At 44.6% G+C, this 281,082-nt stretch overlaps 11 protein-coding genes and 3 long non-coding RNA genes across 26 annotated transcripts; 7 read left to right on the forward strand and 7 right to left on the reverse strand.

The window, feature by feature from the left end:
• Nucleotides 1–1,821: 1,821 nt before the first annotated feature.
• Nucleotides 1,822–31,358, reverse strand: LOC135241100 (G patch domain-containing protein 8-like). The gene is made up of 4 exons (XM_064311233.1): nucleotides 30,928–31,358; nucleotides 12,448–12,576; nucleotides 8,205–8,335; nucleotides 1,822–7,184 (listed from the first exon to the last, which is right to left on the reverse strand). The coding sequence occupies exons 1-4, from the start codon at nucleotides 31,036–31,038 to the stop codon at nucleotides 4,058–4,060; spliced, it is 3,498 nt and encodes a 1,165-aa protein (XP_064167303.1). The 5' UTR covers nucleotides 31,039–31,358; the 3' UTR covers nucleotides 1,822–4,057.
• A 5,511-nt stretch (nucleotides 31,359–36,869) lies between these two features.
• Nucleotides 36,870–46,172, reverse strand: LOC135241050 (uncharacterized). Its single transcript, XR_010325870.1, has 2 exons — nucleotides 45,598–46,172; nucleotides 36,870–37,817 (listed from the first exon to the last, which is right to left on the reverse strand). It is a non-coding gene; the product is annotated as an uncharacterized LOC135241050 (long non-coding RNA).
• Nucleotides 46,173–51,325: 5,153 nt separating this feature from the next.
• On the reverse strand, nucleotides 51,326–57,912 carry LOC135241057 (nucleoporin NUP35-like). Of its 2 annotated transcripts, none has more exons than XM_064311164.1 (9): nucleotides 57,738–57,912; nucleotides 57,096–57,257; nucleotides 55,707–55,834; nucleotides 55,536–55,593; nucleotides 54,350–54,491; nucleotides 53,785–53,854; nucleotides 53,460–53,588; nucleotides 52,939–53,097; nucleotides 51,326–52,111 (listed from the first exon to the last, which is right to left on the reverse strand). In XM_064311164.1, the coding sequence occupies exons 1-9, from the start codon at nucleotides 57,748–57,750 to the stop codon at nucleotides 52,034–52,036; spliced, it is 939 nt and encodes a 312-aa protein (XP_064167234.1). In that variant the 5' UTR covers nucleotides 57,751–57,912; the 3' UTR covers nucleotides 51,326–52,033. The 2 variants fall into 2 exon arrangements, with proteins under 2 accessions (XP_064167234.1, XP_064167235.1); XM_064311165.1 differs by having other exon boundaries at nucleotides 57,096–57,285; nucleotides 57,776–57,905.
• A 750-nt stretch (nucleotides 57,913–58,662) lies between these two features.
• On the forward strand, nucleotides 58,663–74,616 carry dnajc10 (DnaJ (Hsp40) homolog, subfamily C, member 10). Of its 2 annotated transcripts, none has more exons than XM_064311163.1 (23): nucleotides 58,663–58,923; nucleotides 59,458–59,785; nucleotides 59,882–60,047; nucleotides 61,892–61,942; nucleotides 62,059–62,141; nucleotides 62,264–62,395; nucleotides 63,764–63,857; nucleotides 64,048–64,125; nucleotides 64,467–64,510; nucleotides 65,197–65,328; nucleotides 65,888–65,977; nucleotides 66,257–66,367; nucleotides 66,629–66,743; nucleotides 66,835–66,962; nucleotides 67,362–67,478; nucleotides 68,996–69,097; nucleotides 69,588–69,743; nucleotides 69,860–69,993; nucleotides 71,325–71,378; nucleotides 71,760–71,907; nucleotides 72,855–72,977; nucleotides 73,197–73,313; nucleotides 73,696–74,616. In XM_064311163.1, the coding sequence occupies exons 2-23, from the start codon at nucleotides 59,570–59,572 to the stop codon at nucleotides 73,705–73,707; spliced, it is 2,403 nt and encodes an 800-aa protein (XP_064167233.1). In that variant the 5' UTR covers nucleotides 58,663–58,923; nucleotides 59,458–59,569; the 3' UTR covers nucleotides 73,708–74,616. The 2 variants fall into 2 exon arrangements, with proteins under 2 accessions (XP_064167233.1, XP_064167232.1); XM_064311162.1 differs by having other exon boundaries at nucleotides 58,663–58,841.
• Nucleotides 74,617–76,747: 2,131 nt separating this feature from the next.
• Nucleotides 76,748–80,770, forward strand: LOC135241058 (ATP synthase subunit O, mitochondrial-like). Its single transcript, XM_064311166.1, has 7 exons — nucleotides 76,748–76,888; nucleotides 77,476–77,526; nucleotides 78,360–78,470; nucleotides 78,832–78,961; nucleotides 79,223–79,335; nucleotides 79,598–79,684; nucleotides 80,554–80,770. The coding sequence occupies exons 1-7, from the start codon at nucleotides 76,862–76,864 to the stop codon at nucleotides 80,662–80,664; spliced, it is 630 nt and encodes a 209-aa protein (XP_064167236.1). The 5' UTR covers nucleotides 76,748–76,861; the 3' UTR covers nucleotides 80,665–80,770.
• Nucleotides 80,771–81,732: 962 nt separating this feature from the next.
• Nucleotides 81,733–125,785, reverse strand: LOC135241060 (intersectin-1-like). Its single transcript, XM_064311167.1, has 40 exons — nucleotides 125,627–125,785; nucleotides 112,480–112,543; nucleotides 111,197–111,292; nucleotides 110,134–110,197; nucleotides 109,814–109,974; nucleotides 109,549–109,719; nucleotides 109,279–109,357; nucleotides 109,009–109,112; nucleotides 108,629–108,692; nucleotides 108,179–108,316; nucleotides 107,961–108,073; nucleotides 107,420–107,682; nucleotides 107,189–107,338; nucleotides 106,578–106,718; nucleotides 106,277–106,364; nucleotides 106,014–106,153; nucleotides 101,676–101,779; nucleotides 101,189–101,400; nucleotides 100,962–101,080; nucleotides 100,261–100,275; nucleotides 99,434–99,762; nucleotides 98,766–98,925; nucleotides 98,163–98,368; nucleotides 97,515–97,597; nucleotides 96,753–96,919; nucleotides 96,301–96,346; nucleotides 95,728–95,849; nucleotides 94,987–95,110; nucleotides 94,351–94,542; nucleotides 90,164–90,285; nucleotides 89,525–89,631; nucleotides 89,069–89,252; nucleotides 88,794–88,892; nucleotides 88,492–88,659; nucleotides 87,911–88,123; nucleotides 86,917–87,038; nucleotides 86,314–86,396; nucleotides 86,124–86,207; nucleotides 85,476–85,649; nucleotides 81,733–85,212 (listed from the first exon to the last, which is right to left on the reverse strand). Exons 2-40 carry the CDS (start codon nucleotides 112,505–112,507, stop codon nucleotides 85,064–85,066), a joined length of 5,184 nt encoding a protein of 1,727 aa, XP_064167237.1. The 5' UTR covers nucleotides 112,508–112,543; nucleotides 125,627–125,785; the 3' UTR covers nucleotides 81,733–85,063.
• On the reverse strand, nucleotides 91,337–94,342 carry LOC135241061 (uncharacterized). The gene is made up of 2 exons (XR_010325872.1): nucleotides 94,196–94,342; nucleotides 91,337–93,844 (listed from the first exon to the last, which is right to left on the reverse strand). It is a non-coding gene; the product is annotated as an uncharacterized LOC135241061 (long non-coding RNA).
• A 5,399-nt stretch (nucleotides 125,786–131,184) lies between the features above and the next one.
• Nucleotides 131,185–133,622, forward strand: LOC135241046 (potassium voltage-gated channel subfamily E member 2-like). Of its 2 annotated transcripts, none has more exons than XM_064311154.1 (2): nucleotides 131,185–131,343; nucleotides 132,579–133,622. In XM_064311154.1, exon 2 carries the CDS (start codon nucleotides 132,663–132,665, stop codon nucleotides 133,029–133,031), a length of 369 nt encoding a protein of 122 aa, XP_064167224.1. In that variant the 5' UTR covers nucleotides 131,185–131,343; nucleotides 132,579–132,662; the 3' UTR covers nucleotides 133,032–133,622. The 2 variants fall into 2 exon arrangements, with proteins under 2 accessions (XP_064167224.1, XP_064167225.1); XM_064311155.1 differs by having other exon boundaries at nucleotides 131,193–131,343; nucleotides 132,600–133,622.
• Nucleotides 133,623–139,542: 5,920 nt separating this feature from the next.
• LOC135240972 (calsequestrin-2-like) lies at nucleotides 139,543–148,266 on the forward strand. The gene is made up of 12 exons (XM_064311056.1): nucleotides 139,543–139,724; nucleotides 139,879–140,137; nucleotides 142,938–143,022; nucleotides 143,305–143,405; nucleotides 143,639–143,750; nucleotides 144,429–144,502; nucleotides 145,477–145,607; nucleotides 146,088–146,133; nucleotides 146,430–146,484; nucleotides 146,598–146,698; nucleotides 146,842–146,916; nucleotides 147,108–148,266. Exons 2-12 carry the CDS (start codon nucleotides 139,901–139,903, stop codon nucleotides 147,381–147,383), a joined length of 1,293 nt encoding a protein of 430 aa, XP_064167126.1. The 5' UTR covers nucleotides 139,543–139,724; nucleotides 139,879–139,900; the 3' UTR covers nucleotides 147,384–148,266.
• A 5,671-nt stretch (nucleotides 148,267–153,937) lies between these two features.
• Nucleotides 153,938–194,297, reverse strand: LOC135240560 (vang-like protein 1). 6 transcript variants are annotated; one of them, XM_064310165.1, is made up of 10 exons: nucleotides 194,180–194,297; nucleotides 184,704–184,764; nucleotides 181,213–181,481; nucleotides 172,801–172,930; nucleotides 161,116–161,547; nucleotides 160,373–160,548; nucleotides 159,004–159,137; nucleotides 155,212–155,344; nucleotides 154,707–154,941; nucleotides 153,938–154,364 (listed from the first exon to the last, which is right to left on the reverse strand). In XM_064310165.1, the coding sequence occupies exons 3-10, from the start codon at nucleotides 181,281–181,283 to the stop codon at nucleotides 154,104–154,106; spliced, it is 1,572 nt and encodes a 523-aa protein (XP_064166235.1). In that variant the 5' UTR covers nucleotides 181,284–181,481; nucleotides 184,704–184,764; nucleotides 194,180–194,297; the 3' UTR covers nucleotides 153,938–154,103. The 6 variants fall into 6 exon arrangements, with proteins under 6 accessions (XP_064166235.1, XP_064166233.1, XP_064166236.1 ...); XM_064310163.1 differs by lacking the exon at nucleotides 194,180–194,297 and adding an exon at nucleotides 194,033–194,173; XM_064310166.1 differs by lacking the exon at nucleotides 194,180–194,297 and adding an exon at nucleotides 193,431–193,734.
• LOC135240561 (uncharacterized) lies at nucleotides 194,118–201,163 on the forward strand. The gene is made up of 3 exons (XR_010325718.1): nucleotides 194,118–194,255; nucleotides 197,032–197,112; nucleotides 200,468–201,163. It is a non-coding gene; the product is annotated as an uncharacterized LOC135240561 (long non-coding RNA).
• Nucleotides 201,164–204,256: 3,093 nt separating this feature from the next.
• On the reverse strand, nucleotides 204,257–208,437 carry LOC135241111 (helix-loop-helix protein 2-like). The gene is made up of 2 exons (XM_064311248.1): nucleotides 207,697–208,437; nucleotides 204,257–206,356 (listed from the first exon to the last, which is right to left on the reverse strand). Exon 2 carries the CDS (start codon nucleotides 206,308–206,310, stop codon nucleotides 205,942–205,944), a length of 369 nt encoding a protein of 122 aa, XP_064167318.1. The 5' UTR covers nucleotides 206,311–206,356; nucleotides 207,697–208,437; the 3' UTR covers nucleotides 204,257–205,941.
• A 22,629-nt stretch (nucleotides 208,438–231,066) lies between these two features.
• On the forward strand, nucleotides 231,067–244,022 carry LOC135240386 (FHF complex subunit HOOK-interacting protein 1B-like). 5 transcript variants are annotated; one of them, XR_010325668.1, is made up of 12 exons: nucleotides 231,067–231,613; nucleotides 233,606–234,067; nucleotides 234,255–234,893; nucleotides 235,624–235,869; nucleotides 236,368–236,535; nucleotides 237,039–237,118; nucleotides 237,604–237,773; nucleotides 238,257–239,744; nucleotides 239,834–240,012; nucleotides 240,462–240,627; nucleotides 241,037–242,436; nucleotides 242,559–244,022. XR_010325668.1 is itself a non-coding variant. In XM_064309793.1 (11 exons), the coding sequence occupies exons 2-11, from the start codon at nucleotides 233,939–233,941 to the stop codon at nucleotides 241,312–241,314; spliced, it is 3,543 nt and encodes a 1,180-aa protein (XP_064165863.1). In that variant the 5' UTR covers nucleotides 231,067–231,613; nucleotides 233,606–233,938; the 3' UTR covers nucleotides 241,315–244,022. The 5 variants fall into 5 exon arrangements, 4 of the variants coding, with proteins under 4 accessions (XP_064165863.1, XP_064165864.1, XP_064165867.1 ...); XM_064309793.1 differs by having other exon boundaries at nucleotides 241,037–244,022; XM_064309794.1 differs by having other exon boundaries at nucleotides 233,609–234,067; nucleotides 241,037–244,022.
• A 1,997-nt stretch (nucleotides 244,023–246,019) lies between these two features.
• On the forward strand, nucleotides 246,020–252,979 carry LOC135240387 (hemopexin-like). Its single transcript, XM_064309798.1, has 10 exons — nucleotides 246,020–246,161; nucleotides 247,209–247,228; nucleotides 248,124–248,243; nucleotides 249,080–249,237; nucleotides 249,542–249,695; nucleotides 250,160–250,372; nucleotides 250,487–250,582; nucleotides 250,718–250,848; nucleotides 252,214–252,361; nucleotides 252,492–252,979. The coding sequence occupies exons 1-10, from the start codon at nucleotides 246,097–246,099 to the stop codon at nucleotides 252,716–252,718; spliced, it is 1,332 nt and encodes a 443-aa protein (XP_064165868.1). The 5' UTR covers nucleotides 246,020–246,096; the 3' UTR covers nucleotides 252,719–252,979.
• The last annotated feature ends 28,103 nt before the right edge of the window (nucleotides 252,980–281,082 follow it).

The raw sequence follows: 281,082 nt of genomic DNA on the forward strand, positions 1-281,082 counted from the left end.
TTGGATATTTTCAAGAGTGGGACTCTTGCATGCTGGTCCATTTTCTTGGACAGGAAACACCTCCGTACTCAGCACAGACCATTTCATACAAAATTTTTAAGATACATATTTGGATATAAACTCCTCCCACAGACACAAAGCTTGAGATCACACAGACATCCTTGGTTATAAATGGTCGAATGCACGACATACCATAGCCTTGTTATGTGCATTTGTAACCATTAAAAATATCAGTGTGGTTACCATCTGCTGCATTCAGCCACCAAGGGAGGTCCCATGAGAGCAGTAGCATACACACACACACGCGCGTGCGCGCGCACGCACGCACGCATGCACACACGCACACGCACGCGCACACACACACACACACACAGCCCTGAAGTCAGGGCCACTGTACACCCATTCACCAGAAGCGGATAAAGAACAGATCACGGACAACACATTTAGTACAGCAGACTGACCCACACCAGGACTTTTGGTTAGGAACCATTTCCAAAGCCAAGATGTTTTACAGTGTAATGGTTGTTCGCTTCAAGCAGGTGCAGTCAGCGAAACCTGCCACTGTAATTCCGGTGTTATTGACTTTTTTGGGAACAAACCGGGCCGCATCAATGTCCTTACATTCCTCCACATCTTCAGTCTGCGTGAGTGACACATTCAGGCCACACCAGCATGTTAAGCTAAACTGCAATGAGGGGGAAACAGCCAGCTCTCAGCATTCTTACTAAATTGGAAAAAAACAGGCTTCGTAAAAATGTGGGAAAGGAAAGATGAGCACAACACCAGAAACACGTTTATCTCTGAGACTTTGCCACCAGCATCATCATCCTCATTCACCAGGACGAAACTTAAAACATTTCACCGCCTCTGACCTTCACAAGCAAATGCACAGCGATTCATTGTCTTTAATAATTTTTTTTTACCCAAAACCACGAATCAAAGCAAACTAAAATGATTACACATTCAATAAACATCAAAATGTATTAATAGACTTTTCACATTAATATCATATTTCCATGGCCTATCCTGACATGTATCTGAATTATATGGAAATTAGAAATGTTATTCTTCGTCTGTTCTGTAGGTTCTATGGCATGACCAATCCCTATTACAATAGGTTGACTATATCAACCCCTTGCATACTATAAATGAGCTTTGTCACCCCCCTGTGGTCAAAAGAGGGCACTTACCGGCTACAGTTAAAATGCCCAGTACAATCAAAACCATAATTTATATAAATGACCAAAGAAAGCAAATAATACCATAGTACATTACATATGTTTCTTTTATTAAAAGGAGAGTGAGGCAATCCACCCTCCTTTCAGTGTACAGCTTTATTCGGACAGGTTTAAAGCAGAGAGAGTAACAGAGAAGGAATCCCAGCTCAGGGATCAACGTGTTAAGGCGAGACTTTTTATCACACTTGGCTTTCCATATACTGTACTTTCCCCATCTGTGAGATCACTGCCCTTACATCCCTGATCTTTGCACTTGTGTTTGCACTGTGGATAAGATAAGCAAACACACACACACACACACACACACTCACACACACACACACACACGCACACATACACACACACACACATACAAAGACACACCCACTCACAGTTGTATGCAAAAGGTTTGCCACCCCTGGTCATTGTACGTGGTACGAGGAGTCTTTTAGTGTACAGAAGCTGATCTGACTTGGTACAAAGTCAAACGCAAATTCTTTCTCAGATTTTAATGCATGATTACTACTTTTTATTTGCATTCATTACAAATTCAAAATGAGAAATTGAAGAGAACATGTTTGGAAACCCTCTACCACCAACTACAGACTATTTAAAAACATTCATTTGGCAAACTTGTGGAAAAAACCCCACTATTGAGTCTCATTGGAAGCCAAAAGAAGCCTTTGATCAGCTGGATTGGCTTTAATTATTCAGGACCCTTTATGAACTTAATTTTAGCCAATTAATTAACTGGGTAGGGACACTGTACTCAAACCCCCCAGGCCAGAGTTAACACAAATGGAATGCTGTCCTCCTCTTTCTCACTGTAAAGAGGCAGCAGGAAGGGTTTCTCTGATAAAGAAGACATTTCTCACACTGGGGTGCATTTGTGGTTATCCTGTAATAAGATTAATTTAAGAAAAGTTTTGTGAATGAGGCTCAATGTTTTTTCTTGGTGCATTTTGACTGGATTGGCCCAGAAGGTGCACCTGGAAAGGAGCTTGTCCAGCAGCTTCAGATGTTCTTCAGTTCCTGCTGCATTTTCATACTGTATCAGAGTATGGCTTAGCAAAGTCATTCAATGCTACTGGCACACATTTATAGAAAACTGTTGGATGCAGTCCCTGTGGTAACTGGCAAAAATGCATATTAACATCTGTAAACGTGAAGGCGCATTTGCATTGCCACTTCCAAGTCAGTGGAATCATCTAGAACCCACTGGCTCTGTCCAAGGCAGTAAACACTCAAAATAATCTCTTACTACAGGAGCGATGGCAAGCGTGATTGTGTTGAGTCGTCAGAAGCCTGTTGTCAGTCTTCAGGTGCAAAGAACACGGTTGGGTATGACATGCCTTTCTGTAGTATACCCTGCTGTAACAGAGACTCAGTCATAGCTGGTCTTTCTGTAGTATACCCTGCTGTAACAGAGACTCAATCATAGCTGGTCTTTCTGTAGTATACCCTGCTGTAACAGAGACTCAATCATAGCTGGTCTTTCTGTAGTGTACCCTGCTGTAACAGAGACTCAATCATAGCTGGTCTTTCTGTAGTGTACCCTGCTGTAACAGAGACTCAATCATAGCTGGTCTTTCTGTAGTATACCCTGCTGTTTCTGAGGAAGAGAGGGTGCTAGCCATCCTCTAACAGTGACTGAGACTCCAAAAGACATCATGTCCATCAGCTCCACTGCTCAAAATCAAACGAGGAGCAGAGGTATGGGTCGCTTGTGAAGGAGAAGCTGAAGCCAGGAAATTTCATGAAAGCCAGTCAGGTGGCATGAAGAAGTTTTTTGAACTGCTCAGAGCTTTTGACTCTTTCAGATGCACAATTCTGCAGGAAAGGAAAAAAAGTCAGATTTTGCACTCTGCTTTATTAGTTTTATCATAGTGAAATTGTGCTATAAAACATCATTGGATCCGTTTGTGTAAACAACACATACAGAGTGCATTACACGTAAAAAAAAAAAACATGAACTTGAAAACATGAATAAATCTTACAAGTGTATTAGATAAATCGTAATGTACAACATTAACATCTTTCTATGTACAGTATATCAAATAGGCAGAGCATTGCATAGTGAATATTAAATAATGTGGCCACCTGGTTCTACTCTGATGATAGCAATGATGATATATTACTGTAGATAACTGTTCATTAGATCATAATGACATTATAATATTTTAATTTTGCAACCCATAATCATGTTTGTTATATTCTTTATGAAAAATATATGATTTAATCTGTATCCTCATGACTGTTGTCACAAACTCTGCTTTTTTGTGGTTGTTTCACATTGGCAAGTGCTTTTGTTTTTGTAGTCTTAACAGGCAAACTCTGACGAAGACACACCATGTTCAAAGGGTTTAATGATACATACGCCTACACTCTCTTGTAAAAAGTCCATGAATCTTGAACCATTTGTCAGCCACGTTCTTCATTAATTAGCTGTAGGCCATGCAAGTTGAGCCTGTTTTTTCATGTTGTATTTAATTCTGCATATAGTGTGCATTAATGAAAGCTACAATGCCGCTTTCACTGTCTTAGCAGTGAAATACTGCAACACTCAACCCTTCATAAATACACATAGACTGCAGCCTCCATTAACCTGTGTTAAATGGTCTGTGCAGGACTGCTCACGTTAAATGAGAAAAAAAAAAAGCTACTCGGGCAGATTTCAGTTCTGACAGAAGCCGAACAATTAAACAGAGGCTCTCTCGAGAGAAACAAAAATGAAGCTCTCCTCATTCTTTTAGTCTTGCACCGAAAACACTTAAAAAAAAAAAAATCATTTAATATGTTGTAGCATGCAAAAAGTTTGTTTGAGTCATGTGACAGTGTTCTTATAGCAGAGGCTGCAGTGGAACGACAGGCTGGAGGGCTGAAATCATCACTGGGCGGGGCAGTGGGCAGGGCATCGGGAGGGGCAGCGGGTGGAAGGAGACACTGAAAGGCTGCAGGCTGGCGGGGGAAAAGAACAGACAGGGGCACATATCCGTCCCGAGGGGCAAACGGGTGAGGGGCAAGCTGTGGGGGAGGAGCAGAGGAGGGGGCTCTAGTACTCTGTGGTGGATGGTGATGGAGGCGGGCGATATGGGCGTGGGGGGGCATGTGGGATACCGCAGGGGGGGAGGCCCTGAGGGGGAGATCCTGGGGAAGGCCTGTGGGTGCAGCACAAGCCTGCGTTTCTCAGGGCTGGAGGGGGGATGCCCCGTCGCAGGATTGGCAGGGGGGAAATACCTCCCAGCATTGGCCGTCTCTGAGCTCTCTGGGCTCCGCCTCCCCTCCTGACACGCACACTCTGATTGGCTGTTCAAACGCTGCGCGTCAAGCAGAAGTGATCTCTCACGACTCGCACCTGCGTGGCTCGAGTTCTGCCGTGTGACTTCTTCAGGACCTTTCAGTCTTTTGTTTCTGTGTTCACAGACTGGAGTCTCACCCACTTCCTGTTCAGGCAACACAGAACCTCTATTTACTAGTAAATTTCCAGAACGTTCCTCAGGGTCCAACTCCTTCTCAGAGTCCTGACAGAGTCTCAATCTTTTCCCCCTGCTCTTCAGTTCACAGCAGCCTCTCACACTGCCCTGAATGCAGTTTCTATTGGCTGACTTACCTGGCCTACCTGAACTACAGTTTGAGCACCTCTCCTGATGAAGGACACACTCCTCCTCCTCCATGCTCTGAGATCCCCGCTGTCTCTTTGTGGAGCAGCGTTGGTGTGAGATCTGGCTGTAGTGCCATGTGTCGGTGGTGCAGGATATCTCTGTGTCAAGCCCAGCACAGTCATTATAGCCGCACCCTGTGACCAGCGGCTGTTCCTGTGATGGGTGGTGCAGATTCCCCTCACAGCCCCCCACCGCTGCACCCAACTCTGCTTCACCCCTGCTGCAGCCATCTGCTTCCCGCCTCCAGCTCCATGCATCACAGCTGCTCTCAAGCTGATCTTCCGGAGTTCTGCTGCTCTCATGCTGATCTTCAGGAGTTCTGCTGCTGTTCTTATGCTGATCTTCAGGAGTTCTGCTGATGTTCTCAGGCTGATCTTCAGGAGTTCTGCTAATGTTCTCATGCTGATCTTCAGGAGATGTGCTGTTCTCATGCTGATCTTCAGGAGTTCTGCTGTTCTTATGCTGATTTTCAGCAGTTCTGCTGTTCTCATGTTGATCGTCATTAGTTGTGCTGGTCTCACTCTGATTTTCAGGAGTTATGCTGCTGCTGTCATACTGATTTTGGAGAGAGGTGTTGCCTCTAAAATGCAGGAGGACTGGCTCCCAGCACTCTACCTGTTTCAGCAGCGTATCGGGTTCCCCAGCATTGCTCTCGTCTCTCCTGGCTGTATTCTTGTCCGTCCTTCTCCTCCTCCTCCTCCTCCTCCTCTTTTTGTGCCTTTTATGGGCTCTCCTTTCTCTGCCCCCCAGTTTCTCCACACCTCTCTTGCTGGTGGTGCCTTCTTTCCAGTCCTCCCCACACTTCCTCTTCCTGTTCACTCTGAGAAAGCTTTTTGTGATGTAGCCATTGTGCCCCTCCATCTGCTCATCTGAATCCTGGTGGCTCTGAGAATTTTCCCAGTCTGGAATGTTCCATACAGGAGCTCTCAGAAGCTCTCCCTGGCTGTGGGAGGCGTGGTCTCTGTGCTTATTAGGGTGTAAAGTCTCTTCCACACCTGTATCGGTAGTAGTGGGTACGAGCTGTGCCTCTCTCACTCCACCCCCATGGTCCCCCGTCCCTGCTGGACTGCGCACAGCTCTGAAGTCGAAATGGAGAGGGTTGCAGCTGTACGACAGCGCGGGCTGTGTCCTGGTGTATGCCAGCATCTCCACAGGCCACTGGAGAACAGTACCGCCATCTTTACTCAGGACAGAGCAGAAAGCATGGCTGGGCTTCCTGAACTCACGACGGACATTTACCGCTAAGCTTTCCCCTTTTCCCACTGACTGTGCGGAGTCTACTCCTGAGGGAACATCAGTACCACCTGCTAAGTCCCCATCCCCATCTGTGGAACTTCTGAGCATTTCGGGGCAGATACTTCCCACCTGGTCTGCCGTTCCCAGTGCACCTCTTTTCAAACGCTCCAGTGACTCTTCCATATCTAAAAGCAAACTTGTGCTCTTTAGGTGGAAAGGAAAGCTGGGTAATTTGGAGATACAGGGGACGAGCACATCCTCAGAATAAATTAGCAGAGCACGCAGGTCGGTAACCGCCACTGAAATGTCGCTGCTCACCATGCCATCAGGTGACCCCTGTGCACTGAGGCTCTCAGGTGACCCCTGACCCTGTGCACTGAGGTTCTCAGGTGACCCCTGACCCTGTGCACTGAGGCTCTCAGGTGACCCCTGACCCTGTGCACTGAGGTTCTCAGGTGACCCCTGACCCTGTGCACTGAGGCTCTCAGGTGACCCCTGACCCTGTGCACTTAGGCTCTCAGGTGACCCCTGACTCTGTGCACTGAGCCTGTCATGGGTGGGTTTCTCTGGCTGGGAGTCAGAGCTGCAAACATTCTCTCTGTAGACAGAGCTTGGTAAACTGGTTGGACTGGGTAAACTGATTGGACTGGTTGGACTGGGTAAACTGGTTGGAGTGGGTGAACTAGTTGGACTGTTTAGACTGGGTAAACTGGCCTTGGCAGGTGCTTCTCTAAGTCTCTGTCCACAGAACAGCCCAGCGGGTCTGTCTTCCGAACTCTCAGAGAACACGGCTGCTGAAGACTCCAACTTAAAGCACGCCCTCTTCCGAATGGAAAAGGAGAAGGCTATTTTCTCTCGGTACGCTTGGTTTTTGGCCCTGCTGGTATGGCACGACGGGGCCTGCCTGCTTTTGGCTGGCATACGGGCACTGGGGATATCATCCTGGGCAGCCGTGTCCAGTGGCGCGGCGGGGCGGGTCCTGTCTGTGTTCCCTCCGTGGCCCGTTTCCCGTAAACTGCATTCGACTGCGACCGTGGTGGATTTGAACATGGGTCCACTGCCTGGGGCGCTATAAAACACAGAGAACAAAGAGCTAAAATCACTGTTCTATGACAGAATTACACACACAAGAGAGTAAGAGTCTCCGATGCAATATATCGCCTTTTCCTTTTATGGAAAACACACAGAGCACAGCTCTAAAATCACTGTTTTATGACAGAATTACACACACAACAGAATGAGAGTCGCTGATGCAATATATCGGCCTTTCCATTTATAGAGAACACAGAGAGCAAAGCACTGAAATCACTGTTCTATGACAGCATTACTCACACAACTGAGTAAGAGTCTCTGATGCTATATTTCAGCTTTGCCCTTTAATGAAGGACAAGTTTATGTTTTGTAATTGTGTGTCAAGCAGCATTATTTTACCTCAGATACAAAAATGCTCTCAGCACCCTGCCCAGCAGAACTGCTGTTTACCAAATAGACAAACACTTACTGTTAGCCATCCAGTGTAGATGCAATAAGCCCCTTTCTGTGAATTTGATGGCTTTCTTCCCTTTCTTTTTAATAGATTAGCACTGGGTGGTTTCGCACAAAATTTTGTTTCACATGCAGCTTGTAATTGCGGCACAGTGACAGCGACTCAGACAGAATTAGCAACAAACTTCAGGTGCAAAAAATCTTCTGTATTTTTCAATACGAAGCATAGGTCTATATCCGAAATTTGCATTTGCACTTTCATGACTGAAATGATCAATATAATATCAAAGAGGCAAGTTATGGGTTGGCAGAAAGTGCCTACCATACACAAAACTGAGAGATTGTCACATTACTGGGTGACAATTCATGTTTTCCTAAATGAGTTTTTTTAACTTAACTTGTCTAGAAACTAGAGGAAGGAACTCTTTACGCTTGACACATACATTTATACGTATTGCTACACATAAAAAGCAATGCTGTAAGTGTCAGGTCTGTATCAGTACGGTCATGTTTAACATGTCTATGGTTGTGTTGTTGGGTAAGTGATGTACCAGTAAGGTCATCTTTTCATGCGTATGGTTGTGTAGTAGTGAACCACACCCACCATCGAATCTCCCTGCGCTGTTCTGCCAGGTGGTGTAAACGGCGAAGAGCTCTCTCCTGCTTCCTCTCATCCTTCCAGGATTTGGATGCAACGTTCCTCGCAAATTCCCGCTGTTTCAGGTCTTTTAACCTCTGAGAAAACATAAGATCCCATCATACTCCCAGTCAGAGTCTGTCTTCGAATATTACCATGTGAAATCACATAAAGGCTAGTATTTGAGTTAAGAGATAAAAGCAAAAATGCTAATGTGATATCAATTCATGTCATTAACATTTATTACTAACATGAATTAGATTTTACTACTCTTTTTTACATTAAAGTGTTCTTTAATGCAATGCAACAAATATCGGAAACTTAGCTGCCATGTTTTTCAATGGTTGCAGTTTTAATAATGCTGTATTAGCGTATAATACATAAAAAGTATTTTATGGTTAATTAATAGGACTTTTTTATGAAATACACCATAAGAATAATACAAGTAAGAGGAGGTTTTGATATGTAATGATAATATATTTTACACCATTATTACAGCTTCCATAAGGGTGCTGTTTCATTATCTCTCAGTCAAGAACCAGGTATTTTTCAGATGAATACTAACCCAGCAGGCGGCGTAGAGAATGTGTAATAATATAATTTGCCTGATACACAAAACTGAGGCTTTGTAGTAGTTCAGCATAAATACTTAGCATTTTAACTGGACCTCACAGCTGCATATAAATGCAATTAAAGAGACATGTGCCCAGGGCTAGAATATTTAACTGGACCTCCGGGATCCAAACGCAGTCCAGCAAAGATGTTCCTGTGGTCCATTGATTATTGTGAAGAAAGAAAGTATTAATCAGATGTATAAAACATATTACTGTGCCCTGGTCTGCTTTGGTAGTGTCAATGTGAAGTTCCTACCACTAATGACAAAACAATGTTAGTCATGCAGTGATTTTGCATTGTGAATTTTTCTAGTTCTGGGCTCTTCAAACACTTTTTTAAAATGGCGCACATGGGTTAAACATTTTCTCCTTGCACTCTACAATACTTTGACCGTATATGCTCTGTGTAACTCACATGCACACATTGTGGCATAGTGCTGGGACTGCTCTCTGTGACATGTAGTAAACAGACCAGATAAATTCAGGAAAGGTGATTGGCTGTCCACCTCTCCACAGAACACCACACAAGATGTGGGATTATGGGAAAAGGAACTAAAAGAGCAACATAAACGACCAAACCAAAACTCGCACAAATGACACATGACGAACAGAGTCTATTCTCTGGACCTGAGCCCTGGGCCTTTTATGGCACCCGATAATTAGGCCATTGATATGAGCTGCCCTGATTGGCATTGGTATTGGTACAGGTTTTCTCCTGCCTGTGAGCTGGCTGATGCTGTCCATGGTCCTGCAGTTCACCCAGGCCACTGAAACACTTGAGGTGCTGAAGGGACAGCACACCAGATACAGGAGCAGAGAGAGAGAGCTGCTATACATGCACTCGGTAAAAGCTTAATCCCATATTAAATATTCTGTTTAAGTTTAAAAATATGTATATATTCAGTATATATTTAATCATATATTATACATTCTGTATAAGATTAATCATATACAGCACTGGCACAAATTATGAAAGCAGTGCTTTAAAGAAGAAGTTTAGTACTCTTAAAACTTTTTCTGTTTCTTCAGTTGTTGTTTCTTGGAGCCATTTTCATCTGTAAAAATGTATTTGAAATAGATATCTTCTTGACCACATCTGGTAAGAATATTATATGACCATTAGTAATTTTAAATAAAGTATGCAAGAAATGTTTTTAAAAATATTATCCTCTTATGTAGACAAATACTAGACATAGAAATACATGTTCAAACTAATTACAAAATTTCCAACAGTAAGATACACTGCTCTATTATATAGGTATGAACTAATACATATAGGAAGATGTAATGATTATTATTTGTTTAACACAAATGCTAATTATTTCAATACTTTTGTTATATGTCATTACATTTATTACATATAACATTTATTATGCCAAAAAGATATATTGTTGCAAAATATTGCATTAATCATCAAAATTAGTTCATAAATTCTGTGTTTCCATAACTTGTGCCAGTATTTTATATGTACTGTACACATTTAATGATATACTCTTTCTTTATAACTTTAACCACATATATGCTCTGTATAAATTTAATCACATATAATGAGCCATATAAGTTTAATCATATATATGCTCCATACATGTTTAAATATAAGCTATGCTCTATATAGGTTTAATCACATATATGCTCTGTGTAAGTTTAATCATACATAGTCTATGCTCTGTATAAGTTTAATTATATATAGGCTATGCTCTGTATACATTTAATTAAATATAGGCTATGCTCTGTATATGTTTAATCATATGTAGGCTATGCTCTGTATAAGTTTAATCATATGTAGGCTATGTTTTTTATAGGTTCAATCATACAGTACTGTATATATTCCCTCAGGAGTACCACCAGGTATTTTGGGCCCCATGAAAAGATCCTACACTGCACCCCACCACCCCACCACCCCAGAAAATCCAATGTTCTAATATTTTTTGAGGGCTCTCATCAGTGTCCTCCCAAACAGCACAAGTGTATGCTGTATAGTACTTTAATCTCATATACACTCTGAAATACTTTAATCATATATACGCTCTGTAATACTTCAATCATATATATACTCTGTAATACTTTAACCATATATTTACTTTGTAATTCTTTAATCATATATACGCTGTGTAATACTTTAATCATATATATGCTCTGTAACACCTTAATCATATATTTGCTCTAATATGTTGATAAATACCAATCAATCATAAATGAAAAGCACGTTTACAGAACTTGTGATTAGCATAAGTTGACACCCCTAAAATACCATATAAGGAGCTCGGAATTCCATTGTAGAGATGGCCGAGAAAAGACAAAAAAAAAAAACTTCTCTGAAGTGGACACTTAAGTGCTGTTAATGGAAGTACAAGCCTAAAACATGTTTTGTTCAGTAGTGTAAGCAGTGAAGCGTCAGGGCAAGACTGAAGCCTGGCGAGATATAGCTGTAAAGCCTGTGTCTGAAGTTCCGCATAACAGGCAAAACTAAAAGGGTTTGAGATGAAAGTGGAGGCAAAGAAGAAAATGTTGATTTCTAATAAATAAAGCTTCTAATAAAGCAAGGAGAGCCACGGCCATAAAGGCCTAAGCTATGACTTCTGCACATTTAGATCATTGGTTTTACGTGTTCATGGAATTTATATTCAATTGTAATTCAGCTTTAGATCAATCAGGATTATGCAAATGAAGCATCACCTGTTTTAATGTTGAATCCAATTGTGATTTACAGCTGTGAATTCCAGCCATGATAATATTCATTTGACTTTAATAAGTCATAATTAAAGATAATTTACTCAAAACATTTTGCTACTCTTTTTTAATAAAAATAAAAGACATATGGATGGAATAGAACCGTGTTTTTTCCATTTACACACAATACGAAAAGTTTAGAGCACTCCTGAAATCCATTCAGTTACTATGAACAAACTGAGACACGAAAATTTTAATAAATCTCACACTGTTCACGTAAATTCATTTACGAACGATTAACGAGCAAATTCGTTTGGCTCATGTTTGATAAAAGAGGCCCCTTGCATTTAAAATGGTTGGGTTCTCAGTACAAATGCGCTCAAGCGGCTTGTAGAATTCAGAGTTAAAGTGTTGCCAGGTTTGTAGGCGTCTCCTCTAAATCCAGAGTCCGGGTGCTGCAGGTAGGTTTAGGGTCTGGAGCTTTTGTGTGCAGGCAGATTGAGGCACTCTGTAATGAGCTGGCCCTTATCATCCATCCAGGCAGAAAATGTGGCAGGCATCTGTTAGCTGTTACTGTATTCCAGCTCTAACTAAATGGACATTTAGCTATGAAGGGAAGTGCTGCAAGGTGGGCATGAATGTGAGAGCTGCCTGTATGATTTGTCCGTACAAGCTAGGATGATTGTGTGTGTGTGTATGCGTGTGTGTGTGAATATGGGTGAAGTGAATGTTGCTTTATTTGGGACCAAAGATTTTTTTCTTCTAAATAAAGTATCTAATCAAGCAGGCCATGAATCACACAAATGACATCATTCTGCATAGTCAGAATGATGTCAGTTTGATGCGGTTCTTTGAAAACTGCTTGATGCCTGCTTTCATTAAGCATTAAGCTGAATAATGGAAAGAGAAAGAAGCGTAAATGTTACCTGTTTGTGGGCGTGGTCGTATGAGTTGATGTGGTTGTCATACTGCTGATGCTTGTAGTATTGCTTGTCACACAGCTCACAGTAGAAGTTGGCTGCTTTGACCACGGTCTTCTGTGTCTCTGCATAATCCTAAAAGGAAAACTGAATTAGACTAACCAAAACCAACCGGCAAGTAACCCACAAAATACCCAAAAATAAACAAATGAAACAACATACTGTGACATTCTTAAACAAATTCAACCTCCAAAAGGTCTCCCTCTGGGATGCTCAATAAAATAAAATGTAATTTAATTCAGAGTAATCAATGTGAATATATTTACAATATAAATTTAGACATTGATGATTTTAAGAAGAAAAGAGCCCCTTTCGTCTCATTTTTAGTGATGTCACACATGGGTTTTTTTCAGGGCTTGTCCTTCAAAAAGGGTCTTTGTGACAGTGTCTCTACTAATGGTGCTGTACTGTAATTGAACTGTGTCCTGCCTCTGGGCTTCCACAGGAAGCACTTTGATTACATGACTGAGTCCATATAAGCCCAGGCCATGGTATTATACAGTACGTACCTGTTAATTACGACCAGTATCACCTTTTATTGCTGTCAGTTCCGCTGCCTGCTTTCCATTTTAGTTGAGAGTCGACAAATGACATCACCACCTTTTCATTTTTGAAAGCTATGTGTGATGCCCTGATTATGTATGACATAAAATAATGCTGTGACTCCACTGTCTTTATAATTCTGAAATTCAAACGCATTGTGTACTCTACATAGAAATAAGAAGCAGTATATCTCAACAAAACATCTGTAAAAACAAATTTCCTAATAGTTGGTCTGCGTACCAAAATATGAGTATCAAACTGCTGCAAAATGTACTTCACCAAAATGTTTCACAGCGAAATTTTCACAGATGTTTCATAGCAATTTACCCTGAAAATATCTATGTTGAGATATTAAATGTGAATGTGAACAATGTGAATTCTGAAACAGTTTTGTAAACTTGGCACCTTAATGGAAACAAACTGCCTCTAAAAAGCTTGTGGCAGCTGCTGATGCTTTGCATCTTGAAAACATTACTGATGAGACACAGCTGCTAGTAAGAAAGGAACCGATTTCCTTCTCACAATGGCATCTGCTATCTCTAATTCCTCTTCACTTAGCACTCTGTGAAACAAGGAGGCAGCATTACATTAGAACACACTTCTTTTGGAAATATGCAATGCAAAACTAGAAAAAAACTTTCAAGGAACAACGTTTGGCAGCTTGCCTCAGGCTTCTTTTGAAAGATTTCAGCTGGCAAGTTTCAAGTTTACATAAAATTCACTGAAAGTTTGTGAACATCTTTAATTATCTAGACATGACCCCCCACCCCTCAATACTGTGTATTCCGTCTGGATTGAAGGTTATTTCTTGAAACAAACTCTTAATCTGTCCGCTGTCTGTCAACTGCTGGGATGTGTGGCATGTGTGTTGCCGGGTAACCACATGGGGGAAGGGGGGGGGGATCATCCAGGGAGAAGGGGGGTCAGTACCACAGTGCACACATATCTAATTAGAATACTGTGTAATATGTGGGAACACAATAAGTCTGAAAAAATATCTGATCTCTAACATTAATGCACTGAAGTACTGTAATCTGCATAAAATAAAAAATATTTGAATCATGTCAATAATAAATAAAAGCAGCATGGGCTTAGCATTGATAAGTGTTTATGATGTAAAGCTTGTGTAGATACAAAACATTTCATAAGTGCTTCACATGGAGTCATATGTTTACACTCCCCATGCAACCCCTCCATGTCAAAATGGCTTTGCTTAGTAGTCATTAAATGGAAAATGGCTAACTAAAGAGATGTCATCCTTGCTGTGCAATATTATCAGCCACTAACACCCATGCCGTTAAGGTTTTCAAAAAATGTAATAAAGTATTTATAAATGGTAATCAGCCCTTGCAGAAAGCCCTTGGAAATAAAAGGCTTATTTAAGGTAAATAATTTCAAAAGAGTTAGAAGGAAAAGGCAGGTTTACTGCATTCACTTCAAAATCCTTTTTACAACGTAAATATGGGGCGACATGGGGCGACATAGCTCAGGAGGTTAGACCGATTGTCTGGCAGTCGGAGGGTTGCCGGTTCAAACCCCGCCCTGGGCGTGTCGAAGTGTCCTTGAGCAAGACACCTAACCCCTAACCCCTAACTGCTCTGGCGAATGAGAGGCATCAATTGTAAAGCGCTTTGGATAAAAGCGCTATATAAATGCAGTCCATTTACCATTTAAATAGGACTGATTACCTAAACAAGTTGGCGATCATTGAGTTTTTCAAGAAGAGGACTGTCGTCATGTAGGACAAGCATGCTAGCCAGTCAGAGAACAGAAAAACTGCAATGGAAAAATTCACTGACTGAAATGATCATAAAAAATCACTGACTAAAATTATTATTAAAACTTTTTTAAACCTGCCGTCAGGTCTCTCCAGTTAATACACAACTTGTGCAGCTTAAGGTTTAGTTTTTGTGAAACATATGTATTGTTGTTTAGACATGCAGAAGCAGGGCCGGCCCTAGGATTTTGGTGGCATGTCTGTCCCGGTGGGGAGGGGGTGTGTTGCTGGATTCTGTCGAGCGCGGTGGGGGGGGGGTGGGGGTGGGGGGTGCTGTGAGACACTGTCGAGCAGGGGGGTGCTGTGAGATACTGTCCTAAATTCCTTCCTACATGACATTTGTTATATGACAATGAAAATAACATTATTTACCTTAGATAAACATTGGATCGTGTGACCCCCCCTCGTGGTCGTGTGGCTCCCCATAGCGGTTGTAGCCCTAAACAACCGCATAGAGCGTTTATGCCACAGGCCGGCCCTGTGCAGAACAGTCAGTAACTTGCCTTTTTTATGTGAATGCTTTTGTTGAGCTATCTTACCGACACTGCCAGACTTGCTGATGAGTCAGTCTTGGTCTCCATCGTTTACTCGTGAAGTATTATGCCATTTAAGATGGTGGGCGGTAATCCAATTGCCGGGTTACAATCTTTATTTCTACAAGCAGAATTCAATCTTTGCAGGACCTAGCAGTTGGTGTCTGCTTGACGCTGATATTAAATAATGTGTGAGACAGAACAGGAGTCAGAATGTACAGGTAATAGCATGCAGCCATACCACCATGCACCTTGCTCCTGCTGGATAGCTGAAGCTAAGCTAGTGTGGGCTTGGAGACCTCCTGGGAAAACTAAGTTGCTGCTAGTAGTGGTGTTAGTGGGCCAGTGGGCAGTGTTTTCCATCAGATTGAACAATGCCCCAGTGCAGTGATGGGGACACTGTGCTGCAGGAGACACTTTCTTTCATATTCCTTCAATTTGGCAGTAATTCCATCTGAATTCAGATGTAAGCTGGTGACTCTCAGGATTTGGACCTGTCCACACAGGGAACGGATGTTTATTTATAAGGATGACTAAATAGCTTCTTTCTTCACTGCATGCCGTGCAGTAAGTAGATTTAAAGGCGACTGATTTAAAGTTCACGTTTGTGGTGCAAAGATAGGTGGGGTGTCCAATCACCTGAGAAGAAGAATTTTTGGACACCAACCCTCTCCGATGTCGCTGACACTGTGTCAGATGGCACCGACTTGCGAAATTAGCGTCCCTGACAGAAATTAACAGTAATTTGCATGTCAGATGGTCATTTTAAAAGGATGGCTCAGATTTGGACCAGCTGTGGTTTAGGTAATTATGGCAAAATAAATGTGAACTACAGCCAAACGGCTTCTGAGCCCCACAGTTCTATGGGAATTGCGCATCATAAAACATAATTTCTCTGTGTCTGACGAGAAGTATGGAGCTGAACTCTTCAAATTAATTTTAACACCTATTCACAATTATCCAGGTAGAAAAATGGTATTGGTTATTTCTTACAGTTAGGAGAATTAAATCTCCAAAGCTTTTGGTCTCAGTCTGTATGATATTTTGTTATAGATCCTGGTTTGTCCACTAGATGGTGTTGCTAGAGTTGTTCACTGAGTAGATAGAATGAGCTCTCTGCCTGTTTTCCAGGCAGTGAAGAATTTTACACGGAGAACAGTTTTGTTGGGCTGTCAGTTAAAAGGCTGGCACCAAATCTTTTTATTTATCTTTTTAAGTTTTGGGATTTCCCTAGAGCTATCCAGATATAATTAGGTCCAAGAACTAAAATGCCTCTTTTGGTTGATATTACAAACATCCATTATTCTTTGATGCCGTCTTGCTCAAATCCAAGAACTGTCTCTTAATTCTGCGCCAGCCTGAAAGAGACTTTGAAGTCCAGTGTCAGGGGTCTTTCTTCGCTACATGCTCTGGTAAATTACCCTCCGATTGATCAGGAAAAACAATCAAATGGCCTACAGCAAGAACAAGCCTCGGAAGAACTCTCAGAAATGGAATAGCTGAAAGATAAGAGCGAGCATATTGCAGAGAGGATTAAAGTCTCTAAAGTGATTTCATTATGCGGGATGACCTGAGAATTCTCAGCCTCCCTCACTTTGTGCTGCTCACTACAAAGATCAATTCCAGCGTCCATTAGGTCACCGGTCAAATGCACACGTGCAGCGCAGCCTATTCAACATAAGTCCAATCCAAACACAGCACACACATTTCATTTGTCTTATTAGGCCATTCACAACTAACAAATATGTGAGCTTTTTTCAAAAAACACTATACAAAGAAATTGTCCGATTTTGATAAAACTCTTCAACCAACCTGATGTAAGCATTTTCAGAGATGAGATAGTTTTTGCATTTCATAAAGGTGACCATAAAATGCTGTTGATCCCAATTTACCCGTCGCGACATCTCCGTATACAAAGTGTGCACAGACATTCTACACCCCAGCTGTGAGTGAAATCACTCCCTATAAGATCACGACCCCAATAGATAATGTAGAAGGAGAATGTCCCAATAGCCCAATGCTTACTATTCCATCCAAAAAGTTCCATCCAACAGCAAGCCACACAAACAAAGGGAAGGAAAAACATGGATATGACACTGACTGGACAGAGCAACAGTTTCTCCAGGATACGGTTGTGCAGAACTAGTTTCTCCCTTAAGGTTGGCCACCTCTTTCCTTTGAAGTAGTCAGAGAGAGTGTTTTGAGCTGGGCGTCGGCCGTGTCCCACAGGTCAGTTTTAATAGAAAAGACCTCTTTAAACAGCCTTAAATCTGCTCAGAGGGCTTGTGTCCTCAGGTGAGGCTCTTCTGCTCCGTTGCCGTTACAAATTGTGTCTGCTATCTTGTTCACTGAAAAAGTGCCCAAAAGCTACCGTGGCTACTTATGCAAAAGTTTAAGGCAAAAATACTGTATCAGCAAAATGGTAGACTACATTTCATTGAAAAGCAATCTAGCTGAAAAATGTTTGGGACAGTAATAGGATAAATATAAAAATATTGCACAGCTCACACAGTTCTCAAGATCTTTTTTTAAATCGGCAAAAGCACATGACAAATAAGTCATAGTTATTAGTTCCAATTTATTGCACGGAAATTGAAACTTACAATTAAATGCAAGTCTGTTTTATTTAATCAGAAAAAACTGATTGGCCTGTTCAGCAAGAATCAAAATGAGCTAAATGACCATGAAGGAAATGGTTTCTTATGCATTAATATGCAAATCCGCATTTAGGAAAATATGAGTTGAATATGCCTTCTGTCTGTGTAAGCAGTGCTTGCATATATTAACCTGTGAATTTAGCATTTTCACATGTGACTGGCAAACGTCCCTGAAAACAAAACGTTTGGCATGAAATCAGACAGTGTGGCATGAACACAGAAATCCATATTTTGACATGTGACCGACTTTTTCCAAATTTGAACTACAATTTTCATGTGAAAACAAGACGTGTGACTACAAATCGCATATACCTCTTCCTGCTCTCATCTTAAAAGCGGGATCATTTATATATAGTTCACATGCCAAATTTTCACATTTGCTTTTTGGACATATGTGGGTTTTGATCACATGTGATTTTTTCTTAAGGGTGTGCAGTCAGTACAATATTCTACTAAACCAAGCAGATTTGAATCAATCCCCCAATTTCCAAACCCAGAGCTTTGGCATCAGCAGCTGTCCTTATTGAGCCTTCCTGCCCCGCCCCCCCTGGACCCACAGTTAAACGGGGTACATTCATCATTCTGTGACAGAAAGACATTGGTGAGAAGACTTATTACTGTGGCAAAGGGGCAGGTTGCCTGTCTAAAATTAGCCTAGCTTCTTCTGAGATCAGATAACCGCGGAGCTTCGGGGAGACGGTCCTGTTCTCGAAAATTAAATTCCTCTTCAGCGTAGCGGGTACCACGGAGACGCCTCCACCTTCCCTCGGTCCCGCACGGTGGGTGAGTGCTGAGCGACTGCGCTTTGATTCGCTCGTGACTCGGTCCGTTATGGAGCCGCTGCAAGAGGCTGCTTCTGAACAATTAAATATCTTAAAGAGAGTAGCATTGCTGTCCAGTTTCTGTATGCGGTTTTCACATATAAGAGATTGTATACAGTATATGAACTTGACACATTATCAGCGTACTACTCCCCATATTTATCTCAAAAAACTACAATACAAAACATGCCCAAATACTGGACAACGAGGTAAGATTAACAATATCCTGTTGCTTTCTCTTTGAGACAATCTCTTCTCATGTCAAAGGACATAATACATCACTGTCCGCTTTGCTGCGTAATGTGCCCTTATTCTTTAAGTTTTTAAGTCTCCCATTTTAATAACATCACGTGTGGACTTTCAGCTCTGTTCACAATTACTGACAATTTAAGTGGTAAAGAGTGACATGATGCCATGAATTCACGCTTTCATTTTTATATATGCAAGTGTTTTTGAAAGAAAGTGCATAAACAGACATTCCTGACTACTACTATCTAATATCAACCCCTGTTCAGCCCCGATCTTTCCTTCAACCCATATTAGATCCAGAACCAGCCCTGCTCTTGCCTATACCCCAAATCAAATCAAAAAATGAACCAAGTGCTCTGAGCTTAATCCTCTCGAGCCACCAGTAGTGTAAGTGAGAAAAATGCACACGCATGCATAGCGCACACACACACACACGCACACGGACACACACACACATGCACATCATCTGTCAAAATGACAGATGAATTTGACAGTGACCTCATTATTTTGCAGCATCAATAAGATCTATGACATGTTCCATATAAACAAAAGTTTTTGGTTCTTAAAAAAGGAATTGCACATGAGGTGTGAACTCTAGAAATATATTATTCAACAGACGCTCTCTGCTCTGGTGCAAACCCACTGGGAATACATTACAAAAACATGATTCAGAAAAAGACAGTAATCAAAGAAGAACTTTCTCTCTGTTGTTGCTGCGGCAGATTGCCTTCTTTGAAGTGGCTATGGGGATTAGAGAGGAAGCTCTGTGTTACGGCCTAACTAGAGTGAGGTAAAGCATGTCATAGATTCCTTTAATTCACTCTCCTACAGAGACGAGCTGCAGGCTACAGTTCAGAATGACCCCCCTCCCACACACACACACACACACACATGCACACACACTCACATGCACACACACTCATACATACATGCAAACTCACACAAAAGCATGCATGCACACATACACACCCATGCTTGAACGCACACACACACACACACACACACACACGTGCACACACACACACACACACATGCACACACACTCATACATACATGCAAACTCACACAAAAGCATGCATGCACACATACACACCCATGCTTGAACGCACACACACACATACACACACGTGCACACACACACTCATACATACATGCAAACTCACAGAAAAGCACGCATGAACACATACACACCCATGCTTGAACGCACACATGCACACACATACACACACACATGCATTTATTCTCCATATATTGTAAGTCTGTGATGAGGACATTTACATTCCCTGAAGCTCTCGATGTTCAGCAGTCTGAGGACAACGTTTAAAGCCAGAAAGAAAACTAAAGTATTCAACACGCCTTATGCACAGGAATACACAGTGAAATGTCCCTTGTTAATTAAACTCAAACAGAGAAGACACACTACATGGCCAAAAGTATGTGTACACCTGACATCTAACATCTCGTCCAAAATTATAGGCATTGGTGATGGAGTTGGTCTGCCCTTTGCTGCTACAGTATAACAACCTGGGAAGGCTTTATCGTAGATGTTGGAGCTTTGGACGCAGGGATTTGTTTCCATTCGGCCAAAAGAGCATTAGTGAGGTCGGACACTGATTGGGCAATCGGGCCTGGCTCGCAGTTGGCTTTCCAATTGATCCCAAAGGTGTTGGATGGGGTTGAGGTCAGGGCTCTGGGCAGGTCAGTCAAGCTCTTTCACACTGTTTTCGACAAAACCATTTTCATATGGACCTTATTGTGTGCCCTGGAGCATTGTCATGTTGAAACAGCAAAAAGCCTTCCGCAAACCATTGGGGAAGCACAGAATCATCTAGAATGTAATTGCATCAATATTTGCCTTCACTGGAACTACAGTACGGGGCCTAGCCCAAACCATGAAAAGCAGCCCCAGACCAAGGGATGCCCAGATACTTTTGGTCATATAGTGTATGAGTCCAATAGGGACCAGGGTAAGACTACATGTACTCTGTAAGAGTTGACTGCACGCTGAACATTTTACCGTGTACAGGGAGCGCATCCATTATTAAACTGTGGATGCACTGAATCATTAAATAGAATTGAAGAGAGGGGAAAGATATTTTCACTGCTCCACAGCTGTGACCTGTAGCACACTGCAGAAGAAACCCCAATAAATAAGTTCGCTTGATCCTTCAGTAATCCGGTCTGTCCTATAAAATATTAACGTCAGGTTATATAAGCTCGTTCTTTCTCCTCGCTCTCCGGGTTTTGCCGACCCATTGACTCCGTAATGACTCAGAATTCAAGGCAAACAATAAGGTGAGGCCTCAGGGTGGGGGGCGTAAGCGTGCGGCACCCTGGTGTTCATGTAGACCACGGCGTTAAGTCACCCAAGGCTGAATAATGACTTTAAACTATCAAGCAAGTACTCCCTTAGGCGGACACAGAACACACTTTAATGAACTTCATTTGACAAGCACTTCAAACGGCTTAATTAACTCTCCAGCGCTTTAAGCAAAGTAGCCAGTAAATTTGATTAAGCCTCTTACAGTAACCAAGGATACTGGTACACCGTCATTCTTCCGGTAACACTAAATACTGGGTGCAGAGCAAAGTGAGGGTAGCGTAATTAAATAAAAGAAGTTGGCACTGAAGACAATGTGTTTTTGAACAGGGATGTTCATCAGTACCATGGTAAGAAGAAACATATCATTAGGAATGGGAACCATGTTTCCGTACTCTCTGTGCTAGCTCCAATTCAATCCAATCAAGGTTCCTGAACGCGCTTTTAAATGCACCCATCATTTTGTATTTGATTGTGTTCAGGAAGGAACAGATCTGAACACAATCCAGGTTCAGTTCATTATCACTAGCATTGTTTTTTAAACCTTTATTATCCATAAACACTTATGTTTTACAGACCAGAATTCCACGTTTTCAGAATTCAGGCTAATTACAGCTGTTGGTCTATATTAATCAATTAATGATGTAATCTCTTTCTAAAAGACTAATTTGAAACAGTCTATAACAAAAAACAAAAGCACAGCTGTTGGTGAACAGACCTGGATTAACATCTCTAAATGCTTATGGAATTTGACATAATGTGGCATTTGGAGGATAGATCAATCCTCAGTAGGCGTTAGAAGAGTGGATTTTGGACCCCCTGAAAAGATCTCACATTGGGCTCCACCACCCCAGGCCACCCCATCCTCCAGAATTACAGCACAGGTTTTTTTTTTGAGGGCCCCAGGAATCATCCTAATCATTTTGGCCGCATCCCTCTACACCCCTGACCTTTAACCTAAATTTTAACAGTTTGACAAAGAAAGATATTTGTGCTCGTTATTATCTGTGTTTTTACGTTTGATGTACAGATCACCGTCACTGTATATAACCAAACACCTAGACTGTTTGCTCTCCCATCAGTAACTTATCCACAGCAGAAAAACCTGCCATAACTCACTCCTCCTCATCCTGCCCATCTCCCCCTGTCACTGCATACTCAGGACTGCATAAATGATTCAACAAGGTACAGTATGCCTGTCTACCCTTGACAACTCTGTCTCTGTTAAACTCTTTTAAATCTGAAACCGAGTTGACTGCCATGTGCAGGTTCGGGCTCACTCATACGAATGCAGAATCGCTCAGCATAACTGCAAGGAGGCTAAACTACAAGTTTACTGCAAGCTCTGGAAACTTTTCCCATCTCTTATTCGCTTTCGACAATGCAGCTAAAGATGCTAGAGCATATCTAAGTATCTTTCCCAACTCACATCCGAATGTTCTCATCATAATTTGAGTCGTGCCCCATTAAACTGGTAGTTTTGTGAAGGGTAGTTTTGAGGATTGTGAGAAGTTTTTGTCTAATGTTAGCCATTTTCTTAGCCATTTGTTTATAATAATAAACTCAGATATCTCATCCATGGCATGGTGTGACTACAATATATCAGAAAACTGCGGTTACAAAGTTTTCTATCATCAAATGGTCTCATAAAGACAATGTATCACATGAAATGCTCAACACGCCCTTTTAGATATTATTCTTACTGGACGTTCAAACGAGGAAATGGGAACTATTTTCCCAGATGCTCTAGTCATTATAAATATGGTAGCTCTTTAGCTACGAGATCTATTCTGTCTTTGAATCCGCAAAGTCAAGTTTAGATTAAATAATATGGCTGTGTTAAATAACCACAGGCTCATTTCAAACTTCTGTGGGGCCATAATAAGATGAGGTACTCGGCTGCCTCCATAAAATAGATTTAGCAGTAAATCTGAGAGACAGTTTAGCAGCTCCTGCTGTGTTCTAAGACATTTCTTCTTATTAACTTCTCAGGTAACCCTGGCCGCCAACTAGATGATATCTAGTGTTTTAAATCAGGGAATTACAATTTGATTTTAAAGGGAACCTCCGCGGGAAAAAAGTAATATCTCTCCAGTATTTCTCTTTTGATCACTGTTTCAAATATGCTTATTTGTTTTTTGTTTGTGCCCGCAGCAGAGCAAAGCACCATGGGATTGCTGGCTGTCTGGTTCCAAAACCTCCCCTTTCTGAAGGGGTATTAGCTGTTCTTGGCATGCAGGGGTGTGGTTGTCATGGTTATTGACTGGCATTAATATAGCTGCACATTTGTTGCCTTGGTTTAAAATCGAATCAGTGACTGTAAAAATAATTTTAAAAAGAGAGACACAACCCTGGAAATTGCAAACAGACAGCATCTCCTTCAAAATAGGATAAACGGATATTTAATGAACAAATCTTTGCATTGATAAAGCGGATGGATCCCCTGTATCGATGATTTCTCAGTATTTTTATGATTTATCTTCATATATCCTTCTGATCTAACCCACTGGATAAAATTCAATAGGACTTTTAAAATTTCTTTTAAAAAATAATAAGGTTCTGAAATAATGATGTGTCTCTCTGTACTTCATCTACTACTACTTTATCTCTCTGAAAATGCATTTTCGCCCAGTGATCGATTCTCGACCCGTCTAGGGTGCAATTCCGCCTCGCGCAGGCTCATGCTGGGATAGGCTCCAGTCCTCTGACCAAGAATAACTCATTTAGAAAAACGGTGGAGGATGGGAAATGTATTTCCATATTTTTCCGAACATTTCAATGAGTTTTAATGTTTAACCCATTAGTTTCCTGGACTGTTTCTTTTACTTCAAAATAGTCCCTCTCCTGAAGCGGCAGCGCAGCCGTCTGAGTAAAATTAAAATTGCTTGGGTTACAGACGGAGTTCCCAGTCTCCTTATTTACCGCGTTGATCTCTAACAGGAAAAACGAAACGCTAGGGATGATGGGAAGGGCCTGGCTGTGGCTGGAGGTGCAGGGGAGAGTCGCTGGAGGCCGTAGCACTAACTGCTGTCCCTGGAGTGACATCACAAGGCCTGTTAACATGCCGCTGGTTTTGGGGTGACATTTCGAGGCCTATAACACTCACCCCTGGTTTTGGGGTGACATTACAAGTCCCCATAACACTCACCACTGTCTCTGGAGTGACATTACATTAACTGTAACACTCACTCCTGGCACTGAGGTGACATTACATTAAATACGCGTTTTGAACTTTCATATAGCCAGAGATTCTGGTACACTGTCCGCAAACCAAGAAGGGGGAAAACGAGGCTTGCTGAACAGTTTCAGTAATTTACAGCTGAAGACAGTAAGACAGATGTTGCAAAGACACAACACAATAAACAATACAATAAACCGGGTGACGGCTTTATTTATTGCACGATGTGCAATATTCCATGATAATCAGACGAGCACACAAGACAAATACCAAAGGGAGGTATATAACACTGAGCAATTTTGCTATTATTACACACCTCCAGTCCCACAGAACAGAACTGCAGTGGTTCAGTGAATCACATATAATGGGTTTACTCAGTAGAATAATTCAGCTGAAACGTTATGGGAATGAACTGGCCCACTGAACAGCAGGCAGGATCTGAATATTTATAAGGGTCCAAATTGTCTCAGAGCCAGAAAAAGGGTAATAATTTCAAATTAGTCATTTTATATATTAAACATGTTGTTTTAAAAAAAATGGTATCCTCTACATGCTCATATTCCTGTGTTTTCCCTAGTCTGTGCGCATACACATATACACACACACACACACACACACACACACACGCACAAACACAGACACCCATGCATACACACACATAAACACTAAACACACAGACACAGACACACACACACACACACGCACAAACACAGACACCCATGCATACACACACATAAACACTAAACACACAGACACTCACACACACACACACACACACACAAATGCACACTCACACAAATGCACACACACACTCACACACGCACACACACACACACACGCACACACACACAACTGTGCGGTTATTAAAATCTAAATGCACATCCGCCAGCTCTGCATCAGCACCTTTAGGCCTCTACATTCATAACATGCCACTGAAAGCGGGCCAGCCTGCAGCCTACAGCAGCTCATTTTATATGAAACAATCAATTAGGACAGTCCTGTCAGTCCCGGGGAAATGAAGCCGCCGATCGCGTCGGCTTTATGACTCCCATTACTGCAGGAGCTTTCTCCCACGAAACGGGTCAGGAGTGACTGTGCCGCACCCGGAACCCCGCTCTTACCCAGACGGGTAAGATTCAGCTCCGCGAGTGCGCAGCGGACAGGACCGGACCGGAGCACAGGACCGGAGCACTGGACCGGAGCACAGGACCGGAGCGCTGGACCGGAGCGCAGGACCGGAGCGCTGGACCGGAGCGCAGGACCGAAACGCAGGACCGAAACGCACATGCACTGTCTGTGGAACGTTGCTAGCTCTCTTCCCCGTTTCCCAACAGTGGCAGCAGGAATGCCGCGGGACAGATTTATAGGGACGGGAGCGGGAGAATGCAGGGAGAGCGCAGGGAGAACACAGGGAGAGCGCAGGGAGAATGCAGGGAGAGCACAGGGAGAATGCAGGGAGAGCGCAGGGAGAATGCAGGGAGAGCGCAGGGAGAACGCAGGGAGAGCGCAGGGAGAATGCAGGGAGAGCGCAGGGAAAATGCAGGGAGAGCGCAGGGAGAACGCAGGGAGAGCGCAGGGAGAGCGCAGGGAGAACGCAGGGAGAATGCAGGGAGAACGCAGGGAGAACGCAGGGAGAATGCAGGGAGAACGCAGGGAGAGCGCAGGGAGAACGCAGGGAGAGCGCAGGGAGAGCGCAGGGAGAGCGCAGGGAGAATGCAGGGAGAGCGCAGGGAGAACGCAGGGAGAGCGCAGGGAGAATGCAGGGAGAGCGCAGGGAGAACGTGGCTCCCGGCAGCAGGAGCTACGCAGGGGCGCTAATGTATGCATCTGGCAGGGCAGCTGATGTATGTAAACCGCCCAAAGCACAGCTGAACGCAGGGCTATATCATATGGATGTCAGTCGGTGAAGCTTACTGATTCGAGGGGTCCCTCAAAAAGTCATTTGAACATAGCAAGAGCAAGGTTCATATCATAATATGATCATATCATTTTTTGTGTGATATATATTGTGTGTATATATACTGTATATCCATCCATTATCTATACCCGCTTATCCTGGGCAGGGTCAAGAGAGGTGCTGGAGCCTACCCCAGCGTGCATTGGGCGAGAGGCAAGAATACATCCTGGACAGACCGCCAATCTATCACAGGGCACACACACCATTCACACCTATGGGCAATTTTGAGTCTCCAGTTAACCTACCTGCATGTCTTTGGACTGTGGAAGGAATCCAGAGTACCCGGAGGAAACCCACACAGACAGGAGGCGAACATGCTAATTCCATGCTGGATTTGAACCCAGGACCTTCTTGACACATGAGTTGTTTTCCACACATATCAGAAAATTTGCCATGATGTCATAATTCACTTTTGCCATGTAATTTATAACAGAACATAATCATGTTTTCATTTTGTATGCATTTCTGTCCTCCATCATCAGGGAGGCGATAGAGACTCTTTTTCAAGACACAACCCAGACAACCATTAAAAAATGTGGCAACCATGTGAGTAAATCAATATAAATGCAGTTATAATCTGGAACAGGACAGGAGAAGAATGGCGGAGCAGCGCTTATCTCCAGACAGACTCAGTGTACTATGCTCACAGCCACAGGTTTGTCTCCGCCTGTTTTATCTCATGTACTTCAGTCTTCCACTAACAAGATGTCAGCAGCCTTATTATCAGGCCACATATCAAAACATCATCCAGGTTGCACCACCCCAACCATCAGTGCTGATAAAGTATTTGCCACTAATTAACCACAATGATTGACTGCTATGCTTATAAGCAGCCCTCGACTCAGTACAATTATTTCACTGATAAGCAACTAAGTACGGTTATTTAGGACCACAGACAGGCAGCAGCATTTCAAAATGTTGCACAGGGGTGCTGGTTATTATTATTATTATTTTTTTAAAATTTTTTTTAATTATTATTATTTTTTTAAAGCAATCCAAATAAATACTCCCAATAAAATGAGAACAGTTTTATAACATTTAACTTGGCCAGGGACAGTTCCTTAAATAAATATTATTAATAGTACAATAGCTCGCCACAGAGATATATTTAAGAAATGATGCATGAGGATCAAAAATCCCGACGTGACCTGGTCTATTTTCCAGTCGATCAGAGTTGTACACGTCCTGAGGTTCTCTGCAACTGCGCTGAATGTTTCTTCGCGGCGGTTCATTACTTTGTCCTGACTTTTAAAGTGTTGGATGATGTCTGCCAGACTCTCCCAGCCATTTGCCGTGATTAATGAGAGCTGCGTCTCCAGACTCTAATTCCTCAACGATGCCACGAGCTCTGTCAGCACAGCGATGCCGGGCGTGATGTCTGTTTCCATTTACACAAGTCTGGGATAAAACGGGCCAAATCTGAACCGTGCAGAGCGGAACTTCGCAGAGGAATACCAAACCGCCTCGTCTGGTTTTACAAGGTTCAGTTTAATTAGCAGTGGAGAGCCTGGATGTGCAACCGCACTGTTGCTGTGCTCAGTCTGGCTCCCAGACAGTGCTTAAAAACATCCCTCACAGGGACCACAAGCTTGCCAACCTCAGGCAAATTACTTACCCAAACAGTACTTGCCGATGGCGATGCATGCCGATGCATTGCTGGTTAAATACACCGGTTATACGCTTTTAACATACATATAACTCACACTGTCTGACACAAATGCAGTCACATATTTAAAAAGCAACCTTAAAAATCCTCTAAGCATATCTGAAGCCATCCATCCAGGACAGAGCAGTGCTTCACGGCAGTACAGGGTATTGTCAAGGAAAACTGCCAAATCAGGTATGATGGATATTCTTTGACAAACAGATAAACTATGTTAAACATGATTGCCCAGCCCATCTGTTGATTAGTCTGCGATACCACAGATATGTTGGCAGTTGTTTTGATCAGTTATTTCATTTTGATGTTATGCAAAGCAGCCGTCTGCAGCATATGCTCCTGTCTAGCTGATGGAATTGGCCCTCCATTTATTACATGCCTATTTAAAAATGCACATTGTTTGGGATTATCCCCTTTTTCCAGTAGAAACATTTGCCCTTAAGAATTTAAAGATTTGTTAAATCTTGAATGACACCCACCCGTTGCCCGAGCCTGTCGTTTCCCCTGCTGACGGATGATTCCTCTCAGTGTCGTTCACAGACGTTCGTTCGAGATCGACTGTTTTGAACAGTCAGCCCAATGTTATACTACTTGCATGATTCATTGTGGAATTAGCACGTTGTGCAGAATAAGTCCGTCCGCGTGCAGCGCACCAGGCAGACGCTGTCGCACTCGTTTCCGATTGTGAGCATTTGACGTTCCTTCCAGGTTCGCTTTCCCTCTCCAGTTATTCGGTCAATAATTGTTTTTATAAACGACGCAATTAGCCACTGAATTGTACAGTTATTTACTTGACTGTGCTGTTCCAATGCCTACGGGGACCCCTAGAGGATAACAATTGAAATACAAGTTTAAGTCCACACGGGATATCTGATGGAGACAAGCAGGGTGGCCCTACCATTAAGACAAGTTCAGATCCAGTGCAGCATAAGGATTACCACCAGGGGGCGCACTCCCACTATCTGCGCCACAATACCTATTAAAGAGCCATGATTATACAGATGCCCCAGCTTCCCTGAAACGTTCGAAAGTACAAACAAGCATCACAAACGCTGCACGGCTAAAGACGTCCTCTGTACGAAAATACCCCTAGATGGCGCTACGTTGATAAAAGGATAAGCCACCCTCCTGCGAAAGGTTATGTTCTGCTGAACAGCAGGGCTCACGGTCTTAAGTCAGCAGACTTACGGCTGCAGTTTACTGCAGCGCGACAGGACTCGTATATTTACAGGGTCTGCGCGAGGCGTCTGGAGGGAACGCTTACCCACCGCTCACAGAATCCGTGATCCTGGAAAAAATCATTCCGGGTCGCTGGCAGGAAAAGAGATCGAGTGGCGCGGCGGCGTCGAGGCCTTGGACCGGGCGGGGAAACGCTGCTGCTGGAACGCTCTGGCGTTCCTTCTGTTTCCTGTCGTCTGGATGCGGCTGTTTTCCACAGCAGCCAACGTACACACCGCTCTCCACGAACACAGGCACGTTTAAACACTGTGCTATCCTGTTCATCATGGAAACAGCGCACTTTCTCACTGTTACCCCGTTCACCACGGAAACAGGCGCATTTTCTCACTGTGTTACCTTGCGCATCACGAAAACAGGCACACTTTCTCAATGTGTTACCCTGTTCACCATGGAGACAGGTGCACTTTCTCACACTGTGTTACTATGTTCACCACAGAAACAGGCACACTTTCCTACTGTTACCCCGTTCACCATGGAAACAGGTTCCCACTGTGTTACCTTGTTCACCATGGAAACAGGTGCACTTTCCCACTGTTTTACCGCGTTCACCATGGAAACAAGCACACTTTCCCACTGTTACCCTGTTAACCACAGAAACAGGCATACTTTCCCGATATGTTACTTTGTTCACCATGGAAACAGGCAGTTTCACACTGTGTTACCCCGTTCACCACGGAAACAAGCACACTTTCTGGACTCTGAATCCAGCTTGCTCACTGAGGAGACTGCTGTTACGATAGCCCACTGCTCATGATTTAAGTACGACACTTTCAGTAATAACTAATGCAGTAGGGCTTCCATTTTTACTCACTCTTTAAATCTTGGAAAGCTACGGTCTCCCTGGAACATCATTGATGCTTTTCTTTCAGCATTTCTCAACCCTTCTTTTAATCTTTGTGGTCTAAAAATAGCAAAACAAAGAAAAATCTCAACTGTTTTGTGTAGGGCTAATAAAACTGGAACACTGAATTGTTATAACATATTTGCTCTGTTCTCATCTTTGAGAGGGCACTAAATTTAAGAGGATTACACATTTTGGAGGAGAGGAAGAGAGACGATGTTGGACCTCAAAAATAACTACCAGTGCTCTTCCAGGACATCATTCAGGCTTGTGCGCAAATTTCCTGTCCATCTGTTACTGTACATTCAACAGAATGTTTCCAATGCTTTTCCACAGTAAAATTTCCCCTTACTACCACCATTAATAATAATAACAATAATAGATAATGATAATGATAATAATGATAATGATAATAATAATAATAATAATAATAATAATAATAATAATAATAATAATAAAATAATAACAATAATAGATAATGATAATGATAATGATAATAATAATAATAATAATGAAAGCTACTTAAGCTTGCACATGTACACAGCAGACCATGGGTGGCACACACCCCCATGCCTTTGTCCTGAAGTTGTCCCGAAGAACGCGGCGAGTTTCATGCAGCGAGGAGCGGAATGCGTTTAAAGGCTTAGTTACCAAGTTCCTGTTCCCGTTCTTTCCCAGGGGGCCGCGGAAAACTCCCTTGACGTTCCGAAAGTGACCGTTGCTGAGGTGCGCGGAGCTGATGACGATGTAGTAGCAAGCCATGAGCGAGCGAGCGAGCGAGCGAGCGAGCCGGTTCCCAGGGACAGAGGTGCATACGGTCCAGCCGGAGAGAGAGAGAGAAAGACAGCGAGAGAGAGAGTGCAAGAGAGCGAGAGACAGAGAGAGCGCGCATGTGAGAGAGAGTGCGAGCGAGGGAGAGGGGGAGAAACAGTAAGTGAGCGAGAGAGAGAGAGAGGGGGGGGGAGAGAGAAAGAAAGAGCGCTGTCCCTGGAGAATAGTATGTACACAGCTGCACCCCCTCCCGTCTGATCAAAGGCAGGGGCTCTTCCTCCAGTGAAGTCTGGAGCTGAGGAATCGCCTCTGCGCAGGGGGGTGGGTGTGGGGGGGTTGGAACAATGCAGACTGTCACACAAGAGCTGGGAGAACCGCTCCGTGCCATCACACTGGCTTTGCTTCCCTCCCTTTGCTCTCCTCTTTACTCCTCCCCTCCTTTCTCCTCCACTCCCCTCCCCTCCTGTCTCCTCCTCTCCTCCCCTCCTTTCTCCTCTACTCCCCTCCCCCCCCTCCTGTCCTCCTCTCCTCCCTCCCTTTTTCCTCCTCTCTCCTCCGATCATCCCTCCTCTCCTCTCTCCTCCTCTTCTCTCCTCTCTCTTCCATTCCTCTATCTTTTTAGGGTGTCCATGTTTGCAAATGATTCGACAATTAACCTAAGGATGGTATTTCTCTTTAGGGCTATTTACAAATGCATTTTTTTGGGGTCAAGGTAAACTGTCACCTAAAGAGAAAAGGTGGTGTTACTTTATTTTTTGCCCGGTAAAGCAAAAATTTCAATCTGGCTGACATGTCGTAACAAGATTCAAGGCAGTGTTGGACAAGATCCCATTCAAATGTTAAGAGGGATGGTAATGAGAAGACTTTTGCAAGAGCGTGCATTTTATGAACTATTTGAGGAAGTTGACAAATTATTTGCAATTTGGGGGTGAATGGGTTTATTTGTGAACCTGCAGAAGGTGAGGGGTTTGATGTTTTCAGATGGTATATAAAACTGATGTTGTAATGTTGTACTGGTAATTGTTTCTAATGATTGTTTTGTGTTTTGTATTATTATTATTACGTATTTCTTTAATTTTACTTTTCCTTTTTTGTGTATGTTTTTGGGTTTTTTATTTTTGGGCTTGATTTTTTGATTTGTGGGTATCTCTTTTTCTTGTTGCTAATAAAGGGATGTTCAAGTCTCATCTCCTCCCCCTCTCTCCTCCTCTCCTCTGTTCTCCTTTCCTCCTTTCTTCTCTTCCTCTCTCCTCCTCCTCTCTACTCCCCTCTCCTCTTCTTCTCTATCCTCCCTTCCTCTGTCCTCTCCTCCTTTTTCCTCCTCTCCTCTACTGCTCTCCTTTTATAATTTTTTCTCTTCCTCTCCTCCTCTCTCCTCCCCTGGTCTCCTCTCCATCGCTCAGCTGAGGTGCTCCTGCAGGTGCTGTCAGTCAGCAGGTTAGAGCTGGTGTGGGGGGCGGGAGGGGACACCAAACCCTGTGGCTGTCTTTCTGCTGTAGTTCTTTAATGTCTTTGTCACACTGTTAAGTGTCCTTGAGTTTCGGAAAGTCCATAAATACATAAAATTACTTTTGTTACTTTTATTTTATAATTCAAAGGAGATAAGCTGACAGACACTGCAGACACAGCCATGACAGGAATAGTTCTGATTATTCCCTCATTATGAGTAAAGACATTCTTCCAGTGCCTAAATGAAATGGGCCTTGGTCACAAGATCACAGGGTCTATGCAAGAAGGTTTAGAGTCGAATGGCTTCAGGTCCAATGTCTGGATTGGTACACCAGCGTTGCACACTTGATCTAGATATTCAGTTTGAATGGCTTCACTAAACTCTTACCTGCATGTGTAAAGCGAGACATAATCTATGCATGGCATCCTGAATAAGCATGTCTGTTCAGCCAAAAAAAAAAAGAAATTATGCTAAATAAATAATTATACAGAAGCAATAATGCCTGGTAACTAAGCAACACATTCCAGAATTCCAAATGAAGCCCAGGAAGTGAGAAAAAAAAGAACAGAAATGCATCCGTGTGCATTTCCCTTCCTAAATTTCCTGGCACCGTTATTTTCAACAGTCTGATTTATTACAGTTTTTCACAATTTCTAAGACACATTTCTTGAAACCTTCACCCATTTTCTCAAAACTTTAAACACAAAACCAAAACTTCAAACCACAGTCACAAAACCCCTGACTCTTCTGGCAAAATCAAACAATCTCCTCAAAACCATTTAATCTGTGCTCAAAATCAAACAATGCTTTCAGATCATACACACAGCCAGTCAATATATAAACACTACAGAGCATTCATTAGACACTACATCAAAAAACTGAGAACACAGCATCCAGGGCATGTAGTTACAGAAAAAAAATGTTTATTGTATATAGTAAATGCATTTTGCAATAAAAAAGGATAGTAATCACAACACAGTGAATATATTGTATACTATAAGTACTGCAGAAAATTGAATGCCTGTATATTCAGCACTTGCATAAAAATACAGTCAGCCCAAAGAACAAAGAAAACTCTAAATGAAAAGCACATTACAGTACACTCAAAACTGTTATGCAACTGCAAAATCAAAGTCAATGGGAGATTCATTCTGCCTCAGCATCACGTCTTTGTGCTGGGTCCGGCCAGAGGACTTCGTCCACATCACATGCAACGTTGTCCCTTGCCAGGCATCGGGGGAAAAACCCTCTGGTGTGCCAGATCCAGCCTTGACAACACTCCACACCTATGTCACCGCAGGCCAATTCCATTGCCTGTAAGAGATTTTCCCTGGTATATGGGTTTTGGTCATAGACCTTCCACTGCAACGCAGAGAAAAACTCTTCTATTGGGTTGAGGAAAGGGCTGTATGCTGGAAGGCAAACATTTATGAATCACTGGCGAACCACTCGCGTATCCGGACACCACGGTGAAAGCTGACATTGTCCCAAACCACGACATAGACAGGACATCACACAGTTGCCTGTTTTCTCATCTGAAATTACAGTTCTTGGTCTTGCTCTTCCTCATCCTTATACTCTTCCTCCCCGTCCACCACCTCTTACACATACTCTTCCTCCTCTGCTTCTCACATTGATTCCATCCATTGTTGGTATCAACATTCAGCGCACCTGTGCCACCTGTGACCTGGCTTATATTCTGTACAATTGGTTTGATCACATCATTAGAAACAAGTGTGAACAATTTTGAGTTGTGTGCAAACGATGACAACTGTGTTGTAGTTGTGTTTAACTTTTGCCGCCCGTGTTTACCATTTTACAACACAAGTGCATCACAGTGTGAAATGTGTTTTAGTGAGTGAGAATGTGTTTAGAGTTTTGCCAAAAGAGTGATTGATTCGACAAATGGGTTTAGGCCACTGAGCATTTGGTTCAGAGAATGGGGTTTAGTGTTTTAGCAATTCAGAAAAACTGTAACTATGATGGGAAAATATCAACAAGCCCTCCAGAACCCAGCACAAGACAGGGCTGAACAATCCTCTCAGCTTCTCTTTGCAGGGGCTGTAGATGACTGATATTCTAGGGATTAAATACGGTACTACAACTTCACAGATTAAACTGGTATAAGAAGGGCTGACTGTACTCTCAGATAATCAGTCTTAGGGGTCTGTTTTCCAAAATCAACGTCACATGGTGCATGGGTGCCGTTGGTGGGCAAACTGGGCGTGGCTACTGTATGTCTGTATTTTTTCGTGACCAGAAGGGAGGAGCGCACAGATGAAAGTGCACGGTGCAGGTGGAAAATGGGCCGGATTTTGATGAATGTCATCAGTGGTATGTTGCCACTGAATTCACTCATAGCCAATCAAATGACTTCTTTTCACTGCCTTTAAGAGCGGGGCACAAAGTGTCCTGGTGTGCTGCCAATGTTTGTGCTCTACTACTGCCATCCCCACATCGATATTGCATTCTATAACTAAAACACATCATTTCACTCTAATAATGCATTTGTTTCACAAGGTAATGTCTAAAATTGCAGACTAAACTACCAAGTGCATAATCAGTTTAACAAGCAAATTATTGTAAATTACATTCTCCTAATTAATACTCTGTGGTATTTTGATAATATCTTTGTAGGACAACAGCAACGGGGCGCAAACTTTTCCCAAAGGTCCACAGCGTAACTCTGCTTTGGCCTGTGCAGAGTTAATGCGTTTCGAGTCAGCTCTGTGATAATTTAATGTCAATGCTAATGAATACACTAACTCACGCCAGAAAGTCCGCATTGCTGATGAAAGCAACGTGCCAACACCTATGAATATTTTTGAATCTTTTCACCTCATCTTGACCAAAAACGCTGACTGAGGATCTTTTCTGAATGTAGTTGCTGAATTCCTCAGATGCAGACACCTATCTTTTTTTTTTTATCCCCAGGAAATTAATGGTGAAACTAAAGTAGCTTCCAAGTGAATATAAAATGCGCTTTACTTTTTTGCTGTTTTGTTAATAGCCCACCTGAAGGCCAAGGCTCTGATTTGTAATGCCCCTCTAACTGAGTTTCCTGCTAAAGGAGACGTCTGATACTTAGTCACAAGAAACATGCGTCATTATAAACGTCTGGTGCTCTAAACCTATGCCTTGTCATTGTGTAACACAGTCTCTGCATTGGCTTCAAAACTGCTGAACAATAATTTGTTCCAATGAGACTCTTTTAATCTAATTAATCGCTGCCGATAGCATTTTCTGTTCAAAGAGAAGCTGTTGAGACATGTTGCAGATTTTGGTTTAATTACATGTTACAAAACAGAGCCGCTCGAGTGCCTCATGGGTCCTTATTAATATTCATGAGTGAATCACATTTTAATTTTGATATGTGCCAAACTGCTATATAGTGTTTTGAGTGCAATGTGCGCAATGGGCGTTGATGGTGTAGTGATCAGGGTATGTCCGACACTCCTTCACACTAGGGGGCGTAGCACACACCCTAGCTCTCCTCTGCAGGTGAACACACAGCTGGCAGGTCTTCTTTTGTAAGGTTAGAGGTTTTCTTGCAGCTGCGCAGCTTTCCATCCGATAATTAACACTGGTGGGCCAGTGGGGTCTTGCACAAAGCAGGTTTACTGAGTAAGCTGGATAACTGCACTGAGTAAATCCCCCGGAACAGCTCTTTATACTTCATTTCAGCAGCCATACCACCGTGCTCTCTGCTCCTGCTGAATAGCTGAAGCTAAGCGAGTGTGGGCTTGGTTAGTACTTGGATGGGACAACCCCTGAGAAAACTAAGTTGCTACTGAAATCTCCCCTCTGGTCAAATAAATAACAATGTCCAAATGCAGTGAAGAGGACACTGTGATGTAGGAGATGCTGTTGCTCGGATGAGACATTAAACCGAGGTCCTGACACAATGTGGTCATTTAAAAACCCCATGACACTCATCGCTAAGAGTAGGGGGTTTCCCAATGTTCTGGCTAAATTATCAGCCTGCCACCTAATCATCCCCTGATTAATTGGCTAAAAATTGTTCTCTTCCTCTCCACCCCAACTTATGTGTGGTGAGTGTTCTGGCACAAAATGGCATACAGCTAAAGGGCATAGCTAAAGATAGTCTGCATAGATGTCAGGAGGCATTTCTTTATACATAGAGCTGCTAATGTGTGGAACAGTTTGTCAAATCTAGAGGCACAGGCCCTCAGGGTGTTCAGATCCTGGCTTGATGCAGTGCTGGATGTTCTCTAGTATGCATGCAATTAAATAATGAGCCTAGATTGGCTGAGTGGCCTGTTCTCCTCATTATGTATTCTTATGTTCTAGTTGGCCTGATTGGCCTGTTCTCCTCATTATGTATTCTTAGGTTCTAGTTGGGCTGAATGGCATGCTCTCCTCATTCTGTAATCATTATGTTCTTATTTTCTAGATGGTCTGTTTACCTAATTATGTATTTTTATCTTATATTCTAGTTGGGTTGATTGGCAATGCTAAAATAACTAAAGGACAGAGCACATTACAGTTAAATAAAATCTGACATCAATATAAGCAGGTACCTTGCACTCTTAGCTCCATGAATGACCATAATAATTATAAATCACTAATAAAAATTAAAAAAACATTCACCACTGGTATCTTGGAATTCTTTTTTTAATCTTTGTTGCGTGCTTGTTTGTTTCTTTGTAAATAGCTAAAAATGTTCACCACAGATAAACAAGATCAAAGAAATGCTATAATGCTATAATCTCCTGGCATGCATAAGACAAGGCTTTTGTTGTGATATAAATATGTTCCACTTGGGCATTCCCAAACATTTTACCCAGAGATGAAAGAAATGACCCTGTACATTCTCCGCTTTAAATATACACACGAAATATGAATGATTAATATGTACGTTTTCATGTGCAAATCATACATTCCTTCATTATTACAGGTGAACAAACATTATAATACCAGAATTTTAAACTGCAGAGAAAAAAAGCATTTAAAAAAGAAAATCAGGGTTGAATGTACTAAACAGGCTTTAAATTATTGTTTGAATGTCACTTTGTATGACAATTATTCAGATGAAAGTGAAATTATTGTAAAAATTATATTTTTACAGAAACGCTGGCAGTATGGTGTGTTCTGGTCAGTGTTGCCTTTCCTCAGTCCTTGTAGAAACCATTTGTTTTGAATTTGAGCCGCCCCATAGGAACTCGTCGGTGAGCTGGCCAATCACAGCCAGATTCTCCATCCGCTGTCTTCCTTCAGGAGCTCCGCAGAACACTGTCTTGATTCAACAACGAGGTGTCTGTCCATCGCCATTTTCCACGCCATTTCTCAACTGGTCCACCTAGTGGAGAGGGTTGTTACTGCATCTTAGATCAGGCTGACTGTTAGATTTGAACTGGCAGCTTTTCGAACCCCCTGTGGTCTGAGCTTAGTTGCCTGGAGCATTGTGCTTGAGGATGTGTTCCTGTGGTTTCACATCACCAGCAGTGGAGAGAGGGCAGAGCTCCTGATTGGCTGGCTACTCAGCCCAGGTCCAGGTGTAGGCGCGCTCAGATACGCCAAAGAACCCGGAGACAAGACCGAAAGTAAAAAAAAAAAAAAAAAGCAACAAATCGATAAATACTGCCTCAGAGAAAATGGAAGCTGCGTGGTCCCCCTGCTGTAACAGATATCTTAAGCGGTAGCCCAGCTCTGGGCAAAACTCCTGCGTCAGGCCCGGAAGCCTCCGTCCCTGCTCTGGCCCCGCCCCCGTTCAGCTGTTTACAAATCAGACAAAATGCGGCCGAGGGCTCCGGTGGCGGGAGCGGCGATCCCCTCAGCCTGTGCGGTCCGAGACAGCCGCAGATTCGCACTGCACGGAAGCTTCCGGAATCTCGCTTCACCTGTCCGCTGGGCGCGGGGCGGACTGAAGAGGGGAAACCTGCCCTCAGGAGTCACAGGAGCCCCTTACAGCCCGGGGGCTCCACGCCCACAACGAGGCTCTGTGCTTCATTACCCACAGAGGGAGTACAGCATCTACCAGACCCCGGTGTGCATTTCACACCTCCCTGCTGAAGGGGGGGGAGGTGGGTGTGGAGGTGGGGGTGAGAGTTAGGGTGGGGGTTACACTTGGGTTGCCCAACTGCCATTGTACACTTAAGCAAGGCACTTAACCTGAATTGCTTAAGAAAATCTTCAGCGACTTAATGGATTGTATGCACCAAAAAAAAAAAAAAAAGTAATCCGCATAAGTTGCTCAGCTGAATGCTGAAATTTAATGTCACTTAGACTTGATGATGCCAAAATAGGAGGTGCAAACCCAGGATAATATTCACTAGTGAACACAGTGGTATCCCAGGATAATATTCACTAGCATACACAGGGGTACCCCAGGATAATATTCACTAGCATACACAGGGGTATCCCAGGATAATATTCACTAGCATACACAGGGGTACGCCAGGATAATATTCACTAGCGAACACAGTGGTATCCCAGGATAATATTCACCAGCATATACAGGGGTACCCCAGGATAATATTCACTAGCATACACAGGGGTACGCCAGGATAATATTCACTAGCAAACACATGGAGTACCCCAGTATAATCTTCACTAGCAAACACATGGAGTACCCCAGGATAATATTCACTAGCATACACATGGGTACCCCAGGATAATATTCACTTGCATATACAGGGGTACCCCAGGATAATATTAACTAGCATATACAGGGGTATCCCAGGATAATATTCACTAGCATATACAGGGGTACCCCAGGATAATATCATTCATACGGGTACCAGATAACTACATGGTATCCCAGGATAATATTCACTAGCATACACATGGGTACCCCAGGATAATATTCACAAGCATATACAGGGGTACCCCAAGATAATATTCACTAGCATACACAGGGGTATCCCAGGATAATATTAACTAGCATATACAGGGGTATCACTAAAAATGAAATGGAGCACTACTGAAATTGAAATTCCTTACGCTCATACATATTGGATTACGTTACAATTTGTCATATCGCCTGCTGAGAGCAGAGACTCGCAGTGTGTATCCTTCTCTAGGTAATGGAGGTCGGTTGGTCTGCGCTAGGTGTGCTTTCATCATTCTGCGTTGATGAAAGTGAGAGTTAACGCTGAATCAGCAGTCACTGGACCGAATCGATACCGTTGATTTATTGCTGGGGTGCCAATCCTTTCAGTTCACTTCCATACAGTCGAAGAATTACAGACGGAAAGGTAACATTTTTGGTGGTGTTTGCAGAAATATGTTACTAGCATCACCTCAAACATGCAAGCAAAATAAATTAAGTGCATATTTCACTGCCTGACACATAACATCATAAAATATATTTACATGTTTGTAGCTAAAAAAGACAAGGTAAACTCCAGCTGACTTTTGGCTTCTTTGAATTGTGTCAGAAATAAATGATAACAACTAAATTCAAACAGAAAATACATTTTTAAATTAAACATATATATATTTAAATAATACAATTTTATATAAAAATGGCATAATTATATACAAAATAGTCTAAATTAATTTTGTGAGTGAGTTGTGGAATTGAGTTGTGGTGGTGAATGGTAACATGGGATTACTTCCTTAAGAGCCATTAGAATGAAGCCAGTCTGCAGCCTATGCTGTCAGGTGACTCCTGCGGTCCAATCATATTCCCCACTCAACTAACAGAGCCTCACATTGAACTTTGATGTCTTGCTTGCCATTGACCCGTCTGTGATTTCTCTACAGTAATATTGTCAAATTTCACCCCTTAGCCTGAGTCATTGCATTAGTCGCGCTGTATTCCTTGGTCATAAGAAATTGAAAATATCTCAGACTAAATAAAATCACGCTGCTTTATATGGGCACATTTCTTATTTGGTTATAGAGGGAATTTATGTTTTTTCAGCATTAATATAATATTAATATAATTCCAAATGGCATGCCATTTGAAGCTTTCAAAAAAAAGAAGGTGTTGAAGTGCCTTGAGTCGGTTGAGGCTGTCTGGCACCTGTCACATCACTGCTGTGTCCCAGGACAAACAAACAGGCCTGCGAACCCTGCAGCTCCAGCCTGTCAGAACTGACAGGAGCACTGAGAGAGGCCCGTCTCTTACCCACCCTGAGGGAAGTAAATAAATAAATACATACAGGGTCACTGATGGCTAAGTGCATAAATTATGTATTCCAGTCAGTAGAGATTTCAATTTGGATCCCTGAGACGTGGCTCATGCAGTAGGGCTTCTGGGATAAAATGCTGCGTCAGTTCTTATTTCAAGGCAAATATACATGAAAAGGGAATTTGTGTGTGTGTGCATGTGTGTGTGAGTGTGTGTGATTCTGTACTGTGTAATGCTGCAGTGATTCTGTGCTCTGTAATGTTACAGTGATTCTGTGATTCTTACATTCTTTGATTGTAAATGAAGTGCAATTGCATATGCAAGTCAGCTTTAGGTTATACAGTACAGATCCAACTGAGTATACTTGTCTCCATAAACCAACTAATCAATCTACCACCAAAAATGAAACGTCTCATTTTCAGCTCTTCTGCTAATTAATCCGTAGCTGCACACTCAGGAGATCAGCAGAGATGTCATAAAATTTTAAAAGGACCCAAGACTTGGCAGGGAGAACTCTTCTAACGCTCCAGTTCGATTTCCTTTAATTAACGAGCCCTGAGATTTCCCGACGTTTCATTCTCGCGCTCGGAAACGCAACCAAAAGAGGCTCAATCACTTTTGGGTTCCATTTCCTGAAATGAATCATTTACCCTGAAACATGGCAATAAAATCTTCAGATATATCTCAGTCGATAGAAATTTTCTAAACAATAAATACTCAGGCGGCAACACATAAAATTGTACATAGACAGAAACCAGGGACCGGGGGAAAGACTGAGTGGACAGTGAAGCAGCACCAAGGTCCTCTCGCTGGCTGGATTTTATTCAAGTCGGACACTCCTGAGGGCTAAAAATCAAAAGCGCAGAGACAAGCTTACAACGGCCAAATTACCCTTCGAGCGCAAATCCTATCCAAATCTATCTTAAAAATTAAACGATGCACTTCTTTGAGCAAGTTCAATTTGAGCTCATTTCCTCCAAGGAACAAAAAAAAAAAGACTTATTGAATCATATTTCAGCCGAACCTTCGCACATTTATGACTAAGCTACTGTGCTTCAGAGTGATTCATCCTCCTTTCGTTTAAACATCGGAGTGCTTTAAAGCCTCCCTGACATATGGCTGTCCATGTTAAAGAGCCGGGGCACTCATTTGTACCTGCAGTCACTGGTGTTCGTTAAGCCATAAGAAGATATATATATATATTATATATATATATATATAATATACATATATATATATATATATATATATATATATATATATATTTCTATGCTTACGAACCATTATATATATATGAAATAATGCCATTTTTTATAATGCTGGCTAAAATATTTAAGATGGCCGCTGGAAAAGGTTGTGTGGTGTTGCGATTGATTTTCGGAGCCTTGGAAAAGAAGATTATACTCCAAGCATAATTCAGCATGATAACATGACACCAACATCATAAACTACTGGAAACTTTCCACTTAAAGGTGTATAAATAGTGTAGTTTCATATGAGGATTAATGTCTAAATAATGACTTGACAGGGGTTGAGTGACATGTTCTTGTCACTGTGTGTTAAACAGATTGCGGTTTAACGCTACAGTATCTCATCTCTTTGGACTGTTTTGATTGTTGAGAACACAGCCCTCGAGGGCAGAACTGGATAAGCATACTTATGGTTAATGTCAGAGTTACAATTTAGACTGCAGTGAAGGAGCGCACTTGTGAACCAGTAATTGTGCTTCAGCTTGACTTTGATAGAAGCCAGATCACAGTCCCCTCCTCCCTCCCTTCTTCTTTTTGATAAAGAAATGAATAACAATCATCTGGTTCCCTGGGGACCTTATTGACATGGGTCCCAAACCACATCATTAGCATCTGAGCTTTCATATCAAAGGCTAAATTCAGCATCAGTGCCTGAGGCAAGATGTTCCTTTCAACTGAGATGACAGCTCAAACGCAATATTTCTTCCTTTGATTGGAGATGAGGCCGAATTTTGGGGAGGGGAAGGGTGGAGAGGGGAGATATTTTGGTCAAGATTCTGTTTATCACCCACAAGGACATCACCCCGTCCTAAAGAAAGATGGCATTATTGACTTCAACGACATCCGAGAGAACCAAAAACAATACACTTACATATTAAGGGTGTTTAATTACTTACAATGTAAGTCAGTCAGAGAGTAATAATAATAATAATAATTTAAAAAATAAACTTTGAATGATTACATTCTCTTCAGGGCCAAGTTACAAGAAATAGGAAATACATTACAAGAATAAAGCTTGTATGATTTGTGTGATCTAAGATCTAAGCCAGTATTATTTGTTGTAACTGGACCTCATTTTGATACAGTATTAATACTTTTTGACAGCAGGCTTAGATTTTGCATGTTTTAATCAATGACACAGTGACATTAATGAGTCAAGTGCTTTGTATGCGTGCGCAACTTGGCATTTTTGTACGCCGAAAACGTGTTTTTGTTTAGATTAATTAAACAACAAATTCGCTCTCAGCCAGGCCGTCTGCTTCTCTGTAAGATGGATGTCCTTCCCCTGGTAACCTAGCAGCAGTTTCAGGGCCAAACAGGCTGGAATCCTGACGTATCCGAAAGACATTTACAGCACCGTGGGGAAACAAAATGAGCTTCGAGTTAAAATGGCTATTGATTTGACACAGTGAAGAGAAAGATGAAAATGAATTTGTTTCCATCTAGGCCTCCATCAGGGAGCAACTGACAGATACATAGTCAGAAACACATCCGAGTTTCGTGTTTGTCTGTAGACCATTCCAAGTCAATAAAGATATTTCAACTTAACGGAAATGAAGTGTCAGCGCGCTGCGAGCCTGCTATGTATTGAGTTCGAATTGTGTGATATTTTCTTTAAACAATCACGCTGTAGGACCTTATCTTATCTGGCCTGTATCACAAATTATGTTGTTATTATACAAGCCAGCAGTAAATTACGGCCATAAATTCTAAACTGCCAGTCTTTTCATATCCAACAGCTGCTGGACTACAGGGAACAGGTGAAGACTACGGGCTGTGGACTATCTGTAACGTTACTCAAATGTTTCTTTACGTTCAGCAGTACGACCTATCTGCTACTGGTACTGCAGATTGGCAGCTTTCATTGTGTATCTGGTCATTAAGGTGGCTCGTATTTCCCTCCTAAGAGTTGGACATCCTGTCTCTTCCTTTTCCAACCTTACACTGAAGCTCATCTTTCCTAAAATGGTTTTCAGATGCCATGGCGGGAGGCCGGTGTCACAGCGATACCCCCAACAAAACACAACATGACAAGGAAGGGCCTCTCAAATCACAGTTAGGAATGAAACTGAGCAGAAACCCCAAATCATGAGCCGTGTAGATTTTTGCACACACGTCAATCCAAAATGACCTGAGGACAACAGGAACAAAACTATACACAACACTTCACCCTCCCATTTGCAGATAAAATATGTAAGTTTCAACAAACCACCCATTCCCAGGGTATACTCTGCTTCTTGGTAAGTCAATGTGGAATTCTCTTGATAATATAATTGTTAATGTCTGTGTCCCATTTCTACACTTGCACTCATATTATGTTGACTTGCTATCATGCTATTTGAACCGGTAGCATTGCTTTTAACCAGCATTTATTTACTCAGAGAAATGCACGTGCACACAGCAAGGTGGAGAATCGGAAGAGTTACTGGTTTAAATACAGCAGCGTAACAAGCAAAATGTAACAAGTACAACAATGTAACAAGCAAGACAATGTAACAACCAAATCAATGTATCTAGTGCAACCTGTAGGATTTCAAGACAATGTATCAAGGAAGACAATGTATCAAGCACATCAGTGTAAAAAGTTTTAAAAAGTAAAACAACATAACAATAACAATGGATTCATCTGGCATTCACTACGCATCAAAAACGTACTCCTCACATTCTGTAATATTTTCTGTGAGGGTGTTGCCAGTTTTCCATGTTGAGCAGTGGCATACTGTTCATGTGCCCTCATACACTTCAATCACTGCTGCTTTTCCTGATTTTATTTTATTTTATTTTGGGACGAATGGTCTTTATCAACTGAACACAAAAGGGCACTACCCAATTAAAGACCTGTTGGGATATTGACACTGATGACATGGGTGATCATTGACTGTATCCAGCAGAGTGATGGATCTCTGGGTGTGGTAAAAACAGCCTTCCATCATTAGCCGTTGAGCTCAGTTATGGTGCTGTTATGGTGCTGTTATGGTTCTGTTACGGTGGCCTCAACGTATCACCTGCTGCGTTTGATAACGATAGTGTACCTGTCAGGCTGGGTGGGGGTGGATTTGAAAAATAAAAAAATGTTTTTACTCATGGTGAATTTGAACACAATATCTGCCGTTTGGTTGGCCAACATTTCTGTGAGGTGTGAACAATCCTAAGGAATTTGAAGTAAACAAGAACTTCAAGGGAACTAAACTAATAGCACCTTTCCAGGTGGTCTGACTTTTTCAATGCAACATGAGCACAAATCTCTCCCTGTTCACTCATAACTTACCATCATCACCACCACGTTGTATATGAAAGATACATTCTTCAAGGTCACTAGATCAGCAAACATCCCATTGTGCATATTTGAGTAATTTTTTGAGTTTATACTGTTTGCATTCTGGGCTCTATTGAAGTAAACAAAAAACCTTTTGGATTGCGGTGGTGGGTGGGGATGAATATTTACTTTGGAAAAACCAGGCACCTAATGAGTTGGCAGCCATATAAGTAATATAAAGCAACACAAAGAGCAACATTATGAACAAAGTGCCAAGCTGTGTGCACTTGCTAAGCCCTGTGTGAAGGCCAGTGATTTAAGGTCCCTGTAGAGCTCCTATGCACAGCGTCTGGTGATTATTTAGGGACAATTATGCTCCTTGTTGTACTGGCTATATTTAAAATGGCTGACCAAGCTTCTGTGTTCTTATCAGATGCATTGGGGAATACATAATAATAAGAACAGGCCATTCAGCCCAACTAGGCTCAGCACTTACCAACAAACCACATATGGCAAACGCCACATTCTGAAAACTGCCCTCTGTTCCGCTGCAGCTGTTAAATCCCGTAAAGGACCATCGCATCGAGCCATTTTATCCGCGCTTGTTCATCCGCAGCTGTTATGTAAACACTGTCGGGGCTGACCTGGGGAGAAGTGTTCTGTTTTGTGTGAAGGCATGCCGGGTAATGATGAACAGGGGGTGAAGAAGATCGCGTTAGCATAGCTGCATGCCTCCACGCTCACATCGTTTTCACAAAAGCACAGCTGGTTCATGTGGCTCTTACTGCTACAGAATAAATTCTCCATTAGAAGACATTGCTCTTATAATTCCAGGGCCAATGCCAGGATACTGAGTTTAAGACAATAATGCATTCGCTCTTACTTTGAAATTACATCTATCATTATTTCGTTAAACCTGCCCGTGGAAGTGGGCAGAGCTTGAAAGGGAATCTCTGACAACACCTATGAGTGCTGTTATCTCAAATAGTCTTCTAATGTGAAACGCTGCGTTCATGCATTTGTACACAAGTGTGCTTGTACGCATGAAAGTGCATCTAAAATTAGAATGCAGGCTGGTATCTCATGCTATAAATCTCAAGGTACAGTACTTGTCGATATCCTCTTCGAGAGAGAGAGACTGTGGGTAAGATATATATATATATATAAACAAAGTGAAAAACAAAGTGTTTGTTTCATACCCGACGAACATCAGAATATCTATGCCAGATAAGCGTGACACTCCACACGCTGCCTAGCGGTTCTGACGTCCGGCTCCAGAGACAGGAGAAGAGAAAAGCGAAGGTCGATGAGTGAAAACGGACACCGAGGATGTGCACCGTAAGCATGTTTCACTCCTCTTTCATCTTCCGTAAAATATGAGTTTTGATATTTAGGAGAGAAAAAAATTGCCAACAGGGTTTGTTATATTTTTTCACTTTCTGTATTTCTATGATCGCTAAACACTGAGAACCAAGATGTGTAACTCGTATATACAGCATAAATCTTTCTCTGCAAGAAACATTTTATTCTATACACAATATTTCATGTTTAAGATCCATTTGAGCAGGCTCAATTTGGAAAGTAGCTAATTCATTACATTGGCTAATCTAAGAAAGATATTTTAAGCTTCATTAATCTTTAGTTTTAAAACATTTTTGTTTTAAGCCAGTTCATTCAGGTTAAATATTGAATGGATGTTGTAGGAAACCCGGGCCTTTCTGTGTGAAGTTTGCATGTTCTCCCTATTACCTCCCGCCGTCCAAATACATGCAGGTAGGCGAATTGGAGACTCTAAATTGTCCATTGTGTGAGTGAATGGTGAGTGTACTCCGTGCTAGATTTGGTGGGCTGTCCAGGATGCATTCCTGCCTCTCGCCCACTGCACGGTGGGATTGGCTCCAGCACCCCCTGCGACCCTGTGGGTATAGATAATGGATAGATGGATGGATCAATGTATGATAAAATGATTTCAGTCAGGACAATTCATATATTTAATATATATACATTAAATATATTCATGAATGTGCAATGTAATTATTATTTAATTATTATATTGGTTTGGCGCTGAATGGATCTGCTTTAGGTACTTCTGTGCACACACCAGCATGCACTATCCTGTCAAACAAGGAGCACACTACATCTCCCTACTAACAGGAGAAATATTAATCCCCCCTGCTCCAGTACCTAGAAGCAGATTCAAGCAGCAGTTGGAAGCGGAGGTGGTGGAGGGTGAGCGCAATTCTGTGAGCAGCATCAGCAAGCAAGCATGGAAAAGCAGCTCTGGAGAGTTCTGATGTTGGTTTAAAAAGGCACCCCAATAGTGAAATGTACATGTGATTGGTGAAGTATGGAAACATGTAGTGATGCATGTGATTGGCTGAGTACGACAACATGTAGTTGCTGAGACCGACCACTGGTTGGTCCTGTTCAAACTTACTTTGGGCATTTCATGCACTCATACTCATACTCATAATGGGTCATCCTGGCACGTGACTCAAGAGCCGCACAGCGTAGCTTCAGTACGATTAAAGTATACAAACTGCAGCACCTGCACACCACCTCTCTCAGCCAGTAATAAATGCCATGCGCCCTGGCCCAATACTTGCAGCTTTACCGTTAATGTAACCTAATCAGACTCCTGGGTGAAGGGTGATGCCAGAGCCAGTTTCCTCTCGTCCTGTAGGGCTGGCAGCCAGAGTTGACACTAGCCCGGTCCAGATTCCATACCAGGTTTTTTATGTAGCGGGATAGTTGCTGAAATCAGTCAGGTTGAGTATAACCACAGTGACCCATGAGAGCTGAACTAGCAACCTCACAGTTATGAGCCTGCTTCTTCACCTGCTGTGGAATCCCAACACCTGTCAGCTTTAAAAAAGGATCCATTTATTAGAGGAAACTGCATCCGCAGATGCATCCCGTCTTCCTGGAAATACTCAGCTCATCTGTGACTGAACTGTGAAAAGAATACATTAAAATAACTGCAAAAACAAGGTATTTGAAGCTGTATTTTTATTGGCATAAACAAAGATTCAAATATTATCCCCACAAATCAACAGGCGAAGGCTAAATTTCATTAGCAGAGCAAAGCAGAACCAGCAGTAATTTATCGATCTTTCACACGTACGCCGCTGCTCTTAAGGAAATTGATGGCTATCATTTTCAAAAAGAACATAAACTCAGGTGATTGTAATTGGCAGATATAGTTATCGATTTTCTGTCTTCTTTTGTCTGTGCGTTGAATACAGAATCTGTATTTCCCATTGTTTTTTTTTTCTTCTTCTTCTCATTGTGGTCTGAAACAAATCCAGCCCTGCCCACCATTACCGTGGATCAAGCCACGGATCTAAAGGCGTTAAATAACCCCGCGTTACTCCCTCTCCCACTTTAATTAAACACATTATTTTGTTTGGATGGTAGGGCCGCCAGAAGACCTGTTGGGTGGAGAAACCCGTTTATTCCCATCATAATTTCTCTCAGTCGGTCCCAGCTGACCGTTTGTCTGTCTTAAAACTGAGAACGCATCTTTTTTTTTTAGGTTGTCTGCCATCTGGTATATCACTGTCATTAATGAGGCAGTCTGCTCGCTTCATTAACACATCACTGGGTATGAAATCCTGTCAGAATTGTTCATCTCGCGGTGCCGACGAGACTGTAGCATTTTCGGCATGTGCAGACATGATTATGGCTGAAAAATCAGAACGTTTGTCATGGAGGCTTTGTGGATTAGTCTGAGAGAACAGCGTGAATCCCTCTCAGAAAACTGCTAAAGAATACCATTTAATTTAATACCAAATTTACAGTAAGGAGGGTTTCAGTGCTTCTCTTGTCTCAATCAACAACCAAACAGTCAATCTCAATTCACAGTAAACACAATATATATAGTACACTCTCACTGAGGAATATACTATAAACACAATATAGTACACCCTCACTGAGGAATATACTATAAACACAATCTAGTTCATTCTCACTGTGGGATACACTATAAACACAATATAGTACACCCTCACTGAGGGATACACTATAAACACAATATAGTACACCCTCACTGAGGAATACACTATAAACACAATATAGTATATCCTCACTGTGGGATACACTATAAACACAATATAGTGCACAAATACATATTAATACTTTACACACTTGATTAACGTTAAAATTGTGTAGCTGATCGAAGGTAAAGTATGTTTTCTTTCCAGCTCGTTGGCAATCCCATAATTACCTAATCAGTAATGACCTTGAGCTAAATCATATCGATGGATATTTATGGGATACCAGCCCAGAAAGTTTGATAAGCAAGGTCCGTGTGTGATGGTTGGAAGCTCCACCACTTGATGCTACTCCACATCAAGTGCAAAGAAAAACGCACTGGAGTGACTGCCCGAAACCGTGAGTCAGAACATGGAGTCGCTGTGGAACGCCAATCATCCTACACAGCTGACCACCAAAAAACACCAAACACACATTTGTCTGGTCCAATTACCACTGTTATGCTTTCTAATAGATAAGACATTAAGGGAAAGGAAAAATCACGAATGAATTACTGTATCTGATACTGGAATCACAGCTGCGGTAATATATGATCAGATATGATAATCAGTCATAAACCATGTACAGTACACACAGCATGCTTTTTCAAATCACTGACGGTCTTGTGACTGGAAATAGTTAAGCAGCTGGCAACTCACTTTCAGATCAAACTAGAGCCCCCCCCCCCCTCAGCCTTTCCTGAAACCCAGCCTAGCTTAACAAGGCTATCAGACCTCTTCAGAGTGCACCTTGCTTGGATGCAAACTCTCTCTGCTACCAGGCAGATACAATCTGTTTAATTACTCGTCTTTGTCTGTTGCCATAGTTACAGTACGTCTGCACTTGCTTTGTGCATTTAACCTGGGCCTCACGGTCTTTGGTCAGTGTTGTTTACACCAAACTAATGCAAGCTTATTATATGAAGCTAAAACAGGGAGCTTTAATATAGACAGAAATACTGGAATTGCTTATATTTATACTTTTATTGTACATAATGTTGGCATATCCATTTTCTGGAGCTGCCTACATGGGTTTTTCTCTAAACAATTATAAGGTTCAAAGTCTTTTCTTACTCTGAGACTTCCCTGTCCAATGAAACACTCAACTCTTAAAACCAAAATGGTCAACTCTTTCACAGACAGGTGAACAATGAACACCCCCCAAAAAACTATTTTCATCCAGTAATACTGAACTTGAGCAGAATGCATTCATGTGGAGTGAAAGCAACACATCAGCAATAAACCAAATAAGTCCATACGTAATGAAGTATGCCAATGCTCAAATGATTTTCGTGCAAGAAAATGATGACTAATACTGCCATCTGGTGGACTTTGAAAGATGACAAAGCAACCAAAGAAATCAAACTGATATTAATGTGCATGCATTATGTTACACCGAGGTTAAGGACTTGGGAATTATATACATTCCACATCTCACCCATCCTCCCCATCCAAGATTCAAGCAAAGGTACAAGCATGTTTTCTAATACATTTCTAAATGGGACATTGTGAAACTATGCACGTTACACCACCAAGAACTTTATGGAGAGCAAAGGTTTATTTTTACAGAAACTGGCATTAAGTGCCTCAATATAAAACTGCTGCCCCGGTGTTCTGATCATTACTAACCTGCAGCCTGCACTGATCATTTACACAAGGGGCCTACAAACCTGCAGCCTGCACTGATCATTTACACAAGGGGCCTACAAACCTGCAGCCTGCACTGATCATTTACACAAGGGGCCTACAAACCTGCAGCCTGTACTGATCATTTACACAAGGGGCCTACAAACCTGCAGCCTGTACTGATAATTTACACAAGGGGCCTACAAACCTGAGCCTGCACTAATTTATCCAAGGGGCATGCAAACCTGCAGCATGCACTGATAAATTATCCAAGGGGCCTACAAACATGCAGCCTGTACTGAATTTACACAAGAGCTCCAGCATAAACCCTTTAGAGCTTTTGTGTTCACCTTAACCACAACATCCACTCAGACACAGAAAAACCAGACTGCACAATCATCAGCCTGAATTTTAGTGCAAGTAACAGCAGAATGAACTACAGCTCTCCAGGGACAGGGCTACAGTCCACAGATTTAACCACTGAAATTCTGAAATCCTTGTGAATTCTCAGATACTGCTACACCACTTCTCATTCAATCCAAAAAAGAACTAGCGAGATCCCACAGATGATAATTATATGCACCATTTATTACAGATTTATTTTGAAACACAAATTTTATATACAAACAGCTTTAAAAAGATAAGAGACAGGAAAAAGTACTAGTGGAATCTCCTGATGTCTGTAGGTTTGGGCCATTATAAAAATACAAAAATACAAAGAAAAGAAAAAAAAGAAAAGTACAAGAGTTGCATGCCAACATTGAAGGAGTTTGAATAATTGGCAATTTTTAAAAGTGTAATTCAGAAAACCATTCCAATTTAAGCAAATCATTTTTAAAAATGTAATTATTTTGCTTTATGCCATAATGACAAATTAACAACCTAGTCCTGATATCACTTGCATTCTTCCAATTCTGGCCACAATTTCAAACCTGAGTAGCCATCTGCACCGGTTCATGGTTTCACTTGGCTTTGGTAATCCTTATGCTTCACAGACCACATGGCACTCTTCAGTTTGCAGGACTTTGTTTCTGTTTGCATGCTAAGTTTCCGCTTAGCCTTCAAATCATAGACAACATATACAATGGATCACTTATTCATGTCCTGCAGCCCATAGCCTGCACCAACCATAAGATAAAGTGCGATATTCCCATCTGTATCTAGAAGTCTTAAGGAACAGCAGCTGTGTCCCGGCAGCGTTGAAATGACAAGCCTGACAGCATTACTTTTGCTCATTAAATATTTAAGGTTTTCATGATCTGCACAGGCAGCGATTCACCAGCCAAACATGTACTCCATTGCTTTAGAAACGAAACTGTCGTCTTTTCTTGGGGTCTGTCTGTCAGAAACCACCTATGGAAAGAAGGGACATCGCATCATTAAAAACTGCAGGAAAAAGTTGCACTTTAGGCTATTTTTTTTGCCTTTTTGTCACATTTGGAATGCCCAATCAAATGTGCCGACTGCCACCCTTACAGACATGTAAAAACACAGAAAAATATTAACATTGGTTTATCAGGACCATTCGGTGTTTTTTGATTATACGACATGTCACAGGTAAGGTTTTCCATATCTTGGTAAATATTGAAAGAAAAAAAAAAAGTTCTCAAAGTAACCTGAATGTTCTCTCATTATAAAGAACTGCATGTTATCTCATCACTGTTATCTCACTAAAGAGAACTGAAGTCTCATTGCAGAAAGCTGCATGTAATCCTATTGTAGAGAGCTGAATGTGATCTAATTTTAAAAAGCTGAATATTCTCATTAAAGGAAGCTGAATGTTGTTATCTCATTGTAGAGAGCTAAACGTTATCTCATTAAAGAGAGCTGAATTTGATCTCGTAGTAGAGAGCTGAATGTGTTCTCTTTGCAGAGCTGAATGTTATCTCATTGTAGAGAGCTGAATGATATCTCATTAAAGAGAGCTGAATTTTATCTCGTAGTAGAGAGCTGAATGTTATCTCATTAAAGAGAGCTGAATTTTATCTCGTAGTAGAGAGCAGAACGCTTCCTCACTGTAGAGAGCTGAATGTTATCTCATTAAAAAGAGCAGAATGCTACCTCACTGTAGAGAGCTGAATGTTATCTCATTAAAGAGAGCAGAATGCTACCTCACTGTAGAGAGCTGAATGTTATATCTCAGATGAATGTTATCTCTCAGACACGCCCCTTGGCCGTACCTGGTAGTCGCTGCTGGAGGCCTTGTAGGCGGCGCTAAGGGGCCTCATGGCGGAGCGGGGGGTGGAGACGGGCTGGCTGGGCGTGTTCCCGCCCTTCAGAGGGGACGTGAACACCGAACCCGAGGAGGAGCTGCCCCTGTCTGAACCCTCCATCACAGTCTGCCAAAGAGCCCACAGCCACACTCAAAATACACGCATGTACAGTCTGCCAAACACACAGTCACACTCAAAATACACGCATGTACACAGTCTGCCAAACACACAGTCACATTCAAAATACATGCATATACACAGTTTGCCACACACATTCACACTCAAAATACATGCGCATAGACACACTTGCACTTGTACATATGTACAATGACAATTTGTAATTATATGTGTACGTATGCCCAGACACTGACAACAAACATATATTTGCGTGTATATTATATATATATATATATATATATATATATATATATATAAAATCACACATGTATGTATACATGTATACATGACATCACACGCTTCAGACCCACCTTGTCTATACAAGGCTTAACCCCGATCATGATCGCCTCTCCAAACACTTTTCCATCTTTGCTGAGGGCTTTTCGGGCCTGCAGCTTAGACTGGTAGTGAAGGTGCATCCAGTTTCCAGAGTTTGACATCTGTGGAGAAAAAAAATCAACAGACGCGTCTTACAGCCAATCATAGAAACTAACACATACATTCATCCACTGTACCAACATGTTTACAGCCAATCACAAAGACTAACACATACATGCATCCACTCTACCAATATGTTTAAAGCCGTTCATCAGGAACATAGTGTATACTATACACTGTACAGGTATTGGTTCTTACCACATGTTTCAGGATGTTTCCATACTGGGCGAACTGCAGGAGGATATAAGAGGCTGATGCCGGGGGGAACCTGTAAAAACATACCAGACATAACTCCTCTCAGATTTAGAGGATATTCACATTTAAAAGCAGAGCCAATGCTAAGGCTTAGCGTTCTGGCACGTTAAGCAAAGAGCTGCCGTCTGTTAGTGCGAGAGAAGGCCGTTACCGTCTGCAACGCGCCCCAAAACTGTTCATCTGGGTCACAGACATCCCAATTCTGCAATCCCCAATTCTCGACCCAGAACCATTACGAGATTTTTATTTTTATTTGCTTTTCAATGGACCACGTGATGGCCGGTTCAGATGCAAATGCTGTACATTACGAAATTTGCGGTGATTAAAAAAGTGATTTGCCGTTAAATTGTTTTTTCTTTGGCGATATGCGATTTATATTGCCATCACTGAAACAAAAAAAATAAAGCGCACCACTATATTTAATAATCTTCACTACAATTAAAAACATATTTCTGGAAAAAACATTTCAGTCCGGTTACCGCGATGAGAGGGTCTGGGAGGAGCTCACCCGAAAACGGTGATCCAGGTGTCGTCCAGGCGATCGTCCGAGGACAGGGTCTCCCCCTGGGTGTAGAAAGGGTCGACCTGGGCCGGGGACAGGACCGAGGCCCTCTGAACCCCCGCGCTGGCGGGACTGAACACGTTAGACACTGTCAAATCGAAACGAAAGAACAGTGATGACGGTTAAACCCGTTTACAGCAAACATGAAGCCTCAGATAATCTGGCTAATGGGGTCATCAGCTGGAACACAAATGAGCCTACTTTATAATAATACATTATAATACAGCTGAACAGAATAATAATAAAGATTAATATTTATATACACAACTGAAAAGATGAAAAAGGCTAAATTAAACATTCTTCATCATGTCAGGTTTAATTTAGGTGTTTTTTACGCATGAAATGTCCTTGGCTAAATCATTTACTCTAGTTCGTATATTAGAATAGTGACCATATTTAAGTTTGGCCTTGTTCAAGAATTAGTGTCCTAATACCACTCATCAATCTGGTTTGAACCACGTGGCTCAGTCTAGAAGAACAGCAATAATTTGAATGGACAATTTGATAGGCAAACTAAGCCAATTTGACATGCTGCTAGGACTCATCCAAAGAAATTACAGAGGAATCCAATCGCACGTGAAGAACGGCGATACAGTGGTACTATGTGAACATTGTGACATTATTCACATTCCAGGAATACCAACCATTCAGTTCCACGTGCGATAGCTCTGCTCGCTAAATGGGATTAGGGCCACTTTGAAACTATTTAGGACACATTGGATAGCATTGCTTTGGAATACAGCTTGTTTCATTTGTGTGAGCTAAGATAGCCAATATTGTTTCATGTAACTTGGCGCAACTTTTTTCCATAGACTGCGTTGTTGCCGTTCTCGTTGTTAGTGTTAATCAGTTTAACCTTCAGGGTCCAAGTTGAACTATGCGGTTGTTCCCTGCACTTGGAGCGGTACTTCTCTCTAAGGGTTTCGTCATACTTGTTCCTGGTTATGGTTATACACTTTGTTGTACGTCGCTCTGGATAAGAGCATCTGCCAAATGCCTGTAATGTAATGTAATGTAATGATATCAATACTTTTAATGGCAGGCCTAGATTTTAATTAATGACTTGTAGACAGTGCTTTGTACGTGTGAGTCACTTGGCTTTTTGTATGTTGAAAATGTGAAGGTGACTTACGTGTGGCTGGAGTGGCGGCTACCAAGCCGGTCAGAGGAGACTGCATAGCGGTGAAAGGCTGGAGGGAAAGAGGGGAACTGGATCAAACCGAATCAGGACTAAAGCGGTGTGAACACACACAGCCAGGTTACCGATGCGGCCGAAACGCAAAGGGGGGCCGCAGGCGCTCACCTGCTTGCGTGCGCTGAGAGGAGACGCGCCTATGCCCGGGCTGGTGAGGTCATCGTATATGCTCCTCGCCGGGGGGGCCCCACTCTTATCTTTGTGCGTGGGGACCACGGGCTGCGGGGGTGAACCACCTGCACAGAGAACACAGTGCTCATCAATACAATAATACCACACCTGGGCTGAATACATAGTGCTCATCAGTACAGTACCAGACCTGGGATAATTACGTCCTGCTCATTAATACAGTACCACACCTGGGCTGAGTACATACTGCTCATCAGTACAGTACCACACCTGGGCTGAGTACATACTGCTCATGAGTACAGTACCACACCTGGGATGAGTACATACTGCTCATCAGTACAGTACCACACCTGGGCTGAGTACATACTGCTCATCAGTACAGTACCACTCCTGGGTTGAGTACATACTGCTCATGAGTACAGTACCACACCGGGGCTGAGTACATAGTGCCCATCTGTACAATACTACACCTGGGATGATTACATACTGCTCATCAGTACAGTACCACACCTGGGATGATTACATACTGCTCATCAGTACAGTACCACACCTGGGCTGAGTACATACTGCTCATCAGTACAGTACCACACCTGGGCTGAGTACATAGTGCCCATCTGTACAATACTACACCTGGGGTGATTACATACTGCTCATCAGTACAGTACCACACCTGGGATGAGTACATACTGCTCATCAGTACAGTACCAGACCTGGGATAATTACGTCCTGCTCATTAATACAGTACCACACCTGGGCTGAGTACATACTGCTCATGAGTACAGTACCACACCTGGGATGAGTACATACTGCTCATCAGTACAGTACCACACCTGGTCTGAGTACATAGTGCCCATCAGTACAGTACCACACCTGAGCTGAGTACATAGTGCCCATCAGTACAGTACCACTCCTGCGATGAGTACATACTGCTCATCAGTACAGTACCACACCTGGTCTGAGTACATAGTGCCCATCGGTACAGTACCATACCTGGGATGATTACACAGTGCTCATCAGTACAGTACCACACCTGAGCTGAGTACATACTGCTCATCAGTACAGCACCACACCTGGGCTGAGTACATACTGCTCATCAGTACAATACTACACTTGGGCTGAGTACATACTGCTCATCAGTACAATACTACACTTGGGCTGAGTACATACTGCTCATCAGTACAGTAAGTTTTTATTTATTATCACCCTGCAAAACAAAGAATTAGATTCAAATCATTCATATTTAGAATAATGCACCATCATCCGTAATATGGACTTTTGATTCAATGTTCACATCTGGATGAACAGAGAGATGAGAACTAAACAGAGTACGGTACATAAGAAATCTGGGAAGAGTGAACCACGCCTCACCTGCCAAGCCAGTCGTTCTCATTTCCAGCCCAGCTGCACTCCCACCGAAGGATCGTGGCTGAGGGGTGACGGGTGCCGGGATGTCACCCATCAGAAACCCCGGTAAGAACTGTGCTCCAGGCTTGGGGGAGGTAGGAGACCCCAAAGTCATTGGCTCCGTACCTAATTAATAAATAAATAAATGTGTTAGCTAGTTGGTTACTTAGCTACAGGAAGTTATGTGGTGGTATCTAGCAGTCTACTTACTGCCTGTGAACACAATATTCGGTAACAGCTAACGTAAGCTACCTAAATGCAAGGTCCCAGACTGAATCCGCCCGCTCTCGCTAAATAGTTCGAAAGAATGCCAACTACGCTGCTCTTCAGCAATCCAGCTAACGTCGATGAGCTAGCCACCTAAACTAGCTACCTTCAGATATATAAAGTACATAGCTACATCTGGCTAGTTATGTTATCAAGTCGCAGACAGCACACCTAGTTAGACTTTAAGTTTAAGTCAGCCACTGGTGCTCATAAGCAACTTCCATGGGAGCGTGCGTTTCGAGCTAATCTCGCTATATAGCTAACTTAGCAATGTAGCTTATTAGCAACATGGCAAAACCTTTGACGAAGCAAAGCTAGCTTGACAAGGACAATACCGACCTTGGAAGTCCATCAGCTACAGGATACCAGTGGTATACAGAGTATATAACTTTACACGTGGAAAATCACGGATTTAAGTGCTACAACTGAAATACGTGTGACATTAATGCTGGCCGTACGACAATAATCAGCTTTCAAATAGTGGCGGAAATAGAGCGTAGCGCACACCGTCAGCGCCAATGCATCATGGTACTGACGTCAGGCTGTTATGGAATAGTCACAAAGATGGTGAATTGTACGACAAGATTCACATGTTATAATGAGGACACTGCGGTGGTGCGGCACGGATTTGGTTCATAGAACGTACCAATTAACTACAGTTCAGTGGAGCGTCCATAGGAACTGGAGAGGGTAGATGTGTCTAGGCGGTGAAGCCTAGGAAGTAACGGGAAACAGCCTCTACTGCGAATGCTTGAGGGCAAAAGCGCTTGCTGCCCGTTGAATTCAATGCAGAAAATCAAGGTGATTTAACAACCAAAGCGAACCTAATCGGTCCATCTTTTGTGATCATAAATTTCATTATGTGCAGAAGTTTCTGAAACAATGGTTGTGTTGGTACATGGGTTTTGGGTTAACTATTTATCAACACATGCATATTTTACGACATAATACATATTTTTTGCAATCTGCTTTTCATGTGAAACGTAACGGTCGTTAATTGAGTTTCAAAATACGATCAGGGATGTTTTATTTTGCCTTCAAAAGTTTGATATTCCCCATTGGCTCCAATGTTTTGCCCTCAACATGCGCAGTACAGACTTATTTCCGAGACTTCACAAATTTAGGTAAACTGAAGGCGTGCTAGTCTGTCCAGTTAAATCACTGAAGTGAAATATCTATGCTTTGGTTCGGCTATGTACTCTTGGGCGGTTCGGCTGTGGTGAACGTGGCAGTCGCGAAGCGTGTTTACGTCATCGAAGCAGGGGCGTGTGACTGGCAGCGTGAACTCATTCCCACACACGCAAAGGCACACCGGCGCAGGCGGAGGAGGATGTGTACCCGGACAAGAATCGACAACCTAAAAGGCTAAGCTAGTTGTTGTTTCAGAACCGATTAATTATTCTGGCTTAATTGTAATTGAAAAGATGTTTAATTCTTAACCACGTGAGTCTGTTTAAACATATTTTGTAACAGAAGAAGACTTAGCTTAGCTATAGGCTAATTTAACAGAAAACCACACTTAACGGTGCGTTAGCTTAGGTCTCTCCTTTTTATAACTTTTATTAGCTTGGTAACCTGACAGTTAGCAAAGAGTTATTTATGTTATTTATAAATATTACAGATGCACAGTTAGCAAGAATTTTATGCTGACTAACTTTGCTCAGTGTTTATTCGTTGTGCAGCTAGCTTGTGAGTTCAGATAGCTTGGGAACCGCTAACACAACAGTCTGTATGGAGTATGTATCGTAAATTAGCCAATTTATCGCTGCACATGCCTTGTTTTCGTAGATTAGGCCAAATTTATAAAAACAATAATTACCTAGAGATCTTAACTAAGAGAACACTGTAAATTCATTTTAGTTGATCTGAAGAAAAAAAAACCTCATCTGTTGCATACGATAAGCAACCATACTTTTGATTGCTGTTTGGGGGAGACCTTTCAGTGTTTTAATTTCTTATGCAGGAGTGTCCTCATGACTTGTGAAACCGTGGGCTATGCACGTTGAAACTGACTCCTTTTTTATTGCCTCTTTTTTGTCTTAATGGTGTGTCCATTCAGTTGGAGATTTGTGCAGTTTACCTGAAGATGAGGAATTGTGAATCCAGCTAAAGAACAGGACTGAGGTCTGAAGACAGACTGTAGACATTTTAAAAAAGAAGCCCAAAGCACCATGGAGAACTTAAAATCAAAACGGCCCGGTCATGCTCACAAGAAGCCTTGGAACCGAACGCTGTTGTCCTTGCTAATAGTAGGATGCTTGGTAGCGGTCATTTCTTCAGACGAAGACTATTATAAGCTTTTAGCGGTATCCAGAGAAGCCAGCACCAGAGAGATCCGACAGGCGTTTAAAAAGCTGGCCCTCACCATGCACCCCGACAAGAACCCGGTGAGTATGCGGGGGTAAAAGCTCTTTCACAGAGAGACAGAGCGGCGGGCCACTGCGTTGACAGCCACTCTGATTTCCCTTGTGACCGTTACACAGAACGACCAAAGCGCCCACGACAAGTTCCTGAAGATCAACCGGGCCTACGAGGTCCTGAAGGACGAGGACCTGCGCAAGAAGTACGACAAGTACGGGGAGAAGGGGCTGCAGGACGAGCAGCAGGGAGGCCGCTACGAGAGCTGGAACTACTACAGATACGACTTCGGTGGGCCCCCCTGGCAGAGCAGCTAGCATTACACACAGCGTGGGAAATAAGGACCAGGCCTGTATTTATGAAGGGTCTCCTAATAGAACCGTTCCAATTCAGGGGTGGGCAAGGAGGCCGTGTCTGTTTCTGGAGTTCATGTCAACTTCTGCTCTTTATTATTTAATTAGCCCAGTCATTTAGTAATTTGTATTTTAAGTGTAGTTTTTGATATGTTCTTGAATGACATCTGAAGACTGTTTCTGTATTCCAGCATGAAACATTTTTATTATGGTCTAATCTATGGTTAAACCAGCATAAGCATATTCTGCTCATTAGCTGAATTGGTGACAGCAGAAACCTGCATACATACCAGCTCTGCAGGAATGGAGTTGTGCACCCCTGGTCCAAATCCAGACCTGATCCATCATGAGCTAAAAGGGAGAACTGATTCCAGATCAGCATGCTTACTCTGCGAGCCCTTATGAATACTGCTGCTGATTAAGGTGCATGTGGCAGTGCATCGGCAGCGTATCCATCCCTGGAGCAGCGGGGTGCTGCTACTGCTGTGTAATGGAATGGGAAACAGTGGCTCATGGGCTCAGAAAGAATGGAGGCACCTGCTACCCAGGGTACAGGTCACCTGTGCGTGTTGGGGTGTGTCAGCTTTAAGTGCACAGACCACACCCTCCACAGTTTAGCCACCTCCTTTATTTACTCTGAGCGAGCTTGCTGGCAAGCTTGCCACATATTCACCTCTGTGGTATGCATTAGCAATTAGGGCATGCGATAAGATAACCGCAAATGTAAAGAAAATGTCTTAACTCATTTTGCCGAAATGTTATTTATTGGTTATGCAAAGGGGTAATAAACACTAAATCACGTTTTTTGAGTTCTAATGCGGAGCATCATGTGTCCATTTGATACATCGCATTAGTCCCATTGGTAAAATAAAAAAAATAAAAAAAAATTTAATTAAACCTTGCCACTGCATTTTGTGCGGGAAAAAAAAAAAAAAAAAAGAGCCATGCAAAGTTTAGGTTTCCTTTTGTTTCTCCTGGAGCCCAGCCCACATCCGTAACGTAGAGCTGATTACCCTGCTCATTTCAAATCGCCTGCGACTCCAGTCGTGACAGCCTGGACAGTGTCTTTTTCTGTTCCAGTTCCATTTTCTATGCTGGTCTTCAGCTGTCTATTTGGCATTTGAGTTGTTTGTTAATAGTCATTAGTAGTAGAATGTTATAGCTTGTTCGTTGTTAAGATTTAGGTAGTTGTAGGTGTACGTAACTTTTCCTGTAACCGCATTAGGACAGCCCTCAAGTCATATTCAGTTTATTTAGCAAAAATACCTTTGCTGGCCTTTAGGAAACAACAATTCAAAATAATTTGTTGAAATTATGATAAAATTGCAGTTAGGGCTAGCTTTATCTAAGGTGGGTTCCTGTTCGGAAATGACGGACACAGGACTTCCCCCCCCATCGCTGGCTTTGCCTATGTACTGTACCTGTGACTTCTGGTTCTGTCACCCCTCCCTCCTCCCTCCTTCCCTCTGTGCTCTCGCTCTCAACCCCAATGTTTTGTGGAGTTGGTGTAGACAGGCCAAAAGCTGGTATTGCTCTACAGTTTAAAATACTGTAACTTTTGCATGAAAATAATTGTTAATCCAGTTTGCTGTTTAGTATCAAATGATGCCCTGATGAAGGCATGTCAGTCCAAGACTTATTGTTAATGGTCAATGGAAATTTTTGCATCTAAGAAATCCTTCATTAACCAGCATCTCACCAAACGTTTGCACATTGACTAAGTATTATCCTGAGTATGAAATATACTGACCTGTGTGTGTTCTGATGTCTGTGTTTGCACAGGCATTTATGATGATGACCAGGAGATCATCACTTTGGACAGAGGAGACTTTGGTAAGTATGGTGTTAACTCTCCAAAATGTCCGCCTTGCTGGTGAGTGACTTCATGCCGGTAGTGTCCCTGGCTCCAGTCCCTGCCGCAGTAAAAGCTGGCATGGTTCTCTCCCCAGACGCAGCGGTGAACTCTGGAGAGCTGTGGTTCGTGAACTTCTACTTCCCCCGGTGCTCGCACTGCCACGACCTGGCCCCCACGGTGAGCCCCCGGCCTTTCCGCTTCGTAGAATTTTTGGGGCCGTGAGGGCCTGTTTACTGCTTACTTTCTGTCACCTAGGGGCTACAGCGATATCACCAGACAGTTTTCCTTGTGCTTTTCAGTGGCGGGAGTTTGCTAAAGAGATGGACGGGGTGATGAGGATCGGGGCCGTCAACTGCGGGGACAACGGAAGGCTCTGCCGCAGCAAAGGCATCAACAGCTACCCCAGCCTCTACATATTTAAGGCTGGAATGGTAGGTTTACTCAATGGCTACCCCAGCCTCTACATATTTAAGGCTGGAATGGTAGGTTTACTCAATGGCTACTCCAGCCTCTACATATTTAAGGCTGGAATGGTAGGTTTACTCTACAGCTACCCCAGCCTCTACATATTTAAGGCTGGAATGGTAGGTTTACTCAATGGCTACCCCAGCCTCTACATATTTAAGGCTGGAATGGTAGGTTTACTCTACAGCTACCCCAGCCTCTACAGATTTAAGGCTGGAATGGTAGGTTTACTCTACAGCTACCCCAGCCTCTACAGATTTAAGGCTGGAATGGTAGGTTTACTCTATGGCTACCCCAGCCTCTACATATTTAAGGCTGGAATGGTAGGTTTACTCTACAGCTACCCCAGCCTCTACAGATTTAAGGCTGGAATGGTAGGTTTACTCAATGGCTACTCCAGCCTCTACATATTTAAGGCTGGAATGGTAGGTTTACTCAATGGCTACCCCATCCTCTACATATTTAAGGCTGGAATGGTAGGTTTACTCAATGGCTACCGCATCCTCTACATATTTAAGGCTGGAATGGTAGGTTTACTCAATGGCTACCCCAGCCTCTACATATTTAAGGCTGGAATGGTAGGTTTACTCAATGGCTACCGCATCCTCTACATATTTAAGGCTGGAATGGTAGGTTTACTCAATGGCTACCCCAGCCTCTACATATTTAAGGCTGGAATGGTAGGTTTACTCAATGGCTACCCCAGCCTCTACATATTTAAGGCTGGAATGGTAGGTTTACTCAATGGCTACTGCATCCTCTACATATTTAAGGCTGGAATGGTAGGTTTACTCAATGGCTACTGCATCCTCTACATATTTAAGGCTGGAATGGTAGGTTTACTCAATGGCTACCCCATCCTCTACATATTTAAGGCTGGAATGGTAGGTTTACTCAATGGCTACCCCATCCTCTACATATTTAAGGCTGGAATGGTAGGTTTACTCAATGGCTACCCCAGCCTCTACATATTTAAGGCTGGAATGGTAGGTTTACTCAATGGCTACCCCATCCTCTACATATTTAAGGCTGGAATGGTAGGTTTACTCAATGGCTACCCCATCCTCTACATATTTAAGGCTGGAATGGTAGGTTTACTCAATGGCTACCCCATCCTCTACATATTTAAGGCTGGAATGGTAGGTTTACTCAATGGCTACCCCATCCTCTACATATTTAAGGCTGGAATGGTAGGTTTACTCAATGGCTACCCCAGCCTCTACATATTGGCTGGTTTTGGAGTGCATTTTAAATGCACTGAGGTCTATTGGATTTGACTCTTATTTTGACTGAATTGGGAAGCTGTGCCACTGTTTTCGTCTGTTACCCGTCAGAATGCTGAAAAATACTATGGAGACAGATCAAAGGAGAGTTTGACCAAGTTTGCAATGCAGTTTGTGAAGAGCAAAGTCACAGAGCTGTGGCAAGGTGAGTGCTGTTTGCATGATCTTGCACACGTACAGGACTCTGCACTGCTGATAGAAACATGAGCTGTATTCATGTGTAAATGTGTCCATTCACAACTTATTGGAAATGGGAATATTGATTATAAAATCTTCTTAAGCAGACTTTTACAGTTACAATGCAAGGCTTTCGGTTTTTGTCCTTTGTGTTTCAGGCAATATCTTCACTGAGATTGAAAATGCCTTTGCCTCCCGGATAGGATGGATCATATCTTTCTGTGGCGAAAGCGGAGGTATAAACAGCCTCAGTTTGGGGCACAAAGGTTTATGCTTTGTGCAAATAAATGTACCTGACAGATGGATGCATAATTAAGTTTAATGACAGTAAAATTAAACTGAAAGTGTGAATATCCTAATTGTTGCCCTTTTGGAAAAACTATGGATTGTGTTACAGTTACTGGAAACGTGTAGTATATATTCTTAATACAAGAAGTTCTGAAACGTATAGTGTAATATTTAAAAATTCATCGGTGCACATCACTTACATGTTGCAAAAGCTGACATTTAAAAATGGATGAAATGTGTATTTGTGCTGAAGGTCCTTATCCTTCTTTGTTCTGGATTTGTTTTACAGACTGTTTGGCCCCACAAACGAGGCAGAAATTAGCAGGAATGTTGGTAGGTCTGAGAAATAAAATGAGAACAGCTTGGTCCTGTTTTAAAGCACATCAGCCCTGGAGCAGTACACATCCCACACGTGCTTTTTAAGAGATGCCACATTATGGGTGCCTACCTGTGTACCTGATCCAGACCTGGGTCAAATTTTGGATTCAAATACTTTTCTGTGCTCTGTTGATCTTGCCTGGTGTAACTGAGCCCGCCAATATGACCAGAAGGCGGGGTTTGTACTTTTTGAGAGTATTTCATTTGTTCCAAGACACCAGATCACCAAGATCAGTAAAGCGTAGAAAAGTATTTGAATCCCAAACAAATACGTGTTTGACCAAAGGTCTGACCTGGTCACTCCTCGCTGTGTAGCTGGCCATACTACCTTAAGGCTACCTCACTGTGTACCTGGTCTTAAGGCTACCTCACTGTGTACCTGGTCACACCTTGCTGTGTAGGTGGCCATACTACCTTAAGGCTACTTCACTGTGTACCTGGTCTTAAGGCTACCTTGCTGTGTTACCTGGCCGTGCCACCTTAAGGCTACCTCACTGTGTACCTGGTCTTAAGGCTACCTTGCTGTGTTACCTGGCCGTGCCACCTTAAGGCTACCTCACTGTGTACCTGGTCACGCCTCCCTGTGTAGCTGGCCCGCATGTCTTTGTGTGTGCCCTCATTGCCCTGGTTTCTGGCTGCAGGAGGGCCTGGTGAACGTGGGCTGGATGGACTGCTCCATGCATTCTGGGCTGTGCGAGAGCTTCGAAGTGACGGCCAGCGTCACAGCCTTCTTTCCCCCGGGCAGCACCCTGAAGGAGAGAGAGAGTGTGCTGGTGAGAGGGGGAGGGAGAGAGAGAAGGATGGAGAAAGATATGGAGGGAGGGAGGGAGGGAGAGAGAGATGTATGGATAGAGGGTGGGAGAGAGAGAGTGTGCTGGTGAGAGGGGAAGAGAGAGGGAGGGGGAGCAGGAGGGATGAGAGGGAGAGGCACCCAGAGGCTCATTCCAACTATGCTTGGGTACTGGGGATGTCACAGCAACAGATACTTCGGTACCTAGTTGAGGTCAAAATTTAGAAATACTATACCACGATGGCGGTGGTAGCGAATCCAAATTTGTACTACACCCCTGTCTGACTGACAACTGCAGAGGAAGAAGTTCCGGAAACTTGGGAAGGCCTACCAACACAAGAGAATAAAAATAAGTGAAAATGGCGCTCTGTGCTCTTGCAGCGATAGCCTGCATCCCCCAAGCAACTGAAAACATTATTTCTAGAAATATTGAAATATCCGTTTGAGCATAAACGTTTTGTGGACAAAAATTCTACTGGGCCCTGTGCCTTTTATTCAGCTGTATAACTGGATCAGTTGTAAAATGGGTCATGTGTTCACAGTTCCTCCAGAGTCTGGATGCCAGAGAAATCTACAGTCAAGTGCTGCAGCGCCTGCCAGAGCTGGAGACTCTCACATCGGAAACGTTCGAGGTGCGTGTGAGCCTGTCAGTGCTGCAGATTAATAACCGTCAGTGCTGCACAGTAATACCCTGTCAGTGCTGCACAGTAATACCCGTCAGTGCTGCACAGTAAACCCTGTCAGTTCTGCTGCACAGTAAACCCTGTCAGTGCTGCTGCACAGTAAGGCACACTAGAGCTGCACAGTAATACCTGTCAGTGCTGCACAGTAATACCCTGTCAGTGCTGCGCAGTAATCCACACTAGAGCTGCACAGTAAACCGTGTCAGTGCTACTGCACCTGTTTTACAGGCTAAGCTGGCCCACCATCGTTGGCTGGTGAGCTTCACTTTTGGACAGAAGGACTTGGATTCGCAGGAGTACAAGAAGCTGAAGGCACTTCTGAAACAGTATCATATACAGGTAGGACCGACTCTAATCAGCACACTCATTCCTTGGTAGGTGCCTTAAAGAAAGAAGAGGAGCTGGAGGATTCATGTGTGTAGTATCATTGAGCATACTGTCATAACCTGTAAAAGATTTATTACCTGTATAATTCAGGACGTCCTATGCAAATTTCTGTAGAGCATTAGGCTAGATCCAAACTTAACAAGTGCAAATCCTGCTGGGCCAGAGGGGCTTGTGAATTTTACTGGAGTAAAATGGCGGTCTGTTTTCTCTCAGGTGGGGAAGGTTGACTGCGTGTCGGAAGCGGAGCTGTGCAGGTCCCTCTACATCCAGAAGCCCTGCATCGCCGTCTTCAAAGGGCTGGGCGTGAGCGATTTTGAGATCCACCACGGTGAGGCCCCCCGCGCCAGAGCGCAGGTGAATGGGGGCGGCCCCGTTTCCTCAGCAGCCCCGGTAACGCCCTGCTGTCGTGGCTCTTCCAGGCAAGGATGCCCTGTACAACATCGTGGCCTTCGCCAAGGACAGCGTCAGCGCCCATGTGACCACCCTGAGGCCCGAGAACTTCCCCAGCCACGAGAAGGAGCCCTGGCTGGTGGACTTCTTCGCCCCCGTGAGTACTGCTGTGTGTGTGTGTTTGTGTGTGTGTGTGTGTGAGTGTGAGCGTGTGTGCGTGTTTGTGTGCGCATGTTTGGCGAACGGGGTAAGATTTGTGTAGGGAAAGGATTAGGTGTTTGGGGTAGGGGTAGGGATAAGATTTGGGCAGTGTCAGAATCAGGTGTGTGTGTGTGTTTAGAGCAGGGGGCGGGGTCAAATTTGGACTGTGTAAGGATTGGCTCCTTGGGGCAGGGGTGGGGTCAGATTTGGTTAAGTTTAAGTCTACATTCAGTGTAGCATTAGGTAGCTACGAGCAGTGAGGAAAGATGTAAACATGGTTAACGGTAGCCAAGTGAGCTAGCTAGCCATCTGACGTTGGCTAACTATTAGCCTAATGATTCTCTGTCCCCCTCAGTGGTGTCCCCCCTGCCGTGCCCTGCTCCCCGAGCTGAGGAAGGCCTCGGTGCAGCTGTTTGGGCAGCTGAAGTTTGGGACCCTGGACTGCACCGTGCACGAGGGACTCTGCAGCATGGTGAGCGTGCAGGGCGAAATAACGCCGCTCGAACCCAGGGCCAACGCTGCCTCGCTCTGCGTGTCCCCTACGCAGGACAGTACTCTCTGTGGGTAGGGGGAAAGCAGACTAATAGACATGAATGTGCTCTCAGTTCAGCCCATTGGGTGGTGGTTCTGAGATGGGTTAAACACTTCCGGGTGCTTCTTCCCTCAGTGAAAGATACACACACAATCTGACTGAATAAGGAGAGTCTGACTCTGCTTATTCTTTCCACTACGATTCATTTACCAGCACCAAAGATATAAAGCTACATGTCTCTGGTGCTGATAGATTAACTGGACTCGGGAACAAATGATGAGTTATACAAGAGAGGTATGTCTGCACACTAGGTACGCCTATATTCCGACTGTGAATACCGTCCATGTTCCCTGCCTCATCCGCAGACAGTGGATCCTCGTAAGAAAAGGGCCACAGAGAGCACAGGAGAGCTAGCAAGTCCACTACGCTAAGCTAATACCGTTTACAGTTTCAGCTCCTCTGAATCTCACTTTGACGTGAGTTCGGTCAACGCCACCTTAGCTTACGTCTGAGGTATATCTAAATTCAAATTGGTCTCGTATTGTAGTTCTTCAAAAATTAGGAACTACAAATTTGTACCTTTGGCTGCCGATATCTCTCTACATACATTGCCTTGGGCAGTCACACAGAGAGAATGAATCTGTTATGCCTTGAGCTGTTTAACTAAATGCTGTTTTGTGGTGTAATGAGTGTGATCAGGACGCAGTAGAGCTCAGTGTGGAGGTGTGCTGTGTACTTTGGCTTCTTCCACTGTTTGCTTTAGTTCCTGTATCGCACCTGTGATCCTGTTTAAGTGGAAGTTCCCCTGCCCTATCCAGGATGTCACCGGTGTTTGAAATAAGTACCGTGTCTGTGTCTGGGGTTCCATTTCCTCTTAACCAAAACCAAGGCTTTCATACTGCCTGGAGTTAACACAAAAAATATGAAAACTCGCTGGAGAACAGAGATGGGTTTTCCCCTCAGGTTTTCAGCTGGGGAAGTGGAACATATGGACAGGACATTTGGAGATTCTGTGCAGAGATGGCCTCTCTTCTGCTCTGATGTCGACAGACTTGTTTGACTGCTACGAGGTCACGGTCGCTGCTCTTACACCTGGCCTCGGTCGCCCAGTCTGCTGAACCTGCCAGATTCGGAAAGGCGTAGCACAGATGGGGTTCACCCAAGCGGAGCAATAATTTAAAAGGGTGGCTAATTCTGTGCATGTAGCATCTTTGCGTTCATCACAGTATTCGGGCTTCTGATCATTAAGCGCACGCTGTGTGGATTTGAGCTTAACGATCACCGTCTCATTAGCTTTACCTTTCATTCGGGTTTAATTCAGATTAAACTCATTTCAAGATGTAAACTCATTTCAGGATTCAAACTGAATTAGTCTTTTAAGAGTGTTAGTGAATTCAGGAGGCCCTGTAATTAAGTGCATGACCTTCAATCTCCCTCTTTACCCTCTTGTTTTGCAGTACAATATTCACGCGTACCCCACTACGGTGATCTTCAACAAGTCCAGCATCCACGAATACGAGGGGCACCACTCAGCCGACGGCATCCTGGAGTTCATCCAGGTATGGCGAGGAGGACTACTGCACCCCCGTACCCCTGTTTCCCCGTACCCCCATATCCCCTGACCGCTCACCCCGTTTGCCCGCTCCGGGGTGACGCGTGGTTCAGACGGGACGGTTCTGGACGGCTATGATCATGCGCAGCAGTTCCGGTGTCCGTTCGAGTCTTCCTCCAGCTTGTGTCTGTGCGAGTCTGACTTACTGTACTGTGTTCTGCGGTGTGAGAAGGAAGCAGCAGCTGAGGTCAGGCACCTCAGGGGAGAGCACGTTCCTGTGTGTGCTCACTGGACCAATGAGCATCCATTAAATGGTTGCTTTCAACCTTCACATGTACTTCTATCGTGCACCTGGCCAAATACTGGTTGGATGTGCACACAGCTACTCTACTGAGCATCCATTAAATACCATTTTCCAGAAAAAGGGGTAAAAACATAATTCTTACAAAAACTATTCCATGGCCTGACCCACCTGTCGCCCCCCCCCCCCCCCCCAGGACCTGGTGAACCCGGCGGTGGTCTCCCTGACGCCGGACTCCTTCCAGGCCCTGGTGACAAGGAGGAAGCCCGGCGAGACGTGGATGGTGGACTTCTACGCCCCCTGGTGCGGGCCCTGCCAGGCGCTGCTGCCTGAGTGGCGGAGGATGGCGCGGGTACGAGGGGAACAACTCAGCCCTTTACCGGGGGCCCTATGTAACAACCATGTGACACCTCCATAAAGGCTTCATAAGCTGTATTGTTAACACGCGTGACCTTTGAACCTTTCCAGTTTTTAAATGGGCTGATCAGCGTGGGTACGGTGGACTGCCAGAAGCACCACTCCTTCTGCCAGAATCAGGGCGTCCGAGCCTACCCCGAGATTCGGCTGTTCCCGCAAAGCACCTCCCACCAGAACCAGTACCAGTCAGTACCTCGGCCTGCCCCCTGATGCCTTACGCGGGTCTAATGTGTGTTCAGGCCAGCCTGTTTAAATGTGTATTCCTTCTACTAGTTGATGAGTTGCATTAATGTATTTGTAGTTCTAGCTGATTAATTGACTGTGTTGATATATTTGTAGTTCTAGTTAATGAATTTTGGGTGTTGGTGTATTTATAGTTCGAGCTGATGAATTGAGTGTAATTGAGTGTGTTGGTTTATTTGTAGTTCTAGCTGCTGAATTGAGTGTGTTGGTGTATTTGTAGTTCTAGCTAATGAGTGTCAGTGGTCATGCTAGCCCATGGAATGCTGCGTCTTTGGAACGCAGGACATTTCAGAATCTGCTTCTTACACTGATACACTTGCGTTCTGATAACTTTTTTCCATAACATGCCAACTCACAATAGCACAATAAATGCATGCCGTTCATAGTTTTGTTATGACACTTGTAACAGAAGAGGGATGAAATAAGCTACAAATAATGTTTTGATATAATTCTAGTTTACCATCTACGGCTTGCTGTGGAGGAGGTAGTTTGTGATACGCTAACTCGGAGTTCACTTCCACATATAGACAGCAACCTTACCTCAGTACTACTAGCCTTCTTTTTTTTACTGCATGCAGCAACTCTTTTTGAGTTTTAATAGCCCACAATGATGACCTGCACAGAGAACAAATCAAAGGAATGTTTAAAAAGCTAGCTGGAGCATATCACATCTCATTTTCATTCAAATTAAGCGCTTTCTCTTTGAATATGGCAATGCTACCAACAGCTGTGTAAAAATTATGATCAATAAGCAACACAAATGTCAGACGAAATGAAAGATGATTGGCTCAAAGAAACAGGAGTAATTATTTTGTTGTGGTCAATCTGGGTCATTGCCTGTTGCATTCTTTAAAAAGACCTCAGAATACCTGCATTTATAGAATGCAGTGCATTTTTTCCCCTGTGTTTTGGCTCTTTTTAAAAAACATGCAGAATCCAGTGTTAATGCGACCTCTGAGTGTGTTTATTTATTTGTAGTTCTAGATGGTAAATTCAGTGTTATATTTGTAGTTCTAACAGATGAATTGTAGGTGTTGGTGTATTTATAGTTCTAGCTGATGAACTGAGTGTGTTGATATATTTGTAGTTCTAGCTGATTAATTGAGTGTTGGTGTATTTGTAGTTCTAGCTGAAAAATTGAGTGTGTTGGTGTATATGTAGTTCTAGCTGATGAATTGAGTGTGTTGGTATATTTGTAGTTCTAGCTGATAAACTGTGTGTTGGTGTATTTGTACTTCTAGCTGATGAATTGTGTGTCGGTCTTGTTGAACAGAAGCTACAATGGCTGGAACCGGGATGCCCAATCTCTGAAGACCTGGGCGCTGGGGTAAGCAGTGACTCTTCAGTTTCAGCTGAACGTTGCACTGTTAACAGTGCATTCTGGGTGGTCCTGAGAGAGCTTGGCTTAAAATGCACTCAGTGGAGCCCCATGGTGTGTAATGGAGTCCTGACTGCATCGGTGCTGATGCATGTAGGGAGCTGCAGGAACACGATGCGCATACCTGCGCATTCTCCAGGATTCCCAAACCGTGCTGCAGTGGGATTGCAGATGTCTGCACCCATCCTGGCTGTGTGGCTTACCGATGGGTTACAATCACACTTTCCAAAATTAAGGCATAAAAGAAAAAAATGGAGTAAAAGCATTTATTAGCGGTTGGGTTCTGGATCTCCTGCACGTTTTCTTTATTTAATCTCTGTTTTCTGTCAGGTCGCTCCCCAGGACGTCTGTGGACCTGACCCCGGAGGAATTCAGGCTGAAGGTTCTGGGCGGGAAAGAGCACTGGGTGCTGGACTTCTACGCCCCCTGGTGTGGGCCCTGCCAGCACTTTGCCCCGGAGTTTGAGCTTTTAGCTCGGGTAGGATTACTACCCTGCTCTTATTCTCTAACGCAGGTCACATTTTATGCTTTGATATTTGAGGGCAATGTGTGACAAAACGAGCTGTATTCAAGTAAAATGATTCTTTACTATCCAGTACAGGGAAGTTGATTTGGCTGTGTGTAATGATACTAAATTGGGCCGTGTGTAATGATACTGAATTGGGCCGTGTGTAATGATACTGAATTGGGCTGTGTGTAATGATACTGAATTGGGCTGTGTGTAATGATACTGAATTGGGCTGTGTGTAATGATACTAATTGGGCGTGTGTAATGATACTGAATTGGGCTGTGTGTAATGATACTAAATTGGGCCGTGTGTAATGATACTGAATTGGGCCGTGTGTAATGATACTGAATTGGGCTGTGTGTAATGATACTGAATTGGGCGTGTGTAATGATACTGAATTGGGCCGTGTAATGATACTAATTGGCCGTGGTATGTACGAATTGGGCCGGGTAAAGATACTAATGGGCCGTGTGAATGATACTGATTGGCTGTGATGATACGATTGCCTTAATGATATGAATTGGGCTGTGTGAATGATACTGAATTGGCTGTGTTAAGATACGAATTGGGCTTGTGTAATATACTAATTGGGCTGTGTGTAATGATACTAAATTGGGCCGTGTGTAATGATACTGAATTGGGCTGTGTGTAATGATACTGAATTGGGCCGTGTGTAATGATACTGAATTGGGCTGTGTGTAATGATACTGAATTGGGCTGTGTGTAATGATACTGAATTGGGCTGTGTGTAATGATACTGAATTGGGCTGTGTGTAATGATACTGAATTGGGCTGTGTGTAATGATACTGAATTGGGCTGTGTGTAATGATACTGAATTGGGCTGTGTGTAATGATACTGAATTGGGCTGTGTGTAATGATACTGAATTGGGCTGTGTGTAATGCTCTGTGCACAGATGCTGAAAGGGAGCGTCAGGGCTGGGAAGGTGGACTGCCAGGCTCACTCACAGACCTGTATGAATGCAGGCATCAGGGCCTACCCCACCGTGCGCTTCTACCCCTACCTGGGGACAAACAAGGTAAGATGCCCCTATCCAGGGACAAGATAGCAATAGCACTGATACACTAGCGGCTCACCTGTGCAATTTAGCATTGAAACACTAGCGGCTCACCTGTGTAATTTAGTGCTAATATGCTAGTGGCCCATCTGTGTAATTTAGCACTGTTATACTAGTGGCCTATTCATGTAAGTTAGCGCTAATACGCTGGCAGCTCACCTGTGTTTTTTGATGTCACAGCGAGACCAGGGAGGAGAGTACATTAACAGCCGAGATGCGAACGTCATTGCTGACGTGGTGCGACAGCGGCTCCAGCAGTTGTCTCCATGGTTACAGGACAAGTCCTCCAAACTCAAGGTGAGCCTCTTACAAAAGGGGGGTGAATTTTCCAAAGCTTTTAATCTCATTGTGAGAAGGGGAGCTTCAACCAAATGCTTTTTAATGTCAACAGCCATTTTTAACTTCTCTCTGGGTGCAGTGAGTGTACACTGCAGTCACCGTCTTTACACTGTGAACATCTTTAAAGTTTGAGCATCTTTACAGTGTGAGCATCTTTACAGTTTGAGCATCTTTACAGTGGTTTCTTTATCAGGCGGAGAAGGACTGCTAAGATTCTTAAGACCTGTTCAGAACTTTTCCAGGTTAGGTGTTGGCAAGGTAAATGTTTTTATTGATTGTTTAAAAAAAAAAAAAAAAAAAAAAATTTTAAATAAGGTTTTCAATTTTTATCTGCACACAGGATGAGCTGTAGACTGGAGGGGAGCACAGAATCAGCAAAACACGTTTTCTAGCTGAAAGCAGAGGAACAAAGGACTACACCGACTTGTGGAGAAAGGCACGTGCTTAACGAAAGACTCTTCACCGGAGATGTATTTTGGACATTTACTGCAGAGCCAGTATTGGAGGTGTGTTTTTATTCCCTGGCAGAGTCGCAGTTCAGCAGCTGAACTCACCTTGGGCCTGTTTGTTCTCTGCTCAGCAGTTGAACCGCTCTTTATCAAATAAACTGTACTCTGAATGTATACTGGAGCATCACTGAAGATGGGGCCCGACTTTGGTGTATTTATTTATAAAGGTACCCGTAAACCTTTCTGATGCATTAAATCTGCGGCAAGTTTGACAGCGTTTGGATCCACAGATCACACTGTGAGTGGAAAAGCAATGGGGCCCAGTCTGTCTCTCTCTCTTTCCCTCTCTCCCTCCCTCATTTAATTTATCATCACTGGTTGTTACATACTGTAGGTTATGTATTTATCAGCTGTTGTCTGTCTTTATTTGGGCGTTGTTCTTCCCATGGGCTGAATGTCTGATGTGCTGTTCATTTTCCACTTTCCTACTTGAAAAGTCCTGTTTTTTTAATGGTTCTACCTGCACTCAGGAGAATGGCATGTGTTGCATCGTGAAGGGCAGCAAGCTTTCCTGTTTCACTTTTTTCTGGCATAATCCGCTGTCCCTCAGACCGAAACGCACAGTGGACTGCAGTATTTCAACGACTGGTGGTTGTGTAGTACATTTCAGTGTCTTTTCCAAGTGACCTTTTTGTAACAGTTTGATTATTTGAAACACTCCAAAATGATGGTTTGATCCTGGACATCAGTCCCTGCCCCCCCCCCCCTCTGTAGGTTTGTGTAAAAGAATAAAAGTGTGTTTTTTTCCCCAAGGTGTACTTAGTCTTTCAGTTTGAAGTTCACTCCTTCTCCTCCAGAGGGCGTAATGAGAGTAATGTAATATATACCTGATGAACACATGCCATAATTTCAGGTCCCATTCAAGCGATTGTGGTTCCCCTGTAAAATTAGTCCCGAGACTTGATAATTTGATTGATAAGCATAACTTATTGCGTGACCATCAGTATGGCCTTTGAGATCACTGGCATTAATGGAACTAGTGAAGGAAAAAATCTGCAGTAGGTAATAAGGAATATACTATGGCAGTCTTTATAGATCTAAAAAAAAAAAGCATGAAACACTATTAATCTTGGCCTATTAATAAAGAAACTAGAAAGATGTGCTATTAGAGAGGGGCAGCTTACTCCTGGTTGAGTAGCTACATTGAGACTAAATATCAATATGCCCAAATTATTTTGAATCCAAACCCTTGAAGGTTACTTGCAGAGTACTTCAAGGTTCACTGGGCCCTAAACTGTTTTTCCACATATAAATGATATTTAAACTTTAGGCGTACATGGTCCCAGGATAAACTATGAAATCATGACATTTTTTCTTGTTTCATGTCGAGGGCAGGAATAATTATTAGAGACTGAGTACTCATGGGAAGAAAAGCACAAAATAAAATAGAACCCATGTCAGTCAAGAATCTGTGCCTTGCTATGGAAAAGGGGCAGTCTGAAATCTTACTATTTATGACCTTTGCTCTGAGAGCATTTAAAATCTTTTAGTAAACTAATTATTTTGCCATGGAAAATACAAATATTTTAAAATATGCACCTTTCGTGGAATGTGATTATTACTGTATATCATACAGACACAGCAAGAACCCCCACAAAAGAGTGGTGAAACAAGTATGAAAGAGCATGTGAAAATCAGCTATAGAAATCAGTTACAGGGGCTCACTTTTTAACCCAATTTAAACTGTCCATTCAACCCATCTGGTGATGTCTTTCAGAGGATTCAGACTGGTCTATAAACCCCATTTCTCACCTCAACATGTCACACTGGAGGTAGCAAAGTTTGAATAATGGGGGCGTCCAATTTTTAATGGTTTAGTTTTGAATCCAGATAATGCCTCGTGTGTTCCAGAATGTGTTGCAGTGCAGTTGTTGTAATTGTTCACATGACTCATCCTCCATTCTGTAAATGAACAGAATTGTCACTGTACCACCTACATTCTCAATACACAGTCCTCAATTCTGAGATTATTTTTCTGATGCCATTGGGTCTGTGCCCATTAAGTTATATGAAAATGTGAAACATATTCCAAGGCATTCAAAACCAGTCTTCATTTCTCCATCAAAAGTGATTCTACCCAAAAATTTAAATTGGAATTCTAAATCAGAACAGCCATCTGTTTCTCAACAACTGGCTTGCATACATTTGGTTTCATGCTCGCTAGAAATTATATTGGATGTAAAACAGCCGTACACTAACACCACAGCTGGTGTGGTTTCCACTGTTCAGTCTTCCCTGCAAACTCCATACTCAAACATATCAGTGTTGAACTCTTTACATATACAAGCTGAAAACCTTAACAAGGGTTATTGTAGTTGTCTAGTGCTACAGCTGTGGACCGCGGATAGGCCACTCGTAAAACAAATATAAATAGTTATGCGTTCTCCTTTTTGAGAGGAGAGCAGCCAGGGAGATGACACAAAAATAAAAAATAGCTGCACTGATGACCCTGAAAAGCATAAGCACTGTATTTATTTGGTAGTGTGATAGAAATAATGTGGGAGAAATGTTAAGCTTAGTTACCCTTTAAATAACCTATAAGCTTAAGAACAAAGGAATGTTTGATGATGAGAACAGGCTCCAAACTGCTGAGAGCCAAATCATTTGTGGTATTCCATTATAGCTTCAGAATCAGAATAGTCATATGCTATACTATGGTATTTGAAGGTCTTGTCAAACATATGGGTTACCTCCAGGCATCCACTTGTATTTCTCTAAGTAGATATAAGCAAGATTCCATTCAATAACCTCAAGTTAGAAGATGGAATTTAGTGGTGCCTTTACAATCTGCTCATATATAGATTGTATTGTTTTGTCATATGATATTTATCATTATAATCTTTTCCTTCTATGCAGACTTATTCTGAAAACATGGAAATATCCACATAGGGCTATTTTTAAATAAATTGTGAAACTACAATACCCAGTGTTCCGGAAGTTCTGATTCGTTACATCCGTTCTTGCAGCGCAGTGTGATTGACCTACACTTAGGAGAAAATGGCAGCGGCTAGACTGGGGCTGCAGGTATGTAATTCTGAAAAATCTTTGTAAGTCTATCATTCCTTCTTATGCAAAATCCATAAAATTACACATTTACTCGAACGGTAGTGGCTTTTTTTCTTGATGAACTGCTGTACTCAATTCATAACACAAGCTAACGTTAGCAACATTGCTAGCTAGGCGTTGCGTTTCACATTAACGTGGGTTGAACTTCTCTTCCAACGACATCTAGCTCATAGCTAATTTTATTTAGTTAATCGATTTCTGACGAAAGTAATATAGCTCACATAGTGCCTTAATATCTTGCATCTGCATGATGGCTGACAAGTTTTCTCAAGCATATGAATGAAAAACGGCGTCACAAATGTATCACCAGTCTTAACGAGCGAACGATTTAAATCGTAGCCTGAGGTTTCGATTCCAACTTCATAGGGCAGCCATGTAACCGTTCTCGTCGATGTTGTCATGAGATCATTTTGGACGTGTTGTTTAATCTTTATAATTATTTTTATATATAATAGCTGTTACCCCTTACTAACGGTGCATTCAGAGCGACATGACTTTTACCAAAGTTAAGCCACCTTGGTAGCATGAGTTATTTCTCTCTGTAGGTGCGTCAATTCAGCTCCACCGCAAGCAGACCAGTGGCGAAACTTGTCAAGGTAAGAAAAATAGCATTGCAGTCAGGGTTTGTGCGGTTATTCGGACAGCCTAGAAATCATTCTCTTTTTAATGTATTTAGCTTACAGATGAGGTAAGCTACTCAAAGTTTAGCTTGTCATTCACCTTGACTTTTTCCTGAATCATAGGGCGATTGAAGGATTCTGTACTTGAGTTAGGGATTTCACACAAATAAGCTAGCCCACTTTGGCTACTATCAGTTTAGAAACGGGTAAAATAAAATAATTACGGTCATAATTAGCCCCCCCCCTTCCGTATTTGCACATGAGGCCATCTTACCTTCAAGTTAAAGCAGTTGTTTCCCTTACTTTTTTAAGATACATGAAGGATTCTGTACTGATTAATACAATACAGAGCTAGCACTGGCTCGTATAGATTGAAGGTTTTGTGGTCTAAAGCAAATAAATAAACCTTTAAGCATCTTGCACAGATGTTGTACATATAAAATGATTCATTTCTTAGTGTTTCTTCGCAGCGGGCTGAAATATCTTTAATTGGACACACAAACTGTCTGAACTACTCCAATATTGTATTTTCTTTTTAAATCCAGAAAGTGAACTATCAAAGGAAAATCAGGCTTTTCAGGTTGGAGCTTCCAGGCTTTGGATTGGCTTACCTGAGTATATTAGGGCTGCTCAGTTTCTTCTTTTTAAATGCATTGTATCTAATTTGCTTTTAAATGTATGTGACCTGCTGTAGTTTGATTAATTTATTACTTTATTCCCTTTGTGTTTATGTGAATGAAATATTGAGTTTGTGAAGATGTGCTGAAATCCATGGAAATTAGAAGCGTAACGGCCACCTCTCTTTCCAGCCTCCTATTCAGGTGTATGGAGTGGAGGGCCGCTATGCCACGGCACTGTTCTCTGCGGCCAGCAAGCAGAAGAACCTGGAGCTGGTGGAGAAAGAGCTAGCCCATGTGTCTGTGAGTCTCAGCGCACATTGGAGCTCTCAACTCACTCTGCCGTTCAAGAACTAAAACTGACCCCAGACTGCAGTGTCTCGCATTGAAACCGCCCTTCCACACATTAGTTTGGGATCTGCTGATCCATGTCTGCAGCTGATACATGGTTGTACAGGTATCTGCTTGATATTAAAGGGGCACACTGGTCAAAATCTGGTATTTAACATAAGTGAAACATTACCTCAGTGCCTGAGAGTGATGCTGACTAAACTGTGGTTGAAATGCATTTAAGTTCATAAGTTAACTGTACTTGCTGATAGGAGCTGGGTATGTGCTAATTAACTGATGGGTGCTCACTTTGTGGCCCCCCCCTCCCCCCAAGACCTTGATTGCAGACCCTAAGCTCTCCAGTATCGCGATGAACCCTCATGTGAAGCGCAGCGTGAAGCAGAAGACCTTCAGCGATGCCCTGACCAGGGAGAAGATGTCCCCCATTACCATCAACCTCATCAGTGAGCTACTCGCCCTGCTGAGCCTTTACTGCGGCCCTTTTTGTACTAGGCACTGAGCATTTGTGTTTTAAGGCAGGGTGAGTGTTTGTGTTGAGGCTGGGTAAGCGTTTGTGTTGAGGCTGGGTTAGGTTTTGTGTGTTGAGGCAGGGTGATTGTGTGTTGAGGCAGGAGAAGTGGGATGGTGTTCAGAGCTGTACAGTAGGCTTGTGCTGGGCTCCAGCTGAGCCGCACTGTGCTCAGTGTAACCTGCGTGTTCCTCAGATGTCCTGGCTGAGAATGGGCGCCTGAAGCTGACCTCTGATGTCATCTCCGCCTTCAGCAAGATGATGAGTGCCCACCGGGGAGAGGTCACCTGTACCGTTACCACTGCACAGGTAGCACACAGCCACACCTAAACAGAAGCACATCATGAACACACACATGCATACACCAAAACAACAGGCACAAACACACACGTGTGCATCTGAGCTCATTCACCACATCCCAGACTCCATATGTGCAGGTGTATGACTCCCTCTGCAGTGTTAGAGCCTGTGGACGGAGTGTGTATGCATGCCATTCGGTACTGTAACCTGATCAGATTATGCTGTGTGTGTGTGTGCGTGCGTGTGCGTGTACGTGCTCACCCACCCACAGCCCCTGGATGCGGCCAACCTGGCGGAGCTGAAGACTGCTCTGAATGGCTTCCTGCAGAAGGGAGAGACGCTGAAACTGGAGACTAAGGTGGGAAAGTAGAGACAGACCCAGAAGTGTGCAAACCGGGTTCACTCCAATCAGGGCAGGGCGTTATGAAAAGTGGTATCGGACATCAACAATGATCGGCAGCTGTCATAATGGGAACTGGATATTGTGATTTACAGGCAATATTTACATTACTAAGTTCGCTTCCAAGGAAATTGCTGTAGGGCTGTGTACAATTGAAATTACAGTAGAACCTCTACTATCTGACATTCTACTTTTTGGAGTGTTCTACTTACCCGAATTCTAGCTGAGTATTATTTTTTATTCTTTGATGTTTACATTTATTACAATGTAATTTTTTCTATCCTAAATGACCCATGTAATCAGCCCACTGCAAAACTCCCACAGACCTGCAGGTGTGGTGAGGGAATAATTAAAATGCAATATTTAAAAATAAGCATAGCATCATATGATGATTATTCACATGACAGTGTCATAATATTTTTATAGCCAGCTCTAATCCACAACCACCTAAAGTCAGGTTTCATTTCGGTTGGACAATTTTACATATAAAAATGAGGGTACATCTACATCCCAACAGCATAGCATCTCAGGAAATAGTTTTTCTGTTCAGTTAAAGAATGGAACTGTTTTTCAAAGCATAGTAAAAGTAGAAACCCTTGTGGTGTCCAAGTCCTGGCTTGACACAGAGCTGTATACTCTGTAGGTAAATGAGCCTAGATGGGCTGAATAGCTTGTTCTCATCAAACACTTAAGTTCTTATAGTTATGTAAGAATATTGGGGTATGGGGAGGATTAACTACATTTTACAGTGATAGCAGGCAGTCAGCAGACCTCAGTTTTGTCCTATACACTGTGTGATCCCTATATGCCTTGTTCTCTTCTTTCAGTCTGATCCGTCTATCCTTGGCGGGATGATTGTCAGCATTGGGGATAAGTATGTGGACATGTCCACCAAGACCAAGATCCAGAAGCTCACCAAGATTATCAGAGATACATAAGTCCTGTGGACTCAGAAGTGTGGAGTATTCCTGTGTATAGCAGCCTAGTTTCCTGTAATGTGACACTGCCTTCTTGCTGTGTTCATAATAAATATTCTATAAAGTACTATCCGTGTTTGTGGCCTACACATACAATCTGTGGTTGCATTTGTTTTATGAATGTTATCACAAACTGTGGTTATAGGTAAGCATGCACGTTTCAGATTTTCACTGCCCTTCCTTCTCAGAGGTGATGTTTTTAACTAAACATGATACCAATTCTTCTTTTTGCCAAGATTACACCGATTTACAGTATTAGTCAAATCTGAGACTTTGTCACAAACCAACATTAAAGCTGGAATTCAAATATTTAGTTTACCACTGTTCTCTACGGCCTTTTTCAGAATGTTTGCTTAAATAACTTGACATCAATTTTTCCTATTTTTTTTGCAAAGAAGTACAAAATTGTGTTCAACTATACCAAATCCTTACTTCAGTTGGTCTAGACAGGAGTACGTAGAGTACCACAAACTGGCACAATGATAGTCAGGCATCAGCTAATGCAGGCCTACACAACTTCAGGGGCCCCATTACACAAGGGCTGATAAGTCCATTTCTCCATCCTTACCTCTGTCCTTATAAAAAAAAGTCGATTGGATGCATAACAACGCTGTGAAATGCACTACTTATTATTCATGACCTCGCTAAGCCAATGAGCAGAGTGCTAGCATATTTGATCTCAAATATCCTGTCATGTAAGGAAAACGAAGACCAGTCAGTGTTACATCATCATTTCTCTACATCAGTAGGCAATGAAATGAGTTGCATCACAAAGCATTTACTGGACAATGGCTTTTCAGATATATGATATAGTGATTTCAGACTCCTAGCCCCACAACATCCCATTCATTTTTGGGTCCCACAAAGTTTTTGTGCTTAAAAGATAATATATTATATGCTCAAATATAAACTAAAATGAAATGATTATATGACTCCAACAGAAGGTGTTTCTGTTGTACACAATGCAGAAACTGCTAACAGGCAAAGCATTTGCTCTCATTTGCACAGTCAGTGTCAACAGGAATCGCATTAAAGAAAAGGCGGTTTTAATGAGGCTGTCACATCTCACCATACTGCACATCCAGGCTGACATGGTCTTCAGTACTAGGGACCCAACACATGGATTTACAACTTCATAAAAAATAACTGCATGCTCTGGTGGGCATTGAGGGAGGGGCAGAAAATAAAATCCAGGGGAATTACTGTAAGAGCTACTGTACAAATTACAAATAATACAAATTAACTGGCATACCCCCTAGTGTGTGTTTAGGAAAATAAGACCCGCCCCGCCCACCCCGTCTACCAGCCAAAGCACATCTAGCTCTTCCTCGGCTGATTTGAGTATTTATCTTCAACATTTAAGACAATATACTGTCGCACAATTATCATGGTCATAATGAATTATTCTTCATTTTGCTTTAATAAATTATCTGAACAATTACAATTGATACGCTAGAACTTCCTAGACTGAAAAATAAAGGATTGCTTATTTAGTTGGAATAGAGAAAGTGCACTAGGGAGGGAGGGAGGGAGGGAGGGAGAAGTGCACACATCTACTCCACCACGTCCTCTTGCGCAATGCAAGTGCACCCAATATGCACACGCACACACATACCCACACACACACTCATACACACTACTAACACACAAACATACTGACAGTGTTACTTCCAGGCTCTGCAAAAGCTGTCTGTAGTCTGTCTGTAGCAATACGCCCTCCTATATATCCTGCCCTGCCAGGAAACAGAGCAAAGTTACCTCCCTGCACCCCCCCCCACTACACCCTGAACCCCGAAACTATAAAACACATGCAGCTGGTTGGTTCATCACCTAGTCCAGGCAGGAGAGCTCTGGCTGTAGAGCTGTGCTCAAAACCTGGATTTGCATCATTTGATACAGGGCAGACACTGACACACAGTCTGTTTCAGCTCAACTCCAGCAGACAGCCAATGGAGCTCAAACACCTGCATTACAGCCCCCAGTGTAATAAACAGCCACCGGTGCTTTCCCCACCTTTACTGGCCTGACGCTTCTATACAGCAGAGACATTCACTCTTTCCCTGTTACCTAGCGATCCTAATGAATGGGTGATTATACTGCTTTACCAGCAGGGGGCACCCACACCCCCACACTGTTCTACAGTAGGACCTGCACTATTCCCTGTAACTTTGTCACACCTGAAGTGTGATGCTCACTTTCATCTCCTTCCTAGAAATACCATTAAAACAGTCCTGACCCACAATTCAGGAACCAAAAGGCCTCAAGACCAGAAGACTCATGGGACGTGGGTGGGCCTGAAAAAGCATGGTAATATTGTCTTATGTGGTGACTGTAATAGCAATATTATCCTGTGTTTGTGGTGACTGATACACATGGCCCTCACGCCTTCCATTTTAAGTGCAAAACATGATTTTAACAGCTATTTTACACAAGGAAAATATGCATGAAAGTATAGGAATTCAGTTCTCCTGGCTCATACAAGTAATGTTCCCTTGAAGAGGTACAAAATCAACAAAGTACAAAAACACCAAAAACAACCTTTTTTGCAAACATTTACAACTACAGTACCATCCACTGCTTATCACCATTCACAGGTAAGCATGACCTATAATCACTTGATTTGAAGATAACCTCAAATCAACAACAACCAGTTCTACCAGTCACTGCACTAGCCAGTTTTCAAAACAAATAAAAAGAGTGCAATTATTCTAAACAACACAACATAACTAATTCAGATAATGTGCCCAATTCAAAATTTGCCACAAAATCCTATAAAACAGTATGGTGTAAACCTTCCTGTAAAAATCAGTAATGGTTACTTTCATAATAAATATTACTGTTTATTAAATACCTTTCATGATATGAAACCTTTACTCCAACCAATTAAAATCTACAAAATATAAATAACCTGTGAGTAACTCGTATGAAAGTGATATGTCCAATGCAAACACATTTTTAAAAAAAATTACAGATCTACCTTTTCTGTCTGAAAATATTTGCAGATCAAATGCCATCTTAAACACTGGCAAGTCTTGAAAAGGGAAAATGTCCCTTTTTTCCAGGGAGCTGGAGTGTGGAATGTTACCAGGATGAAGAGCAGGAAGTGGCAGGTTTATGAGCTGGAACTGTGGGCTCAGAGACAGCACCCGCTGGAGAGACACGACAGCACGCAGCCTCAATGACACGTCTCTGAGATTCTGACACTCTGCTCCACTGTCAGAACCCTGCACAGAAAAGCTCGCAACACAACGCCACTCTCCTGGTTTGAGACGAACACCTTCTATAAATCGAAAAGATCGAGGAGCTACAACGAGCTACAAAACATACTGTACAGGTTTAAATTTAAGCATTTGAGAAAACGGCCAGTCGTATGGCTGAGAAAGGAATGCTTTCTCTTTGCTCTCCAAAACCCACCCCAAGTCTAGGACTTCTTTGCTGCTTCGTGTTTGTAAGAAACATTTCAGTCTGCAGGCTGGCCCTGTTTCTCTCTGTAGGCCTTAAGCCTTCACTTCATAGTCTGTTCCAGTGATATATGTACACATTTGTCTCCATCCTTTTAAAAATAGTCCTTTAGTCCTTTTAAAAACTCAGTCAGATACTCAGAAACCCCTTGATTACACCTGATTAACTTTGTGCAGGTGCCCCTACCTGTCTGAATCTGCAGAACACACCTGACAGCGTACCTCAGTCACACCTGCGCTGAATTACACTCCTCCACTCCTTCACTGAGTCAGCACCCAGAGGAGTGCTTGTGTTTGATTGCTTCACACGTTCAACACCTACGTTCCCTAGAGGTCTGCTTTGCTATCCAACTTCACTGATTGATTGTAAATAGTCCAGCCATGTGACACTGTGTTGGGGCGGTGAAATAATGCTACAAAATTGTACTATGCTGGTGTGTGTGTGTGTGTGTGTCTTATGACTGCTTCTGTTTAAATATTCATAGTTAATAAATAAATTAAAACCAAGATGGCAGTAAAGATAGAATCTCACTAATGTCAGATCCACGAATCATGGCAATGTAAAAAAACACAATATTACATCACTCTCAATAATAATAATAATAATAATAACATCAGTAAAATAAACAAGTGAATTAATCACTCAAAATGATCTAAACAGCTTTTGCAGACACAAACACTCATAAGCACACACATGTGCATCACCACAACTGTGAGTACGTGTGTGCGTGCACACCCACAACGACACACACAAAGACACACACACACATACACACACACACACACACCCAAGCACACACCCACCACGCACACACACAGGCGACAGCAGTGGGGTGGAAACACTGGGTGGGGTTGCAGGGTTGCAGGGCTGCAGGGCTGCAGGGATCAGGGGAACAGGGTCAGGGCTCGTCAAAGAGCTGCAGGTCCAGCCGCACCACTATCTCCCCCGTTGGGACCTCATGGAGGAGCAGACGCTTTGTGATTGGTCCCTTGGAGCCCTGGTCCTTCTTGATGTCCGCCAGCCGAATCTCTGTTCTGCCCAGGAAGTCTGCAGAGAGAGGAAAAAATCCTCCATTACAAACAGATCACAACCCTTACAGATCAGAGCTCTTACTACAGCCACAAACCCTCCTGCTTGAATCCACAGCCCTACAAATGTGATGATGATGAATACATAAATGACTGTGTGTCTGTGTATGTGTGTGTGTAAGCCGATGAGCAAGCCTGTGCACGTTGTGTGTGCCACTGTGACTGTGTGTGTGCAGGTACGTCTGTGTGTATAACCAAGCGAGGGTGTATCTTTGCACTGACCGTCAGGGGAGAACTGGTCCCTCTCGAACACAGTCACACACAGGACGTCCTGCTCCAGGTCCTTGATGAAGAACTGGCAGTTGGAGTTCCATTTGGGGTTCAGCGTGTCCTGCAGGGTCTTGGTGATGTGGCACTGGGACCCCATTGTAACCTCGCAGTACGGGTTACTCTTACCTAAAACAAACACACATTCATACTGTACATCATACACACTGTCTACATCAGACACACACACCAAGTACAGTACAATATACATCACACACATGCACACACTTCCATACTGTACGTCACACCATGAACACTGAACATCGCATACTGTACGTCACACTACACACTGCATTACACACTGCTTATCACACATACACAAACTGAGTACACCACACCAGCTGTTGTCCGAAGAGAAAGCCTATTCTAATTGAAGCATAAAGCCTAATCTAAGAATAAGTCCTCCTTTGAGGATATGTTGCCTCTATTGTATTGCCTGTTCATCTGCTCATAGACAGCATTGACACTGTAAATCAGGGTACCTCCATAATCAAAACAACAGATACACACTGCCTGTGAATGCTTGCAGACTGCACAAAGCATGATGCACAGCTAAGACTTTACACATGTGTTTTCCCCAGTGAAGGAGCAGGGGTCACATACCATGAGATCGGCAGGGTTTCAGCTCAATTCCCTCCACGATGTTCACCATCAATCTCCCAATGCCAGTGGCCCTCTGAGAGCGAACTGCCAACAGCAACAGCATAGGCACCAGTCACAATATTGCCCCTCACTGTGGGGCGCTGGGGGAGGGGGTGGGTGTGGGGGCAACGGTACAGGCTGAGGCTCCTACCCAGGTAAGCCTTCTCCCGCTTCCTCTTCTCCGTCTCAATGTAGAGCTCTGACGCCGCTTTGATCTTCTGCACCCAGGCAGTCCTACAGCACAGCCACCAACACAGTTACACACTGCAACACAGTTATACACTGCAACAGCCACACACAGCCACACACTGCCAAAAACTGTAAAACAACCACACTCAATCACACACCACAACAGGGACAAACACAGTCATAGCCCGCCTGTAATACGGACTGTGTGTAGTGTTGATTTGGGGTGTAGACTATGTGTAGTGTTTATTTAGGGTGTAGACTGTGTAGCGTTGATTTCGGGTGTAGACTGTGTAGCGTTGATTTAGTGTGTAGACTGTATAGTGATGCTTTAGGGTGTAGACTATATGTAGTGTTTATTAAGGGTGTAGACTGTGTAGTGATGATTTCGGGTGTAGACTGTGTAGTGTTTATTAAGGCTGTAGACTGTGTAGTGATGATTTAGGGTGTAGACTGTGTAGTGATGCTTTAGGGTGTAGACTGTGTAGTGATGATTTAGGGTGTAGACTGTGTAGTGATGATTTAGGGTGTAGACTGCGTGTAGTGTTGATCTGGGGTTGTACAGCACCTCTCATTGATGCTCTCGGCCCGTAGGGTGTAGACACGGTCGATGTGGGAGATGTGGAAAATGGGTTCATCTCCTGATGGGTCCGTGGGCAGCTTTACCAGAACCTCATTGAGGAAAATGGGCTGTGGGGAAGGGGCAGAGAGTCATTAACCCAGAGGAGAAGCTGCATTCACACCTATCAGCTCATCTGCTGGACATTAGTGGAGCACAGCCTGGTGCTTTAGCACTTCAGCACTACACAGCCTGTGCCATAATACTTTAGTCCTGCATAGCCTGGTGATTTAGCACTTTAGCCCTGCATACACAGCCTGATTTAGCGCTTTAGTGCTATACAGCCTGGTGCTGTCGCACTTTAGCGCTATACAGCCTGGTGCTGTCGCACTTTAGTGCTATACAGCCTGGTGCTTTGGCACTATAGCGCTGCACAGCCTGGTGCTTTAGCACTGTAAATGCAATACTGCAGGTGTGTTACTCACAGTCTTGTACATGCGGTACTGCAAGTGTGTTACTCACAGTCTTGTACATGCGGTACTGCAGGTGTGTTACTCACAGTCTTGTACATGCGGTACTGCAGGTGTGTTACTCACAGTCTTGTACATGCGGTACTGCAGGTGTGTTACTCACAGTCTTGTAAATGCGGTACTGCAGGTGTGTTACTCACAGTCTTGTACATGCAGTACTGCAGGTGTGTTACTCACAGTCTTGTAAATGCGGTACTGCAGGTGTGTTACTCACAGTCTTGTACATGCGGTACTGCAGGTGTGTTACTCACAGTCTTGTACATGCGGTACTGCAGGTGTGTTACTCACAGTCTTGTACATGCGGTACTGCAGGTGTGTTACTCACAGTCTTGTACATGCGGTACTGCAGGTGTGTTACTCACAGTCTTGTAAATGCGGTACTGCAGGTATGTTACTCACAGTCTTGTACATGCGGTACTGCAGGTGTGTTACTCACAGTCTTGTACATGCGGTACTGCAGGTGTGTTACTCACAGTCTTGTACATGCGGTACTGCAGGTGGGACTTGGGGCTGAAGACCTTCTCGGAGCCAGAGGACCCCAGGGGTTTTATGATCTGTGTCAGCAGCAGGAAGTCGTTGAACAGGAAGCCGTACAGCTCCTTGTTGCTCTTGGCCTTGTACAGCTTGCCACTGTGCAGAAACTTACGCGGTCCCAAGCAGTTGGTCACAGAATTGAATACCAATTGCTATAGGAGAGAGAGAGAGAGAGAGACAGAGAGAGAGAGAGAGAGAGAGATGTGATATACATTTATTTCTCCTTCACATGTTTAATATATCCTCTGATACGATATACACAATTTTCATAATGCAGGCATACCAATACAGGGTGTCCTTGAGCAGCTTGAGGTTGCACATGAGAGAAAGGGGCTGCTGTTATTTACTTTATCAATGAGCTGGGCTGATCCACACGCCAACCCTGAGACACTCCACCTACTGGCTCTGGTCAGTAACATCTGATTACACATGCAAGTGTGTCTGTATGTGAGTACAATGAGTGTATATGCGTGCATATAGTGTGTGGTGCGTGTAGAGAGTGGAAGTAAATTTGCCTTACCTCAGACAGCCCCTCACACTGCACGTGGGCCTGGATCCACTCCAGCCGGTCCGAGTTCTCCTTCTCCCTCACACCCTCGTTCACCTGAGAGCACAGCTCCTCCGCCTTCTCCAGGGCCTGCTTCAGGTGGCTGTGGTCCGGGTGGCTTTCCGGAGTGTTCTCCAGGATCTGGAGAGACCGGAGCGTCACACTCAGCCAAGCTTACACACACACTGTGTATGTGTAGGCATGTTCTTTCTGATGAGAAGGTGTCAGGTGCATGTATGTGTGTTTGCATGTATGTGTATAGTAAGGGTACATACATTTTTAATAATGAGGGGGTAGCGGGTGACTCTCTGCATGGGTTTGAGCAGGAAGCTGGACAGAGGCATGCCTTTGCAGCGCGGGTCCATGGCCAGCCTCTGGAACATACAGGAGATGAAGGGTTCAGCACAGAACTAGAGCCATAAAGCTCCGCCCGACAACGCAAGCCCCGCCCATCTTTAGCTCCACCCCTCGGCTCAAGCCCCACCCCTGCTCAACATTCGCTTCATCTCCAGAGTGAGCCCCACCCTCAGGACCAGCTCCGTCCCGTTACCTTGACGAAGTCTTTGAAGTCAGGCAGCTCATCGGTCTTGTGCTGGATGAGGGTGGCGCCGTTGAGCTGGCAGCTGCAGAAGCGGATATACGGCTGCATGTGTGGCAGCTGCGCAGTCAGGATGTCACCAATCATCTTCACCGGCATCCGCTCACCTGACATCTTCTTCCTGACCCGCAGTGCCCTGAGAGAGAGAGAGAGAGGGAGGGAGAGGGAACGAGGAAGAGTAAGAGAGAGAGTGGGAGGGAGGGAAGGATGGAAGGAGGGGAGAGAGAGAGAGAGAGAGAGAGGAGGGACAGAGAGAGGGAGAGTGAGAGAGAGGGAAGGAGGGAGAGAAAGAGAAACAGAGAGTGGGAGGTAGGTAGAGAGAAGTGATGTATATCTTTTTCCTGTGTCACATAAATGTATTCTCAGAAGCAACATACACAATTTCCATAATGCCAGTAGGGGGCCTACTTGAGCAGCTTGATGTTGCACATGATGAGCTCCTTCCAGTTGACAAAGATCATGGCCACCTCCTTCTCTGTCAGCACCTCTGACTCCAACAGCGGCTTCTGAAAGACCTACACAAACGGCAGCAAAACGATTAATCAATGTTTACCAAAATTGAATCAGCAGTAACATTACATACAGATACAGAAACACATACATAGCCATACTTTCTGTTTGTATATAATCACATAGCCATATTGTCAGTGTGTATATAAACACACAGCTATACTTCCTGCTTGTACATAAATACACAGCGATACTTTCTGCTTGTATATAAACACACAGCGATACTTTCTGCTTGTATGTAAACACAGCCATGCAGTCTGTTTGCATATAAACGCACATCCATGCTTTCTGCTTGTACTGTATATAAACACACAGCCACATTGTCTGCTTGTATATAAACACACTGCCATATTGTCTGCTTGTATATAAACACACAGCCATACTGTATATACTGTGTATGTCTCAGTGGCTAGCTGCAGCATGTGTGCATTTATGTAACTGAGCAGCTGTAGTGTGTGTGTGTCTGTACCTCACTGATTCATTGAGCCTCGGCTGAATGTGTGCCGTATGTGTGTGTGTGTGAGGCTGTGTATGTACCTCGGTGACCAGTTGCAGGTCGTTGACGTAGTTCTCCTCAGTGACGATGAGCTCGTGGATGTAGCCTTGCCTCTTCCTCTCCGTGGGGGTCAGCATGTCCAGCAGGTGCAAGTCAGCACACCCTGAGAATGAGATGGCAGCAAATGTGAGCTCTCCTCTCCTGTCCACACACATCTCACACACGCACGCACACACACACACAAAAGCAACGATGTACCTTGTGACAGATGTGCACCCGCTGACAGGACAGACACTGAGACACTGCCATGGCTGTTTCTCTGGTTGTCCAAAACTGGATGCTAAAATGACCATGCTAGTAAATCCAAACAAACCATGACCAAACATGGTTGTTTGTGGAGTAGAAACAATTTGGTTTTTCTTTCTCAATTTTGTTATTCTTCCAGGTTCTAACCGGCAGGATACTGTCTACATACATTTCCACTGTTCCACTGACATTAACTACAACAGCACCACAGATGTGTCTTCACCTTTCCAAATGCACCACACTGCAGTTGGACCTGTTCCAGCCATGGCACAAGAGCTCAAATCCAGCATCAGTTTCTGCCCGTTTCTCAAAAAGTGCTGAAGTTCAGCTGTATTAAAACGCCATTGCCAAATGCCCCTGTGGTCACCTATGTCTGCATCCGCTGTTCCCTGTAAGTGTACTCATCTTTGTGAAAGTGCTGTTGTGTCTGAGAGCTGTTGTTTTTCTGTGTGCAAGCCCTCTTGAACTTGCATGTCAACACTGTTGTGATTTCTGTGCGTTTTCTGATTTTCGTGGTTGTGTGCAGATGCTGTGTTTGTTTCAACACAAACAGTGTTTAAAACTTGTGGGTGCACACTCTGAATCAATTGAAGTTCATAACGTCGGTGGGTTTTTCAATAAAGTACACGTATGAACGCAAATAAATTCTGCAGCATTTCTCACAAAGAAAATGGCACAGGAGAAACACCTGAATCATCCTGGCAGCACTGCAGGAGAAAAATATCAGAAGCATCTCTCTTTCTCCGGAAGGCATTAAACGCTACCAATGAAGAAAAGCTAAATCTTTACTGTGCCCTTGGCAGCCTTCCTATAAGGGTTCTTTTGGTAAAGTTCTGAATAGTGTGTGCAGATGTATGTTGGTACACACATTTTCTTTCTTCATGATGAAATACTCCAGTAGCCAGAACACAGCGACAGGGTTTTGCTTTTATTTCTCTTCTTTTCGTGAGATTTCTTGTGTGCAGAGTAACATTGGAGAGCTCACTGCATTCAGACACAGCTCACACACTTCTTCACACTTCGGTGCTGTTCACACTTAGGCTGCTCATAATTACAAATGATCCCAGATACCTGACAGTCCAACCAGCCAATCATAAAGAAGCAAAATCCAGTACTCTCGCGCAACAACAGAAGCATAAGCTGTTCATTTCATTATGGAATTATATTAAAATGGCAAAACTGTTATGCAAAAATTACTAAAACTAAAACAGGAAATGACAGCTGTGTTTGTGCTGCAAAGGCCCCATCTTGACTTGAGATAGTGCTTTCTCTGTATAAAATCAGCTACATAGGACTTCCTGCATAGATAAAACTAGATAAAAAGTTTAAAAAAGTGCTGTTGTCTGTGAGAGCTGTGGATTTGTAGAACTGAAAATTACATGGAACACGCCTTCTTTTCAGTGAGACTCCGCCCACAAGCATCTATCATATCCCCACTTGGTGACTTATGCCATATGTCACCCGAGACAGGACACGTGTAGGGAGCAAACTGCTCAATGTTTAATTAAGAAATTTGAGTTAAGTCTCGGTATCTCAAGCCAAGGATGAGGCCCTGTGCTTTACTGCATGAGAAAAATAAACAAAACAGGCCTTCTGTGCTGTGATACAGGAGGAAAGCTCCGTCGCTTTAATTAAAAAATCATTCTCAAAGTGTTTTTTTCTTCACTTGCAAACACTTGGATTACACAGAGGGTAGAACTATTTCCATTGAGCTGCATTTTTTTCCCAAAAAGATTGCTGTTCTTTTAAAAAGTTACCCCAAAACAAAAAGTGCATCAATAAAATGAATGCGGTTTCAAAAAAGATTTCACAGTAGGTGATTCCAAGCTACACTTGTCTGAGGTTTTATTGCAATCCATTGTCAGTGGGGAAAATGTAAAATAATACATACCGTAGATATTTTTAAAAAACACTATTACAATTTCATTCAGATATAAAAATAGACTAGGCCACTACAGAATGACTTAGGCAACAAGCGTTCTCTGACTCACACAACAATTCAAACATTTTCCAAGTTAAACAGCTGAAAGAAAAACTGATGTGAAAACATCATGTAAACTAGCTGAATTGCCCTCAACTTGCTTTGAACAATTAATGACACATTACAATGAGCAAATAAAGGTGAAGGTTTTAAACGGTGAATAAATTAGCCTACATAGACACTTAAAAACACAACGTGTGCGTGCTCACCCAAATGAAGTGTGCATGCAAGCAAGTGTGTGCATATGTGAGAGTGTGTGCGCACGAGTGCGTGTGAATACGTGTAAAAACGCATGTGAGAATGGGTGCTGTATGTGCATGCATGTGTGTGTGCGCAAATGTGCATGCATGTGTGTGTATGTGTGTGTGTGTATGTGTAAGTGTGTGCGTGTGTGCGTGCACATGTATGCATGTCTGTGCATGTGTGTGTTTGTGTGCACAGGTGTGTTTTTCCCCCTTCTGGTTGTGAAGGATCATTTGGTTTAAAACACTGCTCTCAACCCCACCACACAAATGCTATGAAACAAATGGAAAAGTGGAGTACATGAACAAAACACTGAACATAAGAACTTTTGGTATAACAGACAAAAGTGGCTGAAAAGCAATTGGACAAATTAAAGAGTTCAGTCACACCCACAGAGTTTTGACTGACAGCACCAGTGGCGGATCCTGTATGTAACACAAATATAAGCCCCCGCTCCCAAATGCCATCTCCTCTGTGGGTCTGTGACCTCTGAACTCCTCCAGTTGCCCATGTGACAGGTCAGCAGAGATAAAAACACAGCGTTTCAGATGCAGGCTCTGATGATACAGTGTAAGCACACACAGCGCTGGGAGATAGTGGGTCTTTCTGTAGAGCTGTGGGAGGTAGTGTGGGGTGAGGGGGTGGGGTAGAGGATTAGTAAGGTAGGGGACAGGGCATAAGTGAGGAGGGAAGCAAGTCAACATCCAATGGAATGGGACAAGGTGGTCATTTCTTTAGCAGTTGCTCCAGGATGTAAATCAGGGAGGTGCTTGAATGAACAATAATGACAAAGCAGAAAAGAAAGATTAAAGATATTAGTCTTAAAAGAAAGCCACAAAAAGACCCACTATCCATTAAATCATTATCGTTAATGATTATTCTTTTGTTATTATTGTTTATTTTTAAAAATTAGTGTTCAGTTTCATAAAATCAAATTTAATTCACGTAATTATCAAATTACTGTTTGAAATAATTAGAGGTAGAAGAGATCCGTTTGTTGATTTTGCCTCAAATGAGGGAACTTTATAACTACTCTGCAGTGTTCTTCTAGCCAGAGGGCCAGGTGATGATCATGCAGGAGTCACATGATCAGGGTGTGCATCTCCCATCATCCCTCGGGGCAGAGTATAAGGGATAGTGGGTCTCTTTGAGGACTTTCAGGGCTCAGTGGAAAATTGGCAACATATGATTCCTAGAAAGAGGAGGAAACACAGCACATAAGCAAAAAAAAAAATGAAGAAAAAACTAAAAAAGGAAACACACGAAAAATGTGCAAATACAGGAGAAACTAAACGAACCAGACACACGTTCACAGCACAAGTACACAAATGACAGACACGCTACACCGAGGGAGGGGGGTCTAAGAGCAGAGAGAGCAGCAGACTGGAGGAGCAGCCCTGGACAGTGTTCAAAGCAGCCAGGCTGAAGGATGCTGAACCTGGCAGTCATAGAAAAACCTCTATTTTACCCCATTATTAACCCCCTTTACTTAGAAGGGCTACCCACTGCTGGCTGGGGTCAGTGTGGAGAATAAGGTCCTCACACTGCTGGCTGGGGTCAGTGTGTAGAATAAGGTACTCACACTGCTGGCTGGGGTCAGTGTGTAAAATAAGGTGCTCACAATGCTGGCTGGGGTCAGTGTGTAGAAAAGGTGCTCAAACTACTGACTGGGGTCAGTGTGTAGAATAAGGTACTCACACTGCTGGCTGGGGTCAGTATCAGTGGTCAATTTGACGTAGTTGGAGGGGAAGAGACCCACGGACCCGTTCAGCTCCCCTTTCCACCAATCAGGATCCTCCTTGCTGAGCACATTGATGATCTGGCCCTTCCCAAAGGCCAGCTCGTCATCGTTCTGGGCGATGTAGTCGTACATGCCAATCACTTGGCACACTACATGACAAACACGTCACAGGGGTGGGGCAGAGTAGGTCACATAGTCATCTTAATCTGAAAACCTGAAGAAGCAGTCTTCATCTACTCCTTCGGTCAATGTAAATATAACTGCATGCTTTCACCTGTGAAATATGTGTAAAACATAAACAGCCAGTCACCTGCACAACACATCAAACTTGTACTTTGCCTGCATATTTCTGTGTAATTACACATTATTGTCATTATAAAAACAATAAGGGCTGAAGTATCACTACTGCACTGAGAATATATACCTGTAAGATACATTTCCTCTAAAGGGCAGATACTATAGTAACAAGCCCAGTCCATACAGTCTTTCTGTCCTAATAACCTCCTCGCTCCAGGAGAGTTCCAGCTGGTAACAGGAGTCTCTGGGCCCTTTACAGGGGCCCTGTGATTTGGCCATACTGGGCGTGACCATACCTGCGCTGGGAACTGGTGGTTTTGGGGGTGTGGGCTCTGTGGGTGTGGTCTTATTGGTGCTGGGACTTAGCAGCTTCACGTAATTGGCTGGGAACCACCCAATCTGGCGCTTCTTCCCCCGAGCCTGAGTGATAGAGGGGGTAAATTCACTGAGTCACTGTAACATGTGCATGGGAAACATTAATAGCAGCCACAGCATAGCATTAGATAAAGTAATTAAAGTATTAATAATGAATTAATACTGATTTGTGATTAATCATTAGGCTATCAAAATCACAAGAGCTTGAAAAGTCTTGCCCGACTTAAACATAACTGCTCCTATTGAACAATATAGCTCTTGGTGAAAGGTACTGTGTGTACTGTGGGTGTTCTGAATGTCGACCCTAGTGAAAGGTATTCTATATGCTGTGGTACATAGTGAATGGTATTGAGTATTCTGGTTCCTGGTGAAAGGTAACATGGGTACTGTAGTTCTTTGGTGAACAGTATTATGAGTGTGTCTGTAAAAAACAGATTATGATAAGGCATCTTTTCAAGCATGACATACTCACTTCATTTACAGCATCAGCAACTCATCAAATGTGTTGCCTCTAGCGCATATTATTAGCATCAGGCCAATACCAATACGTTTCTTTCAAGCTACTATCAGCTGATGCTGATACAACGCCAATATTATCATGAGTTCATAATTGTCAGTATCTTCATTCTTGGTGAAAGGTATTGTGGGTACTGCAGTTGTACCTGCAGCTCTCCCTCCCACCAGCCTCCTGGGTTCTTCTTCCTGATGAGGATGAGTTGGCCGGGAGCCAGTGTGAGCTGCTCCGCCCCTGTCGCGCTGTAGGGGGCGATCACCTGCGCAATCTCTGAGAGAGGAAAAGGAAAGAGGAAGGAAAGGAGGGAGGAGCAGGGCAGTGAAGAGGGAGGAGGGGATAACATTTACATTAGTCTACACACCACTATCTCAGCAGCATAACCGCTAAAACAACTAAGCCCCATGTTCGAGGAGCTACAGTTTTTCATATTTAATATTTAGTTAGTTTTCCTGGGAGCTCTTACTGAGGTCCTGTGTGGTCATTCCTATGGTTGCGGTCAGGAAAGAGAACAGACTGCTCTACCTCTTTTCCCTCTGTTCTAACTGACCCAGGATGCCGCACAAAATGCAGTTCCGGTTGCACACGTTTCTGATCATGTTTAAACCCCTGCTACCCTGACCAAAACACTAAAGGGGATAAAAACGAACAATAAAAGCAATAAACAGAATAAACCATATACTCTCAATACCAAAAACCCATGGTCCTCATCCCCATCACTCACCTGGCTTCTTACCCAGACTGCCAGTCTTTCCAGCAGGCCCCAGACCCTGGAGAAACAAAGTATTAAGCACACCCATACACAGACAGACAGACACACAGATTCACAAAAATACTGTCTAGTTCTGGCTTATATTGAAATACATCTTGTTTTAGATTCTGGTACTATGATAGGGTACAGGATAGGTGGCACTCTGTTTTCATTGATACCTGTTGTAAGTTATTCCATTAGATTGGGATTTTTTATATTTTGAGTTACCTGTATGGAACCACTAATACTGCCATAGTTGCTTTGCTAATTGGCAGCGCTACAGCTCTAACATCGTTCACTCTAACTAAAACAGGCAGTCTATGTTAAACAAATGTAAACACAAATCCCATCAAAGTCCTTAGCAGGTTTTTAAATCTCTCTGAAACAAGTGAGGATGTGCTGGGACTGGGCGTGGGTGGATTCACCTCAGAGTCCCGAGGTTTGACGTAGTTCGAGGGGAACACGCCGGTCCTGTCCCCCACTGCCCCGGTCCACCAGTCGCCTTCCTTCTTCAGCACCACAATCACATCGCCCTGCTGGAAGGTCAGGTCCCCCTGCTCGTTGCTCTCATACGTGTACATCGCTATGAACTCTGGGAAAAGACAATGCAAGGGCTTCAATTACATACACACACCCAAACTTGGCTCTGGGCATCGCTGTGGAGCGAGAAGGCATACATGTGGGTGGGCGGAGGAGTGTACGTGTAGGTGGAAGAATGGGTATGTGGGTTGAGGTGTGTTTTTGCATAGACAGGTGGAGGTCTGTGTAGGGGTGGAGGTGTCTGTGTGAATGTCGGTGGAGGTGTGTGTATTTGTGTACGTGGGTGGAGGTGTGCATGTTTGAGTGGACAGTTGGAGGTGTGTGTATGTCAGTGGAGGGGTATGTGTTTGTGTGGATGGGTGGAGTTGTGTGTGTGTTTGTGTGGGTGGGTGGAGGTGTGTGTGTTTGTTTGGATAGGTGGAGAAGTGTGCATGTGGGCGGAGGTGTGCATGTTTGTGTGGGTGGGTGGAGGTGTGCATGTTTGTGTGGGTGGGTGGAGGTGTGTGTATATGGGTTGAGGTGTGAGTGTTTGTGTGGAGGGATGGACGTGTGTGTGGGTGGAGGTGTGTGTCTGGGTGGGCTGAAATGTGTGGAGCTGAGCAGGTGGAGGTGTGCAGAGGGCTGTAAGGTTGGAGAGGGATCCTCACCTTCCCCAGGCTCCAAGGGTTTGCTGGAGGACGGGCTGGGTCTCTTCACAATGGGGGGGCTCTCAGTTGAACCTGACTCAACACTGAGGGAGAAAATACACACATCAAACACACAGGAATACACTCAGCATGGCGGGAGAAAACACACACATCAAACACACAGAAATACTCTGAACTCTCAAAAAAAAGAAAATAAATCAATCTATTTGTAACACAGAGTCAGAATCAACAGAGCAGTGAAAAAAGCATTTCCCCCTTCCTGATTTCCTGTATTATTGCACATTTGTCACACTGACTGGTTTCAAATCTTCAGAGAAAATGTAATATTAGACAAAAGGAAACCGAGTAAACTTTGCCTAATATTACATTTTCTTCTAAAGATGAATCCATTCAGTGTGACAAATATGCAATATTAGAGGAAATCAGGAAGGTGTCAAATACTTTCTCACAGCACTGTAACTTCTGACTGTAATAACTCAGAACACTATGATTATTTTCAGTATTATATTCACAGTCACAGCAGCCCTTTCTGAGCAGCCCAGCATACTCCTGTATCACGAGCCCAGTACCACACGCTGTGTGCAGTATGCTGTCTGCTTCCGTATGAAACATGCAGCTTCCTCAGGTGCTCACCTGATAGACTCCGACCTGATAGGCTGGCGCAGAGGGCCGGAGATGAGCTTGACGTAAGACTTGGGGAACCAGCCCCTCAGGCCCTGCACCTCCCCAAACCACCACATGTCCTGCTGCTCCAGGACCGTGATGACATCACTCTTATTGAAGTTCAGGTGGTTGTCCTTCTTAGCCCTCCAGGGGTACAGTGCCTGTGCCTGCAAACCCTCTACCTTCTCCCCCTAAGAGAGAGGGGGGGAGGGGGAGAGAGGGGGAGAGATTGAGATAGAATAGGGAAAGGAGGAGGGAGAAAGGGGAAGGCGGAAGAAGCAGAGCGAAGAAGTGAGGAAGAACTGTAGCACAACATTATTACTAATTGACTATTATAATTTGAATATAAATATTAGAATTTTCTATATTTATATTTGAGTAACAATGACTATATTATACTGAAGGCATTTACCCGGTTCTTTTATCTCAGTACAAGCGCATGAAATTGGTTTATAAGAGCAAAACGAACAACAGGACAGTTAACTCACTACCATCTCCAGTCAGAAAAATCAAATATCCAGATAAACTAAATGAGCAGTCATATCAGAGTTGGCTCGTCCACCCCTCCTACCCCCAGGCTCTGTGTACCTGTCCCAGGACGGGGGAGGGGGAGGAGCCAGTGAGAGTGGCAGGGGTGAAGGCGGAGCGTTGCCGGAGTTGGCCAGCAGTGGGGACTGAGAGAGAGGGCTGCGTGGGCCAGGAGTCCCAGCCATCAACCTCCGACTTATCCACCGTACTGGAGGGCCACCTGAGGGAGGGAGGGAGGGAGAGAGAGAGAGAGAGCGAGAGAGAGCAAGAGCGAGAGATTGCTCAATACATATAATTAGCAGGTGGTTAGCAATGATTTTGGAACAGTCTAGAGCTTGCTTGACAAAGAAGTCAAGTCTGAGCAGATGACTTGATCCTGCTGTCACCTACTGAACAAGGGTAACAGCAAAATCTGCATCTACTGGAGCAATACTGTCAGATCTGGACACTGGCAGTAAATATAAAAACACAAAATTGATTACTTAATCATCTTATTTGATTTTTTAAATGAAAGATTAATTTATGAAAAAATACAGCTGTGTGCAGCATTCACAAGCCTGCAGAATTAGTCACACTGCTGCACAGCGTACAATGTCATAATTTATAAGGGACTGTGTGGCTGAAATAGAAAACTTTTGTCCTCGAGATACTGATTTAATCTCTCCCTCCTTCTATGGGCGACCTGTGAATTACATCAGACTAGGCAGAGCTGGAGAGGAGTCACTCACGTGGTGCTGAAGTCTGCCCAGTTGCTGGACGAGGAAGAGGACGTGGAGGGTGTGGGGACAGCTGGGGCAGCAGGCGTGGCTGGGGGCGGAGTCGGCAGGGCCTCCAGGGGCGGGGGCTGCGTGGGGGCAGTGGTGGGCGTGGCCGAGGCAGAAGTGGGCGTGGTGCGGGCAGCCAGTTTGGGGGCGGATCCCGATCCCGCCGCAGAGCGCAGGCTGACGGACACCTCTGCTTCGGGCATCTTCTCGGCGTAGTTGGCGGGAAACCAGCCCGTCTTCCCGTTCAGCTCCCCGCCCAACCAACCAGGCTCGCCCGTCTGGGACTCATCCACCTGTGAGAGCCAGGGGTCAGGGGTCAGCACTCATCCGGACCGATGGGAAAGCGTACATACATACACACACACATGATTTTGACGAATTTGGCAAGCAGATGAATAAACAAACAATAACCGAGCCTTGCTTTGCTGACATGGATTGTGTCAACCTCAGAACAATTTATTTGTTTAGTGTTGGCCGCTTGTAATCAGGATGTGTAATGTTTTAGTTCCTTTCAAACAAAAGTTAGTAAAACTATATGGAAATAAATACTTGCTATTTCTTTTAATTATTTGAGTATTTGAATATTTGTTTATCAATACATCCCTAGAGTGAATCTATCGCAGCAGGAGCATGCAGATGTAGCAAAAGCATTCAGGTGACAGTGAGTACAGTGGTAAGAGAGCAGTGAGCCAATCAGCACAGTGATGGGGCGACAGTGAACCAATCAGCACAGATGTGGTAGGCATGGAAACGTGAAGACGGGATTGGGGACAGGGTTGACCTGCACTTACCCACTCCCCTTTCACCTCCAGAAGGAGAGCACACAGGTGAGAGAATCAGGGGTTAGAGCAAAACACACATACAAGCCGGGGCCAGACCACATGTGGGTGGGGCCAGACCCCGTGCATGTGTGGAAAAATCCCATGTGGAACTAATCTGCATCAATGAGATCTTTACCATGAATCTTAAACTGGGCCACTGGAATGGCAATAGCTGCAGCCAGCTAATATAATAAACTAAGGGCAGGAGGAAATGAGGGAATACCACATCCCTTGTGATCAAAGCCAGGTTTTAATATACAGCCATCTCCCTCTTTCCCTGCCACTGTGACTCTGGCAAAGCAGCTTGGTCTGTATGCTCAGCCTCTCTCTCTGCTAGCACTAACGCCTCTTGTCCTTCCACTGCCACTACACACTCACACCGTCTCTTTGTGTGTTAATGTTGAATGCTAGCGGAGACGCCCGGTCTGGTCTGTACCACATACAGTCTCTCTGTGTGTTAGCACTGAATGCTAGCGGAGATGCCTGGTCTGGTCTGTACCCCATACAGTGTGTTAGCACTGAATGCTAGCGGAGATGCCTGGTCTGGTCTGTACCCCATACAGTGTATTACGAAGTGCTAGGAGTGCCGGTAGGTCTGTACCATACGATTGACGGATGCTAGTGGATGCCGTGGTCGACTACAGCGGTAGGATCCGTCTACACTACTGTACCTGGATGTCCCCGGGCTGGATGGTGATCTCGTCGTGGCTCCTCGCCTCAAATGGGTACAGCGCCCGGTAGAAAACCACCTTCACCTTGTCCTGGTTAAACCCGCTCACCGGAACTTTCTCTGTGTGTAAAAAAGCACCCAATACAGAGTAAGGCATGCTCTGGCCCAGTAGACACGCATGCACACACACACTCACACACACAGGTGCACACACACACAGGCACACACCTGTGGGCCAGGGGGACTGTGTGGCAGGGGTTACTTGGTCAGGCTGCTGCAGGAAGAGCTTGTTGAGTTTGTTTTGCACCTCCTTCCTGCTCTGCCCCTCGTCCTCCGACACCCGCGCCATCCAGGGCTGAGGGGGTGGGGTAGGGGGCGGGACCTGTTCTCTCTCCTCCCCCTTCCAAACCACTGACACCTCCTCCTGCACAGGGTCCAGCCTGGGGTGGAGGGAGACAGAAATGGGTTATTTTACATGTGCACGCATGCATTCACACATGCACACACAGTGTGACTGCACAGCTCAGCTGGGGCACCACAGAATGATTGAAATTTAGATGGAGACCGCTAGTCTGCATTCTTCTGATACTGCCGGGCCTTCCAAATTAAGAGAGAAATTAAACAATATGGATAAATGTGGCCTCCATCAGGTCAGTATGTAACACTGGGAACGTTCCTGGGACTCTAGGAATGTTCCAGAACCCCACACACTTACCTGTCCTCCTTAAGGTCCCCCTTCATGTCAGACTCCTGGCCCAGCTCTCCCTCCAGCTCCTTCTGCTTCTGCCTCTGTTGCCTACTGTGGATCTCCCTCAGCTCCTGTACAGCATTGTGGGATAGTGGAGGAGAAAGGTGAGGTGAGTCCAGAATTGTGGGACTGTGGAGGAGTGTTGCGGTGAGAGGAATTTAAGAACATCTGTGGTTCCTTCGTTCACAGCCACTGTTGTTCCCTGCAAGCGCCCCCTTGTGGTTTCAACCTGTGGGTCATCCATTGTCCTGAGCAGCAGGCACACCAGCGCTTTTAGGGTCCTGGCCTCATAACCAGAAGGTTGTAGTATTGAGTTTTAGGCAGGACACCCGTCAGCCACACAGATATTCTGCGTTCAATTTACGAATGTGTATAAATGTATCATATAAATACAAGTCAAGGTAAATGGAGAAAGGTCAAAATGTAAAAATGAATGCATTTCCATGAAACGTTGCGGTGTTTACCTGAACACTTCTGATGAGAAAGAGAAGAGCTGATTTACCCCACTCAGATATTCTCATCATGATCAGAAAGACTAACAGCTATGCTGGGCATTCTTGCACGGAACAAGGCGCGGTCACCGTTACTGGAAATGAAACGTTATCGTTTTTTCCGGACGGAGGTTGAGGGGGACAGCTGCCGTTCAGTTCACTGTGCTTCACATGAACCGCTGGTGTTATCACAGCCCGAGGCTACTAGCGCTGACAGGAGCACACAAGCCTTAAAGCCAGCAGTGAAGAGTAGGGGAGAGCAACCACTCGCGCAGATCCCCACAGGGATCCAGCCATCATGAAGTACAACCTACGCCGTTCCTTACCTGCACCACGGTAGGCACCACGTGGAAAAGCTTTTAGTTTACTGCTGTAGCTATGAAGATTGGCTGCTTAAGACTCCTTTTGTGGCCCTGTAACTCTCTTAAAAAATCCCAGAATGCATTGTTCTATTGCTATAGCTGCTATATAGCTGCTGCTATTGTGCTCTTTGTGTACACCAAGCTGGTTTGTTTTCAACAGTCTGCTAATGATAACAGACCAGCTTCACAGCTCAATGTACAAATGAATGGTACAACCAACAGCACACTGGGCCAGAAGGAAAAACAGACTTCCCAAAAACTAAGAGATCACTGATTGCTCAAGCACTGGAATGTGGTTCAATGATTCCAGAGCTAGGAGAACCTTTAGAAGGAAAGAGATCTATCTGCTGTGAAAAGGGTTGCTTACTTTTAAACATGAAAGCCTGCAGGCCTGCGAAGTTAAGAACAGTCCCGCATCCAAGCATGTCCTACAGATCATTGAGAAGTTCCTTGGAAAATTCCAACAGTGAACCAATCAAGGAATTTTTTACTCCAATCAAATTGACGGGATATGCCCACACGTTCCTATGGAAACATTAAGGAAACAGAGAGCAGAAAGCTGCTTGCTCATGACATCTTACACCCATAAATAATGCTAATATAACAGAGAGCATCCTGTAATAGATTCTGCTTGTGGCTGGAGATGTTTCCATGGCGACAGAATTAGATTGCTGTTGCTTAGAGAGCATTAATACCACTTTCATATATACAGAACACTTGTTTTTTTAGAAAATCCCAAGTTCCATTCCTTATGGGAGGTTTTGTATCTTCTTTCTAACTGCTGCCATCAATCTGCACAGAAGCTGCTATAGCACGTATCTCGCAGCCATTAGAACACAAAGCCATACTTAAAAAACTCAAATCTAGCCATCTACGCAGTTATCCAAGAACCATGTGTGGCACTAGAGAACTGTGCTTTATCACAGACTTACAACTCGGGGGTATGGGTGACTATAAATAAATACACATTAAAAAAATAATTTGACACGTAAACAACGTGCAGGTCAAATTTTTTGCAACTCACCAATTACATTGTAAAGCCACTTGTTTTAGTGGCCAAGTGTATGAAAAGGGAATGCATGCGTACTACAATTCCCAGCATGTTTTAATTATACATTTAGTTCTATACTGCAGTAACCAATAAATATACTGTATACAGGCTCAGTCTTGCACTGTTCTTTAAAACCAAGCGTCAGTAAGGCATTCTGCTTTGATGCTGTCCCTTTAAAAGAACTTTTTTGTTCTACTCAGTTGTTCTACTCAGGTCTCCTGCATCCTCAGAGTCACAACACATTCGAGAAGAAGCTGCTTGCACAGAGAACTGGGGAGTTCAGCACTCGCAGGGAGCACACAGGCCTGGCTCAGGAGACGCTCGAGCAGAAGCAGAGAGGCCAGAAAGTTAACCACAGCGCCCCCTGCAGGTGTGGATGAGGAAGCTTTTTTGTGTTGGAAGCTTGGAAGCACCAAAGCGGAGGCGCAGGCATCTCTGACAGAGCCGTCAAAGAAAGCTGGGAAGGGGGGGGGGGGGTGTATTTGGGGATGGGGGGTATTTGGGGATCTGGGGTGTTGGGATGGGGCGGGGGCACCTGTAGATAGAAGCCTAAGTGCTGCAGACAGTCCAGGAGGGAGGACAGACAGACCAGCAGTGCTTCCTCCACCAGCCCCACAGACTGCAAGAGATACAAAGGGCTGGGGGTCAGGGGTCAGGGATCAACCAGCAGTGGGAGTAGGATAGCCCCGGATATCAAAGGGAAGAAATATAAACTAATAAGAATAAACATCCTGCAGGTCCTGTTTCCCATTTAGTCAATCCGCATGAGGGACCGGTATATGCACAGGGTGAAGAGACATATGAGTTTGATGATGGTTTCTCAGATAAAGGTGAATCTCAGAGAATAATAAAATAATATTTTATTATTATTATTTATTTATTTATTTTTTATTATTTACTGCTGCTCGTTGTTTCCTTGTATAGACCCATGTATGTTGATCTGTTTGCCTTGACATATAACTACCTTGTCTGTGAGTTTTGGAGTTGTGTGTATGGACTGGGTAAGCTGCAAATTAATTGCCCTTCTTGGGATCAATAAAGTTGTCTGAATCTGAGAACCTCCTTCCATAACTCCAGCCTCAGCCTGCTATCCAATTACATTTCACTCAGTCAATTTCAGAACAGTTTTACAAGACCAGCAATTAATGCATGTGTGAAAAGTAGGACTGAGAAAACCTCAACAAACACCCAGACAGTCTTCTCTGGCTTTATAGACAGCTTCATAATGCATCTCAGGCATTCAGAAGGCATCTCCATTTGGAAGTTGCTGCCATCAGACCTCATGTCAATCAAACGCTCACATATCAACTCGGTTATGCGTTACCTGTGACCAAATACATAAAGGACACATTGGTAAATCTGCAAGGGGTGTTAACAAGAACAAGCTTAATTTGACAGTGGTTAGAATGATATCTTTGTAACTAGGTTTGGCTTCGTTAAAAACCTATGAAACCGATTGCAGGCCAAACACACCAATGTCAGGATTAGATGAATCCTAAAAGATGCAAACGAGGTTATTTCCATTCTAAATAATGTGCTGCGTTATCTGGTATGCCCACACATCATAAGAAGCCAAACGTGCCTCTGGGTTACAACATTTGCTGTAAAATCACACCATATTTGCCACCACTGATTGCTTTAGCTTTGATTAGCTTAGCAAAATAAAACTAATGATAATGATGGACATGTCAGGATGTAGCAACATAATCTCCAGCTGAAGGCAGGCAGCAGAGGGCGAGGCAGGGTAAGAGCTCGTTGGCATGGAAACTACCTGTGGCCCCCTGTGCTGCTCCAGAATCAGCTTCAGGTGTAGGCCCTGAATCCGAGCAGCCCGGGCCTTATAGAACAGCCCCAGAGCCTGGGGGGCGAGGCAGCGTGGGGCAAGGAAGGGAGTGTGGCAGCCGAGGGGGGAGGGGGGCACAGGACAGGGGAACAGGTGATCACAAGGCGCACACCACCTCCCTCTGTATCTTCCTCTTCACCTCCACCTCAGTCCTCTCCTCTCATGAACACACACTCACCCGCATGCACAGGCACTTACACTCATGCACACATACTACTACACCTACCAACATGTATCACACTGGCAGACCAGCTGGACGTATATCACTCAGCTGTCATTGTATACCTTCAGCTTTTGTTCTCATGGTCTGTCATATACCTTCAGCTGTGTTTAATGCTGTCATATACCTTCAGCTGTGTTTAATGCTGTCATATACCTTCAGCTGTGTTTAATGCTGTCATATACCTTCAGCAGTGTTTCATGCTGTCATTTGCCTTCAGCTGTGTTTAATGCAGCGTCATGTACCTTCAGCTGTGTTTAATTCTGTGTTCTGTACCATTAGCTGTGTTTTATTCTGTGTTCTGTACCATTAGCAGGGTTTCATTCTGTGTTCTGTACCTTTAGCTGGCTGTTGAAGGCATCAATCTCCAACAATTTGGATCGAGTCTCTCGTTCCAGAGCATCCAGTTGGTCTCTGAGCTGCTGCCGGGTGGACTCCTTCACTTCCAGAGCCTTCCGCAGGGTTAGCAGGGAGTCGTCTGCAGGAAACCACGGGTGTGTCTGTGTTACGCTTTATCGCACACACACAAAACCTCAAACAGCACAAGCAGTGACTCACGGCCTATAGTGGTGCGACAGTGCCAGTGCTGTGTGGTACTTACTGTGCAGGCTGTTCTGTTGGACCTGTTTCAGTTGCTCATTCAGACACTGTTTCTCAGGGATGAGCCGGCCCAGCCACTGCTGTGACTCCTGAAACACATCATAAGAATGGTTTAAAATCTACAGCATCAATCACACAGCTTAGCCACTGCACGTTAAACACACTTCAAGCTCATGCAGAAAGCCAGTGCATTGAGGGTAATGGTGCACCGTGCACTGCGTTGTTCATAATAGTTTATAGTACAGTGCATTGTGGCTGATAGTGTGCTGTAGTGCATTGTGGGTAACCGTGCGTTGCAGTACCTGCAGCTGCCTCTGCAGGTGCGTGATCTCGGCGATGCGCAGCTCGCGGGTCTTGTTGGTGCTCTCGATCTCATGTCGTTGCGCAGACAGACGGAAACGCAGATCCTGCAGCTTCCCCTCCAGCTGCTGCTTCTTATCGTTCTGCAGGAAGAAAACCGCAATAAGGCTTCTGCAGAGTCCGCATGGCCCACAGGGTGTACCGGTGCAGCATGTGGTCTATATACTGGTGGGCTAGTATGGGATATATATAAGGCTGGCCATTTGTCATGGAAAATATTGGCTGAAGTCACGGAGCAGTCATGGCAAAGTTGTTGAAAACTTTATGTGCTGTACATATAGTGGTGCAGTATGTGGTATATATAGTACAGTGGTGGGGGTGTATATGTGGCAGTGGTAGTACAGTATGTGGTATATATAGTACAGTGGTGGGGGTGTATATGTGGCAGTGGTAGTACAGTATGTGGTATATATAGTATAGTGGTGGGGGTGTATATGTGGTAGTGGTAACACAGCATGTGGTATATACAGTACAGTGGTAGAGGTGTATATGTGGTAGTGGTAACACAGTATGTGGTATATACAGTACAGTGGTAGAGGTGTATATATGGTACCAGCGCCTCCAGCTGGAGCTCCAGGGTCTTCTTGCGGGCCTTCAGCTGCACCATGCTCTCCTGCTCGCGGTTCCTCTGGATCAGCAGCTCCTGCCTGCGGCTCCTCTCCCACTCCAGCTGCCTCTGCCTCTCCAACTCCCGCTTAGCTGCCTGCAGAAGAGCACAAGGTTCTTAAACACACACACGCACACACACACACACACAAATGCGCACACACACCCCACTCCTCACCTCTCTCCTCTCTATCTCCTTGCGTCTCTCCTCCTCTCTCTGCCTCTCCAGCTCTCTCTGTTTTTCCAGCTGTTTCTCCAGCTCCTGCTGCCTGCGCCTCTCCTGCTGCAGGCGCTCCTGCTCCCTCCTCTCCTGCTCCTGCCGCTCCAGGGCAGCCAGCCGCTCCTGCTCCTTCCTCTGCTGCTCCTGCAGGGCCTGCCTCCTCTTCTCCAGCTCCAGGTTCCCTCGCTCAAAATTCTCACGCTTCTTATCCTCAAACGTCACTGCGGGAGCGAGGGAGGGGCTTAACGCATCATCACTGTGAGACGCAGATAGCTACACATGAACACATCATCACTCAGATGCAAAGTGATGCATATAAAAGCACCATCATCATTCACCACTGAGAGACCAATCTAAATAAGTTCCTGATTATCCATTTGCATTCAAAACGCTCTGCTTTTGTTAGGATTGGAAAAATGCTTGTGGTCACAGTGTGGACATGTTGAGATGCTAAAAAATGATGGGAATTATGGAAATGACACCTCCCGTAACCTCTGACCTGGAAGCCTTTTCTCTGCAGTCTGCTGCTCCTCTTCCTCAGGCTCTTCCTGTGCCCGCTGCTCAGCTGCATGCACGCTGGTCACCGAGATTCCACTGCCCGAACGGACTCTTCTAGAATGACACCAACCACAGTACAGTTACACACTCAGACCAATCACAGCACTGTTACACCCACAGACCAATCAGAGAGCAGTTACAGACATGCACAGAACGCACCGGAAAGTGGGCGGGATGAAGTCAGGGGGCAGTACTGGGGGGAGGGGCAGGCCGGACATCGCCATGTCGATAAGGTGCATGGCCAGGATGAACTCCTCAGCGGTCAGCTTGCCGTCCTGGTCGATATCCGACAGGTTCCTGGACAGGGAGGAGAGAGCAGGCTTTACCAGAGAGCCAGTTTACCTGCACATCTACAGAAGAGTTTACTAAGCAGGGAGGGGAACAAAGGAGAACCTGACTGCCTCAGACTCACAGCTTTCTGCTCCTATTCTGAAGCACACGTGTATGCACACACGCACGCACGCACACACGCACACACGCACACACGCACACGCGCACACACGCACGCACGCACGCACGCACGCACACACGCACGCACGCACGCACGCACGCACGCACACACGCACACACGCACACACGCACACACAGACACACAAGTTTAGGGCTCACCAGATTGATGCTAGCTGGGCTTGAGGTAAACTGGACTGCATCAGGATGGTTCTTGCTTGTGGTCCTAAAAAAAATAAATAAATTAAAAAACTTCCAGTATACATATCAACATGCATACATATACGCACATACATACATTCCTACATACTCGCATACACACACACATACACGCATACACACTCACATACATACTGTACACACATATACACATATATTCATACACACAGCACACAGACGTGTCCACAGGAGTGCCATAAGCACAGGCAGCAGGGCTGCAGCGATCCCCATCTCCTCCTATTAGCACAGCCCAGCTGTGAAAGCTGTGTATGTGTGCTAGAGTACAACACCCAGAGCAGCTTCGCAAAAGCGAGCAAGTGTACCTGTGAGATGGCCGCTCATCATTTTGTCGTGGCTGTTGAAAAGCTGCCGGTATTTTAACCTCGAAGACTGTGGGACAGCCCAGTCAGGAGGGGGCGCTGCCGAGCTAGAAAGAGGGAGAGAAAAGGAGAGAGGCAGACTGAGGAGGAAGTCAGTCTTACATACCCCTATAGGCCTGTGCTACCAGGCATGGTATATACACAATCTCCCTTCAGAAAAAGCACACAGGCATCACCAGAATGAGCAGGCTTTTACCTGAGCTCTGAACTCACCTGGGCGCATCGAAGGACTGGCCTTTCTGCTGCTTCAGGCTGGAGCGGTTGAACGAGGAGCTCTTATTGAGAGCTGCGGCTGAGGAGGACAGGGGATTGAACATGATACTACTCACACGAGGACCTCAGGATTACACTCCACACTAAACTAGCATTAAAATGTTGAATATGGTTTGTTGGTAACACATTAACAAAACCTTTATGGTGAATCAATTTTCCTTGCCTGGGGAAGGGCGGAGCATTCTTGCAGGGGGAGGGGCCAGTGCATACCTGGATGCGAGAAGCCACTGAGGGGAGGGATCATGGCGGGGGCTCCATTGGCCATGGGGGGCACGGCGGGAGGAGGCACAGAGGAGATGAGGGGGGGAGACACGCCCACCCCTGGAAGAGGAGCTATGGGCACAGGGGGAACTCCTGAAAGACCTGGCATCCCTGGCATACCTGCAGGACAGACCCAAAAAAGCACACTTACACTTACACACACACACAGGGGCTGGAGGGACAGGGGACCCGGTACGAGGCGGGGCAGCCTTACCAAAGGGCGGGGCCGAGGGCAAGGGGAGGGGCGGCTGCTTCATGGCGGGGGGCAGCGATGGGGGCAGGGGGTGACCCTGCAGCCTCAGCTTGATCAGCTTCATGGCGATGGAGAACTCATGGGCGTCCATCTTACCATCATTATTCATATCAGCTAGAGCCCTGCACGGGGGGAAGAGGGAGAGATTTAAATAAGAGTGAAAGTGAAGGCTGAATGCTGTCTGAACCAGGCCGGACCAGGCTGGCTGAACCAGGCCGGACCAGGCTGTCTGAACCAGGCCGGACCAGGCTGGCTGAACCAGGCCCGACTGAGGCTCTTACCATATCTGTGCCAGGATGGGCTGGGACAGGCCGGACTGCAGGAAGAAGTTCCTGGCCTGGTCACCTGGGGGCAGCGTAACACAGACAGAATGAGACGGGAGGGATGCATCCCCCCCGCATCCCTGTTTCAGGTCCAGTCGGACTGTCCCTCCCACGCTGCCATGACAACACACTCACAGGCCCCGCCCCCTCTGCACCAGCTGTATGGTGACAGTACATCCTACTGGCCAGTCTGGCTCTCTGACACACTGAGCATGGGTAAAAAGCCTGAAAGAGGCACATCCAAGCACACAGGTTTATTCATTAAAGAAAGCAACAGGGCAGCCAGCTCTGCTGAGCTGCGGGGCAGAGGGTCAGGGTGAGGTCGACATCGCGGGTCCCCTGCCAGCACCCGTTCCGGCAGATTACAAGAAACAGATACAGGCAAACAGGAAGTGTCCCAGGCGCACAGGAAGTATCCTCTAACCCAAATGTTCCACTCGGCACACAAAGCTCTTTCAGCAAAGCACCCCAAAAAAGCCTCTGTAGCAGGCTGCTGTATTTCTGTCGACTGTGACACCCCAACACAGGCTCCCTTTCTGTCTGTGGGACATGCCCCATGCTGGGGCCCGGACCACACAAGGGCCCGCTTATTTCAGAGTCCGGCTTCAGAGAGGGACAGAGAGAGGAAGAAAGTAGGGCGGGGCGATTAACGATGGGATAACTGCCATTAACGATAACGATCCCATTACAATGAGCATAATGGAATATCATAGTAGGAGTCATTGCTGCCGTGCGGCATATTGGCTTGCTTTTCATCTGGACCTTTTCTGTAATCATACCTGATGCTGTAGAGGACCTCTAAAGTTCATTTTAAAAAAGACAAATAAAACGGCAAAGCAAGCACACAAACCAGCCCAAGACCAGCAGGAGGTGGGTACCATCCCCAGGCGGAGAGAAGAGCAGCTCGTCTGTGACAGGGTTCGAATCCTGAGTGTGCCCTCCCTCCAACTGCCCTCCTGCTGCCTCCACTACCCTCACTGCTGTCCCCTACGGCCCTTACTGCCTCCTTCTACAGACTGACCTGTGATGAAGCCGGCTGGGGTGGGGCTCAGACCGTGGAACTGCTGGTCATGTTTGGCCCTTTCATCTACAGAGATGACCCAGGCATCCAGGCCCCCTGAGAGAGAGAGAGAGCGAGAGAGAGAGAGAGAGAGAAAGAGGAAGGGAGAGAGAGTCAGTATGTCACACAATACGAGCTGTCTGACAGTGTTCTCTGTGCAACAGAGACAATGTTCACCCTAACACTTGTCAGGGAAGCGAGGATGGAGTAAAAATATTCATTTCTGAATCAAGCAGTTTTAACAGCCAACGCCCTCCTTTAATGTTCGCCACTCTGAGCCAGAGCACACCAAACACCGAGAAACACCAGAAACACCAGGCCCAATAATGTAATAACTACTCCTCCGAGTTGTTATTACACTATTAGTCAATATTATTAGATTGGTTTTTTATTTTTACTCACCAATAATGTAATTGTCACGTTACAACACTACTGGCTGATTTATTACATTATTCAACTTTATTACATTTTTGTTGACACAGAGCAGCATTTTATCACATTATCGGTAGGTTATTGCATTATTAGTTGTTACAGGGGTATCTATGAATTAGCGGCCAGGACTAGTAATTAATGAAGCAGGACTGTGTTTGTGTGTGTGTGTGTGCTCTGTGTGTGTTTGCGTGTAAGTGAGCATGCATGTACTGTGTGTGTGTTTGTGTGCGTATGTGCATGTGTGCATGTATGTACTGTCTGTGTGTGTGTACAGCAGGATGGGGTTTCTGAGTGGAGCAGGTATCAGAGCTGCATGAGGAAGACAGGTTTCACTTTCAGGTAAAGAGGGATGAAGGAGGAGGGAAAGTGAGTGACAGCTCCGCTGGCTGACACTCAGCACACAGACCTGGGAGACAGGTAACCTGATCAGAGCAATACACTTACACCTCTCTCACTGTGCTCTGCTTCTACGCACGTACACAGACATGTACGCACAAACACACAGGCACACACGCGCATACACGCACGTGCACACACATATACTTACACCCCTCTCACTGTGCTCTGCTTCTACACACATACACAGACATGCACACATAAACACACACTTACATACATGCGCACACACACACGTACACACACACACGTACACATGCATATACGCACACACACGTACCCACATGTACACACACATGCACACACGTGAGCACACATACGCAAACGTACTTCTGGACCAGTTACCAGGGTTACTGCAGTGTGTCCTATAGAGTTTCAAAACTGAAGACTGACAGTTGTCAATCGGAGCTACTCACCTGTGAAGGGTGTTGGAAACTGAGCCATGATTCAGTCTGTCACCTGGAGCAGAGCGAAGATCTCCTGTAAGCACACAGAGAGCCTGTCACAAACACTAACATGTAACCCCACACCCAGTTCTATCACAGATGCTAACATGCTAACACACCCCTGAGGGTCTCTCCATCAATTCCACCAGAACAGCCTGGTTCATTTCCTGTGGAATGACTCCTGAGTCCTCTGCAGATGCCACCATGCTAACACACACCCAATTCTTGCACACACACATCCAGTTATTCCACAGACGTTCACTCTTCTTTCTTTCAAATTCAAATTAAAATTACATATAGAGCCACCTATTTAAATTCAAATTCAAATTCAAGAATTGAACTGGAGTTTATCAGCAGTTTACATTTCAATTCAGAATTGGCGCCAGCCCTGGTGTGTCTGTGTGAGCGTGTGTGTGTGTGTGTGTGTGCAGCAGCACTGTTGAGCTGTGATAATTCACTGGAGTGATTAGTCAGGGTTGTAGGGTATATGAGCACATAGAGGCCCAAAGCAGCCTGAGACAGCAAACACCAGTGCAGAGGAATACCTGAAGATCAATACCTTCTGGTAGCACAACATAAAACAGAGGCACTGCCTGGTCACAGGTGCACACACACACACACACACACACTCTCTCTCTCTCTCTCATTGCCCAATGTCAGTTTCAAAGCAACCTGCAAACAAAACCACAGCCGAGTGTCTCAGCCAATAAGCAGCGCCGCACACAAATTTTCTAAAATCTCTCCCTAGAGCTGCAGACCCCACAAAGCCTAACTACCGGCCTGAAGTAGCACAGGCGTGCCAGCGGGTAGGGTGGGGTAGTGACAGACACCAGGGCGGCCAGCGGCCCCACGCCGGCCCAGCGCCGGCCCAGCTCCTGCTTTGAGGATGACTGCATGAGGAGGGCATTGCACACAGAGGTGTGATCACAGCCAGCGGCTCCTCTTCTCACGCAGCCGACAGCTGAATAATACTCACACAGTATGACTGTACGCCTACTACACCGCCTTACAAGAAGAATGCCTTCCAAACCGCCTTAAAAGATCCAAGCCTTCCATTTCACATACTCCCATACCACACACTATCCATTCCACATACTTCCATTTCATACTCACACTGTGCAGTTTCTATGCTGCCTTACAAGAAGAATGCCTTCCATACAGCCTTAAAAAATGTATGCCTTCTAGACCTCCTTGAAAGATGAATGCCTTCTATTTTGCCTTAAAAGAGGTATACCATCAATATAAAAGATACAAGCTTTCCATACCACCATTAAAATGTCAGCCTTCCAGACTGCCTTGACAGATGTATGCCTTCCATACCGCCTTAAACGATCAAGGTTATCACACCATCTTAAAAGATGTAGCCTATACCTTCCATGCCACCTTAAAAGAACTTTGTTTCTATCCTGCCCAACACTACTGAGCCGAAAGTATTTGGACACCCCTTCTAATTAGTGGGTTTAGCTACTTGAGCTACACCCATTGCTAACAGGTACATGAAGCATACAGCCAATCAATATCCACAGACAAACAGCGGCAGTAGAATGGTCTGGGGCAGTTTTCATGGTTTGGGCTAGACCCATTAGTTCCAGTAAAGGGAAATCTTAATGCTACAGCATACAATGACATTCTAGAGAATTGTACGCTTCCAACTTTGTGGCAACAGTGTGGCGAAGGCCCTTTCCTGTTACAGCATGACAATACCAGCGTGCACAAAGAGAGGTCCATACAGAAATGGTTTTCCAAGATTGGTTTGAAAGAACTTAACTGGCCTGCACAGAGCCCTGACCTCAACTCCATTGAATACCTTTGGGATAAATCGGAATGCTGACTGCAAGCCAGGCCTTATCGCACAACATCAGTACCCAGCCTCACTAAAGCTCTAGTGGCTGAATGGAAGTGAATCCCCGAAGCTATGTTCCAAAATAAAGTGGAAAGCCTTCCCAGAAGAGTGGAGGCTATTATAGCAGCAAAGGTGGGACCAACTCCATATTAATGCCCATGGTTTTGGAATGAGATGTTTAACAAGTACATATGGGTGTGGTGTTCAGGTGTCCACGTAGTTCTGCCCATGTAGTGTGAATGTTATACACAGAAATTGTATAAAGTTGATTTGCAGAGACCTACAACAATCCAGATGACCTTAGCTGAGTAAATTGTGTACTGCACTATAGGCTACATGTTGCAAGACAGTGAGCATTTTCCAATTTTCCATTACATAAAAGTAAATGGATGTGCAAGAAGCAACCATGACACTTTAAAATTTGGTAAAAACAGAGTTAGAGACCGAAGCAGTGACTGAGAGGATTCTGAATGTTTTTCAGACTCTGATGGCTCGGTGGTAAAGGGCCTGAAGAACAGAGCAGCTCAATGAAATAACACAACATGAGACCAGAAAAGATGGCAGTTAGGATAGAGCCACACCGTGACAGCGTTACAGGCCGGCATTGGGCACAATATACTGCCCCTTATAAGACTCACTTTGCATACCTGGCGCAGGCACAGTGTTCCTTACCTGTGAAAGGTACTTTTATAAGTTGATTTAAGCAAATGACCAAATTGTAACAAGGCTGTCGAACAAAGCAAACTGCTATTGCGTAAAAATGAGCGTATGCATAGAGACCTGTGAAGGACATAGTGCATAGTGCAAACACATATTTGTTTTTTATGAAAAGTCGTCCTTATCACGCATAGCACTTTCATTGCGGTGTTTCCAGCAGCAATGCACATGTAACCCTTAAACACAAACTTACAAAAACATACAGGAGTTTCATTCAAAAAGTTACTGTAAAAAGAAGTCAGTCCATGAAGGAACTCCAGGGGTGGGGATAGCACTATTCATTGGTTGAGGGACCCCTGTTGGCCGTCTGGGCATCCAATGTGTGCACAGAGGTGACTGGGTCTCCTCCACCCCTATACTGTATGTGCTAGAGGGGGCATTTATGAGCACGCTTGTACATAGTTTATGAATTGGACATTCCAAAATCGGGGCAGGATTGGTGATGGAAAATTAGAAAAAATAAATAAATACAAATAAAAAACTGGAATCATTAGCTATAGGTAGCTAGCTACACAAACCATCATTCTGCAACAGGTCTGCATGAGTCATCATTGGCAGGACAAAAAGTAGGCAATAACCTTGGCAAGTTACCATCATGCCCTCAACACGACGAGCATGACAATTTACAAGGGGAAAAAACACTCAGCTCAAATAGAGTTCAAGATGATGTTCAATAAGAATCATAAAATTTCATTATAGATCCTATTCATGCTGTCATTCTGCTGAATCGAATTCTGACAAACGGTGCCTTACAATCAAGCAGGACTGAACCAGAGTGTCATTGCCTGTATCCTTGACAACACCAGCAATGTTAAAAACTGCACTGCTTTAGAGTCACAACTGCTGTTGAACTGCAGACTACAGAGCACGGACTCAGGAAGGCAACACTACAAACCATAAAACAACAAACTATTAAAGCTGCACGATGGGTCTAAAACCAACTCACATAGATTTATTATCAAGTACAGTACTTCCTTCAAACCCCCCCCAAATACTAGGCTATTTAGTGTTTGAGAACCTTTGGTCTTTCGAGTTTCGAACAGTTAAAAACTGTTAATGGTGCCCAAGAAAAAATATTTAAATTGCTTCACAACTCTGGAGAACTAACTGAATGCCGCACACACACAAAAATGCAAATGTTCCAACTCATCCCCACAATAAGGCGAAGGACTATGGAGATATACAACCATCTCCGTCAGCTGCCTGCTGTTCAAGACCCGAAGGAGAGAAACAACTGTGTTTCAGAAACGGCATCTCATTAATATTTATAAAGGAGGCTAATAACAGAGGGACAGCCTTTAGAGCAGAGAGCAGAGCTCAGTGCCTTTAGAGCAGAGAGCAGAGCTCAGTGTCTTTAGAGCAGAGAGCAGAGCTCAGTGCCTTTAGAGCAGCGAGCAGAGCTTAGTGTCTTTAGAGCAGAGAGCAGAGCTCAGTGTCTTTAGAGCAGAGAGCAGAGCTCAGTGCCTTTAGAGCAGACAGCAGAGCTCAGTGCCTTTAGAGCAGAGAGCAGAGCTCAGTGTCTTTAGAGCAGAGAGCAGAGCTCAGTGTCTTTAGAGCAGAGAGCAGAGCTCAGTGCCTTTAGAGCAGAGAGCAGAGCTCAGTGTCTGTAGAGCAGCGAGCAGAGCTCAGTGCCTTTAGAGCAGAGAGCAGAGCTCAGTGCCTTTAGAGCAGAGAGCAGAGCTCAGTGTCTTTAGAGCAGAGAGCAGAGCTCAGTGTCTTTAGAGCAGAGAGCAGAGCTCAGTGCCTTTAGAGCAGAGAGCAGAGCTCAGTGTCTTTAGAGCAGGGAGCAGAGCTCAGTGTCTTTAGAGCAGAGAGCAGAGCTCAGTGCCTTTAGAGCAGAGAGCAGAGCTCAGTGTCTTTAGAGCAGGGAGCAGAGCTCAGTGTCTTTAGAGCAGAGAGCAGAGCTCAGTGTCTTTAGAGCAGAGAGCAGAGCTCAGTGTCTTTAGAGCAGAGAGCAGAGCTCAGTGCCTTTAGAGCAGAGAGCAGAGCTCAGTGCCTTTAGAGCAGCGAGCAGAGCTTAGTGTCTTTAGAGCAGAGAGCAGAGCTCAGTGTCTTTAGAGCAGAGAGCAGAGCTCAGTGTCTTTAGAGCAGAGAGCAGAGCTCAGTGTCTTTAGAGCAGAGAGCAGAGCTCAGTGTCTTTAGAGCAGAGAGCAGAGCTCAGTGTCTTTAGAGCAGAGAGCAGAGCTCAGTGCCTTTAGAGCAGAGAGCAGAGCTCAGTGTCTTTAGAGCAGAGAGCAGAGCTCAGTGCCTTTAGAGCAGAGAGCAGAGCTCAGTGCCTTCAGAGCAGAGAGAAGAGCTCAGTCTCTTTAGAGCAGAGAGCAGAGCTCAGTGTCTTTAGAGCAGAGAGCAGAGCTTAGTGTCTTTAGAGCAGGGAGCAGCAGTGCTGGAACGTATAAACTAACACACGTGCATGATACACACACACACCTGTCCTGTACACATACTGTATGTGTGCGTGATACACACACACCAGTCCTGTACACATACTGTATGTGTGCGTGATACACACAAACCAGTCCTGTACACAAACCATGCGTGTGCATGGTACAGACACACACACCCTGCTTATGTGTCTGTATCTGCGCTTGGGGCAAAGGGCACACATCACCCCTGCTCCAGGTAGCAGCTCTTACCTGTCCCCTGTTCTCGCAGTCCACCCACTGATTGGTTCTGGTTGCTAAGGCAACTCAGTGCTGAGATATCTGTGACGAGGCCCTTGCCCAGCGGAACACTGTCTCCCCCAGCGTTCCGTCTCCCAGACACACTTTGCATTCCACCCCCCACCCCCCCTCCCTGCCGAGCCTCATTACCATTTCACCACAAAACCCACCAGGCCAGGGGACACCATGAACACCCCCCTGTATGTTCCCTCAAACACAGACCTGGGGATATTATGAATGCCCCCCAGTACTCTCTATACGTCCCTCTCAAACACAGACCTGGTCTCACTGTCCCCATGGCTCCCATCAGACTCAGTAAGAATGAGCCCTCCCTTTATCCCTGGCTGTGACCATCTCAAATGGAAATGAGGAATTTCACATGCCTTCCCAGCCATGCAGCAGAAAAATTTAGGAAGACAAGTACACAAGACCAGTGCGGGGGGCGGGGGGGGGTACCTAAAATGAATTAGTGAGAGCAGCAGAACCGTGTGTGTGTGGGGGTGTCCGCGCACGCAAGTGTGTGCGTGTGCATGCGTGAGTGTGTGTGTGTGTGTGTGTGCACGGGCGGGTTTGAGTGTGTGGATGTGTGGGTGTGGGTGTGCACGCATGCGTGCGTTGCGTGCATGTGGGTGTGCACATACGCTCTCAGTAAACAGGGAGTGGGGGGGGGGGTGTCACGTGGGGGTCACGCTACACTCCAGCTGACGGGATGAACTGACAGTGGACTCAAACTCGCCAAGCCGAGACGCCGCCCCTCTGTCACCCTGCTATTTCACGCACCAGTTCCTGCTTTGTCAGTGAGACCAATTGGAGATCAGCCATTATGTATATGCTCAACTCCGCTAGGTTTCTGTGTGCTACAGTGGAGAGCTAACAGCAGCACAGCCATACTGATGCACTGTGTGCTACAGTAGAGCGCTAACAGCCCAGCCATACTGATGCACTGTGTGCTACAGTGGAAAGCTCAAAGCAGCCCAGCCATACTGATACACTGTGTGCTACAGTAAAGAGATAACATCTGTGCAGTGATATTGTACACTGTAACTGTATGATATTGTAGGAACTAAGAACTAGGCTACTACAATTGTTGCGCATTTTCAGCTTTTTGCCGCCCATACGTACTTGCTTATCACTTCCGTCAACCCCTCATCTTGATGAATAATTTACAATAAAGTGCTATCAAAAACTGAAAAGTACTTTCTTGGATCTTTTGGAGGGAGAGCTAAGATTAGCATAGTTTTAACAATATCCTCCCAAAATGCTAGAACTCCGAAAACACTAGTATGGAAAAAGAAAACAGTAAAACTAACTTAACTGGTTAAGCATTTTATGCCAATGTCAGTCCAGCAGGTTATCTGCCAAAAACACCAGACGGTCAACTTACAGAGAGGCCCGTGCCAGTCTCCTTACTATACTCCCAGTGGGGGAAAAGACGCGTTTCGATTGCACCAAGGAACCAGAGATGAAATGAAAGTGCCGTGTCTGTCAACTAACAACACAGCAACAATATGACCCAGCGACTTCCATTTTCAGCAGAGGTGGTGCTAAAATGTAAGATTTATTTTTGGTTTAACACAATCCAAGACAGCTGCAATAAAGACATGCTGCATTCCTTTCTTCCACATTCGAATATTCATTTTCACACTCAAATTACTTTTCTTTTCTACAATTTGAATATCGAACCATTATCAGACAGCCCTACAGCAGAGTAGGGTATAGCAGGGACAGTACCCTATAGTACAGTAGAGTAGAACAGGATACAGTGTGGTACAGTATAGTAGGGTATAGCAGGGACAGTACCCTACAATGGGAGTAGAGCAGGGTACAGTGCAGTAGAGTATATTCAACTGAGCTAGCTGCTACTGAGCCTATAGCACCCCGGATCACTGCAAGGTCACTGGTGCCCTATCTGTGCAGCCAAATGCATCCCATCTGCATCCACTGCCTGAGTCTTCCCATCACCCCCTGCTACAATAGACAGCCAGGCATGGGATCCTAAATATAATGAGGTTTAATATTACTCCATGAATAAACACCTTTTAAATGATGACAACCATGATTACATCAAGCCCAGTGATTACACTGTGCCTTTTATTTAAAACTGAACACAAACTGTGACATGACAACAGACCCTGACGTCTACACTGGTTTGCTACGGCCATCTGTTAATGTGTAGGAGGCAAAACACAGTTTCACCAATCTGTGGATTTTTTTCCCCACCCAATAGTGACCACTTCCTGCCTTAGCAACCTAACTGGATCCCCAGCCAGTCTCAAGCACATAAAGCTGCATTGCCTGTTAATGCAGCATTCCAGCAAACCGCAGTCTGGGTTAGCATTCTTAGTTAGCCTATTTTGAAAGTATGAATAAGAAATTCTTAAAGTGAGGAGTGGCAAGGCCTCCCTTGGCCTGGTGGGAGCTTACTGCAGGCAGCTTGCTGGCTCATCTGTGGCTCAAATCCTGCAGAGGATTAGAATCCACTCAGACAAACAATGAAGGGAATAATCTCCATCCAGGGTCGCCGTGGCGACACTGGAATGTGTACAGAGCAGGGATGTTAAAGAGACTCCTAAATGCCCAGTGCTATGAGCTGCTACAGACCTTACTGTCCTGGGACGTTTCTGCCAAAACCCTGCATGGATGTCACTGCTGCACAGTGAGAGCACAATTCCCACCTGGATTTCAGGACAGACAGGCTGGGCATCAGTATTAAAACACACACACACACACGCCCACACGCAAACACAAGCACAAACACCCCACACACACACTGCTCACACAATGCAGCACACATACAGTCGACTCATCTCACACAGATAGCCAGAAGCCTGATTGCTGTACACTACAGTACCCAACCAAGCGCACTGCTATCTGACTATAGTCAAAGCTCCGCCCACATGCATGCCGTCAATGACATGTTTACAGTGGCTTTGTTCCACAGAAGAAGACTCATGTAAGATCATGAAAAATCATCCCCAGATTTAATTGGCTAAATAAATGTTCTCTCCTTCTCCACCTTCGCTAATGTGTGGTGAGCGTTCTGGCGCAAAATGGCTGCCGTGCATCACCCAGGTGGGTGCTACACATTGGTGGTGGGTGAGGTGAGTTCCCCTTCACTGTTAGGCACTTTGAGCATTTGGAAAAGTGCTATATAAATGTAATTAAAAACTTATACCTAAGCAAAGTTATACCTATTGTAGCTCTCTTGCAGGAATGTTGTAAAGCGCTTGTCTCTGAGTTTTGTAATGCACTTGTTGTAAGTCGCTCTGGATAAGAGCGTCTGCTAAGAACCTATAATGTAATGTAATGTAATTATTAATAATAATAATAATAATAATAATAATAATAAGATCGGCCCTGATAGGATGACAAGCTGGAGTTCAGACAAAGTTAGCATAGTGCCCTAAAACTGTCCGAGTGCAGGTCTTATACTAGGGCTGTCAGATTCAGACTTTATAAGAGCATATTCCTTGAATAGGGGAAAAAACATTGACTGGCAGTAACGGTCGGTCAATAATTGATTGATGTTCTATAGAATCTACACACTAATGATTTAGGTCCCAGTGTTCAATGTTAGAATGATGTTAATAATTTTATTAACAAAATATTCTTTAATGAAAGTTTTTGTTTAGACAGCAGCTATTGTAGTGCCTTTGCAATAGTCATATTAGTGCACAATCCACACAGAAATGGTCCATTTTCATTCCAGCTCAAAAATTCACCATATCGGCTGCCATACAGTAAATCCGTGAATTCTTCCCCTCTAAAAGAAAAGGAAGTGGAAATACCAGTTGACCAGAATCCTCACGTGTGGCAGAAAGACTCAGACTGTGGGAGGTTCCCTCACATTGCACAGCTACTGCAGAAATACCTGAGCATTCCTGGCACTTCTGTTCAAGGAGAGCGTGTTTTTGCCCAGCAGGTACCGTTGTAAATAAACACGCCCAACACTGGCCTCTTACCAACTGGATCGTCTAACTTTTTTGGCAAATAATCGCTAAAAGGACTGTGCTAATCACTGCCAAACTGAAACAGAACTGTTTTTCATGACTTTTTAATTCCAGTGTAGCCCATTTTGTTCTTCATGCGATTCTTACCAGATGACAATGTTGTGGTCAAAATAAAGGTTTAACTGTTAGGTTAAAATACACAATCAAGACTGTCGGCACATGATACAGACAGACTTTACTTTACTTCAGGTCATTGTTACCAATGATAATAATTGTTATTTAATTTATCTATAGTGAGTAAGGGATAACAAACCCTGTTTTGTAAGTGGGAGTGTGAAAATACTGTCCCTACCTGTACAAATGACCACACCACGGGCTGTCTGAAAGCCACCCAAGGCACTGTGTGCTGTACCCAGCTCAGCCTTAACGAACTGTGTGGTGTACCACCATGGTCAGGCCACATCCAGTGTGGGTGGGAATAGATGACATAAGAGTGGCAAGGCCTTAAAAACACACATCTTTCAGTCTCACTCATTCTCCTGAATTACACTGGGAAAAACACACTGACAGAACCCCTGAGCTGCCCTGTCACAACCGTACAAAGAGAACCCCGGTAGGCTCACAGCTGGGGGGCAATGGAGGGGGGGAGAAACTGCCAGGGCCCTGAATCAGAAACAATGACCACTTTGAGTCAGCAAGCAGGAGGTGTGCTCTGCAGCCAAACTCACACAGATCCCTTCATACAAGCCACGCCCCTTTCAGAGCACTGCCCAACCCCCTTCAGCACCCAGGTCCTCCCCCTTCATCACCAAATCCCACCTTCTCCGGAAATCAGCCACCCTCCCTCCCAGCCCCCTTCAGCACTTGTTCACGCCCACTTCCACATTCCTGCCCCCTTAAAATCCCCCACCCCAACACACACACACACACACACACACAGCTTCTGTGAGGCACAGTGAGATACAAAGGGGCATGTAACATGTTCCCAGCTGTGGAACAGTGCGGTGCAGTGGACAGTGGACTAGGGGGGTGGGGGAGGGGGGCTCCTGATCTGATGGCCAAACAAAGCCCAGATCAGCCAAAGAAACTGACTGATGACGACACAAACAACCTCTCCTGTGACATGTCTCTCCTAACTTAGTGATTTCAGGGGGCAGGAGGTCCGCATTCCCTCCCCCGGCCCAGCTCATCTGCGTTTCTCCTTTGACCTAGCCACAGGAACACTGGGCCAGCCTTGGACAGGCGACCCTCACTGTGGACCACAGAAAAATGGGCCCAGTGTCTCTGTGCTCGAGTTCACTCCAGAGAGGAACAGAAAGAAAGCAGGTAGCAAGAGAGAACTGACCACTTTTTCCTCCATTTCTCTTTCTCCTTCTCTCTCACTCGCACCTACCTAGAAAGGTAAGAGAACCACAGTAAAATCACACCACAACCAGACCGAAGCAAACCACAGTAAGACTCCATACAAGCATTTCCCCCACTTTCCCTGACTATTCACAGTTATTTAGACTCAGGCCAATCCAAATGTATCCATCAATTTCATTCACAAAAAAAGACCATCAGGTGAACAGCTCAGTTATGCACAGTATTACTGAAAGATGCTCTCCCTTGTGATTCCCCACAACATAGTGCTGCAGCTGAAACACCACAGCCCTGCTGGCAGGGGGCTGGGAAACACCAGTCTGGAATGGAGTCAGTGAAATATGTAATAATGACACTAATCTCATCAGCAGGGGGAAATGCTGAGGTTTGGGCTGGTATCCCAGGGTACAGCAGCTCAATCAGAACTGCACATCCAAATCAACACATAAGACCAAACCTCTGTGCTGGTTAATTCTCCTCTAGTCTTGCAATACAATGATGAAAGCCATTTCTATCCATAACTACACAATTTATCACATAAAGCAAATGTAGCATGTTTCCTTTATACAGTGCCATTCAAACAAGGAAGAATAGCAAATACACAGGAGGACCTAGATATGTACCTCCATCAGCAAGCTTCGAGAAATTCAGGCTAGGGAGCTTTGCACATGCATGTCTCTACGTTCTTTTGTCACTTAGGTTGAGTGTAAGTCTAATTAAAACACAGGGAACCAGGCCAAAAGGGTGAGGAGTGGGAGAACAGTCACGCCTAAAGGAGCTGGGGGAGGTAGCAAAAACAGGAGCGGAGACTAAGAGGACAAGGAAGCAAAGGAGGGAGAGAAGACAAAAATCCCACACGTAATAGTTTTATATGGTGCATTTTAAATTTACATGTAGATGAGATCATAGTAAGGGAGTGGCATGATGTTGATCTTACTCTGTTACTCAAGAACAAAACCAAACACAACTGCAATTAACAATATACACCACCGCAAATCTACAGTGACTCACAGTGATATGAAACAATATTGCCAGTCAAGGCTACAACCGGTCAGGCTTCTGAGCCTCAACAATAATACAGTATCTGACCAATGCAGCCCTCAAGGCATCCGGTACAAAGACGGGCATCAGATCACGTTTTGAATGATGGCTTCAGCAGCGTAGGACCCGGATCCAGACGATAGGAAGCGGGTTTATTGTTATGATAATGATGAAAGCCTGAATTGACCATAACTGCCTTGTTATGTTCATAATCAGTAAGCGAACGAGATATATCGCGGAATACATTCACGATGCGCTACCAGGGGCTGGGTCGCGACAGTGTGAAAGGCAGGCGCACCGTTACACGTCTGTTATAAAAGGACAATATGTTGGGCACAATGTCAGCAGGAGACAAATTATGAAGTGACGAACTGTATCAATCGCGGGCTCCATCGTTTCTATTTCAGCAGAAACGTGTGCGGTAGCGTTTCGGTCACATTCGAATTAGAATAATATGAGGTTGTCAATCACTAAATGGGCAAGAAAGCACACCGCATGCAAAGGCACTTCGATCTCTTGATAAATCGTTGAATACCTGGGTTTCCAAAACATTAGTTTCAGACACAATACAAATTCGAGCGACACTGACCTAGATGGGCACCTTTCTTTGCTAGCTAACTAGCCACCAAAATGCATATTGTACCATCCCTATTTCATAGCTATGGCCTAGTCATGTGTAACGCTCGATAGCTAGATAATTCACTGAGCAATCCAGACCTGCCGACCTCCACTACGCAGCCGAACTAACCAGAATCTCGCGAACATGCATCTTCGCAATTAGCTAAGTTATACTTACCTATGAAAGGTTGCAGGTTGTAGCTATGACTGCACAGGTACCGTTATCTCACTAGTTTGCCATTTAACTAGATAAACCCACGTCTTGTAATTTAACATCTCGGATACATATGTTCACACTTGCTGCAGAAAAAGCAATAGATCCATCGTTAATATCGGACAGAATTAACTCGCAATCTACCAACTGCTATCTATCTATCTGAATAGGAACAGACTGACAGTAACTGACCAGATCTCCTGCATGCAATTCTGGGGCGCATAGCTAAATTCTGAATGAATTCACACAGGGTGTTATTCAGGTAGCTAGTTAACATCAGCCAACTTAAATATTTTCAAGTATAACGGTTAGCTACCATCCGAAAATGCTGCACGATGTTCAAGCTTTTTCCGATTCGCTGGGAAGCTATTGATAAACAGCGACATAAACAGCTAACATAAATCATACCGATATAGGTAACATTACAGTAAGCTGTAACGGTATATCTACCGGAAACGTCAACCGTTTAGTTTTTTTTGCATAAATGTGTGGTCCTTATACTAACACAGCAGCACTGATTTTCCCAGCTAGTGTGCTAAAGCTGGCCAGCGGCTAAAGTCCTGGCTAGCGAATTGTTAGCTACTCTTGCAGCATCAGGCAATGAATGCTCCATAAGAATGATCCAATTAGTGAGCTAGCACCATGTAACGTTATGATTCCAACAATATTTGCTGGGGAAACACTAGAGTGAAAACACAGCGGTTCTTCTTACCTCATCATAGGTCCCCCATAATAAAAAATATTTAAGTAAATAAGATTAAAATATATATATTTTTTAATCCAATTCTCCAAGCCGATGCCAGTATCTTCTTCCAGACTCCCGTTTTCCCACTCACAAAACCGCCGTCCTGGTACGCAACCACAGTACGCAAATGCTACGTGTAGTCACGCCTATATGGGGCGGTGTCAATAGATTGGCAGCAACACAAACCTATAGAGCTACAAAACAACGATTTGCAGTTCTCGTCATAATCTTTAAATGAAAAGATTTACTGAAATTGTTTGATTGGCATCCAAGAGGGCAAATGGTTAAAGCTGTACCGTGTACGTGCTGTGCTGGGAGACAGTACACATTTGTTCGTGTATGGGGTTGGGAGCGTCTGGTGAAGGTCTTGTGGTGTGGAATCGTCAGAGGGTCAGAACATATTGCACATCCCACTTAAATTAATGTAGTCTGCAGCGATTGATTGAGTCAGCAAAAACTGGAAAGAAAACAAGTGTTGAATAGATGGTAATCAAATTACTTCCAGTCTGACTTGAAATATAATGGTTCCATTTAGGTACAGTGGACTATCATTCTCTGTTTAGTCTACATGAGCTGCAAGAAACACTGGGTGTTGTGTTTTAATACATCTCCCCACTTACTCAGTGCCCTGCCCTTTTGGATATGCGTAGGTGTGTCTGCCCAAACACTAAGTCTCCTAATAAGACTCTCTCTCTCTCTCTCTCTCTCTAGCTCTCATCTGATCTCCTCTCTTTATGTCTCTTCTCTCCTCTACTCTTCTATCTCTCTCTCTCTCATAACAGACATACTTATCAGTTCTCTGTTAGCTACAACAGCACACAAGACACTAGAGGTTAAATGTTTGTCATCAAAAATAAGTTTTTAATGGTTCCCAACCCATTCAACTGATTGCATACAGCAGAGGTTCCCAGCTCTGATCCAGGAGAACTTCTGTGTGTGCTGGTTTTTTGTCCAACTTTGATTACAATTTCTGAAGTAAAAGGAGCTTTTAAGTGTTTTTAATTAGAAATATTATTAATTAGGGATTGTTTGTACTCTTAATGCCACATTCTCAGAAACATGTTCATACTTAATTTTTCTTCAATAATATATATTTTTTCTTTTTTTTAAATCAGTGAAAATACAGGGAAACATATATGATAACTTTTAAAATAGTGCATCAAAGCTTGCTGGAGTTTAAATATTTCATAACTGAACATCTCCACCACTGGCATCACACACTGATCAGCTTCTGAAAGATAACGGCAAGGAGTTTTTTCCCTGTCATTATCATCTTTGGTTTCAAGTTTTATGCCAGGACACACGTGCAATTTTCTTTAGAGAGGAGAGCAGAGTCCTCCCTCCTTATGTACGTTTTCACTTTATTCAGTTAGAAAAACAAGAGGATAACAGATAGACATGAATCATAGAATAGAAACATTTCTGCTTTTCTGTTGACTCTGAGGAGGACGGTTCCAGACATAGAAATGTCAGTCATCCTGTTTTATGAAACGTGTCTAAAGGTGTTCTGAGCTATGAGTCCCAGCTGTCCTTATTTTGAGTTAGCCCCTGTGAAGTAATCTGGGTTATCATTCTTCTTTTTGCATTTTTGACAGTGTCCCGGCTGTGAAGCACCTGTTTTGTCCTGTTTTATAAGCTGGGCTCAGGCACATTTGACATTATTTTTGTGGAGTTTTAAATGGGCCTGACTAATAAAAATACTAAACTTTTATTAGTCTTATTTTCTCATAATTTTAATGACTGCATTTATGATAAGGACTTTAATAAATGAAACTCCTGCTGGCATATTACCCTGGAGTAACACTGCCCTTGACCTGTCTTCTGAGGACCAGCAGGTGGTAGAGTAGATTTGAGCCAACAGGGGGCATTTGCATGCAAGGTTGGGTGGGCCTGGCTGCGTCAACCAGGATGATTAAAGCTGTAACATTTACCATACCAATATTTGTTCTCTCTCTGGCTTGACTTTTCCCACTGAAAGAAAAAAGAAAATGAAAAAAGGTGATTTTGAACTGAATGTACCAGCCAGAAGGGACATCCCTTTGTTTTTCCCATTCACACAAGTGAGACCATTTCCAGGATGGAAGCCAACATCATCCAGCATATTAGAGTGGAGATGAAAAATGGAGTTACATGGGTGGAATGGATGTGTGTGTGTGTGTGTGTGTGTGTGTGTGTGTGTTTGAGAGAGATAGAGTTTCTGTGTGTCTGTGTATGAGAGTTTCTGTGTGATTGTGTGCCAGAGTGAGAGATTCCATGTGAACATGTGTGTGTGTGTGTGTGTGTGTGTGCATGCATGTACGTGAGAAAGAGAATTCCTGTGTGTGTGTGTGTGTGTGAGAGAGAGAGAGAGAGAGAGACAGAGAGAATTAGATTGTCTGTATAAGCATACTGTATGTCATGACATGATGGGCAGTGCTGATGCTTACTGTTTTTGCAGCCCACAGCTTGAGGGCCCTGTGCCTTTGAAGAAAGCTACTGTTACCATGGAGATGGTGCCTTTGAAAGAGAGGTTGATGATTCACCTCTGAGGAGGTCCAAACTTCCCAGCATTCCTCAGCAAGCCAGAAAGCTGCACATGCCCTCAAATTAGCATTGTTTACCACTACATTTTCTTCAAGGTGACATTACAGTTGCAATACATTCAATTATGTAGCATATAAATGCATAAAAATACAAAATGTTCCCAATTCAATGTGTACATACATGCTGTGATATAGCTTTGCCTGTAATTTTATGAAGTACACAACAATTGTATGTGCTCACCCAGAGAGGCATACGGGTGGACATGAAGGTGATTATTTGTGATCATCACATTGGTGCACAGGTATCTTTTCTTTTTTTAATCTTGTCTTACATACATGATCTTCTTTTTTTTTTTTTGGACCGTGAGCAGGATTTGGGTGGAGGCATAGTGCCCCCTAAAAAGTGCCAAGAGTTCAAAGTGACAGTAAGAATTTCACCTGAGTTAAATTTTCCTAGAGTTTAAGAAAAAATAGTGTTTCTTAAATTTAACATTTATTTAATGCTTTCTAACCTCAGTGCCTTAATGTGTCATCAGAAGTACTGCACCGACTGGCATACCTGGGGATGTTTTTACTTACCCTGTGAGAAGACTTACTTACAGACCTGCTAATGTCACTGCTCACAGAAGCCTTGTTTTGCTTGCAGGTTTCCTTCAGTATTCAGGTCCGGTTCAGACCCAGTTTGGTCAGCACAAGTAAAGGCATGAGAGGGGACATAGGAGATAATGAACAGCAGAAGGCTGAAGAGCTTTGTGAATGATATATACCGTATGTTTCCATTCAGGTGAAGGCTGGGTTGCCACATGCTTTTTGTCTCTTGGTGGCCTGACTAAAGGCAACAAAATGATGTAATTGTGGGCCTATGAGGAACAACCCTTCCATTGTTAGTGCAAGGACTTCATTGGTCTAAAAACATTACTGCTTGACATAGGAAAAAAACCCAACCAAACCTGGCAGTGCAAATGGGAGACTCACCTATGTGTGGAAGTTCTATGTGTGTGGAAGTTCCTTGTTACCTGTGTGTCGCCCTGTGGCACTGAGAGGGTTCAGCCTTTCCAACCCTTCCTAAGTGGGGACTGAGAGGTGCTTGCCTTTGACAGAGCAGGGTGTAGGGGTTTGAGACAGTGATGTTCTAATGTGTTTCATTCCTCTGTGGGAATCTGAAGGGAAAAATCCTGTTATTCCCTGCACACTGTAGCTCGTATATCAGCTCCTTCTAAATATACTTTTTTTATAACTTGCTTGATTTGTTCACCCAGAGGGTAAGGTTATCCTCTGACGAGATTGCCTGGCATCGCTTTCCCCTCCCACAATCAGAGTGATTACTTGTGGGTATAATAAAAGGGGAAGGAGATGTTATTGAACTCAATGGTGTTTGGAAATGTAGTCCGCTTGCATACTATGGCCAGTGAAGGTGTTTAAGTGATGCAGTTGTTAGTCCCTGGAAAAATCTCTTCCAGCTGAATCACTCACACTGACTGACTGGCACGCTAACTGAAAGCTGAAGTCTTGATCAGATGTACCATGCTTGAGGTACATTCTCACTCTTTCCTTATAATTATATTGAGATCAATAAATTCCACTTTGTCCATCAGGATTTCAGAGTGACTGACAAATAATGTATGAACAAATAAGTAGACACCCTTTGCAGCATACAGAGTGATTTTTAAAGGTTTGTTATACATATTTAAAAATATGTGAAATAACACATACTGTATCTGCCCCACATGTGTCCTTGTTCTCACTGACTCATGTGAGTCTGAGGTGCCTGAGAGGCGGCAATGGTCTTATCTCTATATCTGACTGTGTGACATTAGTCCCATGAGCTTACACTGCCTCCAAAACACACACACACACTGTTACCATTCCCTCCCTGCAGCAACACGGTTTCAAACTGAGAAACTCACTAATACAAATCCCACTTGTAAACAAGTAGACATAATTATTTACATATACTGTAAAGCAGGAAATATTTTAAAAATATACATATTCTGCAATCTTTTCTGCAACCTAGTGGACAAAATGGGAAACTCAAAAACTTAAAGGATATTTTCAAGTTCAAGCCGTGTTTATTTGATTTATCTGACTATTTAACAAAGAAGGTCAAGTGATAACACACTAAGCACTTACAACAACCAATGAGTGTTGGCACTGTGAGAGATTAAAGGGCAAGATAAGCTGGCCAGAGAAAGAGAGCCAGTTTTGGATTCTGACCAACTCAGTGGAATTAATGACCCAATGGTTTCAAAAGGATCTGTTAGAGAATACAAGAAGTTATGGGGACAAAAAGAGAAATATAGTTTATCTTAACTAATTTTTTTGGCATTGTTTATATGTAAATGGCATGCAAACACAAACAGACAGACAGACACACACACACACACACACACACACACACACACACACTAGTTTTAAGAGCACATATCAAAGAAAGTGCATCTGTCACTGTCCCTGTCACTGGCTTTGGCAATGGCTTACTCAAACCCCTGAATGTGCCACCTATTGGCCTACCAACAAAATTTTCAGCACCAACATAATTTCACTAGGAGGGCCTTCCAGCTCAGTACTAAGTAAACCCAGACCTGCCTAATTTCAGTACTAACCATACCCAAACTAGCTTTCTTGACTTCAGTAATAACCAAGCCCAGACTAGCCTTGCTTAACTTCAACACTAACCAAGTTTAGCCCTGCTTAACTTCAGCACTAACCATGGTTCTTGCTTAGCTTCAGTACTCACCAAGCCCAGCCCTGCTTGATTTCAGTGCCAACAAAAGTCTACCCTGGTTTGCTTCAGTACTAACAATATCCAGCCCTGTGAAGTGACAAAAGAACCCGACGCCACCAAAACTATGTCCACATTTTTAGTTTTTTTAGGCTGCCACTGAGGTAAGGATACACTGCGCTGCAGAGGCAATGAGGCATGGACAACCTTGGTAATCGACCTTGAGAAAATGTTTTCCTGGAGCAGAGGGAGCTGATAGGAGGAGAGGGGTCAGCCTCCATACAATTTCATCACTGCACACGCAGTTCCCGGCAAACTGTTTCAGAGTAACTATGTGGCAGGAGGTACCAGGTTCTCCTCCCCACTCAGGTTAACTCCTCGTGTCTAAGGCTCAGCATTCTTCAGCCAAACCAGGCCGGCATCGTCCCACGCTTCAGACCGTAAGTTTAACCTCAAGTGAACCACCTACAAGCGAATCTGCATATGGCGCTGGTACAGTCACACACTGAGCTAGAGTAGCCCAGCCTGTAAATCAGTGATCTTATTTAAAATATTTGTGTTTTTAAACTGTAAACATGAATAGATGAACAATCTGCATTTGAGTAGAAAAGAGCAGTGGTCTGGCCTATATGTGGAACTAGGAGGGTTAAAATCAGGTGGAAAGGAAATCAAGTGGAGTAGGAAAGGGAGGAATATAGAAGAAAATAAGCAAAAAGATTTTAATTGAATATGGTGAATTTAACTGATATGTTTTTTTTACTGTGAAATTAATAAGTTAGAATTTTTATCTGTGAATTTAATACATCTGAATTCAATACAACAGATTTTTTGTGAGCCTGCTTTTTTAAGATTTTGATTAAATTCAACGTATTCTGAAATAAAATTCTTTTTGTAACTCATTTCCTTCCATGGAGGTTTTTTTTAATAGTATTTCCTGAACTTACTATCAACATGAAGTACTATAAATATAAAAAGGATACCGCACACTCATCACCACATTAAATTTTGTATTTAAAGTTCTGTGCAAGAAATCTGTAGCTTTCATTTTGTGTAAATTCTGGTGGGACATATTAAGCAAGGAACTGCAGTGTAAACCTCATCAATCACAATGACTTATTCACAGATAACAGAGCATGATAACCTTTCATTCTAGAACAACAGTGAAATGATAAATAATGTCTAACCATGAATGCACAGTGACAAATGACTGACATCTGCTATGAAATAATCTCCACAACATACATCAGCTGTTGTTTTTTATTTTAAAACCAGTGTGCTTGTTAAATATGCACTGTACAGTAAACACTTAGTGAAAGAGAAGTACCCAGAACGAGTTGGCAGTTGGGGCAAAAAAACATATTAAAGTGCAAAATAATAAAGATGCCATTTCAATTCATATTTGTCCTCTGAAGATTAATGGGTTTCTGGTCTGTTTGCTTAAAGAGATGTTTATTTGATAGAAAACACAATCACTTCTTGTTTCAGCAGTCAGCCAGTTTCTTGATGAAAGGCAGACCTTGTTATTTCATTTACCTGGTGTGGAGTCAGTAACTGGGGCAAATTGCAGAAGTACAGTTATTTTAAATCCCAACTGTACTTTGCTGTATAAGAAAACTGCTTTTATTTGTAAATTCAGTCTGAAACTCCACCCTCTCACCTCTGCCTCTCACTGCAGATCTCACCTGTCTTTCTCCAGCGAGCTCGGTCTCTGGCCTGACCCCTCCCGGTCCAGCCCAGCGCGACTCAGGCTGGGGCGAGGATGGCTCTACAGGCGCGGAACCTGACGCAGCAGCTGGAGGATGCTCTGACCCGCTCGCTGGGCGATTACCTGGATCGCTGGCGGCACAATGTGACGCAGGCGGACCGAGCCCTGAGCGAGCGGATGGCCCAGGAGAACTTCCAGGACGTGGTCTGGTACCTGGTGGTGATGATCGGCATGTTCGCCTTCATCATCGTGGCCATCCTGGTCAGCACCGTCAAGTCCAAACGCAGGGAGCACTCCGATGACCCGTATCACAAGTACATCGAGGAGGACTGGACCGCCCAGATCAAGAACGAGACCACCATCCACCCTTACGTCCAGTCCAACCCCATACCCAGGGCCTACGATGTGCCTTATTCCGCCTGATCTGCTCTGATGCACCGGGGCTAAACAGGATATAACACATTCCATTCACACTGATCAGCTGGACATACCAGCAAAAAGAATGTTTGTTTTCACCCTGATTAATTTGGCATACATGGCAGTAATCTGTTATTCTGTCTTTTATAAGCAACAAGGGATTCTGCTGCTTCTGATTGCCTGAGTGCATGGAGGTAAATCAGTCTGATTTTCACATGTGTTACCCATAATCCCTCTCAAGCACAGACTAAAATCTGATCAGCTCACTGCCAGCGCACTGAAATCTCTTACTCTCCTGATCAGCGTGTCTGTAGGTATGCTGATTCTTCCTCTGACCAGCCTCATTTGTGGCTGCGGCCCTTCCTGAGGTTAAATATTCTGATGAAATCTACAGACAGGGACTCCACGCTGCATTAGATCAGCTCCAAACTCATCTTGCACCCTGGTCTGTATGAACCCTATAATGATCTGTATAAATGCTATAATGATCAGTATAAATGTTAGCATGATCGCTATCTATGTATAAATGCAACTGAGAAACAAACCAGTGGTGGCTGTCGAAGTGAACACAGAGCTATATTAAAGCTTTTGATTGTGCTTATTGAACTCCAGTGCTTTGACGCAAATCTAAGTGTACAGTCCAGTGCTCTAGTTCCCTGGTTGTCCCCTAGGCTGTGCTCTTGCTATGTCCCTCCATTGAGGCTGTAGTTCCCTGGGTGTCCTGTTGGCTGTGCTCTCGCTGTGTCCCTCCACTGAGGCTGTAGTTCCCTGGATGTCCTGTTGGCTGTGCTCTCGCTGTGTCCCTCCAGTGGGGCTGCAGTTCCCTGTTTGTCCTCTGAGCTGTGCTATCGGTGTGTTGGTCCAGTGGGAATATGTTGAGGGCCACAGCTGTTGTGTCACATCTTGTTTACAGAGGAGGGGGGAGTGGGGTGTCTGTATACCACCCAGCAGCTGACCTGCCCAGGGCTCAATCACTCACACACACACACACACACACACACATGCACACACACACACACACACACACACACACACACACACAAGCACACACACACGCATGCACACACACACACACACACACACACACACACACACAAGCACACACACACACATGCACACACACACAGCCATACACAGCTAGAGACACAAACACTAATAGAGATGCAGAGACCTGCACACCGACAAACGCACCTCCACCCATTTTAATACTGACTTGCATACACCAATGATGTCTGACACACACACAAGATGAATACATGTAGGCACATCTATTCTTCTACTGAAGTGCAGTCAGAAGGAAAATACAGTTTGGAATTACTCAGACTATAATCTATCATCAATGTCATATCTCCAAAGCAGTCTCCCCCTCAATTCTTTTAAAAAAAATTTTCATTGTGGGTGGAGAGTGGGATTTAAAATGATTTTCAAAGAAAATAAACAAATAGATGTATCTTTTTATCCGATAACAAGCGTGAGGCCACGTATGGGCATGTTACTGTGCTGCAGTCCTCTTGGACAAGCTCATCACATTAACATCCCAAACTTGTCTTTCCTGCTCAACACCACATCGGCCATTTGTTTATCGGGTTCACATGCATTGGTTGTGCAGCGCTTAACTGCACCACTGAACTGTGCGTCACAACATTTTAAAAAATGATCAGATCTCCCCTGACAGCACAGAGGCATTATGGGAGACGCATGCTCACAATGTAAAACCCGGAAGCTGAGAGCTCAGCACTCTGTGCCTCCTCAGTTTCAGTTATCAATGACAATGAACATGAATATGAATGACAAGAAAAAACTGAGTTATATGCAGGTATATCAAATCAAAGCCACACATACACGGGCACGACACCAACACTGTGCAGGCGACAGAGGGCAGATTACCTCACCAAACTTCTGCCTCACAAACAGAAGGAAGTAAAGTCACACACTTACTCACACACCTGTGTCTATTTGCACACACGCACAATCAACATTTCAAGACAAAGTAAGAGCTGATGAAGGCAGTTGAAATAGTAGAAATGTTGAATGTTTCGTTAGCAGCGTGTTTACTTCCTTGGCCCCAGTGTTTTATTGCTGCGTGGTCTGGATGTACATGTGAATGTGCCTGTGTTATTGTACCTGTCCTTCCCCCCGATGCAGGCCCAAACAGGCAGTAAGGCTCTGAGCTGGAGCCTGATGAGTCCCTGCATTATCCACATGGCTGGCAGAAGTGTGCCCGTCACACCTGGGTGTGCATTTAGGTGTGTGCACATGTAACGCCCAGGTGCATGCGCGGTGAGGCGAAGGCCAGTTTGGCTACACCGTGTGCTCGCCGTGTCCCCATGGTAACCAGTAACCCCCCCCCCAGCACGCATGACTATTCCCAACATTTCTGGATTACACGGCCCTGGGCAGCACACGTGGAGGGCTTCACACAGGGGGGGATGGAGGGATGGAAAAAAAAGAGGGGGAAGAAATAATGAGGGCAGTAAGGGGCAGCAGCTGCACGTTTATTTCCACCACTGCTTCTGCTCTACGCATGAGCTCCACTTCCATGAGCTGAGAGAGAGACGGAGAGAGAGAGAGAGAGAGAGTTGAAGAAGGAGGTAGAGGAGAAAGAGAGATATGAAGAGGGAGAGAGGTGGAGACAGCAAGAAAGGAGTGAGGGAGAGGGAGAGAGGGGGAGGACGGAGAGATGGACAGAGATGGGAGGAGGGAGAGAGAGTGAGAAAGAGGGATTAAGTCCCATCTTTAGAAAGTAACTGAGGGGGCTGGATTGCGTTTGCTGTGGAGGGGTGGTGATGTGTGGGATGGAGGTGTACAGCTGGGAGACAGAGGGGGGGTGGGTATATGCAGAGGAGCATCTGCCTGCCAGGGGCTCCCAGGGACACAGTGGGGAGAGGAGGGGGTAGATGCCTCAGAAGCAGACGTCCTGACATACACACAACAGCACCTGTATGCCTACATCCGTATACTATGTACAAAAGCAGATGTACAGATGCATAGGTTTACAGGGGTGCAGGCATACAGGGTGCAAGTGTATGGGTGTACAGAGGTATCGGTCAGTAGGTATATAGGGTATAGGACTGTAGGTGTATATGGGTATAGGACTGCAGGTGTAAAGACGTATAGGACTACAGAGGTATAGGGCTGTAGGTATATATAGTTATAGAACTGAAGGAGTATTGGGAGCCGGCCAGTAACCCAGTGGCCAGCTCAGCCAGATCGGAGCGCAGTGCGTCATGCTTCACTGGTCTGTGAAATCCCAGCTATGCTAGACTACGCTACAGTGCGCGACGCTACGCTACACTACGCACGGCTGCGAGGCACTCACAACACCTTTCCCCCTGCCTCCCGGGCACACAGCTCCACACAAACAGAAGAACAAACTCACTACAGCATCAAATCATCCACAGCACCCTGAAGGGAAATGCCTGTTTAGTCTGTCTGACTGAAAATGCAACAGAAGGCTATGATTACACAATGATACATTACATGCATTACACTATCATACATCACTGTGTATAGGTAGGCTATAGGAGTACAGCGGTACAGGGGCTGTAGGTGTGTTTATATGTAGGGGTGTTGATGTATAAACATGTACAAGGGTAAAGGCATGCTGATGTATTGGGTATCCAGAGCTGTAGTGTTGTGACAAAGACATCAGAAAGCTGCTTCTGCTCTCCTCTAAAGATGGTTGGCACAAAATTCCGAAGGGCCAGTTTGCCAGTTTCAGAAGTTTGCTAGTGCAAACACTGGTGCCTGGTGCCACAAGACAAGAATACCATCCATTATCTATCAAGCTACTGTATTTATACTTGTGATTAATTTAGATTCCAAAGACATCACTCTCCTTCACAATTGTGCTTTACTTACCCATATGTGACTACGTAAAGCATGACAAATACTAGTAAACATATGAAGTAACTGAAGAATTTAAATCGGTGGTTTAAATCATGGGTTTATCTTACTTTTCTAGTTTTTATAATCAAAGCACAAAGCCAACTATCAAGCTACATTTGAAAGCTATTTCCGAGAAGTTAATTGTGCTTCTCTGTGATCTGCAAAACTGGTGAGAACAAGAGCATCTGCTAAATGAATGTGAAGTGAAGTCACACAGATAAAGCAGTACCTAGCAGCTTTTTGGATGTGAATGATTTTCTTTGCTAAATATGCACTGGATTATAGGCAGCTTGCAAAAATAAAAGCAAGTGCACACCAAAGAAAAGTGGAAATCTTGTTTACAGGTTGCCTGTACCATGCATTTCGTGACTCTGAAAGGTTGTGTGTCCTTTGAAACGTATGATAATTTTAGCTTTCTTAGCTGTTGTTTCTGACATGTAATTCCTGTGTTGAACTGTGGTTATTTATAACTTCCTGCTTTGGAAGTGGAGCATAATGTTCATTGCAACATTTCCCAGCAGCCTCTGGCCATTAGCTGTCAGCTGCATGTTGACACAATTTTAGGAAAAAACCATGGAATCTATAAAGCAAAGGTGAAGTACTGGACACCATGTTGACTGTGTGGCTTCAAACAGCCACAAACCATTCATAAAAGCAGTATCTGGCTTCTAGTTATGATGCATTTAACCTTTCCACTTTAATATTAATTGTATCCCAGCCACAAATTGAGTTAAAAAAAAACCGGGGTTTACAGTATCATACTGCACAGCTCAGCAAAAATGACTAAGGAATCAACACATATGGAAATGCACACAGTCTTGCACAGACTGCAGGACCATGTCCTTTCCACTAGATGACAGTCAAATATTCTTCACCGTACACTGGACAGCGTCAGCATGAAGAATCATTCTCCTTTGGGTTCTGAAATTTGACACAATAATATAACAGATATCAGATAGTTATTAACATTCACAGCTTGAATCCATGATGCAGTGCTTTGAAAGAAACTATACCAAAGTTAACAGTGAACCTGTTTTCTCATGCAGACTGACTCTAACAGTGAACCTGCAGTTTCACTGATGACATAAACTATAAGACTAGCTTGTAGTGGTCCAGTGTAAGGTGGTATTGTAACTGCAGGGGACCGTCAGGGTCACAGTCAATGTTATTTGGGGAGGGAGGTGGGTCATAGCAGCATTTTACCCCACATAAGAGTCAATCACCCTTCACTGAAACGCAGTAATCTCCAAATTTGAAAACCAGAGCAGCTCACTCATTATCTGTAGCCAAATGCAATTCCTTTCCTTCCATGGAGAGCTATTCTAACCTAAAGGCCCATCTCACAGATTAAAAAAAAGTCTGGCTATGCGGTAAATGCTTGGCAACAGACAGACTGCAGCTGTTGGCGTGTTTATCAGATCCTCTCTGTGAGAAACCTCGAGGGGCAAAGGTCATGGACAGGGGTTTCAGGGTCATCCCATATGGGGTGTCACAGGTTCTGCTGCTGCTTTACTTTCACATGCTAATTAAAGCCCTAATTACCAGCCCATCTTCTGATGGGATGTCTATTTCCAGGCTCTGCCCTTCTGAATGAGCATTCTCTCAGAGTTACACACTGAGCCCTGGGCTCTTTGCTCCACAAAATAACATCATAAATATTTGTGCTGCAAGCCTTGAGTACTGGAATGTTCTATCAAATGATAGAGCATTTTTGCTGATTAACTGTGAGAGAGAGAGAGAGAGAGAGAGGGAGAGACGGGTGATACAAAGTGTCCTATGCCATATCGGCCCACAGTCTATTCCTACTGTTCACATTTTGGGACACAGATCAGCTGGTGTAGAGTACACCCGAAGTGAGTTTCATGCTCTGATCTGAGAGCTGTAATTTTGTTCATAAACCTAGCACCAGTGAAATAATGTGTAAAACTGTTAAATGTTAATGTCAACTGTCAGCTAGCAGAGAGCATATGTGTAGAACGTAAGCTGAGAGTGTGGGTGTTGAACTGTTAGTTGTTAGCAGTGTGTGGTTGTACAAATGTTAGCCATTAGCAGTGAGTGTGGGCGTGGCCACCCCACAGAGCTCTCTGTCCAAGCTGACATTTCTGTGGACAGTACTTAACTGTCTATTTCTCCTGCAGCTCTGGTTACACAGTGGAGTCATGTACAATGTGTTCTGCAACACTTTAGCGCTCGCTGGCAGTGCAGTCTTTTGTACAGTACACACCAAACCTGGCCTTATGGAATAACATTGACAGTAATGTGCAATAATAGTAGCCTAACGTGTAAAGTGTCCGTTAAGTTCCCCCACTGGTCTTTAAACTTCCATAAAGGTTGGGACCATAGACCAGTTCACAAAACCCAAAGTCAGAAGCACCTGCAAGGATAGCGGACAAATCAAGGCCCCAATTTGACTTTTGTCCTGAGACCTGTGACAGTCCTGTGAAAACTCCCTCAGAGAACGATCCTCATTTTTGGTTCAGAGCAAGACCCCCAATGGCGCTCCTATCTGTCCTCTTCTTCTCTAGTTCAGGGGGTTATTTTTAGCTCAGAAACAACTGGCTTCCTAAAAATGGTTGTGAAATGGCAGGGGAGGGGGGCAGCACTATGTAAGGTATCCCACCATAGCTCCCACATCCCGATCCCAGTCCACCCCTTTGTCTCCTCTTTGTCTCGGGGAGAGAGGGACGGAAGGAGAGAGAGAAGAGAGGGACAGATAGGCAGAAAACAGACTGCTTTGCTTTTCTGCAGGAGACAGGATAACTGGAAAATACCGGAGAGGAAAAGGCTGGGAAGAATCATTCATGGTTGAAGGTGCTGCTGTTTATTTTTAAACCCTTTTTTCCACCCCTCGGTGTCCATTTTCCTGCTGACAGGTCATCAGCACCCCTCCTGCAGGCTCCCTGTCCTCAAAGGCCCAGTCCAGCGTTACCTCTCCAGCCCCTGGCATCTCCCTCTCTCTTCCCAGGCCGCTGGTTCTGAAGGAGAACATGAAGGCCCTGTGGCTGTCTGCCCTGCTCTGCCTGTATCTGGCCTCCCTCTGTGTGGCCGAGGAGGGCCTGCAGTTCCCCACCTTTGATGGGAAGGACCGGGTCATCGATATCAATGACAAGAACTACAGGAAAGCCCTGAAGAAGTATGACATGCTCTGTCTGCTTTACCACGAGCCCCTGGGCAACAGCAAGGAGCTGCAGAAGCAGTACCAGATGATTGAGCTGGTGCTGGAGGTAAGGGTGGAGGATGGGTGGGTTTGGGTAGGTATAGCTGCAGGATGAAGGGGTCAGTAGACCAGGCGGTTCATTAGTGGAGGTAGATGAAGGATGTATGTGGATATAGGTGCATTGGTTGGCATTGTTTGGAGAGGTTGGAGAAGCCTACAGACAGAAACCTCACAAAATTACTGCAATGTAACATTTATCCATCAAAGACAGCGCGGCCACACAGCAGTAGACCTGTAACCTTACACCTGAATGTCATGTTGTTTAATGCACAGTGATAATAGCAAAATTTACCAAAACAAAACATGTTCAGTCTGCTCTCTGCTTCTACATGTTACTGGGTTTCAAGATAACCATCTTCCCCTGAGCATAAATATATCTATGACTTTCAACCATGACTAACAGAACTGGTAGCTCCCAAGGTCAGACTCTGAGTTTAGCTGCTTTTTCTGCTGGACTCTGGCTCAGGTTATTTATATTCATACATTCATGTGTTCAGTCATGCCAACTGCGCTTGGAGTCATAAATATGGGCAGCACATCTGGGTTATTGAGGAATAGATCTGAATGCATTATTGCTTTCACTTATTGGTGAATAGCGTAGGCAGGTTATCCCCTTGGATACAGGCCTTCATTAGGAGCAGACTGTGCTCAGACAGCTCCTGGGAGGAGGAAGTTCAGGTAGATTTATTGGGTTTCCTGTTCTGTTATTCCCACTATCTGTAATGAGCTTCATCATCTAACCCAAGTGCCAATATAGTCAAATTTCAGACAGGCAGATAAAGAGGAACCCTAATTTTGTACAATTGCTCAGAATAATGAATCCATTATCAATTATTAGTCTTTTGAGCTCAGAGGAAATTTCACTGTGCAAGACACGTCATAGATTCTAGGTTTTTTTCTTTTCTTTTTGATATGAAATGAAAGTGCACGTTGGTAGAAACTCCTGAAATCCGAAACAGCAAAACAATGTTCAACACACAGAAACACTGAGCTTACAACCAGATCGAGGTCGTTCAACCAAAGCTCTGTGTCTTTGATATAGATGTCTTACAGCTGAGCTCATCGAGAAATGTATTGAATTTATATAACAAGATGTCTAACAATCTACCGGCTTGAGAATCTGAAAAATATGCAGTTATTTTAGGGAACTTCTGCTCTAACATTGCAGTATGACATGTCTATGGTATTTGTGTCCTTTGATTAGCCAAGATACACAAATGGTCATGGCATATCAGAATAATAAAAGCAAGTCGTGAAAGTTAGCTACTGCTGTATTTTGATATATGAAACAATTAAAAAAATATTTTCACTGCAACTGGCAACTCTATCTGCATTTCCTCAGCGCTGAGGTTCATGTTTGAATGACCACTTGTCGATTTATGGTTAACTCTACCACAGATAAATCCTTGTTAAAGTCTATTGCACCCACATCTAATTTACCTGCAATCAAATATAGTTACTGCAATTTTTCAGTTAATTCACTAAATTAATATGATAATCCTACACAGATTTGCAGACTGGTGACATTCTTTGGAATGGGCTATATCAAGAACCATTTCCATGTGACAAGTTGCTTCATCTAGCTAAGTGGACATTCATAAACATTTTCTGAACAGTTAAAATTCCTTTTCTGTAAGGAAAATAAAGGTGGTTTAATAGATTTTTATGTATATGAATGATTGTTGTTTTGGCCATTCATCTCATTCTGACCACTCTAAATAGCCTTGGTGTTGAACTGACATTAAGAACCCTTAATTTTGTTGAGGGCCAGTGATGGATTAAGTCAGATACTTACTGCATCCCAAAGGGAGAGGCATTAACAAATATAGTCCAGCACAGACACAGGAAAACAGTTGGAAATGTGACCCTGTCCCATTTTAAAGGTGTTCCGCACAGCTCTAGGCCTACTCTTGACCCCTCTCTAAGTTGGCATTTTGATTATTTTTAAGTGAATGGCACTGTTATTAATGAAGTTTCTTGTTATGACCACTATTACGTTTTTTTAAGTTTAGGGACTGTGAAATACCCACAAAAATTGAAAATGTGCATAAATCTTGCCATACTGACAGGCAGTTGGAAGGAATGAACTTCAACCATCTCTTTATATTTGAAATGTTAATAGTAGCTACTGAGAACAATTGGACTTTTCCTTGGCTATTTATTGAAGTGTTCAGCTGCTGTAATTCCTCGACCCTATCAACTTACAGCAGCTTTGCCACACCAGACCACATGCACTGCAGTTCACTCAGGCCTGGTAGCCATTAGTTCCTGCCAGGGCAAGAGACATCCGCAGCATTACTAAGCAGGCAAAACAGCAAAAGTATTTATTCAGTACTGCACGCACAAATTCTCTCCCACCCCAGCACTCATTAATAACAAATTATTATGCAGTTTAATTGAAAAAGGGACACACCCAGGTTGAAAAATTAGCTCCTTAATTTTTTTTGTCTGCCATGTGGGTGGTGCCCCCTTTATTCTTAGTCCTAGGGCTTGTGTTACACATTGTTTGTCAGTGCCTGAGAGACAGGCTGTTGCCTTTATTGATATCACTGTGGGAAATGCCTCATGGGTCTATTTAAAGAGACAGAGACACTAAAACAATTAAACAACTGCCTTCACATAATTGTACTCTCAGTCAATTCAATGGCTATAATTCACAGTGCCTTTATACTAGTTGATTAATCCTGAACAGTTGTATGGATTTTCTTCTTGGGGCTTCTAAAAACTAGAACTTGATGAAAACTTGTTTTGCTTTGTAACATGTTAGATTGAAACTCAATGCTGTTGTTGTGGTTTTTTATCCTCAGCTGGCTGCCCAAGTGCTGGAGGATAAGGACATTGGGTTTGGGATGGTCGACTCACACAAAGACTCCAAAGTCGCTAAGAAATTGGGTGAGCACAGGAAGTAAAGTTGTAGAGACCACCACATTTTCTTATATGTACAGTAAATGCAACCCAAATATATGCCAAAAAATATATGCAATATTGTTTATAAACAGAATCACCAATAAATACCAATCACTCATATTTTTCATATAGAATATATGTATTTCCACATTCTTATTGACTCAACGTAATTTTAAAGCAGTTAGGTCTTATGCTCTACAGTACTTCTGGCTTAAATTAATCAAGTGTAGATTTTTAATGCTGAAATGAGTCTACTTGAGTTCTCAGGTTTGAATGAGGAAGGCAGTGTGTACGTCTTTAAAAATGACCGGGTGATTGAGTTCGATGGACAGCTCTCTGCAGACACCCTTGTGGAGTTCCTCTTGGATGTGAGTATTGGACAGGGTTCACGAAATTGCCGTCCATCTCTCTATTTTCCTGACAGCCCAGCTAATGTTTCCCCAGTTAACCTTTTAGGTGCAGGTACAGTACAGTATTAATGACTGATTTAAATAAACAAGCCCTCAGCTTCACATTTTAGACACAGTTTAAGCATGCACTGCAGAGTGTGTCATCCGTAGTATTTTACACGTGAGAGTAACAGTGCTGTGCTGCCCCCTAGCTGCTGGATGACCCCGTGGAGCTCATCAGTAATGCCCTGGAGCTGCGCGCGTTTGATCGCATGGACGAGGACATCAGGCTCATTGGATACTTTAAAAACGAGGACTCAGAGCGTGAGCAACCGGCTGCATGTAATGCGACCATCCTATAATGACCTCCCCCTAAAAGAATGACATCACTTATCACAGCAGTGACTGCACATAAGCTAACGGCAGCAAGCAGTGAAAACACAGAGGGTTAATAGACCTGCCAAGGCAAGAGGCCCTTTAACTATTCACCCCTAAAATAGCTTTCTTCTGCAGCCAGGTATACAAGAGCAATTGCTGTGCTCTTCATAAAAGAGAGATACATAAGGGAGGTGTATCTTCTCTTAGACCCACCACACCTCCTGCTTTCCTTACAGCCCATGCTGAACACCCAAAGGCCATATGAGCATGTAGATACACAGGAGTGGAGCTGGGTTTTGCAGTGGGTGCCAGTGGGATCATTATCCTTAACACAAAATTTGATTGGTTTGCATTGTGTCCAGACTCTTACTCAGACAGTTTGGCAGGATAGCTGTGAAAAATAAATAAAAACAAAACCCCTTTCTCTTTTCTTTCCTCCCAAATCCCCTTGTTTTTATCTCCATACCATCTTGCTCCTCTTTTCTTTCACCAATTTCTCTTTTTCCTTGTGTATACTCTTTTCTCCTCATCTTTTCTCTTCTTCACCCTTCATTCCCACTTTTCTCTCTCTCTTTTCTTTCCCTCACTCTCTCTCCTCTCATCATCCTTGTTCTTCTCTCTCAGACTTCAGTGCCTTTCAGGAAGCTTCTGAACACTTCCAGCCTTTCATCAAGTTTTTTGCCACCTTTGATAAAACAGTGAGTACCAAGATAACCATCTACACAACTAAATTATCAGTGATTATCACATACACAACTAAACTATCAGTGATTATCACATACACAACTAAACTATCAGTGATTATCACATACACAACTAAACTATCAGTGATTATCACATACACAACTAAACTATCAGTGATTATCACATACACAACTAAACTATCAGTGATTATCATTGACACAAATCAACTGCCAACTAAGGCCGTGAGCACCAGGTGTGTGGATTCTTAAATTAATTACTGCTGCTGAAACACAAAAAACTGCAGACACGCTGGCCCTCCTATCTACACAACTCTCTAAGCAACACAACTGTCTTCATAACACAAATAAAAATATCCACTGATACAAAACAAAAATGATTATTCATGGCACAATAAACTGGATTCAACAATTGTCTTTCTCACAAATACTATTGTTCTCTTTTTTCTTCACAAACACAGAATGTGGAGTCCAACGATCACCAAAATGAACTAGCCAAATGGAATTTGTGAGAAATATGACACTATAATTGTTTGTTAGTCAAACCTAAGGACATATGTTGAGTTTGAGTTTTCTGCGTCTTTTCCTCGACAAGGTTGTATAAATAATTCACCTAATTTTATCCAAATGACAGATGGCCTTTCCTAGAGCGGAATTCCCAGAGTTCTGAGTCCACAACCCATTTATTGTGCGACTGAATTTATTGCGACTCACATTAGCCTGCATCATAAAAAAGCAGGCAGACATGTGTTGAACATGTGACTAACGCTGTAGTTTATTTGACAGATGTGAATGCCAATGTGAAGTGGTCTTCTCTATGAAGCATACAGCTTCATTTCCCAATGAAAGATCCCTTGTCATGCCCCCAGCCACACATCGGGGGGATCCCCTGCTGAGTTAGTGATTCACGAGTGCCTTCCCCCAAGTCCTGGCCTCTGGTCACAGAGATGAGGCTGTGTTAACTGCTGCAGGTGGCCAAGCAGCTGACGCTGAAGATGAACGAGGTCGACTTCTACGAGCCCTTCATGGATGAGCCCGTGACTCTTCCTGGCAAGCCCCACTCTGAGAAGGAGATCGTCGACTTTGTTAACAAGCACAAACGGTAGAGTTCAGACACCTTGAATCTGTACAAATCAAATAACGTGGCTCTGTGGTGAAGAACCTTTCCTTGCAAATCAGCGTTCTGGTCCAAATCCCAGGTTGGCACTAAGATTCCCCTGTAGAATGTACTTAAACTGTTTCAGTGAAAAATCTAGCTGTATAAATAAATTGTACACAAAAAATGTATGCTGTGTATGTTTAACTTATATAATAATATTGTGCTCTGAAGTACTTGAGCCCAGACACCTGGCCATAGTACCAAAGATGCACCTAGTCCCTGCTTTCTGTCTCAGTGGCATACCTGATACACTCATAATGGCCCAAAGACCCAAAGACAGAACACCTTTCTTCCATTACGGGTAGCAACTGGATATCTAAATAATCTTTTTATCACAAACAGAAACATTTCTTTCCTGCTCTGAAAGTTTTCTTACCACAAATCTGACTATATTATCAGTGAAGTTGTGTTGTTTTTTTACAGGCCAACACTAAGAAAGCTGCGTGCTGAAGACATGTTTGAGACCTGGGTGAGCAGCCTCTTCCTGGGAGATTCTTTTCAGTGTATGTGTGTGTTTGTGCCTGATGATTGTATTTTACCTAGAGTAATTCATATGTTTTTTTAATAACTATTGCATTCATATTTTTTCTTCAGACCCTGTCCTTCTGTAAAGGATACAGAGGGTTATTATGTGTGTTTCGTTAAGAGCAATAGATACTTTGATGGATTGAAATCTGTAGAAATGTCAGTAGAAGTGGTAAGGAGATTCACATGTTCTGCTCCAGCTGGCACATGCATTAAATTTCCCTCAACATCCATTTTCAGGAAGATGACATGGACGGAATCCACATTGTTGCTTTTGCTGAGGAAGAAGATCCTGGTGAGACATTCACACACTCTCTTATTCTTCATACTGTATCTTTTCCTTGTCAAAATGGCACGTTTATGCGGAGACTGTCTAATATCTAAAAAAATCATTCATTTTGTTTCCAGATGGTTTTGAGTTCCTGGAGATCCTGAAAGAAGTGGCTCGAGACAACACCCACAACACGGAGTTGAGCATCGTGTGGATCGACCCGGATGACTTTCCCCTGGTGAAGGACACATAGAGAGCTAAAACATGCTAAAACACACCGGCATGTGCTATAAACACACACCAATATTTATCATGTTTAGAGTCATCTGTTCTGCACTTCTGTGTTATTGAAAGTTTTGTCTGTTTGTCTCTGCTGTTCAGCTGATCACGTACTGGGAGAAGACCTTCAAGGTGGACCTGTTCAAGCCTCAAATCGGTGTGGTGAATGTGACCGATGTAAGTCAAAAACACTCAAGATTCTGCAAAGAACTGATTTATTCTTCAGCATCAGACGATACTTTAGTAAATGGCTGAGATCTGACCCTTACTGGATATTAATTAATAAGGCTGTGGGATTATTATAAATTAAGTGATGTCACCAGGAAGTGACTGTGACCCTTGACCCCACTGCAATTCTTCTTTGATAGGCGGACAGCATCTGGTTGGATATGGCAGACGATGAAGACCTGCCCTCTGCAGAAGAGCTGGAGGACTGGATTGAGGATGTGTTGTCTGGGAAGGTCAACACTGAAGATGATGATGATGATGATGACGACGATGATGATGACGATGATGACGATGATGATGACGATGATGATGATGATGACGACGATGACGATGACGATGATGATGATGACGATGACGATGACGATGATGATGATGACGATGATGATGACGATGATGACGACGACGACGATGATTAATTTATGAACTATGAATTCTGGGAGGCAATCTTAATGACCTCACCAGAGTACCTCAAGCTGGATTCTGTTCAGGGAAGAAGCAAGGCAAACCCAGAGGAGAAAGCTATCCTGAATGCTTTTATAGAGTTTTGTACATTTTGTACGTAAATATATCGTCTGCAACTTCAATTTTTTCCAAATGACAAAATAACATAAATGGACATTTAAAGCTCTGAATTACTTCAAGAGTTGATAGTACAACCGAGAGGTATCTCACTGCTCTTAAATGAGAGACTTCCAGCTCATGAATTTGATGATGTACACACTGAGCTGGTCTGGTGGTCTTTACTGTCAGTGCCAGCAGGGTCCTGAATGAACGCACTGCCAAGCTGCCCCTTCAGACCATAATGCCTTTTCTAACTCAGCTCTCATTAATAAATCCCTTTCCTCCTGTTTTAGTCCTCCTAATTATGTGCTCCTTTACTGGAATTCAATCCTCATTAATGTGTTATTTTACTGTTATTTGACTTTCATTAACTCCCTGCTAACTGGGACCATTTGGATCCATGTTCACAAAAATACCAAAAAACCATTTGAAAAGTGAATTGTTGTAACACTGGATAATTTGGAGGTCCTGTTCTTTAATATAAGGACTGCCTTATGCTGTAATCAACCTGTGGAAAAAGGAAAACTGCCAGAATATCTGTGGAATCTATATCTTATGGGAACTGTTATTTAAATAAGATGATATAACACTATTCTTCTGAAACCCATTTACATCAAAATGTCAGATATTATAAATTTAAAAATCTAAAAACAAAGCCAACAATATTTCCCCAGTTGAGAGGAGAGAGGAGGTGAGGTGAGTGTAACTGCTTTCCATTTGAATAAAGCTCCAGGTTGATATGTGCGTTCCTCCTGTTTACTGAGAGCTCAGTAGTGTGTGTGTGTGTGCATGTGTGAATGTGTGTGTGTATGTGTTTGTGTGCATGTTTGTGTGCGCGCGAGTGTGTGTTCATGTGTGAGTGTATGAGCAGAGCTGGTTCTGGGCATAGGTGCCCTAAATGACCTGCATCTGTCTAGGAGCGCAGCAAAGGAAGTGGGATAAAAAAATTGAGATCCACACGTTGGGCCTCATTCCCAAAACATTTCTTAAATTATTCTTCCTTTTGTTCTTAAAAATGTTCCTACCAAAAAATAATAATGAGATTCATGACACGTGCAGACCTTTGTTTTTGTGCATATCCCAGGTGTATGAAAGCTGGCTGTTTCTGTTTTATGCGGGATCCTGTTCATGTGATCGCATAAGGAAACAGCCATGAACAAATACAAATAAGAAATATCAAATACAAAAAATTTATGAATTCTGAAATGTTCTTGGAAACGTTCTTACACGCAGTTTTCAATGAAATGTGATCATGAATGAAGCCCTTGTGGTGTAGTTTGTGGTCAATGACCCCCCCGAGGTGCAAGCTCACCTCGGCTGGCAGAATGGCTGGAGTCGTGCCTGGGTATGCTCACATCTCAGCAGTGCATGTGTGTGAGTGTGTTTGCATGTCCATGTATTTGTGTGAGTGTGTGTATGTGTGTGTATGGCTTACTGATAGCTCAGCAATGTGTGTGTGTGTGTGTGTGTGTGTGTGTGTGTATGGCTTACAGATAGCTCAGCAATGTGTGTGTGCGTGCCTAGGGTAGCACTCTAGACAGTTCATTAGTGAGGTCAGTGGCTGTGCAGGACTGCATCACACCCAGGCATTAGTCTTTGAGCTTCTTAACCTTTTATTGAATTATTCAACAACATTTTTATAATTCTGTAATGCCAGCCTTCCTTATTCAGTTAATGATGAAAAGGCTCTTTAGTGAAATGGGAAAGATAGATGTTTCACTGTATCAGTGCAACTGCGCATGAATTACTAATGACCATCTACTTAAAACAGGGTTAAGTAGAGCTCCACAAAATCTGTGGAGAAAGTTAATTTCTTTATCCAAATTGGTGCTGTAGAATTACTATTTCTGACTGATATAATCTTACAATAATGCACCACAGAAAGAGGAAAAAAAGGGTGAGTGACTGACTAAGATTAGACTAAAACCTCTAGACCAACATTCCCCCCCCCCCCCCAGGGGTGCCTTGAAATAAAAAATGAAACCGTTCTGATAAAACTAATAAATCATACTGTGAATAAAAATGAGTTCAATTCAGAATCGAGCATTTGTAAACTTAACTGATTTTGATTCATAACAGAGCATTTGTAAGCTCATGCTGAAAATATTAGAACTAGTTTGAACTTCAAGAAATGGAATTTGAAACATATTTAATATTTTAACATGCTCATTTATTTCCGTCTTTAATACTGATCTGCGGGACGAGGGTCAGCTCTTCCAGTTATATTGCAGTTCTGTGATCTAGGGGTCTACAATTGGAAATCGCAAAGCTGGTGGCAACTGCTCCAAGACTCAAAGAACCAAGACTGCGTGTTCTGCTCTTGGAGTGAGTGTGGAATAAGCAGCAGGAACAAACACCTGACGGGATATGAGAATGAAACATACAAACAAGGAAGCAGCGCTGTACTTAATCAGCAGAACTGTGTAGGAGGGACTAACAGGAGCCAGTCAGGAAGGAGCTGACACAAGTCAACCAATCAGAAAATGCAGCAAAGCAGCCATAGACCATACCTCAAAGCTCTGCATGCACAGATCTGGGCAAGATAATATTTCTGTCAAGGGGGCAGTGGAATGTGTCTGGTGTGATGGACAGCAGTGTAATTAGCTGCTAATTAAGCAGACATGCCTAAATGAGCCATTAGCCTCACGCTAACCATCTCCTCCGGTAAACGCACGTCTCTTCAGCGGGGGTGGTACAGAGTGAGTTACTGACAGCAGAGGGAGGGGCTGTGACCCACAGGTACAAACTCAGTCCCCAGAGATTGTGTTGTTGCAGCTGTTTTCACTCTCCCTTTCCACCCCCTGAGGAATCACTCAGCTTTAATGGCACTGTGCAGACAGACAAAAACTGCCACTGACAGAAACCATAACCATAGAAAGAGAGAGAGACACGCCTGCGTGTGTGCGTGTGTGTGTGCGAGAGGCCTGTGTCTGAGAAAGCAGGTTGGTTGTGAATGTGGGAGAGGAGGGAAAGGTGAGGGTGACTCAGAAGGGTAAAATCATAAATCCTAAAACCTGTAAACGTGACAGGTTCAGATTGAAGCTGTAGAACTGGTTTTCTGTGTACCTCCTAACAGTTTATGACTGCAGAGTTGCTTGTGCCTTTATTTTGGGAAAGGTTGAATGCACTGAGCCATTCTTTCACTCATATACACTGATCTATCTCAGCTTTTCATGAAGTCTCTGTACATTTATCTGCAGAAATCTACCCTCACAGTATATATGCACCTGTACAGACCTACTCACAATGTACATTTACCTGCACAGATCCACCCTCACAGTATACATTTATATGTACAGACTTACTGTCAGTGTGCATTTACCTGTATAGATCTACTTCCATAGTGTACATTTACCTGCAGATTTACTCTCACAGTGTACATTTACCTGCACAGATCGACTCTGTGTACACTTACCTGCATAGATATACTCTCACGTTGTACATTTACAATACCTGTATAGATCTACTCGCTGCATACCTTTACCTGTACAGATCTCTCAGTGTATATTGACCTGTACAGATCTAGTCTGTGTGTGCATTTACCTGTGTAGATCTACTCTCACATTGTGCATTTACCTGCACAGATCTGTGGAGGTAAATGTACAGTTGTCGAATGACAGTTTGGGAGAATACATAATCAAACGTGAAGTATCTCTCTAGCGATTATTAAAATGTGAAAATATGTTTAATTTGGCTGAAAGAATTTTGGCTTTTTCAAAACCAGGTACAATTTTTTTGTAAAAATGTTTATTTTATACAAATATTCACGTTATGAAATTGAAACAATTTGGTACAATAAAATGTCAGGACTAAAACAGAAAAAGCCTTGTGCATGTGTGAAAAGAAGAACGGGATGTTACGTGCTGAGGACCATTGTCCACACACTGCTTGTAAAAGAGGCACGTGTTCACATTGTGAAAGGGACATACAGTGCACTACCATCATCTGTAAAAACCCAAACAGCAATTGGCATAAAAATCAAAAGCTTTCTTTTTAGGAACAGTATAAACAACTGAACAACCATAGACAATATATAAAATGTACTTTCTGTATTTAAGATCTGTATGCATATAAAATGAGGGGTCCTTTTTAATAAAATGCATTGGTTTTTAAAACATTCACTTGAAATAAGAACCCTGTGACTCAATACTGTTAGCTGTCCTGATTCCCAAACACTGCCGGGTATATCTGCTAGATGGCGCTATGAGCCGTTTTTAATTTCCTTACTGGACTGCATCATCTGAATCATGATTTTCTGCACAACATAACCAACATTCCTTTTGCAGTTAGTGTCATATATTCCTGAAATAAATAAAAACCTGCATCTAATGCATTCAAAGTGAATTTCCACTCCTCTTTTAGTCAAATCTCACACGTGCCCGGTAGTGGAGGCCTCTTCGAGCCCCAGACACGGGCGGTGGACTGCAGCACGCTCTTAAAACACTCAGTTTCACCACTTTCATTTGGCCAGAGGAGAATGAGCAAGTGGCCATTCTATACAGCAGGGGTTCCCAAACTGGGGGGGGGGGGGTCACTGGAGGGGCTGGAGTGGGACGTGAGCTACAGAAGGCAGAAATAACTCACTCTCCACTGACGTTCACACGGTCTGAGGCAGCTGTTAAGGGCACTATACCAGTGCACAGTTATTGACATATGCAAAACCATTTCAATTACACTGATGGACACCAGAGGTTCTCCCTATAATTTCGTCTTTTTCGGCACACTTGAGTTACAGGTAACACTCTACAGATAACTTTAGTTTAATATGACCTTTTAGGAAGTTTAGCCCCATTTATCCACCTGGACTCCACCTACTGCAGGTGTAGGCTGGCCCCTGATGCTCAGTGAAGGTGGAGGTTGAGTGCTACATGTGTACTCCTGATTCACAGAAACAGAAACAGCCCTCTGTAACCTGGGAAATTGGACAGTTCAACACGTGTCTTTGGTTTGTGCTCACAAAAGAAAAAATGTAATGGAAACAGGACTTATGGGTGGATATAATGGGTCTGAACACAGGTTTGGAAAAAAAGACACGCAAATATGGATAAATAAACAAAGACTGGGACGAAGGGGAAAAATAAATTCATAAATTGCACCGAAGAATTTAAATAAATCTCAAATTGCACTCAATTTAAATCTTAGTTGTAAAAAGGAAGATGAGTTGATCGCTATCCCCACAGTGCAGAAGTTCACACCGGAGTGTTTAAACACAGAGGTGGAAAAATCAATCTACTGTGACCCTCTGGTCTGGCCCAGGCCCAGAGCTGACCACGGGAGTATCAGCTGATGCCAACTCTCCAGGGTTCAGGGACACTGAGAGCTAACAAAATAACAGCCTCCTGATACGGAAACAACATGTTAATTTGATATCAACACAATGCCATAGAAAAGCTAGAAAAATGTATTCAGAAACTGCGTTTCTAAAAAATATGTATGTATTCAAAAATAAATTTGTATCCAGGAATGGTGAAGAGAATGTATACGAAGAGGAGTATTTTGGTAGTGTCTGAATTCCACAGTCAGTTTTTATGTGCAGGCAGGCAAATTAGAATATGAAAGTGTATCAAATGAACAGCATTATATACATTTATATTTACACACAGGCAAATACCATATGTTTGTACATATATGTTAAATACATGTATATGTATATACAAACACATATATACACGTGAAGTTCATACTCAGCAAAATTCCATCTGAAAATATGCACCTGAATTGTTTCAATGAAGGTAGCTGCTGATTCGAGCAAACAAGTTATGTTGTGCCCCGCTGAACCTGTTGCTATAGCAAACCCAGGAGAAGCATGTGACCAGGACTCTATCTGACACAATACAAAACAGGACTAGGTGGATTTCTACAAGTAAGCCAAAAGAAATGGAAAAAGAAACTTGGTTGGGACTTCATGTTTCTGACATAAAAACAAAACCAGTTTGCTTGAGTGTTGTTGAGCTTCATGACCTTAAAAATGATATTTCACACTATTCCTCTTCGGTCCAGATGTGTATTGGGGCAGGGCTTCAGTGGTCCTTTAGACAGCCACCCTGTGCCTGCCCTCTGCCCCTGGGCCCCCTCCTCCTACCCCACACTCACACCCACCCCTCCCCCTTCACCTGCCCATGTCACTCATGATGCTGGAACAGGCAGGATGAACGTGTCCATTTACACACACACACACACACACACACACACACACGTGCATGCAAACACATACGCACGCACACGCACACACGCACGCACACAAACACACACCACTCACAACAAACACACGCATATGTGCATACACACATAAAAGCAAACACACACTTTCACACACACACACACACACACACACACGAGTACACACTCACATACTCTCTCTAGGGTTTGATTCCCTGTCTGTACACACAGATGTATCCAACGTGTCATCTGTGTGATTTTTATTTCTTTAAATATCAGCTAATATCTTTTAACCAAAACAAAAAAAAGATTTGCATAAGTGACCAAAAAAGAAAAAAAAAAGAAAAACGACACACCAAATAAAATATAAACCTCGTAAAAAATGATCTAAAAGAGTAAAACCCGCGTGCGCTACGCTACACCGAGGTCTCGGACTGCAGCCGCAGGACGAACTTGTGGGACTTGGGGTCGATGAACTCCTCGGACAGCTGGATGTAGGGGATGCGCTTGGCGGTCACCACCAGGCTGAAGTCTATGCACTTGAGTAGGAAGACTGATCCCTCCTTCAGGCCGCTGGTCACCGTGGCCTCGCTGATCAGCGTCCAGTGCCTGGCCAGCCAGCGCTCCCTCCCGTACTGCAGCGTGGGGCCCGGGGTCAGGTAGCTCTCCAAGAAGGCCTGGGCCAGACACACACCCCGACACAGGTAACCAGTCGGTTAATTAATAAATCAATACACCACTCAATCAATAAATACATAAATACATCACTCAATCAAATAATACATCTATACAGATACATCAATCAGACAATCAACGAAATACATCAGTCAATCAATACATCAAATACACCAATACATCAATTGCACGGTCAAATATATCAATGAATACATCAATAAATCAGTAAATACATCAATCAATCAATAGATCAATCAATCAGGTACACAATAAATCAGTCAATCGCTCATTTATGTTGTTGGTGATGCTGGAGGCCAGTAGTTCAGATTAAAGTCATGTGCTACCTTGGGTGTCATGTTGTTGGTGATGCAGAAGGCCAGGTGCTGCTGGATGCTCTCCATGGTGTGGCAGTGCTGCTGCCTAGTGGTGCGGAGGTATTTCTGCAGCGCGCGGGCCATGGAGGGGAAGATGGCCTGGGCAGCCTCCCGCGGGTCCATCACCTCCCCAGGAGTCTTCTTCTGCTCCTCCTCCTGCATGCGCTTGATGTGTGTGAAAGCCTCCTCTACCGCCACCACCAACCTGCACACACAGACACACAGACCTTACACAATATCCTCATATGTACCACACGCACACCCACAGAATTTACACAATATCCTCATTTATACCACACACACACACACACACACACACAGAGCTTACACAATATCCTCATATGTACCACACACACACCCATAGAATTTACACAATATCCTCATTTATAGCCCACACACACATACACACACACACTTGAGCCCCTCATGTGACCACCTCCTTCCTCTCTGCGGATCATGTGACCGCGCGGCTCACCTGGCACGGCGTTTCCTGACACGCCTCTCGTGGTCGGCCTCCTCGTAGTACAGCTCGTTGTGGCTGGTGTCCCTGCGGCGGGCGGCGGCCGCGATCATGGCTCGAGACTGCCCCGCGCTGTTATTCCCCGGACCTGCGGGCAGGGAGGAGCGGGCGTCACGCCTGGACCTCAGCCAGGGGGAGGGGCCCCAGAGGACCAATGGCAACGATGCCGATCGTCACACACCAATAACAAGTGAGGAGAGGCGACAGTACAGCGAGCTGGCCAGTGAACATACTCCAGGCTGCATCTCCCCATCGTCATACAGTACACCAGGTGGCAACACTCATACACTCTGACCAGGCTGCGATTTACTACAGTGATAAGAATGTGCCTTCAGAAACATGCATGTGCGCAGTCGTGTCAGAGTGAAGAGCACACACACATCAGAGAGGAGGCCACCAGCCTCAGGAGAGGGAAAGAGCCACGTGGCTGCTGGTCTGGATGAGTCTGAAACGTGCGGACCTTGGCCTGGGGGGGTATAACTGCAGCAGGTGACATCTCTGTTCAGTATTGATCTCCGTGTGAACCCAGCAGTCTCGTCTGCCTGCCCAGCGGCGTGCCCCACGGCACAGACCTGGGCTCCCATTAAGTGATTCCTCCTCTGACTCCTCTTCTAAAACGTCATCTCCAGCCTTGCCCTTTGACCGCTGATGCAAAATTCCCAAAATAATCTGAGAACATCTCCGGGGAATAAAGTCTGTTGTCTAAACGTTATGGCAGCCCAATGTCTGCACTGCTGCTGAAACGTCAGGGTAGGAGAGAGCCGTAGCCGGGTGTTGCCCGTTTCCTGCTCTCCCTCCCCACAACGCCACAGACATCTCACGAGCCTCTCACTTAGCCAGGTGCTCACAACCCAGGAGCTACAACCCAGGAATCCATTTCACTGAAGCAGTCTAGCTCATTTTTTGCCCTCATATTCCTGCATTCAAAATTTAAATTAGGTAGTTTTGCAACATTAATATGCAAGGCAACCTAATTCTTCTGCAGAAGATGATTTGAATATTGGCTGAGCAGGTGAAGCGCATCGAGGACAGAGCTCCTGAATAATTAATCTCCCTCCTGTGCTGCTCCCACTTTAATATGTGTTCTTCTCCCCTACTTTCAATATCACAGAACACCACAGGGGGCACTGTGACATACAGTAGCCCTCCTGAGCACGCTCACATTGAGCGAGGGATGGAGGCTACCACGGCAACCATGAGGTAAGGGACAGTCCAAGGGCCTTGTCCTTTCTCTGGCCCGTGTGTGTGTGTGTGTGTGTGTGTGTGAGAGAGAGAGAGTGTGTGTGTGTGTGAGAGAGAGAGTGCATGTTTGTGTGTGTGTGTGTGTGTGTGTGCGTGCATGCGAGGGGGCAGTGGGATGAAAGGTATTGATTTAATGCCACGGCTGTCTCTGTGTCTAAATCGGCTGCTGAGAGCACAGAAGGGGGTGAGGGAGGAGGGAGGAGGGAGGGGGGAGGGGGGGAAGAGAGAGAATCAGAGAGACAGAAATGACACCGAATAAAAAGTTTCTCTCGTGTGCGATCCTCTTGACACAGTGCCATCTTTGTGTCTCAAATCTAATTTTCTGCGTGGTTCCATTCTGCACTTGAGGTGTTATGTCCAATTAAAACGGACACAGCAGTACTGTCTGCATCCACACTTCCAAATCTCTCCGTCGGTTTTCCTCCGACATGCTGTGCTTTCATTTTCCATTCCTTTTGCCTGGTCTGTTCTTTCCCATTGTGGTCCAGCACAACCGCGCATATGACATTCTGGTTCGTAACTGTTTTTTTTAACTTTTTAACAGGGTAATCTCTATGGTAATTATAACATGAAATTAAAATGATTACTGTTTTGTTAAAGTTAACTGCAGTTGTGCAGTGCATTGCTGTGTTCGGTGGTAAAACTGTGTATGTATGCACATGTACAGACATTTCCTTTGAAGTTAGGATGTTCCTTAGATGATTGTGACTTTTCTTGCATGTGCTGCTTCTCTGTGAAATAAATGTGCCCTGCATTGGGACAAATATCTGCTTTGGAAAAAAGTGGTCTGTCATTTCATAAGTATACGCATTTCATGACATCAGTGTGCAAATAGGGCCAGATTCACTCAGACCTGTAGCAGATGCAAAACCTTTTAGCACACGCAGAGCTAATAACACAACCAATGATAGGTGCAGAGTAAATACCAAGACCAACCATTGGCTGTGTTACTGGTTTTGGGCGAAAAGCCGTGTATTGTATACATCAGTTAGGGGAGGCACAGTCCAGATAGCACACTGCTCAATTCCGTCCCCCTCCACCCCACCTCTTGTTCCATTCACACAGACTACACAAAAAATCCCAGCTTCCCCAGGCATGTCTGGATTTATGCTGACAAAATGCAGCCCCCCTGCAGGCTAAGGGAACAGGGGCAGGACTTTCGTCTCCTCCTCCCCCACCGTCCTCAGTTATGACTGACACCTCTCTGAGCCCCGCCCCCTTCATCAGGGTTAGTGCACATCACTGAGACAGCATCGGCCGTGGCTGCATTCACTTCTCTTACATCATCGATTTAAGGTAATCCACAGCAGATATAAGCCCACATCATAGAATTCATCATTCAGGAATAAAAAACTAAATTAGATGATAAGCCTGGATGTCGATGGTATTACTCTGTGTCTATAATGGGAAGGACAGGAGGCTGTGACTGTATGATCTGTATGGGTTATAGAGAACTATAAAATCCCTCAGCTGCAACTGTGCTAGCCCATTTTGCCAGCCACAGGTAAAAATTGTATGATGTACATAATGTATAGATATACAGATAAGCAAGCTAAAACCACGGAAGGAATAATAAGAGAATAATTTGCATGTAGTGCCAGAGTTAACAGTTTGAGATAGTGTAGAAAATTGACCGTGAAACCACATGCTGACCGTGAAACCAAGTGCATGATGGGAGGCATTCTGGACCAGTGACAAGAAGCCTGCTGAGGTGTGGGTATCTCAACAGGCTCGTGGAGAACAGGTGGGGGGCAGCATGAGTGTATATGTGGGTGTGGAAGTGTGTGTGCATGTGTGGGTGTGCACGTGTGGGGAAGGAGGGAGAGGGAGGAGATCGTTAACAGGATGCTTTTACTTACTGTCAATAAGGTATGCTTTCAGCTTAGCCTTAAAGGCTTTGAAAAGCCAGAGAGAAAGAGAGAGTATCACACAGAGGAAGTGAATGTTAATGAAAGCCCCAAAGAATGTCAGAACCACAGAAAGAAAAACAGAAAGGGAGGAAGGAAGGAAAAAAGAAAGAAAGAAAAAAAGAATGCAAGAAAGAAAGAAAGAAATCACAAGAAGAAACACACAATCCTATGACATCACAAACCCAGGTCCATAGCCTTATGACATCACAACTTCAGGTCACCAATTCCTGAGCATAAGCAGAGACCTCTCTTTGTTTCCAAGATGACAACACTTACACCTCGTACAACACGTTTCTAAAAGTTGCTAATCCTTGCTCCAAGGGGTTTTAAATTGAAACGTTTTTTTCACCACCACCGATTTGGAAGGTTTTAAGGGGCTGAAATGGTTTTCAAAACCAGTTTTAATGCTAGTGTGTATGAGTCCTAACTTTCTCCCATCTCTATTTTATTATCTCTGGGTGTGAGGGCAGATAACATGGCCTCTGCAGTTATTGGTCCAGAGTGAACAGAACTGCCCTCCGGAGCACTGATTTGTGCAGAAGTGCTCTCCACTGCAGTGATTGGGTCCCAGCCCCCTTCGGGCGGCGGAACTCACCGTCCACGTTGTAGACCTTGAGGCCGGCCAGGTGTTTGGCCGCGCGGGATTTGGAGGCGGTCAGCAGGGCGGGGTTATGGACGGGGAAATCTCGGTAGTAGTTCTCCAGGATGGATAGGGCAGCCCGCTGGATACTGCAGAGAGAGAGGGGGCGGAGTCAGTGAGGTAAATCAGCCTGCTACAGTAAGCTGCATATACTGCTCCTTTATGCAGAAAAACAATTTAACAAAATGACAAACACATAAATCACTTTGGGAAGGGAGGGATCCCCAGCAAAGTGGATGAAATGAACAGAGCAAACAATCTGCTCTTCAACTGCGCAACATGGATAAGTATCATTCCCACACACTTATATGTTCTTTACAAGAGGTGAGGAAAAACAGCAGCACAGGGAGATGGCTGTGCAGGGAATGGGAACACAGGGAGACAGGAGCACAGGGAGATGGCTGTGCAGGGAATGGGAACACAGGGAGACAGGAGCACAGGGAGATGGCTGTGCAGGGAAATGGGAGAACAGTCCTGGTACAAACAGGAGCACAGTGTTTGGCATTCACATAACTAAGTGGCTAACTGAGTTGTCGCCCTCAGTATGTGCTCAGTTTGAACACAAGCTTCCTATTCCCAAAGGCCATTACTGTGTTAGTGCCTGTGGAGATAACCACCCCACTGAAATACAGACACCAGCAGTGAGTCATTTATCCATCAGAAAAATATATGAGCCTTCAGTCTGATCAACACTCACCCTGCTCTGACACGAGACTGACACACGCACGCACACACACACACACACTCAAACAGACACAAGCGCACGTGCCACACACACACACTCAAATTAACACACGCGCACACACACACTCAAACAGACACACACACACACAGTGAGTTATGAAAAGGACAGAAAGAGGCGTTTAGAGTGTAAATCTGAAGCGGCAGATTCATTTGCACCTGCTGTGCTGCGTCAGTATCTGCTGCACAGGCTCTGATGAAAAATTCAGCAGCTGGAAATGGAATGCGTAAATAACAGGCTGAATGGGGCTGGTGTGAGAGCCCTCCCCCCCTGCCCCCCCAATATGAGCTCAGCACGGGCCCCAGAGCTCAGTGCTCCCACCAGTCCTCCCTGTGGGCGTGGTAGGTGTGTGTTGGGCGGGGCCAGGGGCAGACAGTAGTGTTCTGACAGTGATGAGCTTCCTGTTATCAGACTGCCATTTCACAGACTGCCTTTAGGGGCACCCTCGTGCTGTGGCACTGCCCTGCCCCGCCCCCTTACCTGAGCTGTCCCAGGTTACAGAGCTGGGTCTCACCTGAGCTGTCCCAGGTTACAGAGCTGGGTCTCACCTGAGCTGTCCCAGGTTACAGAGCTGTGTCTCACCTGAGCTGTCCCAGGTTATAGTGGCGTGTCTCTCCGTCAGTGGAGCGTGTGACGCACACAGAGAAGCAGGGCTGCAGCTGTCTCAGCTCCAGGAGCACGATGGCCAGGTAGTGAATGAACAGCAGAGCGTCCACCAGCGACACGGCGTACTGCACTATGCCCTGATAGTTCTCATCCTGAGAAAGAGAGACATTTTTACAATGATGTACACCAATGTAATATCATCTATACACACACACATTAGATTATTATTTTAAATTCACACTCACATACACACAAACTACAAAAAAGCAACACACACACCTACTACCATTAGTTGCTCTGTGTCAAGACAGTGTTTATAATGCCTGTCTCAGATGAATCAGTCTGAATTAAGCCAAATACTGAAATATCTTCTAACCTAAAATTAAGCACTGTATTACTGTATTACAAAAGCACTGCAGTACTGTATTACAGTGTGATAAACACAATGCAGTACAGTATAACTGTTATAAACACACTGAAGAACTGAATTACTGTGCTATAAACACAATGCAGTACTGTATTACTGTGTTATAAACACAATGCAGTACTATATTATTGTTATAAACACACTGCAGTAATGTATTACTGTGTTATAAACACACTGCAGTTCTGTATTACTGTTATAAACACAATGTGGTACTGTATTACTGTGCTATAAACACCCTTCAGTACTGCATTAGTGTGTTATAAACACACAGCAGTACAGCAGGGGCTCTTACCCGTGACTCCAGGATGCGCACGCCGTAGAACAGCCAGTAGGAGACGACGAAGAGCAGCACCAGCACCATGAGCAGCGCCCGGAAGACGAAGACGCGCGGGAGGCCGGCGCGGGGCGGGCGCAGGAACAGCGCCCACACGGCGATGAGGAGGATGAGCAGCTTGAAGGCCACGGAGATGAAGAGCCCCTCGCAGGCCGTCCCGCAGGCCTTGAGCCGCTCGGGCCAGAGCACGTGGGGCAGCACCAGGAAGGCCAGCGGCGTCAGCAGCACCAGCACGCCCAGCAGCACCCCCACCGTCAGCCCCAGGTACCGCCGGCAGCCCAGCCCCACGCTGTCCTCCAGGTCCTTACTGATGCGCACAATGTCCTCCTGGGACAGGCTGTGCTCCGACGTGCCCGTCACCGCTGTGGTGGTCTCGCCCCAGTTATCATCCTGAGAGAGAGGGAGGGGGGGAGAAAGAGAGAGAAAGAAAGGGGGACAGAGAGAATCTATTAGAAACAGAACTCAACAGAAGAGATCACTCGCAGACACAGCCATCAGTTCACTGAAAGCTCTCTTATACCTGCCCCAAGGAAACAATTGAACATACCTGACTAATCAGAAACACCTGTGAAGCCATTTGGTCCAAAGATTATGGTGCCCTGAAATGGGAGGCCTATGTACAAAAAGTGCACGTATTTAAATCGGGTGAAACCAAAATGTATAAAAATACTCATTCTCTCAACTGCCCGTCTGACCTGGACGACATATGGAGCTCTCTCAAAGCCCAGGCCCAGGCCCAGTCTGGACCTAATGTGGAGTGACACTCTTTATGTGTTCGATGAGGAGCGCTAACAGGCTGGTAAGAGTGACGGACACTCCCGCACGCGTGAATCAGAGAGGAAATGAGCCAGCTGATTTACACGGCCCATCACAGTCAATTAGGCCTAAACACATTACCTGCTCTCTGGATGCAATTCAGGAGAAAATATGCAAAGGCAATCTCATCTTCCCAGGCATGACTAAAAGGCCTCAGTGGGTCAGAATATATGGAGATATATGCAGTGTGTGTATTCATGTGCATTTTCAGCATGCATGTGTGCGTGCAGTTTGAGAGCTTGTTTATGTATTTTCCTTGGCCCTGAGACTATTTTTATCCTAGCTCTGCTTTACTGCACCATTAGAACGATCTGTGAAATCATTTCTGAGAGAAATCAGGGTTCAGGACGTACAGTTTCCCAGGATCGTAACTGATGTAAGTGCCAGGGAACACAGCTAACATGGCAGACGGCTCAGACCTGAACATCAGAGCAGCAGAATTCCGGTGGCCGTGGGCCAGGGGGACTGTGTGGCTGTGCGGCAGTGTGCGTTTGGCACTTCTGGTAGTGTGCATTAACACTCCTCAGAGAGCAGCAAGGGAGGAGACAGTCATCCCGCTGCCCCAGGGAGTCGCTTAGCAACACCTTAAATAAGGTGTTAGGAAAGAACACCAGGCCCCACTCCACCATGAATACCAGAGCAGAGGAGAGAACCGCACAGGTGCACACAATCCCCACTAAAGCCTGTGGCTGTGTGGAGACGGTCCGCGTGGGGACGTCGCGGGCAGCAGCGTAGCACGATGGTGACAGGACTGGGCGTGCAGCCTAAAGGCTGCAAGTTCAATTCCCGGGTGGGAAGCTGCCATTGTACCATTGAGCAAAGTACTGGATGTTACACTGAATTACTTCAGGATGACATCCAGCTGCATAAACAGACACTGTAGAACATTCAAAAGCAGTGAAAGTCACTCTGGATAAGAGCGCCTACTAAATGTAATCCTACTGATGTTAAACCAGGCCAGTCTTCATTCATTTATCAATTCCTCTCACTCAGCCTTTCCCACTCACTGTGACTGAGAGCACTTTCTGAATGAGCAGCTTCAGTAAAAAAAAAATAACCCCTCAAACAGACGGTTAGCAGAACTCCTGTCCCGCCCCCATCTCCCCAAACAGCAGTGACGCTGGGAGGGGCAGGGAAAGAGAAGGAGGGGCAGGGAGGGGGGAGGACAGAGTGAGCCAGGAAGGAAGAGTATGACAGCATAGGCCTCAAACACACTGACGTCTGCGCGTGAGTGGTGTACAGTCAGAACAGGCGGGCTGTCAAAAGTGAAGGCTCCTAAAATAATAAGATAAAACATTAACATGGCAGCGCCCCCGCCCCAAGCCCTCCTGGAGCTCAGGGGAAGCGCCGTTTCCCCTCGAATACGTCCAGCAGAACGGCGGGGCGTCGGTTCAAAAACACAGCGGCGCCTCACACAGAATGGCAGAGGGAAGGAAAAAAAATTAAAATAACAAACTGAGACCTCCGGTGGCAGTTAGAGAGCTATAAACAGACTGTGCTTCGCTCTCTGTGACGCTGCACCCTTGGGTGGGGGAGGGGATAGGCATTGTTCTGCCTCGGGCGGGGCGAATGGGAAACGGGCTGCGGGACAATGCACAGCGAATCAGGGGCAGGGACCAGATCAGGACCAGAGAGACTGGGTCAGCACCCCTGGCCCAGAACTGTACACTGTAACAAAAGCTTATTCCTCTTCACTGACGTCTGCATCTAATGAATGAAATTCAGAAACAAAAAAAAACAGCCCCATCGCTCACTAAACAATCAATCGTGAGCATAGCCTTGGAAATCCCAATCTGAGGTCCATGGAGGTCAAGGGTGGTCCACAGAAAACTTATGAAGAGTAATTACAGTAATACATCCCCATATCCTGGGTAATATTGTGCCCATTGTATTTAAATGGCAGCAGATCCAAATGTCCTGTACAGATGCATCACATACAGAAATGATGGACAGGTTACAGTGTGCTGATGTGTTAAACTGACACTGTGGTGCAGCCTGCAGGAAGTGTTGGATTAAGGAGTTCAAAATGAAAATTTCAAACCATTTTACCAAGCTGTTTATGTTCGTGAGACTGCCCAATCTGTACTGTAAGACACAGAGAGCACGGACTCTCCAATCACAGCTCTGTATGGCATAGAGAGTGCTGACTGTCCAATCACGGTGCAGTATGGCACTCAGCATGTGCGTGTGTGCAGCCTCTCCCTGCTGCCAGTGACCCTCGGTAGCTGCAGGTCAGCTCTGTCTGAGGCGCGCCGCGGGAAGCTAACCTCGCACACGGCTGCAGGCTGGCCCATTCAGCAGCGCAGGCTGGCCCACAGCCAGGCTACATCAGGTGGGAGCAGCCTGTTTATCCTGCGCACAATACCGTGGCGAGGAGACACTTATCAGCGCTAACGCTAACTTGGCAGCGCGAGCACAGTCTTGTTCACACTGATGATGGTTCAGAGAAGTCATTGAACCTTTTACCTGACCTTCAGGTAATAAGGTAAACAATAAGGGATATGGAAAAACACCAGGAGGAATCCACCGCACCTCAGGTGAGCCCTGTGTGTTTGCGGAAGAGCCGCCATGGCGTATTTACTCAGGATATAGAGGGGTGTGTGGGCAGAGACATGAAGAGCTCCACACATGCATCGGAAGCAGGTGAACAGGATGGAAAGGAAAGTGCCGGAACGCCACACACAGGTATAGTGGAAAGCCCCCCCCCCCCCACTGCCACCAGCAAGCAACACTCCAGAGCTGGAGGAGAAACTGTCTAACCCTGCAGGCAGAGGCTCCACCCAAAAACTACAGTCACATCCCTCCTTCCTTTAATCACCTGATCTATGGAGCATAGACAGCTGAAAGCACTACAGCAGAAACCTCAGCAGCCACTCCAGATCAGAGAAATGATAAAGAGAGGGAGGGAGGGAGGGAGGGAGGGAGGACGCTACTCCAGAGTATTCAGAAAGAGATTTAGTGAACACCCTCATCCACGGATTTCTGCAATATGAAACGTCAGCCGTTCACATGGTAAACTAAACTAAATTATTTGTATTTTGGAGCATTAACCGAGTGTGTGAGTCTTTTCTAATCTTTTTTTGGGATATGCAGTCATGGGAACAGCAGCTCCTGTGGCCAAAAACTCCATGTTGACCTCAACACACCACTGCCCAACATTTAAACAGCCCGAAAAGCTTCAGTACACTGCCTGAGACAGCTTCATTTAACAGGTTTGAAAGCTTCAGTAAACCACCTGAGACAGCTTCATTTAACAGGTTCGAAAGCTTCAGTAAACCACCTGAGACAGCTTCATTTAACAGGTTCGAAAGCTTCAGTAAACCACCTGAGACAGCTTCATTTAACAAGCTGGGACAGCTTCATTAGACAGACTGGGACAGCTTCAAACTGTAGGCCAATGTCTTCATCACGCAGTGGACATGATATATGACCTCGTCAGTGAGAAATGGCTGCGGAAGGTAACACTATAACCTGGGAGCGGCACACTCACCCCGTCACGAGTCCCAGACCACGCTAACCCACCCCATCAATCACGCCTATGATGTGATGGGGTCAGGGGGTCACGGGGTCAGATCCTGGGGAGGGTCACTGATGAGTATCACCCTAACATAAAACATGAAAGGACGAGTCCATCCAAACCCCTCTCTGTTTACAGCCTCCACAATTAGCATGCCTAACGAAACTGGCATGCAACCAGACACGCTCATAAATCAGGGCTGCCAGGTAGAGCATAAACAGCGTAAACACAGCCAGACTGCAGCGCGCTCTTCCTTCTGCTCTTACGCTGCACGGCCGCAGCGCTGACTGTAGCAGCTCTAACAGCATCAGACAGCAGAGCCGCAGCGCTGACTGTAGCAGCTCTATCAGCATCAGACAGCAGAGCCGCAGCGCTGACTGTAGCAGCTCTATCAGCATCAGACAGCAGAGCCGCAGCGCTGACTGTAGCAGCTCTATCAGCATCAGACAGCAGAGCCGCAGCGCTGACTGTAGCAGCTCTATCAGCATCAGACAGCAGAGCCGCAGCGCTGACTGTAGCAGCTCTATCAGCATCAGACAGCAGAGCCGCAGCGCTGCAGGTGGGGTGAATCTCTGCGGCGGACCCCCGAGGTCAGCGGGGCCCTAACAGAGCGCTGGTAACCGCAGCCTTACGCCACTTTCACTGAAACATCCGTAAAGGGGCCTGTGACCTTTAGACGGGCTGAGAATCTTCCCCACAGGCTGTAACCTGAGGACCAGGAGTCCCCATACAGCCCGAGGAAACACATCAACGGCATAGCATGAGCACTGCACGCATGAGTGTGTGTGCGCGCGCAGCTCTGTGTGTGTGTGTGTGTGCATGTGTAAACACACAAATGTGTATGTTTGAGTGTGTGTGTGTGTGTGTGTGTGTGTGTGTGTGTGTGTGAGTGTGAGTGTGTGGGGAGGGTAAGTAGATACGTTATCCGACGCAGGGCTCCAGACGCCTCTGACTCTCCAGGCTGATGGAGTGACAAAAGCCAAGAGAGAAAAGAGAAGAAGAGAAAAGCTGATTCATACGAGAGGAATTCCTCCCTCAGAACTCTGAGAGTATCCTGGGATGATCCCCACAGCGTGCTGCAGTCCACTTACTCTGAATCAAAGCAGATTAAAAGCCCATTCTCCGGCTCTCTCCCTACTAACAGCGACCCACAGTGCATTTTACAGATGGCCAAATTAGGCTGTGTTTATGAAGCTTTTAATGCGTCCACGCTTGGACGCGTCCCAGAACGAAGGAGAGCAGGAAAAGAAAGTGGCAGACGGGATAACATGTTAAAGTGCGTGTGAGATTCCACATTCCCCGTCCTCTTCCTGTAACTCAAAACACGGGCCGGGCGGAGCGAGCCAAACACCAGGCCTGCAGTGAGGGCCCGGCTCAAAGTCACTCAATTCCAACTGCCATTTTATTACATGGAATTGAATCAAAGAACTGGGAGAAAGGCTTGAAAAGGAATATTTTGGTTGGAGTTCTCTAAAATTATTTTGCAGCTTCACAGAAAAAGGCCTATGCCAAATAATGCCTTCAGAGCACAGCTGGTACTCTTCCCCCTGCATAATCAAACAGAAAAAAACAGCCACTAAGCTCTGGTGGCACTTAAAGCAGACTGGCATGCATTAAATACAGTGCTACAGAGTAACCAGCCCTCCCAGCACAGAGATCCCCTGGGCCACATGGATCTGAGGCTCAATGACACAGAAACAAGTCAGCCTCTGAATCAGGCCACAGACACACCAATGCCCAAACCAGCAATTCCAATGATCTCCATTTTGAAAAACAAATACACTGAAAACTGGAAAAATGGATTAAAATAGCATAAAAATGGTCAGACCCTAAGCAGAAGCATTCATTCAGCACCAGACTGCATACGGATGTGGCAAAAGAAAAAAAAATTTGAACAGAGTACAGACTCTATGACCATAGTCCTGTCAGAGAGAAAGGCAGAAGCCTGGTTGCTCGGGGAATGGATAACGCATTTCCTGCCATGCCAGCCACCAGACCCAGGCAGGGGCACATTTCCCATTATCCAGCTCAAAATATAAAATAACCTGTGAGAAATATCATTTCCAACAATGTGAAAAAACCATTTAAAAACTCACCCTCCTTCCCAACATACAAAACAACTCCCACCCTACTGGGGGAGGATGCATAAACTATAAATAAACATGTAAACATCCACCACACTGTCATACCCTGAGGAAAAAGGCTGAACATAACAATAATGAAAATTCAGGGAATGTCAATGTATTATTCATTTCAATATGAATTCATTTCCTTTAACCAATACAATATTAATTCATATTATATTAATATAATGTGCCGTGAAAAAATATTTTCTTCATTATTTTATATTTGTCACACTGAATGGCTTCAGATCTTCAGACAAAATGTAATATTAGACAAAGAGAACCTGAGTAAAAACAAAACACATTTTTTAAATGATCATATCATTTAATTAATGAAAAGTTATCAAATGCCCATATCACCGATCTTTCACAACACTGTGGAGGATTTTCTCACCCACTATGCTTTGCAGAACTGCTTTAACTCTGAAAAATTGGTAGGTTTTCAAGCATGAAGTACAGAATTCAGGGCCTGCCACAGCATCTCTATTGGGTTCAAGTCTGTTTCACTAGGCCACTCCAAGGCTTGAATTTTGTTTCTTTTCAGTCATTCAGATGTGGATTGCATTTGTGTTGTGGATCTTTCTATTGCTGCACAACCCAATAACGCTTCAGCTCATGGACAGATGACTGGACATTCTCCTGCAGGATTTTCTGGTTCACAGGGGCCCTGTGCTGGACCACAGTGCACTTCTACAGCGTCAACAACCAGGGCGCACGTCTCAAATACGAGCGCCTAGCGCCCGCAGCCTGACCACACGAAGACAGCCGCTCTCCTCAGCCTCAGCCCTCTGCAGACCACACGTCAGCCCGGGCCCTGAAAGCAGAGCCGCCGCGGACGAGGAGGGCCCGCCTGCAGCTTCAGCCTCGCTGCGGGCCAGCGTTCAGCACGCCGGCACTTCATTAAGGCTCTTACAGCCCAGCGTTTTCAATTACTGTGAGTGCTCGGGTCCCCCCAGATTAACCGGGTATTAACCGCAGCCTCCCTGCGCAGACGAGCGGATTGTCTGCGCAGGGCCCGCTAAGTGTGAACGCACTGCGCGCGGCGGGGCGAGACCAGCGCGACGCGGCCCCGGATATGACCGCGAGCGCGAGCCGTCTGAAACCAGCGTGCCGCCGACAGACTTCACCTGCGGAGAAATGCGGCGGGGGAGGCAGGCACTGAAAGAGGCAGGGAAGGAAAAACAAAAAGGAGGAGCGGAATATGAACTGCATTAAAGCAGTAGAGCAATGGCGCAGGTTCTTCAGTTCGGTGAGCAACTCCTCAGATGCGTGAGAGAGAGGGAAAACTGCAGCGCGGCTGGCATTCACGCGGTACGTTCCACCAGTATCCACCCCTGGCACAACTCCACCAAACATTTACGAGAACTACTAGAAAAACATCACTGCTGAATCGAAACCAAGACATGAACACGAACAACGGTACCTGCTACTGGCCTGTGTGCTCACACTAAGCGTGAGACAGAAGCTGTGAGCCACATGGAAGCTGCCGTCCTTGGCTCAGTGCTCACCAACATCCCACAATGCAATCCTGCTTCCTTTAGCAGTGATCACAGATTCAGATTCATACCTCAGATTCAGCTGTCCCTCACGAAGCCCACTTCCATCCCACATACTCCAGCACAGGTGCACCTGAGCCCATTTCTGCCCGATGTACCCGAGCATGGATATACCTGAGCCCAGAATATTCATTGAATGGTTGCCATTTTTAAGGATTATAATGACATATTGTACTAAACACCCTTCATACCTGGGCCCTTCACAAGTGGCTGGATTACCATACAGGTGGGTATGTGCTAGATTCCCACACACAGAGGTGAGGATTTACACAGGCGTTCCACAGGAGTGCTGTGGACAGACAGCAATGGGGCACAGGATGCCTGTCACTGAAAGGTATGCTGCACACACACACATGCAGTCGAGGAAACCACAAACACTAAAGGATTTAACTCCAATCGCCTCCACTCAGATCGTCCATATTCTTCTGATGAGCAGATGTACACAATTCCAGTCAATGCAGCATCAGCAAGCAATATTGAAACACCAAACATTCAACCATTTCACCACTACTTGATAGGAATGAACTAGAATTTGCACTGTTTTGTGAGACCGTGTTATGCGCAAATGATAATCTCCGAAGGTTAGAGGACTGTAGAGGGTAGGCGGTGTGTGTAAATATGTACTCATGCCCCCTGCACACATACGGTGGATATTTCGGTGGCCTGTGTTTGCAGAGTGATGTCATCCTCTCCAGTTCAGAGCCAAGGCTCTCTGGCCAGAGGCACACATTCCAGCCCCCCCCCCCCCCCCAGTGTGTGGAGAGCTGTCAGAACGGGCTGAATCAAAGGGCTCGGGTGTCTCTGCTAAGCGCCCGGTGCTGTGAACGGAACGCATATCCACACGTTAAACACGCCGATTACGACGTTCACTGGGACCGCAGCCAGGATGGGGCCAGACTCCGCTGCGCTGAAGGTCACGTGTTACAGGGGAGTGTAAATGAGGTGCGGAGCACGTCACGCGTGAGGCTGCAGACGCCTCACTTCTGAACGAGGTTTAGACACAGAAAAAACAGCGCACTCCATGTGAAGGGCATCTGCACAGCCAGGTAACTGCAACTGAAGCAGCCTCCTTTCAAATGAGCACCGTTAACACAATACCGCCAAAACAGCACCATTACTCTTCCATGCTATTATTCCTCTCTCTTTCTCACTCACACACACAGGGCCGCAGTAAGAACACTCCTGTCACATGATAGGGGTGTGGCCTCCCTGTTCTGACACCCTTGTTTGCTCGGTGCGTAATCCTGTGAAATCTGAACAGGCTGAGGAAAACAAAAAGATCTTAAATAAAGGTGGAATAAGGGGCACTACCCCCCCACCCCCACGTCGGCTCCTTTACACCAGCTGTCCCCTGTCCCCCATTATGGCCCCTCTACACCAGCCATACCCCCACCCGCACCTACATCATCTCCTTTACACCAGCCACACCCCCATCCTCACCCTCACCAATACCAGCTCCTTTACACCAGCCACGCCCCCACCCCCACGCCTGCCTCTCTCAGGCCCAATAGGGGCAGTGCCATGCAGTCCCCTCTCCTCCCCAGAAGCGTGTACACGGGACCTCTGGTCTGCCACACGTCAAGAGGAACCAGCAGCGTGAGGAGCCGGTGGGAGAGAACATGGCATAAACGCAGAACAGGAGAAGGCTACTGAAGAGATCAGAGAACACACACAAGCCGAGACAGAGCAGCGAGAGGACGGGCAGAACTGCAGAGCACAGACTGCGCGTGCTTTATGTCCACGACTGTGAGTGAAAAAACACATCACATCACATGATCACATAGAAGCTATATGACCTTGCTGCTGATTGGCTCTCTAATCAACGCCCGATTGACATCAGTGACGTCCTTCCCCCAAAAGCATTTCACATGGCCTCTGAAACTTGGATGCCTGCTACCGCATCAGGTATGATCAAAGGAGAAAGAGATGAAAGACCACTGACAGGCCTCATGGTGGCGACTGTTCTTATCACGCTTTAAAAGCCGTGCTTAGATGTACCATGCAGCCCTAATTTAAAATTTCCCTTAATGAGCAAACATGATGAAGCAATAGGTTTATGAAATGACAGAAACTAAGGTTTAGCTACATGCCATAAGGCCTTTTTGTGTGGTTTACGAAATGCCACTAATAGTTGGCCTTTTCCACTAATAGTACTTTGATTTATATCCTACCCAGTACTTCATAAAAACATGTTTTGCGCAAGGTTTTTCCTTTTTTCATATACATATATACCGCCAGTCTGTAACAAGACACACCTCAGGTCTACAATGGAACAGGCAGAACACAAACAGTTCCGCCCAGCAGAACACCTCTCGTCTGCCTAACAGCATGCAGCTGGGCTCTGGTGAGCAGAAGTCTGCTCTGCTGCAGGTTAATGATGTCCCTGTTGAGCCTGTCTGATGCCTGCGTGTGCTGTCTGGTCCTACTGAGTTTTTACAGTCAAAAGGGCCTGTGCTGACTGCTGTCCTTCAGCTTTGTTAAGTAATCCCCTCTGTCAGCGGGTTTTGTGTTAATTTCAGGGGGATCGCGTTTAACACCGGGATTACGAATATCGTCTTTCCACGACGTGCCACTTCATGGTGTGCCCTATTAATGAGCCTGCATTCCTCAAGGAACAACCCCAATCTGTGTGTGCCTTAAAAAAGCATCGAATTACCTAGATTACAGACCACATTAGTTTCCACACATAATTATACATTTCACAGGAGAGATAAAAACACCAAATGAGCATCCATGAATTGAAAGTCTGTGCACTCTCATAGCCAGAGGCTGGGTACACATACAGGGAGCTGAAAAATTCAGAGAAAATACCTAAAGCACAGGTATGCATTCACACACATGCACACACACACACACACACATGCATGCACGCACGCGCACACACACACACTCACACACACACACACACGCGCGCATACACATACACACACACACACACACGCATGCACACACACGCACACTCACACACTCAAACAGACATACACACACACACACGCGCGCGCATACACACACACACACACACACATACACGCACGCACGCACACACACACACACACACACACGCATGCACACAAACACACACGTGCATACACATACACACACGCACGCACGCACGCACGCACACACACACAAACGAATGTACACGCGCACACACACACAAACACACACACAGGTTCCTCACATGATGTTGTCAGAGTAATAGACCACACATTCCCAGAGTCACAGCTTGAAAAAGCACCGACACGCTCTGGAGAATGTCCAACAGCTGGTTCACTCGGTCTCTACGTCAACCTCTCATTTGTCACATGGGCATTTCCATCACTAATACTGCAGAGCCACTGTGCAGAAAATTAATTTTGTGCGTTTCCTGCATGTAGTCCAGTGCATTTCCTGCACATCAGTGTGCACGGCCAAGCTGACTGTAAGCCGCTTGCGTGGGTAAACACAGGGGGTGTTTGGAAAAGTGTAGTGACCTCTGACCTTTTAAAACCCACTCTCCTTATGTCACCCGCAGATGGAAACAGGAGCTCTGATATGCGCAGAGCAGACGCAGCCGTGTGCATGTGCGGATGTGGCGGTTGCGTATGCGCGGTTGTGTATGCGCGGTTGCGTTCAGCGGTGCTGTACGTACCTGCACCTCCTCCCCGCGGGAGGCGGGGTCCCCCAGCAGCGGCTCGGCGGGCGGGGCGTTGATGGTGACAGATTTCTCCGATCGGCTGCTGTCCTTGCTGCGCGACTTGTGCCGGTCCCGGCTACGCTCCCTGAAACACACGGGGGTGAGGGGCGGGGTGAGGGGGGGCTGGAGTCAGGGTGAGGCTGGGACCCCAGCGTTTACTCCAGATTTACCCTAGAGTTTGACCCCAGAGTTTAACACAAAGTTTACCCCAGATTTACCCTAGAGTTTGACCCCAGAGTTTAACACAAAGTTTACCCCAGATTTACCCTAGAGTTTGACCCCAGAGTTTAACACAAAGTTTACCCCAGATTTACCCTAGAGTTTAACCCTAGAGTTTAACACAAAGTTTACCCCAGATTTACCCTAGAGTTTAACCCCAGAGTTTAACACAAAGTTTACCCCAGATTTACCCTAGAGTTTAACCCCAGAGTTTAACACAAAGTTTACCCCAGATTTACCCCAGAGTTTGACCCCAGAGTTTAACACAAAGTTTACCCCAGATTAACCCTAGAGTTTGACCCCAGAGTTTAACACAAAGTTTACCCCAGCCCACATCAAACTGCCTCTACCGCCCTGTGGCTGTAGTATATGTCCCACGGAGTTTATACTTTGTACCGTCAGACCACACTCGTCTCATTAAAACACATGGCAGCCAAGGATCTGACTGCATAGCTTTGCATTTTGCTGGTTAACAGTGCAATCGTGGCAGAGATCACCTTGCGTAAATATCCAGGGTAACTACAGCACCGGAGCAGAGGTGACAACAAGACTGCAGACATTAAGTGCAAAACTGGTGGGACTCGACCGCTTAGCAAGAGACTGAAATGAGATTTTATGCCCAGGAGCAGGAAACATTAATACTAACCCAGCATTACAGTCAAACAGAAGCACTCCAAATCCCTGTCCAGACCACCCTGGCCAGTGAAGTGGTGTGCAGAAACATTTTATTCATGTTTCGCTTCCCCCCATGTGTCCAAGGTGCCAGACTGGAAGCCTGTGTTGTGTGAAATCATGAGGGACCACCCCTCAATTTACATTTCACACCACAGCCCACCCCCCTCCCGACCACCACCACCACCCAGCCTGAATCATGTGACCCAGGGCATGACCTCCCACTGGGGAGAGCAGACCCTGAGTGTGGGCCAGCAGGGGCTTCATGAGGGACTCTCCTGTCTGTTCACCGCCAGCCTCACTGTCTCACCAGCGCCAGCCCTAAAGGTCAGGGATTCCAGCCAACGGGACCGCAGTCAGAGCCAAAGCCCAGCCTGTGAGAGCAGGAGTCACACAGAGCTCTGTGTCTCAGAGACAGGAGCGGCTGCAGAGGAACTGGCTCATTTGCATACCTGCATATCTCCAGGAGGGAAGCAACTGAAAAGGGTTCCTCCCGCTTCATTAACTAACTGACGCTAATGTTCAGCGCACGAAAAGCCTGTTCCTTCCAGGGAATTCCTTGGGCAGGAAATACATTATTTCATAAAACTAATCATATCACGTTCTATTAAAATGAGATTTACTCCATTTTTTTCTACAGTCACACTGCAGTCTTCCCTACATTATACGCCTTTCTAAACCCTAGAAAGCCATTTCGAGACGGTGACAAATCGGATTTTTGTTCGGTGGGAATTCTGTGTTCTTTGGTTTCCCCAGGCTATGGAACGGCTTCCACATCTTCTGAAAGACTGCGGAGGCATTGCAGCGCCATTAATTAATGCCACCTCAGTTTAAACCTCCTTCCTACTTCAATTCACCCCTTTCATGCATGTAGACAGATTTGCAACAACACATTCATAGTGTTGATACAGCTTTAATGGCTGGTGGGTGGGATTAACTTACATAAAAGAGCAGGAATTTAACCGTACGGGCACCACTGTACAAACACCCCACTGCTGAGAAGAGAAAGAGGCCAGTCGGTTGTTTTTCTGTCAGGAACTAGCTTAGGCTGCTGGGCAGATCCTGATCTCCAATCATGAGGAACAGTGATAGGGTGCCTAGTCAATAAGAATGAAGAACATTCAAAAATTCCTGTCTCTCACTGGACAATGTGTCTGAGCGAAAGGTCATATTTGTATTAATAGCATTAATCAAGTGAAAACATCAATAAGTTTTAATCAGTGTGCGGCTTTGGCCTTTTTTCCCTGTCAAATAGAGTTCAGATCACACAACAGTATGAAAGGTGTAGGACAGTATTCTATAAACTTGCTGCTGTTGATCAACTCTGTTCATACAGAAATGTTGTTTGACTAATAAAAGATAACCAGTTCTCAATCCATGCTAAACATGAGAAAAAATTTTTTTAACGAATAAAAAAAGTCATGAAAAATTCAGAATGTTTTTAAGTTTGAAGGCCTGCAACAATTCAATCTCTTTACACCACAGAGGGTCCCCAAATCATAGCCAGACATCACAGACCATGGAACAAGAGGCACCGATTTGACATTCCCTCCCATATGGCAGCATGTAAAGTTCTGCCGGGAAGGGGGGAGGGGAGGTCATGTGATCAGTAGCTGTGACAGCTGGGCATTCAAACACAATCTCTCCTCCCTGACCTGCCCATAACCTTTATTTCCCAGGACACAGAATCTCTCCAGAACTGAGAAAACTCACAATTAAGCCTGACGCCACGACAACATCGTGTCAGCTGTAGCCCACGGAAACTGGAGCAGCATGCTGCAGCCCGATTGGCTGAAGGGGAACAGCAGTGGGAAGTGTGCTTAGCTTAGCCGTGCGGAAGCCTAGCATCACGCCGGGCATCTGAAAACCTGACGCAGGCCTGTTGGAATCAAAGCCAATTCTGAGACTGGACACACTGATAAAATAATAATCCATCCATCCATCCATTATCTATACCCGCTTATCCTGAGCAGGGTCGCGGGGGGTGCTGGAGCCTATCCCAGCGTGCATTGGGTGAGAAGCAGGAATGCACCCTGGACAGGCTGCTAATCTATCACAGGGCACACTGTTCACTCACACACTCATACCTATGGGAAATTTAGTCTCCAATTAACCTACCTGCATGTCTTTGGATTATGGGAGGAAACCGGAGTACCCGGAGCAAACCCACGCGGACATGGGGGGAACATGCAAACTCCACACAGAAAGGCCTTAAGCCGAGATTCGAACCCATGACCTTCTTGCTGTGAGGCAATAGTGCTACCCACTGCACCACCATGCCACCCCTAAAATAATAATAATAATAATAATAATAATAATAATAAAACTCAACAAAGACCAATGCAGAGCTCTATAATGTGTTGGGGGGGTACTTCTCATCAACACTGTCAACCACATGAGTGTTACCTGTACCTGCACATCACAGCAAACCTGCACGACATGGAGGAACTATTTCAGTGAGCTTTAAATTATGAATGACACCATTCCTGTTCTCGCTTAGTCCGGTGGTCAGGGAATGCTGGAGAGTTCCGGTGCTCAGTGGATTCTGGAAATACTTATTTAGTATTCCAAAGCAAACCTGTATGTTTTATGAATGACGGCTGACTTCTATGAGATGGGATGAGCGTGTGAATATCCCCAGGGGATGAGGCTCTGACAGACACTGCCACTGCTAAACAGCACAGGGTGGTGGAAGCATTTACCTCCCACACAAACCAAAAGACACACAAAATGCCCTCAAAATTACCAAAAATAAACAGCACAGATAATAAGCCATATCGTATGTGTAAAGACAGGGTAAACCTTCTACACTAATACACTGTTCTGAGAAAAAGTTTTCTTTCCTAAAAAAGAAAGGTGTCAAAATGGTGCCCGTTTTCAGTACTTTGTGCACCCTTCCTTTTCAAGGATAAAACTAGTTATCTTCTAGTGTATTATCAGATCCGTGATCATATTGGGGCAGGGGGACTTTTACCATTCATCCCTACAGAATCGTTAAAGACCCTTTGGTCTGCGCTTGTGCACAACCCCAAATCACTCTTTTTCAATGTCGAGAGACTGAGAATGCACTTGCAAAACAGTAATTTTGTCAGTATACCATTGCTTGGTTGATATCAAATTGTGCTTGAAATCCTTGTCTTGAGGAAAGACCCATTTTCAGCCAAGTTAAACTTCCTTCTCCCCCAGATAACGCCAAATGCTTCATGTTTTTATGATGTCAAAATTTATTTGCTGATCAATCAGACTAATTAATATGTTGATCAGAACACCACTTATATATCTATACTTATTTGCTGGCAGACCGCAAAGCTCAGCTTTGTGTATGTACAAGAGAACAAATGTCCGTTTACAAGTTTAGTATCAGCAGGAAATGTCTAAAGTGTCTATCTGGGCATTTCTCCAAGTGCACAGCCAGGGATGGCCAAGTGCCCAATCCCCCTCCCCCACTCCTTTACAATGGCCTCCTGAACACATACATCCAGCAGTGATTTAGCAAACAGTCATCAATCAGAATAGTGTCCCGTTTGATAAATGAAAAATGTTTTGACATTTCAGGCGTTTCAGGGTTTCAAAACCACTGGGTTTTGACTCAACACTGGGGTTACATGTTCTGTACTTTAGCCAACAGACCCACAGGGCCCCAAACATAACCGACACAGTTGTAGTGATTAGGTATTCTAAATGGGCAGGAAAAGGAGAAACGAGCTTAAAATGTCTATTAAAAAAAGATATTCTGGGCAGTGTGAATTCCGGAGAAGCCTGGACAGGCCGAGCAGCCTGAAACCAGGACAGGAAACTCCACAAACAATCAGAGGCAGTGGGTCACTTCTGGTATGCAGACTGATAAGAACAAAACACATCTATCAATGTGCAGCTCTCCTGGGCTCTGGGCCAATCACAGCACAGCTCTCCTCTACTCTGGGCCAATCACGACGCAGCTCTCTCCGGCTGCGGGCCTATCGCAGCGCAGCATCAGCTGTGTTGACAGCGGGTGAGAGAGAGGAAGCCGGGGCAGGGTGTGAACAGCGCTAACACCCCTCATTGTGTGCAGGTTTAACCCTCTGAGCTGCGCTCTCTGATAACACTGCAGTGAGGAGAGACAGCTCAGAGCAGCAGCCCTACAGCCAGCCCTCAGCCCCACGCTCACGCCCAACGCTACGCTGCGCGTGCACGGGCGGGGTTTGGGCGGGGTCCGGCGGCAGGAGCGGCACGGTGCCGTGACTCCGCCCCGCCAGGCACGGTGGAAGCAGTGCTGTCCGCGCCGAGAGCCTCGGGCGCTGGGGGGCGAATTCTTTTCGCGGGGAATGCGAGAGCAATCAGAGCCCGGAAAGCAGACCCGGCCCCTCTGTCCCCCCTGGGCCCCCATCCATCCACACGGCCTGCTGACACGGCAGCAGCACAGGGGCGGGGCAGAGCGCTGCTGTATGACAGAGTCTGACAGAGTCTGGGAGAAGGGCATCCGCGCTGGGGTGAGTACTGTGTGACAGACACCAGAGAGAAGAGCCGCACAGCCACGCCCCGTCACAGCAGCGAGGGGGGGCAGGACCAGGGGGGCAGGGTGACCAATACAGGCCGGAATACGGGCCAGAATGCGGGCCTGTACACCTGGGTCCTGCAGGACTATGGGGAAGGGTAGGAGTTATGTGCACTGCATGAGGAAGTGTGTGCTGTACATGTGCATGACTGTGCACACGCTCCTGCAGCTCTGTCCAACTGAGGGCACACAGAGCCGGTCGCCATGGAGACATCAACACCTGTCCCCTCTCCTTCCCCCAACATGCCTGTTCCCACAATTTCACTAATGACAGACAAATTATTCAGAGAGAGAGAGAGAACGAGAGAGTGCCTCCTTACCAATGTAAGCAGTAGGGAGAGACAGAGAGAAAGACACAGAGAGACAGAGAGAGAGGGAGAGCGAGAGGGAGAGAGAGAGAGAGAGAGAGAGAAAGAGAAAGAGAGGGAGAGAGAGAGAAAGACAGACAGAGAGAAAGAGAGAGAGAGAGACAGTTTTACAAGTTCCCCAATTTACAAGAGTGGAGACAAATTTGACCCTAATAACTACCGAGGCATCTGTGTGAGCAGCAATCTGGGGAAGATTTTCTGCAGCATTATCAATGCCAGAATGCTAGCCTTCCTTATGAAACACAATGTCTTGAGCAAAGGACAGATTGGCTTTCTACCAAAACATCGCACAACTGATCATGTTTACACCCTACACACCCTAATTAATCAACATGTACACCAAAAAAGCAAAGGTAAAATTTTTGCATGCTTTATAGATTTTAAAAAGGCTTTTGATTCTATTTGGCAAGAAGGACTATATTATAAAATTCTCCAAAGTGGTGTAGGGGGTAAAGTTTATGACATCATAAAATCTATTTATGTCAATAACAAATGTGGAGTAAAAATTGGGAATAAAAGAACAGATTTCTTCACTCAAGGACGAGGTGTTTTCCAGGGATGCAGCTTGTCACCAACGCTCTTTAATATCTATATTAATGAGTTAGCGGTGCTGTTGGAACAATCTGCTACCCCTGGCTTAACCCTAAACAACAAGGAAGTTAAATTCCTACTCTATGCGGATGACCTGGTGTTGCTGTCACCCACAGAACAAGGGCTACAGCAACATTTGGATTTACTGGTGCAATACTCTCAGAACTGGGCACTGACAGTAAACTTAAAAAAATCTAAAATAATGATATTCCAAAAGAAACCCAGATCTCAGGAAACCAGACATGTGTTCACTCTAGGAAACACCGCACTAGAGCACTCCCTGTTCTATGATTACCTGGGGCTCAAAATAAGTGCCTCAGGAAACTTTGGTCTGGCAGTGAATACACTAAAAGAAAAGCCTGCAGAGCCTTTCATGCAATTAGAAGAAAATTTCACAAAATAGACATACCAATTAGAATCTGGCTTAAAATCTTTGACAGTGTAATCCAACCAATTGCCTTATATGGAAGTGAAGTATGGGGTCCACTCAGTTATCACAACTACACTAGGTGGGACAAGCATCCTATAGAGGCCTTGCATGCAGAATTTTGCAGAACAATACTAAACATCCAAAGGAAAACTCCCACCAACGCATGCAGGGCAGAATTAGGCAGATACCCATTGATAATTAACATTAAAAAAAGAGCACTTAAATTTTGGATGCACCTCAAATCAAGTCCCCAAGACACAATGCAATTTCAAGCACTGAAAACCCAAGAACTGAAACCCAAAAAGAGTCCTCTCAGTCAGCTGGTCATGAGACTGACTAACCAACTAAAACCAAACACTGACCAAACTCAGACCAGCGCTGCTTTAAGACCAGAAATTAGAGTAAACCAAATAATTAAACAAACAAAAGATGCCTATCTGGAACACTGGAATAATGAAACCAAAACACAAAATAAACTTAATTGCTACTTGGCCCTAAACAGAGAATACAATTTGGCAGAGTATCTCTTCTCTGTCAGAGATACAAAGCAGAGACAAATCCTGACCAAGTACAGGCTCAGTGACCACACCTTAGCAATTGAAAAAGGAAGGCACAAAAAAACATGGCTACCCAAAGAAGAACGTATATGTGGTCACTGCAAGACAGGAGAGGTAGAGACAGAGATGCACTTCCTGTTATATTGTGAAAAATATTCGCAGATAAGGGAAACATATTTTAATAAGATCCTAAATTCAACATCCCTAAACAAATTTCCCTCCCTAACAAACGACGAAAAGCTGCGAGTTCTATTAGGAGAAGGAGCGACAGCCTCACTCGCAGCTAGATACGTTTTTGCCTGTCACAGCCTGAGGGACAGTGGGTGAGCATCCGGCAAACATATGTATGTGTGGGTGTATATATACATATGTGTTTGTATGTATATGTGTGCGTATGTATATGTGTGTGTGTGTGTGTATGTATGTGCGTATACATATATGTACATTTATGTGTATATATATATGTATATGTGTATATGTATGTATATATATATATATATATGTATGTGTGTGTATGTGTGCATGTATATAATATAATTAGTTTAATTCAGTTAATAGATAAGTATTATGTTCCTATCATTTGTGCTGTTATCATTGATGCTGCTTGTCTTCTTTTTCATTTTGATTATATATTCTTACTTAGTTGATTGCTGTTGTCACTACGCTTTGGCAATATGTATTTTTAAATATGTCATGCCAATAAAGCATTGGAATTTGAATTTGAATTTGACAGAGAGACAGAGAGACAGAGAGAGAGAGAGAGAGAGAGATAGAGAGATAGAGAGATAGAGAGACGAGAGAGAGAGAAGAGAGAGAGAGTGAGAGCGAGAGGAGAGAGAGAGAGAGAGAGAGAGAGAGAAAGAGAAAGAGAAAGAGAGGGAGAGAGAGAGAAAGACAGACAGAGAGAGAGAGAGAGAGAGAGACAGAGAGAGAGAGAGAGACAGAGAGAGAGAGAGCGATAGAGAGATAGAGAGGTAGAGAGGAGAGACTCCTTACCCATGTCGGTGAGAACCCCTGGAGCGGCCGGAGTAGTAAGAGTACCCAGAGTAGGTGGACTCCGTGTCCATGGCGACGCTGTCCTGCCCCAGCGATTGGCTGAGGGCCTGCAGGTTGCTGGGCTTGGCGTCGGGCAGACGCAGGGGGAGCTTGTGGGCGGTCTTATCCGGCAGGAGGCGGGACTCGCTCAGGAGATTGGCGGAGGCTGCCTGCTGTTGGGGGTCTATCTTGAAAGCAACCCTGCGGGCCCCCCACAAGACAACATCAACCTGGGGAGGGAGGGGGGACAGACAACAGGTTACAGACCCGGCGGGGTAGCCCTGCTCTTAAAGTGTCACAGCGATCAACGACATCAGCACCATTCAAACAAAAGCCCTAATCCAATCCCTCAACAGAGATGCAGCAGTAAGAGGATTTGAAGGGAGAGAAATCAGATTCGAGACAATAAAGCATAACTCATCATTTCATAGTAAACAATAAGACGAGCTGCAACACGTGGAAGCTGAGCAGGAGATCAGTGAGGTACAGACATGCCTACACAGTGCTGTACTCCCCGGTCTGAGAATGCTGCCAGCCAGGTCTGCCATTATTACTCACGTACATCAGCTGGATGCACTTATGTTCTCCTGCACTGTAAGTCACTCTGGGTAAGAGAGTCTGCTAAAGAGATGCTTATGTGATGTAATGTACAGACCACAGGCTCAGTGTTAGCATTTCACAGCTCACTAACCAGAGGAGGCGCTCTTTCACAATGTGACATGGGAACGCTGCCAAATGAACACTTCCCTTTGAAACTCCACCCCAATTATGGCGAGGGCCAAATAGCCGGTGCTGCCCTGCTCCAGGCTGTAACCAGCCTGAGTGACTCTACTGTGCCTGGGCTGGATGAGCCCTGGGAGGACAGGACTGCAAGTGAGGCTAACACAGGCAAATAGAACTGTGTTCTCCTGCAAGTGAGGCTAACACAGGCAAATAGAACTGTGTTCTCCAGTAAGTGAGGCTAACACAGGCACACAGAACTGTGTTCTCCTGTAAGTGAGGCTAACACAGGAAAATAGAACTGTGTTCTCCTGCAAGTGAGGCTAATACAGGCAAATAGAACTGTGTTCTCCTGTAAGTGAGGCAAACACAGGCGCAAAGAACTGTGTTATCATGTAAGTGAGGCAAACACAGGCGCACAGAACTATGTTATCATGTAAGTGAGGCAAACACAGGCGCACAGAACTGTGTTCTCCTGTAAGTGAGACTAACACAGGAAAATAGAACTGTGCTCACAGTATGGGAATATCAAGTGAACACTGGAACCCAAGTGGATCAGAAAACAGAGAGCTCTGAGGGTCTGTATCACTCTCTTTCATCAAAGACCACTGAGCTCTTCAGAAATGTCAACAGTTCTGTCCAATTAGCATGTTCTAAATAAGGAACAGTTGGAGAAGAGCAACATTTGGTTTGGGACAAACAGAAAAGTCCAACTAAAACACTGCATTGAAATTGTATTGGTAAGTGATTTTACCGAAAATACATTTCCAAATAGACATAGTGAAAAACATAGCCTACTTAACATGGGCTGTGTTCCTATGATGTAGGCAAGAATTAATACAGTATACTGTAATTAGGTAGCCAATTTGAACAGACATTACACCTGGCAGCTGGAAAGATTCTGTTAATACACACTTATGTATATTGATACCAGCAGCTAATCAAGAAGTTGGCCAACTTTTCAAGTTGTGTCAAAGATATTCTGATGCCAGTAAAGACTTGGTGATGGCGTGTTTCAAATGTAACACAACTCGTGCATACTTGTGCTCTCATATACCATACTAATTATTTTGAGCATGCGTGAATGAGTATTGAGTAGAATTCAAGTATGCACAACGGAACATTCTGGGTCTATTTTTAAGCAGCACTCCCTCCGTATGTGTGTGTGTGTGTGTGTGTGCATGCGCGTGTCCAAGTTCCCTCTATGGCCTTCCCAGTCTGCTCAGCCTGCTTCCTGGTCTCCCGTTTTCCCATAACACTGATGTTCTATGCAAATGTTATAATGTTTATTAATCACTCTGCCCGTCGGGATAAAAAACCAGGAGCGGAAAATTATGCTAATCCTACGGATGGCTTCTCCTTCCTGCCTCAGAATTCCAGGGTGAATTCCTAGAGAGTGGAGTCACTCCACCGGTATGTAAATGAGGTGTGAACATAAAACTCCCTCCCCTCAGTGAGCACGCAGAGCATCCATCTGTCCCACAGCTCAGTAACGACACACAGCGTCAGTCTGTCCCACACACTGCGTCAGTCTGTCCCGCACACAGCGTCAGTCTGTCCCGCAGCTCAGTAATGAAGCGCAGTGTCCCTCAGTGTCAGTCTGTTCTGCTGTTCTGGCTACAGCAGTGTTCGGTTCAGTCAGTTAAGCCAGAGTAAATGCAGACAGAGGGAAGATGTGGGAATGAACAGTGGACTGACAGATAAATCAGCTGGACTCTGCTTCTCCAGGAGCTTCCCGAGCCCCAGACGCCTCTCGCCTGATATGAGCCAGCGATGCCTGTGGGCAGTCACCACACGGGAGTCACACAGAGAGAAACTCCATTCTGGACCATGTACAGAATCATCACTACACACTGCATTGGCATCACCTCATTCTACGCACACACCCTCTCTGTCTGTCTGTCTGTCTGTCTGTCTTTGAAGGTGATTGTCACTGTGCTCTGCTGAATTGTGGGATAGCAGTCTCCCCTGTGCACTTTCTTAGAACAGACTCCCTAGGAGGACCCACAGAGCCCTGAAGACACTGCACCCCAGCTGGACCCCAAAAGGGCAGAAAAAATATTGAATATCTTTCCCGGCAGACGTGAGACTCATTTGGGATATTTTAAGATTCAGCAGTGGTGGGGAGCTGTGCTTCCTTTTGGTTTAATGTTTGGGCCGCACAGAGAAATCTATTGTTCGGTGTGTCCTGGTAACCGTTGATGGGTATTCCCGAGCCAAATCTGAAAGCTTCCACAAAGCCGCTGTTGCCCCTGACGATCAAACAGACATACTCCTGGCCTTCAACAAGCCCTGTGTGCACAGACCCCAGCAGAGCGTCAGCCCCAGTGGTACATCACTGCACACTGCTGGGGCAAACAGGCCCCAACAAACACGCCCTCAGCCATAACCTCCCGGCTTTCTAGGCTCCTTCTCCAGGTCCCGCTGTTCCCGTTAGGCCCCGCCCACATCCATAAGGGGGAGGGGCGGAGGTAGCAGACAGGGTAGTGCTTTAGCGCAGTAATCCGTGTGACTGGCCGCTCCCTCCTGCAGCCCGCCGGTAGCAGAGCCGTATGGTGCTGCTCTGCCGGTTTGGCACTCATCGCTGGGATGTGGTCTTCAGCCAAACACCGGTCACCCAGACACCCGCAGCTGGACAGCTGTACCCCCAGGCCTGAATTCCAGAACATTCCATACCCCCTCCCAGCCCTAACTGTTAAGCAGTATCAATGAACACATGAAGCCTCACTCACCTGGAACTGATCTCAGATCAGCCACACTCAGGGGGTGCAGAGCAGAGGTTTAAAAAGCAGCCTAAGGGAAGAAACATGAACAATTCTTAATTCTTATGAAACACAATGTAATGGAGATCAATCCCCCTTTTCACAGGCCATGTTTAAACCCCGCCCACATCCTCAGAACCACACCGCCAGCTTATCAATGAGTAATCTCCACTCAAAGCATTCCTTTGGGATTGTGTCACACCATCACCAATAAGGAGGCTTTGGCTCAGAACCACTGAATCACATTACAGGTAGGCGAGTTTCACTGATGGGAACAATTCAACCAGCTCCATCACAACAACCAGAGACTGAGTTTCCCCAAGTTTCTCTCTCCAAAAGCCTCTCCTGGAATACAAGCACTCCATCGGTCATCTCTGGTTTCCTGCCAAACACAACGGAACATCTCTGCTCCTCAGCATCAGTCAGCTAAAGACAGTTACAAGCCAGAAAGAGTCTCCCACAAAAGTGCTCAAACACAATACACAAACAGAAACAAAGCATGTGAAAGATTTTCAGAATTAAAGAGCCAAAAAGGCCCAGCTAATTCCCCAAACACAGTAAAATCCCGATACATTACAGCCAGCATTAAGGAGAGACACTGGGCTGCAAGCGGGTCTAGATAAAACAGATGAAAAGAAACAACAGAAGAAGGAGAGACCCAAGTTGAACATGACGCTCGCTTGGCAGCGGAAATTGAGTGTAAGCACCTGATAGCACATGCACTGCAGCGAAAAACAAAAAGCGAGAGAAGGGGAGAAGAGAAGCAGAGAAAAGACAAGCTATAGCTCTGAAAAAAACAAGATTAAGATTAAACGTATGACTGAGCAGGAACAGAAAGGGTGTGTGAGAAGGAGAAAGGACACCCGCATCGCCATGGCACCAGGAAAGCTGGAGCCCTGCACACGCGCGCGAGCGCGAGCGCCCGCGCTCACACACGCGCATGCACGCAGTTGCAGGTAATGCATTTCCCACTGGAGCTGTCTTTCTGTTCAGCTATTATAATCTCTCATATGGACCCTGGAGACAGAGAATGCAGACAGCCATACCTCAGGAGGATCTGCCTCTCAAACAACTGCAGCAAAAGGGGTATTTGCGATATAAAAACATGCAAACATACACATGCAAACATACACACACGCAAAGTCTCTCTGTCGTAAAACAGAGAAATCTGGCCTAAATTCACAGAAACGGGGAAGAGGCCTTCAATCCCTCCAAAACAACTATTTTGAGTCATCGTTCATTTCAAAATATCCAACAAGCACAGTGCTCATACTAATCCTGGCCAAAATCTCCAGGCTGCTCATGCAACATTGGGCACCCGCAAACTGTGTGGATTAGCTATGCTGCTTGTGAAGCCTAGAGATGTATGGACTGAATAACACCAGTGTAATATCAGCAAGTGTGTTTATCCTCACACTGGCTGCAGGGTGTGCAGGTGAAGAGTGTGCTCTGTGTGGCACAGTCTCAATAACCTAAAAAGTGAATGTGAGGGTTAAAATGCACTCCCACAAACTCCTGAAGCCCCCGGGCCAAACCTCACCTAGCCTCTGCCACTGCCGGCCAAAACCCAATTACAAAACTGCTCTATTTAGCGGTGCCCGCTGCCGTGGCAACACTAACAGCTCCACATCGTTTCCTTGTTTGGGGAATAACGAAAGGAAAGGACCAAACTTTTCAAATCAGGATGGCACTGAAAGAATGGATCCAGGCCATACCTTTTAATCACTCCACAGGAGGCCAGTTTCCTCAGCAAACCGCCCGATTATGAACGCCGCCCAAGCCCACCAGCAGTGACACACAAAAAAAAGAGTTCCAATGAACCGAGTGAGAACTGCCCCCAACCTGCCAATGAGAGCCAACTGTGCCAGCCCTGCAGTGCTAACTGCTCCAACTTGCCAACTGGACTGCGCCAATCCGTTAATGGTGAAAACTGGACTGTGCCAAATGATTAATGGTGAAGCCTGGACTGTGCCAATTAGCGAATGGTGACAGCAGGCTGCGCCAAACCCCCCCCCCCCCCAACAGCTAGAACTGTGCCAACAATGAGCGTGACAACTGTGCAAAATGAAAAATCCAGACAATGGAAAAACAGTGTGCGGCTCCTTTAAGAACAGTGGCTTTGTGTCTCTTTATTAGCCTATGTGCCTAAATCTCCCAGCACAGTGCCAGGTGTGCCGCCTGGGGATGCGGGCTTAGCACAGGCGAGTAACAGCGCAGCCGGGAGTAAGCGCACACAAATTTAGCTTTTCAGCGGGCCTCGTCAGCCACGTCAGGCGGAGCACAGCCTTGGACTGTGCGAGCGTTGGTTTCAGGGAGAATTATGACGCGGCTGTCGCTCGGCGCGTTTGAAGACTGCTGGCTCCAGAAGCCGCAGGACCAGGAAAGGTGTGTTCCTGCCCGCGTGCGCGCCCCAGCTCGCGCACGCGCTCACACACGTGCGCGCGGCCGCCGAGAGCGGGCTGACCTAGATCCCGTCTTCCGTTAACCACAGAGGTGGCGTTCCCCCTCGCGGTTACAATTACCGTTCAGAACCATGCTCTTAAAGATCTGTTACGTTCCGAGGGACATTACCCAGTTCACTATTCCCTCAGTGAGACCACAGAAACTCTAAAAAACCTCACTGAGCAAAAGTGTGATTAATGGAGAAACTGGCTGTGTAACCTGGGTAAATGGAGCATATCCCCAGGGCTAGTCCTGTTTGCTTTCAAAACCAGATTCGCCGCTTTGCTTAAAACATCTCTTCGTGCTACGTAGCTATACGCATCCACCTACGTAAAGCGCGAAGCCCTGTGCGTACTATCAGCCAATGAAAACTACCGATTGCAAATTTAAAAAAAAACAAGATAAAAATACGGACTGGAGATCGAGGAGCACGGAACCGCTCTGAGAAAATATGACAGAATCACAGGTCAAACAAGGACACCGAATCGGCTCAGAAGTGCAATGACAAATAACTCGCGAGAACGGCGACAATAATTAACCCCAAACAGCAGGCGTGACATGGCTCATCTGAAGTGAGCTGATGCAAACATTACCTTTTTAACACCCTGTTCTGATTTATGTGTAACCGCGCTCGCGCTACGCTAAAAGAAAAAGCCCTTACTGACAGCTACATTACAGGGTGTAAATAACAGCTGTGTTTTTAGCCCTTCCAGCGAGGGCCGCATGGAAGTTTTATGTGGAGCTCCAGTGGGCCGTGAGGGAGGCAGGCGGAGTTCAGCTGCTCCCCCGGCATGCCGAGCGGGCACATTCGGCTCCCCATCCCCACCCAGCACACGCCACTCGTCCCAGCAGCCGGCCCTTTCAAAGCCGCTGATCGCCACTAAAACGCCGGCTGTCGGAACTCCGTCTCCGTCTGAAACATAAAGATCGTAATCTGCCTTCGTCTTTCCCTCGCAGCGCGGCGGCCCGTCGGCGGGTCCGAGAGCGCGTGGTGCTCACAGCGGCCCCCTCGCTCCGCCAGGCGGGCGGCAGCAGTGCAGGCGGCGTGATGGGGGGGCCGCTGTCTGGGGTCCGGCAGCGATGCGCTTATCTCTGCCCCGCCTCCTCTCGCAGCCTGTTGCTGTATGGGGGAAACAGCACGAGGGGGCAAATCCCCATGCTGGTCATGTGACTCTCAAAGGCATTTTATGCCGGTCATTTGACTTAGGCACTCCACAGTGGTCATGTGTACGGATTAGTGGGGCTGCAGAGACAGCACTATCTGTGTCTGTATCTGTTCAACAAAAATGTGTGTAATCATTTTCGGAAAAAAGGGGGGTGCGGACGAACTGTCGATGTGGGGGGTGGGGTTTATCTTCATCTTGCACAGTTATTTGTCAAATTAATCTGTCAAAGTGTAACATTTATAGCCTATACAACACATTATCTGTGCTTTTCCAAACAGGGTATTCAGGTTTGGACACACCTCTAGTAAAGAAGCAAGATAATATCAGGGTCTTATAGGTATGAGCTGATACCAGTTTGAACAAAATTATCGGTAAACTCACAAGTAAACTTTTGGGAATCAGTAGCTCTTTAGACTCATATTCTCTGCTTAAAATAAGCAAGCTGAAATGCTTTGCTGTGCATGTAATAGGATTGGCTACATTTCTCCTTCATAAGTTATGTTGGCTCAGCTACTTCCTCTGAATGTGGAAATTTAATTTGGTTGCAGTTTGCATTTGTGCTTTACGCAGCACAATAGGGTTAGATACCAGTCGGCCCATAGGTGTGAACACAAGCATACGTGCGCACATGCACACACACAAACACCTACAATAGTTCCGATTTAATGCCCACTTGTAAATAAATTATTGTAACAGCAACACAATCCATTAGGATTCAAAGAAGAATAGCAAAGCAGAGGACTCATAGTGATATAAACCAAATCCCAATGTCACACTGGGTCAGTAATAGGCTATATTCTTGCAAACAGAATTGAAAACAAACTAACTGGAGAAAACCACTGAGCCACATTACCATGCAGACAGTGTCGGCACGCAAATGATCACCAGCGATATGAAATTCCAGCAATGTTCTGCAACGTCAACCTCCCGCCCTCTTGTTTATTAGTCTGTAGCAGACGCTGAAGCAGACACAGTGGGTTAGAGCAGAGACAGAAGAGACAGAATGGAGGGAAGAAACATTTTAGGCACTTAGCAGACGCTCTGATCCACAGCTTACATCCTTTTACCTATGATCCAGACACACAGCTGGATATTCACTGAAGCACACTGGGTTAATTACCTGGCTCACGGGGCACACTGACAGTGCCCCACATCGAACTTACAACCCGGAGAGCTGCAAGCCCAACTCCCTCAGCATTATGCTGGGGTTAGGGATGGGGAAGGAGGACACAGAAAGAGGAAGAGATGATGGAAAAATATGGATTTCCCACATAGATTCATAAACTGGACAATTATTTAAAGAATATTTCTTATGCGAGTATATGTGTGATTGTGCGTGTGTGTTCTATAGGCTAGCCTATATATAAGCTAAAGATTCTATAGAACTGTAGTTTGTGCCTTTGGCAAGCAATTAAATAATCGGTGTGTAGAAACTGCACGATTCTGTGGTGTAATGTAATGTAACTGCTTTATTAAATAATAAAATCAGGGAAGCTGTAGGCTGCCGACTGGAACTGTAACCCCTGCCACTGGCACAGTCTGGATTTGATACAGACCATATGACCCTTTTATGTAGAGGCTTATATATATATATAATTAAAACCAGTTACTATAGATCATTGTTACATTGCTGTGACTCTGTGCTGTTTGGTGTGGTGCGCTCCTGTTCAGAGCTGAGTGAAAAACAGAAGAAGGACAAAGCGTTCAGCGGCAGCTCACGCTGGTGTGAAAAGCAGGGACTGGTGTTAAACCCATTTCTTTCGCTCACACATCTCACAGATTCCTTCTTCACACATTTTAGTTCAGTAATACACATTTCTTCATACGTCACACATAACAATAGGCAGTTACAGACAGCGAGACAGACAGCCACAGGTACTCACAGACAGTCACTGACACTCACAGACAGCCACAGGTACTCACAGACAGTCATTGACACTCACAGACAGGCACAGGTACTCAGACAGTCGAAGATAATCATAGACACTCACAGATAGCCAAACACGTTCAGCGAAGGTCACAGACAGTAACATCAGTATAAGAGTACTTTACATGCATCACACATCCCTGTGGCTGCAGTGTGCAGATCATTTTAAAAGGCAGGGCGTGCAGCAGGTGGGCGTTAAAACCTGAAGGAGACATTACCCCCATGATAGGTTTTCCTAATCTTATTAAGGCGGATTGTGGCCATGCTGATGAAAGCAGACAAACACCTGTAATGAATTATTCATAGTGATGGCATTGTTGAGGGAGTTGTTTTCATGCTGGAGATAGTCTTCTGATCGTTGACAAGATGTACATGTACAATGAGGAATTTCAGAGAGAACCCAATTCCCACCATCCCGACAGAACCACAAGCCCAAAGCCAGATCAGCGCTCACTAAAGCCGCGTTTCCACCGCAGGAACTATACCCCGGAACTAGGAACCTTTTGAGGAACTCAGTGCGTTTCCACCGCAGGAACTAGGGTCTAAATTTAGTTCTGGGGGCTTTGTTTTACCCCCAAAACGTTCCTGCTCGGGGGGTAGTACTTTCCGAAAGTACAGGAACCTTTTGGGTGGAGCTTGCAGCGCTGAACATTTCTGATTGGTCGAGTACTCGTAGCATTTGTGTTGTATTTATTTTCCGCCATTACCCGCCATGTTTGAAAATATGCAGCGGCAAACCAATTTATTTTCATAATAACTTCAAATCAAACTTGTATGTTATGCGGCGCAGTAGCCTACTTTTGGTTATAGCCTGTCAACGTCTTGGAATTATAACGTGTGCTCTTCTGTTCTTTTCTTGCTTTAGTATTCGTTTTATAAAATGCTAAGCATTCGTGCTGGGACAGCATATTACGTAGGCTACCAAAACATTCAAACGGATTAATTCGGTTGCTGAATATTTTCTTCCGGATTTTCTTTGTTAGCCCGTTGTAATTGACTCAAAACGTTTGATACAGTTATGTGAGGTATGCGGTAGTTCTGCATAATTAACATTGGTGATACGCACTTTTTATCCGGGTAAAATAACAGGTTAATTCTAGTAATCTTCCCTTCAGCTTTTTCAGACTGCCGTAATTTTACTCAATTTTACTGCCATTTTTCAATTCCACGAAAAGACCAGGAAGACTATGGACTCATTTATGGTGCATGGTTCGCATCTGGAGGGCACACTTCGCTGCTCGGCTAGCAGTAACTTCGAAGGAAAGCAAACGGTGGCTGTACCACTACTAATTTACATTTTCACGCAAGTCCGAGTTTTCGTTCTATTCTTGTCATTTTGCGATTAGCCTATATGGAATTGACGAAGAGAAAGTAATAAAACAGCAAATTGTTTACACTGTGTGCATGTTTTCTGCTGTTAATGAATGTGTTTGAGAGGATATATGAAAATCAATAAATACAAAAGTAACCATATATAGTCATTGTTGGTAACCCGTTGTATATAAGTGGAATAAACCCCTCCGGGCTGTCCCGGTTATTAGAAAATAATGTAGGCTACTTCGGTGGTAGTATGGGTAGTTACAGAAGAAATCATATGACAGATGGACCGACGACAACGTCAGTGGGCTAATTTGCCTAATCTTCGCGGTACTTTAGACCCCGGTGGAAACGCAGACAACCATTGGCTGAAGGAACCTTTTAGTTCCTGGTGAAGTAGTTCCTGGGACTGAAAGTTCCGGGTAATTTTGGTGGAAACGCGGCTTTACTGAACGAGCGTTCACCAGAAGGAGGTGCTGGTAGGCCTAGCCTGCTGACAGTGAACGTGTGCTAGACAGCTCTGAAGGCCAATACACACAAGCAGTGCCCTGCTCCATTCTGGCACATGATGGTCCTTCTTTCATCCAGTTATCCTCAATTCAAACAGCCCGATAATGAAAACAGTTCAAAACAGTACTAAAGGCAGAAAAGGACCACAGATGATTTAACTTTTTGGTGAGATGACAAAATGTAAAAAGTCTAGATATGTGCTGAATTTAAATGAGGCCAATGGCTTTACCCCGTGGCCTTGCTGCAATCCCTGGTGTGCAGGGGTCTGTGAGTGTGTGTAGACTGATAAAGAGTGCCCTGACAATATGGCCTGCAGCACTCAGTCACATGACTGTGATAAAATTTACTCCCTAAGTATTCATTGCACTTTTAAAAATTAAAAATGTAGCTAAAGCACAAGATGATTAGTCAAAAAAAATGTAATGAAACCATGACAGCTGAAAATGAAATCACATCTTCGGGAATCAATGATTCAACTACTGGAATTTGATAAGGTGTGGGTGTGTCAGTGTAAGATAAAAGAATCAGCCAATCTTTTAAATAACGTATAACATACACTATCGTTTCACCTTTAAAATCAACACGGCATGCAGCTGACACGATCTGTGTATATCAAATACAAGGCCTCTCGCGCTTTAAAGAGCGGGCTGTGGGCAAACGCTATCGCTCCAGAATCTACAAAGGCATTCAATGATCTACAAAAGGGCAACCGGAAAACTGTCCTGGGACCTGATTAGCATGTAGAGGGCCCTCCACTACCTAATCTATTGATGTTCAATTAAATGAAAAAGAAATTTCCGTCCAACGGGCAGAATAGAATATTCTCACATTCAGGGAATTTCTCATGGGAAACTTAACTTGACAACACATAGTTTTACTAAGCATTAATGTTTATTATGTATATTTATACACAATTAATATTTATTCAACACTGTTTGCATGTTGTTAAACTTTTATAATATTTACAAATGTCTAACCGTAACCATTTTGTTATCGTAAAGAAAGTGCTGGAGAGCAACGCATATTCACAAGTAGCCTTTTTCGGTACATATTTATTGGAGAGTATGGATGTTAAAAGTAAATTGCCTTGCTGCCGCTTATGCTACCTGCAGCCTACCCTACTGCATCCCAAATGGCCGACCGAAGTAGGAAACTCCCTGGTTTGTTTGGGCCTCGACAGCCCTGCCCTGTACATGGGAACTATCAGGCAACAAAACTCTTCTCCAGAACAACCGGTAAGGACAGGAGGAAATGCATACGAAACAATGAAACTGTCACCAAACGAGTAAGTTGAGCATGGCGTTTCGAAAAATGAAATGGGCTATACAAACATACAGCGTTATTCCAAAGAGTCCAATTCACCTATTTTGATCCAGCGCGTGGAAATGCGGCATTATAACACACCGTACGGAGTCCACATAAATTTAAGTTCTCCAAGAATACGATTTATAAGAATCAAACAGTCTTTCGTTCGTTCCTCCATGAAGCAGTAAGTAATAAAACAAATCAGAAGAACAGGGTTGTGCAGCTGGTGGGAGAAAAAACATATTGGCTAATTAGTTTAAATTTAGCTAATTGGTGCATGCATATAGTGAGTGGTAGCATACGTAGCTAGCTAGATTGCTAGTTAGCCTGCTGCATAGCCATTCCCATTGAGTTTGGGACAATTTACATTACGCTCCACCAATTTTCACCGTATCAGTTCTTCGCGTTTCAAAAGAATAGCAGCCTGATCCATAGATAATATCACTAAACACGAATGTGGTTATCAGGAAGTTATGTTTCAACACGGGGAATACAAAAACACAAAACAACAGCCGACCAAACCCTTTTAAGCGAAAGAGAAAAAAAAAATCATAAAGCTGCAACGAGAACTTTACATTGGCATTTCTACATTGAACGGCGTTCACAATTAAGATAACAATGACTACACTTACCGACGACGAAGTAGGCCAACATAAACTCTGAGGAAATGTGGAAATCCTTAACTACCTAAACATTTCAGTAAGGTAACATTCCCACGGATGGATCTCGCGTACACATTTACATTTAGAAGCTGAGCGGATAGTAGGCTACACACTAACCCGGATAAGAGCTGGAGGATTCCCTCGTACAGCAAAGGCATGGGGGGCTGCACTTTCCGTGGATCTCGCGGAAAAGGTGTAGTACGCGCAGATCGCGCTAGGGGGGAAAACGCTGGTTGTAAACGCTGTGTTAATGACTTGCAAGCGGTATTAACGTCGCTCCCACAAAAAAATGTTTCCTACTTAGTATTTGATATGATTTGTTACGTTATTTAATAATTATTTACATTATTATACTCAAAATTCATCCAAGGATTTTATGTATTATCTAATTTTTTCTTATTTCCTCATCACCCAATAATGCTTCTACTGGGCAGTTTGCCATTAACATTAGCTCAATATCTTTCCACCTGGCTTGATAACTTGGGTTGCAAGAATTAATCAGAGGCCTAATCTGTGCTGCATAAAAATAATCTTTCAAATTTGGTAAGGATTATCCTCCCTTCTCCTTTGGAAATTGTAATGTTCTGACTCTTATTCTTGGTTAATCTTCGATAATGTTGGGGTGTCCCTTGGTAAATGTACTCCCAGATACAGCATTTCAGTGATTTTTAATCCCACTTCAGTTTATAATTAATTTTAAATCAAATTGGCGGTTCATAATTGATCATTTAAACTTGAGTCTTTTGGGCATTCAATGTATAACCTGCCAATGGGCCAAAACCATCTAGAAACTTCATAAATTCTGAAAAGAAGTGAGTGGGGTCCTCTAAATATAGGAGTGCATCATCTGCATATAATGCAATCTTGCAGTATGGTCCTTCCCGTGAATATTATTATTATTATTATTATTATTATTATTATTATTATTTTTGCATCTCATTCTATTGTAGCCACTGGACCAGTAGCTCTATAGCTACAAAAGGCAAAAAGAAGGTAGACTTGGGGACACCTTTCTGTCGTCCTTTGTTCTAAGAAAATACTGTCTGACAGTTAACCATTAAGTTTAATTCATGCTATTGTGTTTTTTTAAAATATATATATTACTTGAATACTTTTAATTACCTCTTGATGGAAATCAAATTCACTTAAAACTTCATATAAATAATTCCAGCTGACCAAATCAAAAGCATTTTCTGCATCTAAGCTCACCAAGGCTGCTTTCAAATTGTTGTTTTTGAAATGGCTGATGATATGCAATGTGTGCCATATATCATAATGGTCCTGTCTGAGTTGAATGAAATCCATTTGATCATTATGAATGAACTGGGGGAGAATCTTCTCAATTCTCTTTGATAGCTGTGTACAATTTATAATCTACATTAAGAACCGAAATGGGTCTAAACAATCCACAGTCCAATCTATTCTTTCCTTCTTTAGGAAAAACAGAAATAATGGCCTGTCTCTATGATGGGGGGGATTTTCCCCTCCCATAATGCTGAATTACAAGCAAAAAGAAAAGTTGGCACCAGCTCAGTTCGAAAAGTTTTATGCTATTCTGACTTAGACCTGTCGGTACCAGACGATTTATTTGCCTTTAGTCTAGTAATTGCTGCCATAAATTCCTCAGGGGTCATTTCTGCCTTTTTTGTACTATTTTGCCCTTCTGTAAGGACAGGTAAATGCAGGGACTCAAGAGAGGCTTCTGTCTGTTGCTCACTTTCTGCTTGTGGTTGTGTATACAGCTTGTTATAGTATGTACTAAAAGCAGTCTGAATTTCTTTCCATTTATATGTAACCACCCCATTAGTGTTTGGGTCCTAGTATTAGTGTTGTATTTTGTATATAGTTTTTTTCGATCTGTTGTTTTTGTAATTCTCTCACTAATAATTTTGTTGAATTGACCAGGCCTCGTAGTATTGTATTAATTATAATTAATTAAAATGATATATCATTAAACTTATATCATTTTATGTAAATGTGAACTAATTGTCCCTATACGAGGACATAGCTTCCTGTTCAAAGCCATTGCTTATTTTCCATAGTTATCAGGTGCAACTAGTTGCAAACAGCAAGAAGAAATAAAAAACGCACGCAAAAACATGGGCCAGGTCTCAGGAGGCTATTCAGCGCATCTAATTGATGTTTAAATTGGTGCGAAAGGAAGTGCTTTTAAGCTCAGAGGCCAGGAGCTCTGGAGAGCTATGACAGTCCTCTGAAGTGGAAGCAGCAGCTTGTGTAGAATGTGAATGGAGAGTGTTTGGGGGGCGGGGGGGCTCGGTCAGAGAGAGCGGGTTGAAGTGTGTGTGTGGGGGGGGGGGTGGTCTGGCATTTTCACAGAATTTCTGCTGCCAGCATTTCTATTCTCAGCCAAAGAGCGATGGGAGAAGACAAAATTGTATTTGTTTTAATTGCATTTTTATGAGTTTGATCGCTAGCATTTGGCTGCATTTTCTTCTGCACCAAAATGCAGAATTTAGTGAAAGAAAGCCAGCAGTGATTTATCACCTTGGCCTTAAACAGGCACTATCAGCACACGGCTCCAGACTCCCGCATTAAAGCCAATGGCAGAGGAAACGCAGGAGCTGTCGCCTGTGTGACGTGCTTTTATGAGTGATGGAGTGGAGCATCTGAGCGTCTCCGCCTGGTTTGTCCATCAATACCTCCCATCCTCTGTACAGGGGGGCACTCCCCTCTCTTTCCCAGAGGTCTGAAACTCATAAATGTAACACTGATGCTTTGGCTAGTTGGTTGACTTGTTTTGCAGTGTATTGGTCTGGATTATGTTTGAGTTTGCTCAGTGTGTGGCCAAGGTCATTCCCTTAAGGTATGCACCTGGGTTATTAAAGAATATGCCATTTTATTCAACATTTAATCATAAGAGCCCTCCCTGAAGTCCTGCTTAAAACTTGGTTAGACTTCAGGAATTTGTTTAGTGTGATATACATTTAACACGTTTTGTGTTTACACAGGTTCCATTTGACCATCCATCTATACCCGCTCATTCCTGCTCAGGCTTACGGGAGCCTATCCCAGCATGTATTGGGCAAGAGGTAAGAATGCACCCTGGACAGTTTGCCAATCACAGGGCACTCTGTTCACTCACACACTCATACCTATGGGCAATTTGGAGTCTCTAATTGGCCTGCCTGTGTGTTTTCGGGCTGTGGACGGGCTGGGGAGCCTTTTGGGGGGGGGGGTGCAGCTGGGATTCGAAACAGGGGCCTTCTTGCTGTGGGACATCGGTGCTAGCCACCACATCACCATGCCGCCCCTCCCTTGACAAATATTACAATAATAGCGGAAATCAGGAAAGGGAAAAATACTTTTTCACAGGACTATACACACACACACACGCACATTTAGTAAAAAATAATTCACAGCCTATGCTATGAGGCACATTGTGAGAGGGGTCTATTGAGATGCTCTGTTCTGCTCCACTGTTTTGTAGCAGTGCCTGGAGGCCCTTGTATACCCTTAGGCAGACATGATTAAAAACCTACAAAATGTTGTAACTAAACACATAAAACTGTCCCAGCTTTGCTCTTACCCCAACATGATATCTTCAGATGTGCATGCTGAATGGAAAATCTCATTAAAGCATGTTACAGTAAAGGGTTGTGTCAGATCATTCGCCTCCAATACATGTGTATCAGCACTGGTGTTCATATTGCACAGCGCAGACCTTAAGAGAGACGAGGCACTAAGTCCCGCAGCTCCACTGCTCTGTTTATTTAAATGCTCAAACTAAATCTGTACTTGACATCAAGTCTGCACGCTTCCCACTCAGGCTGGCCTAAATTGAGTGGAATGCTTTTATTCGGTCAGGTGTATTTGACAGTAGGCCTCTGGTTCAGAGGAATGTAAATATGTGTTCATCTTCAGGCTTGAATGTGCTCTGCAGATAGCCAAATCATCCTCTCTGTCAGCCAGAATGCCCTTACAACATATATCAGCCTAATGTGCAGATAAAGACAACACTAAAATAAAATGTGTACGAAACAGGCAGTAATCCAACAGTTCAGGAGTCACTCAGAAACCTCCAATAAAATGGTTCTAATTTCATATTCACTCAGCGTATTAAGACGTATTAAAGATGTTTTCCAGCACTAAGGTATCTGTTTTGCGTTATTTTCTCCTGTTTCTTAATAAATAGAACTGAGAAAGACTGAAGACCTACAATCTGACAATGGAAATTTCCTCTGAAGCACCTATAAACAACTATGGCAAATTTTGGTTCTAATACATTGCCGTGCCAATGTCACAGTTCATTGTGTAATGGTTCACATTGTATGCAGGATAAACAGTACTATAAATATCAAGGTTTATAGATGTATAGCCAGACATGCGTAGAGTAGGAGGTGTGGGGTGGGGGGGGCAGTGAGGCTCTGGGTGCCTGAGCACCTGCCCCTTTCGTGTAAAGTGTTCAATATGTTCAATGTTGATTTGATTATATATATATATATATATATATATATATATATATATATTTTCATTATTATTATGTATGTTGCTGTCATTCATTTTGGTAAAATATATTCTGAACAATATATTTTAGACAGATGCGCCCTTTTCTCACTTTGAGCACCTGCCCCTAAAAAGGTCTCTGCACAGATCTACTTAGCAGCCGCAGATACCTCAGTTGGTTCGGTATTGGTTAATGTTTAATGTTCATATTATGTGATATGGCTGATATACAATCGACAGCGCTGGATTTTATTTTGCCCTTTTCCCTCTTATAGGAAAGCATAGTGCTCCCCCTGCAGTCACAGCTGTGTACACCCATAACATTGCACGGATAGGTGTGGAATCCAGTTGTTAGGATTTGCTTTCTTGAAATATTGGCCAATATGTACATCAGCCTATATCTTCTAATTTATTGTAACTGTGCCGCAACTATACCTTTTATAATATAGTTAGACAGCATCTATACATGCTTAATATTGAATAGTTTCCTCTAAAATACACCTCCCTCTAAAATACACCAGGCACACTCAAATATTATTAGCATGCTATCTCTTACGCAAAAGTAGGATGCAGTGAAATAAAAACGAATTGTACTTACAGCAAGTGACCCGTTGTAGTAACGGTTGATCTGGTATCCTGTACTATGCGACCGACAGAGGGCAACCGTATAACGCCTAAACGGAGCATATGCTTCAAGACTGGACTAGAGCGCTGTTTCTTTCCTACGATATTGGGGAGGATTTATATCACCGGTGCACACGCTTGTCAAGTTGTCAGTTAAATTTTCTATTTTCATTACTTTAAATAAATTAATCTGGTTTTCGTTCTCAAGTTCTGTTTTACCCTTGTTTTTCGTCGAAGCTTTTTGTTGGGCTGCTGCAAGCACAACTAACAGAAAGTACTGTTTATTTTTGGAGCCCTCGAAGCTGTTATAGCCAAATAATTAGGTGTAAATTCCATATGCATAACTGAGCTAATTTGGTATTTTAAAAACATCTTCCATTTGCAATCAGTTCATCAAATTGAAATACATAGCCTACTCTGTAAACTCGGCTCATCTAATCTGCAAATAATTAAGCCTACTCGGTGTCTGTTGTCAAAACATTTAATGTGGGCCTGCTAATTAATACAATCAGCCGAGGCACTTATTCGGATGAGCGGTGAAACGGTTTTGTGTAATAAGAAAAAGGCACGGCTGCAGACTAAGTTTTGCCAAGAATAGTTAATCGTTAACCTTACAAGTTCACATGAAATATTTTTTGTATCACTTAATCGAGCATGGACATTGCTGAACAGACTTTACACCGACATCTATGACAGCCGTACGACTATGCTTCAGAATAAATTACAGTTAAGTAAAATTGATCCAAGTGAAAATATCACCGTTAGAAGTGTGCCGAACACGCTCTTTCACGTGAATGCACGCTCCAGGAGCGAGCGAGAAGCGCAATCGAATTCTGTTCATTGGTTTTACAATGCACGGAGGAAACTGAGGTGCAGATGGTCCCTATTGAATATGCAAGATGGGCTCGAGAGATCATTGAATTTGGGTGTCCGCGAGATGGATGGGTACCTCCCTGTAGACTCCAGTGGGGGGTGGGGGTGGGGGGCACTGAAAATGAAGAAAACGTGAAAAGAAATACACTACATTGTATGGGACCACACGCGGAAACTCACGCACGCGCACACGCACACACATCAAAGGCCATTTTTTAACAACCACAGGTTCAGGCACCCATATAAAGTGTTGTCAGTCTGTTGGTATAGGCTACAGATGGTTATTGCCGGAGTCTGAATGTGACGGGACTATCTAGCACCAACATGTTGTATGGAGTGTGCCGGCTACAATGTGAGAGTTAATGAGAACAGACTGACTCTTTTTTCTTTTTCAATTTCTCCATTCTCCCCTCTCTCTCCGCTCGGCACATATCCATCTGTTAGAGACAAAGGGCCAGGAGCCGGAGCGAGCCGGGTCCCTGCTGGTGAAGTGTGCAGGAATAATGCAGCCATCTCCACTGCTGCATTACAACACATGGACCTGCCTTTGTGCTGTAAATCCAACAGAACACACACACGCACTCTCTCTCTCTCTCTCACACACACAAACACACACACACAGGCTCTGTTCATTCTGCACCTCCATATCAGCACAGTGCCCAGAAGGAGGGGGACATTCTAAACCATTGTAATAATGATGGTGAATGAAGAGAAGACATTAACACAGGACACTCCTCAGTACTTCTGCTGTTCCTTCATAAGGAAGTGTTTGGTTGTTTCATTATGAAATGGATTATATTGTATATGGTGTGCTGCAGCCTCTTAGGCAGGACTCTGTAAAAAAAGAGATTATTATCTAAATGGATCTCACCTGGAAAAATAGTGGATGAATAAAAATAAATACGAATGATCATACACATGCATCCTGGGGCTTTTTCCGTGCATGTGCCTTGATCACAGACTCATTTTCTAAGGGTACATATCTGGGATATAACCTTAAGGATATAAATAAATCAAAACCACATCGGGTTTTTTTATGGCCAGACCTTGAATACTTAGTAATGATTAAGGAGGGTTTCCATAATAACCCATCCCAGCTGTATAATAACCCACCCTGGCTGTATAATAACCCATCCCCACTGTATAATAACCCAGCCCCGTTGAATGCAGGGAGCATATGGTCCCTTGTAGTCCTATGCCATTACATAATCCTGTGTGAAAGGCAGGCAATATGGGCCGTTCTCACTCACAAATGCACGCGCGTGCTGCGCTCAGCGCTCACCCGCTAACGCTTCTGCCCCTCTCGGCCATATAAAGAGCACACTGAAGGGAAACAGCAGAGGGGAATGAGAGATGCAATAAAGCTCCCCGTGCCCCTGCCAAACATGCAGGGAAGGCCGGTGGTGAGGAGCCATCAGTACAGGGGCAGAGATTGAATGTTGAGATTTTCTTAAAATGTTGGGATTGTTTGATCGTGAAAGAAAGCTACCGCTTAAAGAAGCAATCACACGAATGCTCTGCACATGTTGGTGATTGCACAAAAAAGGCACCGATGCAAGTCTGTACGGTAGATCTCCCATGCCTGGAGAAAATGCAAATCGAGAGCTCCAGAAATTCTGCATGGCAGCATACATGAATCGAAAAGCAAGAGAGTACAGGTCTCCATCTCTTACGGCTGTTTGGAAGGCTTTCTAAAAAAAAGACTTGGAGGGAATCAGCACAGTACCTGCAGACAGACAGGACAGACTCCCAGACAGCTGCCAGCCTGGATGATGAATGCAGCTGGAATTGGACTGTTAGAGAGAGGAGACCTTGGGCAGAATATGTCTGACAAAAGATGCATCTCTCCTGCTACAGAGAGACATGAATAGAAATGCAGCCTGGCCTTGCACTCCTGGCTCAGTGGCCACCTGAGGACGACGAGGCTGCCTCTGGGTGCATGGGCGCCACAATACACAGCTGAGCTTCACTGCCCCGTTGCATTATGGGAACGTGTGCGCCAAGAGTTCACCCACTTTGTCCTTGTGCTGTTCAGCAAGGCTTCACTCTGCTGGCCCTCCTTGTGTCTGTTCATTTCTGGGGGGGGGGGGGTGGGGGGGGTGGGGGGTGTCACACAATGATTCTCAGGTCAGTACTGTACCCCACTCTCCAACCTGTCAATCAAGTCTCATCACCTCTGTGACAGGGAGCAAATTATTAACTGGATAGGAGGCAACATGTTACAGACTTAAAAATGTGTGTCGCTATTTCAATTCTCCAATCGAGAACATAAGAATACATTATGACGAGAGCAGGGCATTCCGTCAATCTAAGCTCATTGTTAGAAAGCATCCATCACTGCGTCAAGTCTGGACATGAACACCTTTGACTTTGACTTGTTTTCAAGTGAGTGTAATAAACGATAGTTCTGAATGACTTTAACCACTTTCGTTTCAAGACAGCTGACCGTGTGACATTCTGTAAGTGATAGATAGATTAAATGAATGCCTGTATTCTTATGTTCAATGAGCTTGACTTTAAATCTTCAGTTTTAGGAAACACCATTCACAGAAGACATTTTAAACAAGAGAATGGTATGGCAATCTTTAAGGAAGATTGAGTTGACTTGGTAAAGCCGCAGGAGTGTTCTTGCAGTTCCATCCAGACCCCCCTTTCTTTTAAAAAGGAACCTGAATTTTGATACCATCAGAGATGAGTGTAGGTGCTGCGGGTTTACCTGTACCAAACATTCATTCTCAGCCGTACATTCATTTCGTGAACATAATTTTTATTTGAGCCAATAAAGTTTCCTCCCAGAAAGAGAAAAACTCCACTGACCGTCTCCAGCTGAGCTGCACCCCTGTGGGAGAGAAGTCTCGGCACAATCAAATGCATTAAAATGAGCGCCAAAATGCCATGTTGATTCTGTGGAAATTATCTAAGGCATTACAGCAGCCAAGGAACACCAGACTAACTACTACAAACTAACATCAGAACAAGAGTTAGGAAAAATGAACGATACGACATTAATGGTAATCTACAGTAGCCTTGGGAGTAGCCTAGCCTCCTATATCGTTTCATATATTTTCATATGTTTTATTAATAATGGCACCGACGAGACCTTCATATTTTGGAGTTCATTCATATATTTTAAAAGAAATACTTTGCTGCGCACGTTTAACGAGAGATGTAGCTGCGCGTTCGATATGTTTAAGCAAAATGCCGTCTGCTTATGCCGAATATTTTTTTCGGGCATCTGATCTCAGAGTGAAAATAATTTGCCTCCGGCATGAAACACGGTATATTTTTAAAAGTAAGTTTTAATTGGCGGTTTTCAGTGATCAGTAGACATATTTATGTTAGACCCCATATTAAAAATGTTATATCCTTGATATGTTGGCCTGTTTCGATTATACTTGTTCAAACTACATTGTATTTAATATGAATATCAATATTAATACTCGCATTAACAGCCGATCTCATTAAACTGTTTGAAAATATGCAATGGTTTCGCAATCGGCAATATTGCATGGCTGTTTTTCCTTGGTCATAAATTTCCATCTCTCCACTTTCTCTATGTCTTTCTTTCCCACGGGAGGTGCCAGACGGCCAGTAATTTGGTTGTCTTGGCTCGTCTGGAGTAACACCTGCCCTCTCTCTAGGGAAAGCGCCTTTCAGCCAAATGCGAGTAGGAACAGCGAACGCATGCATAGCAAAACCTCTCTCGCACAAGAGACCTGGACTGACCAGACGCTCCCTATAAAGAAAATTCGCTCATCCACTACCAGGGTTTTATATCGACAGGCACGTAAAACGAATTGACGTCACATATGCCCACCGTTTGTTCGCTATGACAAGGAGTGTTAAGCGAGAACGATTGGGGCTGATTTAAGATTGCACCACTCATTACCCGTACAAAGATGTGGCATCTGTCGTGTTAAAATCTGACATATTTAAGGAGCGCTTCTTTTAATTTTAAACAAGCTTCTGAAAAAAAAAAAACATTTATTATATATTACCAATTCCTTCAACACAAACTTCTGGCCCACATAGATGTAGCCTACGTAATATTTTCCAGTTAATAGTTGAAATAAATCAACAATGTTTTACAGTTTATTGCAATCTAATAGTGAATATGCACTAGACCTATTGATTTCTTAAGCCGTGTGACATCTGATACATGTGTTGGCTAATTCACCTTTCCCGACACTTTCAGGTAATGGACAGAAATCAGAAATTCAAATGATACGTTTTTTTAAAATATTTATTTCTGCAAACAATTCACTATTAAAATATGAAAAACTGTGTTCGTTAGAAAACAGCGTATTATAGCTACTCAACTACAAAAAAATAGGCCTATGCTATAAAGTAACGAAGACACGGTCCGACCCTGAAAGACAAATCTTTGGATAGCGGATATGTACTTTTCCTCACTATACATTTATATATATATAGGCTATATAAAATCAATCATTGAATTAAGCCCAATGCAGAGACACATACATAATCAAAACAATAAAATTCAGAAAATTAAATAAATTATAATAGGCTTATGATAATAATAGGCTAATGTTTCATATCATTTTTGGTTGCAGCAAAGGATATGTCCCTTGGAATTTACTGTGATGTCATCCTAATATATGGAGACCATGTTGTAAATTACAGTTCTTGCAGTTGATAGTAATGTACGTACTACTTTAATCAGAATGAAGGGTGTATTTTATGTGCGTGTTTAATTGCATTTCCCTCAGTTGTATTAATTCAAATAGGTCTACTTATTTAAATGAAAAATAAACTATAAAAATATCGGCCATCCACAGTGTATAACAATTCCAAGCAACCATCCCTTTAACACTCTTTTAAATTAATTAATAAGGAAGTTGATACAAATACATCTAAGGTGAAGTGCTTCTGGTTGCCAAACATGAAATAGATTATCAACATAACAGATTGTTTGACGTACAACCCATTTACAAAATACCCATAACAACAAAAAATCACTGAAAAGTGCAATTGAAGAGCAACAACATCACTCATCGTCCAACACCACGGTCTAAAGAATAAATAATTATACATGAGTAATTATACATACATTTACACGTAAACAGCGGACATTGATCTGTAGACACTGTCACGATAAATAGATAAATACATTAAATAAATATTGATAAAATAACAATTACATAAATAAGTACAGAAACAAACAAATAAATAAATAAATACAAATAAATTAATGTGTTAAAAAAATTAAGGTCATAATTTGACATCTCTAGGTAGTGGCACTTATCCATTTTATTTTTTCTTTCCCTTTTATATACGGTTCTTATTAAGCAGCTGTTATTTGATTTGACTTAAGGTTAAAGACTTTCCAAAGAGGGCTTTCTTTAGCTCATTTAAGTCACTTTCAGTGTCGCGTAATCCACCGCCATATAAGATTTGCCATCGCTGTTGAAATAGTGTAGGCTACAAATATTTTTGATCGTTTTCGTTGGAATTTGTCTTTGACAGACGATTTTGTCTTTGACAATAATGTAGGTCTTTTTAAAATGAACTTTGCCCCTGTCCATATGACATTATTGCATTCCTGTTAAACGACTCAAAGACACGTTACAATTGTTGCACAGCACCATCAAGCCGTTTAGCGACTGTTTGGAGCAGAAGAGGGGGACTATGCAGGCTATGCTCTCAGCAACACCGCCTGTTTATTTATTTCATTTTATTTGAATATCAGTTTAGCTAATTACTATATTCATGGCTAATGGCAGGTTCCAAGTTCTTTAGACCTCCACCATATGCCTTTTTCGAAGGCCAATTTATCATGGTTAATAGCATTAATATTAGCAGCACCGTGATTCTTCAGGGCTTCCCAATTACCACTTTTCACTTTTAAGAAAATGGAATTTGATCTCACGTTTCCCCCTTTACGCCCAGTCCGTTCTCTAAACATCCAATACGTGATTTAGATATGAGATGTAGCAAATTGCAAGCCTGAGGATTTCGATCTTGGAAAGCTTCTTGTCTGGTGGTAAAGTTGGCAACAGCTTCCTCAGTTCGGCGAAAGCCACGTTGAATGCCTCGACTCGGATGCGCTCTCGGGTGGCGTGAGCAGAACGGTACTTGGCTGTCGCGCGCCGTCTCCTTCGCTTCTCCTCCCTGCTGAGACCCTGTGGCGCGAGAGTCCTTGTCTTCCCCTCACCTTCCATCGGCTCGTCTGAGACGCAGCCAATTTTGATGTCATTCAATACCGATTCAGCGTCGGACTGGCCCCATGGCAGGTCGGAGTCAGGTTGGTCTGGACTCAGCATCATTTTCAGTTTTTTTTCTTAACAGTGCTTCAGTATCAAGTGGAAAGCGCTGAAACAGAAACAGAGGCACAGCTATTACTGCACGCTGAGGAAGAAGCGATTCCCATTTACAGAGGCAGACCCTAATTAACAGGCCATGCTCTGATGAATCACCAGGTTAGTGTCGTCCCAAGTTTTCCTAAATTGGAAAAAAGTTTCGATGTCTTTAAGATGTAGCTGCACATTACCATCGGTAGCAATCCAATCAATTTGATATATTAAGCTCTAGAGCGCAATATCTAGATTTATACTCTTAGAATGCGGTCTAAGAAGGGTTTCCAAACAGTTTTCAAGCTATTTTCTCTGTAATTCAAGATATGAAGAAGCACATCATTCTCGGCTACTTAGCGGCGCAGCACTATTCTATTTCGGCAAAGTAGCCTACCACAAACAAGTCAATAAAGAAGTGAAATTCATAAGATTTTAATAACTGAAATAAATTAATTGGAATGCAGATTGAAACAAAAACTGCAATAGGATACCCAAGTAAAAAAAATAACATGCCGATGTATACTAGAAGTATATTTTAGTGTAGCCTACTTCAGCATAACTGAGGTATAATTAAAGTTTAAATTATATTGAAGTATACTATTTATCACATGGGTATCAACAAGGTGAAATCAAAATGGCATCGTTGCGGGCTAGTTTTCTCACATTGACTTCAATTCCCTGATTAATTTGTTTGGTTATCAACTGTATATTTTCACCTCGTTTATACATATGCATACTTCACAGCTTCGCAGATCTTATAATAATGTATATTTTTTTACGACATCCTATTGTCCAGTAGCCTACTTACTGTTATCTAGAGCCCCATCACCAAGAGTGACATACGTTAAATAACTAGCGATCGAAATTGAAATAAAGTATTGTCAGAATTTGGAATTCATCTTCACAGATGACCATCTGTCACTCTAACCAAATCTAGTTATCTCGCAGTCTGACACCGTGGCACGCGGCACGGCACTAAAATATGCAGCTATACAGAGAACACGCAGAAGCGTTAGTATCAATCTGTTGCACTAGGCACAAAAATACTGCCCCTGAAACAGGGTTATAATTTCAATTTAATGCAAACATAATTTCCCCAAATGAAATAATATAAGACCACTCGCATCTCTCAGATTTGCATGCATCAATATTAATATTGGAATGTCTTCAAACAAATATTTGAATATTTTTTTTTCGTTTTTGTATACATTTTAATATATTATTAACATTTTAAGTGTAACATTGTAAGACATCACAATGTTGTAACTTAAAAATAATTGCACAATTATTGAAAATAAAATTTCACAAAAATAGCTTAATCAAGCAATGTGTTGGCATAGGCCCCTTTTTAAAACTTACCTTGCGGTGTCAATAAACTTCAGCTGTAGGTCCTCGATGTCCTTTTGAAGAGTTACGTGCACGACAGCTCTCACCACAAAATAATCTCTCTTTGGTTCATTTTATAGAAAACATTCTCCTCTCCAATCCTGTTCGTCCTTTGCATTCATTTATTCAAACTATGAAAGCAATTTCCCTCAGACGCCAGTAGGCTATGATACTGTAACAAGATAAATTATTCCAAGCAACTGGTTCCTTTCTCAAATTTTTAACTGAATTGAAATATTTTTGTTTAAAAATCTGCGATGCATGGAGTTGTTTTTTGTGTTGTTTTTTGTTTAGTCTTTCAAGATAGAGACATGTCCATGCATGAGTAAAAATAAATGAACGTAAACAAATAAGGAGAGAGCAGTGTAGTTAATGCTATTCGAAGATAAAATCTTGTGACAGTGGTGCCTCGTGACCCCCAGTAAGAAAACAATAGATCGTGTGCAGATAGGATCGAGGAGCTCGAGCAGAGATTTCTCCGGTCGTCTTGTGGGAGATGGTGATGAGAATAAAATCCCTCTTATATCGAGCTCACCAAGAGCTACACTCTGATGGAACAGCAGATAACAAATCCCAGTCCTCTCTTCGCTTCTCTCTTCCCAGTGTTGTCAAACCAAGTTGATGGTAGCCTACTGGAGATGAGATTAAACGACGGCTCCTAATAAACCAATGACGGAGTAACGGAGGAACGGGGTAATTTTGTGGGATCGTATTGTCTGTCTCTCCTTCGACCACCCCCTTCCTGCACACAACCCACCCCACCCTCCACCCCCATCCTCGACACACACACACACACACACACACACACCTCTCCTCTCCTGGGTAGGCTATACCTCCGTGACGGATGGTGCACCGGATACGAACTGCGAATGAGATGAATTTTCTTTATCTTATTTGGCAATGAATCGGAATTTAATGAGTAAGCCTTAGATAGAGGTTCTGGGCAACATGTCACTTAATTGGCTTTGACATCTGTCACGATGCACACGTTTTCTCAAAGAGACAAAAGACCTATGAGAAAAATAAAGCAAATGTAAGCTACCGAACCTTATTTCTTTTTCAAAATAACGAACAGCTTCACCAAAATGTGTAAAGACGACGAATTATTATTATTATTATTATTATTATTATTATTATTATTATTATCATTATCATCATTGTTATTAGTTTTATAGCCTACCCTAATAGTATTGTACAATATTAGGCTACTATTTGTATAGGCCTACTATAACAGGCTAGTAATAGAAGTTGGAACAGCAGCAGCAGCGTTCTAGAAAGTCACGTGTAGTAACTTAAATGCAGTAGTGTTATATTAATAAGATTAAGAATGCGAACGATTGAAACTGTCTACCCAGACACTGCAAATAGAAATGACAGGATTGAGTTGTGCACATGCATTAGTGATGTATAAAATTGAACCAATTTCATGTAGCCTAATAGGGTGAGCTGGGGGAGGCGGCCCCCTTAAGAACCATGTCGATGTATTGCTAAATTCCAACATATTTGGATATCGATATCAGAGTGGTATTTACGTAATATTTATTTTTTGAACCAACATGCTTTTAGGAAAAATTAAATGTAACAGTGGGCAACCTTGTTGTTATAGCACAAAAAGGAAAGTAATGTAAAGGGACTTCTTGCCTCACTATTTGGATAAGTCTCCCTACCTGGGGCAAGAAGCCCATTGAGGTGCACCTTGATCCATACGGAATTGTATTATTATATTTAAAATTTTTACATATATTTTATCAAAATTATATTTTTTATCGACTGCATCAACCAAAGTTGGCGTTATTTGCACAAACAACACCAAATACCATGATTTAAACTAAAACTGAGTAGCTCAGCTATTTTGAATTATACTAAGCAATGGAATAAGCAATGGCAAATCAGTAAAAGAAAACACTAGAAACATTTGCAATATGAATTTGTTGATTCATACATTTATTAATGTTGTGTAAATTAATTTAATAATAAAAATAACATTTTTTAAATCATAATGATGCCCACAAATTAAGACAAAGAAATATTAAAAATAAAACATTTTACACTTAATACACAAATGCAGTTTGCAACATTTATTTATTAATTATTTTTTTGCTATTTTTGTTTGCACCTCAGAATGTCTAGCTAAAGCAAGCAATGTAGTAGCTGGTTAATGCTTGCTAATTGTGATTCTATAGACAGTAAGGGAATCTTAAGTTCAGAAAAAGTAGAAATCAAAGACAAGATAAAGAAGTAGGGCTACTGTTAGCTAGCTACCATTAATTTAGAATTCAGTTTGAAGAGCAAACTTCAGTTGGCTTTCCTCAGGCTACTTTTGAAAGTTTATAATTGAAAGGAAAAAGTACACAGAGTATAATAGTGGTTACAGCCTGAAAGTAAAGTTTCACTTTTAAATACAATTTTTGAACATCTTTTCTAGCTAGCCATGATCTAGCTATAGGTTGACCAGATTTTTAAAACTTAAAACTGGAACCAACCGTTTTCAACAGCACACAAAATCGGAACACTTAGCTTAAAATGGTTTTTTGAGCTGGAATGAAAATAGACCTTTTTTGTGTACTAATATGACCTGCCAATATGAAAGCTGCTTTGTTAAACAAATAATGTTATTAAATAATATTTTATTATTTACATTATTTACACCATGTTAACCAGTTTAACATTGAACATTGGGACCTAAGTAAACATCAGTGTGTGGAACATCAGTCAATTACTGACTGTCAATACTGCCAGTCAATTAGCGGCACATTATAAAACAAGAAGCATTGCTTCTCTGAATTTGCACCTGCCATGGAGCTCCTCTCATCCTCATAGATGCTTCCCATTGTGCTAAAAATAATTCTCCCAAAAGTACAGATTTCTATCTGTTAATGTGTTTAGAGATACATTTACTCTAGGTTATAAAGAAAAGAAAATGTGCAGAGGCTCAGCAGTAGTCTGACGATTATAATCTGTTATAAACAAGTAGCAAATGAGCAGGCGTCTGTCTGAAAACACTATGAATCTGTCAGCAGGCCACTGGAAAACCAATCAGCAAAAAATACCGTGAACCACTGGCTGTTTCTGCTAGCAGGCACGCTAACTTCGCCTGCAGTGGACAGCTTGCTTGGTCTCTGCTGTCTAGTGCTAGCAGCTCACTATATTGAGTTCTCAAACTGAGCCAGCTGCTGACTATTAAGTCGTCCACGACAAGCTCAGCCTGCCATTTTGATAGCACAAAAAAGTTTAAGGGCAGCATTCATTTTTGTATTTACCGCACTGTACTGGCACTGCTCATAGAGAGCAGCTGGATATTCTGCGATACAGGCTTGGCGCACCCTGCATAAAGCAAGATGGGTGAAATCATCAAAACGAATGCACACTGATGTGATGTTCCCTCCTTGAACAGGTGTTCTGTCAAACTGTGTTTCTAACTTGCTTTGTTCATTCCCTTGAGAAAAACCTAGTATCCCCAAACTCCTGGCAAGTAACCTATGGCCTTCCATAGCCTGTCAAGGCAGGTCACATTTGTTTTTGAATTGTCGTTGTTGGTAGGATTGGATCAGCAGAGGTGAAAAACTACAGTGATTTATCTGCTGTGATTAGACAATGTACTGTATGCAATTAAAGTTTATATCTGTTTCTATGTTTAGAAATACTTTCATTGTAGTTGTAGAGATGCGGTCTAGGTGCGCCGTCAGTCCTCTACATAGGCCACATGTAATACTTGATTACCGCTGCAGATACAGATGTTGTCCAAACTAGAAGTGAGGCATGATTACAAGAGATGTGATAGAGAACTACAACATCAAGATGGTAGTACAAGTTATGTGTGACATGAAAGTTCTAGAATGAGAGGTTCATGGAGGAATGGGGAGTTTGTTCCATCACTGGGGAGCTAGGGTAGAGAAGCACTGGGGAGCTAGGGTGGAGAAGCTCCACAGTAGGGATGAGTAAGAACCATTCACCCGGATGGCAGGAAGTGCAAGTCGCCCTGCTGCAGCAGAGCAGAGTGGTTGAGTTGGTGACACACACCCTCTGTGTGTGTGTGTGTGTGTGTGTGCATGTGTGTGTGTGTGTGTGTGTGTGTGTTTGGAAGAGGGGGCACGCATAACCAGGCTGTGGAAACTGGAGCGGCATCACAATCCCCCTCCTGTCTCACACCCCTGTCCCCCTGAAGCAGGGCCGCCAGGCTGGCTACACACTGTGCTGGGCAGTAGCTCCACGCCGATGCCTGACCAACTGATTAAAGCCAGGAGAGGGTAGCGAGTGACTGGCTGTTGCTGGGAGACACGGCTTGGAACACTGAGATGGGTGTGTTTGTGTGTGTGTATGTGTGTGTGTGTGTGTGTATGTTGGGGGGGCGGGGGCGGTGGCGAGTGGCACACAGACAGTATGCCCTCGGCCCCCGTGTCCTCAGCCAGGCCGCTATGGCGAGCAAGGGCTGGTTGGAGGAGGTGTCTGTGCCATACTGGGGGCTCCTGGCCAAGCAGGTCTGACAGGGAGCAGCAGGGAGTCACACTAATTGCTCTAAACAGCAGAGAGAGGAGCTGTGACCCCCCCTCCAGGCCTCTGTCCCACCTTGTAGCAACAGCAGATCTCTGTCCCTCACTGTAATTACAGCAGACAGCTACTTTACTACTGAAACAGCATGTTGGCAATACAGACTTAGTACAGGACTGTATAATATATGTTCATGTGCATTATTTATATGTAATCTACCTTGTATAAGTGTATACACAGTCCATATGTATGTGACCCGAATTAGACTTCACTGCAGGTTGATAAAAGAGAAACACATCTATTGTTTAAATGCCAAATAAATAGCAATGAATTCTGCCAAACTACTGTCAGGTCAACACTGAAAATACAGCCAATGCTTCTTCAATAGTAACCTATGCTGCAGAAATACATATATCTGATCACTGGTTACTATTTCACTGTGGCTGTGCTTTCATTTTTGTATTAATTCAGACAAATGCGTATTTGCTCTGATATATCCATTATTGCACAGACCATGCTAGGGTTAACCGAGTGTACGTTTCTATAGCAAAACCATGATAGAAGTAAAAAAAAAACCAAACAAAACAAAAAAAAAAAAACAATGACACCGCTTTTAATATATTGTATCATTAGGGAATAATACATAGGTAAATCTGTTTTTTTTTTAATGTATTGCATTACATCAGCAAAACAGCAGACAAGACAGAACACTCACAATTCAGCAAAGCCTGTGATCCTGGAGGAATTGGTGCTCCTTATCTTCCAGCTACATGATTATTTGTTAAACCAACAAATAAGGCCTTCTGAGAGCTGCTGTCATATCAATCCTTCGCCCCAAATCTGCTCCTCTACTTCAATTATATCTGTATCTGCCCTCTCTATGCCTGTACCTGCCCTACCTGTATCGGCCCCTGTCTGCCCGACCGTTATACCTGTCCGCTGTTTACATCTGTATCTGCTCCCAGACCACATACTTCTTCCCTCACCACAGTCAGGTTCTCAGGCACAGCTCTTAAGTGGACTGAATCATACATCTCTGAATGGTCCTTGAGGGTTTTTGGAGATAGTGCCTTCCTATGTGTGTCCCCCAAGGCTTTGTACTTGGCCCCCTCCTCCTTTTCCTTTATGTGCAATTTCCTGGTTCTGTGATCTTCTTTCACTGTTTCTCATACCTCTTCCATCTTAGTGATACTCAACCTTCCACCCCTCTGTCTAACACTTTGGTCTCACTACTCCCAAAATGTAGCAGCACAGCTTTCTACAGCCTTCCTAAGACTGTCCACATCACACTTCTTCGCATCTAACTTCACTGGCAGCCCTGATGTAAAGTAATGTAATGATGACATCACTGAGGGGAAGATGGAATCGCAAGAGGTGGTAGGACTGGATGATGACATCACTGGGGGTTAGTAGGATGGATGATGACATAGCTGTGGGGGTAATGGTGAGCGGGAGGTGTGGGAGCTGCAGTGAGGGCCAGTGGTCCTACATTAGAATGTGGCTGTTGCCATGGCATCCTTCCACACCATCTGTGGTCACAGTAGGGAGGGGTACACCTCCCCCCTTTGGCTATGTGTAGGGGGTTCTCTGGAGTATTGGGTTATTAGGTCCTAGCTGCCTTAGCACCTTTGACATAGAATCCATCTACAACTCTCATTACAACCCAACACAACATATAAAACAAAGTTTTATAAGTTTTAGCTTCATAAGTTGTTCCGTCAGTTGACCTGCAGGGTTTTAAACTTGTATTTCAATGGCTGTCCTCCAGGGGGCCCAATAGGCACTCAATAGGCACTCTTACGGTGCTGTCAAGTGAATAAGCCTACTGTTGAGTTTCTAATTGAGACCTTTAATAAAATAATAATAATAATTAGTTGATCTACTATGGAAAGAGTCAGGAAGGAAAGTGAACATGGATGGAGAAAACAAGGGGGGAGAAACTGGTGGCCCTATTCATCTTCATAAGCGTTACATACTATAACACCTTCATGCCCACTACATAAACATGCAAAAATTCTTATATCATTAACTAGGCATAAGCACGTTTTATCACCACTGACATAGCAATTGGCATTACCATGACATACCTAGTGACCATATGCCTATTTGCAGCTATTGACTTTAGCATTTATGACTGTCTGTGTAAATTTCAGTTGTCATTGCCTGCATGATAACTTGCTGCGAATAAAAAGCTGACAATGCTGTAGTGATCCTCTTTGCACTGCCTTCACGAACCCCCATTCTACCCCCATTCTACCACTGCACTGATTATGGTACGGGGAACAATGTTGCATCCCATACAAAGTGGTATCTGCGCTCTGTGCTTTAGACCTGTGTGAAACCAATCTGCTCATGATTGGTCAGATTGGAATGCCAGCAGTATTTGTATGTATTTATTTCTAATAGCTAGTTCATAGTGAGAGATGACATTGTGAGAGAAGATACTACATGAGTTTGGTCTTGTTTGCAAAGGCAGTTGATTAGTTCATATAGCATATCTGAGCGGATGATCACTACACCGAAACACACAGGCTGGCATTTACAGAACCATCCTGAGCCTCCCTGTAGCTCTCAGTGTGTCGATCTATGACCTCTGCTCAGTGCTGCAGCTCATTCAAGGGAAGGCACTTCCTATCGTTCAATAAACTCCGTGGACCACACGCTACTGGGCTCATTATACTACTGATTGCAATGTCCCCTGATTGGCAGTTGTACCAGTGCATGCTGTTGAGATTAGAAGTATTTTTATTCTTGAAAATTTCATGTACACATGCGTGGGCACACACAGCACTCACACACACACAGCATTTGTAATTTCAACAAACTTGATGTCACATTATGGGAAACAGTCTTTTCAGTAACTTCAAACTATTCAGACAGACATTTTTGCACCACAGAGATTGTGTTTTTCCTCCTTCATGTGGAAATGGAAAAGGTATATTTTGAATTCTGTCTTATAATGTGAAGTTTCAGTACCATTTTAATTCCAATTACAATGTTTTGTTTTGTATACATATGTATTTACATAAATATATATAAAATGCATCTTGTGTCTTGTTTTATATCTATGCTTTATAGTCATGATATGTTTTTGTTATGACAGAAAGGTCCAACTTTTGCATGGCATCTTTCCAATTGGAGCATTTAGTCAGAACATTATAATTATAGTTCAAACACAGCATCAGCACACATCTGAAGAGCAGCACTGCTTGCATCATCCAGTCTTACTGTAATATTTTTCTTTTCTTCTAGTTTTATTTCCGAAGCCCTTTGGGCGGCCTGGTCTGAAAGCGCTGCTTAAATGAAATGTATTATTCTGTAGGCAGTTGTATTTTTCTCTAGCTCATTACCTTCTCTGAACACCATCAGCTGTTACTGTAAGCTCTTTTCCTTCTGCAGACAAGCTGCTCGCGAGGAGGGAGTGATGGAAATGTTTTTTTGCCAAACTCCCTGAAGGACAGAGTGACATCTGGCCCAGTATTCTCTGCTGGGGTAAATTAAACAGGGAGACAGAGAGGCAGAGAAGTGAGGACTCATTTAATTCAAAAACATAAAACAAACAAAAAATATGCCTCAGGCAGGGTTTGTCGATGCACGTGTGCATGTGTGTGTATGTGTGTTTGAGAGGAAGAGAGAGAGAGAGAGAGAGACAGTGATTGATAGCTGTCCCCTGCTGACACTGTCTCTGGAGGGTGTTTTCAGCCAGCTGTCTCTTTGTCCATGGTGCTGCAGTCAGGCAGAATCTGCGCAGATCTTTGTCCATGGTGTTGCAGTCAGGCAAAGTCTGCGCAGATCTTTGTCCATGGTGCTGCAGTCAGGCAGAGTCTGCGCAGATCTATGTCCATGGTGCTGTAGTCAGGTTGAGTCTGCACAGATCTTTGTTCATGTACTTCTGCAGTCACCTCTGGCATAGACACACACACACACACGTGCACACACACACACTGCTCCAGAAAAAGATTTGCTTTGCCCTCCCTCGGTTGAGAGTAAAGGTGTTTTTCACACTGCTGTGAGCTGTGGGAATATAGTTGGTTCTAATGTGATAACCGCCTCACAGGCAGGCTTTTTAATGTTCACACATCTCCAGGGGAATGAATCCGTCTGTAGCTCCAAACACACAGGGTGGGGCATTACTCCAGAGCAGGCAAGAATTGCACTATATAAACCCTTTAATCCTGTTAATTAAAAAACAGCTTAGCAATGGTTACTACACCTTAGACTCCAAAATTACCATCATTCAGAACATTATAAGCCCCATTTATGTATTTATTTGCATACACGTAAATATACACAGAAATGTACATATAAATATATAACATTCCGAAGACAATTTTTTCTTCTGAAACTAGTGGACAATAAAGCATTTCAGCGTATAATGTTTTCATTTGAGTAATTAACTGCTGAAATAATCCCTCTCTCATTTTTTCCTTTCCCCCTCTCCTCCCCATGCTGCCTTTGCCTCGCACCCCCCCACCCCCAGAGTGTGCAGGATCATGGCCAGCCCCCCACCCCACCCCCCAGGCCTCAGGTGCACCCCAGCTGATGAAGGGTCTCATATGCATGCTGGATGGGGTGTGGGGTGGGGTGGGGGGGTTAGGGTGGGGGGCGACGCACCTGAGCATGACCGAGGGGGGAAGGGGGAGGGAGTGGCACTTCCACGTCGCACACTGGATCCCAGGAGAGCAGGGGGTGATGCTCTACCCCTTACTCCGTGAGTGTGCTGATGGATTTAGAGTGGGACAGGAACTGCTACTCAGAGCTGCTTTATACCCCTTCTCCCTCCTTTCCCTCCTCCCCTCCCCCTACCGCCCCCAACCCCCCCTCCCCTGCTGGGGATACCCCCTGGGATGGCCCTGGTCTGGCTTGGCCTGGCAACCATCTGTCACATAATGCAGCAGGATGGAACCCCAAATCCTTCATTTCCACACATCCTGTGTGTGTGTGTTTGTGTGTGTGTGTGCTTGTCTGTAAGTGTTGTCCCCTTATCATTGGCTGCATCAAACTGATGCATTGAAGAGCAACATAACAACATAAGCCCACATTTCTGATGGTTTTGCAGGTCCTGATTGCCTTTCTAAATGGAAGTAATTGATGGCTAGGAATATGTACTGAAGTTTACTGACCCATTGAATTGAAGCGTATGACAAACACACTCAGTTAATCACACACACACACACACACACACACAAACACAAATCCCAGGTGGATGAGGACAATGTATGTCTTGTGACTGCTGCCCCTTTTTGAACCCCTTTACGGAGCTGACAGTGGGGGGAGGGGGGTGACAGGCTCATATGTTGCCTAGATTATATGTACATCTCTGGCTGAATGAACAAAGGCCAAGTGACATCCTGCTCCATTGGGCCAACGTCCTGGAGGCATGGTGCGGGAGGTATCACAGACTTCCTGCTGCTCAGCCAACAATGGCAAGTGTGGGAGAGAGTCCTGCTGTCTTCCCCAATGCAGCACAGCACATGCATACCAGACACCGTAGAGATTCAGACTTGAATTTATACTAGTCACCATAGAGTATGAGCACATTCATACCAGACACCATACCATAGAGGTTCAGAATAGCATTCATTCCAGACACCATAGAGGTTCAGCACATTCATGTCATATGCTATAGAAGTTAACCATTGCATTCATGCCTGAACAGCAAAATGTTAAATCATCTCTTACAGAGTATAAGTGGTTCGTATTGGACTCATACACTGACCGAGTAGAATTAACATTGGACATTTTACTTTGTGACACCATAGCACATAGTATAGCACAACCGTCTTTTTGTGACATCATACCCTTCCTAGGATACAATGTTTTATGCAAGATAGAGCAATATCTATAAATAAATGCAGTTACATTAGTTCTATTACACTGCAGACACAATGTACGAAACTGGATAAACATCATGAGAATATTATGAGCTTCCTGGTGTATTCCCAGGACTGTTTTGGAAAGAGGCCTCCCTGTATTCTGATAAATAAGAAATATGAATAAATGCAGAATCCTCTGTAGACAGCACTGGAGCAAGCTGTTCCCTCATGCGAGAGTATGTTCGCAGGAGAAACATTTGGTCGAGCTGTGTGAACAGACGGCTCTTCTGTCTGTGCTCAGCACTGGCATGGAAAGATGTGTAAGTAAGCCCATCAGTAAATAAGGAAGTGTACACCACCTCTAATCGCCATGGTGACATGGGCCTGGGCCACCCACTGCGGCCATGGCATTTCATCTTTTTCTCACAGTGTCTGATCAGTTGCCTCCAAATTGATCAGCCCAGTTGCCGTGGCTACTATCTGTAGGAGGGCATAAGATAACACTCGTTAAACAAATGAATACAGTACAGACCTTTAGTGTTCAGACAGTGACACAATTTTTGTTGCACTGGCTCTGTAGTCGAGCACGTTGGATTTGAAATGAAACAACGAATACAAGGTTATAGTGCAGACTGTAAGCTTTAATTTAACAGTATTTATATCCATGTCCAGCACTTTTTATATATAGTCTTCCCATTTTAGGGGACCAAAAGTAATTGGACAGATTAACATAATCTTAAATAAAGCCATCATATTTATGAATCTAATGCAAATCCTTTGCATTTGATGACTGCCTGACGTCTCTGACCCATAGACTTCACTAGACACTGGTTATCTTCCCTAGTGAGGCTCTGCCATGCTTGTACTGCAGTCAACTTCTGTTCCTGTTTGTTTCAGGGGATTTTTGCCTACAGTCTTGTCTTCAGCAAGTGAAACACATGTTCAATTGGATTTAGGTCAGGAGATTGACTTAAAACTTCTTGGCCTTGAAAATCTTCTCAGTTGCTTTAGCTGTAAATTTAGTATTATTCTGCCACAAGGTGAAGCCCTGGCAAAGAAATTTACTAAAGACCCTTATAATTGACATGAATTATATTGATAATACCATCGATATACGGACATTGGACTGAGTAGCTGTGATTACCTAAATTCTGTCTGTGGCAAACAGGTCCTCACAGTGAGGGTGCAGTGGCTCCTCTGGGTGTGTCCACAACTGGGAGGACATGTTGGCACTGCGGTCGGGCTCAGACAGCTGAAGCAGCTGATGGCTATTGCTACTGCTAACATGAATGCTAACAGCTGAAACACCCGTAGGCTAACACCAATGGCTCAAGCAGCTGAGCACTAATTCTAAGGCCAACACTAGCGCTGACAGCAGAAGTAGCTGCGGGCTAATGCTAACACTACATCTCCATTATTTCCCTGGAGCTGAAGACTGCAGACCCCAGGCTGCCAAAGCTGAACTGCACAGGGACAGATTTGTGGTGTGTGGGTGCTGTAAAGTCCTTATATGTGCACCACCACTCTGTCACAACTAGTAGTCAGGATCAAAAACCTGATTAATGTGTTAAAATATTGGTATGTGTGCTTTAACAGCCCGAGTCATTGTGCATAAAAACATTTTGTTATTGCCTATGGACTATCAATGTGCTGTCAGTGAGATCTGACCGTCACATTCTCAAGCACGTACATGCACACAGAGGGATATTAAAGATGCACAGACATCATGTCACATTATGGTGATCACGCTGAATCTTCTGTTCATTACACACATGTAAAACACATTAACTAAGACCAGGCAGCGTGTCACATTGGGACCAACAGAGACAATGAGCTGCTGGTCTGTGTCTAATACTGTGGCAATGAAATGGATCAATAAATCAATAAACTATAGCTGATATAAAACACCATGCAGATGTGTGTCGGGGCAACCAAGAGTCATGACCTTGCATGTCTTACCATCTGCAACAACGCACACACACTCACACAGACACATACACACATACACACAGGCACATAAACACACACATACACAAACATACATGAACACACACTCACCTATCCACACACACACACACACACACACACACACATACAGGCACATAAACACACACACAAACACACCTACGCACACACATACACACACATGCGCACGCACAAAAAAATGCACGTACACAGACACACACACACACGCACACACACACACATTTGATGCCCCATTTCCTCTCTCCATTTCAGCCCAGACCATATTTCTCCGTTTTCCAATAGGAAATTAGGGGCTGTCCCACATCTCATTCCACACAAAGGGAAAATATATTCTTCAATCACAGCTCACCCATGGATATTATCATCTACTCAAGAAAGAGTCCACAACCAGCTGCCTTCTATTATTAGCCAACCCAGTGCCACTAATCAGTAATCATGTCTGCCTGAGCTAATATCACCACTATATGATGACATGGTCTGTTGAATAATGATGTTCCTGTTATAATTAAGACAAAAGCTATAAGGTCAAATGGGGTAGTGAAGTACACAAATGCAAAAATCTGAATGTAATTATTGTTCTATTTTGAAAAGAACTGTCAGTGGTTGATCTAAACATAGCTTTAACTTATATAGATAGTTTTACACACAAAAATATATACATATTAGTTGTATATATATATATATATATTATATATCAAGCCTAAAGCACGACACATTACATGTATGTTACAGTGACACATTTAAACATTGTGACACATATTTCTTCTGAATAATGTTACCATGTACATCAACATTTTTAAGACTACATTGATATTTTATGGTTAATAATAGTTACAGTTTCCAAAATGGACAACACCATTCCACCTTCCTTAACCTATCTCCTTAAAAACCACTACTGTCAGATTTGTTTCTTGGTACCTGTGTCCTTGGTACCTAACTACACTACAGCTCTTTAGTGAAACTGAATATTTGTATGTTTCTGTGTTTCCGTGTATATATATGTGTGTGTGTGTGTGTGTGTCTGTGTGTGTGGTATGTGTGTGTGTGTGTGTGTCTGTGTGTGTGTGTGTGTGGTATGTGCAGAGCTTCAGTGTCTGTGTGACAGGCGTGTGGTCATGCTGCAGTGGTAAATAGCAGTGTCTGGGCCTGGTGTTTGGCCTGGGGAGGGAAGGATAGAGACCCCTGTCATTGTTCCACAGCTGCCACCCCCCCCACCCATCCCATAACCCCCCAGGCCTTGTGTGCCCTGACACCCTCATACCTGCGAGCGGCTCTCTCTGCGTCTCATTAATAAAAACTGACAGCTTTCCTGGAGACAGAGCTGAGCCAAAATCAGTTCATTTTTTCCATACATTTCAGACTGTCAGATCCAAAATGAACTTTCATCAATTCAAAATATGAATTAGATGTTTCATTGTTTAAATAATCAGGTTCCCAATATGAATATTCAATTAGTTCACTTTTGGTGTTTTTTTAAATGTTTATAGACTATATTTTTGACATGCAGGAAATGTGTTTATGGTTTAACAATTCAATAATGGTTTAACTCTTATTTATCCTCATGCAGAATATTGCAGATTTTCAGGAGAGTGTTATCAGTTAACCAGAGGATACTTTTGTAAATTAACTGTAGGTCTGTTATATTTGGGTGCAGGTGCAGGTGTAGCCCAGACAGAGAGATATAGAGTGTCATGAACCTGCAGGCTGCCCTGTTCTGTGACTCTGTATGGAGTCTGACCTGATCTGTGAGTCTGTATGGATTCTGACCTGATCTGTGACAGTACCTGGCTGTAGCATAGCTGTTAACCCAAATATGGTTAGTGCTATCCACAATAACGCTAACATATAACAAATATGCCAAAACAAAATCCACCCATGGCCAAAATTATCTCATAGGCTGAATATCACAAACCTGAAGAGGACCAAGCAATGGGACAGACATCAGATTAACTGGCTAGCTGTGCAGTCGAAGCCTGCTGCATTTATTTGAGAGTGGGACCATGTTGAAACTGTTTTTGTATTTATCTTTGAAAAGGGTGTCCCTTTTCTGCATAATGCTAATTTTTTATTAGAAAAAGAATAAAGTTATTTTTTGTAGTAACATTTTCATGTTGGTGATCATTTGCCAATGAATGAAAATAAAAAAAATGTTCCAAACATCATTAGTCTACTTTGCGGAAAAAAATATCTGAAAGCAACACATTATTTGCACATTTCTAATAGGCTATTCAGGTTTCGATACACCAGTACAGTATGGTACAGAATGGCATGTTATGTTTAGGTACGGTATGGAATGGCGATATGATATGGTATGGTGGTTTGGGATGGTCATGGTATGGTGTGGTATGGAATTGCGATATGATATGGTGGTTTGGGATGGTCATGGTACGGTGTGGTATGGAATGGTGATATGGTATGGTGGTTTGGGATGGTCATGGTACGGTGTGGTATGGAATGGTGATATGGTATGGTGGTTTGGGATGGTCATGGTACGGTGTGGTATGGAATGGTGATATAATATGATATGGTGGTTTGGGATGGTCATGGTATGGTGTGGTGTGGAATGGCGATATGGTATGGTATAGTGTGGTATGGAATGGAGATATGATATGGTGGTTTGGGATGGTCATGGTACGGTGTGGTATGGTGGTACGGCATGGCTTAAAGGAGGCAACAAAAGAATGAAGGTGCTGGAGAGAAACAGTTAAGACCTGATTTACTTGAATTTACATTGAAATCGCTGTGTTGGGCAATGGGGAGTCAGAAGAGTATGGAGAATTATATGTTGGTTGGGAGGCCTGATGTGATGCAGCCCACCTGGCCAGATCACAGTGGAGCACTACCACTGAACCGCAATTAAAATCAAAGTGGAAAAAGCCTTAACAGATTCAGATAAGCGTGAATAGAAGAGCGTAATGCAATGAGTTCCAGCAGAGTACGTACCTGATTCCATTAAAGGGGATTCCCCCTGTGAATCCTCTGCAGTTTGTCAGCTGTTAACGAGGCGCTTTATTAAAAACTCCATCCACTTCAATTAACTGCTTCCGCAAAACAGTTTAACTCCACTTTAATCACATTTTACATTTTATGCAGGTGACCTGCAGGACATCATATCAAATCAACCCCTTATTTTTGAGTGTGTGTGTGTGTGTGTGTGTGTGTGTGTTGTGTGCGTTTTTGTGTGCGGTAGTCAAAGCATGCTGTTAGTGGTCATACAGTGTAATGTGCTTAGGAGTCATAGAGTGTGGTTAATGGTCAGTGTGGTTAGCATGCCGACATTTTGTCAAACTGTCAGTGTGCATAGCAGTCAGACAGTGTGTCAGCAGTCAGGCAGTGCAGTTAGGAGACAGACAGTGTGGTTCAGACCCTTTTGGTTCCCCAGCTTTGTTCAGGCTAGAAATGCATAGGAGAGCAGAGAATTGTGAAACTCCTTAGCCCCCATAGAGAGTAATATTGAAATAAGAAGAGAGGGGTAAGGAAGCTATGCTCTCTTGGTACAGCCCATCTAGGATTTCACTGAACATCACTATGGGGATGCCATGTGCAACGTTGCAAACATTGCCAGAATGCTGTGAGTAAGATATAATGTGAGGGGAGGTAAGAGAATGAGGGAGTGAGGGACAGAGCAGGGGACATCTGGCTGGCAGAAGCAATGACAGATGGGCTGGATGGAGGCAGAAGGTGTAGAGAGAGGAGAGACAAAAGCGCTACACCAGAACAGGACCCTGACAGCACTGTATACGGAACCCAGTCAAACCTGTATAAGGGGCCCAGTCAGGCCTGTAACAGAGTCCCAGTCAGGCCTGTATCAGAGTCCCAGTCAGGCCTGTAACAGAGTCCCAGTCAGGCCTGTATCAGAGTCCCAGTCAGGCCTGTAACAGAGTCCCAGTCAGGCCTGTATCAGAGTCCCAGTCAGGCCTGTATCAGAGTCCCAGTCAGGCCTGTAACAGAGTCCCAGTCAGGCCTGTACAGAGTCCCAGTCAGGCCTGTATCAGAGTCCATCAGGCCTGTATCAGAGTCCTCAGGCCTGTACAGAGTCCCAGTCAGGCCTGTATCAGAGTCCCAGTCAGGCCTGTATCAGAGTCCCAGTCAGGCCTGTATCAGAGTCCCAGTCAGGCCTGTAACAGAGTCCCAGTCAGGCCTGTATCAGAGTCCCAGTCAGGCCTGTATCAGAGTCCCAGTCAGGCCTGTAACAGAGTCCCAGTCAGGCCTGTAACAGAGACCCTTTCAATAATAATAATCCAGAGAACTACTACAGCAACTAGAGTCACTTCCACCCTTCCTGCACTGTGCTGGAAGGTTTCTAGACTACCCGGGCTAATGGACTGCAGGGTTTGTGTTAGCGTTTTGTCCCGTTCAGTTTCCCCAGGCGATGAGTGCAGGGTTTGTGCTTGTGTTTTGTCCTTTTTCGGGTACAAATTGTTCCTTGAGGCACTCTATGCAGGCCTACTATTGTACAGCACCCTCTCTATCTCCTCATGCATTATTACTGAGAGACAAGAGACAGCCCGACATACTGTAGGCGGGAGGTGTGTGTGTGTGTATGTGTGTGTGTGTGAGAGAGAGAGAGAGAGAGAGAGAGAATGTGCACGTGTCAGAGTTTGTGTGTACAGTTCTCTATGTATACATGCATGAGTATGCTATGTGCACATGCATGTGAGAGTGCGTGTATATGTGTGAGAGATGTGCTAAGCTCACGCAGCTGCATGCTTCCCCGGGGACCGTGTGAAGTCTGTGTGAAGGCAAGCTGAGCAGCCAGGAGTTGATTTCCACGGTGCGCTTCATTGAGCGACTCAGACAGGGATGATGGGATTCTCTAGCCGAGAGCAGCGCCTCCCTCAGAATCATAGAGACTACTGCAATGTGAGTCAAAGGCTATTTTGCAAAATTTGAGCTAAATATCACTTCATGTCATATTTATTTTAATAAAACTACATATATAAGGTTTTAAACAGCAATATGCTTCCTCAAACATATAACATAACATCATATAAATTATAATACTTATTAATTTATGACATAATCAGCTGTGCAGAAATTTTTCAACATTTTGTAAATATTTAATAAATTCACTTAATATATCTGACATTTATGTTTGACATTAATAAATCAGGGGTAGGTTTTTGTTTTGTCTGAGCTTGATCAAAAGCTTGATGGATTATTAAGAGCCTGGGACTGAATACAGTACTCTAAGCCTGAATGGTGAAATGCTTGGTACCTCCAACACATGGTCATGTACATTCTCTCTCTCTCTCTGTCTCTCTCTCTCTCTCTCCCCCCCCCCCCCATCCAGCTATGCTTATATGAGATACCACCTTGTGCATTTCATCTGGCCGCAACCTGTTGCTAGGTAACCCTGGGTCACAGCTGCAGACTGAATAAAGCCTTTTTCTGAAGTTATCAGAGAGATGGGCAGTCATTTATTAGCTTGATATAGACAGGCAGGGCAAGTTTAAGACGATGAAGGGGTCCTGGTCTGTGCTCGTTTGGAGCTGAGAGTGTGCTTGATTTACAACCATTCAGTACTATACATCCAGAGTAATGGGTCTTGGGTGCACATCTTTCAGATGTATTGCATACATGCATTCATGCTCACCGCACATGTGCAGTCAGAGGCTTTACTGTATAATATAAATATGCTACTTTACAGACGCATGCTACTTATTTTACTAATTGTTTTTTTCGTTGGTTGGTTGGTTGTTTGGCAATTCTGAATAATTCCAGGACATCTAAAGACATGCATGTCAGGTTAGGCATACCCCTGCCATTTGCTCTTGACCAAGACACTGGTCTCAGAACTGGAGTTGGACCCCGGGTGCTGTAGCTGCCCTAAGAATTAATTGCAGGGAACATTGCTGTCAATCATCCAAAAGTGGCAATTGATTTATCAACATGGATGATTGCATAGGTGAAACAACTACAATCAAAGAAGGCAATACTGACCTCATGCTGAGGGATGACTGAAATGCAGTTGAGAAAAAAGCTTTGGAAAATCTTATGACCCTGCTCATGAGGACACGCATCTCTATCACCTCAGTGTGGTCAAGAAATGTGACTGCATCAAGGCATAAAACAAGTGCACCAAGTGTTCATGTGGCACTAAACAATTAAATCGTCATTTTTAATACATTTTATTTTACATAATGTTCTATCTCAATCTTTTCTGACTATTTATTTGGATGCTTTTATTAATTGTGCTGTTTTGTAACAATAAATCAAAAGCCATTTGATTTAATTATGATCTTAATATTTCTCTGGGTTGTATTGTAGTTTTAAACCTTTAAAAAAATGTATGACCCAATAACATCTCATATATCTATCAGTGTTCAGATACTATTTCATATTCCCCTTAGAATTAATAAATATTAATAGGTTTATCTTCAGCCAGGAATGAATCAAATGTCTTTTATTAGAAAGAGATATGCAGATAATATTTGAGGAAAGCATGGTGATCTAGCAAACAGTGACATAGTCTTCCTCCAGCCATGTCTGCTATGCCAGGCCCTGGTACTATCACACTACGGGCCGCCTTTGCCCTGCTTATTTCATTTGCTGTAATGGATGTGAACAAATGCATCACGTTTTTTGCTAATAAAGCAAGCATGCTTTTGTTAAACGTCTTCTCTAATGTGTGCATGATGAGAATTTTTCAGATGGTTCCTTCAGGCCATTTCTGATCAAAAACAAATGCACCTGCACTTTTTAAATAGCCTTTCCCCCTGAGACCTGTGCAAACTGACTCCACCAGCCAGTTATGTGCCATCTGTTCTCATTTTGGCCATCCAACACATTTTGTTTTGTGCAATTGTTTCGATAATATTATACGGTGTAAATTAATGTTATTGGCTTTAAGAAATGATGAGTGATGGCAGAGAATTAATTGATTTTCGCACCAGAAATGGGCTCAAAAGGAAAGCACCCAAAGGAGCCAGAAATACTCTATTTATAAATCACACCTGCTGATGGAAAAACAGAAAATCCCTCTTTGCTCATTTATAAGAATACGGAATTTCCAAAAATGATATGATGCTGTATGATTCCATACATGGTAAATACTGGTAAAGAAATCATTCTGAGACCATTGTGTTTAAAGAACTAGAGATAGGCAGATGTGTTTTAAGATACTTAACTTAAAACAGCAAAAATAGCACATGCACGCATGCACACACACGCATGCATGCACACACATGCAAATGCACTCACAAACATGCACTCGCACGCACGCACGCATGCACACACGCACACATACGCACGCACACAGTGAAATGCAAGATGCCTAATGAGATTGCCCCCTCTTCCTTTGCTACAAACCAGATATTGAGTGTCCTAAACAAATGTATTTAAGAAGAGAAATTGCTTGTTTGTAGTGGCACGCAATAAATAGATTACAGAGCCTCACTTGACAATAAAATATGCATCATCCCCATGGCACAAATGACATTATTGTTTTTGCAGCATGTATTGGTCTCATTAGTCTCTGTCAGAAGGGACGGGTCCTGGTGTGTTTATTTAATTTTGCGGGAGTTTGAAACAGCTGGACAGCTGGATTCTCCTTGCTGAACCGCTGTGCCAATAGAACCGGGTCCTGTTAGTAATGTATGCAATTCACAACAGCGTCTGACAGACAAACAATGGGAATAATCTGTCATAAAGGCGAAGGGAAAGCAGATCCACACTGACAGCCACCCGCAGCAGCCCGTTCAGAGACACATCTGCTTCTGAGATATCCATATATACGTGCTCGCTTCCTTCTGAGAGGATATGAAAAGCAAACTGGGGGGGGCGCAGAGAGAATCACAAGTGGAATAAATCCCCAGTCTTCTCTTCTTTTCCACTCTCACCCACGCAAGTTAAAGGCACAACCCAGAAAATAAATGAGCTCTTTGTTCAGGGGTGGGAGGGGTGGAGCTGAAATGTCACCTGACATCACACCCAGATGGACAAAGACAGAAAAACAGATACTTAAAAGGGATCATAACCATGTATGTATAATCAGTATGTCTGCTATCATTTACCACCTGAAAAAGTTAGCATCATATAGAAAATATTTTTATTTATATTTCAGTTTAGTTTTCACATCCATAAATATGTCTTGTAGTTAGCTACTGAGCTCATTTTCATTCATACTCCCCTGTAGGCCAATACCAGGATGAGATGTGTGCCATAGTGGCTATGTAAGTTATGCAACTGGGTTCGTAACTATGAGGTTGTAGGTTTGAGTACCTACTGGAAAACTGCCATTGTGCCCTTAAGTAAAAGCACTTAACCTGAATGATTTCAGTAAATTATCTACTTTTATGATGAGTGATTGATTATGATAAATAAATGATTTTAGGTGTTAAGGATTTCATATACAATCAAGTGTATGAAGGCTTCTTCTGCACAAGCAATTACTATCATTCTTTATTGTTCATAGATGAAACTGATTTTTAGCTTTCAAGTAATTTGCTAGTTATAATTTAAGATGAGGCTATTGTGTTAAGTTGTTGAGGTTGTTGTGGGCCATGTAGCCCATTTTATAAACCTCCTCTGCCCAAGGGAACAAGCCCTCTATTATGACAATGTTAAACAGTGAAGATTACATAAACATGAATTAAACTGTATTTTTTCCCAAGGTGTGGGGAAAGATCTAAAAATCTGTACATCAGTAAATCAGTCATACTGGGCAGAGCTTGAGGACAGGTGTGAGAGATGTATGGACCCACCCACTGGTAGCCTGGAATTGCAGATTTAGTGTAGGACACAAAGTATTGGCCATTTGTAGTAAGCAGCACCGGCCCCCATTCTATCCTATCCGTTCTCTTTGACTTTCAAGTTAAGCCCGTAGGTATTTGTATAACCACGCACAATGGATAGCAACCACACTCCAAACCTTTCTATTGTATCCCTTCCCAAAATGAACCAATATAAATTATTTTTCATTTTGGCCGCATGATCGCATGTTAAGCGGATTATTTCAATTACAGTAACCAAGACTACTCTTTTAATGAATGTGGAGGTGCTTGTTAATGAATGGGAGATGACAGGACGTTTCGACACTGGCTGCCTTCTTCATTGTTTGTAGGACAGTTCTCCTGACGTCATGTGTACTTGTCTGATATTTGATTTACAAGTGCATTACTTGTCTTCTTCAAACAAAAACAACAGTTACTGGAATCACAGAAATAACAACAATCAAATACACACAATTAGTTATTTGGCCATTACAAATATGACAATTAATGTTTGTTTATGCAAGTCTGACCACTGCTTTAATTTGGCTTTGGCTTTATTTAACAATTAAATGGTAGCTTCTGTGATTCATTTCATCACTTGGGGATTAGTAGTGATACATGAAACTGTGTACTCTGGAGTACTGTCTGAATTGTGTCATTTGTTTTCTGTTGCATGATCTATTAAGTTGTATTATTAATTAAAGCAAGATTAATTTTGCATTTTCATCTATTGTATCACCCAGATTGGTCTGATTGCCAAATGTCCATAAAAAGCTTAAAATTAATTAATAAGCATTAAAACTAAGTAATACCTTAACAATGTTACTTTAGTATTTGTTGATAATATTCAAGGAATTATAGGCCTTAGAATATATAAAATATAACAATTTATTAAACAGTTTGAAAAGATAACAAGACACATGATTTCATAAAATCCCCTAATAAGAACAGATAAGTCATTACCATGATTAAAAATATGAAAATTAGTTGAAAATATATTTATTTTCCAGATATATTGACATCAGAGGTCAATCTATAGAGTGTGAAAAATTTAGAAATATCCATCTGTTATGTTCATAATTGATGTCTTTGTAATAACATTCAATTACAAAAAAAACAAACATCATACAAATTTAATCAAAATATTACATTTAAATCTTTGAGAATTTAAATCAGGAGGGTGTTTGCTAAAAATTGAGAATGTATTATCTGCTGCCATCTAGTGTGATATTGTTGGAAGTGACAATGAAGCTCTTGTATGTTGGTGCAACGGGAAAGGGCAGTGCTAAAAATTGTTTTTGGAGAAAACAAATTCAACCCAAAAACGAAAAGAAGTCATATGTATTGGAGTTAGTTTATGCTTCCTCGCTGAGTTTAGAACAAACAATGCAGAGCTATTCAAAGAAACAGTTACAGAGCAAATAGCTACATGTATGGCTAGATCTGCAAAAGTGACACAGCATGTTTCCCTTAGAATCCTTGCATTGTCTGCCTATTAAGTGGCATTATATTTTCCAGGTAACAGTCACAACTTATGAGGTATTAAATAATAAAAGGCCATTCGACCTTGAATAGTTTCAGGACCTAACCATTAGTCATAGACATGTTTCTTTGTTTTGTACACAATTCAAAATAGACTTTGAATTTTTCAGATTTGATGGTTTCTGACTCTGTTTTGTAACCCCTCACACCCCTGTAAAGAAAACATGACCTGCAGGTGACCCCTGACCCCCATGTGGCAGGGAAGGAACAGCGTGCTGTGGTTACACAGGCTAGTAATCACAAAGCACACATTTCCTACACAGTAAAATGCTCAGTGTTAAATCAGCTTAGTGAAATGCACTCTGTGAAACTTGTCAGTGTCTAAACTGCCATGTCTCTGGTCGGCTTAGACACTATCAATGCTACAGTAAGCACAATTCCCAGACTCTAAAGTGATCTTTACATCCTGAGATCTCTCAAGATCTGATTATCTGGGTTCGTAGTCCAGGAGAGGAGGTACACGTCTCCATGTGCTTCAACAGCTGCAGCATGTGCTAGAAACAGCTGCTACATATTAGCAGATGCCAAACTAAAGTCACTGCAGGTCAGTAGCCAGGTGGCCAGATCCCACTCAAGCCATTGGCATACCATTAGTGAAGCCAGGATGCCCTGCTCTAGCAGGCCTGAGAGGGGCAGCACTGAGTAAACACATTATCTTTCAATTAATTCTACAGGGTTTTCACCCCTTCAAACTGTAAGGACACTTATACAGATGTATTTCAAGTGAAGAACGACCTGTCGTTTCATGATAAGCCTGAGTAAAGAAATTGGGTTTGTTCACTGTGGTAACTGAGACCAGAAGATTTGGCAATGTATATGACATCTTTCTTTACACACGAACTAAAAAAACTTTGACTGATGAGATTTAAACCACTGATACAGAATACACCCTGCAAAGCTACTCTTGACAAGTAGATGGTCGCTCGGGTCTTCACTTTGAGCCAGGACCATTACCATTCCGCACAAGCAGGCGGGATCGTAAAGCAGTCATGAATAGAAATACCCAGTATTCTGGGACAGGGCAAATCCATGAGGTACGCTCTTGTTTTATTTCACCCTCCGCATAGGGCAGACAGCGCGAGCGTCATTGCGTCGCTTGCGTGAGGGTATGAGCAGGAGTTCCAGGAAGATGGCTGCGAAAGTCAGAGCAGTTTTGATTTAATAAAAACGTAACACATTTTAGAGGAGTGTGGGGAAAATGGAATCCTAGGAGATGAAAGCACCGCCTACTGTTTCTACAATAGTTTTGTTTTTCTAAGCACCGCCGACCTGCAGAGATTGCCTGTGTTGTGTTGGAAAAATCGCTTTCGCCTACAACCGGGAAAATACTGCAACCGTTTCCAGGTGAGTAGATAGCTAACTGACAACACCAGTAGCCAATACATGGTCGCAAGCACTCGCATGGGATTAGTTTTGACGAAAAGTTTTACAAAAGTGAGTGAATTTATTGGCAAACATATCCGGTTACTATAAATTGTTGCTGATTGGGTATTTGGACGCGGACTTTTACGCGGATGAAAAACTAGCATTTAATTTTTAATAAAACAAGATTTCATTTGGAGTCAGCTGTCCTCTGAAAAGCTGAATCATTTTTCCTGGATCAGTAGCTCAGTGTGGGTAATTTAGCTGATATTTATCTAGCCTCCTGGCTGTTTATATAATTAGCTAGAGAGTTGTTAACTGACGCCCAACATGACAAAATAATCAGCTGATTCTTAAATATCCGTATTGCCTCTGCCTTTTTGGCAACATTTGTCATCTGTCGAATAAAGCTTACTCAAGCAGCTTTCTATTCATGGCTGCCATGGCTTTGCCTTTGAGTCGCCGTTATGCTCGCTGTTAAAACTTATTTTCCGTGGAGGTAGCCAGCTAAATGTTTAAAGTCATAAGCACTCCAAGGGTAAAAAACCTTACATGGTACGACATAGGTCGTAAAATGTGCGTCTGCTCGCTATGTTGATTGTGTGGCCAACAGTGTCTGAGTACATTTTAACGTTCGTGTATGTAGTTTGCGAAATGCTTTATTTTTTTCTAAGCGGTTTCATTTATCAATTTGTCCTAAATAGATGTAGCCTATTATTATTTTTTTGTTTTGTTTATTATACACCACCCTACTGCTCGTAAAATGTTATTTTTCATATTCGAGTTTTTCGGTATTTCATATGTCTGAACAGCCGGACTTTGACCGTTGACGTATGGGAGAATTTTAAAAAAAGGGTTTGTCCTTTGCATTTGTCCTCAGAACATAAGGAAAACTCCAAATGCATGCGCTGTTGTCAGTGCTTCGCTCCCTTTCGGGATCGCACCTTTTCGAATCCCATTTTGACTTGCGGTGCAGGGCGCAGTGTTTAATGCTACAACATTTTCCCTGGTCTAACCGTGAAGTTGGCTTATCCTGAATCCATGCGCCAATATTTTATGATGTTTGTAGTAGTTGACCGAGTATGTAAATACCTCTAACGGTAGTGAAAATGACAGTAACTGAGACGGGCACATAGCCTATGCCGTCATATGTAAATAAGAAAGTACGCCTTATTCAAAGCCAGGGTACAGTGTAATTATTCAACGTATCACAGCAAGACCTAGTTGCATTTCATGACTTCAGCTTTCTGGTGTCAGATGAGTGAGGGCTTGGACCGACAATTGCGTTTGTTTGGGGCTGAGGTTCTGCCCTTACTTCTATGGCATATTAGCTACATCACGTAAGACTCGGAAAAGGGAGTATATGAATCCCACAGTGACCGTGTGTTATGGTGTGATGGTAGGGAGGAGTGTGTTTGTTTATAGATCGACTCAGATCGAAGGTGACCCAATACCTGATGCTCACATGTTCCTTATTAAGAGGTTACTCTTAATAATAATAATAATGAAAAACCACAATAATAATAATAATGATAATAATAATAATAATAATTGCATTTATATAGCACCTTTCATATCATGATCTGAAAGTTAGTCCACCAGTTCACCTGCCACACATTTAGTTGCTAGCATGAACCTAGCTATTCTGAAAAACTGTTGCTGGACTTTGGCCTTTAATTAGTGCTTGCAACAGAAGAATGTGACCGGTGAATGAAAGCTTTGTCTAAGTTAACCTTTGTTCTTTAACTGCCAGTCTATGCTCCTGCATAAATGCATGCTACTCAGAACTACCTGGATGTGATACTGTGATGCTGTAGCTGTAGTGAGCAGTGTGCTGTTACTGTAGCTGTAATGTGCAGTGTGCTATTACTGTAGCTGTAGTGAGCAGTGTGTTGTTACTGTGGCTATAATGAGCAGTGTGCTGTTACTGTAGTTGTAATGTTTTATTTTATTGTTATTGAACCTTTATGTTAGCAGGGTGTCCTGCTGAGGCCAGGGGTGTCTTGCAGAGGACAGCGTGCAGTGTGCTGGGGCCTCTGGGTATGGCATTGGCAAGGCAGCAGGCTGGATGAGTCCACTGGACACCAAACTGACAGTCTGGGAGCACCTGAGCAGTGACATCACGAGAGAGGGCGAGGCCACAGGGGGCCGCCCTCCCGAGAGGCCTGGTTTATCTCCCCGCATTCCGTCCCACCTTTTCCTGGCTTGCCCTGTTCCAGAACCCCTCCTCCTCGCTTCCTCATCCATGAGCCTCTGCCCGCTCCTCCTTCCCTCCTGCCCCTGTGACCTTTCACCCTGGCAGACAGGATGAGCTGGCTGAGCCGGCTGACCCCTCGGGGTCACGGCAGCCGAGCCAATCGGGACACTTCCCCCAGCAGCCCTGTCATTGCTGACCCAGAGACTTGCCTCATGGTGTTCCAGAACCACTGGAGACAGGTACACACACGCACCCACACTTGCACGCAAACTTGCACACATTTTCCCCTTGACTTTGTTTGAACCAAATATCAACCATTTTTGTATTTACCTGCACAAGGATGGAAATTAATTGAATTGCCCCTCCTCCCTTTCTCCCTCCTTTCACATTTTCCCTGTCTTTCTGCCTCCCCCTCTCCTTCTCCAGGTGTCCTGGGTGCTGGAGCAGCAGCACTTGGGGGGGTCAGGTGTAGAGGATGAGCTGACGGCTGTGCGGAACCATACGGATCAGATGATGTGCTTGCTGGCGGAGGAACAGCCCGCTGGGGCTGCCCCGGGCCCCATCCTGGAGATGGTTCTGAAAGAGAATGTTCTGGACCGGCTGCTGCAGTGGCACCTGCGTTGCGGTCTGTCCCCCAACAGCCAGGGGGCGCTGCTCAAGCTGTTTGAGGTTCTGATAGGCCAAGGCCAGCAGCCGCTGCTCCAGCACAAGCCCGTGCTGCAGCCCCTGCTCAGCCTGCTGACCGCCTGCGCTGACCCCGTGCTGGGCTGCCCGCCGGCCCTGGAGGGCAGCCTGGTGCTGCTGCTCAACCAGGTGTGTGTGTGCATGGCCCAGCAGGCTGCTGTGCTGGAGCTGCTGCTCCATGCTACTCCTGGCCCTGCCCCCCAGAGCCCCGCCCCCCTGGGCCCCTCCCCCCAGGTCATCTTCTCCCTACTGGTACCCTTCATCCACCGCGAGGGTTCCACCGGCCAACAGGCCCGCGACGCCTTGCTGCTCGTCATGGCAACCTCCGCCAGCAACCAGGCTGTGGCACATTACATCACCGAGAACTCCTACTTCTGCCAGGTGAGCTGGGATAGGGCGGGGCTGAGCGGGGTCTGGTAAAAATGGGACTTCATTTGGAGCATTGTATATCAGATACCTTCACTGTTCCTCAAGAGTAAGTCTTTTTGTCTCAGGTTGATTTCTATGAATTGTATTGTTGTGTGATATCTGTGACTCATTTAGCCCATCGTTAAGGTCATTTCAGCTGTATTTATTTATTTTTTAAACTGAAAGGCTGAGGCTGTTTTCTTTGGCTGTGCTTCAGCTTGGCCCAGAGTGCTGCGTGACACAATTAAATAGCAGCATATTACACCCTTTCTCACACTGCACTTTCTTGCACCCATAAACAGCGACATGACGCTTATACTTAGTGGCTTCTGCTAGCTTAAAAAAGCTAATGCAGCTAAAGCTAATGCAGTCTGCCTCCCACTTGCTACTGTACCAATACTGGTAATGCAGAGTACCTCTTTCTAGATAATTTATCTGTCCTGGTAATACAGAGCACCTCTGGTTAGCTAACAGACTAGCTAATATGGTCATACTGCTAATGCAGTGCTAGACAACATCAAATAGTGCTAATACAGAGGCTCCTACTTGCTAATATGCTTGTGCCGCTAATACAGAGTGGTTCATGCTATCTAATGTACCCGTACTAATAATTCATATCAGTCCATGCTAATGGATTACGTGATACTGCTAATGTAGAGGCCCTGTTGTGAGCCAGCGTCTTCCTCCGCTGCTCTGACTGCAGGTCCTGGCGGCGGGCCTGAGTGCGCTGTACTCCTCTCTGCCGCGGAAGCTGGAGGTGCGGGACGACGACTGGCACGCGCTGCGGCACGAGGACTGGGTGGGCGTGTCCTCGCTGGCGCTGCTGATGAACTCTCTGGAGTTCTGCAACGCCGTGGTGCAGGTGTCCCACCCCCTGGTGCGCAGCCAGCTGCTCGACTACATCCACAGCGGCTTCCTGGAGCCCGTTATCGGCCCTGCCCTGCACAAGGTCCGCCCCCCCGGCTACCCCCCGCTGTGCCCCCAAAACACTCCTCTGTGCCCCCACTGTCGTATCTGGCCCAGACTGCTCATCTGTCTAACCCCACTGTCAAATTGGCCCCGAACCGCCCCAGGCCTTTTGTCTGCCTGCTGCCATTATCATTGGCACATTTATCACCTGTGTACTTGAGTACAAAGTACAGTATGTACAACAATACTCTCTGTCTCTCTCTCACTGTCTGTATCTCTCTCTCTCTCTCTCTCTGTATCCTCTTTCTCTGTCTCTCTGTATCTCTCTCTCCTCCCCTCTCTTTCTCTCTTGCTTTCCCTCTTCCTCCCTCTCCCTCCCTCCCTCTCTCTCTCTCTCTCTCTCTCTCTCTCTCTCTCTCTCTCTCTCTCTCTCTCTCTCTCTCTCTCTCTCTCTCTCTCTCTCTCTCTCTCTCTCTCTCTCTCTCTCTCTCTCTCTCTCTCTCTCTCCCTCTCTCTCTCTCTCTCTCTCTCTCTCCAGTCCTCAGTGGAGGAGATGATAGCCAGCACGGCGTATCTGGACCTGTTCCTGCGTAGTGTCACAGAAACTGACCTCCTCAAAACCTTCCTGCGCTTCATCCTACTGGATCGCCATGACAACGACACCATCATCGACACGCTACTCACCCGCATCAGCAGCAACTCCCGGGTCGGTGAGGGGTGGGGTTAGATAGAATGAGGGAGGAGCTATATGAACTGGGAAGCAGCAGGGATTTGTCCTCAGGCTTGTGATCGGGCTGATTCAGTGCAGCTGTACAATTAGACCAGAATCTATCAGTAAAAAAGAAGACTGTGTAAACAGGTTATAGTATTTATTAGATTATACAAATATTTGTACTGGTTCTGTCTCTACGCTTGAGGAAAATGAATTGTTCCATCTGAAAGTACAGTGAGGAAGAGGGAGGGTGGGGGGGGAGAAAAAAGAGTGATAGAGAGTTAGCAAAAGAGTAAGTATGTGGGAGTGATAGAACTGAAGTTGTGGAGAAGAAGAGCGATGAAGGGATGAGTGACAGGGGTGGATGTGGAAGGAGAGAAGGAGAGAGAGTTAGAGTTACTGAGAGTGACTGTGTTTGTCCACAGCTGTGCATTACTGAGGGTGACTGTGTTTGTCCACAGCTGTGCATTACTAACAGTGACTGTGTTTATCCGCAGCTGTGCATGGTGTCCCTTAGTCTGTTTCGTACTCTGCTGTCCCTGAACTGTGAAGACCTCATGCTTCAGCTCATTCTCAGGTTAGTGTTGGTTGGTACCTGAAGCTGCTTATGGAGTCAGCGTTATATGTTAACTGAGCTGCATTCTTTTTGTAAAAGGGAGTAGTTGGTTGATGATACAGGCAGCTCATGTACACTATGTAGATATTACTGGCATGAATGGGAGTGCACATAGCTGACTGTTCAAATGAGTCAGGATAACCACCCACAGAAACAAGCAGTAAAGGAGAGCACAGCTTCAAAGAGAAAGTCACAGAAAGTCACTCTGTGTGTCCTGAGCACAGTGTGTCCTGAGCGCAGTGTGTCCTGAGCGCAGTGTGTTCTGAGCACAGTGTGTCCTGAGCGCAGTATGTCCTGAGCGCAGTGTGTTCTGAGCACAGTGTGTCCTGAGCGCAGTGTGTCCTGAGCGCAGTGTGTTCTGAGCACAGTGTGTTCTGAGCACAGTATGTCCTGAGCACAGTGTGTTCTGAGCACAGTGTGTCCTCAGCCCTGTTTCTGTGTTGCAGGTATCTGCTGCCCTGTACTCATGTCATGCTGAGCCAGAGGCCTGCTGTCAGGGGGACAGACTTGTACGGCAAGTCAGCAGACAAGTTCCTCTCCCTCATCCCCGAGTGCTGTCGCCTGGACACAGCACCCCCTGGTGACCAGGAGGATGATGGCGCACAGTGGGGGAAAGGTGAGGAACTGGCGAGTGTTTGGATCAGTTGATTATTCCCACAGATAAGCTCTCATAGTTTTAAACTTCTACTGACAGTATACCTCTGGCTCTGCATTTGTAGCCTGATATTCTGGTGGAATGTGCTGCATGTCTAGGTGCTCTAGGGGAAGAAATAGGGAGACAGTTTCCAATTGGAGAGAGATCAGTTAATATAGTGAGGTTTGGTGCAAATCATGTTGTATTACCTGAGTTGATCAGAGGAGAGAGTTCTGACCAAACTCTGAAAACATTTTCTTGAACAGAAAAGTGTTTTGCAGAACATGGCACATTAGATAGGAGTCAACGTATTTTGCACAAATTGAGTTTTCACAACATGCAATAGGCACGATCTAGAAAGCAACTGATGATGGTCGACTGGTCTTATCTAGAGTGTGTTGATTCTTAAAAATTTTATTACAATGACTATATTATTATTATTATTTTCTATGCTATGATTTGTAGCCTTAGAGAGGCCCAGTATGGAGTCTGCTGTACCTCCCAAACCCAGCACCCCATCCCGCCTGGCACTGTTCATCCGGTCACAGGGCAGTGGCCCTGACAGGGCCCCAACTCGCCCACGAGGGGACTCCAGCCCCCCGGCATCAGAGGGGCCCCTGCAGTGGGTGCCTGAGGCCGCCAAAGGCCTGGAGTGGGAGTACCTGACGTACCTGCGCGATGCGCGCAAGGGCGTCGAGCTCTGCGCCTGGGGCTGCAGGGACTGGTCCGCCCCCTACGACGGGGTAAACCCCTCCCCCAACTCCGCACCCCCGCCACCTCCTCCACCCACCGCCATGCCCACTCTCGTCATGGTCCCCGAACATTTCTCCCTCCACCCGGTAGCCGCTAGCGCCCCACCCCCCGCTGCTCTGTCCTCGGCCCCCGTCCCCACCGCACTGCCAGACTCCGGCCAGCAGGGGGCGGAGGCGGTCGGCCCAGGGTGCAGTGGCTCTAACCGGGATGACGGCGAATGGGACGTCACCATCAACGAGAAACGCATCAGCCTCACGTCGCACTCCAACAAACGTAGCCTGCAGCACCTAGTGCCTGTCACACATGATGCCCCGTCCCCTCCCCTAGCCTCCATCCCCCAATCGCCCCTCCCTCTGTCCAATGGGGTAGGGCCAGGTGGCGTGGTCTCACTCAGCCAGAATGAGGGAATGGAGGTGAAGAAGCTAAAGAGGGAGCTGGGTGATGGCTGCTCTCCTGCAGAGGGGGGGCAGGACTGGGTGACAGGAGGCCCCCCAGGGTCCTGCCAGGCTGTGGGCAGTGTGCTCTCTCAGGGGTCTCCCAGCCAATCAACACACTCGCCACTAACGGCATCTTCACTACACGAGATGGACACCAGCAAAAGCCTGGAGTCTGCCCCTAACCAAAACTCCGGCCATACCCCAGAACCCATTCCTGCTCCTACCCAAAACTCTGCCCATACCCCAGAACCCATTCCTGCCCCTACCCAAGACTCCACCCATACCTCAGAGCCCATTCCTGCCCCTACCCAAAGCTCCACCCATACCTCAGAGCCCATTCCTGTGCTGTCCCTAAACTCTGCCCCTGCCCAAAGTTGCACCCCTATCCCAGGCCCTGTTCCTGCCCCCACCCCCAGCGCACGGCCTCCATGGGCCGCAGCGATGAGCCAGGGGCTAGAGTCGGTGGACAGCCTTATCAAGGAGCTCCTGGAGCGGACGCCTATGGCTCTGCAGGGTGGGGACTCTGAGGGTCACGGGATTAGCATCGAGGCCTTCCACCAGGAGCTGCAGGAGCTGGAGGACCGGGTTCGCCCACTCAAGGAGCACTCCCAAGACCCCGCCCCTGGCCCCGTCCCCACCGCCACTGAGCAGGAAGAAGACCCACCCCCCACAGCCCTCGACTCTGAACCCAAATCAGAGAGCTCAGCCAAGGAAGTGTGCCGTACTCTCTCTCTAGGACAACCCCTCGGCCTGCCCTACACAGGTCAGCACTACTTCTGTTTTTACATATGTTCTGTGTTTCACTCTCTGCCTGCGGTTTCTGGATTGTTCTCTCCCTCCCCCCCTGTGCAGGGCCCTTCATGGCGGTTGTGTTTTCCAAGCTGGAGTGCATGCTGCAGAACTCGCTGTACGTGAACATCCTGCTGACCGGCATCCTGGCCAGGCTGGCCTGCTACCCCCAGCCCCTGCTGCGCTCCTTCCTCCTCAACACCAACGTGGTCTTCCAGCCCAGCGTCAAATCGCTTGTACAGGTACGCCACCTGTGTCTCTCCTCGCTTTCTCTCTCTCCTTTCTCACTCTCTCCGTTTCTCCCCTCGCTTGCCTCCTTAGTCCCTCCTCTTTCTCCACAGCCCTGCTCTCTCCTGGTCCTGGCCCTGGGATGTTTTGGTTTAAAGAACGGCAGCTATGGTTCACATCTATGAGTTTGGCCCCTCTGCTTCCACAGTAACTGTGTGAAAGCACTAAACACGCCACTGAAAGGTTTAATGTAATGTAATGTAAGGTTTTCTCCTCTTGCAGGACTACATAGATACTTGTATTACGTACGTGTTTACACTGTAGTCAATCGCCTTTACAGATGCACGTGTCTGTGATGCATGTGCCTTCCTGTCAGTATCTCTCTCTCTGTCATGTGCTTAGGATCTGGGTCAGGGCAGAGCTGGACTGGGGCATTTGTGCTAAATCTCTCTGCTGTCCTCAGGTGCTGGGATCGGTGAAGACCCGGATCGAGGCTTTCGCTGCCGCTCAGGAGAACTTCCCGGATATGCTGCGGAGGGCGCGGCAGTACCTGGTGGCGCGGGGCAAGCTGGACTGGACCGACCCGCTGGGCCTGAGCGTACCCAACCTGCGGCGCTCTGACTCGCTGGGTCAGTCTGTGGGGGTGTGGTCTCTCCAGAGTAGCTCACTGAGCCTTCCGTCACTACAGAAGCCTGCTGTTCGGCTGTCTCTTTACCTCTTATGCTTGGATTTGCTAGCTAGATCAGTTGAAATATAGCTAGCTGGTTTGCTCGGTTAGCTGTATACCTTTACATAGCTTTCCAGTGTAATACAGCTTGCTAGTTCATAGCATTGTTAGCAATATAGCAAAACAACTAGCTCTGTTAGCTATATTATTACTGAATGCCTGAAGTGAACAGACTCTGTGTTTATAACAAGTGCAGATTTTACATGAGTAGATAGGGCATGTGTGTATGTAACTGTGTGTGCGTGTGTGTGTGTAACTCTGTTTAACTCTGTGTGTAACTGTGTGTGTTTGTGTGTGTGTGTGTGTTGCAGTGAAGAGCAGGAAGCCCTCGCTGGGGGATCTGATCCTACGGCACACTCAGAGCCCGGTGCGGGCGCGGCAGGCGGCCCAGCAGGCCCTGGCTCACGTGCGGGGCGGGGCTCTGGGGGGCGGGGCCCCAGGGCTGGAGAAGCAGGCGGAGGCGCTGCGGGTGAAGAACGCCGTGTACAGCGCTGTGGTCTTCTCCGAGTTCCTCAAGGAGCTGGCCGCTCTGGCGCAGGAACACGCCGTTGCAATGCCCTTCCCCCCCAGCCAGGGGGCGGAAGAGTGACCCACGCCTGCCTGAGAGGACAATAGGGGGCAGTGTGGGACTTGTGTGCAGATATAAGTCATTGAAATTTTCATGTGTGGGCCTGTGTACACACTACACCTGGGTCTCATGCCTATTAATTATTTTGACAGCAGTTAAATTTGAACATGGTTTTTAGTGAAAATATTACTGAAGCTGAATTATAATGAATGGAATTTGTTCAGAATATTTGTAGGATTTTTAAGACTGATGTGAAGGGAACCATAGTCATTTTGTTTGGTTAAATTCTGACCCAGGCCTGGTATGCACACACATGCACGTACACACACACACGCACACACACACAGATACACGCACAGACACACATACACACACACGCACACACAAAGTTATGGCCTTCTGAAGCCACATCTCAGAAGCAGAATGGCACTTCTCTGCTTTATTCTGTTCTGGCTTTACTGTGAACTCACCTCAAATCCACAGCTGTATCATCAACCCACAGTCTCTCAACTCTCCCTGGAAACTCAGGGGATTTGAGGAATGAACCAGTGGGGACTCTGCCAAAGTGACCATTACCTCTATCACCCCCGCCCTGCCCCTGTACCTCCCAGCCTTGAGGGGCAGGTGTGAAAATGGCAAATAGTAGGATAATTTTGGACCTAGGGAAGCGACCTTACTGTTGGAAGGGACACCTGAGGAACCAGCCAGTCAGTGTTCACCATCTCCAGAGCAGAGGCATTTGTAACCAATAGGCAGTGAAGAAACTGTTGTGCGGGCAGGGGGAGGAGTTTCCTTATATACTCGTCACTTGTGCTTTTTTCGTCTGCATTTGGATTGTGTTTGGTTTTTTATTGCTTTATCATTTTATCTTTATATGAGATGTTTTAATACATATCACCATGGAGGTAGATGCCAGACACTCACTGTCTAATAGACAGTCTGGTCTTCTGTAGTGTAATGATACAGTGTAGCCAGAGCCCTGGTGTGTATGTCAGGGAGTACTCTCATAGCTCATGGGACACGGGTGGAGATAAAAGGAGACTAATCTCAGTTTAGAGCACTTATTTTAAATATAATGGTTCTGGCTCTCAGAACTTCAGGTATATTCCTCAGTTACTCCTGTGCTTGGGTGTCAGTGGACCTGTTGGTTTGCTGTGAAGGATGTGGCATTGGGCCTTTTGGACAAATGTCAGTACATTGTCTGCCCTACACTCTCATTTCCAGTGTGGAGTTCTGTCCAGCACTGCTGAATGTCCGCTGTATAGACCTGCTGTTGGAGCTACAGTCTGAATCTCAAAGCCTGATCTTTGCACGGACCTTTGGTCTCACTCTACACTGGTGCTAAGTGCTGAGGTAGTTAGCCATGTCTGCGGCCTGGTTTGCTCCAGCTGTGCTCTGTAATGTACGAGCGCTCACTGGTCAGGGTGCCTGTGTGTGTCAGAGTGTGAGGAGTGTGCTGTGTTGGCTCCTGTGACTGAGCACAGAGGGTATAGACACTGTCTGGGTGTCAGTGCTGGAGTCGCTCTCTTCAGTACCAGAGTGCTGCTGGGTTCCCTGCCTCACACAGTAATGTGTTTGTCAGTCTTAACGTTAAGTCTTTCATATGTGCAGTGTTGTACCAATTTTCTTTCTCTTTGATATTTGAATGTTAATTTGTGCCAAATCACTTGAGTTTCCAATCTGACCTTCTGAAAACTTACTCTCAAAAGAGCCATTTTTTTCAAACATTCTGCGCAATTGCAGATTCAATCAGAAGCATATTATTGAATAAGCGCTTCTATTTTTATGGTCTTCATGCCATTTTCCAAGCCATGTTTATGTGTTTATTTCTTAAAGTTAAAATCATTATAAAGAGTTAAATCAAATGAAGAAAAGGCAAAGCTTTGGGCCTTCGGCACCCCTTACTGCTGATAGGATGCCAGGGGGTTAGATGGAGATTATGGGAAATCTGCAATAGCTCTGTTAATATATTACATTTTAAAAATATTTTTTGTTTATAATTTTTTACATTGTTGTAATCATGTCCGGTGCTGTGATTTCCAAATTGTTGTGTAGAGGTTTTAAGTGTTTTACTGTAAATGCAGTGTTGGGCTCCCCCGGGGACACAGGGGCCTTGGGTATCGCAGTGTGAGCCGAAAACCCTGCCTTTCTAATATTAACCAGCTATTGTGATCTCCAGTGATTGATCAATAGTGCTCTCCCCGTTCCCCCTCCCTGTGGACAGCAATAATAATAATCTCTGCATATGTATAAATCATTTTATTCTAAATGCAAATTATGAAAGACGAAAGGAATAATTCTGGGGAAGAGTTAGTTTTATGGTCAGAGAGGGATACACTGGTAAATATGAAAGTATATACTATTATGACTTCTGTTATGAAAAATTTGTTTTGTTTTACTTAGAGGGTTGAGATATGAGCCAGGAGTCAGGTTAGATGATTATCTCCAGCCCTTTCTGTTCTCCATCTCTTTCTATATTCTTTAAAAACATTTTATATGTCTTCAGGAATCTATGCAAGTTGTGTTTAAGTGCTGTCCGTCAACACTGAGGTGTGGCCTACATACCGACTCATCTGTGAATAAAGCATAAATCCGACAATGAAGGTGACATAATCAAAGTGAAAAATAATGAATGTTGGAAGTATTTTTATAAATGTAAAAACATGGGAGATTCTGTAATTAGCAAAAAGGGAATTTTATTAATTTATAAATCTTTAATTTGAGAGTAATGCTGGTGTCCTTGTGTTTCTCACATGCATTTCATCTTCTTACCCTCCTTTTATGTGGATTGTGTGTGCACCTGCCATCTCTGGCATGTCTACAGAGCAGCACACTTCTCAGGGCGATTGACTGTTCAGAACATGTCTGTGATGCTTAATCTAAAATCATGATGGTCACTATTGTAAAAGGTCTTTTATGATAAACAAGGTGGTTTAGACACAAAGGCGAATATAGAAAATATGGAAAAGCAGGAAACGGGGAATAACTATAACATTGAGAGAGAAATTCACTTACTCTCGCAGGCACTCAGGCAGTGTAAATGGTCACACCACCCTTTTACAGACACTATTCAGACTTATTCAGGCTTTCCCTCATTCTGAGGCTCTTGGTCAACATTGAGTAAAAATGACAAAGATGGATTGGCATTATGATTTAATTTTTTAGTGCATGTCTTAGTCACTATGAGGTCAGAGGCACAGAAGTTAATATTTGTAAAGATTGAGAAGTTGCGGTCACTAATTACTTTGGTGGGAAATCCTGGAAAGTGCCGAACACTTTGTGCTGTATGTCATTAGGGTGTGACCCAATGCCCCGGTGTACCCTGCCAGGCCAGGCCGATGCTCACGCGTTGTACTGGCAGAATTCCAGGGAAAGCACCCTGGAGGTTCCGCCTGCTCCTAATATGATGATTCTGCCTGTCCCACTGAAAGACTGAGTGCAAGCATAACATGCCACCAGCAGAGGGCGACTGTTGTACTGTGGCGCCAGCATGAACTCAGCATTTTTTGTTCTCCAGTCAGATGTGGCATTTGTTGTCTTCTTGTTAGTGTTCTCCATTCAGTTTGGCCAAAAATCAAATATAGATGCCCTAACTGGAAATGAGCTGGCTGCAGTCTTCTGATTTCCAAACTTTTTTTTGTTGTTGTAATTTTAACATATTTAAAATGTATCTAAGTATAAATGTGTTCCCAAGAGCCTGCCTGTTAAAATAGTTGTCACAACTGTTGAGAGGTCACAGTATGTAAGATTTGTTGCCATATGAGCCTTTTTAAGCAATCAGTAAGCAACAATCAAATATTGCTCAAACGTGGAATTCCAGAGAGGTGGACAAACACATCTGAACTGTGGCTTCACATTTAGCGAGATGACCTGTGTATTAATTAACATTGATGTTTGTATGAAGCTTTGTCCAAAGGAACAGCAGAGAGGCTTATCTGTGATCTGAACTTTCAGACCTGGAGTTATCCCTGTACTCAAATATAAAAGTAAATAAGTCCCTTGTTGCTCAAGCAGTTCATGGTCAGTAGAATGACATTACATTACTCGGTCACTGCACCGAGTCATCAGTTAGTAAACACGAGTGGACACATTGTTGAAGTTGATAACAACATTGACCAAGCTGGCGAAATGCTCTTCAAGTATATACTCTGTGCTTTGTGCATTTCTCCTGAGCCAACAAACTGAGGCCAGTAATTCATGTGTAGGACCAATCTGTAGATTTTATCCATGGTGATGTAGTGAGAAGCTCTTTGACTAGTTAATGTAATTGGTGCCACATGGATAAACCTAATTATGACAGGAATGATGATGATGATGATGAAGCTGCTGGATATTTCTCTTTTTTCTATATTTCTATATCCAGTCCTCTCAGGTGCTGCTAGGGGGATATGTGCCTGTTGCAGAAAACAATGGCTGCCAGCATGCTGTGGTAATGCATCAAAGTGTTTCTTTGTTGCACAACTTTTAGACCACAAACCAGGTGAGTTGCTGGGAAATGGTGGGCACAATGCCACTGAATGGCCACTGAAAGTAGCCAATGCTTTCTGTCCTGCTGGCTTTGCTAATGGGAAAAACCTGAATTTCTTCATGGAATGCAGATGAGCTGTCATTTCACGGCATTTCCTTGGTGGACAGCGGCTTTGAGTTTGATTATTCCTGTACATGGGTGTATTTGCTCTAATCTGTGTACACTGTGTGGGTGCAATCCCTCTGCCCCCAAACAGGACGTCCCACTCACAGCTCCAGTATAAAGCCCATCCCCTGCTCCGTTCAGCACAGAATCTGGCCCCTGGACAGCTCACCATGCGACCGCTCTCCGTCTCGCTGTGCCTGTGTCTGGCCCTGGCTTTGAGCCAGGGCGCCCCCTCGTGAGTACCCAGCATGCCGCTCACTGCTTCTCTGCTACGACAACCCTGCTCTTTCCCTCGGTCTCTGCTTTAAGTTCTTACACCCTCTTACCCTCTCCTGCTCTCCTGCTCTCTACCTCACTCCATTACATTGCATTACATTTATTTGGCAGACGCTTTTATCCAAAGCGACGTACAATAAGTGCATACCGCAGGTCATTGGAACAACTACAAAACACAGGTCCGATAAGGTACAATACTCATAACAGTTATTCATAGCCATGAACACATGGCCGGTAGACAGTGGAGTGACCATCTGCAGGGGAGTGACATGAGAGAACTAAGGAAGGTTGAAGGCAAGTCAGGCAGCAGCATTTTGAATCAATTCATCTCCCTCCTCCTCTCTCTGTCTGCCTTTCTCTTTCTTGTGCTATCTACCTCAGTCTTCTCTGTTCAGTTCAGCTCAATCACTCTCAGAAAAAAAAGGTACAAAAAGTGCCTAAAAAGGTACAACACTTTTCACTGGGGTGGTACCCTGGTTATATGTACATAAAACTGAACCCCCCAGCAATCGGTATAACATTTCATTTGTACCTTTTTTGCTTGTAAAAGGTACTTGTTAGTACCTAAAGAGCATTATTGTACTTGCCAGGGTAATTTGTTCCTAAAAGAAAAAATAAAATTTGCCTCAGTACCTTTATATCAATTCAATAACCTGTTCAATAACCTTTATTTGCCTAAATAGTAAGTCTCTAAATTACAATCTCTCTCTGCCTCGTATCTTACTTTTGACACTCATGTTTCTCTGATTAGTTTAGCTGTTTATTATTTTATCCCTTAAAAGCAGTCATGTACTCAACATGTTTTACAGTGTGGGTTACAACCCATTATTAATAACATCATTAGCTCTTTTGTAAATGTAACTGCAAGTGTAGCTTTTAGAGCAAGCTTACAGCACCAGGGCTGTACTGTACGATAGCAGCTAAAAAGATGTGTAAATATGAAACAAGTGTGTGAAGTGATACCTCTTGCTGCTGTAATAATTTCTAAATCTCTCTCTCCACACAGGCATCATGGCTCAATGAAAGGTGAGACTGAAAACAGGGTGGTACATCACACACACACACACACACACACACCTCATGTCACTCACTTCAAGCTTTTTTCCTTCTCAATTGTCAAGCTCATTTAAAAAAAGATTCATTTTAAATGAAAATTTAGAATAAAAATACATTTGTACTATTCAGTACTTAAACATAGCGACATAGCTCAGGAGGTAAGACCGATTGTCTGGCAGTCGGAGGGTTGCCGGTTCAAACCCCGCCCTGGGCGTGTCGAAGTGTCCTTGAGCAAGACACCTAACCCCCAACTGCTCTGGCGAATGAGAGGCATCAGTTGTAAAGCGCTTTGGATAAAAGCGCTATATAAATGCAGTCCATTTAAACACTGTGGCAAACACGCCTGCCACAGGCCACCAAAGTGGCTTTCCTAGGGGCCCTCCAGCACAGAGACACAGGGAGAAGATGTTCAAATAGTCCACATTTATTTGCAAGGGTTTGGCAAGATGTTACCGCCAAGGAGCAGATGTTAAAACACTGTCATGACAGAGAGGCTCCCTTGTGTGGGTGGGGATGGCAGATTTAACCTGTGCGCACTGATTACCTCACTACGCACAGGTCCAGCCACCCCTGTTCCTAGGCCCAATTAGCCAGGCCAATTATCTAATTCATAACCAATTATCTAACTAGCCAGGTCTAATTAGCTTGACCCAGGGCAGGTGTGGCTGCTTAAACCAGCCATCCCCACACCACAAACACCTTTAGTGTCATTAGACTTTTTCTCCAGATTATGGCCCTAGTGTTCTTTCCACTGCTGGACAATTATTAGCCTCCAACATTTGATGCATTTGTGATAGAAGATGAAAAATTAATGTGAAATAAAATGGGGTCAGTGGCTTATCTGAAATCTGATTGGGCCTGCCAGATCACCACAAGGACCATGCCCCAACACCTCACCAAGAGGATGACGTCCTGGATCGCTGTGAGGGGATCGAGTTTGATGCCATAAGTCCTGATGAGAAGGGCGTCACCTTCTTCTTCAAAGGTAACCACATTCCTATCCTCCACTCCACTGTTGCCTGTTGATACATGCCTGCTTATTTGGTTTATAGTTCTGCTATGTGCAATGGTGGAATTTGTGTACAGTTCAGGCGTTAAAAAAATATATAATTATGCCGGTTTATATCAGTGTGTGAACTGAGTAACCAACACTGGCACAAAGCTGTAGGAACAGTTTCAGTCTGTAAGAGATTATGTATACATAAGGTTGCTAGCCTTGTGTCATTCTGTATTAGTATTACAAGATGATTTTAGCTGTTTTAAGAGCCTAAAACCTAGATTCAATCAGTATTTTGTGTTGTTCTTTGTTTTATATTTCCTTCACAAACATGTATTGGCAAGTTAATTTAGCTATTTTCCATGCAGTCTGTGTTAATGAAAATGAACCTTGAGCCAAAGTGAAGGAAAAATAAAAAATCTAGTAGCTGGAGTGCGACTGAACCCAGCTCCCTCCTGAATGCAGACCATAGAATGCTAGCTGGAGTGTGCTTCCAGCTCTCTCCTGAATGCAGACCATAGAATGCTAGCTGGAGTGCGACTGAACACAGCTCTCTCCTTGATGCAGACCATAGACTGCTAGCTGGAGTACAACTGATCCCAGCTCTCTCCTTAATGCAGACCATAGAATGATAGCTGGAGTGCTGCTGATCCCAGCTCTCTCCTGAATGCAGACCATAGAATGCTAGCTGGAGTACTACTCATCCCAGCTCTCCTGAATGCAGACCATAGAATGCTAGCTGGAGTGCTGCTGATTCCAGCTCTCTCCTGAATGCAGACCATAGAATGCTAGCTGGAGTACGACTGATCCCAGGTCTGTTCCAGGTGACCGGTTGTGGAGGGGCTTCCATGGCCCTTCCCAGCTCCTGAACAGCTCTTTCCAGGAAATCGATGACAGTCACCACCTGGGCCACGTAGACGCCGCCTTCCGCATGCACCACGAGGACGGGTCCGAGCCGCACGACCACATCTTCTTCTTCCAGGTACCGCCAGGCTCCCACTGCGCTAACAACATTAGCGGCGTTCACTCTCTCACTTTATGCTTTGCCAGTGCCTGCAGCCGTACCTCCCGGCACTGCTCTCTGGTCAAACTGCTGAAGGTACTGTGAGGAGCTACGGGCTTAGTTTGTACTTGGATGGGCGACGCTGATGGGAAATATGGGCAAATTCTCCTCCTGGCCATCCTGTGGTCATCCCAAATGCCACTTTTTAAAAGAGTAGGGGTGTTAACCCTGGTGTCTTTGTCAAATGCCCATGAAACCTGACTTCTGTCCAATCACACTGTAGGATGACAAGGTCTTCAGCTACTACAACCACTCTTTGGAGGAGGGCTTTCCCAAGGACATCAAGGAGGTGTTTCCTGGGGTTCCAACCCACCTGGACGCTGCAGTGGAGTGCCCCAAGGGCGAGTGCACCACCGACTCTGTGCTTTTCTTCAAGGGTATGCCCCAGCAACCACATGCGTTACCCCGGCAACCACAATGCAACATGCCAGCAACCACAGGGCAAAACCCCGGCGACCACACTACGACACCGTGGCAACCACACTGCAACATACCAGCAACCACATGACAAAATCCCCAGCAACCACACTGCGACACCCCAGTAACCATACGGCAATGCCCTAGCAACTGCACTGCAATGCCCTGGCAGTCACACCACATAACATGACAGAACGCCTGAAAAAATGCAAATTGCACTTTTATGATTGAGGATGGATGGTTAATTTCCCCTGGCTAATAGCCTGGGTGAGTATTAAGCACAGTGAGGGAAATGTTCCAGCAGCCCTAGCGGCCCTGTCTTCCTCCATTATGGAGGGAAAGCACGGCTGGTCTGGAGGGGAGGTGCACCTGAAGTCTGAAGCTTCTGAAGTTGCACTGACTGGTTTTTGTTTTTGTTTCCAAGGTGATAACATCTACCACTTTGACATTAAAACCCGAACAATTAAGATGAAACACTGGGATCATCTCCCCAACTGCACGGCTGCCTACCGCTGGCTCGAGCGCTACTACTGTTTCCATGGGCACCAGTTCACCAAGTTCCACCCGGTCACCGGGACTGTGACAGGGGATTACCCCAAAGACGCCCGCAGCTACTTCATGAAGTGCCCCAATTTCGGTAAGTGACCGTGCATTCAGCCCAGTGAACAGAAAGCTATTGTGAATGTGAGCCCACTGATTGCTTTCATTAAGTGGCCTAACCTGTGGAAACCACCCTGCTGTTGCACCGTAGGCCATGGGGGTAATGACACAGACAGGGATCGCTGCAGTAATGGGCGTCTAGATGCCATCACTGTGGATGACCTGGGAAAGGCCTACGCTTTCAGGGGTGTGTAGTCTCTCTCTCTCACACACACGCAGGCACACACACGCACACACGCGGGCACACACACTCACACACACACAGCTGTGTGTGTTCAGCGGTAAGTATGTGTTGGTGTAACTGAATGCACGCGTCTCTCAGGCCAATTCTACATGCGTTTGGACACCAAGCGGGACGGCTGGCACACCTTCCCCATCACCCACCTCTGGAAGGACCTGGCCAGCGACCTGGATTCTGTGTTCTCCTACAAAGATAAACTCTACATGATCAAGGTGAGCTGTGTTAGGGGGCAGAATGGGTGTACAGGTGAGCTGTGTTAGGGGGCAGAATGGGTGTACAGGTGAGCTGTGTTATGGGACAGTGTGGGTGTACAGGTGAGCTGTGTTAGGGGACAGTGTGGGTGTACAGGTGAGCTGTGTTATGGGAGAGTGTGGGTGTACAGGTGAGCTGTGTTAGGGGACAGTGTGGGTGTACAGGTGAGCTGTGTTATGGGAGAGTGTGGGTGTACAGGTGAGCTGTGTTATGGGACAGTGTGGGTGTACAGGTGAGCTGTGTTAGGGGACAGTGTGGGTGTACAGGTGAGCTGTGTTAGGGGACAGTGTGGGTGTACAGGTGAGCTGTGTTAGGGGACAGTGTGGGTGTACAGGTGAGCTGTGTTATGGGAGAGTGTGGGTGTACAGGTGAGCTGTGTTATGGGATAGTGTGGGTGTGCAGGTGAGCTGTGTTATGGGAGAGTGTGGGTGTACAGGTGAGCTGTGTTAGGGGACAGTGTGGGTGTACAGGTGAGCTGTGTTATGGGATAGTGTGGGTGTACAGGTGAGCTGTGTTATGGGACAGTGTGGGTGTACAGGTGAGCTGTGTTAGGGGACAGTGTGGGTGTACAGGTGAGCTGTGTTAGGGGACAGTGTGGGTGTACAGGTGAGCTGTGTTATGGGACAGTGTGGGTGTGCAGGTGAGCTGTGTTATGGGATAGTGTGGGTGTACAGGTGAGCTGTGTTATGGGACAGTGTGGGTGTACAGGTGAGGTGTGTTAGGGGACAGTGTGGGTGTACAGGTGAGCTGTGTTATGGGACAGTGTGGGTGTACAGGTGAGCTGTGTTAGGGGACAGTGTGGGTGTGCAGGTGAGCTGTGTTATGGGATAGTGTGGGTGTACAGGTGAGCTGTGTTAGGGGACAGATTGTGTGCACTATAATGGAACAACAACCACATTCAGTTTCCATAACAGGGTGTCAGTGTGGGATAATGATCAGGGAAGTGAGCCTCAGATCACAGTGGTGGTGCCCTAGAGAATGAGGGCACACCACTGAGGAAGGGGGTAGTGTGCAAAAACATGTTAAATAGGACTGTCCCCTAAACCTTATCCTTCTGGTTATGGAATACACCGTTATGTAAGGAAAATACATTTAGGAAAACATTAATATATTTAACCACTGTATATTTACCTGTAAATACCTGTATCACAATATTTGAAGTACTGTGGTAAGGATTTTATATTTGGAAATTTATTGTGAAGTGTTGCAGCGTCTTGATGATTCATTATTTCATTTTGATATATTGCAGCATATTTAATCTCCACAAGGGTTGATTATGATGAATTATGATTTTGATACAGTTCTCACATTTTTGCATGTTCCAGGGTGACCAGGTGTACATCTTTAAAACCGGAGCGACCTACACGCTCATAGAAGGGTACCCCAAAACTGTGAAAGAGGAACTGGGAATCGAGGGCCCCATTGATTCTTCCTTCGTGTGCGGAGCCAACTCCACGGTTCACGTAATTCAAGGTACGCACGCTCATTTACGCTCGCCTGTCCTGCCTGCTCACCTGGGCCTGCCTGTGGCATTCGAATGTGCTCACTCTCTTTGGCTATGGTCTCGAAAACGCCACAATGCCCCCCATGTCTCTTCCTCCAGGGAAAAAGATGCTAGACATCAACTTGTTGGCCACGCCTCGCACCGTGACAAAGGAGTCTCTGCTGCCTTTCCCCAAGATAGACGCAGCCTTGTGCGGCCCTGACGGGGTCAAAGTGTTTGTGGGGCCGGTGTACTTCCATTACGAAACCCCCGCGCTCCTGGCTCTCAGTCGCATCCAGCCAGAACCTCACAAGACCTCCGTGGAGATGCTGGGCTGTGACCACTAGACCGGTGACCTCGCAGGGTGAAGCGCGGGCGTTCTGATAGCTGAGGAACAACACGGTCACCAGAGCACGCTTAAATACCGTAAACGTGCGCTTGATAAGAAGCCACGCCTGCTGTTTGCTGAAATACTACATTTTTTTTTATAACCAGCGGTTTTAAGGATTTCCCGCAGTTTGAGTGTTCAATGCTTTCTGTCCATCCATGGACTCCAAGATTCTCGGTTTTGCATGATTTATTGAACGAAAAATAAAACTTACAAAACAAACGGGAAATTGCGTCAACATAAGTGTGTCTGTATTTGTTTGTATGTGTGTTGTTTGTGTTGTTGAAAACTGTATGCTTTCCCCACTCCCAACCAACCTACAAACCTCCCATTCTCTCATCTATATATAGGTGGATCCCTATATATTGCAGGATCCCAGTGAATCCACAGAACTTTCACAATTTCTAAATAAAAGTAAACATGAAAGTCCTAACAAACACAATCATAAATTTGACTAAATGAATAGCAAACTGCAAATATATAAAATCCCCCCAAAAAATGGGTCTGACACTATGAATGCGCACATACATTTTGCGGCCTTTAACCTTGGAAAAGCCAGCAATTAAAATTCAATGGTTTTTCAGTGTGTGCTGAAGGAACTATTGCTTTGTTAATCAGAAATGCTAATACTAGAAAGTGTATATGTAGGAAATGAATTACTATAGCTCAAATTGCATCTTCCATAACAGAAAGAGAATGGAAACATCAAGACCAAAGGGACTCGTACGCTGATATTATTTGCTTTAACAAATAACATCTTTAAAATGACTGGTACGTTTTACACATTAAATTGAACAACAACCTAATGGCTTCCAATGTTGAATTGTTAGAGTTATTGCTTAAGTTAGTGTTAAAGTATACATTTATTGACATCAGTGTTGCCAGGTCAGAGATATTTCTCGCCCAACTCTCTCAAAACAAAAGTCAGAAACGAGCCCCCAGATAAAACTGTAGCCACTTCCTGTGCAGCTCAGTTTCATTTATTAATTATTATTCATTTTAAGTAGCTTAAATCATGAAAACAACCTAAAAAAGCACAAAAGAATGCATGCCCTGGAACACAGATTAAGTGACACTTTTTGGCACAATTTGTCCATGAAATGGCGTGTTTCAGATCTACCAACAGATGGCACAAGAGACCTGTGAGTGTTTTGCTTGAACCCGGCGAGTGAACAGCAGGTGGAGCATTTGACTGCATTTTTCAAGTCGAACTCTTGTTGAGCAATTTTGAACTGTGCACTGCTAGTGCAGGTCTGTGTGGACATCTTCTCTGCTTGCATGCTGTAAATGGCCAAATGGAATGACCAGCTCGGATAACGTTGCTTTATCCCAGTAAAGGATTTTTAAAAAATATTATACTTCTTTGAAGGTGCCTGCTTACTTGTTTCACATTTTATGAAATGCTTGGTCGCTTGCGTTGTCTAACATGTCTCAGTTAAACTGGTAAAATATAAAATTTGTAAAAAATGTCATTTGGCCACATTTGCTTCCAGAAATCACCTGATAAAACAAGCAAATTGGATTTTCTGAGGTAGTTTTGAATTTCAACCAGAGCACTATGCACTATTTAAATAAACACTCCCTGCAACATTTGCCTGTTCAGTGCGCATTCTTGAACAATTGTTGCAGGTGCATTTGTTGAGATTCACTCATGATTCGATCAGTCGCATAATCATTACGAACTCAGAGGGAGAAAGACTCATGATGTTCTTAATGTTTTGATCTTGAACTTTCAGCATGTTAGGACCTGTGGAATAATATAATTGGCAAAAATAAAAAAATAATGGGGACCTTAAATGTTGTGAAGTCATGTATGCATACTACTAAACTAAAACACAAACCTCCGCATTTTTTAATACCAAGTTCACAGTAGAGCCTAAAACAAAGAGTTGGAACACAGGAACGGCTGTCCAAAGCACACACAGCGCTGCTACGCACACAAAACACACGCACACCTATCGCAAACTGAGGCGGCAGCTGATAAAGTGCATATCAGTGGTAACAGTGTGGTAGGTGTGCTGCTCTAGTCCCTCACCTGGCTAGCGCAGGACCGCTGCATAATGACATGATTACTGTAACCTTTGGCAGAGATAATGAAGCATGGAGCTCTGGGGCTGTCTGTGTGTTACTGCAACGCAGACTGGATCTCAGGCTACCTTTTAACCCTCTGTCTGCTTTCTGCTCACTTGGTACGTAGCATTACCCGGAATAATCTTACTGTATATTTGTGTGTGTGTGTGTGTGTGTGGATGTGTGTGTGTGTGTGTGTGTGTGTGTGTGCAGGGGGTCTCTGGAAGGCTATATTCCCCAGCCCCTCATTTTTGCCCTTTAGAAGATTCCAATGACACATTATTAAGTAGGCTAAATAAAATGGCACTTGTGATCATTTTGGTGACAATGGCAGAAAAACATGTTCAGGAGTGTAATTGCTAATTTTGCTGGAGTGAATGACATAAAAAATAAAAAATCAGAGCCTGATGATGCAAAACTACGTGTGCTACTTTGGGTTTCTTACAGGTTTGGCTGACTGGGTTGGACCTGTTGGCTGTGTAGTTCTAGGGTCTGTGCGTTCAGCAGCGGTGGTACTGACAGTGTAGCTCTAGTGTCTGTGTGTTTAGCAGCAGTGGTACTGACAGTGTAGCTCTAGTGTCTGTGTGTTTAGCAGCAGTGGTACTGACAGTGTAGCTCTAGTGTCTGTGTGTTTAGCAGCAGTGGTACTGACAGTGTAGCTCTAGTGTCTGTGTGTTTAGCAGCAGTGGTACTGACAGTGTAGCTCTAGTGTCTGTCGTTTAGCAGCAGTGGTACTGACAGTGTAGCTCTAGTGTCTGTGTGTTTAGCAGCAGTGGTACTGACAGTGTAGCTCTAGTGTCTGTGTGTTTAGCAGCAGTGGTACTGACAGTGTAGCTCTAGTGTCTGTGTGTTTAGCAGCAGTGGTACTAGCAGTAAAATTTGGTTAGCAGCAGCTTCCTCTCCTCCCCCAGCATGCCTCAGCTGAGCGAGAGGATGACATCACCCCTGCCATCGGGAGCCTGTCTCCTTGATAACAGCACGCTCCATTAGATCACACAATCCCACACTCTTCTTCTGTGAAACTGCAGCTGTGGAGCAGGCGGGGTGAGGACAGCAGATATATTTCTCTCTGGATAGAGCATCCTCTCTGCACTGCTCTGCTCTCTTACATACCCATCTCTTCTCTTCGCCTGTCCTCCGGCGCTCGCTCTCTCTCCCTCATTCTCTGTGTCTCCCATTCTCATAGGTCAATCAAGAATTACAGCAGGACACATGTTGCATCAGGAGACCATTGCCCTGTGTGTGTGTGTGTGTAGGTGTGTGTGTACGTGTGTGTGTACGTGTGTGTGTGGTGGTGGTGGGGGGGGTGGGGGTGGGGGGTTGGTCATTTGGTTGTCCCAGCAGGATGTTTGCTAATCGGAGAGAAAGAGTACTATATTAGTATTGTATTGGTATTTATTTTATAGAAGGAGTTAGTTGTATAGAGCCAAAGACCCTTATGAATGAGACTAAATGACTGATTATTCTCCTGAGTAAGAGCAAGTGGAATTATACATCTACAGGGACGGGCACTGAAAGGCCCTGAGACTAGCTCACCTGGCTGCTCTGAGTGGAGCACTTCTCCTCTGCCTGATTCCTCACTGGGGGCCCAGGCTGTGCGGCCTGCGTGGTTCACAAATTAACTCTCTCACTGTGCATGCTACTTCCCATAATTCCCCTGCTCTCTTCCAAGCCAGCGGCCCGATCCTTTGATCACTTTGAGGGAAGAATGTGTGTTAACAAGTTGATAGGAGGGCCTGAGGAGTTGGTCAGGGGTGAGAGATAGAGGGGCCCCTTTTTGTGTATACTGCTCTCCGCTTTTTTGGCATGACCCCCGCAGACACACAGACACACAGACACAAACGCACACACACACACGCCTCTCTGTATCTCTCTTCATTATATGAGAGCCTTGGTGCTTTCTTGCAGCCAGATCTGCTCAGCATGGCCACTGAAGATGAGTTGATGTGACAGCAGCCGGCTTCCCACACAGATGCTGGGGTTCAGGATGGGGAGGGGGGCTTAGGGGGTTCATGGCTGGGCGGGTGGGTTGGTGGAGCGGGGGTTCAAGGCTGGGCGCTGGTGGATTTTGGGGAGGAGAGTAGTCTCAGGAAGCACGAGGGTGTAATGGAGGAGTGGATTTGTGGTGAAAGGCTGGATGAAGGGGAAAGAGCCTGGGAACTCGAAACGGCTGTATGCCAAAACAGACAAAGAAAAATGACAATCAGGAAAACAACACATTCCCAGACCACCCAACCCGACCATGACAACCTGCATAGACCCTTTAAGACACAACCTCATACTCTGTGAATAACTTACTGCACATATGCCTGTGGATATAATACTGCACAATGGCTCTGTGATAGAACGCATCAACTTTCTCTTCCACCATTTGGCCAACTCTGCAGTAGCCTTTTAAGAAACCCTGCACCGTGCAGTGTTGGCTCTGTGTGTATATGAACCTACTGCATCAGTATGGCTCTGTGTGATATGAACCTACTGCATCAGTATGGCTCTGTGTGTATATGAACCTATGCACTCAGTATGGCTTGTGTGTATATGAACCACTGCATCAGTATGGCTCTGTGTGTATATGAAACCTACTGCATCAGTATGGCTCTGTGTGTATATGAACCTACTGCATCAGTATGGCTCTGTGTGTATATGAACCTACTGCATCAGTATGGCTCTGTGTGTATATGAACCTACTGCATCAGTATGGCTCTGTGTGTATATGAACCTACTGCATCAGTATGGCTCTGTGTGTATATGAACCTACTGCATCAGTATGGCTCTGTGTGTATATGAACCTACTGCATCAGTATGGCTCTGTGTGTATATGAACCTGCATCAGTATGGCTCTGTGTGTATGAACCTACTGCATCAGTATGGCTGTGTGTGCATATGAACCTACTGCATCAGTATGGCTGTGTGTATATGAACCACTGCATCAGTATGGCTCTGTGTGTATATGAACCTACTGCATCAGTATGGCTCTGTGTGATATGAACCTACTGCATCAGTATGGCTCTGTGTGTATATGACCTTTGAGGTCAGATGGCTCTGTGTAGACACTGATGTATGGCTCTGTGTGATATAGTGTTGGTTGGAATGGACTACATGTCATATGAGGCTGTTGGATTGGAATGGCTCTGTGTGATATGAGGCTGTGGATTGAATGGCTCTGTGTGCCTATATGGCTTTTGGGTTGAGATGGCTTGTGTGATATGAGGCTGTTGGGTTGGAATGGCTCTGTGTGCATATGAGGCTGTTGGGTTGGAATGGCTCTGTGTGTATATGAGGCTGTTGGGTTGGAATGGCTCTGTGTGCATATGAGGCTGTTGGGTTGGAATGGCTCTGTGTGTATATGAGGCTGTTGGGTTGGAATGGCTCTGTGTGCATATGAGGCTGTTGGGTTGGAATGGCTACATGTGCATATTTATGTGCTGTTGGCTGTTTAATCATCGGGGCACTACAGTTTGGGGAGGGGGGGGGGACATCTGCCCGAGGCCCGTGCGCGAGGCCCTTGACCCCGTGGGGGTGGGGCAGCAGCGGGGGCCACCCCAGAAAGTGGGGGGGTGGGGGGGGTCCTGAAGCAGATGGTGCCAGCTTCGCTCTGAAGGCTTGCTTGTGACCGCCAAAACCAAACCGCCAGCAAGGCCCGCACCCGTCACTCATTCCGCTGCCTGTCAGGTCACATAGAGGCAGGAGACCGGGCATGATACAGTATTAGATACTATCTAGTCTATAGGTAAACAGAGCACTAGGTACAATTTAGTTAGGAAAATGGCGAGCATTGTTGGCCAGTTCTTGTCATTATGTTATATGTTACGTTATGTTGTGACACACACAGGCAACAGCAACACAAACACTGGCCAGGCTTCTGTCACCACTGGCACTTTTAAGTTTGACTGTTAAATATGAGTGAGGCGAGGGTGTCTTTTTTCAGGTTAACTATTGAGTATTAACCAGCATTAGCTTGCCAAACCTTTGGCGATGGAAGCAAAAGGTTGCATTTTTGGACAGTACATGTTAAGGACAAATATTGATTGAGTCCAGGCCACTGGCTCATGCCCGCTCACCCTGGCAGTCACACACTGAAACTGGCACAGCTCAGAGTGTGGCGAGGCGCACAGGGAGTCACATGACCCGGAACGCCTGTCAGCCAGACTTCCATGGTAACCTTTAGGGACTGGCTGACTCAGAATGTCAAATTCACAGATCCTGCAGGGATACAGGTGTGACAAGGACACAGCCAGAGAGAGCAAGATGGACTGTCAGAGAGATGACCTACTGTACCATCCTTTATTACAGCAATAGAGTTTGTTTCTTAATGCGTTCTGCATTTTATGGAGCTATAGACTGTTGGATGAATTATGACAAATGAATTGTGAATTTTTATGTTTATCTCATACGTATACATATCTATGTAATGGACAGAAGAACAATGAACATTAACAGCAAACAATTACAGAGTTGGCTGTAGTTTGGATAGTTCATTTGACTTATTTCAGCTTTTTCTCTCATGAAGATACACAGGCGCAAGCACACAGGAATGCACACAGCCTCACGCACACACCCGCGCGTACACACGCACACACACCCGCACAAACACTCACACACACACGCACACACACCCGCACACACACTCACACACACACGCACACACACCCGCACACACACTCACACACACACACGCACACACACCCGCACACACACTCACACACACACGCACACACACTCACACACACACACACACACCGCAACACACACGCACGCACACACACTACACACACACACGCACGCACACACGCACATACACACACACACGCACGCACACCGCACACACACACGCACACACACCACGCACACACATCACACACACATGCACACATACCCGCACACACACTCACACACAGACACACACACACACGCACACACACCGACACACACACACGACACACACACGCACATACACACACACATGCACACACACCGCACACACACACACGCGCAGCACGGACACACACACGCACACACACCGCACACACACACGCACGCACACACACACGCACACACACGCACACACACACGCACGCACACACACACACACACGCACACACACCCGCACACACACACGCACACACACACACACGCACACACACCCGCACACACACACGCACACACACCCGCACACACACACGCACGCACACATACACACACACACGCACGCACATGCACAGAAGGATGCGGCATGCGGTCAGCTCTCGCTCACACGCATGCAGGCGCACTTATCAAAGTGCCATTTAGACCCGTTTAGCGTTCTGGCCGTGATGGTCCGCTGGCTGTGTTGGCGGCGTGCCTGTGTGCGAGCGAGCGGCTGCGGGGCTGTCAGTCCTCCCCCCCCCCCGCGCGGAGCTGTCAGCTCCTGGTGGCGCTCTGCCAAACGGCGCCTGGCGAGCGGCGGAGTAACGGTCGCCCCGTGCCGGCCGCACCTCCACCCGCTCCGCGCCGCCCGACAGCAGGCGCCCCAGCTGCCCCATCGCGCTCGCTCCGACCCCACGCTGGGCCTACAGATGCCCCAAACCGGCCCCTCCTCCAGCAGCCCGCTGCTCCTTAACACCACCCCCACGCCCCTGTCCCACACTGCTCCATGAACCCCCCCCCCCCACCAAACAGCTCCTTGTCTTTCTGCCCCCCCCCACCTCAAGCTGCCAGTAACATCTTCAACTGTTTATTCTGCCAACTGAAATATTCAGACACTAAGCAAAGAATTAAAGGTATCCCATCTACCAAGTTGAGGTACCAATACAGTACTGGCATTTGACATGACTTTTTGTCTCACCCGCCACCGTGGCTAGTGGTTTTCCATAGTCACTCAGCGTTTTCACCATTAATAACACAAATTAGTCAAATAAACCGAATTTAAGGCTTTATCAATCAGTCGTGACCCACAGTTTGTGCACCACTGGTGTAGAAATATAACAGGACCTGTGTAGGCTCACGTACCGTCCGCAACTAGTTAAACGGAACACTGCAACAACCTCCTTTCTTATTTTGTTTTTGTGCAGCGCTAAATAAACTAAAGCAACTGAAATTATGGGCATCCTAGATACATAAAAACCTTGTGGTCTGCACCAGTGTATTACTGCGTAAAGTTAGGTTGGCACTGTAGTGTATCATGGTACACTTTGGTTTATGACACTAATGGTTAATTCGACTAACTTTACACTTAGCGATTATAAATGGGCCTTGTTCTCCACTTTTGTAAGTTAGTCTGCAAGTGAATGCAATGTAATATAATGACTACATGTCAGATGTATTCAGGTGGTAATGTCTGTAGCAGAAAGAAAATGGTCTATAATGATGCCCTGGTTATTTATTAAATAAATACTGCAATGACAAATGAATGATATCGCAACAAAAATATTTTTGATTTGAAAAAGCTAAGCTACTCGCACACAGAGCATACACTCTATACAAAAATACAACTAAAGAAAAATCTGCATACCGACTTGTCGATATATTATAATAACTTTCGGCAGTATGTTTCAGAAAAACTATAGTGCTGCCGTGTTTTTCTGTATTCATTCAAGTGACTTGGTTCAGTTCCTTCAACCAGTATCTCCCTTCCCCCATTAGCTCTTCAGCTACAGTATCTGTGTTCCCCTATTAGCTCGTTAGCTACGGTGTCTCTGTCCTCCCATCAGCTTTCTGGCTCCAGTATCTGTTTCCCGTTAGCTCTTTAGCTGTAGTGTCTTCCTGCTAGCTCGTTAGTTAGCGTCTCCGTCCCACCATTAGCTCATTAGCTACACTATCTCTCTTCAGCTTGTTACTGAAAGTGTCTCTGTCTCCCCGTTAGCTGCAGTATCTCTATCCCTCCGGTTAGGTTGTTAGCTACAGTATCTCTCGCTCCCCTTGTTAGCTCGTTAGCTACAGTATCTCTATCCGCTCTGTCTCTGGGGCCGCGGCGGTCTCGGGAGTGGGCCCAGCCAGCCTGTGTGCTGTCGGTCTGGGGTCTGTTCTCCAGTTGTGACAGGGAGGGGAGCCTTATGATGACAATTAGGAGCTGTTAGAGCACAGATGAGCCCTGCAGACAGGAGGGGGGGTGGGGTGGGGGGAGGCAGGTGGTAAGAAAGCTGGGACACAATTAACAAACATGCAGAAAACAGTCACTAATGAGCAGGGCTGTGGCTCAGGGAGGGGGGGACGGGGCAGCTCCAGGGACAGAGACAGTGTGCAGGGAATAACACACAGCTGAAAGCAAGCTGGAGAAGGGAGAGGAAGATGAGAACATGCAAGACGGATGTGAAGGTTAGGGAAACGGAGGAAGAAGCATGAGAACATTGTGAATAAGACTGAGAAGGGAAAGGCACACAATGAACTGTAAATACATCTTTGTGTGTATGATCGAGCGAGACAGAGTGACAGTTTTTGTGTAGGTCAGCTGTATATTTCAATGTTTCTTTTATCATGCAAATAACTTGAATAGTTGCATATTTGAATTTTAGAGAAAGAGAGATAGAAATGAAGAAACAGCCTACAGTAGATGCTCTGATATCTATGGTCGTCTCAGAGCTGTGAAACTAATGTCTCCTCTGAACAAGCTCATTTTCCCCATGACCTAGTTACCCCCCGGTTGTCCTCCAGTGTGTTTGTTAACAGAGAGACATGGGCGTCCTCCCTTTGTCTGGGCCTGGTGGCCTCATCCAACAAACAGGCCTAAAACAACAACAACAACAACGCAGAAACGCTGTCTGTTGTACACAGCACCCCCATTGTAAATACACAAAAAAGTATTGTTTCCATCAATCATCTCAGCATGGCAGCCGCTGCCAATGACAAATGAGCATCAGCTACTGCTTCTGTACACTGTATGTAAGTATCTATGACATTATATCGATGTTAACTGAGTATTACAGCTTAGACACATATGTGTAATACTGTGTAGGATAGTTATTACATGTATTTGTTTCACTGTGTATGATATCTATGTCACATGTATGTCTCACTGTGTATCATAGCTATGTCACATATGTCTCTCTGTGTAAGATAGCTATGTCACATGTATGTCTCACTGTGTATCATAGCTATGTCACATATGTCTCTCTGTGTAAGATAGCTATGTCACATGTATGTCTCACTGTGTATCATAGCTATGTCACATATGTCTCTCTGTGTAAGATAGCTATGTCACATGTATGTCTCACTGTGTATCATAGCTATGTCACATATGTCTCTCTGTGTAAGATAGCTATGTCACATGTATGTCTCACTGTGCATCATATCTAAGTCACATCCCTGACGGCACAGCATCGCCAGGCCGAAATAGGCGCTGTGTCACTTTCCGTCTGTGGGCGGTAGCTGTGTATGATAGCTAAGTCACGTATGCCATATCTAAGTATGTGACAGTTCTCTGTACCGCTACCATTCTTTTTCTAATTTATTGAAACAGCTCACCTGCCAACCTCCGCCCCCCCCCATGTCTCTCCCCAATGCGGTGTTTCTACCCACGATCCCACCTGGAAGACTATCCCCGACGCGGCCCAGGCGTACCTCCTCCCCAGCCCTAATTGACCATAAATGTCACAGTGAGTGAGACTCTGATTCTGTTCTAGTCAATTAACTCCTTCCACGACTTGGAGCTGTTAATTAGAAGATGTAATCAGTGGAATTAGGCTTTAAGGAGAGAACACAGCAGTCAACATTGATCTGGAGGAGAGCTCAACCTTGGGCCATCTCTCGGGCTAGTGAGACTCAGGGGAGATGACGCAATGGTGAGGAAGGTGAAGCTCTACAGGGAAATTATGCTTACACACCTGCAGCTTAGCACAGGCTGTTTTTCACCTTTCTCAACCCGGGAGGAGTTAAACATGCTTCCTTTTATTATTATTATTTTTTACAGTTTGCTATGACTGAAATAAGGGTGGTTTAACAACAGAGTGTTGGTTAAGTGTAGCAACAGTCGAAATGTAATAAATGGGAGCAGTGCTGTCTGTCAGTTTGCCTGCAGGGCAGTACAGAATGTCATTATTGGAGCTGAGCATATTAGAAAACTATACTTCTGCATTGGCCCATTCTAGTGAGCCACACACCAGTGATAGTCTTGTCTTTAAGGCTCACAGCTTGCTTGTGTGTGTCTCTGTGTGTGTGCGTGTGTGTGAGAGAGAGCGAGAGCGCAAACGAGAGAGAGAGAGAGAGAGACAGAGAGAGAGAGAGAGAGGGAGAGAGAGAGACAGAGAGAGAGAGAGAGACAGAGAGAGAGAGAGAGAGAGAGAGAGAGAGAGAGAGAGAGAGGGAGAGAAGCCTGCTACATTATCAGAGGCACCTTCACTTCAGCATTAATGGTGTCCGCCTCTGTCCCTGGGGCACTAGCCTCAGTAATTCCCCCCTGGTGGTTATTTTGTGCCGTGTGAACTCATCTGGGTTTGCTGCTGCTGTTTGTGTCAGCCAGAGACTGACAGCAGAAAAGTTCTTCATGAATGCCACATGGATTATTCCGGTCTGAGAGCTGGAGAGAGTGTCCTTGCGGGTGTAGAATACATAGCAGCTGATGTATCCCATATATGTGCATCCTTAATTAAAGCACAAATATCCTGTTTGCCATTTTGTCGGTCGCTGAAAGAAAACTTCTTTTCTGGAGTCTGAATATGAATCCCTAATACTGCAAGCAAAAATGACCATTAATAGAAAAAATAAATGCATAAGTAACTATGAACCTCTTCTATGTCAAAATAAGCTGAGAGAGATGACTTGAACTTAATGAAATATGTAAATGTTTTTGATGCACAAATATTAGCACACTTGTTGATAACTAGTTACTAAATGCTACAACACTGCTCTTCAGATGGTATCTGTCTTTGGCATGAATGGTAAATAAATCTTTGTGAGTACTGCATGTTTGGCTTGTGTGTCTATTTTTGACCATCATTGTATATCTGTCAGTAGAGCCTGTGTATGTATTGGGTGTGGAATTCTGCTGGCATCAGTGCTGCTTTTTCACTGTATATAGCATGTTGTTGCTTTGTTGATATTTATAATAACTACTGTTTAAACAATATTTAATCATTTGTACACACTTTTAATTATTAATGACATTTTTTATTTCATCCTGAAGGCTTGCTGTCTTACTGCATTGGAAGTGAACCACTTGAAAGTGTGGAAGTAGAAGATCAACAGAGTAAAACAGAGAAGGCATGCACTGAGCAGAGTTGCTTTTTCAGGTAAGCACTGTCCCCACAAATACAGCACACATTTTCTGCATGTTTCAGCACCCTGGAGAGCAGCAGCATTTAATAGAAGAACAGTGAGTGCTGTAAGTTCCAGCTTATGAAGTGAAAACCAGGAAGTGCAGTAACTGCGGTTTGCATTCTTTCATTGCTCTGTCCACATACTGCAGCCAAGTAGCGCAGTAACTGCGGTGTGCATTGTCCCCTTGTCCTGATTTGCCCACAACTGCACAGCTGCCTTTTTCTTTACTGTCCATTTGTGTGTCTCTACATACTTGGCAGTGAGGCCTTTCCCATATGGAAAAGGAAATGCAATATATGGAGGGAAATTCAAAATGAAATTAAATATATTATGTTATAATATATATATATGAAATACATAAATTTACATGAATTCAATATATTTTTTGAATTATAAGTATAAAATGCACATATGCCTCAAAACGTTTAGTCTTTTTTGTACAGCAAAATCATCCCATATAAATATGAAATGACTTTTATTAAATGGCACAATGGCCAGTAGTTTGAATACTTAATATATTTTCCTTTCACAATAGATATTTGTAAATGTCAAATGAGTGAAACTAATATATTATTTAAAAATATATTTGTAATGAATACATTACCAATGTAAGTACATATATTAAAACTCACGTAGTTCCCATATATTTCCATATATCATTTTTCCATATGGGTTCACAAATAAAATGTGCCCTAAATAAAATAATAAGGGACAGACCCAGTTGGACATATGTATTTATCGCAATTTAAACATTTAACATGAACAAATGCAAAAGTTTAGGTAATGCTAAGAAAAGTATTATCATCTGGTTAATATAATATGCCAATAAAATATGTAACTGGATGTCAAACTCATCAAACTGGGATCTCTGTTTCTCTGGTTTTCAAGATTGGACACAAATAAACATTAAATAGTGTAGAGGTATGTAACTATTTTACTTGCATTTTGTAGCTGTACAAATATTAATTTGACTCGCTAAGCATACATGTAATTAAAAATAATATTGCAGTGTGTGTAAGATAACAGAAACTGAATGAATATAAATAAATATAAGCATGCAGTGCAGAGATGAAGGACACCCAACCGGAGGAAGAGAGAGCAGAGAGGGGCTGCTGAGCAGATGAAGAAGAGGCTAATGATGGCCGCTCTGACACAGAGCATCCTGTGGCTGAAAGAGAGGGGCAGAGAATGCACAGCGGATCCTTTCACAGCCCTAAATAAGGAGGTCCTCTGTGCCCGGAGCTGGGTGCAGGTGTCCCCTCTCCTGTCTCTGACTGCGCCCCTGTGTCCCGCCATTGGGGTGCAGGTGTCGGGGGGAGCCCCATCGCGCTGCCGGCCGAATAAAGAGGGGCGCCGGCCTCGCGGCCCGTCCGGGGAGCCCAGAACAAGTTTCCCTGTGTGGCAGGCCGGGGGGCACTGCCAGGGGAACACACACCCCCACTGTGCCAGCCCCCTGCGGACGGAGGGGGGGGGAGAAGGCGCCCGTGCGTTCGGTGGAAGGGGGGATCGGGGGTCTCTCAGTGCTGCTGCTGTCTGTCGTCGGGGCCTGCGGGACACAGAGACTCCTCTCTTCTCTGCCCCGGCCCAATAGCCTTTCAATAGTCTTGTGTCAGTTGTGCTGTATGGTGACCAGATCTTATTGTGCTTGTCCCAATCGCTCCCCCCTCCTTCTGAAGACCAGTGTGTGTGTGTGTGTGTGTGTGTGAGTGTCTGTCTGTGTGTGTGTGTGAGTATCTGTGTGAGTGTGTGTGTGTGTGTGTATGCGTGTGTGTGTATGTGTGTGTCTGCGTGTGTGTGTGTATGTGTGTGTATGCGTGTGTGTATGCGTGCGTGAGTGCGCGCGTGCGTGCGTGCGAGTGTGTCCTCGTGCTCTGGCTCTTTATGATATCATTGCCTCGGAAGAGCAGTCCCTCATTGTGTGCTGCGGTGGGCTGGTGGCTGCTGGAGGCCCATGTCATGGTTTGGATGTGCCGGGCGTTTGGGAGGGGCACCGCGGGGCGAGGTTTGGCGGGGGGGAGCCGCACAATGTTTTTACTGTGGGGAGGTTCAGACAGATGGCTCGGCCACTTGTAGGCCACGGAGAAACAGGCCCGTCTTTGTGCCCAGATAAAGAGAGAGGATTGTCCCTCTCCCCATTACAGTGTAGTATCTATAAATCTGTCACTCTCACATGGCTCTCAACAGTCTCTCCCTCAGTCTCTTTCTGTCAGGGGCATGTTATTATTTCACGCTGGCATCTCTCCCACTCTCAGACGTAACCCTCCCAACATCAGTTCCATAAAACAAAAACAACAGAAGCAAGATGTGCGTTGAGTCAGTCAGGCCCGGGCCAGCCGCGCAAGAGGCTTAAAGCAGCCTTTGTCCTCCCTGCTCAAAGGACTCCTTTCTGGGCTGCAGCAGTGACCAGTGATTTCACTTTAAACTCTATGGTACTGCTGCCATTTTTATAATACATTCTATATAAATGTTGTAGTCTATGTTTTGAAATCTATACTACTGTTGCAGTGTTTATGTTAAACATTATACTACCGTTGTGTTATTTACACTGAACTATACTGTAGCTCACTGCTGCTTTTGTACTTAATAGGAAGCCTCAGAGTCCGGTAATCACCATCATCATCATCATCATCATCCTCAACCAGTTTCATTGTGATTTGAATTTAATTGAACATTGAGCACTTCATATTATTCTGACCTGGTTTGTGTAAAATAAAAAAAATATCTCTATAGCAGGTACTGTATTGCATTTGACATTTGTAAGTGAAATTGTACATCAGCATTTATGCACTTTAAATATATACAGCCCACATACATACAATGAGTGAAAACTACCAAGATGCCTTATATTGAAATTCAACTCAATCTAATCATTATTATCAAAAATATGAACACATATTCATGTCTTCATTGCATTAACTCAAATTAATTTAAGCGAACATAATGCTGTTTCCATATTTTTTAATGTTTCATATATTAAGATTTAGTTTTATTGTCTGTTTATTTGCAAGAATCATGCATGTGCCAAAATGAAACTAAAGTAACAGTTTCTTTATTCTTGATGAGATTAACAGTCTTAATGACGGACTAATGGAAATTAAAAAGGGTTCTAAGACCTGCAGGAAATGTGTTTATGGGGAGAGTGTTCACCTGAACGAGCAAACTGCTCACTGCATGGAACTGAATCACTTTGGCATGGATATAGAGGCTGTGTCTCAAACAGAAGGCAGCATTTTCACTATTTTCACTATTTTGTGCTCTTGTCCTGCATAGGCATGTTCCAGACCAAAGTTATTAAAATGCCTTCTTCTAAGGTACCTTATTTCACTCAAATTTGAAGGCAGCATTCAATGTATCCACTTCACACTGAATGTATTGTAATTATTATCGCATTACTATAGGTAGAAGAGGTTAGATAATAATTCTATGTTCGAATTCTCAATTAGCATTAATGGGTTTGCATTCATTTAGCTCTAGGAGTAGACTGGATCTTTTGTATGAAATATTTATGTCCTTATTTATCCAATGATTTACATTATGTTTTAAATTTGTATGAATACCAGCTCACATGGGAGTAATTGGCAAAGAGATAGTAGGGTCATGGCAGTAAAGTTACTTGTAGGTGTAAGTCAGTTAAGTACAGATTGAGGTAGGCATTAGTATATCAGAAGCTAATTGGTTCATCAAAAGTCATTTAAAAAAGATATGGCATTACAAATGTAATAGAGAACCATGTCAGTATTATTTTTAGATTAAGACTTGGTCACACAGGATTAAATTGCGCATTGTTGATTATAAAGAATGAATGAATCAGTTAGGTGTGATTTCTGTGGGAAGGAAGAAACTGTATTTCATGGCATTAATGAGTGTAGTAAGTATAATAGTGAAAGAGCAATATTGAGGCTGAATTTCCAAGAGGTAGGGGAGGAATTTAACACATCCTTGTGTATTTTTCACATTCAAAAAGAACATCACTGAAGGCACATATATTTCTAATTGATTAAAAATATCTCATTAACTATTTTAATGACACATTGATAATTGCAAGAGTTGTATATATATATATATATTTTGTTTAAGAATTTTGATAAGATCCTACAGATTCCCTGATAACTTGTGTATTTTTTTTCCTGCACACTCCCTCTTATTTTTTAATAATTGGGTTCATTATCTAATCCATTCATTATTGACTTAGATTGTTACCTTTTTAGTGTACTGTATTTCTTATTTTAATGGATACAGTGTATGTACTTGTAATTTGTATTTTTGTTACCTGCAATTTGGAATAAAACAAAAAAAGCCTTTTGAGGTTCCTTTTCTGTTAGGACGCTGCCCTCAGAGGGAGCTCAGCTGCAAGGCTGCAGGCGGCGGGGCAGCTGCCTTCTGTATGAGACACCGCCATGGTGGATGCAGGGATCACGCAGTACTGACACCAGCAGAATCCCACACCCAGCACAGACACAGGCTCCACTTACACTAATGATTCTCAGTGATGATCAAAACCGCACACACAATCTGAACACATTCACTACTCATAAAAATCTACTACGCCTAAAACCAGACACGCCTTTGACTGCTGCATTAGTCATAATTTTTCATACAAACTTCACCGTGTCACTTTGAGTGCGGTGCGCGTGTGCTGAGACTGAAGTAGTTTTAGCGCTTCAGGTGTGCTGCAGGCTTTTCTGTGCGGATAGATTGAACAGAGCCCTCATTCTGAGATGAGCGGCGCACATTTGCGGGGCGTGATGCGCCGCGAGCAGCCGGCGAGGGGCCGAGGCGGTGAGATCAGCGCTGTGGGAGAGCCATGCTGTGAAATGTGTGCTCCTACAAGCCTCCGCACTGAGGCACGGTGAACAGGTCTCTGTGTCCCCCCAGCTGGAGAGGAAACAAACAAACAAAACACCCACTGAGACCGTGTGTGTGTGTGTGTGTGTGTGTGTGTGTGTCTGTCTGTCTGTGTGTGTGTGTGTGTGTGCATGTGAATGTGTGTGTGTGTGTGTGTGTAGGTGTGTGCTGTGTGTGTGTGTGTGTTGTGTGTGTGGTGTGTGTGTGTGTGTGTGGTGTGAGTGTAGTGTGTGGTGTGTGTGTGTGGGGTGTGGTGTGTGTGTGGTGTGTGAGTGGTGTGTGTGTGTGTGTGGTGTGTGGTGTGTGTGTGTGTGCGTGTGTGGGGGGGGGACTGAGAGAGGGAGAGAGACTGAGAGAGAGAGGGAGAGAGAGAGAGAGAATGATAGAGGTGCATGGTTTTATTAATAATGATTTTTTTTCCTGGCTCCTTGTTCTTTAACATTTGGAGGACTTTTACGGGCGGAGACGCTGGTGCCCTGAGACCGCGCCTGACAGGCCAGCGCCATGGCGACAGGATTGGGTCGGGTCCAGAAGCGTGATCTGGAGGCTGTCAGCGCCGGTGCGGCTGACAGAATGCTAATGTATGTAAAAGAGGGGTCCGGCCGAGCAGCACCTGCACATGGGCAGAGCGGCAGTGCCCTTCCAACAGTGTCCCCTCTGTGGGCCTCCCCCTCGCCGCCCTGCACCGCCATCCTGCTTCTGCCCACTGTCCCTAATCCTGCTCCTGCCCCACTGTCTCAGTCCCTAATCCTGCTTCTGCCCACTCTCCCTAATCCTGCTCCTGCCCCACTGTCTCAGTCCCTAATCCTGCTTCTGCCCCACTGTCTCAGTCCCTAATCCTGCTTCTGCCCACTCTACCTAATCCTGTTCCTGCCCCACTGTCTCAGTCCCTAATCCTGCTTCTGCCCACTCTACCTAATCCTGCTCCTGCCCCACTGTCTCAGTCCCTAATCCTGCTTCTGCCCACTCTACCTAATCCTGTTCCTGCCCCACTGTCTCAGTCCCTAATCCTGCTTCTGCCCACTCTACCTAATCCTGCTTCTGCCCCACTGTCTCAGTCCCTAATCCTGCTTCTGCCCACTCTCCCTAAACCTGCTCCTGCCCCACTGTCTCAGTCCCTAATCCTGCTTCTGCCCACTCTTCCTAATCTTGCTTCTGCCCCACTGTCTCAATCTCTCTCCCTAATCCTGCTCCTGCCCCACTGTCTCAGTCCCTAATCCTGCTTCTGCCCACTCTACCAAACCTGCTTCTGCCCACTGTCTCAGTCTCTCTCCCTAATCCTGCTCCTGCCCCACTGTCTCAGTCCCTAATCCTGCTTCTGCCCACTCTACCAAACCTGCTCCTGCCCCACTGTCTCAGTCACTCTCCCTAATCCTGCTCCTGCCCCACTGTCTCAGTCTCTCTCCCTAATCCTGCTTCTGCCCCACTGTCTCAGTTAATCTTCCTAATTTCTACACTCATTTCCCACAGGATTGCTTCAGTCTCTCACAATCGTTTTTGATATTGTATATCCTTAAACTAAATGATAGGACATAGTCCTTATTTATGTTTCAAAATCAAGGACAAAATCCATCTGATTTTTGTCGTTGTTTTGGCTGTGTCTCCCAGCTACATTTTAGTTATTAAACCCATCAATCAATTAACTCTTCAATTTGAAAGCCAATGATTAAGTGTTAAAGCAGATTATTATGTCGTTTTTGTTGCTACTGCAAGCAAATAAAGAGCGTTCCGCTGTTTAGAGTCTGGCAGTGTAAATGTAGACCCAGTTTAGCTGTGCAGTATACAGCGTGCAGCAGGACTTTGTGAAACTTGTGTTAAAAATGCACGGCGCTCCCTGTGTGATGTGCTGCTACTTTGACCCTGCCTGCTGCTTTCAGCATTCCAGCAGGCTGTAGGAATACAGCGCCCCCCCCTCGCTCCGCCCCCCCCGCTCCGCCCTTGGGCCGCTGTGTCCGCGCTTTGTGCTGGTCAGCAGAGAGCCTGTCTGGCGGCTTGGTGCGCTGCTGTCAGACCGAGGGCGAGGGGGTGAGGTGGGTGGGGGGGGTAAAAGAGAAGTCAGGTGGCTCCGGTCCAGACCTTGTACAGTTACCCGTAACCACCCCCCCACCCACCCACCCCTGCCAACACCCATCACACAACACAACACCCCCCCCCCCCCCCCGCCAACACCCATCACACAACACAACCCCCCCCCCCTTACTTTGCCCTTCACTGTCCCTCTGTTGTAAAAACTGTGAGCCTGAAAAGACAGATACCACAGTCTTTTTAACAGACAACTGCACTGACCGACAGACAGACAGACCGACAGACGGAGCGTCCTCAGTGAAGCCTTGTCTCCTGGGCAGCAATTTTCCAAAGCAGTTTCCGATTGTTGGAACTAGCCGGGTTAAAAGAACAAGAGTAATGGCCAAATTAAGATATAGTTTGTTTCATGTGTTATTGGCATTTTCCCAGCTTGTAAGGCTTATGAAATTTGGAAGTTTGAGTCTATTGTAAAACTGTCACTGTGACTCCAGTTCACCTCAGAAGGGGCAGGTTCAGATGGCGGAGTAAGTTCTATAGGCCAGTCAGAGCTGGTTTGGTTAGTTGTGCAGTGGTATTTTCTTTTGCTTATAATATTATTTATTCTGTTGTTCAACTAACTTTATACTTATTGATTGTAACAGGGCCTTTATGACTTGGTAATATACAAAATTGATACATTGTACAACTTTTCTAGATATTTCATCTGGAAGTTCCTGATTTAAAAACAAGTGCATCATCCTTCATGCCAGCAAAAAGACAGTGGTTTGAATGCATGTTCTCTTTCACCTTCTCTGCCATTTTAAGAAACTGAGCAGCAGTTAGGGTCTCATCACATAAGCACGTAGTGCTGGATATTACAGAGTCATTTACAGCCAATGCCAATTTAAATATATAATATACTTTTTAAAATAATTATTATATTATTATAAATTATTTAAAAAAAATTTCATATGAGTGTTATGCACTGAAATCTGGCAAGAGATACACAAATGTGCTGGAAAAAATTTCAATGTTTGTTTTTCAATTTGACCATCCATTCAAATTTATTATAAATCATAATAAATTAAATTGTAACTGACCACATTATTTCAAATTGCAATTAGTTACATTTGTATAGTTTCTCCTTCAGGAACAAATATATAAGTAAATATTAATGGAGGTTTAAAGGAAAAGTCCATTTAATTAATTGCTATGTATATGTACTCTACATATAATTCATGCATTTCACAAAGTACAAAGTGCCATTTGCTTTGTGTTTCAAATGTTATCTTTTCCCACCTCGAATAAACAGAAACTTTATCTTTCCAATATGCTTTTTAGAAACCAAATCAGTTTAATTATCTCAAATTAACGAACTTAAAAGTATAGCCACCTTTTGTTCTCCTACCTGTTTTATTAATAATTCCAGGTTTTGCATTTAATAGGCATAAATGTTTTAATTTTCATTAGGAATATAACGGTGTTTATGCGTAGCTTGAGTGACAGAGACGCACCCGTGGTCAGTGTGTACTCAGCTCTTGGGGATGTCCAGTGCTTAAACGTGATGGATATTTATGGTATTTGCAGAAGCACTCTAAGCTGAGAGTCCAAACAGCTGAAGAGCAGAGAAGGGTATCAGTCACCAGAGCTTGTGCACACAGTGCCATTTACTGTCCCAACGATCCCAAACCTATCCCAACCTGGAGCCATGTCGCATGCTCCACACCACAAACAATATTTTCTGTGTTTCTCTTTTAACTGGTCATTTTTGTTTTGATCATTCTGATTTTTATTACGTGATCCCCTTTAGTGGTTTGTCATGGAAATGTAATGCCACTGTATGAGCTGCTTCAGAGTTACTGGAAGTATATATATATATATCTTTAGACCATGACCCATCATGCCCTGTACTTGCTATTGTAAAACTGGCAGGCCAAACTACTCAAAATATCTCAAATATCTTTTGTCAAATACAAAAACCATCTGGGGCAAAAAATGTACACTAAAACTGAAATATATATTTTTTAAACCCCAGAAAGTGACTTTATCTTTAAAACAGCCTTGTAATATAATTTCTGACCTTTTTCATGTTTAGCAGTAAAATGCTCATTTGATCTTTTTATTTTTTATTTAACTTAATTCTATTTAAATTTTCTATCTACATTATGTGTACATTAATTTGTAATATAATAAAAATTATTCACGTGATGAAAGTTATAATACATTTCTAGCCATAGCTCTCTTTTTAAAGTAAGACCATTTTTTAGTATGACCAGCTCATTGAATATTAGAAGTCACTTATCAAGTGTCATATTTGTAATCAACATAATTGGTAAATTAATTATAAAACTCACAATGTTCTGTTCTGTACAGAAAAAAACCGTTGCAAGCAGTATTAGGTCTATATCAGGTATAAAGTCTTCTCTCTTTCCTCTCCCTTCCTCTCTCTCCTTCTCTTCTCTCTCTCTTTCCCTCTCTACTCTCCCTCCCTCTCTCTGTCCTCTTCCCTTTCTTTCTCTCTTATCTCCCTCTTTCCTTCTCCTCTCCCCCCCCTCTCTCTCTCTCCCCCCTCTCTCTCTCTCTCTCTCCCCCCCTCTCTCCCTCTCTCCCTCCCTCCCTCTCTCTCTCGTACAGTTCTTCCTCCCGTTCCCCTGCTCTCGGTGCTGTGCTCAGTCAGCCGGCACTAACGGTGAAAAAGTAACCCGTCTAGCGACGCACAATGGGAGCTTCTCCCCCTGTGTTTGGGAGACACCCCCACCTTTTCTCCTGACCTGCAGACTCCCCACGTAGACAGCGCGGCCCGACAAGCCCGCCTGCCAAACAACTCAATTAAGCTAAAAGGAGGAAGAAAGAGGAGCCCAAACAGAGGGGAGAGCGGCCCGGTTCCTGTCAGGCTCGCGTCTAAGCAGCGCACGGAGAAAGGGAGAGAGGGGGAGGAACCAGTGTGATGTGTTAACTGGCATTCCTGGCTCCGGGGGGGCAGTGTTCAAAGGCCAAACAGAGGGCTATGGGGTCATTGCCACTCTGTCACTGGGTGAGCAAGGGGGGGGGGGGGGCACGGATACACAAACACTCAACCCCAGCTCCACTGTCCATCATAGGGAGCCGTATGCATGTGTGTGTGTGTGTGTGTGTGTGTGTGTCAGCCTTGGGTCAAATGCTTTATTTGAAATACTTCACCACTAAAGCAAGTAAAGGTTTTGCTGATTGTTAACAACTTAAAAAGAAACATAACAAAAATCTTTTACATGATTCTAGGGTTTTTGGTTAGTAGTACAGTATGTTAATAATAATACATTTTTGTCAAATTGTACTGTTTGTTTACAGATTTTTCAGTTACACCATGTGTGTCTGATCCAGCTATGTGGTGTGTGTGTGTGTGTGTGTGCGTGTGATTGTGTGTTCATGTGGTGTGTGTGTTTGTGTGTGTATGTGCGCATGCGCGTGTGTGTGTGTCCCTTGAACAATAGTAGTCCTGGAGAGAGTGTTTGCTCTTCTCTCTGGGTGAAGCGGTGAGGACACAGCCAGAAAGTGGGGCTGGGCCGGGAGCCTCTCAACTCAAGAGTCGGCTCTGAAGTATGCAGTGTGTTAGACCCCAGGGTAGGGAGCAGAGGGTGTTAGGGTAGCAGGGCAGGGTTCAGTGTGTGTTAGGGTCCCAGGGCAGGGTTCAGTGTGTGTTAGACCCCAGGGGCAGGGTTGAGAGTGTGTTAGGGTACCAGGGCAGGGTTCAGCGTGTGTTAGGGTCCCAGGGCAGGGTTGAGAGTGTGTTAGGGTCCAGGGGCAGGGTTGAGAGTGTGTTAGGGTACCAGGGCAGGGGCATGGTGGTACCCAAATGGTAGAGTCTGTACTTACATTGCCCAAAGCATTGGAAGGGAAGGCCAACATTTTTGATAACAATAACATTCATCTGTGCCAGAAAATTTCAAAAGCTTTGATATTTATACACTATAAACCACAAGCTGGGCGGCACGGTGGTGCAGTGGGTAGCACTATTGCCTCACAGCAGAAAGGTCCTGGGTTTGAATTCCAGCCCGGTCCTTTCTGTGCGGAGTTTCCATGTCCTCCCCATGTCCGCACGGGTCACCCCCCTACAGTCCAAATACAATCTGGTCAGGTATACGAAGACTCTAAATTGCCCATGGGCGTGAGTGTGTGAGTGAATGCTGTGTGTGCCCTGCGATAGATTGGAGACCTATATATATATATAGGACGGTATATTCCTGCCTCTCGCCCAATGCATGCTGGGATAGGCTCCACCACCCCCCATGGCCCTGCCCAGAATAAGCGGGTATAGATAATGGATGGATGGATGGAAGTATGAACCACAAGCATCTGCTTTTTACGGTTTTTGCCAAAATGTACTTGTTTGATGTGAAGCACAGTGAATCCAGATTTCTGGCTGAAGTGAAGCGTGAAGCTCTGCAGCGTGGCCCTGCTCCTGAGGCTCAGGGAGAGGCCAGGCCAGCGCTCACAGCCTCCCTGCTCCTGAGGCTCAGGGAGAGGCCAGGCCAGCGCTCAGCAGCCTCCCTGCTCCTGAGGCTCAGGGAGAGGCCAGCCCAGCGCTCACAGCCTCCCTGCTCCTGAGGCTCAGGGAGAGGCCAGGCCAGCGCTCACAGCCCCCCGCGCGGCCCTGCTCCTGAGGCTCAGGGAGAGGCCAGGCCAGCGCTCACAGGCTCACAGGCCCTGCTCCTGAGGCTCAGGGAGAGGCCAGCCCAGCGCTCACAGCCTCCCTGCTCCTGAGGCTCAGGGAGAGGCCAGGCCAGCGCTCACAGCCCCCCGCGCGGCCCTGCTCCTGAGGCTCAGGGAGAGGCCAGGCCAGCGCTCACAGGCTCACAGGCCCTGCTCCTGAGGCTCAGGGAGAGGCCAGGCCAGCGCTCACAGCGTCCGGCGGCCCTGCTCCTGAGGCTCAGGGAGAGGCCAGGCCAGCGCTCACAGGCTCACAGGCCCTGCTCCTGAGGCTCAGGGAGAGGCCAGGCCAGCGCTCACAGGCTCACAGGCCCTGCTCCTGAGGCTCAGGGAGAGGCCAGGCCAGCGCTCACAGGCTCACAGGCCCTGCTCCTGAGGCTCAGGGAGAGGCCAGGCCAGCGCTCACAGTGTCCGGCGGCCCTGCTCCTGAGGCTCAGGGAGAGGCCAGGCCAGCGCTCACAGTGTCCGGCGGCCCTGCTCCTGAGGCTCAGGGAGAGGCCAGGCCAGCGCTCACAGTGTCCGGCGCGGCCCTGCTCCTGAGGCTCAGGGAGAGGCCAGGCCAGCGCTCACAGTGTCCGGCGCGGCCCTGCTCCTGAGGATCAGGGAGAGGCCAGGCCAGCGCTCACAGGCTCACAGGCCCTGCTCCTGAGGCTCAGGGAGAGGCCAGGCCAGCGCTCACAGTGTCCGGCGCGGCCCTGCTCCTGAGGCTCAGGGAGAGGCCAGGCCAGCGCTCACAGTGTCCGGCGCGGCCCTGCTCCTGAGGATCAGGGAGAGGCCAGGCCAGCGCTCACAGGCTCACAGGCCCTGCTCCTGAGGCTCAGGGAGAGGCCAGGCCAGCGCTCACAGCGTCCGGCGGCCCTGCTCCTGAGGCTCAGGGAGAGGCCAGGCCAGCGCTCACAGGCTCACAGGCCCTGCTCCTGAGGCTCAGGGAGAGGCCAGGCCAGCGCTCACAGGCTCACAGGCCCTGCTCCTGAGGCTCAGGGAGAGGCCAGGCCAGCGCTCACAGGCTCACAGGCCCTGCTCCTGAGGCTCAGGAGAGGCCAGGCCAGCGCTCACAGCGTCCGGCGGCCCTGCTCCTGAGGCTCAGGGAGAGGCCAGGCCAGCGCTCACAGGCTCACAGGCCCTGCTCCTGAGGCTCAGGGAGAGGCCAGGCCAGCGCTCACAGGCTCACAGGCCCTGCTCCTGAGGCTCAGGGAGAGGCCAGGCCAGCGCTCACAGGCTCACAGGCCCTGCTCCTGAGGCTCAGGGAGAGGCCAGGCCAGCGCTCACAGTGTCCGGGCCCTGCTCTTTGAGGCTCAGGAAGGCCAGGCCAGCGCTCACAGTGTCCGGGGCCCTGCTCCTGAGGCTCAGGGAGAGGCCAGGCCAGCGCTCACAGTGTCCGGCGCGGCCCTGCTCCTGAGGCTCAGGGAGAGGCCAGGCCAGCGCTCACAGTGTCCGGCGCGGCCCTGCTCCTGAGGCTCAGGGAGAGCCAGGCCAGCGCTCACAGGCTCACAGGCCTGCTCCTGAGGCTCAGGAGAGGCCAGGCCAGCGCTCACAGTGTCCGCGCGCCCTGCTCCTGAGGCTCAGGGAGAGGCCAGGCCAGCGCTCACAGTGTCCGGCGCGGCCCTGCTCCTGAGGATCAGGGAGAGGCCAGGCCAGCGCTCACAGGCTCACAGGCCCTGCTCCTGAGGCTCAGGGAGAGGCCAGGCCAGCGCTCACAGCGTCCGGCGGCCCTGCTCCTGAGGCTCAGGGAGAGGCCAGGCCAGCGCTCACAGGCTCACAGGCCCTGCTCCTGAGGCTCAGGGAGAGGCCAGGCCAGCGCTCACAGGCTCACAGGCCCTGCTCCTGAGGCTCAGGGAGAGGCCAGGCCAGCGCTCACAGGCTCACAGGCCCTGCTCCTGAGGCTCAGGGAGAGGCCAGGCCAGCTCTCACAGTGTCCGGCGGCCGCGGCTCCCTGTAGCTCCGTGGATAAAGGCGAGAGCATGGGAACGCGGGGGCAGAGGGGGCTCCAAACCAGCCAGGGTGGGACAGAGCAGAATGGGAGTGACGGAGGGTGGGGGGGTGTACAGGAGACTGCTGTTTTTCGGGCCTGAATAACAGGAGGGGCGGGACAGTGAGTCAGGGAAAGTAAATGGGGGTCCTGACCGCCTCTCGCTCTTATACAGAAGGTGAAATTTATAGCTCAGTACTTCCTACCCCTGGGACTCCCCACGTTGAAATGTGAGGGTCCTATGAGCTGGGGGAGAGGGCACAACCACCCCTCAGAGGGGGTGAACTTCTCACTGTTGAAATTTTTTGACAGTAAGAGGGGGGTGATGAGTACTATTTGTAATATGAGGAAGTTAGAATGTCTCCCTGTATCTGTATGTGTTTTTGAATATATATGCAAACATGGCATATTGGTGCATTTATATGAGTATACACATGTGTGTGTATATGTGCATGTGTTTTTGCATAGACATGTGGTGTGTTTGTTTGTTTTTGCAATATACGTGTCTGTGTTTGGGTGTGTGTGTGTGTGTGTGTGTGTGTGTGTGTGTGTGTGTTTTACACCCATATATATGTGCGTTCAGGCTGTGTTGAAAGGACACTCATGTCCTACTCTTGCTCGTCCTATTCTCTCACAAGGAAGGAGAGATGTTCCACAATTACAATTTAATGGTGGGCAATTTAACTTCCCCTGGCTGTGAATAGGCTCAGGCAATAAGGAATGCACTGGGGAAGCATAAAAAATGTGAAGAAAAGCCATTGGCAGCCCAGTCCCACGTCAGTCTGTTATGAGAACAGCCTTCTGCTCTTTACTTGTAAGAACTTATTAGTACCAAGAGTTCAAGAGACCAGAAATTCCTCAAAAAAGACGATTCATTACAGAGACAAAAGTAGTAATCTCTCTTGGTCAATGGACACCTTTTCTTTTCTTTCAGCAGTAGCATCCCTGGATATATTCTGGGCAAAACAAAGGGAAGCTGTTCTGGCCAAGGTTATTGTAGCTTTGTCTTTTCTGCTTTTATTTCTTCACTTTTTAAAAACTCTTTACCAATTCAACTTAGTTTTAAGGCCTGTGTCAGTTTTATTTATTATATAGTTTTTATTTTGAAGATTCATGTCTATTTAGTTATATATGTTTGTATTGTAATATATAGATGTATATGTATTTATATGCCCCTTGTGTGGGTTATTTGTGTGGTTATGTGTGGTTTTTATGCCAAATCAGGCTCCATTGAAGATGAACTCATCATTTTCCCTTGTGGCAAGCATCCATTACTAGCTAGCAACTACTACTACTAGCCATAAACTGTTGGACATAACTCTGAGAATTATTAGCTTTGTATTCCTCATTTATTGCAGTTAAGAGATTAAAAATGGTTTTTATTTTCAATTATTGAAAGAGAGGTGTCTGTGAATTTCCGTTGCTAATGAATTTTCATTCGAAAAGGTCTACAAGTGTGTTTATCACTTGAATGAATTGGCTGGTCATTTAGAACATCTTGGTTTGTGTCGTTTGTAAAAGTTTTAAAAAGGCATTATATTATCATATTTCATGGTTGGTTATGTCAGTGCTAGATCAGGAGTTTGATGCATTGTCAGCAGAACGATTGTAAAGCCAGTGCGTATTGGATGAGAAGACTGGCATTTTCTCTGGTTTAAGCCAGGGCTGCTTTTGGTTTTCTGTCTGGGTGCAGATGGCTGAACTTCTGTACACCCGTGTGTGGCGGGTTGCTGTTTTATTTTTCTGCAGGTTTGGGTGATGTAGAATTGGTAGCAGTGCTGTTTCCCTGCTGGAAGTCATGTGACCCACTCTGCTACAGGTGCCATCATCTTCTTCATGTACACACAGGACCCGACAGCATTAGAGCATCTCCTCCCTGTTCTCCACCCCATCTCATTCACAGCGTTATAATATTACAATTACAGTATTCCCTCATTCAGCACATGCAACCTCATCATTCCTCTCTCCTTATTTCTGGTCATTATGAGCAAGCGAGTATGTGTATTTGTGTGTGTGTGTTCGTGCGTGCGTGCGTGCGTGCGTGCGTGCGTGCGTGTGTGTGTGAGTGTGAGCTCCCCCCCCTCCCTCTGGGCCATTGAACTGCAGGGATGAAAGAAGGATGAGTTAATGTGAGAACACAAAGAGGGGGTTCGGCCGCCACACAACTGACCAGACCCCTGCGTCTCCCCGACAATGCCCCCACCAGCCGCAGGATAAAAGTGTGAGCGAGAGAGGGAGAAAGGAGAGAACTGTGGTGTGAGTAACCCGGAGAGGATCGGAGATGGGCAGGGCGGAGAGGGAGGGATAGGTAGCAGAAGAAGAAGAAAAAAAAATAAAAAAATGCACTAGGTAATCCTTTTGAGATGTAAAGACACATAAAGCAGCTATATGTAAATGAAATCTGTGCGGTTTAAGCCCAGCCTTCGCTTTGATCTTTCGGTCTGAATCTAACGCCCCCCCCCTCCTCCCTCCCTCTTTTTCCTTGTAAGAAAATCAAGCCCATTAAGCCTAATCTCACT

The sequence above is a fragment of the Anguilla rostrata genome, chromosome 15, assembly GCF_018555375.3.
Source record: "Anguilla rostrata isolate EN2019 chromosome 15, ASM1855537v3, whole genome shotgun sequence".
Classification (NCBI taxonomy): domain Eukaryota; kingdom Metazoa; phylum Chordata; class Actinopteri; order Anguilliformes; family Anguillidae; genus Anguilla; species Anguilla rostrata.

Coding starts and splice junctions, on each gene's coding strand:
- LOC135241100 (XM_064311233.1), bottom strand. CDS start 31,038: ATGGCTTGCTACTACATCGTCATCAGCTCCGCGCACCTCAGCAACGGT. Junction 12,577..30,927: donor AGAACGGGAACAGGAACTTG/GTAACTAAGCCT, acceptor TTTTCCTTTTAG/GATTATGCAGAGACACAGAA. Junction 7,185..8,204: donor CAGCGCAGGGAGATTCGATG/GTGGGTGTGGTT, acceptor TGTGTTTTATAG/CGCCCCAGGCAGTGGACCCA.
- LOC135241057 (XM_064311164.1), bottom strand. Junction 55,835..57,095: donor GAGAACGACTGGCTTGGCAG/GTGAGGCGTGGT, acceptor TTCTCTGTGCAG/GTGGTTCACCCCCGCAGCCC. Junction 53,855..54,349: donor ACCTGGATCACCGTTTTCGG/GTGAGCTCCTCC, acceptor ATGTTTTTACAG/GTTCCCCCCGGCATCAGCCT.
- dnajc10 (XM_064311163.1), top strand. CDS start 59,570: ATGGAGAACTTAAAATCAAAACGGCCCGGTCATGCTCACAAGAAGCCT. Junction 59,786..59,881: donor TGCACCCCGACAAGAACCCG/GTGAGTATGCGG, acceptor ACCGTTACACAG/AACGACCAAAGCGCCCACGA. Junction 64,126..64,466: donor TTTCTGTGGCGAAAGCGGAG/GTATAAACAGCC, acceptor TTTGTTTTACAG/ACTGTTTGGCCCCACAAACG.
- LOC135241058 (XM_064311166.1), top strand. CDS start 76,862: ATGGCAGCGGCTAGACTGGGGCTGCAG. Junction 78,471..78,831: donor AAGAGCTAGCCCATGTGTCT/GTGAGTCTCAGC, acceptor CCTCCCCCCAAG/ACCTTGATTGCAGACCCTAA. Junction 78,962..79,222: donor CATTACCATCAACCTCATCA/GTGAGCTACTCG, acceptor CGTGTTCCTCAG/ATGTCCTGGCTGAGAATGGG.
- LOC135241060 (XM_064311167.1), bottom strand. CDS start 112,507: ATGGCTCAGTTTCCAACACCCTTCACAG. Junction 101,401..101,675: donor GGGGACCTTAAGGAGGACAG/GTAAGTGTGTGG, acceptor CCTCCACCCCAG/GCTGGACCCTGTGCAGGAGG. Junction 101,081..101,188: donor ACAGTCCCCCTGGCCCACAG/GTGTGTGCCTGT, acceptor TTTTACACACAG/AGAAAGTTCCGGTGAGCGGG.
- LOC135241046 (XM_064311154.1), top strand. CDS start 132,663: ATGGCTCTACAGGCGCGGAACCTGACGCAGCAGCTGGAGGATGCTCTG.
- LOC135240972 (XM_064311056.1), top strand. CDS start 139,901: ATGAAGGCCCTGTGGCTGTCTGCCCTGCTCTGCCTGTATCTGGCCTCC. Junction 140,138..142,937: donor TGATTGAGCTGGTGCTGGAG/GTAAGGGTGGAG, acceptor TTTTATCCTCAG/CTGGCTGCCCAAGTGCTGGA. Junction 146,485..146,597: donor TGCTGAGGAAGAAGATCCTG/GTGAGACATTCA, acceptor TTTTGTTTCCAG/ATGGTTTTGAGTTCCTGGAG.
- LOC135240560 (XM_064310165.1), bottom strand. CDS start 181,283: ATGGACACGGAGTCCACCTACTCTGGGTACTCTTACTACTCCGGCCGC. Junction 161,548..172,800: donor CCCGCGGGGAGGAGGTGCAG/GTACGTACAGCA, acceptor CCTCTCTCTCAG/GATGATAACTGGGGCGAGAC. Junction 154,942..155,211: donor GTCAGGAAACGCCGTGCCAG/GTGAGCCGCGCG, acceptor CTGTGTGTGCAG/GTTGGTGGTGGCGGTAGAGG.
- LOC135241111 (XM_064311248.1), bottom strand. CDS start 206,310: ATGATGCTGAGTCCAGACCAACCTGACTCCGACCTGCCATGGGGCCAG.
- LOC135240386 (XM_064309793.1), top strand. CDS start 233,939: ATGAGCTGGCTGAGCCGGCTGACCCCTCGGGGTCACGGCAGCCGAGCC. Junction 234,068..234,254: donor TCCAGAACCACTGGAGACAG/GTACACACACGC, acceptor CTCCTTCTCCAG/GTGTCCTGGGTGCTGGAGCA. Junction 237,119..237,603: donor ATGCTTCAGCTCATTCTCAG/GTTAGTGTTGGT, acceptor TCTGTGTTGCAG/GTATCTGCTGCCCTGTACTC.
- LOC135240387 (XM_064309798.1), top strand. CDS start 246,097: ATGCGACCGCTCTCCGTCTCGCTGTGCCTGTGTCTGGCCCTGGCTTTG. Junction 247,229..248,123: donor GCATCATGGCTCAATGAAAG/GTGAGACTGAAA, acceptor TGGGCCTGCCAG/ATCACCACAAGGACCATGCC. Junction 249,696..250,159: donor CTCTGTGCTTTTCTTCAAGG/GTATGCCCCAGC, acceptor TTTGTTTCCAAG/GTGATAACATCTACCACTTT.